Source organism: Carcharodon carcharias, chromosome 12 (genome assembly GCF_017639515.1).
Source record: "Carcharodon carcharias isolate sCarCar2 chromosome 12, sCarCar2.pri, whole genome shotgun sequence".
Lineage (NCBI taxonomy): Eukaryota > Metazoa > Chordata > Chondrichthyes > Lamniformes > Lamnidae > Carcharodon > Carcharodon carcharias.
Window position 1 is genome coordinate 135,522,093 of NC_054478.1, and position 261,493 is coordinate 135,783,585.

Below are 261,493 nucleotides of genomic sequence, written 5' to 3' on the forward strand. Positions count from 1 at the left end.
TGACCTGGAGCCACAGCCTTCTGACTGTGAGGCGAGAGTGCTACCCTCACGGTGAATGTGGAGCTGGGTAAGGTATTGCCTGAAAGAGAAGAAGCAGTGAGAACTAGTTAGGGGAGTGATATTGGGTTTGGAGATATACTAATTGATTGGTGCTGGGGCCCATTTTGATTCTACTCACAGAATCACAGGGTTGTTACAGTGCAGAAGGAAGTTGCTCGGCCCATCATGTCTTCATCAGCCCTCCAAATGAGCCATTCCCTTAGACCCATACTCCCGCCTTCTCCCCCTAACCCAAACATTCTTCCTTTTCAGATAATTCCCTTTTGAATGCTTCAATTGAACTTGCCTCCATCACACTGTCAGGCGGTGCACTTCAAACCTTAACCACTTGCTGCATGAAAACCTTTTTTCTCATAACTGGAATATAAAGCTATGGAGCTCACCTCAGTAATGGTGACTATGACAACCATCATCGATTATTGTAAAAACCCAGCTGGTTCACTAATGTCCGTTAGGGAAGAAAATCTGCCGTCCTTCCCTGGTCTGGCCTACATGTGATCCAGAGCCATGGCAATGTGGTTGACTCTTAACTGCCCTCTGAAATGGCCTAGCAAGCCACTCATTTCAAGGGCAGTTAGGGATTGGCAACAAATGCTGGCCTTGCCCACAATCCTTGAAAGAATAAAAAAAATTGCTTTTGCTTCTTCTGCCAATTACTTTAATCTGTTTCCTCTCATTCTCAATCCTTTCATGAGTGGGAACAGTTTCCCTCCCTTCTACACTTTTCAGATCCCTTGTAATCTACATGAATAAACTGCAGTCAGAAAAGCAATGCACATAGGTGAAATTTGCATACAAGACAACGATGGCTTGAGGGACGTTGAGTTTATGAAGGAGCCAAGGAACCAGAGAAGGTCTTGCAGTGGCAGAATCACAGCAGGTGAAATTTAGCAGAGATAGGACCAAAGTGTTTCAAATTAAGATGATGGACTGAGAACATTTTAAGTTAATGAATTGGTGTTTAACTTGTTCAAGGATAGACTGAAAAGTGGGAGCAAGAGAAAACTCAGAACTGATGCTAATGTTACCTCTAGGCTTAATTATTCTAATGCACTCCTGGCTGGCCTACCACATTTGACCCTCCATAAACTTGAGGTCATCCAAAACTCTGCTGCCCCTCTCCTTGCTCACATGAAGTGTTGTTCATGCATCATCCCTGTGCTGTCTGATTTACATTGGTTCATGGTCAAGCAATGCCTTGGTTTTAAAATTCTCATCCTTGTTTTCGAGTGCCCCCCATGCCCATGTTCCTCCCTATCCCTGTAATCATCTCCTGCCCCGGAGCCCTCCGAGATCTCTGCGCCCTTCTAATACTGGCTTCTTCAGCATCCTCGATTTGCATCGCCCCACTATTGGTGACCATGCCTTTCATTGCATAGGCCCTATGGTCTGGAATTCCCTCCCTGAACTTCTACACCTCTCTCTCTTTCTCTCAGATATTCCCTAAAGTCTACCTTTTTGACCGAGTTCTTGACCAGCTGCACTAAAATCGCCTTATGTATCTCCATGTCAAATTTGTTTTATAATGTTCCTGTGAAGCAACTGGGGATATTTTATCATGCCAAATGCGCTTTATTAAAGGAAGTTGTTATTAGCATACCTCGACATTAGAGTGGTATTTGACCAAAATAAACAGAATATTGAATTATCTATACTGCTAAATCAGTGGAACAAAACTTGTGATTATGTATTAAGTAACATTTATAAGTGGCAAGGCAATGACCATTTCCAACAAGAGAGAGAACATAACCAAATCTCTTTAGCTTTAGTTGGCATCATCATCATCAAGCCCCCATCATCAACATCCTGGGGTTGGGGAGTGAAGGCGAGGGGGGGTGGTTGATCAGAAATTGAACTGGAGCAGCCATATATATGTTGTTGCTATGAGAGTAGGTCAGAGCTTGGATATTTGATTAGCTCACCTCCTGACACACCAAAGCCTGTTCTCCACCTACAAAGCATAAGCCAGGAGTCTGATCGAATAATCTTCACTTGACCAGATGGATGTAGCTACAAGAAGATTATCCAGGACAAGACAGTCCTCTTGATTGGCACTCACCCACTGGCTGCAATATGTACTTCCTCTACCATTGGTGCTCTGTGGCTGCAGTGTGTACTATCTGCAGAATGCACTGCATCAGCCCTCCAAGGCTTCTTCTACAGTGTCAACCAAACCATTCACCAGCACTGCCTAGAAAGGACAGGAGGTGCATGGGAATCACCATCAGCTCCAAGTGACACACCATCCTGACCTGGACATATATTGGCTGTTCTTTCATGGTTACTGGGTCCCTGAGCTCCCTATTAAACTGTTGGAGCAGCTTTACCACATGGAATACAGCAGTTCCGAAAGAAGGCCCACCAGTACCTACTCAAGGGCAAGCAAGGGATGGGCAATAAATGCTGGGTTTCCTGGTGGTGACAACATCTCATGAGTGAATTAGAAACATGTTTGAACCAGTCTCCATGATGAACAGTGAATCATTCTGCTATTGGGGTGCAGATCAGAAATGACAGACATACTGAGTGCTGCAGAGTCTTTGAATTGATTGAAAACTCCACTTCAAAAGCACTTGAATAGCTGCAAAGCGCCATATATACATATAAATATATATATATATAATACACACAAACACTCACACACACTTGTGTTTTAATGCATGCCAGAAGTATGTAATTCTCCAAGGAATGTAGCATAATTAAAGTCTCAATAATGCATACTGCCTGATATTATGTTCTGCAATCAATTATGAATAAGCGAATTAGCTTGATTTGTCCAGTGACAATTCAGCATAAAAATGACAGGCACGGCTTATGTGTTGCATTGGTGGAGCCCAGGGTTGACTGTCTGAACTGGTGGGGATGGGGCGGGACGCTGAGTGCGCAGGTGCGGCACCTGCTTCAGCAGCCACCAGTCAAGATGTCCACAGTTAGGCTTTCCTGAGACAGAGTGCGGGGAGTGAAAGGGGAGAGGAGGGAAAGAGGGAGCGAGATGGGATCCAATACCGCACACCGACACCTCTTTGAGTAGGGAAAGAAGGAAGCAGTCGGTGGAGGAAGGAATTAACCAGCGAGAGCCAGAAAGGAGACAAATATGAATCATGAATCTCCCCGGGTACTGCTGTTTTTTGTCTCTGATCCTGTGCTCCAGCCTCCAGCCTTTTGGTGCAACGGGTATGTAAGGAAGGGATGGGAAGGGAAATCCTATGTAAATGCATTTTGAAAACGGAATGGTCATGTTGAAATGCAGTGCAGAATGACTAATGTGGGAGATCTGTGCAGTGCTGGTGGCTGAATGTTGCACTGGATGAGAGTGATAAGCATTGCAGATACCCTGAGAATTGCTCAGACGCAGAACGCGGCTGGAGTAGTGTTCGTGATTTAGTTTTAAATGTAATTTCCATCTCCACCACCCCCCACCCCCCTCTTTTCCCAGCACAAGTACAGGTATTTCTATTTGTGTGTAGGCTTTGGACTTATTGTAGATGGGATCGATGAGATTGCATCATTTGAAACAATTCTTTACAGTGAAATAAAAAATACAAGGGGAATTTGTCCCCTTAGCAACACGATCTCAAAATGAATTGTAAACATGAGGGGTTTTTTTTTGCTGCTGCAGTTCATTTATTGCATGCAGAAGCAAGTCGCCGATTAATGTGTTCCGTGCCTGGTTATCCAGTATTTCTTTATCTGCAATTGCCTGACATTGCAAAGTGAAAACGCCTTTCTTCTCTCTTCTTTCTCTCCTGCTTGTTGCAAGCAGTTATGCAGTTGAGCGGTGCTGACGGAGAGCCATTGGCAGCAGATGCTGGTGCAGCATTAACCCACAGCAGCAACACGACTCAGCGGGAGATAACGTGGCCTTTACGCTTGATCTATTACGTTCACGACGACAATGAGAGCACTTATCACATCCTGGACACCAAAGCCAGGAACCAGCAGAAGCACCATCAGGTAAGGAGGCCACAGCGAGCAAACCATTCAGTTTTCCTAATTTTTTGGGTGTGGTGGGACTACTTAATGTTCAGGTGGATGTGTATAGAATGAAAGTGCCTTGAGAATGGGAGACTGGTCACTGCAGTTCTACTCTCATTCAAAGGTTATTGAGTCCTTGGCATATGCAGCATTAATCTTATACTATTTTTATGGCTAATATTGTGATTTGCTGGTTAACCCTTCACCAGAAATGCACTGATTCCAGTGTTAACTTTGTGAGTTGCATTTTTGCACCCAGAGTCTAATTTAGAAATCCAAAGTTATTAAACTGTTGGCCATGTAAATGACAACTTGTATTTCATATAATGCCTATGGTGGTGTAGTGGAATGTCACTGGACTACTAATCCTGAGGCACAGGCAAATTGCCTGAGGATAGGGATTCAGATCCCGCCATGACAGCTGGTGGAATCTAAAATTCAATTTATTAGTAAATAAAATTAATAAAAAATCTGGCATTGAAAGTTACTCTTGAGTAATGATGCCATCATCGATTTGTTGTAAAAACCCATCTGGTTCATTAATGTCCTTTAGGGAAGGAAATCTGCCATCCTTACCCGGTCTGTCCTACTTGTGACTCCAGACCCACAGCAATGGGGTTGACTCTTAACTGCTCTCTGAAATGGCCTAGCAAGTTACTCAGTCATGATAGAATGAAAAAAAAGGTAGTAAAACGCCCCAAGGTGCACTTCAGAAGGATGTTTTACTCCGAGTCACATAAGGAGCTATTAGGATGGTTGACCAAAAGCTTGGTGAAAGGTAGGTTTTAAGTGGTGCCTTAAAGGTGGAGGAGAGGGACGTAGCTTAGGGAGGGAACTGCAGAGTTTAGACCACAGACAGCTGAAGACATGGCTGCCAATGGTGGAGTGATCCAGTCGGGATTCTCAAGGCCAGTCTTGGAGGAATTCAGAAGATCTCAGATTTGTAGGGCTGGAGGAGGTTACAGGGATAGGGAGGGGTGATGCTATGGAAGAATTTAAATACAGGGATGAGAATGTTTAAAATCCAGAGTTTGCCAGACCGGAGAGCCAGAATAGGTCAGTGAGCACCGGGATGAAAAAGATTTGGTGAGGTAAACGAATTGTGTGGTGTGATAGAGACCAGGATTTTTTTTCTATTTGATTTAGTTGAAATAAGCCAGAAGGGGATGGCTGTTAGGATGCTGTAGTTGAACTCCATGTCAAAGGGATGGGCAGAAGACAACTCGGCTGAACTTCCTGCTCCGGATAGCTATCCACTGACCTTCCTGGAAAGTAGCCATTTGTGGCCCATGGTGAGGGCACCACCAAACTGTGATAGCAAGAAAGAGTTGCATTTATAAAGCGCCTTTCATGACCACGGTTTCTTTTCAGTCGATGAACCTTTTGTGGCCAGTATTGTAATGTAGGAAACCTGACTCCAGTACGTTCATAGCAAACTCCCACAAACAGCGATGTGATGATAATTGGATCATCTGTTTTTAGTAATAAACAAAACAAAAACAGAATTACCTGGAAAAACTCAGCAGGTCTGGCAGCATCGGCGGAGAAGAAAAGAGTTGACGTTTCGAGTCCTCATGACCCTTCGACAGAATTTAGTAATGTTGGTTGCGGGATAGATATTGGCCAAGACACCAGGGAAACATCCCCTACTCTTCGAATAATGCCTTGGGATCTTTCACACACACCTCAGAAGGCAGTCGGAGCCTCATTTTAAGGTCCATTCGAAAAGCGACAGCTCCAAGTGCATCTTTCCACTGGTCCAGCGCTGGAGCATTGACCTGGATTTTGTACTAAAGTCTCTAGAGTGGGATTTGATCCCATGACCTTGTGACTCAGATGAGAATGCTACCAACTGAAGCTCACTGATCCCTGGGGGATTGTTTGTGGCCTTGGAAAAACACCTGAATGCCACCGGAGGGAGAGGACACTGTGGAAAACTGCCATTGTCACACTTTGGCCTAAATGCAATCTTATTTGATTGGCTGAGGAGACCTCACATCGTAGAATCTTACAGCACAAAAGGAGGCCATTCAGCCCATTGTGCCGGCTCTTGGAGACTTATCCAATGAATCCAACCCCTGCTCTTTCCCCTTAGCCCTAACTTTCCTTTTCAAATATATATTTAATTCCCTTTTGAAAGTTACCATAGAATCTGCTTCCACCTCCTTTTCAGACAGTTCATTCCAGATAGCAAAACCGCGCTGGGGAAAAAAAAATCTCCTCTCTCCTCTTTTCCTTCTACCAGTTATCTTAAATCTATATCCTTTGGTGACTGACCCTCCTGCTAGTTGAAACAGGCCCTCCCTATTTGGTCTATCACAACCCCTCATGGTTGTTGTTTAACCATTTCAGCTCACTAGTTGCTGACACTGGCCAATTTCCTTTACACAGGGCAACTGTTACGACTGCAGCCAATGTTATTCGCTGAACAAGCCAAATCCCAGATGGAAACTTGCCTTACTGATCATAACTTTTTTTTGCATTTGAAAACGAGGGGAAAACTACTGATCCCAGTAACACTTAGAGTTTTAAAATTAAAATATTTATTAGCAAGAAGGATAAAGAAACCTTAAACACACAAGATTAAAATTACACAGTTAAAACAGTCTTACAAAAACATTCCCCAGAAAACCCACTTGGTCAGAACACACAAGTAAACTACTTGGCAACTGCTCCCTTCTAGATTTTTAACCATAAAAATCCAGTAATCCCAAGGCAAAAAGTCCTGTCACTTTAGAAAAGGTATACCACATGACTATTCACTCTCTTCCACTCTGCTGTGGAAATCCGAAGGAACTTCAGAAACAGGCTGCTTTCTGAAAACAAAGACTTTTCTGGCTTGAGACTGGATGGCTGCTTCAAATTCACAACTTTTCTCAGCACAGAGCTGGTCTCAGGACATCTCCCCCACACAGCCACCTCAACTCAACTAATCATCTTTCCTTAAATACCCTTTTCCCCTTTTGATCTTAAAGTCCATTGTTCTGAGCACCTCTTTGAACTCAGTTTTTCCAAAATATAAAAACCTTTCATGTCTTCCTATTGCCTCCACTTTCAGGTAAACTAAAATTTAAATAATCTTCCCTTGTTTGCCTATGACACCTTTGTAAGCTGTGAAAGTCCCTAGTCATTCTAAATTCCCATTGAAACTTAACAGTTGAAAAGTCAAATTCTTATTTATCACCTAATACAAATTCTGAAACCCAACTATTTACTCGTACATCCAACTTCACCATAGCCTCTCATTACAAATGCATACATCTAACACCTTTACCTTTCATCTCTCTGCTCCCACAGACAAGCTTTACTAACCTTCCCCAGTTTAATTACACACACACGTGCACACACACTCACACATGCACTCACTCACAGCCTTCTTCACAGAATACACCATATTCCCATTAATATTTAAAAAAAACATCCATCCTCACACAATTGCGAAGGATGCTGCAACTCAGATTTTTTTGAAGATGGAGTTAAGATGCAGATCAGCTATAATCTAATTGAATGGTAGGAGTGGCTTGATGGGATGAATGGCCTCCTACAGCTCCCAAAACTCATTGCCTTTTCCATCAGGGAGCCTGGCAACCTTCAGCTCTGTTCATTATGCACGTTGCACATTATGCTTTCTGTCATATCTGCAACAATAGTATCAATAGTTTACTGCAATATTACAGTTAATGTATTTGTACATACGTTACATAGAATTATAAAAAATTACAATTCTGCAGTGTTATTTAAGAAATGTTCGTGTAAGTTATGGCTGATTGTTATTTATTTGCTGCAACATATATGATCATATTCAAAACTCTTTATTTCAAATATGCACAACTTGCATTCAATTCCATTGCTCTCTAAACTGCTTCCTATTTATTCCTGTTTGTAGAGTGTCAACGGACTGAAATTTGCTTCATTTTCTGGCCATTGTGATAGAATTCCAATGGGTCAAACTGGTTCCTGTTTACTCCCAAACTTATCTGGTCCCAAAGGTCCAAACCAAGCCCCGTTTTCTCCTGTTGTATGAATGAAATCAGACCCAGGGTATTCCCAATCTGCAAAAAGCAGTGAGTGAATCCACTTTGTGTTCATACTACTGCTTAGAAATTCAACACTTGACTTATAGCACTGGCTTCCTCCATCGAGCAATCCTGTCGTAGAGTGACATTCCTTGGAAGCGCTGATCAGGAACCCCTGGGCTGCTTTTCCCACTAAGGAATGGGCTTTCCAGATGGATGAGGAAGTTGTGTGTTTTCATTCCCACTTAAAGTGCTGGGGAATTGAAGGCTCCAAGCAGAAAATTGGCTCTCATACACCTGATTTACTGCTGCTGTGTACGATTCCGGAACCTCGGGTTCCCACTCGATGGGTTTACCGTTCCCGTTTTTGTATGATATTTCAAAGGATCAAACTGTTTCCAGCTCCGACTAGTAATATAGAAATCTCAATCCACCAAAATGAAATCCTGATTAGAGGATAAACTGCTTTTTAATCACTTAATTTTGTTCTTTGATAGTGTGGAGTCTTTGCAGCACAGAAGAAGGCCACTTGGCCCACAGTCCCTGTGCTGGCTCTTTGAAAGATTCCCCTGCTCTTTCCTTATGACCGTTAAAATTTCTCCCTTTTTAGAAAATAGAAACCCAATTCCCTTTTGAAAATTATCATTGAATCTGCTTCCACTATCCTTTTAGACAGTGTATTCCAGGTCAGAATAACTTACTGTGTAAAAAAAAAAAGTCTCCTACTTTTTTTGCTCTTGTTCTTAAGTCAAATGCCTTAAATCTGTGCCCTCTGGGCACTGATGCCCCTGCCATTGAAAGCAGTTTCTTTTTAATTGCTGTATTAAAACCTATCCTAATTTGGAATACCTCCTACCAGATCTCTTCTTAACCTTCTTTGCTTCAAGGAGAACAGCCCCAGCTTCTCCATTCTCTCCACGTAACTCGAAATCTCTCATCCCTGGTATCGCTCTGGTTATAGAGTTATTACCACACAGAAGGAGGCCATTTAGCCCATTGAGTCCATGTGGCTCTCTGTAAAGCAACCCAGTCAGTCCCATTCCTCCTCCACTTTTATATCCCCGTAGCCCTGCCGGCTTATTTCCCTCAAGTGCCCTTCCAATTTCCTTTTGAAATCATTCATCTTCTCCGCTTCCACCGTCCTTGTAGGCAGTGAGCTCTGGATCTTTACTACTCATGGTATGAGTTCTTCCTCTCATGCCCCACCCCTGTACTTCTTTCCCAAACCCATAAACCTGTGTCCCCTGGTCCTTGTACCCGTGAGATAATGGGAACAGCTTTGCTTTGTTGACCTTATCTAAACCTGTCATGATCTTGCACAGCTCTATCAAGTGTCCCCTCAAGCTCCTTTGCTCACATCTGGAACCATTCTGGTAAATCTCCTCTACATCCACTCCAAGGCCTTGATGTTCTTCCTAATGCCCATAATGGAATGTAATACTCCATCTGGGGTCTAACCAGTGATCTATAAATGTTTAGCACAATTATTAGACTTAACAGAGTCACGCTATACTGTTGACTGACTATGAGCCAGGAGACAAGCAGGCTTGGTTCCCTCATCCATGTTGAGCTAGCTAACCTCATCGAGGTCAGGGTGTGGGACTGCTGCAGTTCATCTCAGCTCCACCTCATTCCCTTGGGTTAGGGAGGAAGATAATGGTGCACTGGTTGCCTTAAGTTGCTGGAAAGTGTGACTGTTGGACAAAGCCAGTATGTGGCCTGGTTGCTACAGTACCCATAGTTTGAATAGAGCGCTCGCACTTGGTCTCTGGGTTCACTCTTTGACGAAAGCCCAGTTGAGAATGGTTTCTGGGGAGCTGTTGTGCATCTTTACCTCAGTGTGAGATAGTGATTTCAAATGGGAGGAGAAACTGGGGCCAAGGGAGAGCATCCCTGTGTTCAGAATGAATTGCTGAATATTTGTAGCACGAGTAGTGGCATAAAGGTTTGCAACTGAGAATTGACACAGGTTATAGAAATTCTGGATCTTACTCGAAGAAAGATCTGCTTTTATATACTATCTTTCAAGATCTCAGGACGATCCAAAGCACCTAACAGCCAATGAGGTACTTTTGAAGTGTAATCGCTGTTGTAATTTGGGAAGCACGTGACCAATTTGCGCACAGCAAGATCCCACAATGAAGTGATAAATTACTAGATAATCTGGTTTATTGATGTTGATTGAGAGATAAATATTGGCTAGGGCACAATAGCAACCCTATTTATATAGCATCTTTTAATATAGTAAAACAATTCAAGGCACTTCACAGAAACATTGTAAGTAAATATAATGACACCAAGCCACATAAAGAGACATTAGGGCAGATGGCCAGAAGCTGAGTGAAAGAGGTAGATTTAAGGAGCATCTTAAAAGAGGAGAGAGAGGATTAGGGAGGGAATTCAGTTTAGGGCCTAGGCAGCTGAAGTCACGGGGTGATTAAAATCAGAGATGCTCAAGAAGCCGGGATTCTGGGGCTGGAGGTGATTACAGAGATAGGGAGTGGCAAGGCCATGAAGGGATTTGAAAATAAGGATGAGAATTTTAAAATCCACGCATTGATTAACTGGGAGTCCATGAGTACAGGGGTGGTGGGTGAACTGGGCTTGGCACGAGTAAGGGCACGGGCAGGAGAGTTTTGGATGACCTCAAATTATAGAGGGTAAAATGTGGGAGGCCTGTCAGGAGTGGGTTGGAATAGTCGAGGCTGGAGGTAACAAAGGCATGCATGAGGGTCTCAGCGGTAGAAGAGCTAAGGCAGAGACAGAGTCGGACGATGATACAGATGTGAAAATAGGCAGTCTTAGAGATGGCACGCATATGTGGTCAGAAGCTCACCCCGGACTCGGATACAGGATTCAGCCTCTGACTGTTGCCAGAGAAAGGAATAGAGTTGGTGGTTGGGGAGTTGCATTTTGTAGTAGTTTTCCCAATATTTTGTTGAAGGAAATTTCTGCTCATCCGGTACTGGATGTTGGATAAGCAGTCTTTTTCCTTTATTCATTTATGGGATGTGGGCGTCGCTGGTGAAGCCAGAATTTATTGCCCATCCCTAAATGCCCTTGAGAAGATGGTGGTGAGCTGCCTTCTTGAACCGCTGCAGTCCATGTGGTGTAGGTACACCCACTGTGCTGTTAGGGAGAGAGTTCCAGGATTTTGACCCAGCGACAGTGAAGGAATGGGGATATATTTCTAAGTCAGGATGGTGAGTGACTTGGAGGGGAACTTCCAGATGGTGGTGTTCCCATCTCTCTGCTGCCCTTGTCTTTCTAGATAGTAGTGGTTGTGGGTTTGGAAGGTGCTGTCTAAGGAGCCTTGGTGAATTCCTGCAGTGCACCTTGTAGATGGTACACACTGCTGCTATTGTGTGTCGGCGATGGAGGGAGTTAATGTTTATGGAACTCTGATAAATAAGCAACAGTGGAGGAGCTTATAAAGGTGGTGGTGGGGTAGAGTTGTAGGTTGTCAGCATACATGTGAAAACTGACATGTTTTTGGATAACATCACCAAGGGGAAACATGCAGGTGAGAAATAGGAGAGGCCAAGGATAGATCTTTGGTGGCTACCAAAGGGAACGGAGTAGGAAGAGAAGCCATTACTGGTGGTTCTCTGGATACAATTCAATGCAGTCTCATCCAGTTGGACGACAGTGGAGAGACACTGGAGGAAATATGGTGTAGTTGGTCAGTCTTGTCAAAGGATGCAGACAGGGTGCGAAGGACGGGGAGGGAAAGTTTATCTTTGTCACAGTCACATAGGATGTCATTTGTAACTTTGATAAGAGCCGTTTTGGCACTGTGGCAGGGGCAGAAACCTAGGCCTGAGTTTCACGCTCCTCCGCCAGTGGGTTTTTAGGTGAAGGGGTGTGGGTGTAAAATTGAAGGAACGGGATTCCCTCTAGGTTTGCCCCCACCCCGACCTCCCAGCGATTTTACGCTGGGACGGGCAAGGCCTCGGAAGGGGTGCCTGCCCTTGCCCCAGTTGAGGCCCTCATGTGGCCAACTTTTGGCCACTTGTTCATTTCCTGCCCAGCCTCAATTTTCAGGATGGCGGGAGGGTTGACCTTGTGTGGGGGAAGCCCGCAAATGAACAGGTTAGGCCTCGGGCAGGAAGGGGGTGGCAGGGGCGCCTCCATCAGGAACTCCCTTCTGACTTTAGGCATCCCCACCCTCCTTAAGGCCCATTGGCTGCTAGAACTCCGTCGCTCCCCTCCTGGCCCCTTCCCCCGACACCCCACTCACCCACTTTCCACCCCTCCCAGGGCTTCCCTACCCTCCTCGTCCTGGGACCCCCAAAAGCTACCTTGCCGTCCGGTCCCGGGACTTAGTCCCTGGCATGTTTGAAGCACTTCCTCTTCTGTCCACTGCACCTCCTGTTGCTGCGGGGACTAGAGAGCTGCTGGCCAACCGGATTGGCTGACAGCTCTCTGAGGCAGGACTTCCCCCCCCCTGACTGAAGGGTGGAGGTCCCCGCCTGCAGCCACGTGATGCTCACTTGAGTGTGAAATGGCTGTGGGGCAGTCACCCCTGCTGACTTCTCAGACAGGGGAAAGGGAAACCCTGCCATCCGAAATATTCAAGCCCTGATAGGAGGGATTCGAACGGAGCTCTGGGAAAGGAGTTTGGAGGTGACAGCATAGAAACTAGGAGCAGGAGTAGGCCATTTGGCCCTTTGACCCTGCTCCACCATTCATTATGATGACAGCTGATCATCCAACTCAATAGCCTGCTCCCGCTTTCTCCCCATATCCTTTGATCCTTTTCACCCCAAGAACTATATCTAACTCCTTCTTGAAACCATACAATGTTTTGGCCTCAACTACTTTCTGTGGTAGCGAATTCCACAGGCTCACCACTCTCTGGGTGAAGAAATTACTCCTCATCTCAGTCCTAAATGGTCTACCCCGTATCCTCAGACTGTGACCCCTGGTTCTGGACTCCCCCACCATCAGGAACATCCTTCCTGCGTCTACCCTGTCTTGTCCTGTTAGAATTTTATAGATTTCTATGAGATCCCCCCTCATTCTTCTGCACTCCAGTGAATATAATCCTAACCGACTCAATCTCTCCTAATGTGTCAGTCCCGCCATCCCAGGAATCAGTCGAGTAAACCTTTGCTGCGCCCATGCAAGAACATCCTTCCTCAGATAAGGAGACTAAAACAGTTCAAGGACTTTGGAGAGGAAAGGAAGATTGAACAGCGGATGGTAGTTTGCGAGGATGGAAGGGTCACACGATGAGGGACAGTACCTGAAATGAGAGAGCCATGAACAATGTCAGCTTGCATGGCGACCAGGAGGAGAAGCTGGGTGGTCAGTGGAAATAGGAGTGAGGAAGCAGGAAATGGTTTTCAGGGACAAAGTGAGCTTAAGGGCCCTTCCCTGCCCAGCCTCAATTTTCAGGTTGGCAGTAGTAGTTCAAAGGCAGGGAGGATGTCCAAAGATAAACTGAGTTTAGGCCTTGGTCCGGAAGTGGAGGGGGTGGTAAACGCCTCCATCAGAAGCCTCTTTTTAACGTCGGGCGCTAACCCCCCCCCCCCTGCCGAATGCCTGGCCCCTGCAGGTCCTCCCTTCCCCCTACCACCCTCTGCCCACCCTCCTAGGCCTCGCCTCCCCTCCCTGCCCTGAGACCCTCACACTTAGCTGCTCCTGGACTCCTAGGACTTAGGCTCTGGGGATTGTTTTCAGCCCCAGTCCGCTCCGCTGCAGCTTCTGATCTGATTGGCCGGCGGCTCTCTTAGGTGGGGACTTCCTCCTGGGAGAGGGGCAGAAGTCCCCGCCTGAAGCCAATTTACGCTTGCGGAGCGTTAAGTGGCTCCAGGGCAGGCAGACCCCTGCCGACTCTGGATGGCAAGAAGGGAAACCCCGCCGTCCTAAAAATCCTGGCCGAGGTGGGGAAAAAACTGGGGAATGATGTGAGTTCACGCCTGGGGCAGGGGGTGGGGCTTTACAGGATGTTTAGTCCAGTGGACTAGGGGAAAGGAGGGAAGCGGCAGAGGCAGCTTATTGAATTGGTCTCCAATCTCAGTGACAAAGCACTCCAACTTGTTGGTGGTGGTGAGGAGACGGGGTTTCAGAAGACAGTTTGCAGCGGAGAAAAGAAGCCGGGGCTCTCTTGGCATTCCAGTGTGATCCTGGAATATTAAGCCGTTCCTGCAGGTGGGACCGGGACCCAATAGTGCTTTAAGGGGACCAGCCACATCTGGCGGGGAATGACTAAACCAGTTTTCTGCCACATCTGTTCAAGCCTGCGACCCGTTGGGCTTCAGGGGGCACAGGTGAGGGTCAGACTTGGGGGTGTGTCCAGGGTGAGAGAGAAAAATGTCTTTAGTGGGCACAAGGCGAATTCCTCTGCTCTTCAGAGCAGCACCACAGGATCTTTTAGGCCCACCTGAGAGGGCAGACGGCCTTAACAAGCAGAAAGTGGGATTTCCACCCCTCAATGGAAGCAAATACCACCCTCGAGAGCTGCTGTCCAATCTGATTGGCCCAGCTCTGTCCCGCCTTAGGAACATAGGAAATGGGAACGTGAGTAGACTATTTGGTCCATCGAGCTTGTTCTGCCATTCAACTAGATCATGGCTGATCTTCTATCTCAAAGCCATTTTCTTACATTATCTCCATATCCCTTGATATTTTTAATATCTAGAAATCTGTTGATCTCTGTCTTGAATGTACTCAATCACTGAGCCCCCACAGCCCTCTGGGGTAGAGAATTCCAAAGATTCACCACCCTCTGAGTGAAAAACTTCCTCTTCATCTCTGTCCTAAATGGCTTACCTCTTATTCTGAGATTGCCGCCTGCTTCTAGACCCACCCCATCCCAGTCAGGGGAAACATCCTTCCTGCATCTGCCCTGTGGAGCCTTGTAAGAATTTTGTACACTTCATTCAGTGCCAGAAGGGAGCATTGGGGCTGCTAGGACTACAAGCTGTTCCATGAAGAAGATTGATGGCGACCGGATCCAGTTAAGTCCTGGGCTTTTTGGGTGGGGAGGGATTGGGCAACCCTAGGGATGGAGGTGGTGGTGGTGGGGGGGGGGTTGCGAGTTTCGGAGGCTAGGCAAGGAGGCACAAATTGGCAACCTCAATGGGCCTAAAGTTGGGTGGGCTAACCTCCCCACCCCCCAGCCCCTTATTATGGGGACTGGGTTGGGGGTAGGCTATCCATCCATAATATCATAGATGTCCCCCACTGAAAACATGCCCACCAAGGTGGTGAGGGGGTGGGGGTGGACGGAGGCAAGGCCTTAAAATCCAGCCCTACGTTACAATGATGTTACTCCTTCAAAAATGGTTGTAAGGAGCTTTGGGATGTCCTGAGGCCATGCAAGTTGCTACATAAATACAATTTCTTTTTGTCTAAGTATTTCCTTCAGTGGTTTCCTATGGATTTGCTTTTGCAGGACAACCAAGCACCTTAATTTCACTGGGGGCGGGAAGGGATTAAGTAAACTGTCAGTGTGCTAGGGAGGTGTTAGACTGAACAGTCAACTGTGAGACTTCAGTTCCACCAGTGTGGAAGCAACCTGCAGTCAGGATGATGAATTGATCTCTGTTGAAGAGTCTCACTAAAATGGCTTCCACTTTAGCACTGAATTGACATGACCAATCGAAATGGCAGCCCAGAAGAACGGCCCTTGGCGATGATGTAATCGGAGTGAAGCATTCTGATGCCCACCCCAGGAAGTGTTCCGTTTCTGATCTTTCGCCAGGCAGCCATCTTGAAGCCGAAAACCTATGCAAAGGGTGGCGGAGGACTGGTGGGAGTGATTCAGGTATTTCCTGCGATAACATAACTAGGACATTTCAGGGAAATAAATTCCCATTTATTGCATTCTCAGTATTCCAGCAGGAGAGTAAATGGTCCATTTTGAATGTAAAAATAGAATTTCATCTGGTTTCTATCTTTGCGGAACGGATAGTTGACATTCAAGGGCCAAAGGCATCCAAATTGCATAGTCCATTGCGGGGGTGGGGTGGGTGAGAGGGGTGAAACTGTTGATAGGGTAGCAGTCCCGAGCTGTTAGATACCAGGAGTGCATTTTGTAGACGTAAACAGCAAATGCTCTTAAGTGATTAACTGATAATCATGTTATAACAGGAGATCTCCGAATGATTAAATTCATAATTCATTTCTCAGTTACATAACTTCAGTTTCACACTCCACTTAGCCCAAAGTGTAGAAAGTACACTTGCTAAAGCTATCCCTGGCCTCTGAGAAATTGGCACAGCAGATTTTAACCGGTTTACATCCGTGACCTTGTTTCAAACCTGTCTGAGAGTCTCTGTCTCTGGCTGTAAGGTTACTGGAGTGCTTGGACAGTTTCCATCTCAGTCCACGAGGGCATTAATCCATATTTGCAAATTGGCATTTTCACCTGGAGAGACTACAAGGGAGGCTCATGTGAGGAATGCCCGTGCCATGCTGTAGGGTGGTTGTTGGACACTACGAATGGGCATTTTTCATGCTTGTAGATGGTGGCACACATTCCAAGGCAACTTCTAGAGCGTAATAGATAAAGATTAACACCAAGTCGAAGGAAAAGTCATTGGTACAGATAGCCACAAGTTTGGCCAAAGAGTTAAGCTTTGGCTTAAAGGAGGAGAGAGAGGCCGAGAGGTTTAGGCAGGGAGTTCCAGAGCTTAAGGCCTAGATGGCTGAGGGTTACCAATGAGAGGGAGTGGAGTTGCACTTGAGCAGGCCTTCCCAAACTTTTTCCCACTGTGACCCCATTTTGACACTGGAAAATTGGCTGACCTCAGTGCGGTGGGAGGTGAAGACTGAGAGTTGAGAGGGGGTGTTGGGGGGCCACAGAGCTGTGTGGGGAGGGCTTAGAGCTGTGAAAGCCAGATTGGGGGTGCGGGGGGAGCTGGTGATTGGAGGGCCGGACAACAATGTTTATTCCCCCCACAATTTTATGGGCTCTGTGGGATACAGTGATCGGGCCTCAGAGCTCACTTCATTAGGCCGCACCCACTGATACCAGGACTGACCCACCAGAGTGAATGCTCCACAAACACCATTGCTGCCTCAGAATAAAGGGAGCTCAAGACCCCAACTGCGCCAACTGTGGCCCCACTAGGGACAGAATTGGCGGAGTGCAGAGATTTTGAAGGGTCGTAGGACTAGAGGAGGTCATAGAGATGGGGGGTTGAGGACAAGGAGGGATTGGAACGCAAGGATAAGGTTTTTAAGTTTGAGCCTTGTACAAAGGGTTATAGCAGCAAATGAGCAGAGATGGAGGCAGAGACCGGCAATATTCCAGAGATGGAAGGAGGAGGTGTGGTGGTGGAGGACAGGACATGGGGTTGGAAGCGCAGCTCAGGGTTGGCTGGACCACCAAGTTCAGTCTGGTTCAATGTGAGGCAGTGGCCAGGGAGGCCTGAAGAAGGTGAATTGGGTGTGGTTTTGATTCAGGGGGACTCTGAGCGAGATGTGGTCTGGAAGGGAGGTATTTACTGTGGGGTCAAGGAAGGCACTGAGGGGGATGGAATTGGTGATGAGGGACCAGTTTGTGGAGGGGACCGAAGAAAGGGCTTCAGTCATCCTAATGTTTTAATTGAAGGGAACTTCGGCTCACTGAGGACTGGATGTTGGACAAGCAGAGTGACAAATCAGAGGCAGCTGAGTGGTGGTGGTGAGAAAGAGCTGTGTGTCGCCAGTGTTATGTGTCGAAGCTGCCATTGTGTTTTCGGACGTGAATATTTAAAACCAAGATATGCAGTCCTTAACCACGTACAGCACAGAATTTCAGCATCTGAAACTCAGAAGGTGAACATTTATATATCCCAACGTCAAATCTTTAAACTCAATAAAACGCTTCCCCCTTTTTCTCAAATGTGGCCTTTTTTTTTAGTGTCTTAACTTTGTTTTGTATTTTAATTTTGTTTTCATTTTGAAATAATTCATTTTGAAAATCTACCATTGTTGTTTCCTAAAAATTAAAAGAACATGTTTCGCCTTTGGGTCAAAGGACATATTGCGTGCGTTGTTGTAAATGTAACATTGTGAACACTTGATTTGTACAGGGCAGAACTATTTTCGTCAGAGTTTGTATTTGCCCTCGTTCAACCGTACCATCCAATCTGCAGAGGTTTCGCTTTCTCAAAACGTTTCCCGCAGATCACAGTTAAGAAAATTAAAAGGATAAAGCAATCCAAGGCTTACAAATCCTACCACTAAACCAGTGTATGAACCTTAAAGTAGACATTCTTTTAGCCTGAAGAAGGAGCATTGGGTGTTGCTTTGATTCAGGGCGACTCTGGGCAGTGTGGGGTCTGGGAGAGAGATATTGATTGTGGGACCGAGAGAGGCACTGACTGATCTTGTTCCGAAAGGAGATATTGATAATCCCACTGGCTGGAAAATTCTGGCTATTGATTCCGGAGATCATGAGAGCCATCGACTGTAGGGGCTGAAGGAGGCAGTGTGGGACCTTATAGGAGGCATTGATTGTCGGAGACGGAGGGCAGAATTTTATGGCCCTGTCACGGCGGGGGCAGGGCCAGAAAATGCGGCGGGCCGTTCACAAAGTTATTGACTTCGGCGAGACTGGAAAATCCCGCCATCAGGAGGAGCTGGAAAATTCTGCCCAGAGGGAGTCTGCAGGAGACATTGATTGCAGGAGAAAAAAAACAAGGATTATCAGAGTACAAAAGAGACTAATTCCTTTTGTCTGTTCCTCTCTACAAATTCTCTTGGGTATTGGTCTCTTTTACCATTGCCAAACAACCATGAAATGCTTAAAAACTTCTCGCTCACTCCCCTATTTTAAACCTACACCCTAAGACATGATACTTGGGTTAACCACCTCAGAGTTGAGAGTTCTGGGCACCATACCTCAGGAGGGGGTGCAGCTTAGATTCACCAGAATGACACCAGGGCTAAAAAGGTTAAGTTAGTCAGCCAGTTGCATAAACTAAGCTTGCATCCCCTTAAATATAGCAGATTGAGGAGTGATCCAATTGAGTTTAAGACGTTTCAAGGATTTGATTGGATAGACAGAACTATTACCTCTGCTGGGGAGGTCTAGAACGAGGGGGCTTAACCTTAAAATTAGGGCTGCATCGTTCAAGGGTAATGTCTGGATGCACTTTTTCACAAAAAGTGTAGTGGAAATCTAGAACTCTCTTCCCCCAAAAAACTGAGGCTGGGCGTCAATTGAACATTTCAAAACTGAGAATGATCGATCTTTATTGGGTAAGGGTATTGTAGAGATGTACTACCGAGAGGCTTCCTTAGTTGAACAACAAAATTTATTTATAGAGGCGCAGGCCTCTCGCAAGTCTACAATATACACTCTAGACTAGGAAACCTCCACCTCCTTATAAGCTTCCCCATGCTCAGTGTTGATTGGCTTTTCTGACCATGTGACCCTTATTTGGTTAGGCTGACCTTAAAGCAACAATTGCCACATCCCTTCCCCTTTAATTCCTAGTTTTACATTCCTTATTTACACAAATTACTTTATACGGGTGAATGGAAAGCAATATCAGAAATCATAGAAATAATCACACTGGCACTTTGTCATTAATTCAGATTATGCACTTATATAGAAAGGCCTAGCAATTACAAATCAAGTCGGTGAAGGGGTTTTCTGTTCTGGGTAGAGTGGAGTAATTCTACAGCCTGAGGCGCTCCTACAGGAACTGCAATAACGGGTACCTCTTTTGGCACAGGCAGTTGATCACGATTTGATTCAACGGAGACATCAGTTATGTCTAAAACAGGTCGATCAGGTACTTCGGTGCTTACGGGTTCGATAACATTCCTTGGTGGTAACACTGACTGTGGAAGCGTCTCCCTGCTCCTCAGATGATTCACGGGTATATAAACAATCCAGCGTTCCACATCTACTTGGTATGAAAGGGGTCCGGTCTCACAGACAATAATCCCTGGGATCCATCTTGGAACGCTCCCGAAGTTTCTTACATATACGGCTTCATCTACCATAAATTTCCGGGCTCCACTATGCAAATTGTGGCTTTTTTCTGATTACCTTGGTTCTCCTCTACCCTCCCTGGCAAATTTGGAAATACGAGGTTCAGTCTCGTTCTGAGACGATGCTTCATAAGCAGATTTGCTGGTGGAAATCCCATTGTTGCGTGTGGAGTCATGCAGTAGCTAAGAAGGTAGCATCACATTTTGGTTTCCAAGGTTCCTCCCAACAATTTTTTTAGTCCTGACTTGAAAATTTGGATGGCTCTCTCAGCTAGTCCGTTTGATGCTGGGTGGTAAGGCACATTTGGGATGTGTTTAATGCCGTTTAGATTGAAGTTCTGACATTCAGCACTTGTAAATACGGCTCCATTGTCTGATTCAATGGCTTCGGGCATTCTGTGAGTCGAAAAGCATTGGCGTTACCTTTCGTTGGTAGCTTGCGACGTAGGTGATCTCACCTCAAAAATCTCCATCCATTTTGAGTGTGCGTCAATTATAAGCAAAAGAAATTGTGCCTAGGAATGGACCCGCATAGTCTATATGGATCCACACCCATGGTCAGCCAGGCCATTCCCAAGGGTGTAGTGGGGCTGCGGCTGGCAACTTTTGTTGTGGTTAGCACTGTTGACGGTGCTTGATTAACTTCTCAATATCTGCATCTATACCAGTCAACCACACATAACTCCTGGTGAACATTTTCATTTCATAAATGCCAGGATGAGCACTGTGTAATTCTGTTAGAAGCAGTTCCCTGCCTGGTACAGGAATGACTACTCTTGCTCCCCAAAGCATGATGCCATCCTGACAACTCAATTCATACTTGCGGATAAAAATGGTTTTATTTCCTCGGAGACTGGCTCATTTAAACATCCTGTGAGTATCTGGGCTCTCACTTTGGACAGAAGCGGATCTCGATTGGTTCAGTTCCTGGCCTGCTTCACGTAGACAGGTGATGTGTCTAAAATATTCAATGCAAGGAAGATTTCTTGGGGTACAGGAGTATACGAGATGCTTTCTTGCAAGGGTAGGCTGCTAAGGGTGTCTGGGTTCGCTATGTGTATCCCAGGTCAGTGCTTGAAAGTGTATTCATAGACAGACAAAAGTAATATCCATCACTGAATTCTTGCAAATGCTTCGCCAGGATAGCCTTGTCTTCTTTGAAAAGGCCCAAAAGCGGTTTATGATCAGAGACGACAGTAAAGTACCTGTCATGTAAGTATTGGTGGAATTTTCTTTCCTTCTCAAACTGTGAATAACCTTTCTCGGTCACTGAGAGGGTTCTTGATATGTAATCTATTGGCCTCTCAGAGCCATCGTCCATTTCATGGGACAATACTGCACCAACGCCATATGGAGAGGCGTCACGGGTCAATATCAATTCGTTAGATGGATCGAAGTGCACTAACAAGGTTGGGGAGTGCAGCAGTTGTTCTACTTTGTTGAAGGCTGCCTCCTATGGAGCCTTCCAGGATCAACAATGGTGCTTCTTCAGCACTATATGCAAGGTGCCAGTGCAGTCAAGTTGGGTAAAAATTGCCTGGAGTAGTTTACCTTCCCTAAAAATGATTTGAGTTTGGTGATGTTTGTGGGGGAAGGTGCCTCCTCTACCACCTTAACCTTCTCTTCCTCAGGGTGTAATCCTTGTGCGTCTACGCGATGCCCCAGATAGGTAACCTCGGTGGCTTGGAAAGTGCATTCCTTTTTTAGGCAAACTCCTGCTTCCAGAAATCTTTTTAATACCTCCTCCAAATTTGCTAAATGCTTGGCCTCTGTCGAACTAGTTATGAGGACATTGTCAGTGTATACTACAACCTGCGATTGCTCTACCATCCTTTGAAATATTGCACTTGCTGAAGACATGCCGAAAGGGAGGTGCATATACTGGAATAGGCCTTTGTGTGTGTTTATTGTGTTGTGTTATCTGGGACGTGTTATCTAACTTGAGTTGCTGGTACACGGGCTCATATCCAAATTAGTGTAGGATTGACCTCCTGCCAGCTTTGCGTACAAATCTTCAATTCTTGGAATTGGATATATATTCAACTTGGCGGCCTTACTAACTGTTGGTACGGACAGTCTTATCCGGTGTCAGTAGGGGGACAATAAGTGCTGCCCATTCCGAAAATTGAACCGGTTGTACGATGCCTAATTCCTTCAACCTGTTTAACTCAGCATCCACTTTTCTCTTAAAGCATATGGTACTGGTCTAGCTTTAAAAAAAAATCAGGGAGTTGCTCCTGGTTCAACATAAATCTTGGCTTGCAAGCCTTTGATTTTTCCTAACTTGTTGCGAAAGATGCTGTCATTTTTTAAAAAAACAATTCTAGCTGTTCTCCTGCCCATACTTGAAACATTTTTGGACCAATTTGATTTGATTTCTTTTAGCCAATCACGGCCCAGAAGGCTTGGTCCTTCCGTAGTCACCATTATCACTGGGAGCTGGGCTGACTGCTGCCCATAGCTCACAGGTGCCATGGTGGTGCCTTTTACTTTTATGGCTTCTCCCGTGTAAGTCTTCAACTGGGCAGCAGTTCTCTCTGGGCTTAAGGGTTGGGTACCTTGTCTCAGGTACTGAAATGTGTGCTCACCCAGCACTGTGACTGATGCCCCTGTATCCAACTCCATAACTAGAGACTTCCTGCTTACGTGAAGTGTGACTGTAATAGGGTTTGCCTTGACTGCTTTAAAATTAAAAAGAGAGTGACTATCAGAATCAGTTATTTCAGGCTCTTTCAGATGTACTTCTAACGTCTTTGTTGGCTGGTTACTTGGCACTCTGGACTTAGCTCTGTACTGCTTTATCTAATGGCCACTTTTGTGACAGTAATAGCTCTCGGCCTCCTTAAATCTACATGTTTCAGGAATGTGGTTACCCCCACGTCAGTAACACTTCAACTTCAGGGTTGCTGTCTGATTGCCTCCGGTATATTTTTTAAATTTCTGGGTGATTGGGAATGATTCCTGCTTTGTGGCTGCTTCAGCGATTTGGCGCCATATCTGGCTGCGCTAATTGATAAACGGTGCCATTTTGCAAACTCTGTAGCTCCTGTGAATCTTTTTCAGCGTTTTCCATGGCCAGCGCTATCTTCATTGTTCGTTTGAAATTTATATTGGCTTCTGCCAGCAATCGATGCTGAATGGCATTGTTGAGCACGCCACAAACTAACTGATCCTGTAGCATGTCTTCAAGGTCACTTCGAAATCACAATGCTCTGGCAACTGTTTGAACTTCACAATATAAGTTGTGATCGAGTTGCCTGGGGCCCTCACCCTGGTATTAAATTTGAATCTTCACATAATGACGGATGGTTTGGGCTGAAAATGGCCTTTCACTAAATCCACGAGCTCACCGAACGATTTGGGGTCGGGCGCGCTTTGGGCTGTGAGACTGCAAATAAGGTTGTAGGTTTGACTCCGGCAGTTGCTCCAGAGAATTGCTTTGCGCTTTGCCTCCTCCCCTATTATATATTTTTTCTTTCTTTCCTGTTTTAAAATGAGATACTCTCAGTTGTGGGGCGAGAGCCAGTGCCAGGATCAATTATCCTCGTCAGATGAAGAGGTTACTACCAAGAGGCTTCTTTAGTTGAACAATTAACTATATTTACAGGGCTGCTGGATTAGTTGCCTGTTTCTAGCAAGGCTACATTACACTCTCCCAGGATGGGAAAACTCCACCCACTTAAGAGGTTCCCCATGCTCGGTGTTGATTGGTTGTTCTGACCATGAGACCTTTACTCATTAAGGCTGGCCTTAAAGCAACAATTACTACAGGCATTGAGGAAAAAGGAACCAAGGCAAGTAGATGGAGTTAAAATATCAATCAGCCATGCTCTAATCAAATGGTGGAGCTGACTCGAGGAGCTGAATGGCCCCTCCTGTCCCAATCTGAGACAGAACCTTGCTGAGAAAGAAAGAACTTGCATTTCTCTAAGCACCTTTCCCAAAGCGCTTCATATCTAACAAAGTACTTTGAAGTGTAGCCACCAGTGATTTGTATGAAATCTGGCAGCCAATTTATGCACAGCAAGCTCTCTCGAAGAACAAAGAGATGTGACCAGATCAGCTGTTTGTGCTGCTGAGGAAAGAAAACCAAAAATTTCTGATCGGAGTCTGGATCTCCACTGACTAAGCCAGTCAGCCTTTAAACTACAGGACAATGGTAGTGGGAAGTTCTGTGTAATTCCTGAGGTTCAGTCCTTCTAATTGAAGCCTGTTGATCTTTTTCAATGCTTTGGTATGTGCCAGGAACCAGCTGTTGCCAGAGAGCCTGTCACTTTGGACAGCTTTTGAGACCTAAATGCTGCCATACTCTATGCCCAATGTCTTCATCTGTGTCCTTCCTGCATAGTTCTGCTGCTAGCTCTCTGATCAACCCATTTACCCCGTTGTGGTCGCCTTGTCGGCTGTGACTCAGTGGGCAGCACTTATGCTTCCGAGGCAGAAGTTTGTAGCTTCAAACCCCAAACTTCGGAGTCTTGAGCACATAAGCTATTGGAGTGCATTACAGTGCTGCACTGTCCGAGATGCCATCCTTCGGATGAGGCATTAAACCAGAGCCCTGTCTGCCCTTTTAATTGGCTGTAAAATATTCCATGACAGGAGAACAGGGTAATTTACCTGCCCTGGCCAATATTTATCCTTCGATCAACATCACCAATCAGGTTATCCAGTCATTTATTTCATTGATTGTGGGAGTTTGCTCTGTGTAAGTTGGCACCATGTTTCCAACATTACAACAAGTGATTACACTCAAAGCACTTCATTGGCTGTAAAAAGCTTTGGAATGTCCTGAGGATGAGAAAGGAGCTACATAAATATAAATCTTTGCTTATACTAGATGCCTGCCCAGTTCCTTCTGCCACCGCTGACATTCCTCATTGATGATACTTAGTGAGTTGGGCATTAGCGCACATAGGAGTGAGGTTGTCCTGGCATTGTTGGGGTAAAAACAAAGCCAGCCTAGATTAATTCACGCACAGCCCTAGCACTGGCTCTGCTGCCGGAATGCACTGCCCTTGACAGCTGCTGGCAACTTATTTGCCTCTGGTTCTTTCCAGGCTGCTGCTGAGGCCATCAATAACAGGAGTCAACGTGTAGCTGATCACTGAGTTAAACAGATGACTGATGCCTTGTTTGTAATGACCTCACTTTCCCCATGGTCACCAGAGAACAACAGGAGGAAGCTCTGGGATATTTTCTTTCAGTTGGCTGGATTCTCAAAAGTGCAAGGTGTCACTTATGGTACCCAATTATCCCTGTGGGGCTAAAGAATTAAATTAAGAGGAGAGGTTGCGTCGGCTAGGTTTGTATACCTTTGGGTATAGATGATTAAGGAGTAATCTAATTGAGCGTTCAAGATGATTAAAGCATTTGATTGGGTAGATCACGAGAAACTATTTTCTCTGGTGGCAGAGCCTAGAACAAAGGGACATAGGATCAGAACTAGGTCATTCAGAGTGAGGTCAGGAAATACTTGTTCACACCAAGGGGCACTGGAAATCTCTAACTCTCTGCTCCTACTGAGGCAGGGGTCAATTTAAGATTGCAGAATTGCGAGCGATAGATTTTTGTTGTGTAAGGGTTATGGAACCGAGCCGAAATGTAGAGTTATGGTATAGATCAGCCATGATCTAATTAAATGGCAGAACAGGCTTGAAGGGGCTGAATGGCCTCCCCTTGTTTCAGGCCTCTGCTTAACGTCGGCTTCATCATCAGGTTCTGATTTGCACATTTAAAGAAGGACCCCAGTGCCTGCCTGTGGATGTCCTGCACTGTTGCTCACAAGAGAAGGTTAAGATTGGGTCAAGGCTGGAAGACAGTGGGATCAGAGGCAACAATTGGCAAGCGTAATTTTAACTGTATTAATGCCCCACCGCTCCCCAGGCCCAGAGTTAAAATTAGAGCCTAATTCGATTCCAGTTGTCCACATAACATCTGCTGTACTTCAGAAACAATAAATTGGAAGCAGCACGAGCTGATGTGGTGAGACATAACGTGAATATACCCCTCCTCAATGATGGGAGGGCCCAGCATGAGGATGTAAAAGACAAGGCTGAAGCATTTGTAACCATCTTCAGCCAGAGGTGCCAGGCGATGATCCACCTCGGCCTCCTCCAGAGGTCCTCTGTATCTCAGATGCCAGCCTTTCAGCCAATTTGATTCACTCCATGAGATATCAAGAAATGGCTGAAGGCACTGGGTACTGCAAAGGCTGACAATGTCCTGGCTGTAGTGTTGAAGACTTGTGCTCCGGAACTAGCCATGCCTCTTAGCCAAACTGTTTCAGTGCAGCTCCAGCACAGACAAAAAAGTGGAAAATTGCCCTGGTATATTCTGTCCATAAAAAACAGGACCAATCCAATCCGGCCAATTACCACCCCATCATTCTACTCTTGATCATCAGCAAAGTGACATACAGGACACACCTGGGCAATTTTTCACATAGCCGGGTAGATGCCAGTGTTGTAGCGGTACTGGATCAGCTTGGCTAGGGGTACAGCAAGTTCTGGAGCACTAGTCTTCAATACTATTGCCAGAATATTGTCAGGGCCCATAACCTTTGAACTATCCAGTGCCTTCAGCTTTTTCTTGATATCATGTGGAGTGAATGGAATTGGCTGAAGACTGGCATCTGTGATGCTGGGGATCTCCAGAGGAGGCTGAGATGGATCATCCACTCGGCATTTCTGGCTGAAGATTGTAGCAAATGCTTCAGCTTTATCTCTGGCACTGATGTGCTGGGCTCCTCTATCATTGAGGATGGGGATGTTTGTGGAGCCTCCTCCTCCAGTGAGTTGTTTAATTGTCCACCACCATTCACGACTGGATGTGGCAGGACTGCAGAGCTTGGATCTGATCTGTTGGTTGTGGAATCACTTAGCTCTGTATATCACTTGCTGCTTATGCTATTTGGCATGCAAGTAGTCTTGTGTTGTAGCTTCACCAGGTTAACATCTTGCACTCTTAATTGAACCAGGATTGATCCCTTGGCTTGCTGGTAATGGTAGAATGGGGGATATGCTGGGCCATGAGGTTACAGATTGTGGTTGAGTACAATTCTGCTACTGCTGATGGCCCACAGAGCCTCAAGGATGCCCAGTCTTGAGCTGCTAGATTTGTTTGAAATCTGTCCAATTTAGCACAGTGGTAGTGCCACACAACACGATGGAGGGTATCCTGAATGTGAACATGGGATTTCTTCTCCACAAGGACTGTGTGGTGGTCACTTCTACTGATGCTGCCATAGCCTCAGGGCTATGGGCCAAGCATTGGAAAATGGGATTAGTGTAGTCAGATCTTTGTTGACTGGCACGGACACCATGGGCCAAATGGCCTCCTAGTGTGCTGTAGATGTCTAAAAGTCTGAGTCTGTGGACAGATCCGGCAGGCATGTTCGTGAGCATGAGGTCAAGTATGTTTTTCCTCACCACCTGCTGCAGACCCAAGCTATGTCGTTTAGGACTTGGCCAGCTTGGTCTCTGTTGGTGCTATCCAGCCACTCTCTTGGTGATGGACATTGAAGCCCCCCACCCAGAATACATCCTGTACTCTTGTCACCCTCAGTGTTTCCTCCAAGTGGTGTTCAACAGGGATGAGTACTGATTCACCAGCAGAAATGGGGGTGCAGTATGTGGTAATCAGCAGGAGGTTTCCTTGCCCATGTTTGACCTGATGCCAGAGACTCCATGGGGTCCGGAGTCGATGTTGAGGATTCCCAGGGAAATTCCTTCCTGATTGTATACTACTGTGCTGCCACAGGACATATCCAGGGATGGAGGTACCTGCGACAGTGTCTGTAAGGTATGTTTCTGTGAGGATGACTATGTCAGCTCACCCAATTTTGGAACGAGCCCCCAGATGTCAGTAAGGAGGACTTTGCAGGGTTGACAGGGCTGAGTTTGCCATTGTTGTTTCCGGTGCCTAGATCGATGCCGGGTGGTTTGTCCGGCTCCATTCCTTTTAGGCTTTTTAGTAGATTGAGACAACTGAGGGGCTTGCTAGGCCATTTCGGAGGGCAGTTGAGAGTCAACCACATTGCTGTGGGTCTGGAGTCACATGGATGCCTGACCAGGTAAGGATGGAAGATTTCCTTCCCTAAAGGATATTTGTGAACCAGATGGGTTTTTACAACAATCGGTAATGGTTTCATGGTCATCATTAGACTTTTAATTCTAGACATTTTATTGAATTCAAATTCCACTGTCTGCACTGGGATTGAATTACCCTGGGTTTCTGGATTTTTAGGCAATATCATCACGCCACCACCTCCTTCTGAAATTGGAAACTATAATCTAGATGAGGCCCTTATTTATGACTTAAAGGCTTAGCATTATTAACACTTATCTCTCTGATTTACTCCCACAGGCTGTACACCTTACTCATGCAAGCTTCCAGATCGATGCCTTTGGGTCCACATTTATCCTAGATGTTACACTGAACAAGTAAGTATCGACTTCCATTTGGAAATGGTCTGGGATGCTGTGGGTGTAGTGAGAGGCTCTTTCTTTTCACTTACCGAAGACCAGTGACATTGACTGGCTATGGATTGTGTGAGGTTCCAACTGGAGAGTTTTTAATTGCATCTTTGGAAGCCTGAGTAATACACACTGAACTACAACCTCTGGGAGAGAGTTCAGGCACAACCAGACTCACGAGATATAAGCAGGAAAGAGCTTGTATTTATATAAGCATATTTATATATGTATTAATATATTTCACAACCCTAGGACATCCCAAAGCACTTTACAGCTGGTGAAGTACTTTTGAAGTATAGGCACTGTTGTAATGCAGAGGCAATTTGCATAAAGCAAGCTCCTAGAAACGGCAACGTAATGTCGATTTCAGGATAAATATTGGCCAGGACAATACTTAACATTGGAAGCTCAATCATTGAGCATTTTCAAATCGATAGATTTCTGGATACTAATGACATAAAGGCATATGGGGATAGTGAGGAAAAAATGGTGTGGGGGTAGGTGATCAGCCATGACCTGTTTGAATGGTGGAGCAAGCTATTCCTAAATTCTTGTGACACCAGGGATAACACCCCGCCTGTTTAAAATAGTGTCATGGCTACTTTTACATTCATCTGAGAGGACAGATAGGGTCTCAGTTGAAAGTCTCACTCGAAAGAAGGCATCTCCCTCAGGACGGTATCGGAATATCAATCTTGATTTTTGCACTCAGGTCCTGGAGAGGGACTTGAACCTGGAGCCTTGCTGCCTCAGAGACAAGGGTGCTACCAACTGGCCACAGCTGTCACCTGAACTTTTACAGTTCTGTAAATAGACATGGTGATTTGAGAGACTAATTGAACACTTGACATCGTGTGATGGACTCAAAAGGACAACCAATAGGTGAACGATCAGCAGTTTTATTGATAAACTACCGTAATGTGGCAGTAAGCACAGCAGATGGTTAGTACCCAAATCCATCGGTGAAAGGGCAATCTAGGGCTGGATTTTATGGTTTTCGGTGGGTTGAGGGAGGCAGAATGGAAAGTAAGTGGTCCCCTCGCTCCCGCCCTTGCCTCAGCAGGTGTTAGCACCAAGGCCAGGGTTTATTGTCCGTCGCTAATTGAGAAGGAGATGGTGATTGATTTCCTGAATAAAGTGAGTGGCTTGCAAAGTTAGTTCAGATGTCAGTTAAGAGTCAACCACATTGCTGTGGGTCTGGAGTCACATTCAGGTCGGACTGGATATGGATGGCAGATTTCGTTCTCTTAAGCAAGGACATTTACATGAGTGTATCAGATGGGTTTTTACAGCAATCCGCTAGTTTTATGGTCACCATTACTGGATGCTAGCTTTTTATTCCACACTCACTGAATTAACTGAGTTTAAATTTCCCAGCTGCTGTGGTGGGATTTGAACTTGCTGCGCTGAATTTTTGATCCTGAACCCCAATCCCACCGTCTGGATGAAATGCATGTTAAGAGCCTGGAAAGGCCGATGGTGGGACCCTGAGAGAGACTTTCGAGGAGGTAGCCAACTAAGAGGGAGCCCATTCACTTAAGGAGAATGGGTGGGCTTCATAGCCAGCAGAGCCAATCGGAATACCGGAGGCTCTGGGTGGCCCACTGGGAGTGGTGGGCACTGCCAATGTAGGTAGGAGACCATAAATGCACCTTCCTGTGAAGACTGTAGGAAGTTTAAAAATAAAATGTGTCCACAGCTGCCAGACCGACATTGTAGAGGAGGAACGCCTCCACAGGATACCCTGTGGCTGCAGCTGTAGCCATCTGGCATCCATGGTGCCAGGGTGTGGGGGATGTTAAAGGTGGCATCACTGACTGCCCAGCCTGTCACCTGGAGGCTGCCTCCATCCATCCCACGGTCTTTGGTTTCAGCGGGGAGTCCATAAGATGTCTGGAAAATTCCAGGTGTGTGAACAGTGCCCTCAATTGGCATTTTTAATTGGCCTATTTGGCTACCCGTCCCTTGAAATAGGCTGGTGGTAGGAATGTGCAAAATTGTCCTGCTAGTACAAAATTGCTGGGCTGTCCTCCTCTGAGCCCACTGCCTTTGCTGAATGAAAACTCAGCCTAGTGTCTGTGAATCATCAGTCCAGGTCTCTGGATTACGAGTCTAGTAGCATGACCACTATGTACTTCTAACTGGAAAGTAGAAAGCATAACCCTGCTACTCAAGAAGAATAGGAGGGAGCAAGAAAACCGAGAATTATAGGCCAGCTGGTCAGCCTGACATCAGTTGTAGGAAAAATGCTACAATCTATTGTTAGGGATGGCGTAACAAGGCAGTTAGAAAATCATAGTATAAGTAGGCAGAATTAGCATGGTTTTACGAAAGGGAGATCATTTTGGCAAATATATTAGTTTTTTGAGAGTGTAGCTAGCAGGATTAAGGTTTTTCAAAAGGTATTCGATGAGGCACAAAACAAGGTTGTTACACAAGATTAGAGCTCATGGGATTAGCATAGATTGAGGAATGGTAGTGGCCAGAAAACAGTAGGAATAAATGGTCATTTTTGGGTTGGTAGATAGTAATTAGTGGAAAGACCAGTGCTAGACCGTCAGCTAGCTACAGTCTGCATATAATGACTTAGATATGGTGCTGAGGAGAATGTATCCAATTTGCTGACGATACAAAGCTTGATGGGAAGGAAACTGTGAGGAGGATACAAAGGGGTCGCAAAGGGTTATAAAAAGGTTAAGTGGCAATGGAGTTTGTGGGGTATTGTAAAATTATCCACTTTGGTAGGAGGACTGGAAAAGCAGAATATTTTTGAGAGTGTTAGAGACTAGAAAATACGGTTTTCAGATGGATTTGAGGGTCCTTGTACATGAATCACAGCAAGTTAACATGCAGGCACCGTAAGTGATTAGGAATGCAAATGGCATCTCAACCTTTGTAGCAAGGAGGTTGGAATATAATAAAAGTGAGAAATTATATAGGGCTTTAGTGAGACCATGCCTGGAGTGCTGTGTACAATTTTGATCTCTTTATTTAAGGAATGAAATATTTGTCACAACAGAAGTTTACTAGATTGACTCCTGGGATGAGGGGGTTGCCTTTTGAGAAGAGGCTTAATTAAGTGGACCTATATTCTCTAGAGTGAGAGGTGAGCTCCTTGATATTCTGAGGGCTCGACAGTGTAGATGTCAAGAGGCTGTTTCCCCTGACTGGAGTCTCTAGAACTAGGGGTCATAGTCTCAGTCCATTTAGGTCTGTGATGAGGACAAATTTCTTCACGGGTTGTGAATCATTGGAATTCTCTTCCCCAGAGGCCCTGACTGCTCAGCCATTGAGTATCATGAGATAGACTTTTGGAGACTCAGCGGGTCTCGGGATAGGGCAGCAAAGTGGGGTTGAATATAAGCCATGATTTGTTGAGCAACAGAGCAAGCTTGAACATACGAATACATAAACAAGGAGCAGGAGTAGGCCATTCAGCCCCTCAAGCCTGCTCGGCCATTTAATAAGATCTGATCGTAACCTGAAATCTGCATCCTGCCTACCCCCAATAACCTATCACCTCCTTGCTTACCAAGAATCTATCCACCTCTGCTGTAAAAATATTCAAAGACTTGGCTTCCACTGCCTTTTCAGGAGGAGTTACAAAGACTCACGACCCTCTGATGGGCTAGTCTGTCCAGCCTTTCCTCATAAGACAACCAACCCATTCCAGGTATTAGTCTTGTAAATCTTCTCTGAACTGCTTCCAACACATTTACATCCTTCCTTAAATAAGGAGACCAATACTGTACACAGTACTCCAAATGTTGTCTCACTACTGTCCTGCACAACCGAAACATAACTTTTCTACTTTTGAATTCAATTCCTCTCTTAAAAAATGATAAGATTCTATTATCTTTCCTAATTACTTGCGGTACTTTCATCGTAGCCTTTTGTGATTCATGCAGTAGGGCACCCAGATCCCTCTACACCTCAGAGCTCTGCAATCACTCATCATTTAGATTACATGCTTCTCTTTTATTCTTCCTGCCAAATTGGACAATTTCACATTTTCCCACATTATAATCCATATGCCGTTTCTTTGCCCACTCACCTAATGTCCTCTTCACAACTTACTTTCCTACCTATCTTTACATCATCAGCAAACTTGGCAATCACTCCTTCAATCCCTTCATCCAAGTCATTTATATAAATTATAAACAGTTGAGGTCCCGGCACGGATCCTTGTGGCTCACCACTCGTTGCATCTTGCCAACTTGAAAAAACCCATTTATGCCTACTCTCTGCTTCCCGTTAGACAGCCAATCTTCTATTCATGCCACTATGTTACCTCCCCAATGCCATGAGCTTTTATTTTTCACAATAACCTCTGATGTGGCACTTTATCAAATGCCTTCTGGAAATCTAAGTACAGCACATCCACTGGTTCCCCTTTATCCACAGCACATGTTGCTTCCTCAAAGAACTCCAATAAGTTGGCTAAACGCTATTTCCCTTTCATGGCCTACTCCTGCTCCAATTTCTTGTGCTCATATTCCTTAAGTTCTTTGTAAGTTTAGGTGCAGTAGCCATTTTTTCTGGAGTATTGTGTTTTTTTAAAGAGACTTTAAAAAATTTTTTTTTTTTCCTCGGTGAACCTTGCTTGGTAACTTCTGTTTCTTGGAATGTGTTTTAATTGCTTCAGTATGAGTGACATTAAAAATTGAAGAGCTTCCCAATTCCCTGCTGTTAAACATGCTGAGCTTAATCTGCATGAATGATGGTTAGATAGCTTGTTAACTTTTAATTTTCATATTTAAAGAGGGAATGTATGGTAAGTGTTCCATACTTTGGGCACAAACTGCTTGTGCTGACCTCTCCTCGTTTACACAGAACTTTAAGTTTGGCAGGACATTTAAGAGTAAATCTATATGGATAAAATGGATCTAATTTTGGCTGTAACCTCCCACAGAAAAATCTATCCCTTGGCAGTGATTTTAGTATCGAAGTTTTAAAATTTTAAATTCGCCCCATCTTCAGCTGCTTTATCTCCAACATAAAGTCAGAGTGGGGATGTTCTCTAATTTCACAGTGTTTGGCTCCATTTGCAATTCTTCAGATCCTGAAGCAGTCCATGCCTGCGTGGAGTCAGACCTGGACGTCATCCAGGCTCGAGGTGCTCAGTGACCAGTAACATTCACAGCACACAAGTGTCAGGCAATGACCATCTCCAACAAGAGAGAATTGAGCCATCTCATGGCTTTCAGTTACATTACCATCGTCAAATTCCCCCCGTCATCAAGATCCTGGAGAGGGGTCACCATTGCCCAGAAACTCCAACACACCAGCCACAGATATATACCATGGCTATTAGGGCAGGTCAGAGCAGTGTAAACTACGATCAGTACCTTCATCTCATCGCTACTCAAAACCTCTCCACCACCATCAGGAGTGCAATGGAATACTGCCCACTTGCCTGGGTGAGTGCAGCCATCCAGGACAATGCAGTCTGCATGATCAACATCCCATCCATCACCTTAAATATTCCCTTCCTCCACCGTCAGCATACCAAGGCTGCCGTGTGTATTATGTACACCAACTCACCAAGACTCCTTTGACAGCACCTCTCAATCCCATAACTTCCACACCTAGAAAAACTAGGGCATCAGGCACGTGGGAATACCACTCCAGGTTCTCCTCCAATTCACACACCATTCTGTCTTGGAAGTATGCCACAAATCCTTCATGGTCATTGGGTCAACAGCATTTCCTTAACAGCACTGTGGGATTACCTTAAGAAAGACAGCAATGGCTCACTACCACCTTACAAGGGCAGCAAAGGATAGGCCTTGTTAATGATGGCTACATCCCAAGAGTGAACAAAAAGGAAGACAGAGTTCATCAAACAAAGATGAAATGGCTTCTTTGCGGAGGCAAGGAAGTTACACAACATTGGGTCCAGTGCAATGTTAAACCATTTTTTTCTAATCTCCAGAGGTGGAGATACCTTGGCTGGGATTTTCTAGCCCTGTTGCGGACAGGGCCCACTGCGGGCGAGGCGGCGGCCCAGCCAGAAGTCCAATGACTTGCGGCGGGACCGGAAGATCCTGGTGGCAGCGGGCTGGTGTGGAAAATCCGCCTCTTGTTGTTAACAGAGCTCTTCTTTATCGAGAGAGTTTATTGCTCAGTCTCACAGCTCTCCTCCTACATAACCTAGTATCCCAGAACAAGCCCCTATTTATATGTGCTCAAAGACAACTAATACCCATCACCTGTTTCTCTTAACCTTAACAATGTAACTGACATGACATTAACAAATCTTAACAATGCAATTGACAACACATTATCACTTGTGACAATATTGTTCTCACCTTTGTTGGAGGCACAGAATTAAAGAAAACCAAGCTGAACTTTACGAGTATATTAAAAGATGGACAGGAGAAGACCAACTGTACCAATGAACTGCTCCCAGCCAGTCATTATTTTAACAAAGCACAGTGACTCCCAGGTTTCACTCTTACTACGAGTCGCATCATTTCCTGACAAGAGGCAAAAAAAATGAAAAACTCCAGGGGCAAAATTTTTCACTCGGCAGGCGGGCGTGCGCCGGACCTGACCGAGTGTAACATGACACGCGATGACGTTGGGCAAGCGTCCTGACATCATCGTGCATTTGCGCAATATTTCGTTCGGCGGGCACATGATGGGGTTGGCAGCGTGCCTCCCGATAATTAAAAGGCCTGTTAAGGCCATTCAAGGATCAATTGAATAGAATTTTTTGCGGCCCGTCCAACCTTACAGTTGGCGGGCAGGCAAAAACGCCAAGCAGCCTTTACACTTCTTAGGAGATCTCATCCACGGGTGGAACGAAGTTTCTTAAAGCAAATGTTTTATTACACTATTTTTTTTTTGAAAATGCTTCATCTCCCCGAGGCGGCTCTGTGCCTCAAGGAGATTCTGAAGCGCGCACTCGCGGGCATGCGCCAAGGTCCTGCTCGCCCGCTCGCCTTCCTCCCCCCTCCCTCACAGGCAATGCTGAGCGCTGCTGCTCGCGTTTCACGCTGGGTGTGCCTTATTTGGCCTGCCAGCGTGAAATCGTCTTCTAGTCTCCATCGCGGGCAGTGTCCAGCTTCCCGACTGGCCCTGCCGAGCCTGCCCGACATGGGTGAGATTCTGTCCTGGATCAGTTTGGGGAGAGGAACATCTAGGTAGCCACTAAAACAATCAGTAACCAATCTCGGGAGGCCAGTGATCATGAATTACAAACTCTGTTCTCGCCTACCCTCTCTCTACCCTGACCACAGCTTAAAAACGTTCAATAATTTCAAGTATCATTCAATACAACCTGCATAAATAGTTCACAAGATACTGTAGATGTAGGCGACCTTTGAAGCCTCAAAATCCTTCCAAAACTGGGGTTCGACTTATACGCTGAGCATAAAAGTGAACTGCAGGCACGGGTGGTCACCATCCTTCTCGTTCGCCATGCGGGATCTGCTCTGTGTGGACCTGTCTTAAACTCCTACGCATCTACACAACACAGCCCCCATCACCTGCTTGTGTCCTTGTTCCCAGTTATAAGGTACCAGCAAGTAAAACATTCATTTGTGTGGGGTAACATTGAGGCTGACTACTAATGCGAGTATAAGATGTCATGGCTGAAAAGGTGGGGGTTGGTGTGGGTGGATTAATATGCTAAGTATATGCAAAAACATGATTTTGGGGCTGAAAAAATGGGGCCGTCTTATACGCTGGGTCTACGGTAGTTTCAGATGAAGAAAACTCTTTAGGCCATTTGGTCTCATCCTGTCAGACAACAACTGCTTACACAATTTCTGTGTCCTAGGCTCAATTGCCAGTCTTAGCAACCTCTTCCAGTCATTGGCCACGCTCTTATGTCAGATAATGGCCCCGAACCTGTGCCCCTTGGTCTTATTGTTGCAGTGTTAATGAACAGAAGAATTACACCATCTCGTTCTTCATGCATTCCAAACCTTGCCTTCACTTTGTAATTCTTTGTGTCTCTATTAGGGCCACTCCTCACCTGGATTGCACACAGAGATGAGTGTCATTTCGTTAGCAAGCCGAAAGAAAAGCTTGCATTTATTAGCACTTCACAACCTTGGGAAGTTTCAAAAGTGTCTTGCTGCCAATGACATACCTCTTCAAGTCACTTGTAATGCAGGAAGTGCGGCAGCCAATTTGTACACAGGAAGCTCCCACAAACAGTAATGTGATAAATGACCAGATAATTTGTTTTTAGTGATGTTAATATTGACCAATACACTCAGGGAGAACTCCCCTACTCTTCTTCACATAGAGGCGTGGTATCTATTACCCCTACCTGAGAGGGCAGACGGCAGGTCCTGACTTTAATGTCTCATCAGAGAGGTGGTATCTCCAACAGTGCAGTGCTCCCTCAGTACTGCATTGGAATGTCAGTTTTGTGCTCAAGAGTCAGACTTGGGTGAGAGTGCTATCCACTGAGCCATGGTGGACGCCTCAGCTGGAGCTATCTAATTAGCTTTTTGCTGAAGAGTTCCCTCCTCCTGCCTTCATTGTTGGGAGATTAGTGGTTGTCTTGTTCAGTAGAAGGTGTTATTCAAAATGCTGCAGTGTGGGAGAGGATAAGACCTTCACGGTGTAGTTCCCAAGTTCCCTCAGCATGATATCCAGCAAGCTTCATGACTGAGCTCCTGTGCTGATGTGACCTATAGAGCCAAGCGAATGGAGCCCACCTCGAGTTACTCAGCACGACTGGGACTATCCAATCTGTAAGGTGTAAGAACCTTAGAGAAAAGCCCAGGGAGGGGATTTGATAAGTGACTCGGATTCTGAGGGGGTGAACAGGATGAGGTCACAGAAAAGTATTAGATGTAGTCATTGGAATTCTGCCCAAAGTAGCTGAAGATGCCCATCTAGAATGGCTTAATCATCAGAAATGACATGTTTGTTCATGGCAGTTCATTTACATGTGTCAATGGGTTTTTATTAATTAAGGTCTTGGTTGATAATTTTGCCAGTAAATAGCAACTAATCATCAAGTTAGAGCCTATTAAGATGTAGAATAGGACAAGTGTACATATTAAGCCAGCGGCCTGCAGTGACTAATGAAATAGTGAATAATTAATCGCTAAATTGTGTGCAGGAGCTAAAATGTTCCTTTTATATTTAGTTTCCCTAATTTCTCTTCTTCCTCATTATGCTGGCCACTGTTCCTCATGTTGGCATATCATGCCGAAGCAACCTTTACCATGATCTTGTATACTAAGGGCAGGATTTTTGCTCCCAAGGCAGATAGCTTGAGTCAGGAAGTTTATTGGCTCAGCACATGCCTGCCTTGGGGAAAAGCGCCCTCAATGACACAATTTTCACTTGGGGATGGGCTGGTGTTGGTTTGCCACCCCTGGACGCAGATTGGAGGAGGTCATGGGCTGCCGGTTGCTGAGGCAGGCTGGTTAAAAGGCATGCCTCGGTTCTCTGTGACCTTGTCCGAATTGTTTTTTTAAACATTAGACCCCCTTGCCCCCTCATCATGCCCTCCCCCCACCACTCTCCATGTCCATACATGCCAACCCATGCCCCACCTGCTCCCATGGCCCTTTATAGCCCCTGAATGAACAACGTCAATTCATGCCAAACCATGCCCCCACCCACCCCCAATGGCTTCTCATACCCTCCATGCCAGCCCATGGCCCCACCCGTCCCCGTGGCTCCTTACAGCCCCATGTCAGCATAGTTTCAACTCATATCCATGCCTTCCACCCATCATCCTTTGCCCTTATACATTCCATGCCAACTCACCTAGTATCCATTATAGGCAGACCTCAGGGGCCACACTGAGATGAAATAAAATAAAGTTCTGGATGTCTGTTACGGAGCTCACTATATAAAAAAAAATGTCCCATTCATGAAATATGATTCAATAAATTTAAATGCCCACAAGTATGTAATCCCTTACAAAACAATCAAACATTTGTATTCATAACACCACATTAAAGACAGCTAATCTTTAATAATCTCTTTGAGCTGTCAATCAAACTGTGATCTTATAACCCCCCACCACCCTCATTGTAATAATGGTAGGTTGTAGAAAACCTCCAAACATTAGTATTGCTATGATGGTAGGACTTTGGGTTATGTCAACAATTATTGAAATTTCTAGAACAGATTTTTTCAAATTGTCATTTGGTGGTATAGAACTTGAGTGTTGCTGCAAAATGAGACATGCTGTCAAAGTTTTTCATCTTGCACTCATGAGGACAGATGCAAGAATGCCAAATTTCAAAGGGAACAATGTGAGAAAAAGATGCTGATTGGCAAGTCAACTCTGGTTGAGGTGTTGCCATGGAGAATGTATCAACAAATTATTGGCCCTCACGCTTTTGTTTAATTTGAAAAAGGCTTAATGCCTGGGCATGTTCCTTTTGCCTGCAGAGGACAGGTTCCTGCTTATGAATATATGTAGTTTCTAGCAAGCGTAAGAGAGCCACATTGCAAATTCAACTGACAACCTTAAATTGATTGTTAGTGTAATTTGGGTTTGTTCTGTAGGTGCTGTCCAATTGCAGAATCACATCTAATATTGGGCAGTATACTCTGAGCTTTGCAAACATGGGCTGGTCAGTTTTGCAATGTGCCTCAGTTACGCTTGCTAGTAGCTACATGTATTTATACACAGAGCCCTGTCCTGTTCAGACAAAGGGAACATGTGCCTTTTTTGAATTAAACAAAAGTGTGGGGGCAAGTAGTTCCTGTTGCATACTCCATGGCAACACCTCAACCAATCAGTGTCAACCAATCAGCACCCTTTTCTCATGCAGTATAAATTGTGGCTCCCTTCGAAATTTGGCATTCTTGTGTCTGTCCTGATGAGTGCAAGACAAAAAGTTTCGACAGCAAGTCTCTTTTTTCAGCAATACTCAAGATTTTTTTCAACTCTCTCAGACAGAGGCAGTCAGTTTTTTTTTTTCAATTTTTAAAGAGCTGGCCATTTAAATAACTTGACAGTATGACAACTCTACAGACCTTACTCACCCTTCAAGGGCATTTACAACCTCTTGTAAAAGGATAAGGCCCTTGCTCCACTGAAAATGGGGTCTTTTTGATCTCAGTATTGAGTTCAAAAGGCCCTGCTGCGTTTGGGTTTCCCACGTGTGGAAGTCACGACGACCCTACCCCTGTTCCCCTCCCTGCTCCACCCACCCTTGGCGAAAATAGGATCTTTTGGAAATGGCGGTGGGATTTCCAGATCCCGCTGCCATCCGCCATTTTTAAAGGTCCCCAGAGTCTCCATGACTGCATGAAAATCCGGCCCTCTGTGTTATCTGGTTACTCAGTGATTGGGGTTGGGGTTTGGCTGTCAAGCCAGGCTCTGCCCTTACCTGCTGATGCACGCTACCTTCCAGCAGTTCTTGGGAGCAAGAACCCAAATCATGATTTTTTCTTTTCTCCTTTTTTGTTCAATTGAGGGCAATTACCGTTGACCCATCAGAGATGAACTAACTCAGTATTAGCTAAGAACTGAACCTGAGATCTTCCTGTTGCATATTGCCCAGCACTTTAATAAGTGGTGTACTAAACAACTGAACCAGTGCAATAGCCAACTAAAGAGTTTTAGTTAGCTAACTGTGCTGACGTGTTTAACCATTCTTTGGTGCCTAGAGTTCTTAGAGTTCGTGGCTTTACCTTTCCCTATCTCTACAATGTTCTTCAGCCCTTAAACCCTCAGCCCTCCCTTCCATTTTGGCCAATCCCCAATTTCCTTTGTCCCACCATTGGCGGAATTCCTTCCCTAAACTTCTCTACATCTTTATGACCAAGCTTTTTATCACTGTGCCAATATCTCCTTGCGCCAAATTTTGTTTGATAGTGCTCCTGTGAAGCACCTTGGCACGTCTTACTCTGTTTAAAGCTTTATGTAAATACAAATTGTTAATTCAGCACGGGGAAGGGTTGGTGTCAAAGGCATGACTTGCCTGAAATTCATCAGCTTTTCAGTTTTGGACTGGGTATTTTAAGAGTCTGAATTATACTGTATTTCTGCTTCGAGGTATTAGTACGTTCTGTGCAAGAACAGGTTTGAAGACTGACTAAAGCTAAGGAAATATTGAACATCACGCGCAGACTGTTTTTAGAAGGTGGTGTTTATTTCTACATTGGCGTGTCTGCATTGCTAAAGGTTTCCAAACCGACTGCCTACAGCGCTGAGATTGACATAAGCTGTGATTTAAACTCTTGGGTGTACAAAATGATAGTACCGACCTCACTTATCTCCGCCCCCAGAATTTGGCATTCATTTGCATTCATTGAGGGAAATAAAGGGGGGGAGGTCAGTGGATCTGGCTGAGGCGATTGTTCAGAGTTACAGTTCCATGTCTGTAATCATTTCATAGAATATTTACAGCACAGGAGGTGACCATGTGTCCCTTGCCTCTGTCCTGGCACCTTGAAAAAGCCATTCAGCCATTTCCACTCCTCCTGAGCTTTCTCTCATAGCCCAATAAATTCCTCCTTTTCAAGTATTTATCCAATTCCTTTTTGAAAGTTATCACTGAATCTGCTTCCACCACCTTCTTGGGCAATGCATTGCAGAACATAAAGTTCTCCTAGTCTTCCCGCTAGCGATTACCTTATTTTCGTCCTTCGGTCCATCTGCCAGTGGAAACAGTTTCTCCCTATGTACTTTATCAAAACCCTCCATCATTCTCAACACCTTTTTTAAAACTCCCTTTAATCACCTGTGCTCCAAGGAGAACAATCCCATTTGTTTGCAAATCTGGATGATGCCTGCCTGAGTTTCACGTTGACATTCAGCTAACTGCCCTGTCTGGGGGAGGAAAGGCTTGTCTTTTGCTATTTAATTTGATGTTTGCAATGCAGTTTAAAAAAAAATAACAAAATGTTAATGGGACAGTGTCACTGGTTGGGCTTTAATAGGTTATGCTCTAAACTATGCAGATGTCGCTCTCTTCAATAGTTCAGCTTTATATTGAGCTGACAGCCTCATCGGCGCCATTATGAGAAGGAGCATAGCTGAGGTTAGCATTCCGGCAACAGATTTGTGGCAGCCTTCGGCCCCGTAAGACGATGGTTTGTCCCATGGTGGTCAACTCTGTGTTCAGCATTGCCTGGTGTGGGTAAGGAGCCCCACTCTGGCATGGCAGTCTCTGTCGCATTTGCTGCAGAGGGAGACAGTGGGCTGAGAAGGTGCATGATTCGCTGGCCTCTGCTTTCTCTGGACCCTCTGCTCAGTCAGCTGAACTTTTCGCTTCCGCTCACCTCTTCCAGTGCGCCTCCGAGCAGCCAGCCTCCGGAGATCATGGCTGTCAGCAACAGTCAGTGTCAGTATCCGCCATCTTCATATCTCGCTTGTCAGTGTCCTCGTAGCAGAGGTATGGACACTTAGAAGGCTGTGACCAAATGGAAAATTCACCATACAGAAGATCTTTGGGTGTACAGCTGTCATCCATCCAATGAACATGGCCAAGGCAGTGCAGACAGCGTTGGCTTAGCAAAGATGGAATTATCATGTTCCAGACCCTCTTGAGTTGTATCCTTGGCAGGACAAGGTTACCATCTGAGACAGTGAAGGTGGAAACAGTTCAGTCTTTTCTCCTACTTGGCAAATGTTGTCCAGGTCCCACCACCGTAGAGGAGTGCACTGAGGATGTAGGCAGACATTGAAAGGAGAATCATCTCCAGGCAGCTTTTGTAAAAAGTGTGACAGGAGTTATTGATAATGATCTAGCCTGCTTTACTTCTTGGTGGCGGTAGGGTGTGTGGTTTGAGGAGTTACGCAACAATCCTTATCCTGCTGAATAAATTGGAACTGCACAGTTACACAACAACCCTTCCTCTGCTGAATAAATGTGAAATGTACAGTTACACCACCATCCTTACCCGGATTAATAACTCTGCCGAATAAATCGATAAAGGACTCGCAAGCACTGGGAAAAGGGACAGAACAGATAAATAAGGAGGAGACCAACATGAGAGTTACCATCACTATCAGGAAAGGTTGAAAGGGCTGTCTTTTTGAAAAAATGGAGGTCTGATGAGGTCTTTAAGATGATGAAGGAGTTTGATAGGGTAGACATAAAGAAGATGTTTTAATTAGTGGGCAAGACCAAAATTAGAGGCCATTAATATAAGATGGTCATTAATAAATCTAATGGAGAATTCAGGAGAAGCTTTTTTATCCCGAAAGTGGTTAGAATGTGGAAATCACTGCCAGATGGAATAGTTGAGGTAAATAACACAGATATATTTTTAGGAGAAGCTAGATAAGTACTTGAGGGAGAAAGGAATATGCTGATAGGGTTAGATGAAGTAGGGATGGGAGGAGGCTCATGTGGAGCATGAACATCAGCATTGATCAGTTGGTTTGGCCTGTTTCTGTTCTGGAAATTCAGTGTAATTCTACATAAGCTGAATGTTATACAAGAACATTACATAGTGATGTAATTATTGGTGAATGTGCTGCAGACTGGCTAATATTGGTTAGGTTGCCCATGGAAAATGCTCAGAGACAAAGGAATTCAAAGCCACATGGCTCAGAGTCCACTTGTAGAAAACCACGTGTCTCCTGCACTAATTCCTCAGTGAACCTGAGACAACATGTGCATCACAACCCTGTAACCATCAGTTCAATTCTTCAGGGACACTAAGTGTGGCTGGCAGTGTAATCTCAAGTTTTTGTTTTATTCGTTCATGGGATGTGGGCATCGCTGGCTAGGCCAGCGTTTATAGCCCATCCCTAATTGCCCTCGAGAAGGAGGTGCCCTCTTTTCTCCCTATGATGTTCGAGCTACCTGGTACTCAGCAGGGCTGCATTGAAAAGCCTCGTCCTCTTCCTCCTAAGAATGGGAGGTGCCTAATGGGACTTAAATGGGTGGAGAGCCAATGGTCTGTTGGCTGACACTCAATTCAAGGATCTTGTCCATTCAGGCCATGAGTTTCTGCCATGGGTCTTCATGTGACTGAACAGGACTATTCTAGACCCACAGATCTTTGGGCACATGAGGCAGGATGTCCCACTAGGTAGTGAGATTCGGAGTGCAGGATTTACTTCCTTTTCATTCCACTTCTGCCACCGTTCTGTCTCATCATTAAGACATTGTGATTCAAAATGTGATGCAGCTTGATGGACAAGTTGTTGTCATTTGGAACAATTGGTAGCAAGTTCCTCCAAGTCATTAATGTCAATGCTGCTGTGCTTCAAAGAGAGCTTCAGAATGTCTTTGAAACATTTTCTTTGTCCTCCGCTGGAACGTTGGCCATTTGAGAGTTGAGAGAACTGGACCTGGCAGGGGAGATGGTTTTCAGCCATCCGGACACAGTGTCCAGTCCATCGACGTTGATTTTTCAGGAGTCTTTCCTGAATGCTTGTGGAACTGGCTTCAAGAAGGACACTCGTGTTTGTTCCATGGTCCTCCCATTGAACCCGGAGGATGCGTCGGAGGCATTGCTGATGGAATTTCTCTGGCATCCTTTGCGTCACTGACATACAGTCCAGGTCTCACTGTAGTACAGGAATGTGGTGGTGACAATGCTCTGTACGTTAGGATGTTTGTTGACTTGCAGAGGTTTTTATTGTCAAGTACTGGCTGGCCTAGCCTGTAGAGGCTGACTTGGCGCAGCTGATCCAGTTTTGGATCTCCTCATCGATGGCAGAAGAAAGCACATGCACCCAAGAAGGCCAGAAAATTAACCTTGCCCTGGTGGCTGCAGGTGACACTTGTCAAAGCTTACCACTGCACCACTTGCTTTTAAAAAGCATAGCTGACCAAAGTAGCCTCCCTCCCATGGGCACCCAATTTTGTAGGGGCAATGTGCACTTACCGTGCTCGGTTTTATGGGGGCAGAATGCACTAACCCTAACACCCACTTTAATAGGGCAACTTGAATTAACTGTAACCCTGCGGCCCACCTTTATAGGGGCATCTTTTACTGGAACATTGCGTCCACTTCCAGGATCCACGCTTTCAAAAGGACGTCAAGGCCGTTGGATGCAGAAGAGATAGAATGGTCCAGGGATAAAGGAATTTGGTTACAGAGATGCTGGGGTTGTTTCCAGGGAAGATGAAGAGAAGATTCAATAGAATAATCAAGACTGGTTTTGATGATTTAATTAAGGAAGAACTGTTTCCAGTGGCAGAAAGGTCAGTAACCAGAGGACACAGATTTAAAGTGATTGGCGAAAGGACTGGAGGCGATGTGGAAAATTGTGATCTGAAATGCATTGCCTGTGGAAGCAGATTCAGTAGAAACTTTAAAAAATAAATTAGACCTGCACTGAAGGGGACAATTTGCAGGGCTGTGGGGAAAAAGCAGGGAGAGTGGGATTAATTGAATAGCTGTTTTCAATGAAGGTGGCACAGACACACTGAACCGAATTGCCCCCTTGTGTGCTGTTTCATTCTGTGATTCTCGCCCCAGGGGTATCCTGCACTAACATGAACTCCCTCTCGAACAGGGGCAGTTTACATCTGACCAACAACCAGCGGAAGCAGGGCACATCTGGTTGCAGGTGCCACGGGTGTAATTTCCCTGTGGTTTGAATTAAACTTGGAAGTAGGAACACCATTTTCAGTCACCCCCAGGTACCTTCTCTCCTGGAACCCATGGGAATTCTGAAGTCACCTCAGCCTGTTGGAGGCCAGAAGAAAAGCTCCCCTTGCTCATATTTACACCTAAAGATCTAGCATTATTTAGAGGAGCATCAGGGCCAATAAGTTAATCCGAGAGCAAATAACAATAGTACGGTACAAATGAAAATGTGCCAGCCGTGTCTCGGGGGCAATGCCTCAGAGCCTAGAGGTTGTGGGTTCAAGTCCTGCACCAGAGACATTTTCTATTCTTTGCTGGGATGTGCACGTCACTGGCAAGGCCAGCATTTGTTGCCCGTCCCTAATTGCCCCTTGAACTGGGTGGCTTGCCTGGCCATTTCAGGGAGCAGTTAAGAGTCAACCACCATCGAGTGCAAAATCCAGGCCGACACTTCCAGTGCCGTACTGAGGGAGGCGATGTTAAATCGGGGCCCTGTCTGCTCTCTCAGGTGGATGTAAAAGATCCCATGGCGCTATTTCGAAAAAGGGTTGGGAGAGCTTCCCCCTGCGTTTGGGCCAATTAAGCGACATCACTAATACAGATTGCCTGGCTCTCTGTGGGATCTTGCTGTGCACAATTTGACTGACGCGTTCCCTGCACCACAACAGTGACCGCACTTGAAATGTATTTCATTGGCTGTAAAGCGCTGTGGGACATTCTGAAGTTGTGAAAGTGCTGTACAAGTCTTCGCTGGCATCTAAATGGAACAGACTGGATTATTTATGGCAAGACTCTTGCTGTGTCACTTCACTGGCACCACTGTCAAATGCAAATTCTAATGCTGGGAGCAGCAGTAACTCTTGCTGAAGCCGCTATTTGTTGACAAGGCCTCGGAAGTGGCAGCTCGTGCACAGATCAGCATCTGCAAACTTCATTAACTTGGCAATCAACTTCCAAATCCTAGCCAAAAAGAAAATGATGTAAATCCCAGCCCCAAGTTATTGTGTCAAATTAATATGAAGCAGTCGGCCACATAGAAGATGATATGATCCCCTATGGGTTCCCTGGTTGTGTGCAGCCAATTATGTTCCTCTCTGAGGGACTCTGTGATGTGCAGAGTTTGTCTGCTCAGTATGAAGAGAGTCAAGGGAATGAAAACAAGTCTGAGCAGTCTGCATGATGAAACGTGCTAGCCCTTAACGTTGGCTGTTGATTATTTACCTCTCATACGTAGCATCTTCAGCATGAATTCCCTTCCTTCCCCCACCCCTTTACCTCCCCTATCCTTTTAGAGCAGTTGCAAAAAATAATTTGGGAATCTTTCCGGGGATGAAGGATTTCACTTACCAAGGTAGATTGGAGAAGCTGGGGCTGCTGTTCTTGGAGAAGAGAAGGTTGAGAGGAGATTCGACTGAGGCGTTCAAAATCGTGAGGGGTCTGGACAGAATCGATAGCGAGAAACTGTCTGCATTGGTGGAAGGGTTGAGGACCAGAGGAAACCGATATAAGGTGTTTGGCAAAGGAGCTGAGGTGACATGAGGAAAAGCTTTTTTTTACGGAGTGAGTGGTTAGGATCTGGAATTCGCTATATTGAGAGGTTTTTAAAAAATTTATTCATGGAATGTGGGCGTCTCTGGCTAGGCCAGCATTTATTGACCATCCCTAACTGCCCTTGATAAGGTGGTGGTGAGCTGCCTTCCTGAACCGCTGCAGCCCATGTGCTGTAGGTACACCCACAGTGTGTTGGAGGCAGGATCAATTGTGGCTTTCAAAAGGGAATTTGATAAGCACCTTGAAGGGTAAAAGTATGTAGGGTTATGGGGAAAGAGCAGGGGTGCAGACCTGATGGGCCAAATGACCTCCTGTGCTGTAACCATTCTGTGGTTCTTTGATTTGCCCTCTTCCTGACCAACAGGGTAGGTGGTTGCTTAGGCCACTATTCATCTGCCAATGCCACTCGACAGCAAGGCACATGAGAGTGACCGGAGGTAATTTACTCTTGATTTCTCCATTACTGTACCCCCGCTACCACCCCACCAACTTCCATTTGGGGGATATGTAGGTGTAAACTTCACTGCTGCTGATAACACCAATGGAATCCCACCTGCTGGATGCCTGACTACTGTTGTGTCAAGTCTGCTGCAGGCCAGAATGAAAAGATGGACACAGTAGAAGAGTATCAACAGGTTGGAGATAAAGTGGTTAATACTAGCACCACCCTACCCTCACCCGCTGGACCCCGAGCTTGGGCTGGCTGCCCCACAGTTGGACCACCATTGCTCTACAGTGGTTCCCCATCCCTGATCTTTCCGTGATAATGAAATCTTGCTCTTAAATTTGGCAGGGCCTCCACATTCTTGTTTCCAACCTCCTGCACAGCCACACACCCCTTCTTCCTTGCATCCCTATACTATTCAGGGTCCAGGAATCACTCATGGTCCCGTTAGTAGCTCTTTTGACTCTGACTGAAAAGATTATTGGTTCAGTTCTACTTCATACACAATCTGACACTTCAGTGCAGTATTGTGGGAGGGCAGCACTGTCGGAGGTGCCGTCTTTCAGATCAGTCCTTAAACTGAGGCTCCATCTACCTTCTCAAGTAGACATTGCACTATTTTGAAGAAGGTAAATAGGGAGCTGGCAAAGACTTTAAACTAATTGAGGAGGGATCAACAAGAAATAAAACAAGGTTAAGTATAAATGAAGCAAGAAAAGAGCCTGGGACAGGCTAAACTACAGGAGGATATAAATGACCTGGAATAATTAGAGTTATAGGACAGATGTGCATAAAAGGATGGTTAAAAATAAAATGAGAGCAACTTGTATCAAAGATGATTTACACCAATGCACACAGTGTCCATAATAAAACCAGGGATTGGAGGCATTAATATATAGTGAGGAACCAGATATAGCAGGAATTACTGAGACATGGCTGCAAAAACATCAGGACTGGGAATTAAACATTGCAGGATATAATATATTTAGAAAAAAATAGGGTAAAAGGGAGGTGGAGTAGCAATACCTATTAGAGGTAACATAATGACAGAATAAACAAGTAATGTAGCCATCAGGAAAAAAGAAATAGAATCCATTGGCTAATGGTGAGATAAGATAAAGACCAGTCATATTAATAGGGTCAGCCTACACACAGTGGAACAGAGGTGCAGGAAGAAAGATGCAAACAAATTAGGGAATGAGTAACAAACATATCATGGGGGATTTAAACTACCCAAAACCAATTGGCCAGGAGAGGTAGGTAAAAAGGATAAGGGACAGAGGTCCTACAATATGTACAGAGCTCCTTTCTAACCCAGTATGTAAGAAGCTACCGGAGCTGGTAATGGAGAATGAACCAGAGCACTTAAGAGAAGTAAAAGCAGGGGAACAGCTAGGCAATAGTGATCATAGCATAATACGGTTTAAGATGATGATGAACGAGGACATAAGTATGACAAGGACCAAGATAATAGGTTGGAGGAAAGCTGATCTTGAGGGGGGCTGAGATTAAAATTTGGAAAAATAAAATGGATAACAATATTGGCAAATAATGATGCAATCAGCAAACATTTAAAATGGTGTTCAGCAGCATTCAAGAAAAATATATTCCACTAAAAAGACAAGAACAAACACAACATCAGTGGGACACCATGGGTGAGTAAGGATATAAAGGGAAAATTGAGAATAAAGAAAGGAACAAACATTAAATACATGGATAACAGTATGACAGTGGCGAACATAGAGAGATTAGGAGAGAAATTAAATAAAGACACAGTTAAGAAGGTGAAGAGGAACTATGAAATTAAGTTATCAAGGGACTTAAAACAAAATGGTAAAAATATTCTTCAGCCTCACAGATAAATGAAGGGAAGTCAGTATGGGACTAGGCCCACTAGCTGCTTGAGTGATCTTGCTGTGCACAACATGGTTGCTGCATTTGCCTACACAGCTGCAGCACTGCAATTGAAAATAATTTGATGTGAAGCTTTCAAGTATTACATAAATGCATACTTCACTTTTTGTGAGAAGCTTCATTTTTGGAATGGCTGCCTTATTTAGCAGAGTCCTTGGCTCAAATTTTACTCCTTGGGAGATTTAACTTCCACCAGTTCCTATTTTAGTTCTTCATCTCAGAGCATACATAAAAATCAGTCCAAAAATACATTCTCGTTGCACTCCGAGGACTTGTCCCTTTGCTTCTGTCCTGATTATTTTTAGATTGGTAGTGGTGACTGAATATTAAATCTGGCAGTAGTGAGGGAAGTCAGTGATGCTTGAAGAGACACAGCTGCTACTGTCAGTGTCACCTGTTTCTCTGCTCACTGCAATGGCACAGGAATCCTTTTCAAGTGTGAAAACGACGAGGGGGCCATGCCAAGTTGTCACAGTTGGAGCTCAGCATAGTTTTAACCTTGGCTCAGTCGGTAGTGTTCTTGCCTCCAAGTCAGAAGGTCACGCTTTTGAATCCCACTCTTGAGACTTGAATACAAAATGTGGTTTGGCACTGTAGTGTTGCGCTGAGGAAAGGTGCCTTCGATGACCTCAGAACTTCCCTAACTGCTTTAAAACCACTAATGTTCCTTTTTTTTCTCTTGAAGTGGAGGTACTGTTGCAATGCAGCGGCCAATTTGCGCACAGCGAGATCTCACCAGCAGTGTAACAATGACCAATGATGTGGTTTGAGGGACAAATATTAGCCAGGACACTGGGCTGGTCTTCTCCACGCTCCTTTGAACGGTGCCTTGAGCTCTTTTACATCCACCCGACAGGGCAGACGAGATCTTGACTTAACATATCAGCCGAAAGATAGCATCGGCTGATAGTACAGTAGTGGGAGCGTCAGCTTAGATTATGTGCTCAGGTCTCTGGAGTGGGAGTGGAACCCACAACATCCTGACTCAGAGGCAAGAGTGCTACCAGCTGGGTGACAGCTGGCAGCATCACCAGCCATATTTGCTGCTGCTGGAGCTCTGAATTGTGCCTGGTGGATTCGTGCTCTGCTGCACAAGTAGAGCTAAAAGTGCAATGGTGTGTGACAGCAAGGGACCTGTGCGCAATGTCTGCCTAGCACAGCGTTCCTTTCACTGCGATTTGTAATAGCACCTTTGAGACTTAACTGACAGTAGGTCAGTTATATATATGTGAGGAATTTTCTCATGCCCACCCTTGGGACTACTGATTGAAAATGCTTTCAAACCGCCAACATTAAGACTATTTTCCTCTATGCGCTGGGTATTGCCAAACAGGATGTGTTCCCCATAAATAGGTTGGAGGACTTTGTGCTCAGTACCTTCCTTTTAGCTCTTATGCTTGGCCACGAAGACATTTCTCCCTCCTCTTCCTGCAGTGTTGGGAATAGCCCCAGATAAAAGCATCCGGTACAGGATGTTGGAAGACAAGCTGGGTGAATGTTAATTTACCCTCCGATCGAAAGGGGCGATAATAAAGGCAGAACTTGCATTCCTATAGCGCCCTTCAGGATTTTTACAGAATGCTTTACAGACAATGCAAATGTAGTCTTTGTTTAAATGTAGTAAATGCAGCAATCACTGTGTGCACAGCAAGCTCTCACAAACGGCAATGTGATACTGACCAGATAATCTGTATTATGGTGGTGTTTCTTGAGGGATGAATATTGGCAAAGACACCGGGGAGGGTGGCCGGTGGGAACTTTGCCGCCTCTACTCCGATTAAGTCTGTTGGGGTGGGAACGCTCCCACCCCGCCGTTAATTGAGACCCATAAATGGGCACTTACTACCCATGCAGGGGCTGATCCTGCTGCCACTTATATTAACCAAGCAGCACGGGCGGGGAGCACGACAAGCAAACCTGTGTGGTTTACCTGCGGGTTTCTGGGGGGGGGATTGGGAGGAGAAAGCCCTTATTCAAAGGTGCTCAGTGCCTGATCAAGGGACTCATTGGGAAGAGGGGCCCTGCCCTTGCTGCCGACCCCCTCACCCCCGCTCCTGTGATCCCCAACCCTCGACTCCCCTCCTACCATCGCTCACCTGTGGCCTGGGATCCAGCGACAATACTCAGGTAGGTGTAGTACTGACAGCCACCACTGCCTCATCGGTGGCACTGCTGTTGAATAGAGCTGGCGGCCTGTGATTGGCTGGCTGCTCTGGGTAAGCGGGACCTCTTCCCCCAGAGTCCTTGATGCAGGGAAAGGCCTGCTGCTGGCCTGTCAAGTGCCTGAGTGGAACTAGATGCAGCAGGTCTTCCCTAAAATAGACAATGTGGGAAAATCGCTGGCTCTCCACAGCAAAAACAAGACCCCTGTCGCCTTCATTAACTACTGCCCAGGGAGTAGATATAATTTATCTAGATTTCCAAAAGGTAGGGTTACCAGATTTTCAAAATTCAAAAACAGGACACAATGAAAAGCCTTTAGAAGTGATGATTGATATGTTGGGCAACCAATAGCCCTGTGGGAGGAGGTCATGTGATGACATCTCCTGGAGTATGTCCAGCCAGAGTTGGGAACTCTATGATGACACCCAATTATTGAAGACACCAGTTACACACCACAGACTTTCGTTTTAATTATGTTTCTGCCGAATCTTCTTTAAAAAAAAACCCTGGACCAAGGCTTCGATTGTCACAAGATCTCAGAATTCTCTGTCCTTCCTAACTTCACTGCACAATGGTAAAACTAATATCTATTTAAAACCCTCATTTATTTTCATTTGCACACTGGGTTCTAATAATAGCTACCTATTGCTAAAAACTGGTCTTTAAACCAGCAAACATACCTCAAGTGTGGGAGATTTTGCTTGCACTCAAGGCCACAAGCAGGAAAGCACGCAATCTTTCAGGTTGAATGTGCCATGGCTCAACCTGAACCTGTCTGCCACCTTCCTCAGCGCTGATTGGTGGTTCACAAATGGGTGTCATCAGACTTGTGTGGCTCATCATGTGTGGCTTGCGGTTGGTGGATACCGCTGCCAATCATCTGTCATCACCCAGGGGCGTGATTCGCTCCCGACTCCCAGGAGGTCATGGGGTTAATTTATGGGAGGTCATGGGGGTAAATTACCAATAACTCCCAGTAACCCCTATAAATGAATCCCGCTACCTCCAAAACCAGTGCTTCCTGCTGCTGGTCTCCAGCTCTTCCCTGCTGGTCCCTAGCTCTACCCCGCTGGCCCTTCCCCTCCTCTTACCCACCTTCTCCCTCGTTTTACCCCCCTCCCCTTTTACCCTCTCCCCTCCAAAGGCTCTGGTGCAGTGAGCAACATCACTCGCTCCCAATATCATTCACAGAGAGGGAGAGACTCCATTCATCTGAAAAATACCAAAAAAATCGATCAAAGTGACAAATCTCATCTGATCATAGACTAATAAATAATATAGATGACTACATTAATGCCTGCTTTTTAAAAACAAGACCACCAATAAATTCCAGCTCAGTTGGTGCAGTATTTTTAAAATTGTTTTCAGACTTGTTTTTTTAAAAAAAAGAAACCTCAATACATTTGATTTGTTTTTGGTGGATCTGGAGTGAAGTGACCCACTGGGCGGCTGGAGAAAGACCATAGTCTGTGCGCTATGGCGGAGCGGCTGCAGGTGAGTGAGGGAGGGAGAGGGAGCTTCATGGCATTTCTAGCCCCTAAACTTAAACATCGATACCAACAACGAGAACCACACACACGCGCACTTAGCACTCAAGAGGCAGCCGGGTAGTCCCTCATCGCAGTCTCGTTTGAAGGGAAAGTTTGCTTAATGTGCTCCCACAAGATGAAGGGAACACCACGAGGAAGTACTCTCTCTCTTTCTCTCTCTCTCTCTCTGTCTGTCTATAATTCCGATTTCAAGGGTGCAGCGCAGCTGAGAAAGCTTTTTTTTGGGAGTTTGCTGACAGTAAATAGAAGGCGAGGCATGGATTAATGGGAAGGGCACTCAGTGGAACTGAAAACACAAACATTTGAGCAAAATGGACAAAACCATTTGGACGTTTAGTGAAAAACTGAGGCTGTCTCGGCAAAACCAGTCCTGGTCACTATGTTATAGAAAGAATTTAGAGGCAGCGGAAAGGGTGTAAATAAGATACATAAGGACAATACCAGATTTGTGGGGTCGTATCAAGAAAAGAAGAACAGGCTGGGTCGCTGTTCTCTTGACAAGAGAAGACTGAACGGTGACCTAATTTGAGAGTTTTAAAATTATGAACGGTTTTGATAGAGTAGACAGAGAGCAAGTGTTTCCAGTTGTGGGGAAGGGCGAACTGGAGGCCATCATTATCAAATAGTCAGTAATAAATCTGAAAAGGTACCCAAAGAATGGTGAGCATGTGGAACTTGTTAAGAGGATCCAAGTGGGTTGGTGAAGCTGAAACTAAGGCATAGAGCTTTTCTTTATTGAAATAGTTGATTGACTTGTTCAGTCTCACAGTTCTCCTCCTACTCAACCCAGTGCCCCAGCAATCCCCTATTTATATGCTCTTTTTATCAATTACCAATAAAATAAGCTAATTAACTTATAAACTAATTGAAAGCCCCTTAAAGGAGCACTGTAACAAAAAGACAAAACTTGAAAGAAAACTTATCAAATTAAATTAACATAAAATGTGATGACACACTCCAGCCCCTATGGTGCCCACTGTTCATGGAAGGTATCCTCTATTTATAGGCAATTAATACCCATCACCTGTTTCTCTTAACCTTAACAATGTAATGACATGACATTAACAGAACTTATTACCACAGGGAGTTGGTTGAGGTGAGTAGATGCATTTATGAGGAGGCTAGATAAACATATGTGGAAATAGAGGGTTGAGCTGATAAGAGTTAGTTGAAGAAGATTGAGAGGAGGCTGCAGATTGCAGTGGTTCAGGAAGGTGACATGCCACCACCTTCTCAAGAGCAATTGGGGATGGGCAGTAAATGCTGGTTTCGCCAGAGACCTCCATATCCCATGAATGGATACAAAAAGTGGTGAGCATCAACGCTGGTATGGACTGGTTGAGCTGAATGGCCTATTATGTGCTGCATTGTGTTTGTAACTCTGTGGACAGTTTTAAACTGGGTGAAGGAACAGGGAGATCCTGGAATTCACATAGACACATTTTTGAAAGTGGCAGGACAATTGAATAAAGCTCTTAGCAAAACATACATGATCCTTGGGTTCGTTTATAAAGGAATAAAGTTACAGAAGGAAGATAGTTATGCTAAACCTTTATGAGTCACTGGCTAGGCCCCAGCTGTAGTATTGTATTCAGTTCGGGGCACCACATTTTAAGAAGGTTGTTAAGGTCTTGGAGAGGGTGCGGAAGAGATTTACTCGAATGGTACCAGGGTTGAGGGGCTTCAGTTCTGTCGAGAAGCTGGGATTGTCCTCTTTAGAGTAGAGAAGGTTAAGAAGAGATTTAATAGAGGTGTGAAAAATCATGAACGGTTTGGATAGAGTAGGAAGAAACTGCTGGCAGTGGCAGAAGGATTGGCAAGCAGAGGACCTAGGCTTAAGATAATTGGAAAATGAACCAGTGGAGAGGTGAGGAAACATTTTCTTTTTACATAGGACACTGTGATGCATTACCTGGGAGGTTGGTGCAAACAGACTGAATAGTCATTTTCAAAAGAGACATGGTTAATTACTCAAAAAGGAAAATAAATACACTGCTATGAGGAAAGAGCAGGGTAGTGGGTCCGATATTATGTAGCTCTACCAAAGAGCCAGTATAGGCACGATGGATTGAATGGCCTCCTTCTGTGCTGTATAATTTAAATGATCACAAAGGTACTTTGAAAAGCACTTAATTGGCTGCAAAATGCTTTGGGACATTCTGAGGTTATTAAAGGTACAATATGAATGCAAGTTCTTCCTTATCCCAATATCAATTCAAAATTAATCTTTACACTTGTATTTTTAACTTTTCCAAATTCCAGCCTTGTCCACTGTATTGAAGTCAGGCTGAATGGTGGGGTGTTATGAAGCAATTAGGACCCTAGGATGCCATCCGCAGTGCTGAGAGAGATGACTCGTTCTCCCATTTCTGTGCCAACTAACTTGTGTTTTCCTTCTCCGCCCCACAGTAACCTGCTGTCCTCCAAGTATAAAGAAATACATTATGAGAAACAAAAGACATTCTTCTCCAAGGTAAGCCCCTGACTTTATTTCTTTTGTTCTGTGGGTAGGAAGGGCTCTTCATTAAACAGGCGGTGATGTGGCACCCACATCAGTTAGGGGTGTGATTTCCCCTCTCCCACCATCTGAGCCCAGGGGCACTCCAGGGACAAATCTAAGGAATATCGGCCTTTCTACCCCTTTAGCCTGTTCTGTCATTCAGTTTGGCCATGGTTGATCTGGGCCTTAACTCTGTCCACTCACATTGGCTCCGTATCCCTTAAGATGGGCTGAATGGCCTCCTCCTGTGTTGCTACCAATCTCTGATTCTATAGGGGAGCGAGACTAGCTGAGTTGCTCTCGGAGAGAGCTGGCATGGATGTGACGACCGAATGGCCTCCTTCTGTGGTGTAGCCATTCTATGATTCTACCTAATTCAAATCTGTCAATCTCGGTTTGGAAATTTCCACTGACATCCCTCCCCCGTGACAAAACCCCGGCCTCAACAGCATTTTGGGGGAGAGAGTTCCAGATTCTCACTGTCCTTTCCGTGAAGAAGCGCTTCCTGTCACCCCTGAACGATGGACTTCTAATTTTAAAGTTTATGCCACCTTGTTCTGAAATCCCCCGCCAGAGGAAATAGTTGCCCTCCTGAACAGCCTGGCTTGAGTGTTAAGACGATGAATCCCTGTTCTGCTGTGGCTCCTCCAGGAGAACATCCAAAGTGTCTTCAAAGTGGGGCAGTGGAGGGGAGGGTCGGGTAGTGGGGAGGTGCAGGTCCACATATTTGCAGAAGCCTTTCTTTGCTGGCCACCAACACCCACCCCCCACCCCCCCCCTCCAAAAAATAAAACCCAGGCTTGTTGAAAGTGAAAGTGGCGGCCCTTTAAGAGCTGCTTAATCCTGTCAGGGGCAGCCCAATTGGATTTTTTCCAATTACCCCTAGGGCTAAATTGGGAGTCAGTGGGTTAGGGGTTCAGTGGAGAAAAGGGGGGAGAGGAGAGAGGGAGGGAGAGAGAGAGAGAGAGATTGTGGAGGAAGGGAGAGAGGCCTCTGCTGACCATCATAGGGTGGTTAAAATACCCCCCGATGGCACTGTTGAAATGGCTGAGAAATTTAATGAGTCAATCAGTCATGTTGCAACGTTTCAAAGCATGTATTCCTGTGATGCAGAACGACAAATGAAGAGTTAACCAAAAACATAAGATTGACTGTAAAAACAATCAGAAGCTTATGACACCAGAGGTTTCTTGGCAATGTGGTAATTGCATTGCACAGTATTAAATCATTTCTTACCAGCAAGTTTTAATTTTTTTTTAATATATTGATTTTCATTTGGTACATTAAGCTGCAAATACAATTCCCCAAAGTACCCAGTTTCGTGTGGCCAAGTAATGAGCCATTAGTGAGATTATAAAACCATCTTGGCATGCGTGCAACGGCAGCAGATGGGGAATTGCTGAATGCTAATTCCGCAAAGCATTTAAGTCCGAATCGAGCGTCAGTGCAGAGTGGAGGGAGCTGACTAGCATGCCCACAGGACTCAGAGAGGACAGTCAGCCTGTTGTCACATGTTTAGATATGCTGGCTGATAGAAGATCTTCCCCACTACCCCCTCCCCCACAGAGGTCCACCAGCAACAGCTTGCTTTTATATAGCGCCACTAACATCCTCAGGTGCTCTTGACAAAGCTTGACCCTGAGCTGCATAAGCAGCTATTAGGGCAGGTGACCAGAAGCTTGGTCAGAGACAGGTTTTACCGTGTGTCTTAAAGAATGAGAAAGGGAGAGAGAGAGAGAGATGGAAGGATTTAGAGAGGGAATTCCAGAGCTTAGGGCTTTGCAGCTGAAAGCCCAGTCAACGGTGGGCTGAAGGAAATTTAAAAAAAAAAATTATTTTATGGGATGTGGGTGTTCCTAGCTAGGCCAACATTTATTGCCCATCTGTAATTGCCTTTGAGAAGGTGGTGGTGAGCTGCCCTCTTGAACCTCTGCTCTGCACTGATGCTTGATGCTGACTTATATGCTTTGCGGAATTAACATTTGGCAAATCCACATCTGCTGCAGTTGCACCCATGCCAAGACGGTTTTATAATCTCACTAGTGGCTCATTACTTGGCCACTTGAAACTAGGTACTTTGAGTAGGTCCATTTTGCGTAGGTGCACCCACAGTCCTGTTAGGGAGGGAGTTCCAGGATTCTGACCCAGCGATAGTGAAGGAACAGGGATATATTTCCAACTCAGGATGGCGTGTGGCTTGGAGGGGAACTTGCAGGCGGTGGTGTTCCCATGCATTCCCTGCCCTTACCTTTCTAGACAGTAGGGGTCATGGGTGTGGAAGGTGCTGTTGAAGGAGCCTTGGTGAGTTCCTGCAGTGCATCTTGTAGATGGTACACACTGCTGCTACTGTGGGTTGGTGGTGGAGGGAGTGTATGTTGAAAGTGGTGGATGAGGTGCCAGTCAAACGGGCTGCTTTGTACTGGACGGTGTCAAGCTTCTTCAGTGCTGTGGGAGCCACATTCATCCAAGCAACTAGAGAGTATTCCATCACAGTCTTGACTTGTGCCTTGTAGACGCTAGGCAGGCTTTGGGGAATCAGGAGGTGAGTTATTCTCTGCAGAGTTCCCAGCTTATGACCTGCTCTTGCAGCCACACTATTTATATGACTGCTGCAGTCCAGTTTCTGGTCAAGGGTAACCCCTGGGGAATTTTTGATAGGGGGTTGCAGAATTACAGGAATGCAAAGATCTCGAAGGTTGTAGGACCGGAGAGGAGGTTACAGAGGTAGGGTGGGGCGGGGGTGGGGGGTGTTGTTGGTTGCAAAACATTGAATGGAACTGAACATAAGGGTGAGAGTTTTAACTTTGAGGGGTTACCGGATGTGCAGCTAATGTAAGTTTGGGAGTGATGAGTGCATAGGATTTGGCACGAGTTAGGATGAAATTTAGATGAGCTGAAGTTCACAGATGCTGGAGAGTGGGAGGCCGATAAGGAGAACATTGAAGCTGTTGAGTCTGCAGTACCAAAGATACAGAAGGAGCACTGAACCCCTTCAGTTGCAGCTGTGCGTCATAGGCAGCGGTATCACAAACATGCTCCTCAGGAACATCAGTAGCCGCTCGTTTAGAAAACTCAGCAATAGCAGCAGCTGAGGGGTAGCCTGCAAGAACTCCAGTGGCCAGGCTGTAGCTTAATCGACTGTGCGAGTACCTCATGCAGGAGAAAGTGCTGACTATGTGCGAGGAAGTAAAATGATCAAACACGAAAGAATCCTGCCAAAGCTGGCAGTCTACCAGTTTGCTGAGATCAGGGCAGGTTGATTTCACGCTGCGTCCTTTCATAGTAAGCGATTAATTACCTGCGCAAAGAGAGAGAGAAATTAACCACTTCACAATCCCGCTCCCTCTGGAGACATGACAGCTGAGTGTCGGTGCAAACCTGGGCTTCGAAATGTCAGGGTGAACTCACTCATGGTCTGACTGGCCCACACTGTCCCACCGCCATCGTGTCAACTCTTTGCTGTCCCTGTGCTGAGTTTCTTTTTACCTTGACGTCAACAAGTTGCACTGCTAGTAACAAAAGCATCAATGCCATTGCTGTGATCAGTGCCAGCCATAGATCCATGGACTTTCATAATAAGTACAGGCTGTTCAGCCCATTATGCCTGCCCTAGCTCTTTGCTAAAACAATCTGAAAGCTTAGCCCAGTGCCCTCTTTCCCTCTACAGCCCTGTATCCCTCGGCCTTTTCCTTTATTCATTGATGGGATGTGGGCATCGCTGGCAAGGCCAACGTTTATTGCCCCCCTCCTAATTACCCTTCCTGAAAATACAACCGAGCTGTGTGCTGCGCCATTTCAAAGGGCAGTTCAGAGTCAGTCGGCCAGGTCAAGTAAGGCCGGGCAGATTTCCCTCCATGAAGGGTACCGGGTGGATTTTTATTACAATCCAACTGTAAGGTGGTCACCATTACTGATACACAAGCCTTTTGTTCCCGATTTATTAAATTGACTGAATTTAAGTTGCCAGGTTACTGTGTTGGGATTTGAACTTGTGTCTGTAGATAATTAGAACAGGTTCCTCAGTTACTCGTCCAGTAACTAGTCCATCACTGTGCTACAGTCCCCATGTTAATACTACGTGAGAGTTTGATGCTGACAAAAGGGGGACATACATGATTCGTTTCCCCAGCTGTGACATCCTTCACCTCGATGTCTGATGGTTCATGCACCTTTGACTTATTGATCGGTTATTTTTGCTGGCGACGTTCCTTTGCTGCGTATTCAAGTAGCTGTAAGCTACAGCTGCGTCCCAGGGCTGACGGAATTAAGTTAGTGCTTCCCACAGCACCTCCGGCAATGGGCTGCACATTTTATATGCAAATTATGCTTTCGCAATCCAAATATAGGTTATTGTGGTGGGCGGTGAGGAACTGCATGAGGTGATAGGCAAGCTGTGGGGAGGCTGGATTCCAAAATAGAGCTCTTGATGATGTTGTAGGGGACAGGGGAGGATGGGATCGATTAAAATCAATTATTATAGAAGAACAACTTTTAAGTGAAACAGCTATCTTAAGTAGGGATTATTCAGTTAGCCTCTGGACAGCAAAGCACTTTGTCATTTTAATTATGCCCCTTATTGTTAACGTATTCAGTTAAAAATCTGATTGTTGTGTTTCTACAAGTGCTGTGTTTTCAGAAATTATTTTTAACAATACTTTAGGTATTTAAAAAAAAACATTTGCAGGGTTCCGTGCTCCACAGGGGACACTGGAGCTGAAAATTGGCTTGTTTTACATTGCAGACTCCCAGAGCCATTGTTAACTGTTCCCCGGCTGTGTATGACATGACATGGTAAGGTACCTATCCCACCAAAGTGCATCAACTGGATGCACGAGCTACCTTACTGCAGCAGTATGACGTGATTCCAGTTCTTTCTGTGGTTATGACAACTGGTGCTCAGTTAGAGGCAATTTTTCAGCATGGGACCATGACTGCTCTGAACTGGTGTCAGCTGTGGATCAGTGGGTGGCACGCTCGTTTCTTGAACCAGAAGATTCTGGGTTCAAGTATACGTTCCAGAGACATAATCCAGGCTGACACCCCCAGTGCAGCACTGAGGGAGTGCTGGACTGTCTTTCGGTTGAGGTGTTAAACTGTGGTCCTGTTTTATCTCTCAGGGCGGGCGTATAATATTCAGTGTCTCTATTTCGAAGGAGAGCAGGGGAGTTCTCCCCGATGTCCTGGCCGATGTTTATCCCTTGACCAGCATCTTCTAAAGCAGGTTATCTGGTCATCATCACATTGCTGTTTGTGGGACCTTGCTCTGCACCAAATTGGCTGCTGCATTTAATATATTATAACAGTGACAGTGCTTCAAGAAGTACTTCATTGGTTGCAATGGGATGTCCTGAGGTAGTGAAAGGTGCTATATAACTGCAAGTCTTTCTTTCAGATGCGTACAGAGTGTTCTGTGTCTAACAAATGCACCAAATGTTCCCCATCTGTGATATGCTGATATCAGTGTATTGCGAGCCAACTGTTAGAGTAGCACTGCAGTGAGAATCTCATGGTGCAGAAATCTTTCAGACTGTGCGATTTAGTGTGCAGTCTGCTGTGCGTTTAACATGGATCTGCTTGCTTGCTGAAATTGAAATACTTTAATGAAAACCCAGTGATGTCCATGGAAAAACCACAATGGCGTGCTGGAATTTGGAATTTTAGTTGAATTCAGAGTACCTCCCCACTCTGCCCAGCCACCAAAGCTAATTCCCAAAAATGCTGTTTGAGTTTTGCTCCTCCGTTTTGGGAGTTGACAGCTGGAGGCAAAGTGCCAAACCCACAGACTGGCACCTTGGCTCTAATGGGCCATTCAGTAAATCCTGGTTCTGTCGTTGGCATTTAGCAGTAATAATAAATTGCATTTATATAGCTCTTTTCATGTAGTAAAACATCCCAAGGCGCTTCCTGTAATCAAACAAAGCTTCAAGCCAAATAAGGAGCTGTTAGGGCAGGTGACTAAAATTGGTCAAAGAAGGAGGTTCTAAGGAACATCTTAAAGGAGAAAAGCGAGTTAGAGGGGTTTAGGGGAGGGAACTCCAAAGCTTGGGACCTCAGCAACTGAAGACACAGCCGCCAACGATGGAGCAAAGGAAATCAGGGTATGCAGGTGGTCAGAATTTGAAGAGTGCAAAGATCTCGGAAGGTTGTCGGACCGGAGGAGGTTACAGAGATAGGTAGGGGGAGAAAATAGAGGAATTGAAAAATAAGGATGAGAATTTTAAAATCAAGACATTGCCAGACCGGTCAGCAAGCACAGGAGGGACAGGTGACTTGGTGCACGTTAGGATAGGGTAGACAGTAGAGTTTTGGATGAATTGAAGTTTATGGAGGATGTTAGTACAAATCTGGCAGGAGAATGTTGGAATAGTCAAATCTAGAGGTAACAAAGGCTTGGAAGTGGGTTTCAACAGCAAATAGGCTGGAGCAGGGATGAAGATGGACGATGCTACGGAGGTGGAAGTATGGGGTCCTAATGATGGAGGGGATATAGGGTTATGAGTTCAGCTCAGTGTCAAGTCCATGGGACGGAGTTGTACCTGATTCCCCTGTCTGGTACGTAGATATCCATATCATTTTATCTGTAATGTCACAGTAACTGTACATAAGAAAACCTGAGCCCCATGAATAGTTTAAGTGCCATTGTGTTTGCACTGTACTTAAAAACATAAAAGTTACAACACAGCAACAGGCCATTCGGCCCACACTCTTCATGCCAGCATTTGCCCTCGACGCAAGCAAATAGCCCTAATCATATTTTTTTTAATATTTGTTTGTGGGATGTGGGCATCGCTGGCAAACCCAACATTTGTTGCCCATTCCTAATTGCCCTTGAGAGCAGTTAAGAGTCAACTGCATTGCTGTGGGTCAGTAGTCACATGTAGGCCAGACCAGGTAAGGATGGAAGATTTCCTTCCCCAAAGGACATTAGTGAATCAGGTGGGTTTTTACAACAATCGATGATAGTTTCACGGTTACCATTACTGAGACTAGCTTTATGTTATAGATTTTTAAAAAACCGAATTTAAGTTTGACCAGCTGCCATGGTGGGATTTGAACCAGTATCCCTAGAGCATTAGCTGGCCTTTGGAAACTAGTCCAGTGACATCACCACTATGCCATTATCTCCCCACCCTTTCCCATATTCCTTCCCTTTGTAAGAATATAGCAATGCTTTTGCATTGTTTTTCGAATTGAGCGAAGACAGGACAGTTAACGTTCGTTAGCAATATAAGTTGATCAGAATTGGTTAGAAGTGTGTGTTGGCAAATCCTGTCTTTCGATCACAGTGACATTCCTAAAGTAAGGTCAAAGTTCCAGAAGGTTGCTGAGTTAACGTTGGACCAGGCAGGTAATATTAAAATTCAGCAAGAATTAGACAGCATGAGGTTGCCAGTTTGCTAAATGGTATAAATGAGGGTTACAAGGGAGATCCCAGTTAGACCACAATTAGCATCCTGGGAGTTATCATTAAACACAAACTGAACTGGACCAGTCATATAAATACTGTGGCCAAAAGAGCAGATCAGAGGCTGGGAATTCTGTGCTGAGTAACTCACCCCCTGAATCCCCAAAGTCTGTCCACCATCTGCAAGGCACAACTCAGGAGCGTGATGGAATATTCCCCATTTGTCTGGATGAGTGCAGGTTCAACAATGTTCAAGGAGCTTGACACCATCCAGGGCAAAGCAGCCCACTTGAACAGCACTTCATTCACCAATTTAAATGTTCACTCCCTCCACCTCTGATACACAGTGGTAGCAGTGTGTACCATCGGCAAGATGCACTGTAGCAACTCAGCAAGGCTTCTTTGACAGCATCTTCCAAAACTGTGACCTCCACTACTTAGGAGGACAAGGGTAGCAAATGCATGGGAAGAGCACCACCTACAAGTTCCCCTCCAAGCCAAACATCATCCTGACTTGGAAATATATCGCTGTTCCTTCACTGTCACTGGGTCAAAATCCTGGAACTCCCTCCCTAACAGCACTGTCGGTGTACCTACACCACATGGACTGTAGCGGTTCAAGAAGGCAGCTCACCACCACCTTCTCATGGGTAATTGTGCAACAGATGCTGGCCTTGTAAGCGACACTCACATCCCGTGAAAAAATAAATTTTAAAAAGCTTTGAGCGTGTTCAAGGAGAGCATGAGAAGTTCTCAGAACGTGATATTCTAGATGTTCAAGGTGCACTTTTGCAACTCAGCTTCGTGTGCTGCTCTTTATGCAAACTTAAAAATAAAGGTTTTGAAACGATAAATTAAGTTAATTATGAGACATATTATTGTCTCTAGGTTTTTGAATCTGATATTAAAAGGATAACGATTATCCCACACCCTTTAATTAACCATCCCATCAAATTTGAATATTCCTGTCTCGAATGTTAAGCCAGGAAGTGAGTTCCTCACAAATCTCTGTGAACAAGTTTCTTTTGGGTTCTGTTTAAAATCTCTTACATTCAACCCTGTACCTACGGCTGATTGTACTCAATGGCTCAACTGCTGGAATCAGTCTGCTTCTGCTTTTCCTGTCCAGTCCGTCCACAGTTGTGTGCAGCAGAACTGCTCATGTGTTAATAATTAATTCTGTTCTGCTGCCTCTGTTTATAATGCTATATCCTTTAGGTGGTGGATCATACTATAGTAGGCAGGCACCACCAAGCCTAGTTCATGTTGCCATACAGCCCCTCCCCCATCCCAATCTCTCTAACCTCTACCAGTTTTAATACCCACCCAGATCTCTGGCTTCCTCTAACCCTGGCCTCTCTTGCATCCCTGAATTCCTTCACTCTGCCATTGTTGGCTGCCTGGGTCCTGGGCTCTGGAATTCTCCTCTTAAACCTCTCTATTCCTCTACCTCGCCTCCATAAAACCTCATATCTCCTTATGTGGCTCGGTGTCAAATTTGATCAGATTACCGTCCTGTGAAGCAGCTTGTGGTGTTTTACTGCTAAAGGCACTATATAAGTGCAAATTGTTGTTTGCTTAGAAGTTAGGCTGTCTGCTTGAGGAATGTGAGCACATTAGCCAAGGAGGATCATTTAAAGATTCTCCTGATAACCAGTGGTTAAAGGTGCCATGTAGATCAAACGAAAACCATACAGGGCAGAAGGTTTCAGGCTCAATCTCCCACCTCTGCTGAGTCAGCTGATCTTAGCCGAGGGTACAGACTACGGTGCTATAGTTTGCCCTGGTTCAGTTGCCAGCACTCATGTCTATGAGTCATAAGTCCCAAGCCAGAACTTGAATACATAATTTAGATTGACATTCCCGGTGAGGGCGAGCTACATTGTCACAGGTGCCGCCTTTGGGATGTGACATCGGGTGGAATTCTACAGAGGTGGCAGGGGTTCCACAGTCGAGGCTGGGAATGGTTGTAGGGGGCAGGGCTTGACCTCCACATTGGCAGGAATGGAAGCTCCAGCCATTGGAGTGAGCCCACCGCCCCCAGCAAGGAGTTGCCAGCCCAATCAGAGGCCCGGCAGCTCAGCAGTGCCGTTGGAAGGGGCGGCCAGTGCTGAGGTTGCACCTGCGGAGTGAGGGCGCTTTGCAAACTGTTAAGTGGGAAGAAGGGTGGCGGGGTCAGTCAGGCAGGCTCTGATGAGGGGGGGGTGGGGGGAGGGTTGGTTGGTGAGGGCAGGTGACACTGGTGCTGCGGGGGTTGGCAGTTGTCATTGGGCGAGCCTGTCCCTGAGGTCAGTGACCAAAAAGGAAGCCAGGGCCTCCAGCCTCCACTCCCCCCCTCCATCAGCCTCGTCCAACTACGGAGGCTGCCAGGGTTTACCTACCATTCTCCCCTCACGGTGGAGGACCTGCTCGATGTGGGCAAAATGCCCGCGGAGGCTGAAATAAGCCCTCAATCAGCCACTGAAATGGACTCTAAGCCAATGGCCCGTCATTACCTTTCCCACTGCTGGCAAAGTGGCATGGAGGATGTTGGACGCCTACCTGCGCCGTTTTGCCAGTCTTCCCTCGTCCCAGCACCTCCCGCAAAGAGTTGGTAAAATTCAGCCCATTATTTTGAGGAAGAGCATTGGAGTTCTCCCCAGCATTTATCCTTCCACCAACATCACTAAAAACACATTATCTGATCATTGTCACATTGCTGATTGTGGGACATTGCTGCACGCAGCTTTGCTGCCACATTACAACAAGTAACTACACTTCAAAAGTACCTCATTGGCTGTAAAGCGCCTTGAGACATCTAGTGGTCATGAAAGCGGCTATATGTTTTTCTGTTTTATAGTTACGGTGCAAAGGTAGGTATGGCACCAACCGTGAGACATGCGGGCCAGAATGCACTGCACACAAGCGAGAAGCCAGGAGTCTACAGCCACAGGGACATCAAAACTCATTTGGCTCTGCAAAGTGTTGCTTATTAACATTGACATTATAACGTTGACCAATGTTGATGTAACCCACCTGTTGGACGAGATTTGGTGTGGCATGGTCTGATTTAATATCAGGTGTGGGGGGGGATGGATTACTGGGTGTAAAAAAAAAAAAATCGATCCACCCGATCAGGTGGGATTTGCACCCAGCGAGGTAGATTAAAATTGCCACCAAATTTCTCTCTACTAATTGGAAAGGGCACTTTGATGTTAATGGCAGCCGAGTGGGCTTTGGCCTGTATCCTTGCTTCAACTATATTTCTTTTCCCTCAGGGCGGAGAACACTGTTACTATCATGGGCAGATACGAGGCATCGCCAAGTCCAAAGTTGCACTGTCCACTTGCGATGGGCTTCAGTAAGTATGACCGGGAGCTCACCTTGCAAAGGTCGCGTGGGACTTGCAGCTTTAATCCTGGGGTTACTGACTGAGTTCAGAGTGAAAGGCCGCTCAGGGGAACGGTTGGGCCTGGCCCACAGCCCTTTCGCCTCTTAGCGCCAAAGTTCAAATCCAACCCAGATCAATGGATTGGAAAGGACGGGGAGTGGCTAAACCTTGTTGTTGCTGGATGACAGAGAGCTGCCCTGATGCGAAACACAGCAGGCAGCCTTGCTCCTAGAAAACCAGGGGATGGATGCAGGACCTGGGGAAATGGAGATGTCCCACAATGAGGGTGCTTTGTAAGGCCTATAGGGCGAGTTTAACTCAGCAGCTCGATGCACTCTACCTGACACCTCCCATCCCCCCAAAAGCAAGTGTAAATCCAAAGGGACAGTTTACAAACTCATAGCAGGGCCTCTTTAGTAGATCAGTGTTATAACAGAGACTGAGGACATTTGGCTTGCTCAACAGCCTTTCAGGTAAACTCCCTTTGCATGTGAGGAGGCCCCCAGCTTCACGGAGGTGGCCTCCCTGTGGCAACCCTCTGATTGGCGGAGCCTTTTGCCCTAGCCCATCCTGAATTTATCGTATCTACTTATCTCTCCGGGTTGCCTCCATGTTGAAGCACCCTCAAGGTTTCTGACCTGCCTCAGCAGCACCAACTCTCCTGGTGGCAGTGCTGAGGCTTCAGGCCTGCCAGCTGTCTGGATTGGGCCTCCAGCCTCAAGAACCAAGCTAGCCCTGCTGCCGGCAAGTGCAGGCTTGGGAGCCCCTTTTGGTCCCGATATTAGGATCCTGAAGCTTGTGGTAAGAGTCAACCCCTTATCTCTGTGAACATTCATCATCTCAATTAGCCTTCAGCTGTCTGAAACAACTCTAATACTGTTCAAACTTCGTCAAGCCTCTCAACATGCCATCTTGTAAGAGACGGTTTTGCGTTCAATGATTTGTTGTTTATGATCTCAGCAAAACTCAGGATTTCTAGCCCATCTTCTTAAAACTGGTTATTAAAAATCCACATTTTAAAAAGCCCAACATCTTAAGCGCCAGGGTTGCATCTAGCATTATACCAAACATGATCTGGGAGTGTTGAATGTTAACACTGGCTGATGGGTAAACGAGGATTGTTAAAGTGTCAGCAACTCTTCACCTTAGAAACACAAAAGGGACCAAAGAGGAGGAAACTTGGAGTGGGGGGTTGGGAGGCGGGAAAGCAGTGGCTTTGGTGAGCATCGTGTGAGGGTACTGGACCCTGATTGGGACCACTGGCCTCAGTCTAATACTATCTCATCTCTCTCTCTTTCTAGTGGCATGTTTGATGATGGTAACTACATGTATATCATTGCACCATTGGCACAGACACATACAGAGGTGAGTGCCAAGTATTATTTCTTTTGTACTGTCAGACGATAAGTGCCGCCAATATTGCTGATATGATGGACCACCTAATTGTTAATGGGGCTTGTCTTTCTTGTGATCTAAATGGCGTGAGCAGGGCCAACAGCTGTTGCCCAACACTCGTTGCCCTTGAGAAGATGGTAGTGATCCACCTTCTAGAACCACTACAGTCCTTGTGATGAGGGTGCTTTTGTGGTAATTTTGGTACAACTGAGTGGCTTGCTAGGCCATTGTAGGAGCAGTCGAGTGGGACGTGCTGGTGTGGGATTGGAGTTGTACATGGACAAGACTGGGCAAGAGCGCCAAGTTTATTTCCCTAAAGTACATAGTGAACTGACACCAACTTGCATTTATATTGTGGCTTCAACGTTGACCAACATCACAAGAAACAGATTATCTGGTCATTTTCACATTGCTGTTTGTGAGAGCTTGCTGTGCGCTAATTGGCTGCCGTGTTTCCTCTGTTACAAATGTGACTATGCTTCAGAAGTACTTCACTGGATATTTGGGACATAGCGTGGTTATGAAAGGTGCTATGAAAATGTAAGTCTGTCTAGTCAGTGTTTTTCACCTACTTCTTGTCTGTGGCCAGACTAATTATGGAGCTTGACTAATTATGGAGATTTGAAACAGTGCAATCAATGAAAGTGACATTGAAACTGCTGAATTGTTGTAAAATTCCAGCTGGTTCACTGATGCCCTTTTGGGCAGGAATTCTCAACCATTTTCCTTTTGAAACTTCCCTCCCAACTGATAGAAATTCCACAGATCCTCGTAACACAACGCAAGTATTTTTTCTGCATAAAATTTAACTATACAACTAAACGTATATATTTTTTTATTTATTTACGGGATGTGGACTTTGCTGGTTGGGCCAGCATTTATTGCCCATCCCTAATTGCTCTTGAGAAGGTGGTGGTGAGCTGCCTTCTTGAACCACTGCAGTCCATGTGGTGTAGGTACACCCACAGTGCTGTTAGGAAGGAAGTTCCAGGATTTTGACCCAGTGACTGTGAAGGGATGGCGATATATTTCCAAGTCAGAATGGTGAGTGACTTGGAGGGGATATTCCAGGTGGTGGTGTTCCCATGCATCCGCTGCCCTTGTCCTTTTAGATGGTAGTGGTCGTGGGTAAGGAAGGTGCTGTCTAAGGAGCCTCGGTGAGTTACTGCTGTGAATCTTGTAGATGGTACACACACTGCTGCCACTGTGCATTGGTGGTGGAGGGAGTGAATGTTTTTGGAAGGGGCGCAAATCAAGCAGGCTGCTTTGTCCTGGATGGTGTCAAGCTTCTTCAGTGTTGTTGAAGTTGCACTCATCCAGGCAAGTGGAGCGTATTCCATCACACTCCTGACTTGTGCTTTGTAGATAGTGGACAGGCTTTGAGGAGTCAGGAAATGTGTCACTCCCCACACGATTCCTAGCCTCTGACCCCCACTTGTATCCACAGTATTTATATGGCTAGTCCAGTTCAGTTTCTGGTCAATGGTCATCCTGAGGATGTTGATAGTGGGGGATTCAATGATGGTAATGCCGTTGAATGTCAAGGGGTGATCGTTAGATTCTGTCTTGTTGGAGATGGTCATTGCCTGGCACTTGTGTGGTGCGAATATTACTTGCCACTTGTCAGCTCAAGCCTGGATATTGTCCTGGTCTTGCTGCATTTGGACATGGACTGCTCAGTATCTGAGGAGTCACAAATGGTGCTGAATGGTGCTCCTGGTGCCATACTTGGTCAAATGTTACCTTGGTGTCAAGGGTAGTCACTCTCACTTCTCTCACTTTCAAGATATATATTTCCGATTATTTTTGTTTTACGTAATGTGAAACTTGGATGATTGAATTAAGATCGGCCAGGTGCTTTGTCTCTCCTGTAATAATTCTGACCCTTGTGGGAAAGCCTTAGAACCACATTTTATTTGAACTAAATCGGATTAGTCCGACTTGTAAGTGGTCATCCCATGTTATTCAACGAGTGGCTGTAGAGTAATTCTATGTTCCCGGCAACTGGGAAATTTCTGAGCTTGCAGTGTGATGAGGAAATTTCCCAAGGAATTTTCCTCCTCTTTCATCATCAAGTTAAAGAGGATTGCATAGGATATGCGGACAGAAACAGGCCACTTGTTCATTCATTGGTGTTGCCTTCTTCCCAGAAGGTTGACTGCCACAGCCCCCCTCCTCCGTCCGCCCTGTGCTGCCTTTATATATCCCACATAAGTCAACTGCATCTACGCCATTATATCCATCATCAATTTTCTCCTTTGCTTCCCTGTCCTATAATTTCCACTGATCTTCCCCCTCCAACAACTGTCTCTGTCTACCATCTGCTCTAATGTGACCGAAGAATTGTATCTGTCTCTCTTTGATGTTGTGCACTAATTTCCTGTTTTCTCCAGCCATTTCCAGCACTTCCTCATTAGCCTTTCTGTCTATGTAGGATATGTGGAACTTCCTCCTATATGTCCACATCCCTTCACATCTTTCCTCACCTCAATCTTCCTCAATCCCTTTCTCCCTCATGCCTGCTCTTAAATGCATCTTTACTATTTGCTTCAAATGGGAAATAACATATTCTACAAAGAGCTGCATGTTTCTAAAGCCACATGGAACTGGACTTAAATGGGGACGTCTATAAAAATATTAATAAATACACAACGTGGTTTCTTTTAAAAGCCAGGAAATATTATCAGAATTCCTGAAGAGGTTTGCTCATTTTGAACTGCTAGAAGGTTTGCGAGCAACCGTCGAGGAGGAAAGGCTCAGGAGGCTCAGGCTCCAGCTGTGCAGTAGCTAAAACATATGTAAACTCTAATGCAGTCACCTAAAGAAACATGTCAGCATTTCATCAGTTTGCTTTCCAGTACTTGTTACGCTGAAATCCAGTTTTGATACTAACGTAAGCCAAAAGAGATGCAATGGCACACAACGTGTTAAGGTCAGCCCAACAGTGACCCCTCCTGACAGTATTATTAATTTCCGGAGCTGTGCTACTTTATGCACAGATTGATTCATCTCTTTTTTTGGAACTTCTTAACGCGCGTCCTGAGTTCCTGTGTGTCTGGCTGTCAGCTGCTGTCAGTACTCGGGTTGTTTGAGGGCGGTGGAGTAGGGGGTGGGTCAGCACTTTGCCCAGCACATACATACAAACTAGGAGCAGGAGTAGGCCACTTGGCCCCTTGAGCCTGCTCTGCCATTCAATTAGATCACGGCTGATGACATGTCCCCTGTCCACGTTGCCACATTTGACACGGAGGAGCTCCGCCAGTTTCTCACCCACCTTGGCCAGGGTGAGAGATCCTGACCACTTGTGCCTGTCTCTGGACATGTTGCGTCTGCACAGGGGACAACACAGGCTAAGGCTGTACATGTTGGTGGCGTGGGCTACACCCCAGCAAGTTGAGATACTCCTGACCTCTGATGGGCTCTGTGCACCTCGGCCTTAGTGCCTGTTGGTTGCGCTGAGCCACAGCCCTGCCCTCTGCTGTCAATAAGGGTGTTACTGCTGGTCAGTGATTGGAGGGGGTGCTGAGGGGAGGACAGTGGAGGCTAGAATTTTACTTTTGGCGGATCACTTTGGCAACCTTCTCGCAGACTCTGGCTTGAGAGCCACTGCGTCAAGGAAGGAAATCTGCCGTCCTTACTTGGTCTGGCCTCTATGTGACCCCTGTCTTACTTGCAGCCAGTGAAGAGTAGACTCCACTTCACTCGCATCAAACGGTCTGCTCGCTGAAGTGGTCTATCAAGCTACTCAGTTGTAGCAAACCCGCTATCACCACCTTCTCAGTGCAACTGGGGATAGAGAGTAAATGCCCGGCTTGCGAGTGATGCCCCATAATCTGAGGACAAATAAATAAAAAACACCTGTATAAATCTACTTTTTTCCCCGCGTGTTCTGCTTCCACTTGCAACTGTTGATAATATAAGAGCAACTGAATACATTACTTTATAATTATCAAATACCTTCAAATCTCCTTAGCTTTAGTTAGTTAAAATGCATTGTTGGACCAGAGTAGAGGGATGCTTGCCCCTCAACCAGTTTTTCCAGCCTTGTGGAACCTTATCACCCCTGGTGTCTGAATGCAACCTCCTTTGTTGGGGTAAAAGCTTTGGAGAAGTTAGTGTGTTCAGTGGTTGGCCACGTCTAGGTGGGTAATGCTCTTGCCTCTGACTCAGAAGGTTGTGGGTTCAAGACTCTAGAGCCATGAAAATATTGTCCAGGCTGATGCTCCCAGAGCTGTCATCCTTTGGATGAGAAGCCAGTATGAGGCCTCCTGTGTCCCTCTTGGAGAATGTAAAAGATCTCACTGCACTATTCCGAAGAATAGCAGGGGTGCTCGCTCTCGTGCACGGGCCGATATTTAACCATCAACCAATACCACTGAAATGGACTATCTGGACATTATCACATTGTTGTTTGTGGGAGCTTGCTGTGTGCAAGTTGGCAGCTGTGTTTCCTACATTATAATGCTTCAAAACATACTCCAACACAAGCAAAATACTGACAAATAACAAAGTACTGGAAATACTCAGCAGGTCAGGCAGTATCTGTGGAGAGAGAAACAGAGTTCATATTGTCAAATGCGGCAGGTTGTCAATAGACTCATTATTGAACCAATTGATACCAATCATCCCTGAGCTCACCATTCTGTCCTTATTTGGTATGTAAATGCATTCAGGAAAATTAATGCTTTTGGTTGACATTTTAGTGTATACACCATTTTGTGTAATAAATGTTTGTAAAGTTTAAAAAAATAATTTGTTGGCGAGTCAGAGATTAAGTGTATCCCATGTCTTTCGAAGGCCACCAGGTATGTGTGTGTTTGTGTGTGTGTGTGTGTGTGTGTGTGTGTGTGTGTGTGTGTGGTGTGTACCCTCGTGCAGCGGCACTTAGTGCTCTATTGAGGGTCCCGGCACTAATGCAATGCAGCCCCTGCCCTTGCCTCCAACTCCCCGTCACCCACCGCAACCCCTATCCTCACTCACCTGTGGCCTGGGTCCCTCGGTGATCCTAGCCCTCTCCCTGGGAGCATTACCGGCAGCAGCCACTGTTTCTGATGGCACTGCCGGCATTGGGGAGCCGATGGCCTCTGATTAGCCAGCAGCTCTCAGTAGGTGGGATTTCAGCACGCTTGGTCCTGAATCCCGGGGAAGGCCCGACGCTGGCCAGTTAAGTGACAGGCACTTAATCTGATCGGGCCTCCCGCTTAGAAGTAACCTGTGTTTCCCACCCATTCTCCAACCATTGTGCTGAATCCATGAGTTACACTAAATTCTGCCCAGTGAATCTCTCCAATTCACCCAGGCATTGGTGGGGGAAGTATTTAGACAGGAACTGAAATGGCTAGGTATATCAGTGGGAAAAGGGTCTCTGATCTTCCCCAAATCGGAGATATTTATTTATTTCTGTACAGTACAATAATTGTTGTTATATGTCTTTAAGGGATAGCAGATGCCATCACGGGAAGGGAAGTATATCATGTGACCCAGCCTCAGTTTCCCTTCAGCCTATGTGCGGAACACAGCAAACACAGCCCTGCTGCTGATGCCTTCAGGGCTATTCTGCACAGTCACTGCGCTGCGATTTCAACTCTCTCCGACACTGCAAACTCGTTGCGGTCTTACCAAAGCATCGAGGGCTGGCTCATGCCATGTAGCACGTTCTAAAGCTGTTCACCATGTTGTTCATGCCTGTACTTAATCCTGCTGCCACACTGGTTGACCACTGCTGCCACCATGTTGTGTTTTTATAATGAAATAAAGGCACAAACCACTCATAAGGGATTGGGTAAACACACTGTGGGTTCATTTATTTAAACTAGGCACATCTATATGGATAGAAAACATGAAAAAACATCAGCAGCAGTGCTATGCTCTGCTCACAGGCCGAAGTGAAACTGAAGCTAGGTCACATGACACACTTCCTGTCCAGTGATGACATGCTGCTATAAAGGCATATTACAGCAATCATGATCACAGTATTTACAGCAATTGCAAGATTCAAATACATCAGGGCTTATGGATTGCTGTTATCTGTTTGTACAGGAGGGGAGGCGGTAGGTATTAGCTTTAAGATTGATTCCCCTCGAGGGAGAGAGAGATACTTGAGTCAGGATGAATCAATAGGGAAGAAAGCCAGAAAGCTGAATCCTCATGTTATGCACTGAGATAATGCCAGTTAATTGCTATACACGGGGTTACAGATTTACATTGGAAGAACGCTGATTCAAAAAGGAGGGCAGGAAGGACAAGTATTGAGTGCAGTATTTGACATTACCTTAGAACATAAAGGATGTGAATGATGTGAGACCAATATCAGTATATGCTGCATCTTCTGTTCCCTGCTTGGAGGCAGGTCCTTGGCAATTATTCACTGAACCACAGCTAACTGCTGTGATTTTTTTTTACTATGGGTAAGGGCGAGCAGGCAGGCTCTGAGTCTACTTCAGCTGGAACAGGGTTCGAACCCTGTGCAGTTGGTGTTAATCTAATCCACACGCTACCTGTCTAGCCAACTTGCTGACCAGTTCCCCAATCTGCTATTACTCTTATCACTAAGAATATCGACCAAGGAAAAAAATTTCACTCTAGACCTGACCAGACGTTTTGTTGATCAGGTTGATACGTCCAGGGGTATGGAGTTCCACATGCCTGGGCCGGTCTGCCTGATTGATTGTGCAGGAAAACAGTTTGTGGACTGACCAGATGTACGTTCCAGGGGTTTCTGGTAACGTAATGGTGAATGGCAGGATTCAATTGAAACATTTTGTTGAACAAAGATGGCAATCGATTGGAATGAAATCGAAACATGAGGAGGACATTTTGTAAAAACTGTAAATCTCGAATTTTCAGACTTAGAGAAAATTGATAAATAGTCGTTTGGTAGCACAGGACTTGAGTACTGCTGAAAAAAGATACTGTTTTTTGTTGTTGCAGTTTTTCGCCCTGATGAGTGCAAGATGAAAAGCTTCAACAAAATTTTTTTTTTTCGAGCAATACTAAATAAATAGTGCTATCAAAATAGTCCGCATGAATTTGTTTGGCTTTCTTCTGTACTAGATGAATAGAATGGGTCTTTGATTAATGAGGTGCTCATACATTATTACAGCAGGTTATACGCAGTCAAGGAATAGAGTTATGTGCTGTAAATAGCATTTGAACCAGTGAATGATACCTCAAATTACACAATATTCCTGGACAATGAGAAGCATTTTTTGACACTTCTGCTATTGTTCATTTCAATTTTCAAAACTTGCACATCACAACACCTGGATACGTGAAATATGATGGCTGATGGAGAAATGTTTCCCTGCTTTTATTTTTCAGGAGAATTCGGCACGGCCCCACTTAGTGCACCGGATCCCGGTTGGACTGGCGGACAAACCTCTCCATTTTGGTAACTGGAATGATTGCTGAGGTTGAGGCGGTGGAACCTTGAGGCTGCTGTGTGCCTCAGGCTCTTTGTGGGGGGGTATTCTTGCAGGCAAGGGGAAGCGGGTTTGCGTGCACCTAGGGAGTTAAATCCCGACGTTGGGTGGAAATTAATGCCGTCTCCCGTAGCCAGCTTCGAGGTGAGGGGCGTATTTAATCGGGCGGAGGGTGGAGAGTGCCGGGTGGGGATCCCAACACCTTCCCGCCTCTGCCTGATTAAGTGCAGAGTGGGAAGACTCGCAGATAGCCTTCCTGCTCTGATGCCGCTTGAGGCCCTTAAGGCGATTAATGCCCACTTAAGGACCCTACCCTGCCACCGCTGCTATTTAACCAGCGGCGGGGCGGGGCACTTACCACGTGGGAAGCCGAGAAAGCAAAGCCTGCCTGGGGCTGGGGGTGGGGCCTCTCTTTCAAAGGCACTCGGTGCCTGATTGAGAGACTTGGCGTTGGGAAGAGGCAGGGGGCACAATAGAAACATAGACAGTAGGAGCAGGAGTGGGTCATTCAGCCATTCGAGCCTGATCTGCCGTTCAGTATGATCATGGCTGATTCTCTATATCAGCGCCATACTCCTGCGCTCTCCCCGTACCCCTTAATGCCTTTAGAGTCCAGAAATCTATCTATTTCCTTCCTGAGTATATTCAGTGACTTGGCCTCCACAGCCCAGTGTGGTAAAGATTTTCACAGGTTCACCACCCTCTGTGTGAAGAAGTTTCTCCTCATCTCAGTCCTAAATGGTCTACCCCATGTCAGCAGCTACAGCGTAGCAGAAAAGACGGCTGATGAACAATGGCAGATGTTTAAGAAAATAGTTCATGACTCTCAACAAAGATACATCCCAGTGAGGAAGAAGGATTCAAGGAAGGGGATAAACCAACCATGGTTAACCAAGGTAGTTAATGACAGTAGCAAATTGAAAGAAAAAACATACAATGTGGCAAAGATTAGTGGTAAGCCAAAGGATTGGGAAAGTTTTAAAAGCCAACAAAAGATGATCAAAAAAATAATAAAGAGGGAGAAAATAAACTTTGAGGGTAAACTAGCAAGTAATATAAAAATGGACAGTAAGAGCTTCTTTAAAAATATGAAAAGGAAGAGAGAGGCCAAAGTGAACATAGGCCCCTTAGAGAATGAGGCTGGGGAAATAATATTGGGGAACCAGGAAATGGCAGAGGAGCTGAATAAATACTTTGCTTCAGTCTTCATAGTAGAAGATGCTAATAGCATTCCAAAAATAATAAATATTCAAGGGTGAAAAATGGGGGGTGAGGAAATAAATACAACAACTATCACTAGAGAAGAAGTACTAGAGAAACGAATGAGGCTAAAGGCCGATAAGTCCCCTGGACCTAATGGGTTGCATCCTAGGATATTAAAGGAAATAGCTACAAAGATAGTGGATGCACTGGTGGTAACCTCCCAAGAATCCTTAGATTCTGGAAAAGTCCCAGAGGATGGCCAATATAACACCCATATTCAAAAAGAAGGGAGACAAAAAACAGGTAACTATAGGCCAGTTAGCTTAACATCTGTCATTGGGAAAATGTTGGAGTGTATTATAAAGGATGTAATATCAGAGCATTTAGAAATACATAATCTAATCAAGCAGAGTCAGCATGGCATCATGAAGGGGAAATCATGCCTAAAAAATTTATTAGAATTCTTTGAGGAGGTAACAAGCAAGGTAGATAAAGGAGAACCATTAGATATTTGGATTTCCAAAAGGCGTTTGATAAGGTACCACATATAAGGCTACTTAATAAGATAAGAGCTCATGGTGTTGGGGGTACTATATTAGCATGGATAGAGGATTGGCTAACTAATAGAAGACAGAACGTTGGGATAAGGGAGGCAGTTTCAGGATGGCAACCTGTAACTAGTGGAGTGCCACAGGGATCAGTGCTGGGGCCTCAATTATTTACAATTTATATTAATGACTTGGATGAGGTAAGTGAATGTACTATCGCCAAGTTTGCTGATGACACAAAAATAGGTGGGAAGGCAAGTGGTGAGGATGTCACAAGGAGTCTACAGAGGGATAGAGACAGGTTAAGTAAGTGGACAAACACTTGGCAGATGGAATATAATGTGGGAAACTGTGAGGTTATGCACTTTGGCAGGAAGAATAGAGGAGCTGAATATCATTTAAGTGGGGAAAGACTGCAGAAGGCTGCAGCACAGAGGGATTTGGGAGTCCTGGTGCATGAATCCCAAAAAGCTAACATACAAGTTCAGCAGGTAATAGGGAAGGTAAATGGAATGTTGGCCTTTATTTCAAAGGGAATGGAGTATAAAAGTAGGGAAGTCTTGCTAAAGCTATACAAGGCACTAGTTAGACCACACCTAGAATACTGTGAACAATTTTGGTCTCCTTATCTGAGGAAAGATATACTGGCATTGGAGGCAGTCCAGAGAAGGCTCACTAGGTTGATCCCTGGTATGGAGGGATTTTCTTATGAGGAGAGGTTGAGTAGGTTGGGCCTGCACTCATTGGAGTTTAGAAGAATGAGAGGCGACCTTATTGAAACATACAAGATTCACAGGAGGCTTGACAGGCTAGATGCTGAGAGGTTGTTTCCCCTTGTGGAAGAGTCTAGCACCAGAGGGTATAATCTCAGAGTAAGGGGGTGCCCATTTAAAACAGATGAGGAGGAATTTTTTCGCTTACTCAGAGGGTAGTCAATCTGTGGAATTTTTTTTACCGCAGCGAGCTGTAGAGGCTGTGTCGTTAAGTATATTCAAGGTAGAGATAAACAGATATTTAATCAGTCAGGGAATCAAGGGTTATAGGAAAAGACAGAAAAGTGGGGTTGAGGATTACCAGATCAGCCATGGTCTCATTGAATGGCAGAACCGACTCAATGGGCCGAATAGATCACTCTGCTCCTACGTCTTATGGTCTTATGGTATCCTGAGACCCCTTGTTCTGGATGCCCCCCCCCCCGCCCCCCCCCCTACCCCAGCCAGAGGAAATATCCCTGCATCCAGTCTGTCCACCCTTGGCAGAATTTTATATGTTTCAATGAGATCTCCTCTCATTCTTCTAAACTCCAGTGAACACAAGCTTGTCGGCCCAATCTCTCCTCATATGACAATCCTGCCATCCCAGGAATCAGTCTGGTGAACCTTCGCTGCACTCCCTCTATGGCCTCATTTTTGGATTTCCCAACCTGTTTTTTGACCTGTCAGCAACTCGCCAGGGTCACCGAGATGAGTTCACAGGGGGGGAAGAGCTTCTTCAGTGAACCTGACAGGCTGGGAAGGCTTTGATCAGTGACACTGAAGAGCTGCAGCCATGGCCAGGTGACAGGCTGCAATTCGGAGCATTTTGCCCCTCAGACGGTGCTTTCACTGCTTGACTGATGATCACCAACTCCTTGGAAGGCACTTCACCTGTCCAACATTTTACTCGCCTTCAGCTGCACTTCCCGACTGCCAGTTTTCAGCCTGGCTTAGGGAGCAGCTTGTGCAGCTCCACCTTCCCCCTCTGCTGAAGGGGCAGGAGCAGAAGCCACACCCCCAACAGCGGGAGAGGTCGCAGCAGAAGCAGCACCAGCCGTCTTCTCCTCAACCGCAAGCCCCTCCATAAGGTGGAGAGATGGACGCTGAGATCCAAATGGAAGGAGGACGAGACCACCAGTACAGGGTCTGCAGGCAGAGGGTCAGCTCTTCTCGACCTGTCTGAGAACCCATGCCTCAGGAGGCTCACGCTCTCGTGACAGATCGCTGCTAACATCTGCAGCCTTGTGGAACAACACGCCCTCCCTGCTGGGCCAGGCGGGTGTGCATTGCCAGTGGCCATCATGGTGCCTGTCACTGGATCACTGGACAGCCAACCGCCGCTCCCCTCCTCTTCCTCCGACCCCCGCAGCCCACACCTCACGGGTCTCTGCCTATCGCCAAGTTGTGTACTGTCCCGCTGCGAAGAGAGAAAGTAGGGAGGTGTGAGTGTGAGTCCAGCTTGTGCGGAGAGGAGGGAAGGACGCCATTTGTGGAGGTGGCTATAAGGTCTGGGGGAAGGAGGATAAGAGTGAATTGGCTGTTCAGACGGGGACGTGAAGTGCCTGGAGAGAGAGGAATGAGCGGAGCTGTAAGGTGTGTTGACTTGAGCAATGCTGGATCCATCACAATGTGGGGCTCGGCATGTGAAAGTGTTAAGCTAATCGTCTTTCCTGTCTTCTGGAGGTCCTGGATCCTCTCGGTTCACCACCTCCAGGTTGGAGGGGGCACACTCTGGCTGCCGACTTCCTTGTCCACTTGCAACCGCGTTGGCTTCCTTCGAGAGGTTATCCTTGTCCCCCCCGGTACTTGGCAGAGCTCACCTCCCTGCAGCCCCTCGGATTGCGCAGCAGGACCCCCAGGGTCAGTCCGAATGCTGACGAGCTTCTCGGAAATAGGTCGAGCTTCCTTTAATTAGAAACCCTTCCTTCGGCAGTGTTACCCCGCCGTCCCTCCCTGATTGGTCGGGGAGCCCGGAGGCGGGCTAATGCTGTGGTTGAATTAAAGAGGCACGGTTGAGCCCACAGAAGGAGGCCATTTGGCCCATTGTGCCTGTACTGGCTCTTTGAAAGAGCAATGCAATTAATCTCACTCCCTTTCCTCTTTCCCCATTGCCCTGCAAATGTTTCCCTTTCAATTCATGTCAGCAGGCTATTGTAACATTATCTTTTCCACTCTTTAAATAAAGATTTTAAAGGCATCACTTCTATCTTTACCCTCTTGCCTTTTGCTCTCCCCTTTGCTCCTACTCTCTTCCCTCTTGCTCTCTCCCCTCTGCTCCTTTTGTGGGTTTAATTTCTTTCACATTTGAATGATTGAAATGTCCAGGATATTTCTGTCGGACACCTTGCTCAAGGTACTGATTGCTCGTTCTCCTCACACCCTCCACGGTGAGACTGACAGGATACCTGAGACACTTGGTGGGCTGTCACAGCTAGGTCTGGCCCTGTCCTCACCCGAAGCCCCACTGCACACATGCACGTACACACAACTTCAGCCAAGCACACTAAATACACACCCCACACCTGTGCGTGTAAAAGAAGTCCCTTTCTCAAACATTTCACTCTGCCTGGGAGCTGGAGACTCGACTATTCCATTCTCTCATGGCCAGCCCCCCATTCCCCACCCTCATTAAACTTCAGCTCACTCAAAGCTCTGCTGCCCATATCCAGCTCACTCCAAGTTCAGCTCCACCATCGTCCTCTCTGCTCGCCTACCCACATTGGCTCCCTGTCCAACAATAACTTGATTTTTAAACTCTCCCCTCCCTGGCCTCGCCCCTTCCTCTCTCTGTGAGCCCCTCTAGCCCTACAAACCTCCAAGATCTCTGCGCTCTCTCCAATTCTGGTCTCCAGTGCAGCCCCCATTCCCCTTAACCCACCATTGATGGCTGTGTTTTCAGCAGTCCAGGCCGTAAGCTCTGAAATTCCTTCATCAAATCTCTCCGTTTCGTCACCTCTCTCTCCTGCTTCAAGCTGCGGTTTAAAACCACCCTCTTTTTCCCTTGGAATGATATCCATTATTAACCCTTTCGGTAAAAGCTGGTGGAATTACACTGGGTGCTGTTGGTGACTTATCTCCCACGATCTCTTCCAGGGAATCGAAGCACGGCTGACACTCCATGGTCTTTCCTGGTGGACTTACCTTGGCTCCGTACCCGCAGGAGAAGGAGAGCAGTAAGTGACCCCCCACATCAATCTTTCATTATCCCAACTGGTCTGTGTGCGGTGGTTGCTGTGGGGCAATTAGTTTGCTGGTAATTTTTTTTATTCATTCATGGCCTGACTAGGCCAACATTTATTGCCCCTCCCTAATTGCTCTTGAGAAGGTGGTGGTGAGCTGCCTTCTTGAACCGCTGCAGTCCCTGCGGTGTAGGTACACCCACATTGCTGTTAGGAAGGAAGTTCCAGGATTTTGACCCAGTGACTGTGAAGGGATGGCGATATATTTCCAAGTCAGAATGGTGAGTGACTTGGAGGGGATATTCCAGGTGGAATCTAGAACCTGACTGGCTTTGCTGTTCATTGTTAATATAGATAATAAATTCTCTCCTATTACATCATGAATCATTTACTTTTCTTTTATTCGTTCATGGGAAGTGGGCATCGCTGGCTAGGCCAGCATTTATTGTCCTTCCCTAGCTACCCTTGAGAAGGTGGTGATGAGCTACCTTCTTGAACCGCTGCAGTCCATGTAGTGTAGGTACACCCACAATGCTGTTAGGAAGGGAGTTCCAGGATTTTGACCCAGCGACAGTGAAGGAACGGCGATATATTTCTAAGTCAGGCTTGTAGGGGAACTTGCAGGTGGTAGTGTTCCCATCTGTCTGCTGCCCTTGTCCTTCTGGGTGGTACCAGTTGTGGGTTTGGAAGGTGCTGTCTAAGGAGCCTTTGTGACTTCCTGCAGTGCATCTTGTAGATGGTTCACACTGCTGCTACTGTGCGTTGGTGGTGGAGGGAGTCAATGTTTGTGGAAGGGGTGTCAATCAAGTGGGCTGCTTTGTCCTGGGTGGTGTCAAGCTTCTTCAGTGTTGTTGGAGCTGCACTCATTCAGGCAAGTGGAGAGTATTTCATCACACTCCTGACTTGTGCTTTGTAGATGGTGGACAAGCTTTGAGGAGTCAGGAGGTGAGTTACTTCCAGCATGATTTCTAGCCTTTGACCAGCTCTTGCTTCCACGGTATTTATATGGCTAGTCCATTTCAGTTTCTGGTTAATGGTAACACCCAGGATATTGATTGTGGGGGATTCAGCGATGGTAATGCCATTGAATGTGAAGTGGCGATGGTTAGATTCTCTCTTGTAGATAATGGTCATTGCCTGACACTTTTGTGTGTGAATGTTACTTGCCACTTGTCAGCCTAAGCCTGGATATTGTCCAGATCTTGCTGCATTTGGACATGGACTAGTTCGGTATCTGAGGACCTTATGGTGGAAGGAAGGTCATTGATGAAGCAGCTGAAGACAGGTCTAGGACCCTGAGGAATTCCTGCAGTGATGTCTAATTCACCAGCTGTATGAAGGAGAGCTGGGAGGGTGAGTTTTTATTGTAACCTAGCCAACATTCACCTCACAGGTTAGCATCAGCAGTGGCAAAACACACGTTGAGGAATCATGACTAAGGTCCGAATAGGTGAAGTCAGGGGGAAAATGGATCGGGAGCTAGGAAACGGACAGTAGAGGCTGGCTCTTTGTCTTGGGCTTGGAAAACGTGAGTCGGACCATTTCTTGAGTTCGGAAACCCAAGCCCATCATCCCTGCCCATACCTGTCATATATTCATCTCCGGGAGATGTAGGGGGGCAGGGCTCAGGTTTTCTGAATCCGGAGGCAGCGTTGGAGCTGGGTGGGTGCCGAGGCAGGCTGGTTAGAAGGCCCGCCTCAGTTTGCTGGGACATCAGGCCAGCTCTCCAACATAGTTCTTATGCCTCCTAACCCTCACCCCTCATTTGCTCATCCATCCCAGTGTCTTCTCCATTCCCTTTCATAACCCCCATGCCTCTTCCAAGCCCCCTCATACTACCCAGGCCAAATCCATGCCCCTACATATACCCTCATACTTCCTCCATTCTCTCAGCTACTCCCCATGCCTCTTCATATGCTCGTGCCCCCTCATACCCTCCATACCCCCCCATGCCTCCTCATCCACCTGAGACTCCCTCCATGCCTCTTCATATTCTTCATGCCCCCTCCATTGCTCCTCATTCCCCCCATTCCCCCCCACCCCAATCACCACTAGGAGCAGACCTCAGGATAACTTTGAAATGGGCATTAAAAAAATAAGCTCCTAACAATCTAATCGAGCTGTCAGATTCAAAGACACTTCATAACTGAAAAAAAATCTTATCCATAAAACTTATTCGAAAAAAATGTAAATCCCCTCGAATGGTCAATCTGGTGTAAAAATAAACACTTACCCACTTACAACATCAAAGACATATAATCCTTTAATTTTTAAAAATATATTCTTTCATGGGATGCTAGACCAGCATGTGTTGCTCATCCCTAATTGTCCTTGAGAAGGTGGTGGTGAGCCTCCATCTTGAACCGCTGCAGTCCATGTGGTGTGGGTACACCCACAGTGCTGTGAGGGTGGGAGTTCCAGGATTTTAACCCGGCGACAGTGAAGGAACAGCGATATAGTTCCAAGTCAGGATGTTATGTGGCTTAGAGGGGATCCTTTGTGCCACACAAGTGCCCGGCAATGACCATCTCCAATAAGAGAGAATCTAACTAAAACCCCTCAACATTCAGTGGCATTACCATCGCTGAATCCCCCTCTTTCAACATCTTGGGAGTTACCATTGATGAGAAACTGAACTGGACCAACCATATATATACTGTGGCTGCAAGAGCAGATCTGAGGCTGGGAATTCTGAGAAGAGTTATTCAGCTCCTGACTCCCCAGAGCCTGCCCACCATCTACGAGGCACAAGTCATGAGTGTGATGGAATACTCTCTACCTGCCTGGATGAGTGCAGTGGTGTTCCCATGTGTCTGCTGCGCTCGTCCTTATAGGTGATAGAGCTCGCACTTTTGGAAGGTGCTGTCAAAGGAGCCATGGTGCGTTGCTGCAGTGCACCTTGTAGATGGTACACACTATTGCCACTGTGAGCTGGTGGGGGAGGGAGTGAATGTTTAAGGTGGTGACCGAACGCCAGTCAAGCGGGCTACTTAGTCCTGGATGATGTCCAGCTTCTTGCGTGTTGTTAGAGCCGCACTCATGTAGGCAAGTGGAAAGTATTCCATTGAACTCCAAAAAAAAGTGAAGACTGAGGTTTACCTAATAGATCTTTTAAAATTATGAAGGTGTTTGATAGGGTGGACGTAGAGATGACTGGCGGGATCTTCCGGTCCTGCCTGCCGGTGAATTTACTGGGGCCGCCGAAGTCAATGGACCTTTGGCTGGCTCACCACATTTTGCGGTTCCTCCCACAACAGGTCGCACTGCAAAATCCTGGCCGATGTTTCCATTGGGGGTGAGGCCAAAAGTAGCAGGCCATAAATATAAGATATTTACAGAAATCTCCCAGATTGACTGATAGCTCTCACTCTCTTCTCAATGTGCAGCTGTCACCTTGAGGGAGAGGGAATGTGGGACATCAGTCTGTGTATAGCTATCCCCCTGAGAGAGTGGGGGGCAGAGAGACACCCGTCACTGTCCTGATACCTCCCTGAGAGATAGCAGTCTGTGTGCAGATACCTGAAATAAAACCAGGAGATGTTGGAAAAATTCAGCAGCTCCTTACTCAGAGAGTGGTTAGAATGGGCGATTTTGCTACCACATTGAGTGGTCAAGGTGAATAGTATGGATCTATTTAAGGGGAAAATAGAGGGAGAAAGGAAATTGCTGATCGGGTGAGATGAAGAGGGGTGGGAAGAGACACTTGTGGAGCAGAAACACCAGCATGGAGCAGTTGGGCTGAATGACCTGGATCTATGTGTTTCTGTTCACTCAGGGAGTCGCAGCTGCTGTGGCAACACACACTTGTGCAGGCATCTCATAGTCCAGAGCTATGGATAGTGATGGTAGAAGCTCCACCACATGGCTGGCCAGGAATCTCCCCTGCTCCTACCTCCCACCTTTGGCATGAATTGGAAGGATTTGCAGGTTGATAGGCAACCTGTTTGGCTGCATTCTGAACACACCTTCCTTGACCATCAAGGTCCTGGGGTGGGACTTGAACCTGGAGTGCCTGACCCAGGGGCAGGGACGCTATTCCACTGTGCCATGAGACCTCCTCAAATGCTAACAAATTCTGTGTAATTAACTGGTCATTTACCAATGGCTGCTTCATTTGACAGTGCTAAAAAAGTCAATGCACTCTGTCATCACTGATTCTGGGAAGCACTTTGAGATATTGTGAGGTGTAAAGTAAATATAGGTGTCACTGTTAACCATTTACAGTCCATCAGGTAGATTGTTCCCCAGGCTAAGGGGGTGTCTACATTTGCAGGGGTGACGAGCTGCTGACAGTAGCAAGGCCCCACATCTATTAGACGGGCTGACCAATCAACTTCTGTTCCCTCAGGTTCACCGCCGCAGTGTCTTCTATGAAATGAAGTACCTGGAGCTGATGATTGTGAATGACCACAAGATGGTAGGAAGCTTTGATACTTCTTACAGTCACAGTCAGTTTGCAGTGTTGGAATTACTCACGTGTACATCAACCGGTTGCATTATGCAGTGTCTTTATCATACCACAGGAGCGTCATCAGACAAAATGTGATATGGAGCCACATAGGAGTATTTGGGGCAGGTGACCCAAGGCTTGGCCAAGAAGCTTTTAAGGAGTGTTGTAAAGCAACAGAGTAAGTTAGAGCAATTTAGGGAGGGAATTGTAGAGTTAAGGCCCAAACAGCTGAAGGCATGGTTGCCAATGGCTGGGTGCAAGAAGCACAAGAGGCCAGAATTGGAGGAATGCAGAGTTCTCAGAGGGTTATAGAGCTAGGGGAGAGTGCAGAGATGGGGAGGGGGTGAGGCCTTGGATAGATATGAACACAAGGATGGGAACTTTAAACCTGAGGTGTTGCTGGACCGAGAGTCAGTGTGGGCCAGTGAGCATAGTGGGGTGATGGATGAATGGGACTTGGGATGCATCAGGACACGGTCAGCAGAGACTTAGATAAGGTGAACTTTACAGAGGGTGCATGGTGGAAGGCTGAGCAGGAAAGCACTGGAATAGTCCACTCTGGGAGTTAACCAGGGCATGGATAAGGAGCTGAGACAGGGGCGTCATTTCACAAGTAAGGCCCCAGCTCAGGAAGCCAATTGGTGAATGCAGAACGGAAGCTCACGGCTGTACAAGTACCGGACTCCTTATTCAGTGCCCCAAAATCCAGAGAGATCTGAAAACCGGGTCCTGCCCTGGAAACTACAGTCCCTGTCAGGCATTGTTGTCCGTCACATCTTGGGTCACGGCTGATCCTCTGATCTTTGGGTCTGGCCTCATTTATTCCGTGTTGGGGTTAATGGTGCAGAAGCCAGCTTGGTCTGCCCCCTCGTTCCTTCCCAGGTCCGGGTAAATCAGCCCAACTTTAAGTTTTAATTAATTATTATTCTATTCTCTCCCCTGATCCCCGTGCCCCCCAGGACCCAAAGTCCGGAAAATGCGCAAATCCGGAACACATCGGTCCCAGATATGGGGTCTGGTACCTGTAGTGTTTTCTGACAATCGTTCATATCTGTTGTGGCTGCATGTGGAGCACCTGAGATGCTCCTTTGGTTACATATGAAGCACTTAATCAATCGTCAAGTTACACGTGTTAGTTTTCAGTGAGTTAATTGTCCTGGATGAGGTTGGCGAAGGGGGAAGGTGAGGTGTTATTGTTGGGGAACCAGTTCCAATATGAAACACTGGCAGAGAGGTAAACACAGCTAACTTCGGGGGAATACTTGTTCAGAGGGCCAATAGCTGCTGCATTCGTGCTGGCACAGAACTGCAAGTGTCCATCAGAAGGTTCAAATCCTGGCCGCTGGGGTACCTCTTCAAAAAATATTTGAGTGCAATTAGGAGAAGCCTATGTTGTCAAAGGAACAGCCAACGTGGGCTCAGCAAAGTGAGTAAACAGTTAAGTGACCTGTTTGGGAGTTTCAAGACATTATTACGGATGTATACTTGGAGTTTTGGAAAGCTTGCAAATGGACAGGATTAGCGAGGAGGCTCAGCATATTAGTGTACTACTGGATAGAACGTTGGCTTAAAAGAGGGCTGCAGTAAGTGGGAGCTTTAAGGCTGGAAGAAATTGGAATTTTAAATGTATTTCATTTTGGATTGCTCACTACTTCTAGGCTTGTGGCCTGAATGAGATTGGTGCTTTCCCTGGACCCATTTCCTGGTGAATCTTTACATCCAACAGCGAAAGGAGACTTTCATCCCATCAGCTGATTTTTCTCCTCCATTTTTAACAAGCCTTCGCTACTATTATTATTATAGTACCTGGCAGCAGGGCTTCAAGCAGAAGTCAGGGGACACAGTTTGAAAGCTGTGAGCTTGGGCATGACATGGGAAGGCCTTCCCTCAAAGTGGGATTCGTACGGACTGGGAACAAGGAGGAAAAATCCCTGGAATTGTCTTAACTGAAGTTGGATATTGTGCATTGGGGAAAGTGTTCAGTGTTCTGGGTTGCCTTAGCTGGGATGTGTTGTGTTAATGTCCTGACAGACACCCTATTTTATGACCTTGTGAGAATAACTTCAAATCTGGGAAAATGAATGTTACATTTTCAGAGAGACGGTTGATGTGGATTTAAAATTACACAGAAGAACAAACGGCAATTTTTGTAAAGTTACCCTTTGTGATTAATAACTACATCGCAAGAATCTGCTGCAATATTGCAGACTGCAATTTGATTAACTGTTATGGATGGGGAGAAACGAGTCCTTTTGCTCTGGGTCTAGTCTCTTGCGCTTTACCTGTTCACTCACCAGAGGGCAGCCTGCACACACACACATCAAAGGGAGACAATCACTAGTTAACTAGCTAAACGAGTTAACTTCTCAATAAAGAATATTTCCAATTATTGGGCAATTCAGCTATTTATGAAAATACTTTCATAAATTCAAATTCTACCGGCAATATATGAATGTACGAATGAATTTACAAAATAGGAGCTGGAGTAGACCATTCGGCCCCTCGAGCCTGCTCCCGCCATTCAATGAGATCATGGCTGATCTGTATGTGTTTCGAGATCTACATTCTCATCTACCCACAATAACCTTTGATTCCCTTGCCCAACAAGAATCTATCTACCTCTGCCTTAAAAATATTCAGTGACCCAGCTTCCACTTCCTCCAGAGTTCCAAAATTGCACAATTTCTCCTCATCTTTGTCCTGTAGGGACAACCCCTAATTTTAAAACAGTGCCACCCACCCCCCCTAGTTCTGGACTCACCCACAAGAGGAAACATCCTTTCCACGTCCACCTTGTCAAGGCTGTTCAGGATCTAATATACTTCAATCAAGTCAGCCCTTACTCTTCTGAACTCCAGTTTTTCAGGTTAAAGTATTCAAGAAACCTTGGTTCCAGATTGGCTGGGGGTTGGGAACCTGAGCGGGGAGACACAAGAGAGGGAAACAAAGGTAGGAATGAAAGACAGAAAAGTAGAAAGCATACGTGGAAGGCAGAGGAAACAAGGGCTAGCAGCAAATAGGGCCATAGTACAAAAAAATGAGCAAAAATGTTAAAAAGACAAGTCTAAAGGCATTGTATCTGAATGCACGGAGCATTCGCAATAAGGTAGACAAATTAACAGTGCAAATAGATGTAAACAGGTACAATACAATTGCGATTACAGAGACATGGCTGCAGGGTGACCAAGGTTGGGAACTGAATATCCAAGAGTACTCTACTTAGGATGGATAGGCAAAAAGGAAAAGGAGGTGGCAAGCTGTTGCTAGTTAAGCATGAAATCAGTGCGATAGCGAGAAAGGATATTGGCTCAGAAAATCGAGATGTAGAATCAACTTAGATGGAGCTAAGAAGCAACATTGGGCGTAAAACATTAGTGGGAGTTGTCTATAGGTTTCCAAACAGTAGTGATAAGGTAAGGGACAGTAATAAACAGGAAATTGAGGTATATGTAACAAGGCGCTATAGTAATCATGGGTGACTTTAATCTACATATGGACTGGACAAACCAAATTAGCCATAAGACTGTGGCGGATGAATTTCTGGAGTGCGTACGAGTTTTTTTTTTAGACCAATATGTCGAGGAACCAACTAGGGAACAGGCTATCCTGGAGTTGGTGTTGTGCAATGAGAAGGGTTTAATTAATAATCTTGTTGTGCGGGGTCTTTTAGGGAACAGTGACCATAACATGATAGAATTCTTCATTAGGATGGAAAGTGAAGTAATCCAATCTTAAACTAGGGTCCTAAATCTTAACAAAGGAAAATAGGAAGGTATGAGGCGTGAGTTGGCTAAGATAGATTGGGGAACTTCATTAAAAGGCATGACGGTAGAAGGACAATGACTAATAGTTAAGGAATGCATGTATGCATTGCAATACATTCCTTTCTGGCACAAAAACACAACAGGAAAAGTGGCCCAACCATGGCTAACAAAAGAAATTAAGGATAGTATTGGATCCAAACAGGAGTCATATAAAGTTGCTAGAAAAAGTAGCAAGCCTGAGGATTGGGAGCATTTTGAATTCAGCAAAGGAAGACCAAGAGATTGATGAAGAGGGGAAAAATAGAGTATGGAGTAAATTTGTAAGGAACATAAAAGCGGACTGTAAAAGCTTCTATAAGTATGTAAAAAGAAAGATTAGTGGAGACAAATGTAGGTCCCTTACAGTCTGAAATGGGAGAATTTATAGTAGAGAACAAGGAAATGGCAGAGCAGTTAAACAATTACTTTAGTTCTGTCTTCATGGAGGAAGACATAAATAACTTCCCAGAAATACTTGATAACCAAGGGTCTAGTGAGAAGGAGGAATTGAAGGAAACTAGTATTACTAAAACAATAATGCTGGTGAAATTGATGGGACTGAATGTTGATAAATCCCCAGGGCCTGATAATCTACATCCCAGGCTACTAGAGGAGGTGGCCATGGAAATTGTGGATGTGTTGGTTGTCATCTTCCAAAATTCTGTAGATTTTAGAACAGTCCCAGCAGATTGGAGGGTGGCAAATGTAACCCCACCATTTAAAAAAGGAGGGAGGGAGAAAACAGCGAATTACAGACCAGTTAGCCTAACATCAGTAGTAGGGAAAATGCTAGAGTCCATAATAAAGGATGTGATAACAGGACACTTAGAAAATATCAAAGGGATTAGACAAATTAAACATGGATTTATGAAAGGGAAATCATATTTGACAAATCTACTGGAGTTTTCTGAGGATGTAACTAGCAGGATAGATAAGGGAGAAGTAGTGGATGTGGTGTAATTGGATTTGATAAAGTCCCACATAAGAGGTTAGTGTGTAAAATTAAAGCACATGGGATTGGGGGTAATACATTGGCATGGATTGAGAATTGGTTAGCAGACAGGAAGCAGAATAGGAATAAATGGGTCTATTTCGGAGTGGCAGATAGTAACTAATGGGGTACCACAGGGATCAGTGCTTGGGCCCCAGCTATTCACAATATATATCAATGATTTGGATAAGGGAACCAAATGTAGGATTTCCAAGTTTGCTGATGACATGAAACTTAGTGGAAATGTGAGCAATGAAGAGGGTGTTAAGAGTCTTCCAGGCGATTTAGACAGGTTGAGTGAGTGGACAAATGTATGGCAGATGCAGTTTAATGTGGCTAAGTGTGAAGTTATCCACTTTGGTAGAAAAAAACAGAATGGCAGAGTATTATTTAAATGGTGATAGATTGGGATATGTTGATGTACAAAGGGACTTGGGTGTCCTTGTACACCAGTCATGTAAAGCAAGCATGCAGGTGCAGCAAGCAGTTAAGAAGGCAAATGGTATGTTGGCCTTCATTGCGTGAGGACTTGAGTACAATATTAAGGATGTCTTAGTGCAGCTGTACAGGGCCTTGATGAGATCACACCTGGAGTATTGTGTGCAGTTTTGGTCTCCTTACCTAAGAAAGAGTACATTTGCCATAGAGTAAGTGCAGTGAAGGTTCACCAGATTGATTCCTGGGATGGCAGGATTGTCGTATGAGGAGGCGTTGGGACGACTAGACCTGTGTTCACTGGAGTTTAGAAGATTGAGAGGACTTCATTCTGATAGGGATGGACAGACTGGATGCAGGGATGATGTTTCCTCTGGCTGGGGCGGTCTAGAACAAGGGGTCACAATGTCAGGTTGCAGGGTAGGCCATTTAGGACTGAGATGAGAAGAAACTTCTTCACTCAAAGAGTGATGAACCTATGGAATTCTCCACCTCAGAATGTTGAGGAGGCCAAGTCACTGAATATATTTAAGAAGGAAATAGATTTCTGGGCTCTAAAGGTGTCAAGGGCAGAGGTCAGGTGTACAGCGTTGGGATAGATGATCAGCCATGATCATATTGAATGGTGGAGCAGGCTCGAAGGGCTGAATGACCTACACCTGTTCCTATTGTCTATGTTTCTATGTAATCTCTTCTTTCATTTTAAGACCACTAAAAATTCTTCATTTTGCGAATAACCTTCATCAGTTATGACTTTACCATTTACCTTTCACTGTGGGTATAATCACTCAACTGGATTCCAGCCTGTAACTCCCTCCCAGATATCTATCATTATGTATATAAACCATCAGAACCCTTTGGTTCAATTCCAGCCTTAGATCATTCCTGGGAACATGCTGGAAGAGGAGAATGAGACACCACAAGAGTCCATTTGGCCCTTTGCTCCTGTGTTGGCTCTTTGAAAGAGCTATCCAATTAGTCCCATTGCCCTGCATCTTCCCTGTAGCTCTGCAAATGTTTCCCTTTCAAATAGTTATCCAATTCTCTTCTGAAAGTTATCGCTGAAGCTGCTTCCACCAACCCTTTCAGGGGGCAGAATATTCTGCAGATGACGGAAGACTAGGCTGCCAGCTGGAGAGTTGGCGAGATTCCCCTGTCACCTCTTTTAGCGAAGGCCCACCCAGGCACCTGATGGGTCAGCAGTGGACCTTCCCCCTCCCCCGTGATCAAGGACCCCAGGAGCGGAGGTGCCGCTGCCTGAGAGGATCAGCCTTCTGGACCCAGCAGTGCCACCGGGGAGGTAGTGGCTGCTGCAGGTACAACACCCACCTGAGGCCCTGGTTCGAGGAGGGACCCAGGCTTGGCAGGAAAGGGGGGAGTCACGGGATGGGGGTTGTGGGGTGAAGGCGTGTCGAGGGACCTCAGCAGCAAGTGCCGGGGATGGGGGGCAGCCACTTAGGCCGTTTTGCGCAAAGACTACATTTGCCGGGTTCATCCCTCACTGCTTTGTCAAACAGGGCTGTGACTTTTATTGGACATTACCTGGGGTTTCACTGGGGACTGATGTTCCTTTACTTTCTCTCTCACAGTACAAGAAGCACCGATCTTCCCGGCCTCACACCAACAACTTTGCCAAGTCCGTGGTTAACCTGCTAGACTTTGTAAGTAGAAATCCAATTTGCACGGATAATGAGTGCTGGCTCAAAGGTTATTTTTGTTTTTCCGCTACTTCATGGAAGTGTGACGTTCAGCCAGGAATGCTGGATGGTGGTGCACAAGGGCACACGGCAACGTGAGGCAAGTTGGACCTTGGTGCAGTCTTACTCTCGTAGCCCTAAACTTTGTTGGGAACCGGGGTGGGGTCGGGGGGGCAGGCTGGGGGGTGCGGGTTCCTCAGGCACTGCTGCATTTTGGGAAATTTGGGAGCCATATTTCACACTTATTTTTATTATTTGTTCATGGGATGTGAGCATCGCAAGGCCAGCATTTATTGACCATCCCTGGTTGCCCTTGAGAAGATGGTGGTGAGCCATCTCCTTGAACCGCTGCAGTCCATGTGGTGTAGGTACATCCACAGTGCTGTTAGGGAGAGAGTCCCAGGATCGAACAGTGATATAGTTTCAAGTCAGGGTGATGTGTGACTCGGAGGGGAACTTGCAGGTGGTCGTGTTCCCATACTTCTATTGCTCTTGTCCTTCTAGGGGTAGAGTTGTGGGTTTGGAAGGTGCTGCCGAAGGAGCCTTGGCGAGTTGCTGTGTGGTCCTGTGTTGTAGCTTCACCGGGTTGGCACCTCATTTTTAGGCATGCCTGGTGCTGCTCCTGGCATGCCCTGCTACAAGCTTCATTGAACCAGGGTTGATCCTGGCTTGGTGGTCTGGTAAGTAGGGTATATGCCAGGCCGTGAGGTTACAGAGTGTGTTTGAATACAGTTTTGCAGCGGCTGAGGGCCCCCTGTGCCTCATGGATGCCCAGTTTTGAGCTGCTAGATCTTTTCTGAATCTATCCCGTTCAGCACGGTGGTAGTGCCACATAACACAATGAAGGGTATCCTCAATGCGAAGGTGGGACTTTGTCTCCACAAGGACTGTGCAGCGGTCACTCCTACCGATACGGTCACAGACAGACCCATCTGCATCAGGTGGACCGGTGCGGTCAAGGTCAGGTAGGATTTTCCCTTGTGTTGGGTTTCTCATCATCTGCTGCAGACCCAGTCTGGCAAATATGTCACAAGATCATAAGAAAAAGGAGCAGGAGTGGGACATTTGGCTCCCGAGCCTGCTCCTCCTTCCTTTCAATAAGATGGTGTTGCTTCTCTTGCCTTTGCAAGGGAAGGTGCTGTCCTTTTGTGAAATATCGACTCTTACGTTTATGTGGATCTGTTTATGCTTTCCAGCAGAACTCTGAAGAGCCGAAGGACTTTAATTTGCCGAATAGATTGTCTTTGATGTGAGGACACTGCAGCCTTGTTGCTGATGCACGTGCTTAATGTTCACATTGTTAGGTTTGAGGACCATCATGTGTAATTGAGACAATGGAGCCAATTCAGCTCAGGATCAAAGCAGCCAAATCACTGTTTATATGTCAAGGTCTGCCTGGTTTCATGGGCACTGCGGGTGCAAGTGTGTGCAGGGAGATGGGGATAAGTGAAGGGGCGAGAGAGTGAGATGAATAAGGCTGATAACCAGAGAAATGTTCAGTACCTGGTTGAATTTTGATAGTTCAAGGCTGTAAGCACAACAAAGTTCATCAGACTCTTGCTTCCTGATTCGAAATAGTGTTTTGTGACACTCGTAATAAACGTGGTAGTAGACTGCCCGAAGTTCCTTTCTCAGTGTTCACATTTCTACATAGAACTCCTCCTCCACCTGCCACTTTAACACCATATTAACCAGTTCATTTTAAATGGACTGAGAGGAGCTTCAGCGGGGAGATGTTAACCCCTTCCTTACCATGTAGTTTCGAGGTCATAGTGCCCATAGAAGACAGGGACCGGTAAGAGGCAGGTTAAGAAGATGGTCTGCCCATTCCCATTATTTTTTCACTCTCCTTTTGTAGGCGACTAATGGCTAATATTTTCAGATAGGGAAGCCTGGATGTCGTTTTGCATTTATTTAGCACCTTTCACAACCTCAGGGCATCTCAAAGTGCTCTACAGCCGCTGAAGTACTTTTAAAACCGAGTCACTGTGATAATGTAGGAAAGACGGCAGCCAGCTTCTGCACCGAAAGATCCCACACAGTCGGCTTGATCATTGCCCCCGCCACCAAACTCGATATCCTGCCTCTCCAAAACCCCTGAGGCAGGAAACAGCTTCTCCAACTAGTGTTTTAAACCCAACCCTCACTTCTGGGTCGGAAAGCTGTGAGTTCGAATCCTATTGCAGAGGCCTGAGCATGGAATCTAGGCCAACACGTCCATTCAGTACTGAGGGAGTGCTGCACTGTGCTGCCTTTTTGTAGATTCTGAACAGATGCCCCATCTCCGCTGTGTGGTGGGCATAAAAGATCCTTTGCCTGCTGTTCTTTGAAGACAGTGCCGAGCTCTTCTCCCGGTGAATATTTACCCTTCAGCCCAACGTCGCCAGGACAGATTATCTGGTCATCATCTCATTGCCGTTGATGGGATCTTTCTGTGCACGAGTTGGCTGCCGCATTTCCTATATCAGAACAGTGACTGCGCTTCAAAAGGACCTGATAGGCTGTAAAGTGCTGTAGGATGCCCAGCAGTCCCGGTAAGATTAACTTCCTGTGAGTTTTCTCACTGGCTACCTGTAATGCCTGGAGAAATTTCTACCTATTGGCATCCATAAGTCTCACAAAGACCGGGGAACCTTTAATTTTTGCTGCTGCTTTAAGAAGGAAACGTAATTTGTCTAATAGAGTTTCTTACCCCATGTGTGTCTCCTGCTTTACCCTTGTGTTTCTGCTGATCTGATTGGCTAACTGTCTGTTTACCCAGTGTTCCACTCCTGTACCTGTCCTGTCCTCCTGTCTTGCAGATATTCAAGGAGCAGCTGAACACCAGGGTTGTCCTGGTCGCCGTGGAAACGTGGTCGGACAAGGACAAGATCGACGTGGGCCAGGACCAGATGCAGGCCCTGCGCAGTTTCTCCAAGTACCGGCAACAGTTCGTGAGGGAGCAGGCCGACTCCGTCCAACTGCTCTCGTGAGTCAACCTTCACCACAACTTGCATTCACGTAGCACCCTTAATGCAGTAAAACCTCCCCGCTTCACAGGTGCGTGACCTGATGAGGTTTGACATCCGAGCCACATAAGATCTTAGAGCTGGTGGTCCAAAAGCTTGGTCAAAGTGGTACCTTTAAGGGGCGTCTTAAAAGGAGGAGAAGGAAGGCGGAGAGCCATGGGGAGGGAATTCCGGAGTTTAGAAAGTGCAGCTGCCAATGGTGGAACGAAAGGAATCTGGGATACACAGGAAGTCAGGATTAGAGGAACACAGAGTGCTTGGAGGGATGTGGGGTTGAATGAGATTACAGAGATAGGGAGGGTTGAGGCCATGGTGGGGGGGAGGGTGGGGTGGGGGTATTGGAACACAAGGATGACAATTTTAAATTCAAGCTGTTGCTGGACCGGGAACCAGTGTAGCTCAGCGGACCCATTGGTGATGGGTAAGCAGTACTTGGAGTGAGTTAGGACAGACAGCAGAGTTTTGGACGAGCTCGAGGTTACAGAGAGTGCAAGGCTGACTGGGAGAACAAATCTTCCAGAAGTGAAGACATGGGAAAAATGACTTAAATTCAAATATCTGGCTGGGTAAAAACATCCCTTTGCTAAGTCTAAGATGGAGGTACAATAAACACGATTAAAGCCTCATGTCCTCCCTCACTGGGAGCAGCATTTTACATCGAAAATTAGTACTTTATAAATGAATAATTGAGTATTGCTGAAAACAAGAGACATGTTATCTAAGCTTTTGGCTTGCACTGATCACAAGAAATTACCAAACTGTATTGGGGAGGACAACAATTTATACTGCATGAGAAGAGAATGCTGATTGGTTGACAAGTGGAAACTAATTGGTGGAGGCATTGCTGATTGGTGGAGGCATTGCCATGGAGAATGCAACAGGCAGGTCGACTCTGATTGGTCAAGGCATTGCCCTGGGGATTGCACCAGGGAATGACTGTTCCCTAAGCTTTTGTTTAGATGAAAAAAAAGGTGCAAAGTGAGGACATGTTCCTCCTGTCTGCAAAGGACAGGGCCCTGTGTGTGAATATATGTGGCTTCTAGCATGGGTATAGTGCTTTATAAATGCAAACTTTTCTTTTTTACTTTCTTCTTGAAAAATCTGAAACAGGAATCCAAATAGCCTCGAACCTGCCTCCTTCTGGTTTTAAAGGAGGCAGGCCAAGGGGGCAGGCAGCCAATCTGTTTACAGGAGGTGTGTTGGTTGGCAAAACCTTTTAAGGAGGCTGCGTGCATCCATTTTAATCAGGCCAGAATTAAAATTGAGTTATGTTTTCCTGGTTTCTCGTTAATTCTACGTTCGTTTTGCTTTCATTCCTGTGGTGCTGCATTTATGTGTTTCTTGTATTTTTGAGCAGGGGCACCACGTTTAAAAGCAGCATGAGCAGCATGGCTTTCTTTGGAGGTGTTTGCTCACTGATGCGAGGAGTTGGGGTGAATGAGGTAAGACTTTCCAGAAAAGCCTCCTGCTCACTTGCTGTTGTCTAATACATCTATTACTGATTGACACCATTGACTGTAATCTAAGCTGACACTCCAGAGCAATGCTGAGGGAATGCTGCATTGCTGGAAGTGCCGTCTTTCAGACGAGCCATTAAACTGAGGCACTTTCTGCCCTCTCAGTTCAAAAAGATCCCACAGCGCTATTTCAAAGATGAGCAGGCGAGAACTCCCCACCGAACTGCACCAATCACCTGGATTTAATGTTGAGAATGACTGAGCCTTTGGTGCTCAAATGTTATGGAGTAAATCAAACTTCTTCTGGAGTCCACACATGCGCAGTTAAATGCAGAAATCTAAGTTACCCTGCTCCTCCACAAGCTGCGCTCAGCATCTTGCAGATGAACTCGGCATTGAAATCAATGTAAGGGCATGAAGCTGTGGGTACCTACCCACTAATTATCCACTGAACGCCAGAAAAAATTAGTGCTGGCCCATTCATGCGCAATTGAATTTTTAACAGTGTTGTAAGTTGTAATTACTGCCAAGCAACCTCTTTGGCCCTGATAATTTAATATTAGTTGCATGGGGTCTCATTCCTTCAGAATTGAATTACTGTAGGAAATCAAATCAATTTTTTTTTTACAATTTCTGTCTCTTTTATCTCAATTCCATCTTCCCTTTATTTTGCTTTCTGTACGCAATTTAAATCCAAATTATACGACTGCAGTCTTAATATTGACAGATGGGTTTGGCAAACAGGGGTGGGGGGGGCGGGGGGAGTGGGTGGTAGTTTTGGCTGGGAAACTCTGATGCCCTGAATTTTTCTGTATTGTGTGCAAGACATTTTCTACTGAAATTACATGTGGTTCAAATGGTGTTGCTGTAGCCCCATCTGTATCTAGCCACCAATTAACATTGGCTAACCTTGTGGGAACTGGCTCAACTTTATGCTCATCAAATTGAAGGTACGTCCTAGAATCGACTTCAAGTACCCTGAGGTGAGATGTAATGAAAGACAGGGTTGAGCCCTCAACTCTGCCATGAGGTCAGGCATAGCACAGGGTGCATGGTAAAACTTCCTCTGCTCACACTTCCTGTAGCAGTGTGTCAATATCATTTCCTGTTGTGTCCAAGCTTTGGCCGCCAGTTAGGGAAGCTCAAGGACAGATTGTGCAATGAACTCTAAGCGACTAAAATATGGATGCAATCTGCCCCAACCCATTTCATAGAATCATAGAAATAAAATTGTTATAGCACAGAAGGAGGCCATTCGGCCCATGTGTCTGTGCTGGCTCTCGAAAGGAGCAATTCGCCGAATGCCTTCTCACTGTAGCCCTGCAAATTCTTCCTTTTCAGATAATAATCCAATTCCCTCTTCAATGCCTCGATCGAACCTGTCCCCACCACACACTCAGGCAGTGCATTCCAGATCCTAATTACTCGCTGTGTGAAAATATTTTTCCTTAAAGCCGCCATTGCTTCTTTTGCCAATTACCATAAATCTGTGCCCTCTTATTCTCAATCCTTCTACCAATGGGAACAGTTTTTCCCTATCTACTCTGTCCAGACCTCTCATGATTTCGAATGCCTCAATCAAATCTCCTCTCAACCTTCTCTTCTCCAAGGAGAACATTCCCAACTTCTCCAATCTATCCACGTAACTGAAGTTCATCATCCCTGGAACCATTCTCATGAATCTTTTCTGCAACCACTCTAAAGCATTCACATCCTTCCTAAAGTGTGGTGCCCAGTACTGGACGCAACACTCCAGTTGAGGCTGAGCCAGTGTTTTATACAGGTTTAACTTAATTTCCTTGCCTTTGTACTCTATACCCCTATTGATAAAGGCCAGGATGCTGCATGCTTTATCAATCACGCTCTCAACCTGACCTGCCACCTTCAATGATTTATGCACATTGTCATGGACAGAATGTATGTTTTTCCTTTCACTGCCTGTGATCAGGACGTTTGTGTAAGAGGGGTGTGTTTTCTTACCGTCAGGGTGAGAATCCCAATTAAATAATTTCCAGCAGCAAGCTTTTTGTGAGTTTAAAAATAAAGGTTATTTATTATCACACACTTGCCCTGGAATTTAAAAAGTGACATCTCACTCATTTGTCTCACACATATGCTCTCTCACACACACAAAGATTATATACAGGTGAAGGTAAAAATAATACGGTTGCAAGTTATAATTATCTCAGTCTCTTTTGTGGCAGGCCTGTAGTTTCTTATTTGGAGGTGATGCTTTCAAGTTGAAGTGAAAGTCTGGTAAAGCGAAGGATTCCCATTAAGCTGTAAGATTTCTTATAGTCAACTTTCCAGGAGGTTGGTTCTTAAATGAACTCAAAAGTTGGAGCAGGTTTGGGGGACTCCTCCCACAGCACTGTGGCTGCTTGGATAACTTGCAACTGGTTCGCTGGCTTTTGATGGAGTTCTTTTTCTGCTAACAGCTTTTGCTGAATTCAAAGCAGACAGAAAACATTGCTGTCCCATTATGTAACCTTTTACAGGTTCAAAGTCCTTTTACCACAAAAAGGGTGATGTGTTGATGACACATCCTGTGTTGTCATATGATACCTTGAAAGTTTGAGACAGCCAGTGTCTTTGTGCTTGAATGATCCATTCAATTTGAGATTACCCTTTTGAGTTAGTTTCAGGAAAGGGCATTGATACAACATCATTCTGGAAGGTTTCTTTTGTTCCCTCTTTGAGACAGGGTAGTGGTTTCAATTCACAAAAGAAGTCAGGTGATCCTTGGACAGCCATCTTTTGCAGTTTTTTGTTCAGTTTTCAAAAAAATGAAGTATTGACTGAAAGTCCATAATATACTGGAATGTGACAACATATGCACCCAGGTCCCTCTGCTCCTGCACCCCCTTTTGGAATTGTACCTTTTATTTTTTATTGTTTCTCCATGTTCTTCACTTTGCACTTCTCTGTATTAAATTTCATCTGCCACTTGTCTGCCCTTTCCACCAACCTGCCTATGTCCTTTGGAAGTTCTACACAATCCTCCTCAGTTCTCAACACTTCCTAGTTTTGTATCATCCGCAACTTTGAAATTATGCCCTGTACACCGAGGCCTAGGTGATTAATATATATCAGGAAGAGCAAGGGTCCTAACACCGATCGCTGGGGCACTCCACAATAAACCTTCCTACAGTCTGAAAAATCAATTTCATATCCATGTTGCTATTGTCCCTTTTATTCCATGAGCACTAACTTTGCTCAGAAATCTGTTGTGCGGCACTTTATCAAATGCCTGTTGGACGTCCACGTACACTACATCGGCATTAGTACCCTCATCAACCCTTTCTGTTACCTCATCTAAAAAATCAAGTAACTTCGTTAAACATGATTTGCTCAACCATTTTGCTGGCTTTCCTTAATTAACATGCATTTGCCCAAGCAACTATTAAGTTTGTCCCGAATTAACATTTCTAGAAACATCCCCAACCCCAAAGTTAAACTGACTGGCCTGTAGTTTCTGGGCTTATCTATACAACCTTTTTGAACAAGGGTGTAATGTTTGTAATTCTCCAGTCCCCTGCCACTACCCCTGAGCCAAAGGAAGACTGAAAACCTATGGCCAGTGTCTCTGCAATTTCCACTCTCACTTCACTCAGTATCCTTGGATGCGTCTCATCCATTCCTTGTGTCTTATCAACTTTAAGTACAGGCAGCCTATCCAATAACACCATCTTATCAGTTTTAAACCCTTCAATTGTCAGAATTACCACCTCTTTCACCATGACTTGCATAGCATCTTCTTTCTTGGTAAAGACTGATGCAAATTAGTCATTTAATACCTCAGCCATGCCCCATGCCTCCATGTGTAAATCCCCTTTTTGGGCCCTCATCGGCCCCGCTCCCTCTTTTACTGCTTTTTAACTATTTATATGCCTATAAAAAACTTTGGGATTCCCTCTTATGTTAACTTCAGTCTCTTTCCATTTTCTCTCTTAGCTTCTCTTATTTGCCTTTTCATTTCCCCTCTGAACATTGTCCATTCAGCCTGGTTCTCAGTTGTATTATGTATCTGACATCAGTCATAGGCACACTTTTTCTTCTTCATCATTATTTCATTCTCTTCTGTCATCCAGGGAGCTCTGGCTTTGTTTGCCCTACCTTTCCCCATCGTGGGTATATACCTTGGCTGTGCCTGAACTATCTCATCTTTAAAGGCAGCCCATTGTTCAGTTTCAGTTTTGCCTGCCAACCTTTGATTCCAGTTTATCTGGGTCAAACCGTGAAGTCCGTGAAGCCTGGCGCTGATGACTGAGTGCCAACCGAAGCAAAGTAGGCAAACAAACCTCAAAGTCCCGAGTGAGGTGCAGCCCGCCAGGGCACATCGCTCCTGTGCTGTTGTGAAACACGTCGACGTGTTTTCCCGCCGATGTGGACGGACTATCTAGCGGGGGTCGGGGCGGGGGTGTGGACAATGATTCCGGTGGGCTGGCCTAATAATGATATGCTAGTGTATTACAGTGAGGTTCCTGACGTCTGATGGTGGAGAATGCGGGGGCCTAGTGGACGATTGCGAACTGGTTTCACACTGTTGTGAAACCGATCATGCTATCTAGCGCACTCACGCCATCGCACACACACCTGACGCCGGCGGGCATGAAAAATCCTGGCTCATGTGTTAAACTGATGACATACACAGGCTGCCACTCCCATCAAACTCCATTCCTCTAGTACCCCAGCTCTCCTGACTTTATAAGTAGAAACATAGCTTGCAAATGTTATGATGAACCATTAGAAAACTCTGGTTCAGCCTCAGTTGGAGTAATGTGTCCATTTCTGGACACCACGCTTTAGAAGGATGTGAAGGCATTGGAGAGCCATAGAGTTACCTACAGCACAGGAGAAAAGATCTACAAGAATGGTTCCAGGGAGGAGGAACTTCAGTTCTGAGGACGGATTGGAGAAGCTGGGGCTATTTTCCTTCAAGAAGAGAGGGTTTAGAGAAAATGTTTATTTGATCGAGGTGTTCAAAATCATGAGGGGTCAGAACAGAGTGGATAGGGAGAAACTGTTCCCCTTGGCAGGAGGACCAGAAACCGGAGGACACCGATCTAAGGTGATTGACAAAAGAACCAACAATGATTTGAAGAAAAACCCAGGAAAATGCTTTTTTTTTAAACTCAGCGAGTGGTTACAATCCCGAATGCACTGCCTGAGTGTGTGTTGGAGGCAGATTCAACTGCGGCTTTCAGAATGGAATTGGATGGTTATCTGAAGAGAAAAAAAAATGGCAAGTCTACTGGGAAAAGGCGGGAGAGTGGGACTCGCTGAGTTGCTCTGACAGAGAGCCAACATGGACAAGACGGGCCGAATAGCCTCCTTCTGCGCTGTAACCATTCTACGATTCTATAAACCCATCCTTCTCCCAACCTAATTCTCCAAATTTTAACCAGCTTCCACCCTAACAGGCCCTAATAGAATCTAGGCAAATTTTAAATATGTCTGATATTACCATTTTACACAACAGATTACTGAAATTGTTTATCACTTTAATCATTGCTGTGCTTTGGTCCCACTGACCTGGGTTCATTTGAAATAATACACTGTCTGTACCACATAATATTTTATATGCCTCATAACCACCTTCCTTCTAAGCTGGAGAACTTGGGCTTGTCTGAACTCCCTTCGTGGTTCATTTCCATTGCACTTAGAGTCAGTGCACACCCCCTTTTCTGAACCAGCAACACAACTGCAGCATGTTCCAACTTTTTATTTAACTAATTCGTATCTTCCTTATTTTAAACCCAGTATGGTCAAGTGTGGTCGATGACTGTTGTGCTGGGGCAGAGCCTTGCACAGAACCTGGGCATACAGTGGGAGTCTGAGTCAAAGAGGAAAAGTAAGTACTGTTAATATTGTCTGGGCATGTGCTCCTAAAAGTGAAGTGAATGGCGGAGAGTGTTGTAATCACACCAATACACATTCGGTGAGGGAGGCACCTTTCCCCCTGCCCAAGCTCCTGACAATGAGATCCATAACCTTGACCGTAACGACTCGTAAGCGATGTTGCAGCTTGTGCACCAGTTTATTTCAGTGTCTGCAGGGCAGTGGCATGGAGACCATTCAGAGTGATTTGGATCTTGGCCCTTCTCTTGATGGCCATGCCATTCCTTTTTTCTTGTCACTGATCACATACATAAGAAACACATACTACAAGTGTCCAATGATTGGTGTCAGCCATTTTAATCCTAAAATGCCGGGATGGTGTTGGGAGGGGGCGCGGAGAGACAACAAATGACCTGGTGGGTGTACAAGTCCCACATTGTTTGTGACACTATTGTCCATAGCACTGAAATTCTCACTCTCATATTCAAATTTCTGCATGTCCTTGCACCCCTCCCTGTTCCTGCAGTCCCCTTCGAGATCTCTTGTCTGCCTTGGTTCCATAACCCTTAACCCCCGTCCCCGGCAAAAATGTATCAGTCTCAGTTTGGAAAATTTCAATTGGCTCCCCAGCCTCAACAGCCTATTGGTGGAGAGGGTTCCAGATTTTTTTTTTCCATTCGTTCATGGGGATGTGGGTTTCGCTGGCTGGGCCAGCATTTATTGCCCATCCCTAGTTGCCCTTGAGAAGGTGGTGGTGAGGCTGCCTTCTTGAACTGCTGCAGTCCATGTGGTGTGGGTACACCCACAGTGTTAATAGGGAGAGAGTTCCAGGATTTTGACCTAGCGACCCTTTGTGTGAAGAAATGCTTCCTGAATGGCCTGGCTCTGGTGGGGGAGTCCAGAACAAGGGGGCATTACCTTAAATTGCAAGCCAGGAAATTGGGTAGATGTAAGAAAACTATCAGATTCTTTAATCACCTTAAGCATCTCAATGAGATCACCCCTTAATTTCCTGTGCTGAAGGGCAAGGTTCCTTTAAAACATTGTTGCTGTGCACGACCAGTACTTTCAATGTGTGGTCACTTTATATTTTTTTCTGCGTTTGCACATTCGTGGTGTTTAACACAAAACGAGGCCGGCAGGGCACTGCTTAGTGGGAGCATTACTCCAGGGTTCCTCCTGGGATCTCCCACTGGCTTGCCAATCATCAATGTCCCTTTAAGCCTGTTTCTCTAGGCTAGGAAGCAATGTCCTAGCTGCAATTCTGAATGAACCCTGTGTAAGTGGCATTGTTTTTAGCTGTGGTAAGGCCTCAGGAAGCTCTGTTTTGCCCAGCCTGAGCCAGATCCAGATGCTGAGCCCCAGTTCACACCTCTCGCCCTGAGGTATGCTGAGATGTTGGGATTAGCTTCAACGAGGGGAGTACAGTTTGGGGTGGGGGCGTGTAGGCCGTACTCTTTTTCCCAGTGACGCCCTTTAATGCCAATACGTCCCCAAATACAGCAGGAGGGCTCTGAGGTATACCCTAAATGGGACTCAATTTTAACACTGTGATAAGCCATCAAATTTGGCCTCAAAACTGACGATGGACTTCCTTTTTTTTCCAGAGGAATGCGAGTGTCCGGGCTCGTGGGCGGGATGCATCATGGAAGACACAGGGTATGATTGCATTGAATTTTATGTTACAGAAATAGGCCCTTTGTCCCCACAGGTCTGTGACGATGTTTATGCTCTGGATGAGCCCCTGTTCGCTCTAGTTCAGCTCAATATAAACTTCCATGCCTTCCTGCTCCCTGTACTTATGTAGCTGCCGCTTAAGTACATATGCGCTATTCGCTTCAACTACTTCCTGTGGTAGCAAGTTCCACATTCTTACCTCTCTCTGGGTAAAGGAGTTTCTCTTGAATTCCTATTTCCTTATTACATTTATGACCGAGACTTGGTTTCCTCCACACATGTAAACACCTAATGTTCACTCCACCTATCAAACCTTTCATAATTTTGAGAAACTCTATGACATCATCTCTCAGTCTTCTCCTTCCTAAAGAAAAGTGCCCTAGCTGGTTCAGTCTTCCCTGATAGTTCTAACCTGGTATCATTCTTGTTAATCTCTTTGGCATCTTCTGCAGTGCCTCTGCATCCTTTTTATGACATGGAGACCAGAACTGTGCATAGTCCTCCATGTGTAACATGGAGACCAGAACTGTGCATAGTCCTCCATGTGTAACATGGAGACCAGAACTGTGCATAGTCCTCCATGTGTAACATGGAGACCAGAACTGTCCACAGTTCTCTATGTGTAACATGGAGACCAGAACTGTGCACAGCACTTTATGTGTGGCCTCACCGGCTCCTCAATAGTTTCCGCCACAGCTGCTCGGTGGACAGTGTAATATTGAGTGAAATTATAGCCGTGTGCTACAATCTAGATACCTCCCCTCATTCCCAATGGCAGTGCCTCCAGAGGCCACTCTGCATGATGTTTGAGCTGAAACTTGAATTTACACACAATGAGATAACGCAAGCTTCAATGAACACTGAGGTAAGCACTGGGGATGATGCGTTTCTTACTGCCATATACCCCGCCCTCTCTAACTGATTGGTTAATGCAGTCAGTGGGCTGAGTGGCTTCCTGTGCTGTACAATCCTGTGATTGCCATCTGTGAACAGCTTGAGTGTGTGTTTGCCATTGATCAATAAAGTGCAGGAAAATAAAATAAGCAAGTTCCCCACCCCCTTCAGTGGCCCAGTGGGAAAAGGCGCCACTAGTTGTAGGGTTGAACCAACCAGACCAATAATCGTTTGATCCCTTGACTGTGTTAAATTGGCCAAAGTGAATCTGTCTTCTCAACTCAGGACTCAAGTTTCTTCAGCAGAAAAGGGATTCAGTGTCACCAGGGCTCCTGGGCAGAACTTTACGGCCCTACAGCGGGTTTTCAGGTGGGGGATTCCCTGTGAAATCCCCCAGGTGGCTTTTCCACCGTCCTCCGAACACTGTCCGCAATTTAAATGGGGTGGGCGAGGCCTAGGGTGGCCTGGCAGCCCTCGCCCCAATTTAGGCCTCAATCATTGGGTCCCCTCAGGTTTGAGGCTGGCGGGAGGAGTTTGGGGGTGGAGGGAAGCTCGGCAGGTCATCCTGCTCAGGCCTTGGGCAGCAAAGCCGGGTATGGAGGGGGGAAAAATACCTCAATCAAGAGCCCCTTTTCCAGATTGGGCGCCCTCCGTCACCACCAACACCCACCTGACCTCCCACAAGGGAGGGCTGCTCCCTCCCGTCTGGCCTCTCCATCAAACCTGCCCCGTCCCACTCAGACTCACCTGCCCTCTGTGTCATGAGTTTTGTGGTTGTCGATGGGGCGATGAGGCAGTACAGAAAGTGGGTGCCCTGCTCGCTCCCTCCCCCCCACCGTCTCAGCATGGCGAATCAAGCGTCGGATGGCCAATTAGCAGCCGCCCGACAGGAAGGCGGCCGAGTAGCCAGTAGCGAAGCAGGGCTCCACGCCCAATCGGGCGGCTGGGCTGGGACGTCGGGCAGCAGAGGGCATATGCTGTGAGCAGGAAGTCAGTCATGGCCGCCAATTTATCGCCCCCCTGCTTTGTCAACCGCTCCTTGTTTCTCACAGCAGGTTCAAGACAGTGAGTGAACGAAGTCAGAAGACATTCAGACGCTGCCACTTTTCGCCAGCACAATCTGCTGCTGCGTGCAGCCATGTGGGCTCAGTGACCGGCCTTTCCTTCCGCCCTGTGCCACTGCCTCACACCTGGCGTAAAGCACCCCCAATCTTATCCCCATCCAACAACACCTAAGAAATGGGGCAGGCAACGAAAAATTGCATCTCATTGGCTCTTGACTAGGCTCAGTGGTTGGTAATTGGTTATTTCAAAATGGGGGGGTGGTGGGGGTGGTGGTGCAGTGGGGTGGGGTGGCCCACCTGCTTTGCGGCTGTAAAATCCAGCCCCGAACCTGCAGATTGCTTGTAGGCCCAGCCCTGGCCACTGCTGCCACGAGCGGCTGGGACTACAGAGCTTGCAGCCGGGGTGGGACTCCCATCCGAGCAAGGGGAGGAAGTCCCGTCTCCAGCCAATTACCACTCCTCAGAGTGTTAAATGGATGTGGAGATGTTGCGAATAGCGGGAATGTGTTCCCCGCCGACTCTTCGGGTGTCAGGGTGGGAGGCCCCATCATCTGAAGAATCCTGCACCTTGGCCCTGGCAGACTTGTGCTGGAAAGTGGGTGAGTGTAGTAATTATGGCTTTGTTAAATGTTGGACTGTACCTTTAAGAATAGTGCTTAATGTAAGGTCACATGATCTGTAAACCAATGGGTTAACAGCGCGGGCTACCTCCACAGTCATTGTAGAGATAGAGATGGAGTTGAAAGCACACTTCTACTTGCTGCTGGCTGTATTGTAAATGAACCTAATGGTTCCACTTAGAAAGTCTGCAGATCAAATCTATTACAAATTGATGACAAGGCCACATTACAACAAACTGGCAATGAGGATAAACCAAGATAAATCTGAATGGGTACTGTACCTCACCCAGCAATTGAATTTCAACGTTCATTAAAATAACAGAAGATATACTCACCCAAAATGGCACAATTTGGTAGAATTGATTCCTTTGAGCCAGCCACAGATGATTGGTCTCAGTATATATTCTTTCAAGCGAACAAAATCTCAGGGGAATAGAAGAGGCGAGCGATCCTCTTGTGTACTTGTGAAAGCAGTTTGATTTGGAGTTTGATGGCACCCAATGCCCCAGATTCGAAGAATTTCAGAGTATTGGTGGACCTCGTGAAGGGACCCAAACCCAAACCCTCACTCATGATGCAGAGGTTCTGGTTCAATTGGTGAAAAAGAGCCCCAGGTGAGATAGTTGCTAGCTATGTGGCGAATTTGAAGCAACTAATGGAACATTGCAAGTTTGGTGAGACTCTGACGACATGCTCAGAGATCGTTTAGTGTGTGGTGTTGAAGAAGATACTATTCAGAGAAGATTGCTGGCTGAAGTGAATCTGGACTTTAAGAAGGTGTTAGAAATAGCGCTGGCCATGAAAAGCGCTGCAAGAGATTCACAAGCAATACAAGGGGCACAAAGGGGCCGTACTCCAAATCTGGTGGGAACAGCCAGCTGAAAGTGGCGCAAGAAAACGAGACTCCGCTGCGAAGCAGGAAGCAGCCCCCGCTAACCAAAAAATAAATAATTTAGCAGCTAAATTGAAGAACAACTTTAATGGATGTGGAAACAATTAGTCTTTTAGTGATTGGCAGTTTAAAAAAGTAGAATGTTACTTTTGACACAGAAGTAGACATGTAATGAAACAGTGCAAAGAGAGATTTAACCAGGCTTGCAGCCAACAGAAGAAGCCCAATGAAATCTACAGTGTAGAAGAGCCTGAAACAATAAATTCTAACATCTATTCCTTGTTTAACATGAAAGTTGGGAAGACGGAGCCAATATTTGTTGCAGTGCAAGTGAATGGTAAACCAATAAAAACGGAAGTAGACACTGGGAGCTTCCACTACTGTAATTGGAGGACATACCTTCAGATATCTAAATAATGGTGAGCGTCAGTTAAATTTGGAACAAACATCTGCACATCAGTTAAATTTGGAACAAACTTCTGGATTTCTGAGCATCTGAAAATGTACAGAGGTGAAGAAATCCAAGTAAAAGTATCAGCAGAGTAACTGTCCATTATGGAAACCAACTAGCAAAGCTACCAGTGATGGTATTGAGAGGCAGAGGACCAAACCTTTTAGGGTGAAACTGGTTAAGGGAAATCAACCTTGATTGGCCAGTGAGATTCCAAAAGGAAGCTGGAAGAGTTCATGTCTTGAAAAAGGAACAAGGCAAAGTGTGGCAGAAAGAGCCTGGAGAATCCAGGGACTACAACGGGATGAAAAAGGAATGTGTAAGGACTCAACAACCTGAAGAAATGCAGTGTATCTCAAACAAAAACATGGAAGAACAGCAGAAGAAACTCAAGGAGACCCTGCTGAATGACAGAGTTCAGGACGAAGTGAGTAACCTTCGCATTGAAGAGGAAAACCTGTTGAAAGACCTTCATACACTACAAAATTCCCTCCAGAGTTTGTGCCTCTGGAAAATTACAAAGAGAAACAAAGAATTCAGCACCTCTCTGAACAAACTGAAGAACCAGTTGGCGGAGAAGACACATCAATGTTCAAGTTTCCAGGAGGCAGCCAACAAATACAAAAAAGGGACAGAAGAGCTGAAGAATCAGCTAAACGAAGTCAAAGAGGCTTTGAAAACAAAAGTCGGAGAGCTTTCCAAGAGGTGAGCAGATAATGAAGCTTTGGGAGACTCAGCTAGTGAACTAAGATAAGACGAGATTTCACCTGAGAGCAGTCTGGCCAACAGTGAAATCAAAATGAAGGACAAGACTACACTCTGTGGTAGAAAGAAGCAGACAAAAAGGAAGAAGTTTGCGAAAAGACAATAAAATGGTGGCTGGTAGCACCTATAAACGCTCGAAAGAGGCAATAATCAAATGATCAGACTGTGCCTACTTTGCTATTATCCCAGCCCCTCACAATGGTTTGCTAGATGATGATGCAAAAGATAAAATCAAAGAGCTACAAGTTACTTCCAAGGCCTTACCTGGAAAGAATTCTAGTTGCTGTAGACAAATGTGAAGAAGTTAACAGGTGATCCGCAGGAGACCAAGCTTGCACGCTTTCTTTCTCACCACAGAACAAACCGCCCCCCCCCCCCCACCCCCCCCCGGACGACAGGAGCAACACCTGCAGAATTGTTGATGAGATGCTGTCTTAGCTCGAGGCTGAGCCTAATATTTCCAAATTTGGAGGGGGAGGTGGAAAAGAGTCAAGGAAACCAAAAAGCCACCCATGGCTTACATAGTCGTAAGGGACAATTTACTGTTGGAGAAGCAGTGCATGTGGAAGAATTTTGGTGGAGGACCGAAGTGGTTACTGGGTAAAGTAAGTTCAGTGGCCGGACCATTATCATGTCACGTGGAAGTGGAAGGCCAGAAGACCCGTAAGCACGTGGACCACTTAAGAAAAAGAGAGATACAACAAGAAACGATTCCACCTGGAACCATTGCTGAACCAGTGTTTCGTGTTGAAGATGCTCAACCAAGGACAGACATGCCTGATGTCTCTATCAGAGTGGAAGACACTGAACTGCAGGTGCCCACCAAGGAACCTGATGTTCATGCGGTTCCAGAGAATGTGGTTCCTGAAAAAGAATCTGAAGCCATGGAGCTGCTACGTTCCACATGGATCAAGAAACCACCTGAAAGACTGAACTTGTAAATTTCATGACCTGTGTAAATATTATGTCATGAGATAAATATACTTGTAAGTACAATATGTACAGCAAAGTTAAAGGGGGAGGAATGTAGTAATTATGACTTTGTTAAATATTGGACTGTACCTTTAAGAATAGTCCTGTGATGTAAGATCACACAATCTGTGTAAACCAATGTGTTAGCAGTGGGGGCTACCTCCACAGTCAATGTTAAGATAGAGATGGAGTTGAAAGCACATGTGTAATTGCTTCTGGCTGTGCTGTAAATAAACCTAATGGTTCCACTTAGAGTTGACGTGCAGACAACTTTCTATTACAAATAGGCAACAAGGCCACACTACTACAGTGAGTATTGTGGAAGTGGTCAATGCCAGCTTTGGCTGCGATGTCTCGGACGCTAGAATAACCTGTCGACATTAAGGCTCCGATTTTAAAAAGGGAGGCGGTGGGGAAAGGTGCAGTTCAAACCACAGACCAGTGTGGGGAAGGGGTCAAAGCAGAACATGGAAGTCCAGAGTCTGAGGCCAGCACCAGGTTTACCAGCAGCTAGGTGGATGGGAATAATGCAGCTGCAGCCTAATGCGATCACACTGCACTCCAGAAATTAGTGGAAGGAGGGTTAGAGGTACAGAAGGGACAGGGGGCAGGGAGGGGAGCAGGTGTCAGAGGGCATCAGGGACACAGAGACATTGGAGCTGCAGAGTTGATTGGGAATCATTGGGATACAGAGAGGGGAGGGGATTGAGAAGTGGGGATAGGTTAGGGGGAGGGGATTGGGAATTGGGGAGCCGATTGAAGGGGGTACAGAGGGGATTGGAGATTGTGGCAGTTGTCGTTGCCGGGGGTGGGGCGGGGCTTGCGGGAAAACAGGGGATCAGAGCTTGGGGCTGTCAGGAAGATTGGGGATCAAGAGGTGCAGAGGGGATTTAGGGATGAGTCGGGGACTAGCTGTCTGGGCCCCTATAACAGGTGCCTATCGATGGATTCTTCAATACCCATGGAATGACCCCCCCAGGGAGACTTCATTCTTTCAGGAGAGGTGATTGGGGGGGGGGGCGGTGGGGTGAGGGTGGTAGGGAGCTGTGAAAAAGCCAGAAAGAATTGAAAACAATGTGAAGAAAGAGTGTTTGTGCTCGCAAGCAGTCAAACAGGGTCAGTCCTGGTTTTGTGCCCCTTTGATTTGAGCATGGTTTCAAATGAAAGAGGAAAAACTGCTTGGCCACTTGTGCTGATGGCCCTTGAAGGGAATCGAGGGCATCGGTAGACTGGCTCCGCAGGGAAGAAACAAATCTTCTTTCCCAGGAGCCTGGATTTCAAAATAACCCAACGTGTCTCTGGACCACTTCAGAGGGCACGTAGGTGCTGAGGCCTCTCAGCTTTACTCCTGTAACAAACAGGAGCCTGTTCATTGGAATTGCAAAGCATCCCATTTGGCCTCATTGAGTCGTTTTAATTTCTCAGCACTGAAATCGTGAGGAGGCAACAAGTGCACCTTAACTACAATCTTGAAAAAGAAAACAGACTCTGAGGAGGCAGTGTTTACCAATACGCTTGAAAACATGTACCGCACAAACTCTTTTGATTGCTGACCCATTTAAACATGGCTGAAAAAAATCTACAAAGTCACCAGGGAGTGCTTCCCTGCCTTTCTTCCTAATAATAGATCTTTCACATCTTCCAGATGAGGCCTCAACTCAATGCCTCATCCTCAGTACTACACTGGAGGATTAACTGTGATTTTTGTGCTTAAGTGGGTCTTCGAACCCAGGGGTGAGAGTGCTGCCAACTGAGCCACAGTTGACATGTATGGAATCTGTGATTCTTCTGATTAATATGAGATTGATGAAGCGTTACTTGATATTATGTTTTATTTACACTGGGCTGTGCCTGTTGTGGCTCAGTGGTAGCACTGTCTCCTCTGACTCAGAGGCCAGGATTTTTCCTATGGCGGGCGGGAGCAGGCCAATTTACGCCCGCCCAGCGTCATTCGTGGCCGGTAGCGCTGAGCGCTACCTGTCCGGGTGCGGGGAGGAGGCAGAGTCGGGGCCTGCGCTCCTTCGCCGACTGGAAGATTCTGCCCAGTGGGTTATGGGTTCACACCCCACGTTAGGGAAGTAATTTCCACTAACTCCATCTCTGTGGCATTTTTAGCATGTTTGTGTCCCTCCCTCAGCTCATCTTCTGCCTCATGCCCTTGTTACCTCTAGATGTGATTATCTCAACACCTTCCTGGTTGGTCTCCCAGCTTGCGCCCTCTGTGCACTTGGGTTCACTCAGAACTCTGCTTCCCCTATCCTAACTCACACCGAACCTTATTTGCCCATCACCTCTGCACTCGTCTCCCAGTCTGGAACACCTCAATTTTAATATTTTCATCCCACCTTTCAGATGCCTCCATATCTATAACCCCCTATGGCCCTACAACCTTACGAGATCTCTGCACTGCTCTATTCAGGCCTCTCGCATGTCTCCAGTTTTAACCATGCGACCATTGGTGGCTGTGCCTTCGGCTGCCTAGGCCCTAAGCTCTAGAATTCCCATCTTGCACTGCTCCAACTCCTATCTCTGTCTCCTTAACAAAATTCCTTAAAATCTACCTCTTTGACCAAGCTATTAGTTACCTGTCCTAACATCTCCTGGTGTAGCTCAGTGTCAATTTTCGTCTGATAATCATTCCTGTTAAGCACCTGGGACGTTTTGCTACAGCAAAGGTGTTACATAACTGCCAGTTGTTGTTGTTGAGACATAATCCAGTCTGACACGTCCAATGTAGACAAAGCGCTACTTTGTCGGAGGTGCGATCTTTCGGATGGGGCGTTAAACTGAGCTCCCCCCTGCTCACAGATGGACATAAAACATTCCATAGCAATATTTTGAAGAACAGGGGAGTTCTCCTCAGTGACTTGGATATTTATCCCTCATCCAATGTCACTAAAACAGATTATCTGGCCATTATCACATTGTGGTTTGTGGGAGTTTCCTGTGAGCAAATTGGCTACCCCATTTCCTATGTTGCAACAGTGAATTTTAAATGTACTTCATTGGCTGTATAGCACATTGGGACATCTTGAGGCTTTTATATATAAATAGAAGTCCTTGCTTTTTCATGTGTACCATTTAGTTGTCTCATATTATTTGTACAGTAATGATGAAGTATGTTCATTTTTGCATATTTATGCATGCTTTTCCAAGCTGCCATTGTTTTGCATCCCTGCAATGCCTCCCAGTATCTAAATGAAGTGCAAATCATCTACTTCATGTGAAGTCTGTAGTCTCAGTGTGGACTTCAGTCTAATTAAATAATCCAAAGTCGGGGGGCGGGGATGTTGGGGAGGGGAAGGGGAACCTTTGCTCTGTGCATTACATGGTAAATTTCAGGAGACTCGGACTCGCGCCCCAGCGGGGATAGGGATGGACGGTGACGTTAGAAAATTGGGAGCACATTTTCTGACATGGCTGACTGTACCCTGAGACGGTGCAGCAATCCAGGGTGTCTCCGAGTGTATTCTTAAAGTTCTTTAACCATATACAAATTCACTATGCCAAGGAAGTCTTCTAATCTTGATAATTAATCAAAAACACTGTCAAATTGATGTATGCATTTATAAGATGAAACCAGTGTTGAATGCAATGACACATTAATATTTTGCTCTGGGGAGCTTTAGCAGAGTATATCAATGAGACCAGTGAGAGATGGTGGGACTATATTTTTCTGCTTTATTTGCAGCTATTCCCTTGTATAGCACCTGCACTCACTCGTATGATCATTTTAAAATTCTAATCCATGTTTTCAAATCCCTCCATGGCCTCGCTCCTCCCCATCTCTGTAATCTCCTCCGAGATATCGGCACTTCTGGCCTCTTAAGCATTCTTGATTTAATCGCTCTACCACTGGTGGTCCTGCCTTCATTTGCCTGGGCCCTAAATTCTGGAAATCCCTCCCTAAATCTCTCTACCTCGCTTTCCTCCTTTAAGACACTCCTTAAAACCGACCTCTTTGACCAAGCTTTGGTCACCTGACCTAAACCTTCTTATGTGGCTTGGTGCAGTACTTTTGTTTTATAATGCTCCTGTGAAGTGCCTTGGGCTGTTTTATTGTGTTAAAGGTACTATATAAATACAAGTTGCTGTTGTTACTTTCACTTTGTTTAACTACCAGATGCATAGGCATTGAAGTAAGTACACTGATCCAGTTTGCTGGTTGCTTTTTGTACAGTGACAGATAATTGAAGTGAAAGAAAGCTCAAGGCACAACTGTCACTCAAGTTTGACTTTGAGTGAGCCGTTGGGTTGTGTAGTTTTTTTAGTATTGATTTGAGCTGAGTGCGGATTTTGAGCTTTAGGGTCGGGGCTGATTTTTTTGGCTGACTCCGTTTTTAGATCAGTTCGTGTTAGGTTTGGTTTTTGTGTGGGTTGGACTGTGTTTTGTTTGAATTGGCTTTGGCTAAATTGGGTTGAGATTTACTTTACTGAATCGGACGTCGAACAGGGACAAATTGAATTCTCGATCCATTTAATTCGATTGGGTTGGGTTTGATTCGTCTTGTTTTGTTTGAGTTCTCATGCCTACTGTTGCTATGGTCCATCTGCAGGTTCTACCATCCCCGCAAGTTTTCCAAGTGCAGTATTATGGAATACAAGGAGTTTCTACAAAGAGGCGGAGGAGCTTGTCTCTTCAACAGACCGACAAAGGTAAGGCTTTCTTAATCTAGAAGGCTCAAGTTCGGCCTGTTCCCACTAGTATTGGTTATCAGTCCTCGCCAGAAGCTTTACGTAATCTCAGCCACCCAGGTTCACTCAAGATACAAGCACAAGACCCATACCCAGGAAACTTTCCTAATCTCTTACCAATCTGGATGGGGTCATCATAAATGAGCTCTGTCATGCCTTCAAGTTCCTGCCATTGCAATCTTTCATTGTTGCACTATAATCTGTTAATAATATGTTTTATGCTGCTCTGAATTTCCATTTCTTGCTTCCTCTAAACTATAAACACCAGGGCTAATTTTTTTGGGACTAATTTTTTAAGGGACGAATTTTATTGGGGGACTAATTTATTTATTGTTGGGGTTACCTCGGAGGGACCTGCCACAATCCATGTGCTGGGAGGCAGGACAGGGAGCAGCTGCTCCACTAAGACGACCTCCAGGTTCTTCCTGGCCCACAGGCCGAAGAAGCCCAGAAGTAATCTTCAGCTCCAACATGAGCCAGCAACGATTAAATTAGACCGATGGATCTGCTCTGGGGATCGGTTATCTTGCTTCTGGCAAATTCTAGGGCCTCGGCTCTCAGGTTGCTAAGTAGTCCGCTGAGGCCTCTCAGTGATGCAAAGGCAGGAATTTCCTTGCTTACCCAGGAACCTCCCCGGCTCCCCAAGATGTGCCCGCAAGAGGTTGGCAGAAGATCTGCCCCGCCTCTCTGACCAATGGGGCATGGCAGAACGAAACAGAGTGAGGCCCTGTGGTTTGGGTTCCATTCCACGATCCAAGCCCGTTGGAAGGCAATCCGTTCCATTCCAACCAAGCCCAAATCAGAATTACAGACCCAATTACAGACTCTGTTCTTAGCACTAACCCAGTGTGACAATTGCTTTCTCCCTCTCCTCTCTGTTCCTTTATAGCTGTTTGAGACCACAGAGTGTGGAAATGGATATGTGGAATCTGGGGAAGAATGCGACTGTGGATTGCGAATGGTAAGCTTAGAGCGTCAACCATGCTTATTTTTCCTTGCTCCTTGAGGCCTGCCCTGTGCTGCTGCTGCCATGTTTACCCCTTGGATTGGAAGGCCAGGCCAGTGATCGGCCATTGCCATAGTTACGTTGTGGGGGCGATTTTCAACCTCGCCATGGGCGGTGGCCTGACAGAGGATTCAGTATTCCCTGTCAGATCCCAAAACTGAAGCTTTTCCATTCGACAGTGGGGAGGCCAGGCAAGGGAGCCAGGGCTTAGACCGTATCCTGACCCACCAAGATAGGAGGTACGCTGCAGGGAATCTTAAAGCCTTGCGAGTCTAATGAAATAAAGGCCAAGAGCACTGACTTTTCACTGCTATCATTTGGTCTACTGCCAACCTGGGCTAAATGGGGGAGTCTCGCTCTAGATGGTGCTTGGAGGCTTATGTTTGTATCTGGCCACTAGTGAGTCTCAGGTTACCATGGTAATTTGAACATGCTGTGTTCAAGGCTGAGTTAGACACATTTTTGATCTCCAAAGGAATCAAGGGTTATCAGGGGCAGACAGGAAGGTGGAGCTGAGGCCATGATCAGATCAGGCATGACCTTACTGGGTAGCAGAGCAGGCTTGAGGGGCCAAATGGCCAACTCCTGCCCCTGTTTCTAATGTTCTTATGTCTTACTGAGGGGATTGATGTACAGACAGATGCAGTGGCGCTACTGTTGATGGTTAACTGTTAAATAGAGGTGCAGAGTGATGTCGAAATCATTTCATGCCTGGATTCATCAGTAGTAATAGGAGGAAAGGCTTGGAGCTGGTCCAGAATCACTAATTTAACTGCAACTGCAGTTCTTCACTCTGCAATGGGGCTACCCGCTATAAAGCGCTTGGACTGCAGTACAATTGGCAGAGGATTGGAAAATGCTTCGAGGTAGCAGCTCTTAACAGGCTGCAGAGAGCCATGGTAAGGGAAGTGGGACATAAAGGTACAGAAGAGACATGGAAAGCTTGGCTCTTTTCTGACGCTGGTGAGTTGGACACCCTGCCGGCAGGTTTGGTCCTCCTTGGAGCTGAGGAACACTAACCCAATACCAGCTGAACGAAGGAAGGCCAACAAAGGAGCCCTTGCAGTTATGGAGCTCACTCCTACCTGGCTAGTAATTGGGAATTTGTGTGGTACAACTTGAAGCACTGCAACAATCATTGTCCATTGTACACACTCCTTCATTGTGTCAAAGCTGGATGGCGCACTCTCCTTGCAGACGGGGGAAGTTACAGCAAACAGCTGTTGAGATTACCAGCCCAAGAACCTCATGTCCCATCAGAGGATTTTTCAGTGTGGTAAACAGGCCTCGGTTAGCCCTGGGCTCCTAAGAACCAATCCTCCTCCTCCAACCAAAAATACAGCCACTAATTAAAGACCATTCATTGGCCATTCCTTGTGCATGACCTCCTGGTGACCAGATATCACCTGAATTACAGTTGAGTACAATAGAGAGGGCTATGAAGATCGATCATGCCCACATGGTTGTTAGTCTTCACATCTTGCGCCTGCCCACTGATAACCTTGGTTTTTACACATTCTGGAGATGTGGGCATCATTGGCAAGGTTGGCATTTATTGCACATCCCTAATTGTTCTCTAGAAGGTGGTGACAAGCTGTCCTAACGCGTTGTAGTCCGTGTGGTGTCGCTACTTAAAAAAAAAATTCATTCTTTCACGGGATGAAGCCAGCATTTTTATTGCCCAAACCTAATTGCCTTTGAGAAGGTGGTGGTGAGCCATTGCCTCGAACCACTGCAGTCCACGTGGAGTGGGTACACCCACAGTGCTGTCAGGGAGGGAGTTCCAGGATTTTGACCCAGCGACAGTGAAGGCATGGCGACATATTTCCAAGTCAAGATGGTGGATGGCCTGGAGGGGAATTTGCAGGTGGTGGTGTTCCCTGTTAGGATCACATCTCTCGACTGAATTTTCCATTTACAATATGGAAGGATTTGGCATTATCTGTACCTAACCTGGGAATTTTTTTTAAAAGGTCATAAGTTCACCTTGGAACTGCCAGCAAACAGGCCTCTTCCAAGAAATCACCTGACCTTTTATGGTACTTGAGGAAGATCTGGTTGTTTGTTTTAAACTGCAATCATTTTAATTGATGGAGAGAAGGAACTGAAAAGGAAGGTTGATAACTTGCTGGAAATCACATGGGAAAAAAAATCGTAAGTTATAAACCTGCTTATTTTGGAGGCAGTCTTGTTGGAGAACAAGCTGAGAAAGGAAGGCTCCCTCTCTCTACCTTGCCTGAAACTGTGTGCGGCTATCAACCTGTAGCCAGAGACTCCTTATCTGAGCATAACCAGTCTGCATTTGGACCTGTAAAGCTGGGACCGGTGGTGGGAACTTCCAGGCATCTAGCAGGACCAGCAGCTCGTCTGCACATGAGAGAAGTCCAGGTCGGCAGAATCGAGAACCTGCGGACTTTATCCTTTATTTTATAACCCCCCATCCTCCAAAGCCCATCTCTGCAGAGAGACTCTATCTGTTTGTCCTTTGTTTGTCTGTGTGTGTGTCTGTGTGTGTGCTGTGGGAATTCTTTAGGAAGAGATAGATAGTTATACTTCCTGATTACAATTGTGTGTTAACCAGTACTCGCAACTTGTTAAAAGAAGTTTTGTTCAAAATAAATTAATCGTTCTGAGTTTTTGAAAGAAGCCTGGTCAGAGTCTCTTTTCTTCTGGGTACTAGAGGTATAGATACACAATTGGCCATTTCAGTGAGAAAATTAAACATTTAAATTAATGATATGGCCCATGGAGTAGTGGGGTTTGATAATTCGTGCACTCCCCCCATCACGGCTGTTACATAAATTGGTGGCTTTTGCAGGATTTTGAAACACAGACAGTGGGTAATTGGACGCGGAATGATAATCGTTAAGAGATAAAAGGACGGAGACCAGGTTTCTTACATATTGGTAAACTAAAATGGCACTGGAAGTTGCTAAGGTTTTTTTTACAGATGGAAGATGTAACCTTGACTGGTTTACAAAAATTAACCAAGAGTAAGCTAATGGAATTGGCAGATTAGCCAATTGAGGCAGAGTTACTCAAAGGGGCGAGGAAAGCAGGCATGGATGAGGTAATAGCGCAGCATTTGAAAATGGAAGGGACCCCAGGAGAGGTCACACTCTCTGTGGGAGGCTGAGTCAATTGAGTTAGCTAAGATTCAGTTGTGAATGAAGCAACTTGGACATGAAAAGGAACTGATAAAACTTGAATTGGAGGGAAAAGGAAAGAGAAAGAGAGGAAAAAGAAGATAGAATTAGAATTGAAAAGGCTAGAGGTGAAAGGAAAGAGAGAGAGAGACCATTTAGGAAACTGAAACTGGAATTTCAGGCAAGGGAAAAGGATAAAGAAAGAGAGACAATGGAAAGAGAGAAGGAAGGAGAAAGGGAATACCAGCCTAAAAGGCTGGACCTTAAAAACAGAGGCCTCAGATGCTGAGGAATGTTCTGATGATGAGAAAATCTTCAACCCAGAGCCTAGTGGGGAGATGTTTAAGTTTGTGCCAGCTCTCCCACAGTTTGAGGAAAGGGATGTAGAGGCATTTTTTATTTTGGTTGAGAAAGTGGCTAAACAGATGAAGTGGCCAAACGAAATCTGGACATTGCTCTTACAGAGTAGGTTGGTAGGTAGAGCTCATGAGGTTTATGCTTCACTTTCAGAAGAGGTATCAGTGGATTATGATGCATTAAACAAGGCTATTCCTAGTGCATATGAGTTAGGCCATGAGGTATACAGGCAGAAATTTTGGAATATAACAAAACAGCCTGGGCAGACCTATAGTTTGAGAGGGTAAAGCAGAGTAATTTTGACAATTGGATGTGGCCATTAAAGGTAGAGACAATGTATGAAGCTCTTAGAGAAATAATTCTCTTGGAAGAATTTAAAAATTCAATTCCTCCAGTAGTTAGAAGCCATGTTGAAGACCAAAAAGTTAAAAGAGCTAGACAACAGTGGAGATGGCTGACGATTATGAGCTGGTCCATAAATCTAAACCCTTTTTCCGTCATCCTCACAAACCCGAGAAGCATGGAAAGCGGGAAGGTGAAAGGAAGGCAAGTAGCCAGGGAAGAGAAGGGACAGTTGGGAATACCCCAGAAACTCCTCCTCAGGCCAGAAGGGATGATGCTGAGGGTGGAAGTGATATCCAAAGGCCTAAGTGTTTCCATTGTAACAATATAGGACATGTTCATGCCGAGTGCTGGAAGTTGCACGGGAAATCCAAGGACTTTTTGGGGTACGTTAGTGTGATTCAGGAAAAGGAGCCCTGACTGAAAGTACGACAGAACAAGTTGTGACGCTTACTGCAGCTGTGAAGTCGAGTGTGAACACTGCTGTGAGTTCAAGAGAGGTGAATGAGGTACATTAATTTTTGTCAAGGGGGAAAGTAATCCCTTATCCATCAAATGAGGTAGCTAAACCTATAATCATACTTAGAGATACAGCTGCCACTCAAACACTTTTGTGGGGGAAAGGCATAACTTTTCCACCAGTGAGTGCATTAAAAGCCGAAGTTTTAGTCAATGGCATTGGTGGGGAGTATATACCTGTACCTTTGTACTGGGTTCACTTGGAATGTGACCTATTGTCTGGGATAGTGATGGCAGGGGTTGTTGAGCAGTTACCCGTAGATAGAGTTGATTTACTCGTGGGAAGTGATTTAGCTGGAGTGAAGGTCGAAGCTTCTCCCATAATTTCAGAAAGCCCAAATGAGGTTAAAGAGACAGAGCAGCAACAGGAAAGGGTTCCAGGAATTTTTCCTTTCTGTGTGATGACCCGAGCAATGGCTAAGCAAAGTCCATCATCAAAGGTCAAAGTAACACCACAGACAGATATTTGGCTGGCTGAAAGTTTCGTTAAAGACTTAGATAATCCAAAAGAGATGTTTAACGAATCTTCTCTAGTTGAGGCTCAACAAGCTGATCCAGAGTTAAGTAAGATAGCACAATCAGCCCAAACTGAAGCTGATGCTGAGGCAGTTCCAGAATGTTATTATGTTAGAAATTGAACTTGAATGAGGAAATAGAGACCTCCTCACAGACCTGCAGGTGTGGAGTGGACGCTTGTTCATCAAGCAGTGGTACCGCCCAAATATCATAAAGAGATATTATGGATATACGGACATGTAAGGATACGGAAAATGCAAGTGTAGATAAACCGGCAGTTTTACTGGCCAGGTCTTCATAAGGATGTGGTGCAGTTTTATAAAGTATGCCATACGTGCCAGATGGTAGGAAAACCACAACATGCAATCAAACCGGCACCCTTAATTCCTGTACCAGTTTTTGAGGAACCATTCAGTAGGGTGTTAATGGACTGTGTGGGACCGTTACCAATAATGAAAGCAGGGCACCAGTATATTCCTACTATTTTGGATTTGACAACTCGATTTCCAGAGGCCATCCCTTTAAGGATCATTATGGCTAAAGTAGTGGTAGAGAAGTTAACCCAATTTTTTTTACTCGTTATGGATCACCGGTAGAGATCCAGTCAGATCAAGGTTCAAATTTTATGTCTAAAATTTTTCAGAGCATGTGTAGTTTGGGTATAAAACAGTTCAAGTCCACAGCATATCATCCACAAACACACGGAACTTTAGAGAGGTACCATCAAACTTAAAACAATGATTAAGACATATTATTGGCATGAATATCCCCATGATTGGGACAAAGGACTAGGTTTTCTTTTATTTGGTACCCAAGATTCACTGAATGAATCTATTGATTTTAGCCCTTTTGAATTAATTTATGGACATGAGGTAAGAGGTCCACTGAAATTAATCAAAGAAAAGTTTTTAGGAGAGTAGGACGAATCCTCTTTGTTAGATTATGTGTCCGTGTTCCAGGAATGGCACACGGGAGCCTGCAAAGTGACTCAAGAACATCTTAAAGTTTCTCCAACAAAGATGAAATACTGGGTAGATAAGAAAGTGGTGACACGAACATTACAACCAGGGGATGAGGTGTTAGTATTATTGCCCTTACAGGGGGAACCTCTGAAAGCATGGTTCAGTGGTCCATACAAAGTAATTAAGAGGATTAGTAAAGTAAATTTTTTGATAAATACACCAGTTCGTAGGAAAAAGAATCATATCAATGTGTTAAAATGATGCCATCGTAGGGAGGAAGATAGGAAAGAGCAGGTATGTCAGGTTGTAAGCATAGTAGAGGATGAAAGAAACTGAGAGTGAGGGAGATGTAGAATTAGACAGTTGATAAATTGAACCTCCTACTATCCGGTTAGCCAACTCTGAAATATTAGGATGGATACCATGTTTTCATACTTAGAGGTAGGACAACGAGAGTATCTAGTGAGGTTACCTTCAAAATTTAAAGGGAGCTGTAGAGACAAATCAGGGTCTACAACTTGAGCTACATGTGATGTGGCTGTAGGGGAATTTTCTCCTATAAAGCAACATCCTTATCAGTTCTGTCCAGAGAAACAAGCAGAAGTGATAGCAGAAATTCAGTATATGTTAGAAAATCAGCTGATTGAGCCTAGTTAAAACAGTTGGTGTTCTCCAGTAGTGTTAGTGCCTAAACCTGATGGGTCAACTAGATTCTGCGTAGACTGTAGAAAAGTTATCGCCTCATCCCCTGGTTTGCGGTAACAAAAATGGATTCTTATTCAATCCCTCCTCTAGAAGATTGTATTGACTGGGTTGGCACTGCCACGTCCCTTACTAAGATAGATTTGTTGAAAGGATACTAGCAAGTACCTTTAACATCGTGAGCTAAGGAGATATCAGCTTTTGTCGCACCAAATGGGCTATACCAATGTCAAGTAATGTCAAGATGCTCCAACCGCTTTCCAAAGACTAATGAACCAGGTGATCACTAATGCTCCTTACTGTGTGGTTTACTTGGATGATGTATTGGTTTATAGCAACACATGGCAAGACCATTTCTAACAACTGGAAGCCTTATTTAAACACAATTACCGTTGGCAGTTTTGGTTCTGGCCAAAATTGAGTTTGCAAAAGCGTGAGTAACTTATTTAGGGTGTGTCGTAGGGCAGGGACAAGTCTTTCCAAGAACAGTGAAAGTACAGGCTTTGATGGAATTTCCTGTCCCTAAAACTAAATGGGAAGTCATGAGATTTTTAGGGATGTGCGGTTTCTTTCGTAAATTTGTGTCAAACTTCATGATAGCAGCTCCCCTAATGGAGTTATTGCAAATGAAAGCAAAGGTGGTACAGTCAAGAGTGGCAGACAGCTTTTGAGATGCTGAAGGGGATTCTAACTAATGATCCGGTATTTGCTGCCCCTAATTTCGCTAAACCCCTCAAGCAGGCAATCGATGCTAGTGACTTGGGGGTGGATGCAGTCTTATTGCAAGATGATGAATTGGGCATAGAGAAACCAGTGGGGTACTTTTGATGCCGATTTAACTTTTTCAGAAAAGAGATACTCTATGGTAGAAAAGGAAACCCTGGGATTGTTACTGATTCTTAAGCAATTTGTGGTATATATCCATCATGGCACTAAAGAAACATTCGTATATACTGGCCATAATCCTTTGGCCTTTGTGAAAAAATTTAAGACTCAGAATGACAGACTGTTCCGATGGAACTTGCTAAAACCTTATAACTTGCAGACTGTTCACATTTCTGGAACAGTTACTGATGCATTATCAAGAATGTAAATTGTTTATAATTATCTGGAAAGCAAGAAAGTCAGAAAACTGAACAGATTCTGTGATAAGGAACGATTGGCAGGGTGAATGCATGTTTGAACTGTTTATATGTTATACATATCTCATTCTGTATACTTTGCGATGAAACACAGTTGGAAATGGTGTTTCATCTCTTAAGGGCTGGGCCATGTTAGAATCACATCTCTTGAGTGAATTTTTCTTTTACAAAATGGAAAGACATGGCATGAAAGATTGTTCGGATGTTAACCTGGGATTTTGTTTTAAGAAGGTCATAAATTCACGTTGGAACTGTCAGCAAGGAGGCCTCATCGAGGAAATCACCTGACCTTTATGGTACTTGCGGAAGATCTGGTTGTTTGTTTTAAACTGCAATCATTTTAATTGATGGAGAGAAGGAACTGAAAAGGAAGGTTGATAACTTGCTGGAAATCACATGGGAGAAACAACTTAAGTTATAAACCTGCTTATTTTGGAGGCAGTCTTGTTGGTGAACAAGCTGAGAAAGGAAGGCTCCCTCGCTCTACCTTGCCTGAAACTGTGTGCGGCTATCAACCTGTAGCCAGAGACCCCTTATCTGAGCATAACCAGTCTGCATTTGGACCTGCAAAGCTGGTCAGTTGGTGGGAACTTCCAGCTTCTACCGGGGCCAGCGGTCCATCTGCACACGAGAGAACTCCAGGTCGGCAGCACTGAGACCCTGCAGACTGTATCCTTTATTTTACAACGCCCATCCTCCAAAGCCCATCTCTGCAGAGAGACCCTATCTGTTTGTCCTTTGTTTGTTTGTCTGTGTGTGCCTGTGTGTGTGCTGTGGGAATTCTTTAGGAAGATAGTTATACTTCCCGATTACAATTGTGTGTTAACCAGTACTCGCAACTTGTTAAAAGAAGTTTTGTTTAAAATAAATTAATCGTTCTGAGTTTTTGAAAGAATCTGGTCAGAGTCTCTTTTCTTCTGGGTACTGGAAGTATAGGTACACAATTGGCCATTTCAGTGAGAAAATTAAACATTTAAATTAATGGCACAGACTGCAGAGTAGCGGAGCTAGATAATTCGTGCACACATCCCTTGCATCTACTGCCCTTGTCATTCTACGTGGTAAGGGTCATGGGTTTGGAAGGCGCTGTTAGGTAGGGAGTTCCAGGATTTTGAGCCAGTGCTGATGAAGGAATGATGATGAATGTCATTGGCGTGTCACTTCGGGGTGGAACTTGGAAGTGATGGCATTCCCTTACTTCCCTTGTCCTTCTTCGTGGGCAAGGTAGCAGGTTTGGGAGGTGAAGATGTTGCCTCTTTACAAGTATAATTTCAGCCTGTTGGTTAGTATAAGGATGCACTGCAGACCTGATATGGCAGATATACCTGGGGGTGGCTTGGGAGAAGGCAGCAGCCCTGAAAGCTACACGCTGCTGTGCCATCTGCTCCTTCTGGAAGAATTGTTTCTGGAACACGTTTCACTGTACAGTCATGTAACAGGCTGGATAAATGATCATGAGCAGGAACCGTGACTGATGGCCTCTCCCTAGTCCCAGGGCACTGAGGAAAATTGTAGCATGCTTACTACAGCTCCAACAGAGGGCAGCTAAACCTGTGCAAACTAGACCTTCCAGGCTAGCACAGCTCAGTATCTGGCCATCTGAAGCAATCACTCACTGAATCAGGGGCATTCCTGTTTATATTGTTTAAGTGTGTCTTGTACAAGAAAGAAATGCATGAATTATCAAGTCAACTGAACCACAGTTAATCCAGCTAATGTATTAGCCTAGGTGACCTGATAGAGCTCTTCAAAATTATAAAGGGGTTTGATGCAGTAAACACAGAGAAGTTTTCAGTTTTGGGGGACATCTTAACAGGACTGGGACTGGTGTCCTTGCGGAGAGGCTTGCTAGTGCTGTTAGGGAGGGTTTAAACTTTGTTGGTAAGGGGATGGAAACCTCAGGGGACATTCAGAGCGCAGAGGAGAAAAACTGACAGTGGGAAGTAGTGAAGTATCAACTGATAAGGAGGATTTTTAAAGAGAGTAGCATCAAGGTAGATAGAATACTTGGAGAGTGATTGATTTAGAGTAGGCAACAGTAAGTCCTTAGATGGGGATCAGAATAAGCAGAACAGTTAAAAAGCCTAAATCAGGATTAATCTGCATGTATGTGAATGCACGGACTGTGGTTAATAAGATTGGTGAATTGCAGGCAGAGGTTGATAAATGGAACTATGATATTATTGTTATAAGAAAGACCTGGCTCAAAGAAGGGCAGGACTGGACGTTAAATATTCCTAGGTACGAGGTGTTTAAGAGAGAAGGAAAGGAAGAAGAGGTGGGGGAGTGGCAATATTGGTTAAAGATGACATTACACTAGCGGAGAGAGAGAATGTTCTAGAGGGGTCAAGGACAGAATCACTCTAGCTAGAGGTAAGGAATGGGAAAGGTGCAATAACATTGATTGGTGTAATATATAGGCCACCAACTAGTGGAAAGGATGTGGAGAAACAAATTTGCAAAGAAATTACGGAGAGGTGCAAGAGTTATAGAGTAATTATAATGGGGGGCTTCGATTATCCAAATATAGACTGGGGAGAGCCTCAAGGGAACGGTGACCATTGTATCACAAGGTTTAGGTTAATTATGGAAAAGGACAGAGAACAATCCAGAACAGGGATAATTAACTGGGGGAAAGCCAACTTCGATGGGTTGAGAATGCAACTGCGTTGAGTGAGTTGGAATCATATGTTGGCAGAAAAGACAGTGGCTGAACAATGGGCCACCTTCAAGGAAGAAGTATTGCAGACAACGTCAAGGCACATTCCTTTGAAGGGGAAAAGTAGGACAAGTAAATCCGGAGTGCCTTGGATGACAAGAGAGATAGAGGTAAAGATGAAAAGGAAGAAGTGTGTGTACCACAGATGTCAGGTGGAAAATACAATGGAGGATCAGGCTGCATGTAGAAGGACCAGAGGGGAAGTGAAGAAACTAATGAGAAAAGTAAGGAGAGAGCATGAAAAGAGGCTGGCAGCAAACATAAAAGGTCTTTTTTAAGCATGTAAATAATAAAAGGGTGGTAAAAGAATAAGTAGGGCCAATTAGGAACTAAAAAGGGAACTTGCATATGGAGACTGGAGAAATAGCGGAGCTGTTGAATGAGCACTCTGCATCTGTCTTTACAAAGGAATAACTTACTACCAACGCCGAGGTGAGAAAAGAGGTAACTGGTAACTAGGAGGTCTTACAATTGAGAGGGAGGAGGTGTTGGAAAGGCTATCTTTACTTAAAATAGATGAGGTACGAGGACTGGATGAAATACATCCAAGGGTTCTGAGGGAAGTGAGAGTGGAAATTTCAGAGGCACTAGTGATAATCTTCCAGTCTTCCTTAGATGCAGGGGAGGTCCCAGAGGACTGGAGAACTGTGAATGTTACACCCTTGTTGAAAAAGGGTGCAAGGATAAAGCTGGCAACTGTAGGCCGATCAGTTTGACCTCAGTGGTACGGAAACTTCTGAAACTATAGTGTGGGATAAAATCAATAATCACTTAGACAAGTGCAGGATAAGTAAGGAAAGCCAGCATGGGTTCATCAAGGGAAAATCATGTTTAACTAATTTGCTGGAGTTTTTTGAGGAAGTAACAGAGAAGGTTGATAAAGAAAACGCTGTTGATGTATATATGGATTTTCAAAAGGCATTTGATATAGTACCACACAACAGACTTGTAAGCAAAATTCTAGGTCATGGAATAAAAAGGAAAGTAGGCACCTGGATAAGAAATTGGCTGAATGACAGGAGACGGAGAGTAGTGATAAATGGTTGTTTTTCAGATTGGAGGAAGGTTTGTAGTGGAGTTCATCAGAGGTCCGTGTTGGGACCCTTGCTCTTCCTGATATATATTAATGACCTAGGCTGTGGTGTGCAGGGCATGATTTCAAAATTTGCAGATGATACATAGATTGGAAATGTTGTTAACTGTGATGGGGATAGTCTTGATCTTCAGAAGGACAGAGACATGGTGCATTGGGCAGACAAGTGGCAGACGAAGTTCAATACAGAGAAGTGTGAGGCGATTTGTTTTGGCAGAAAAGATATGGTGAGACAGTATAAAATAAAGGGAGAACCTCTAAAGGAGGTGCAGGAACAGAGGGACCTCGGTGTTTATGTACATAGGTCATTGAAGATGGCAGAGCATGTTGTGAAAGCAGTTAATAAAGCATATGTACCTTAGGCTTTATTAATAGGGACATTAAGTACAAGAGTAAGGAGATCATGTCAAACTTGTATAAGACACAAGTTAGGCCTCATCTGGTGTACTGCGTCCAGTTCTGGATGCCATCCTTGAGGAAGGACGTGAAGGCATTGGAGAGAGTACAGAGGAGATTCACAAGAATGATTCCCAGGATGAAGAACTGTAGCTATTAGGGTAAATTGGAGAGGTTTGGACTGTTTTCCTTGGAGAAAAGAAGGCTGAGAGGAGACTTGATAGAGGTAGTCATGATCCTGAGGGGCATGGGCAAATAGTTCCCACTTAAGAGAGCATCAAGAGCTTGAGGGCACAGATTCAAAATAATTGGTAAAAAGAGTAAATGTGATGTGTGGAAAAGTTTTTTCACCAAAGAGGCAGTTGGAGTCTGGAGCAAGCTTCCTGACAGGGTGGTGGAGGCAGATTCGATCGAGGTATTCAAAAGAGAATTGGATTACTGCCTGAAAAGTGAGAATGTGCAAGGTTACGGGGATAAGGCAGGGGAGTGGGACTAGGTGGAATGCTCTTTCAGAGAGCCAGAGCAGACTCGGGCCAAATAACCCCCTTCTGCATGGTAAAGATAATGTGATGCTGTGAAAACTAGGGGCCATAACTATAAGTTAGCCATCAATAAATCCAGTAGAGAATTCCGGAGGAACTTCTTTATCCAGAGAGGTGAGAGTCCGGAACTCGCTACCACATGGAGAAGTTGAGGTGAATAGCATAGATGCATTTAAGGGGAATCGAGATAAGTACATGAGGGAGATAGGAATGAGAGGCTATTTTGATGTGGTCAGCTGAGGTACAGTGGGAGGAGGCTCATGGGGAACATAAACACCAGCATAGGCGAGTTGGACCCAATGGCCTGTTCCTGGGGTGTGAATTCTGTGTATGACTATAGTGGATGACATTTCCTTGTTTCTTTCCGTTCCCTCCTCCCCCAGGAATGCTTTGGGAGCTGTTGTAAGAAGTGTTCCCTTGCCAATGGTGCCCATTGCAGCGATGGACCTTGCTGCAATCACACTTGCCAGGTAACTTATGCCAACAATACCAGCTTTGCCATAGCTCTGCATGTGCCCAATGCAGTGATCTCCATGGGGTTAATGCCTGCAAACCAGACTCCTCACCAATGCAGGGTGCTGGGGGGTGTGGGGGGGTGGTGGGGAAGCGGTGACAATCTAATGGGTTTATTGTCAGTAGTTTCCAGGGGAACCGTGAGCAACTGGGCTGTGCGGGTAGGATGAGAAACTGCAATTCTGTTCAGCATTCATTTGCCCAGGAGTAACCGGCCCATCCCACCCCCTAACACCATAACTACCGTTTATAAGGTCTTTCAACACACGGCAAAGCTATGGTGTGGAGGAGTTGGTGTTGCACAAGGGAATTTCTGTCCCCTATCTCTACAGTTTCAGGGAATTCTAGAAGCAAAGGAGTATACCAGCTGGAACACGAGTGGTTCCTATGTTATAACACTGACTGCACTTCAGTGAGCATTTTGTTGGTTGTATAGACTGTTCTAGAACCTCCTAAGGTCATGAAACCGCTACATGAATGCAAGCCCTTCTTCCCCTTAAGAGATGAATGTGATCTAGGAATGCCGAATCAGTCAGTGAGCTGACATTAATTGCTGATTAACAACAACAGCTTGCATTTACATATCGCCTTTAGCATCCCAAAGCCCTTTCACAGAATTTGACACCGCCCCACGTAAGGAGATACTGAGGCAGGTGAACAAAGCTGTAGGTTTTTAAGGAGCATCCTAAAGGAGGTAAGAGAGGTGGAGAGGCGGAAAGGTTTACGGAGGGAATTCCAGAGCTTAGGGCCTAGGGGGCTGAAAGCACGGCTGTCAACAGACAATTAACAAGGAAACACAGCATTAACATTGGGTGTGTGTTAATAAACTCCAGAAATGCTGGCCTTGCCGGCAACGCTCACACCTCCTGAAAGAATAGTTTTTAAAAAACCTAGGGTTGGAATTTCAGTCCACGAGGGCACCCTTTGAAAGTAGCGCTCCTGGTTGGCGTGTCAGTCCCCCGACGCCTCTGGGATGGCGAACAGTTGGGGAGAGGCCGGCAACCCACTCGCCTCCAATTAATTGGCTGTTAAGCTCGTTAGAATGGGCAGAGCGAATGGCACTGTCAGGAGCATGGCGGGGAGACACAATTCGTCGACGCTGCTGATTTGATGGAACAAAGTTGGCACTGCTGAGCGAGCGCTGTCTGCACAGTAAGGCTGCTGACCCTCTCCCCTCCTGCATGCTCCATTCCTCCAGCCAGTGGCAAGCCCAGTCCCTTTGAGAATCGTGCCCCCGCCCCACCCAGAGCCAGTCCCCGCATCCGGAAGTGCCCAGAGACACTAACTGGACCACCGAACCTGCTGCTGGCCCAAATAGGGCCTCTGCATTTAAAAATCTCATTGCGTCAGTGACGCCGGCTTGGGGTTGGGACCCGGCGCTTACCTGGGTGTGGGGTTTCCTTACCCGGCTTTGAAAATCCCGTCCCCGATGTCTGCTCGCTTAATGTGGCGTCGCAATATTCCCGCCTTGTCACACACAGCACCAGGACCACATCGCAGGCCAAACAAAACCACTGAGGAGGTGAAAGGTGGCGTAAAAGACTGTTGCATTTATATGGAGCCTTTCATGACCTCAGGACGTCCCACAATCGAAAGAGTCCTTTTCGCTGTGTAATGTAGGAAACGCGGAAGATAATTTGTGCACAGCAAGCTCCCCACGAGGAGCATTGATAAGATAAACCTTTTTAGAATTGATTTTTTTTTTAAAAATTGGTCAGTAGGTAACTATGTTCTGTGTTCTTATACTCAGTTCATAAAGCGAGGGTACGATTGTCGAGATGCAGTGAATGATTGTGATATAGCAGAGTACTGCACGGGAGACTCGGGCCAGGTATGTATCGTCCATTCTACTGGTGGGCCCAAAATTCTGTAGGGGTGGAAGAACGGTGGAGCAGACCATCCCCCCCAACAACATCTTCCCCCGTGGTTGACGGTAGACTCCATCCCAAATTGCGGGTGATGGGGTCACTTGCACAACAGGGTACCTGCAAGGCCATTTCAGCAGCACCCGGCCCCAATAGGGTCTCACCTCCCCTGGGCCCATGCAGCTGGAAGATTAAAAAAAAAGACTGCTTCAGTCCAAAAGGAGCCATTTTGGAATGGAAGCTAATGGCCTTAGTGAGGCCTGAGGCCTATCAAAAGGCTACAAAGGATCAAAACAGCAGAGATTGGAATTCAGGGAAACCTGGCTCCATCTCACCTCCTCATCCCTTGACTGAAGAGACACCTCATTTATCATTTTAGGGTAAGCGTATCCACCAGAATCAATATTTAATCACGAATGTTCTAAACAGAATGATCTTAACTTGTGCAGAGTGGCAGTCGAACAATTTTCAGTTTGACATTTTCGTTGACCCTTAGCCTCAATAGCTTTTTGAGAAGAGAGAGACTTTGAGATTTCGCCCATCCTTTGTGTGAAGAAATTCTTCCTGCTATGATCCCAAAACAGCCTGTCCTCGCAACTTAACCCTGTTAACTCCTTTTAACCCCAGTATCGTTTTGCCTCCAAGTTGCAACCCCCTAGTGGCCTCTTAAAAGAAAGACCACTGACAGCTATTTTGCCCTACCATGTTTTACAAGGAGTTTGGGGATAAATTACTGCTGAGTTAAGTCCTGTTTATCTGTCATAAATTAAACAGTAGTGACCTGAACACCTCTGATCCACCTGCAAACAACGACTCTGAGCTTCTGCTTACCTGCACACTTCAGTTCTCCACTTCTGCTCTGGCCTCTGCATTCTCGGCCGGTTATATCGTTTCTCTGAAGCTCAATGTAAGTTTGAGGAACAGCATCTCTTCTTTCTACTGGACGCATCACAGTTGGCTTGGCCTTAACGTTGACTTTAACAACTTCAGTCTTTTCTCTGGTGCAACAGATACTGGGCGATGGCCGCACCAGAGGTACTGAGAGTGGAGAAGGTGGGGGGAGGGTGGGGTGGAGATTTGGGGATTCTCCCACTGGTACGCAGGGGACAGGGTGGCCCACATCTCTGGGGATCCACCCATCTATCTCCATTACATTCATGGGCTACAGGAACCCCAACCATTATGTCAGAATTTTAATATTACCCTTCCCTCTGCTGTAACCATTCCCACCTCCTCTGGACCTCGCTTTTATTTCTTTGTTAGTCCCATTCTCTCCTCATTTTGCATCGCACCATCGCCCCTTTATTCACTCAATCTTTCCTGCCCTCGGCCTTCCTCGTTGTTCTATTCCTGACCCCCTTTTACCTGGCTCTGCAATTACTGAAAGGCTGCTCATCTCCAGCATCTTCCAGTTCTGAGGAAAGGCTATTGACCTGAAACATTGAGTAGAATCTTCTGCCCTGCCCCGTGGTGAGTTTGATGGTTTGGGAAGGGGGAGCCATTTAATCAGGTGGGAGGGACCCCATCAACTTCCCGTCTCCGCCCTGATTTAAGTGCTTGGTGGGAAGGCCCATGGTCTGGAATGTGCACTTAAGGGTCTCATTCTGCAGCCACTGGTGTTAATCCAGCAGTGGCAGGGATGTTTGCTATAAGGGGAACACAAGCAAACCCTGGAGGGTTGCCCGTGGGCTCCCGGGGTGTTAACTCCTTAAGAGGCCCTCAGTGCCCAGTGTGGAGAGATGCAGCATTGGGAAAAGCTTGGCTTGCTGAGAACCATGCACCTGCCTTGGCTGCCAACAGCCCCTCCCCCACGACCTTGACCACCTCCTCTCCTTCAACCCTTACCCCTCGACCCCCCCCCCCCCCTCAGCCATCATCACTTATCTGCAGTCTGGGATCCAGCCACGACCCTGGGCCTTGGGTGGATGTCATACCAGCAGCAGCCACCGCCTCCCCGGTGGCGCTGTCGTTCAATAGAGCTGCCAACCTCTGATTGGCTGGCAGCTTTCAGCAAGCGGGACTTCTGCCCTCCCCAGCTGGCCTGTCAAGTGCCTGAGTGGAACAAGAGGCGACGTGGGGTTTGGAGAGCTGACGGCTGAGACCACAGTCCCCTCCGCAAGATTCAGCCCCTTAACTCTGTTTCTCTCTCCACAGGCACTGCCTGGCCTGCTGATTGTTTTTTTGTCTTCAAATTTCCAACATCTGTGGTGTTTTGCTTTTTGATGCTGCAGTGGGAATATTGGATTCCTCTCCCAGTCTCAGTGGACGTTCTTAGCCCTTTGGGTTCTTAGCCCTATATTAAAATAGAGAAGAGAGGAATTTGACACTAGCATTTGGGAGGCAACCTGCCAGCCGCACCTCACTTGGCATACATGTGACTCCATTCCCAAACCAGCGTGCGTGTCTTCTAACTGTCCTCTGCCAAGCAAGCCATTCGATTCTACTAAATTGCTTAAAGAAAAGAGCATTGCAGGAGCACATTTACCCCATGGACCACAGCAGTTCCGGAAGATGGCCAACTACCTGCTCCTCAGGGTAACCAGGCAATAAATGTCAGCCTTGCCAGCAACGCTCCAAGACTCAGGCATTTTTTAAAAAAAAAGGGTCAACAGCAATTTTTATCGTATTATTACCACAAAGGTACCTGGTCCAGGAGGCGTATCTAGCAGCTTTGATTCATGATGTTAATTTTATCTCCTGAACCCTATTGGTCAAGTTATGTTTTGCACAAGAGGATAACCTTATAAACTCAGGCTCCTAACAGGAAGTGTTGCCATGAGAGCACAGAGGTTTATCCACCTGGTCATTTTCCTTGACATTAACCAGTCTGTGCTATTGGAGAGGGGGTAATGTTTGGCTAGGGTCTCCTAAAGAGACCAGCCCATCAGTCCTTCTGAATTATCATAAAATTATGATAAAAAGGATAAAGAGGCACTGGAGAGGGTGTCGAGAAGATTTACAAGGATGGCATCAGAAGTGTGTGCTTGTGTGTATATACAAATCCGGAAAGGATTGACAGACTGGGTCTCCTCTCTTGAAAAAAGAAGGCTGAGAGGTGACTTATAAGGCATTTAAAATTATGAAAGGTTTTGATAGAGTAGATACAGAGAGAGAGAACGGTTTCCTCTTGTGGGGAACAGCATAAATAGAGGCCATCAATGTAAGATATTCACCAAGAAATCCAACAGGGAATTCAGGAGAAACTTGTTTATCCAGACACTGGTGAGAATGTAGAACTCGCTACAACAGGGAGTGGTTGAAGTAAAAAGTCTAGTTGTATTTAAGGAAAAGCTAGACAAGTATATGAAGGAGATGAAAATAGATGGCTCTGATGATCGATTTAGATGATGAAAGATGGGAGGAGGCTTGAGTGGAGCATAAACGCCACCACTGACTGTATGGGCCAAATGGCCTGTTTCTGTGCCATACATCCTATGTAATTTTATGTAATAATCAATTTTAAATGTATTTATTATGTTTTCCTTTCCCAGTGCCCACCCAACCTTCACAAGCAGGATGGATATTCCTGTGACCTTAACCAGGTAGGTGCAGTTTAGCATTCAAGCAGGCTCATGTTGGCAAGTTTCACGAAACAAGGCTTATCCCTTGTCCTCACTGCCCCAGAGTCAAAATTGACCATGGATCTTTTTCGCCTTGCAGGGCCGATGCTTCAGTGGAGAATGCAAAACAAAGGACAACCAGTGCAAACTGATCTGGGGCTCAAGTAAGTGAACCATGTTCTGTGCTGTGTTATGATCCCTGTAGATACCCAATAACTTTTAAATGGAAATATGCAGTGACCCATGCAAAGAATCACACAAGATTTCACGTTTTAAGACTTCTATTGCAATAAACCAATTAAAATCAACATCGAATCAACATTACTTAATAGGCAACTAATATTCTAAACTACAGAGGAGTTTAACTTAACACAACTGAAAACCCCATACCATGTTTTAATGTTACACCGCAGTCTGAGTAGAAATGTAGTCTCGAGTTAAAGTTCTAAGCTCCTCATGGTGCTAATGGGATCTCTTCCTGCTTCACTCAGATGAATCTTAAAATGTCTTTTTAAGCAAAGTCCCCTTCACTCAACTCTTTCAGCACAATCAAATGGACTTCCCGTCACAAGCTTCTCTCTGGTGATTCCGTGGTCACTAACTTTTTATACCTGGTCTCCTCGAACATGGCTTCGGTCCTCTCCAGCCCTCCATTTGGTGATTAACCCAAAAGTAGTCCTTTTCTTCCTGGATAGCAGCACCTGTTGTATGTCATGTTTCCCAACTCCCTGTCTGACTGCCTTAGCGTCTACGTGAGTCTGCCAGCATCAAGAACAGCTACTTCCTCCTTTGTGTTCAGATTTAAAGCTTGCACCTGGCTGTCAATAGGGCTTGACCTGGGCCCCCATCCCCATGGCAACCAAATCAGATGGGCCTGTCGCCGGACAGAGTTCAGTACAACTTCTCACACCGTCTCCCAATTCAGGTCATTCTGTTTTAGCTTAAATTAAAAGAGACAGTTTAAAACATAACCGTCTTATAAAGTCATTGTCATTATTGGGAACTCACGTGCAGACACCATTGCTTAAAATGTTCGCCTTCAAAATGGGAAGGCACTTATATAGGCCAAAATGTAATCATCCCTGTGTACAGTGATCTGTGTTGGCTCCTGGTCAAGCAACATTCTGATTTTAAAATTCTCATCTTTGCTTTCAAAGCCCTCTATGGCCTCACCTGCTCTCCATGTCTGTAATATCCTCCAGCCCCACAATCCTCCGAGATATCTGCTCTCTTTTAATTCTTGTTTCTTGGGCATCCCTGATATTAATCACTCGACCACTGGTGGTCATGCCTTCAGGTGCCTCGGCCTTAAGCTTTGGAAATCCCTCCCTAAATCTCTCTGGCTCTTTACCTCTGCCACCTCCTTTAAGATGCTCCTAAAAACCTACTTCTTTAACCAAGCCTTTGATAACCTGCCCAAACATTTGGCTCAGGGTTAAATTTTGCTTTGCGATGCACCTGTAAAGCACCTTGGGACGTTTCATTGTGATAAAGGCACTATACAAATGCAAGCTGTTTTTGGTTACATTAATGCCTGTTTCAAATACCTAAACTTTCCGATCCTGCCCGCCATGGGGAGGGTAAATTTGACAGACCAGAAAAAGGTCTGTTGACTTCAGGCAGGAATTTCGCAGTGGGAGTGGAAAATCCGACCCAAAATTACTACTTACAGCGTTTCACGTGCTCCATGCATTTTGGGCAGAAGCTGCATTTACTTAAACTCTTATACTGCACCGTATGCAAGAACAAGCATAAATAAGTAAATAACACCTCATTAATGCTCAGTTACCTAAGATATACTTAAACCCTTTCTAACCCCCTCTATGTGATGTGGGGCCTACAGCTTTTACTTATTGTTTTGAGACGATAAAATGTTCTTTGAGAAGAAGATAAGGAAGCAAAACATGTTCAGTGCCTGATTTCTGTTTTAAAACTGTCATGAGAATACTTTATTGGATTTTAAAGTCTCTCCAGGCAGCCTGAACAAGATAAGATGGTAGCTGTTGCATGTGTAAAATGTTATGAGGTAATAGGAGAAAGAGTTAGGAAAAGAGGACACAATATACAAACTGTTGTGGTCACTTTGACAAACGGACTACAGGAGTCTCAGGTACGGGTCACGATTGTTTATTCGAGCAAGGAGAGAACCACCTCAGTGGAGCTTGAGATAGCACTCTGCAAAATTACAAGTGTTCAGCATATTTATACATGATTGGTCACTTACAAGAACAGTTTCCAGATTCCGATCTTGTCAACATATAGGTTTACATTAAACAGACATCTCTGGTACATGCATCGTATGTCCCTATTTTCACCCAGGCAGAGACCTTCCCTCCTGTCTAAGCTGGGACCATCTGTCCTTCCCCTATCTGTTGAAGAGCACACTTAATCTATGCTACTGCCATCCTCTGACTCCAGTCCGGTTCCCAAAGCCTTTCTGTTGCTTGCAGGCCCTAAGGCTGTGCAAGGTTCATCTGGTAACCTTTAACTGTTAATGTGCTTGGTAGCCCTGACTACCTGGAGATCTTAAGTAATTCATTCCCTTTCAATAAATTCTCCCTTACCATAAATTCTTACCTATTTTCTTCCCCCTAACCCACTGACTGAAGTTTAAATAAAGCTGCAGGTTAGAGTGGCGCTGGAACATAAGTTCATTAAATGGAAGAAACATGTTTGGTATATAATAGAGCGCTATAATAGTGCTATCACATTACACCAGCCATCGTACATAGCCAACAAATCACAGTCCTGAATAAGCAGTTAGAACTGCACTACTAATTCTATGTATGATAGAACTGATTTAGCATTGGGTATTTTTATCATTCTGTCATTTACTGTCCTGGACTTGTCCTTTTAAACTGAACCAGAACAATGAAGACTTGGGGGGTGGGGTGGGGGGTGGGGGGTGGGGGGGGCAGATAGTGGTGCAGCAGTAATGTCACTGGGCTAGTAATCTAGAGGCTCAGGTGGGGACATGGGTTCAAATCCCACCATAGCAACTGATGGAATTTAAATTCAGTTAATAGATCTGGAATATAAACTTAGTCTCAGTAATGGTGACCATGAAACAATCGTTGAAGACCATCTCGTACACTAATGTCCTTTAGGGAAGGAAATCTACCATCCTTACCCAGTCTTGCCCATATGTGACAGCAATGTGGTTGACTCTTAACTGAAGCAACTGATGGTGGTAAAAGAGGAAGTGATCGATAATTTCAAAAGGGAATTGGATGGGCATGAGGGAAATAAACTTGCATGGCTACGAGGATAGAATGGGGGAAAGGGACTGACTGGATTGATCTTAGAGAACGCAGGCACTCAGTGGGCTGAATGGCCTCCTGTGCTGTAACGAATGTATGGCTGGAATCTTATGGAGTCTTCGAGGGCAGGCTCGGAAGCAGGAGGACCGCCAAAATGGCGGGGAGAGTGTCGAGTGGTGTGCCTGATGTCATCCTGTTGCCATGCCATTCTGCCAACAGTGGAAAAGGTGGCAGACGACCCACCCGCCTGGAGTCCAATTGAGCCGCTTAAGTGACCATTTAAGGGCCTCTCCCTGGTTTTGCTGGTCTTTTACCAGTGGCGGGAGCTCCTCTGCCATGTGGGGAGAGGACTGGTAAACGCTGGTAGCTTTCCAGCGAGTTTTTGGAGGGGAGGGGAGCCCCACTATGTGGGCACTCCGTTTCCACCCCTGCTCTCAGTGACCCCTCCAGCCACATCACTGGGGCCTGCCTGCCCTGCCTTGGGCCACCCAGACCCCACTTAACCTGACTGCTAGAGCGCCTGGCCGTTGATCATCTTGTAGCTGCAGCCTAGGCAGTGCTGCTGAGCTGCTGGTCTTCTGATTGGACTTCTGGGGGGGGAGGGGCAGGCCACCATCCTTAACAAGTTGGGAGGCTCGGTGGCAACCGCTTAATTGGCTGCCACTGGTAAAATGCAGCCCTGGGTCCTGTGACCCAATGAAGTGGGGGAGGTTGCTCCGCGCACCCCCTTGGAAAAATTTCGGCCTATCTATAAATGTAAGGTATATGTGACTTATGACAGCTTTTCTCATCCACAGAGGCCAGGGGATCAGACAAGTACTGCTACGAGAAGCTCAACACTGAAGGGACTGAGAAAGGGAACTGTGGAAAGGATGGCGATAAATGGCTGCAGTGCAGTAAACAGTAAGTAGGAACAGGTCCCAGTGAGTTCAGGCAAAGCTGCGGCTAGATGATGGATTCCTCTGCAGATTGCCCTCTGGCCAATGGCTGTGGTGAATATAAGCAGCAGCAATTGCGTCATGTGTCCTTATTGTATTACTTGGGTGATAGTTTTATGAGGCTCACTCCCCAGTGTCGAACTTTACCAGGCGGCAGCATTGGCTGGGGATAGGTCTTGTCAGGCTGATCATGTGACCTTGTGGTGTTGCAATTCATGGGGCGGTTTCTAAGGCCACGCTTTCCCTGTGGCGTACAGCCCATTGGTGGGCACCCCATTGGGCACAGCAAGTGAAATAAAAGCAGAAAATGCTGCAGATACTCAGCAGGCCTGGCAATATCTGTGGAGAGAAACAGAACTGACGTTTCAGGTTGATGGCCTTTCAACAAGACAAACAGAGCGAGTGATTAGGAGCAGGGGTTTTGGGCTTTGGGTTGGGAGCCCACCACTGGGATCACTTGGGAGCCAGAACCCCCGGACTGTTTGGGGAACAGTCACCCGGCAGTGATTTTCCTCAAATTGGCCAATTACCGGTCAGAGGGCGGGCTCACCATCCTATTAAGAATGGCAGGCAGGCTTTCAAAGCCAGAGGGCCAACAGGAGGCCCTCCCCAGGAGGAGATGAAGTCTGCAGTTCAGGTAAGAGAGTGAAAGAAGGCGCCTCCATTTTGAGGCGCGCACTCTCCAACTTTGTAAACTTCATAAATAAGAAAATGAAATTACCAGCCGGGCCAGCATTATGGAAGGTGAGCTCCTCCTCGGGGCAGCCTGTGGCTGTGGCTGTAACCAGACAGGCAGGGAGGGTCACCAGCCCTCCAGGATTGGCCTGAAGTCTTCAGAGTTGAAGATCAATATCGAGGACACTGCTGTGTACAACTCTGGAGAAAAACCGTCAGGACATTAAAAAAGATTGTTTTTATTTAAATTTTCTTTGAACATTTCTTTTTACCAGATATAAAAATATTGAAAATGGGTGGGGAGAGAAAAAGGCTGTTTGGCTAACAGTCAAGCATCATCCAATTGCGTAATGAGTCTTTTTGCTTTCCAATTGGCGTAGGAAGGCCGCGTGTCACAAGGATGGATGTGTTGGTCGAGTAGTGGCTGGAGCATGCGGGCAAGTCATGTGATGAAACTAGGAATGCATTTAATCACAGTTGGCAACCCAACAGGCAAGAAGGGCCTCAAAGCCTGCATAGAGTGCTGGCCTTCTGGTCTGCTGCTTAGAGGTCACCTGCAGACAGCAGGCCTCATCTGTCGGGGGTGTTGGGAGTGGGGGGGGAAGGGGGTATGGAGGCCCCGGAGGCCAAGTAGAAAATTCCACTCGACCTCTGATAATAGGCCTTTAAAAACCCTTTTGTTGTAAGTATTATAATAAAAGTTGGCTACCTGCCACTTCTGGCAAACCAGCCACATCCAGCGAGCAGAGCTGATTTTTGCACCCTGGAGTTTCCTTGCTTGCCCCATCTAGACCTAAAAGTTCCCATTCTTGGTCACGGTATCTTACTCCCAGGTTGTCGAATTGATAGGCATGTGCTTGGGAGACGGTGGCGTAGTGATAATGTCACTGGACTAGTAATCTGGAGGCCCAAGTTAATGCCCAGGCAACACAGATTCAAATCCCACCTTGGGCAGCTGATGGAATTTAAATTCAATTCATGAAATCTGGAATTGAAAGCTAGTCTCAGTAACGGAGACCATGAAACTATCACTGATACCCTTTGGGGAAGGAAACCTGCCACCCTTACCTGGTCTGGCCTATATGTGATTCCATACCCACAGCAATTTGGTTGACTCTTAACTATCCTCTGAAATGGCCTAGCAAGCCACTCAGTTCAGGGGCAATTAGGGGTGGGCAACAAATGCTGGCCTTTCCAGTGATGCCCACATCCCATGAAAGAGTAAAGAAAAAACAGAGTTGCTGCTGCAGGACAGGAGTTTCCATAGCAAGAGCCAGCATCAATGGCTGAATGGACCAATGTGTAACATGTCCCTTCAGCCCAACTGTGGGCAAGAATAGTAGAGGAGTTGTCCCAACTGCTGAACTGCGTGTCGTCATTTACCTTTCTCATTAATTTAAACAAGTGAAAGGTTCTTATTGGGAGGGTGGGAGAAGAATTTGAAGCTAGAAGCTTGACCAGCCATTCAAAAGGGTAGCCCTTGTGCCAGCCCAGCCAAGTTGGCTAGTTCACCTCATCAAGCAGAGGGGGCTTTGGTCACTCTTCCCTCTCAAAGGCAGACCCTGCAATGATACAGCGCACCTCTCTGTGTTGCCCTGCAGTCTCTGACCTAGACAAGGAGCTTATAGGTGGAATCGTCCATGCCCATTGGCGGCGAGCATGCTTGGCGGCGTGAGTGGACAATATGGCGAGAAGGCCAAAAATCTTGTTTCATGACGTCGTGAAAGCGGTTTGCAATCGTCCGCTCCTCCCGCTAATGGCGGGCTGCATTTCCCGCTGCCGCATGTCAGGAACTTCATTGTAATACATCTGCACATGATTATAAGACCAGCTCGTCGGAATCATCCCCACCCCCAACCCCCCCCCCCCCCCCCCCCCCCCCGCCCCCCCCCAACGCTAGGTCATCCGAGCACGTCGGTGTGATTGAACACCTATGTGTTTCCAAACTGAACATAAGTGACGGGCACCTGGTGAGCTGCACTTCGCTCAGGACTTTCAGGCTTGTTTGCCTACCTTGTTTGGGGCAGCACTCATGGTCATCGGCGCCAGGCTTCGCAGGCAGCACCACATCACTTTTAGGGGGCTTATGGGCAGGTCTCTAGCTACGAGACCAGTCGTAAGGCAGGAGTGGCTTTTCAACAGGCGCAGTGTGAGGGCTTGCTTGGGGAAAGGGGAGAAGTGGCCTCAGGCAAGGGAAGAGGATGCAGGGTGAGGGCTGTACTGGGGAAGGAGGGTATCCCAGGGTGTGTGTTGATCTATGCAAGTGGCCTCCAGATGGTGAGGGCTGAGGAGGCAGTCTCCAGAGGAGATGAGGCCAGATGGAGATGTGAGGGTAAGTGTGTGAGAGAGTGAGTGGTGATGTCCCCTTGAGCTGGCAGTGAGTGAGATGCCAGTGAATGTGCGATGGGCTTGGGAGTGTGTGAGTTTAGAGTGATGAGATGGTTGCCTTACCCTATCAGCAGGGATGAGATCGTTCATCCTCTTTCAGCACTGGATGGTGAACTTCTTCTGTGCAGCGTTGGTACTGACCACCACTGCCACCGCCTCTCAATCTGGAGTGGTGAGACTGATGGGCCTCTTGTGGCCAGAGCGGGGGGTAGAGGGCATTGCAGCAGGCTGCAATGGTGTCCAAAAGGGGTCCCAGGGATACGTCACTGAATCGGGCGGGGCTGCAATCTTCTTGCCTTTCGGGGCCATGTCTTCTGTGCAGTAGTCCTGGGCTAGAAGCACTAGAGGCGTGCACGCGACTGCACTTTAAATATGGCACCCATGTGATGAAGCGGATAGGTGATGGCATTGACGCCGCCTACCAGCGGTGTGTTTCCCAGGATAGCATGATTAATGAGGCGGGATTGGGATGACACGGCACAAAAACCTGCCATTGTAGCCAGCAGGTAAAACACCCTTTTTCCCACCCCTGCTACCGCAATTAATGCAAATCTGGAACGATTCCGCCCTATGTCCTACACCATTGAGAAGGTGGTGGAGAGCTACCTTCTTGAACAGCTACAGTCCATGTGGTGTAGGTACTGTTATGATCCCAGTGGATACTGATAACTTTTAAAAAGAAAGATATCTCTACAAGGCCAGTGGAAAAAAGCCCAACGGTCAAGATTTCACTTTTTAAAATTTTTGTTTGTAACAGACCAACTAAATTCAACATAACTCAAACATTAATTAGCAGGTGAATGATTTTTCAAATAGAAAGGTAAATTTCACTTTAAATGGTTGATACAACAAAAATACACCTCACATAGCTGCAAGCACTCGCATCACTTCCTGCATTAATGTGGCACCACGTGCAATCTCAGTCTTTCCAACTTGGCCTGTGGTACGTAGGATCTCTCACTTCCCACTTAATGGATTTGACCCTTGAGTAGCTGTCACCGGCAATCATACTCTGTCCAAAGTTCCTGATACAGTTGATGTCCAAACAGCACAGCCCTGCAGAACCTCCTCAGCTAGGTTCACAACCACCTTGATGGCATAGGATCCTAAAGACTCCTCCTCTGACTCCAATAATGGTCTGGCTGGCTCTGGCAAAACTGAAACATCTGCAGTAATCTTGCCCAATCCACAATCCCTGCTCTCCCTGTCTTCAGTTTTCTGTCCTTTATTAACTGTGCCATACACACATAACACAGCCCCTGCTCTATTCTCAGTTTTCACCCTGCTTCTTCACCAGGATCTGTTTTGAACTACAGATTCTAAGGCCAGCTGTAATTAAATTTCCCAATTAGCTGTCTATTTACCCTTTGCTTCAGCTCCATAGCAAGCTAGGACACATGGGCATTTGTTGGAATTAAAATGCTTGCTAGGAAATCCATTGCTGCCTTTTCAGAATACTCCTCAATTTCACTTTGGATGAAGGGACATCTCACAAATAGAAAATATAGGCTTTTCCCAAAGCACAAGAGTTGTCACAGTACACCCACAGTGTTGTTATGGAAGGAGTTCCAGGATTTTGACCCAGTGACAGTGAATGAACGATATAGTTTCAAGTCAGGATTGTGTGTGACTTGAAGGGGAGCTTGGAGGTCTTCCCATGCGTCTGCTACCATTGTTTTTCTGGTAGAGGTAACAGGCTTGGAAGATGCTGTTAAAGGAGCCTTGGCGAGTTGCTGCAGTGCATCTTGTAGATAGCATACACTGCTGCCACTATGCAGCGATGGTGGAGAGAGTGAATTTTTAAGGTGGTGCCAATCAAGTGGGCTGCTTTGTCCTGGACGGTGTCAAGCCTCTTGAGTGTTGTTGGAGCTGCACTCATCCAGGCAAGTAGGGAGTATTTCATCACACTCCTGACTTGTGCCTTGTAGATGGTGGACAGGCTTTAGGGAATCAGGTGGTCAGTTATTCATCACAGAATTCCCAGCCACTGACCTGCTCTTGTAGCCTGAGTATTTAAATGGCTGGTTCAATTCATTTTCTCTCCACTGGCACTCCCAGTTTGCAGGCTGCATACCAGGACTGCTGCACCAAGTGTTACTGGTGAGGTTGGTGGATGATTCAGCTTTAGAACTTCTTTCTGATTTTGTTGTTCCATTACGGAAGGCAGCTGTTAACTGTATTAAGGAAACTTTTTCTCAGTGGCAGCAGGGTTGGTAGCCCAGAGGTGCTAATATAAGACATTTGGCAAAAGAACCAGGGTGAGGTGAGGAGAATTTCTTTATGCAGCAATCCTTAAAGCACTAACTCAAAGGGTAGTGGAAGTAGATTCAACTGGAACTTTCAAAATGGAATTGGATAAATGTTCGAGAAGGGAAAACATGAAAGAAAACATGATGGGCTGAATAGCCTATGCTGTATCTTTGACAACTAATGTCCAAGAATGTGCTGTGAAAAGCTGATGTGTTCCTCTGACTTTGTTTAAAAGAGAAAGTAGAAGAAATTAATCCTCAAGTTAACACACAGTTCCACAGCGATCAAGACAGTACAGTGTTTTAGTCAGGCTCGTAGATGTGACAAATTGTATTGGATTCGTTAGCGGCTACTTTACCAAGTTTGGTCGGTATCATGGTAAAAGATTGAACTCATTTAGCACAACTGACCTAGTCTGGCGGTCTGGGGAGATATCTGTGTTAGATGGACAAACAGCAGCATGATCTAATGAGAGGGCATCATGACCGCATCTTAACAACAGCCGCAATAACCTACAAAAGACACACAGAGCTATCAGCTATGGAATAAAAAGCTGCTGGGGTTGTATTTGCTGCCTGATGTACTCTATGCATGATGTTTCAGTCCCACTGCCATCAGTAGAACTGTGTAATCGAACTTAAATAGCTCAATGCAACTTAGCTGGCCTCCTGTGTTCTATTCTCCAGAAATTGAAGTTACCTAAAACTCTGTTGCCCATGTTCTTACTCGTACCGAATCCTGTTCACCCATCGCTCCGGCACTCACTGGCCTATATTGGATCCCAGTTAACCGTCATCTCAATTTTAAAATTCTCATCCATGTCTTCAGATCTCTCCGTAGACTCACCCGTACCTTTCCCTCTACTCTCCTCCAACTTTACAACCGTCCGAGATATCTGCGCTTCTCTAATTCTGGCCTCTTGAGAGTCCCCCATTTTAATCCCTCCACCATTGGTGACTATGCCTTCAGTTCCTAGGCCCTCAGCTCTAGAATATCCTCTCCACAACTCGCGATCTCACTTTCCTCCTTTAAGATGCTCCATAAAACCTCCCTCTTTAACCAAGTTTTTGGTCACCTGACTTAATATCCCCTTATGTGACTCATTGCCAAGTTTTGTTTCAGACGTTCCTGTGAAGGGCCTTTGGGTGTTTTATTACATCCAAGGTGCTATATAAATGCAGGTTGTTGAGTATCGGGTGGGTGCCTAACATGATATGAGCTGATATCGCCCCTTTTGAGCTATTGCTCAGGACAGTTTCTAGTCCTAGTTCTCTAAAGAACTAAGAGCTATTGCTCAGGACAGTTTCTAGCCCTAGTTCTCTAAAGAACTAAGAAGTAACAAGGAAAGTGAATATTGGCATTTCTATTGTCTTAGCATCCTAATAGTTTGTTAAAAGGAAGCAATAAGTAAGCAATGGAATCCTGCATTACCTGCCTACAGTGTACTTAGCAATTGTTTACCTGGACTTATGGTGCTCTTGTGTTTACAGGCGTGTTTATTTTTATGCTTCTCCTGTTTGCGGAGATTAACCTCAATGCCCAGGTTCCCCTCCCTTTTTTGTTTTAACAAGTCACCTGGAGAGGTGGTCTGTCTTGGAGCTCTGCTTAACTTGGAGGCTCAGGATGCATACAGACAAGCCTAACTGCTGTCACTTTGCTTCAAGGGGTGGTGTTAATTGGCCTGTTTATTTGTGGGCTGCCGTGTCTGCGATACAGTCAGTCCCTGGACTGTCGGTGCAGACTCGATGGGCCGAAGGGCCTCTTCTGCACTGTGTGATTTTGTGATTCTGTCACTCTTTGGGGTGCAACGTTATAGTAGTAACTCCCGGAGTGTAAAAATGCCTCCAGTTGTCAGGAATCGCGATCACGTTGTCTTATCGAAGACCATGTTTCTCTCTTTTCTTGTCCCACCCTTCTCTTTCCCTCCTGTTGCACCTGCTTGCCTTTTCCTTGCTTGCCCTCTGACCTTCCCTGTGCCAGTGATGTTTTCTGCGGCTACCTTCTCTGCACTGGCATTAGCCGGGTCCCGCGAATTGGCCGCCTCCTCGGTGAGATCACGCCCACGTCCTTCTACCACCAGGGAAAGCTGGTAGACTGTAGGTAGGAGCTCAGCATTCTGACATTTCATGTTTCCCAAAGTTAGGAATTGTTTGCTGTTTGAGTGCATGGGCTAGATTGGCATTAAAGTGAGCGTTTGAAAATCTGCTGCTCTATTTTTTATGCTTCTTATGACTGAGCTTTGAAACTTGGCCCATGACGCATGTGTGCAGCACAAAATCTGCAGTTACTTATTTGTGTAGAGTTGCTGTAATGTGGCAGTTGTATGTCTCGTGTTTTTGTCTCTGGCATGGATATGTCTATATGTGTGTGCATATTCAATGCCCTGTGTCTAAACAGTCGCTTGGTGGTACAGAACTTGAATATTGTTGTTAAAAGAGACATGCTGTGAAAGTTTTTCATTTTGCACTCATCAGGACAGATGCAAGAATGCCAGATTTCAAAGGGAGCAACAGCTTATACTGCTTGAGTAAACGATGCCGATTGGTTGGCAAGTTGACTCTGGTTGAGGTGTTGCCATGGAGAATGCACCAGGGAAATATTGTCCCCCATGCTTTTGTTTAGTTCAAAAAGGTGCAATGTCTGGACATGTTCCTTTGGCCTACAGAGGACAGGTCCAAGCGTATGAATATGTGTAGCTTCTAGCAAGCTTAAGTAAGCCCATTATGTTCTGAGTTTTCCCGGTAGGAGTTGGTTGAGCATGGTCAGTGTTTAACCTGTTGTGAACAGCCGAAGGGATTTGCTGTTTGATATGTCCCAGTCTTTGGGACGTATGTCCTACATATCTGGCATTGCGTTAACACTGAAATTCATATACCACATTACAACTGCACGTAAGGATTTCCTTACACACCTTAATGTGCTCTATCCCGCACTCAAATTCACCTTTGAATTGGAGCAGTTGAACGAGTTCCTTTCCCTTGATGTGCTCATTGAGAAATCTGCTAATGGATTCTCTACTACTGTCCACCACAAGCCTATCTTCACTGGTCAATATACACGCTGGGATTCCTACAGCTCCGTATGCTATAAGAATGGCTTTATTGGCAATCTCGTAAATAGGGCCTGAGATATTTGCTGAACGTGCAAGATTGATGCTGAAATAGGGCACATCAAAGCCACCCTGCAAGATAATGGCGACTGCAGTCAGATCATTACTTGCTGTGTATCGAACCCAAATTGTCCCAAGGCTGCGACTTTCGGACCTGTAACTCGCCCAGTCTACCTCAGATTACCCTGGAAGGGAAAGGAAAAATTTGAGCAACAGGTGAAGCTAACTGTTTCACACTGCTACTGTGCAGCAGCAACACAAGTGGTATTTGCCACCAACAAGATGCTGCTGTCAAGCCAAAAGACACTTTGCCTACCACACACATGCGTAAGGTGGTACATGAATTTCAGTGCCGGTGCAATCCTGTTAGTGGAAGATACCACTCGTGTTGCTAATGCATTGTTACAGTGTGAAACAGCTAGCTTCACCTATTGCTCATATTTCTGCTTCACCTTATCCTTCCAGGGTAATCTGAGGTAGACTGGGCACTTTTCAGTCTGAAAGAGGTGATCTTAGGCCCTTTTGTGAGCATGTGCGATCCACAGCGAGCAATTATCTGATTGTGGCAGCCGTTATCCTGTAGTATAGCCTATTTTGGCATCAGGCTTGCACAGTGCATAAATGGCTCAGGCCCTACTTACGAGATTGCCAATAAGGCCAATCTTATAGCGTGTGGAGCCGAGGGGATCCCAACGCGCATATTGACCAGTTGAAGGCTGGTTTGTGGTAGGCAGGAGTAGAGAACACATTAGCAGATTTTTCAACTAGCACATCGAGGGAAGGGAGCCTGTTAGACTGCTCAATTTCAAAGGCAAACTTGAGCGTAGGATGGACCGCATTAAGGTGCGTACGGAAATTCTTATATGCAGCTATTATGTAGGCCATGCATCCTAACGACTGGTGGATCGTATCAAATAGCATCTCCCTTTGGCTGTTCTCAATAGGCAGAATACTTAATCGCACTCAACCAGGCCATGCTTGCAAAGCTCAGAACATAATGACTAATGTTGGATGTGATTGTGCGATTGGACAGCACTTGCTGAACAATCCTGCATGTGCTAAGAATTACACTAACAACCAATTTGAGATTATCAGTCGGGCTCACCATGTGGCTCACTTATGTTTGTTAGAAGCTACATATATTCATTTGCAGGGACTGTCCTCTGCAGGCCAAAGGAATATGTCCAGGCATTGCGCCATTTTTGAAATAAACAAAAGCTTGGCGCATTCTCCATGGCAACGCCTTGACCAATCAGAGTCGATATGCTAACCAATTGGCACCCTTTTCTCATGTAGTATAAATTGTTACAAACATACAAATTAGGAGCAGGAGTAGGCCATTCAGCCCCTTGAGCCTGCTCCACCATTTAATTAGATCATGGCTGATCTGATCCTGGCCTCAACTCCACTTTCCTTCCTACCTCCTACACCCGTTCGACTCCCTTGTCAATCAAGAATCTACTAACTCAGCCTTAAAAATATTCAATTTTCCAGCCTCCACTATCTCCTGGGAAGAGAATTCCACAGACTCACAACCCTCTGAGAGAAAAGATTTCTTATCTCCATTTTAAATGGAAGATCCCCTATTTTTTAAATCGTGTCCCCTAGTTCTAGTCTGTCCCACAAGGGGAAACATCCTTTCAGCATCCACTCTGTCAAGTCTCCTCAGGATCTTGTATATTAAGTTTATTCATGGGATGTGGGCATCGCTGGCTGGGCCAGTATTTATTGCTCATCCCTAATTGCCCTTGAGAAGATGGTGGTGAGCTGCCTCCATGAACCACTGTAGTCCATGTGGTGTTAAGGGAGCGAGTTCCAGGATTTTGACCCAGCGACAGTGAAGGAACGGCGATATATTTCCAAGTCAGCGTGGTGAGTGGCTTGGAGGGGAATTTCCAGGTGGTGGTGTTCCCATGTATCTGCTGCCTTTGTCCCTCTAAATGGTAATGGTCATGGGTTTGGAAGGTGCTGTCTAATGATCCTTGGTGAGCTTCTGCAGTGCATCTTGTAGATGGTACACACTGCTGCCATTGTCCGTCGGTGGTTGAGGGAGTGAATGTGTATGGATGGAGTGCCAATCAAATGGGCTGCTTTGTTCTGGATGGTGTCAAGCTTCTAGAGTGTTGTTGGAGCTGCACTCATCCAGGCAAGTGGAGAGTATTCCATCACACTCTTTGTAGATTGTGGAGAGGCTTTGGGGAGTCAGGAGGTGAGTACTGATCACAGGATTCCTAGATTCTGACCTTTTCTTGTAGCCACAGTATTTATATATCTAGTCCAGTTCAGTTTCTGGTCATTGGTAACCCCCAGGATATTGATTGTGGGGGATTCAGTGATGGTAACGCCATTGAATGTCAAGTGACGATGGTTAGATTCTCTCTTGTTGGAGATGGTCATTGTCTGAAACTTGTGTGGCACGAATGTTACTTGCCACTTGTCAGCCCAAGCCTGGATATTGTCCAGGTCTTGCTGCATTTTGACATGACTGTTTCAGTATCTGAGGAGTCGTGAATGGTGCTAAACATTGTGTAATCATCAGCAAACATCCCCACTTCTGAACTTATGATGGAAGGAAGGTCATTGATGAAGATGTTTGGGCTGAGGACACTACCCTGAGGAACTCCTGCAGTGATGTCCTGGAACTGAGATGATTCACCTCCAACAACCACAACCATCTTTCTTCGTACTAGGTATATCACCAACCAGCAGAGAGTTCTCCCCCGATTCCCATTGAATCCAGTTTTGCAAGGGCTCCTTGATGGCAAACACTCGGTCAAATGCTGCCTTGATGTGAAGGGCAATCACTCTCACACCACCTCTGGAGTTCAGCTCTTTTGTCCATATGTTTATATGTTTCAATAAGATTACCTCTCTTTCTTCTAAACTCCAATTGGTTCAGGTCTAACCTGTCCAACCTTTCCTCATAGGATAACCTCCTCTTCCCAGGAATCAGCTGAGGACTTGTTACTCCATTTGAAATTTCCCATTCTTGCATCTGTCCTGATGAGTGCAGGATGAAAAGCTTTGACAGCATATCTCTTTCTTCAGCAATTCTCAACCTCTGTGTATACATATATATGTGCATATGCCTATAATGTGTGTATATGTTTGCATGATAATATGTAAGTATAATGTGTATGTTTCTGTAAACGCACGTATATAATGTGTGTGCGGTTTTTTATTCTCTCCTCAGGCAAGATTGCTGCTATGTGCCGACTCTCGGGAACCTTGTTTAGTGTGTTTAATGCCCATCTCCACCCTGGACTTAGCTGACCTGCTGCTGAATCCCTAATCAATGATTTTATTACCTTCAGACTTGACTGTATTGATGTTATCCACCTCCCAGCCTCCGTAAGCTTGAGCTCATCCAGAATTCTGCTGCCTGTATCCTAACTCGCATCAAGTCCTGTTTACCCATCACCCTGTGCTCGCTGACCTATACTGGCTCCTGATCTGTGTTTTCAAATCCCTCCATAGCCGCAACCCTCCCTATCTCTGTAGCCTACTCTAGCCCTACCTCCCATCTAGATCTCTTCCTTCCTGCAGTTCTGACCATTTGCAGATTCATCACCTCCTTTGCTCCACCATTGGTGGCCATGCCTTAAGCTGCTTGGGCATAAGCTCTGAAATTCTCCCCCTGAAACCTCTCTCATCCTTTTATGATGATCCTAAAAATCTTCTGTGAGAAGTGTCCTTTAAAACCTATGATCGATCACCTGTCCTAATATCTCCCTATGTGACTTGGTCAAATTGTGTCTGATAATGCTGGTGTCAAGAACCTTCGAACATTTTACCACATTAAAGGAGCTATATAAATGCACATTATTGTTGGCCGGCTGTCTCCTGCTTCAAATTACGGCTGGACTTTGCTTGGCGGGTTTTGGACTCTTTCGTTATCCTGTTCTTTCCTATCTTTCAGTGGTAGCCACATCATCATGGACGACGGGACAGACCTGGGATACGTTGAAGATGGAACTTACTGTGGACCGTCCATGATGTGCATGGATCGTAGATGCCAGCCCATTAATTCCTTCAATATCAGTAACTGTCCGAGCGGATCTGCGACAAAGATATGCTCCGGCCATGGGGTGAGTGTGCGTGTGTGTGTGTGTGTGTGTGAGAGAGACACGGCTGAACTGGCCATTATTCAACTCATGGCCGGAGGAACAGGGGATGTATGAAAAAAAAGGGCGGAGGAATTTCAACCATCAACCACCCTATCTTTGCCGGAAGATTGTCAGGAACGCAATCTTCAGGAGTGTCGGCCGAGGATCTGCTGGTAGTACTCTCGCCTCTGAGTCAGAAGGTTGTGGGTTCAAATCCTACTCCACAAAATCTATGCAGACACTCCAACACAGCCCTGAGGCCCCATCTGCCCTCTCAGGTCAAAGTTCCCACAGCATCCTTCTGAAGAAGAGCAAGGGAGTTCTCTCCATATCCTGCCCCTCGAGCAATATTGTGAAAAATAGGTTATCCAGGCTTTATTGTGTGGCTGTTGTTGGAGCTTACTGTGGATTTGCTGTCACGTTTCCCTACATTGCATGTTAAAAAGCACTTCATCGTTTGTGAAGTGCTTTAGGATGTCTTGGGATTGTGAAAGGTCAATCTAAATGCAAGTTCTTACTTTCTGCTGATCTTCTGCTGAAGTTACGGCAACCATTTGAGAGACCCCCACCTCCCTTCCCTGCAATCCACCCTGGAGGAATGTGGGGTAAACCAGATCTGTGGCCTGGGACTTGGGAATCATATTAAAAAAAGAGGCGAATGCTTTAGTGTGAATTTATCTATCCAATGGAGGAGGTTGTGGGTTTGCGGATATAAACATGGAAAGAAAAGTAGAGTTACAGGACATGGAGAGAAGCTATCTCCGCTCGTGTCCATTTCAGGTTGTAGTCATTTTAAAACCTAATATCATAAGGGACATGTAAGGGAATAGATAGGACCCGTCCCCACCTCACACAACATCAGTGTGACCAATCCCGGAGGTTTCATCACCTCTGACCACCCCGCTGAGTCAAATAGTTGTCTTTTCCTCTTCTCCAGTATTTGTATGACGAATGAATGAAGGTGTTCAAAGACCGTGTTAGAAAGATATATTTTCAATGCGCCCTCGATTTTTACCTGGTAACCTCAGCATCCTTTTGACCCTGAACTGAGTCTCTGGCCTTACCCACGCTCAAGGACCTAAGACCACCTATTTCCACCTCTGTAACACCGCTGGTCTCTGCCCCTGCCTCAGCTCAACTGCTCCTGAAACCTGCTTGGACACTTCTGTTACTTCTAGACTTGGCTATTCCAATGCTCTCCATTCAGGATTATTATCATTTATAAAGATTGTTCTCCTGAGAACAGGGAAAGTTAGGAGGTGCTTTGAAAGAGGCATTTAAATGTATGAGTGGTTGTGATGAAGTTTGTAAGGAGTAACTGTTTCCACTGACAGCTGGGTTGGTAAGCAGAGGTCACAAGAGTTGAGGTAATTGGGCCAATATCTAAAAGGGAGATGGGGAGAACTTTTTTTATGCAGTGAGTTGTTGTGATCTTGAACGCACTGCCTGAAAGGGTGGTGGAAGCAGATTCAGTAATAACTTTCAAAAGGGAATTGGATATATACGTGAAAAGGAAGAAATTGCATAATAGGTGGAGAAAGAGTGAAGGATTTGGGACTAATTAGATAGCCCATTCAAAGAGCCAGCATGGGCTCCTTCTGCACTGTAAGATTCTGTGGCTATGCCTTGTAGAATGTAAAGGTGGATATGTAAACACTTGGTTTATCTTTGGGGACTGACAGGCATTTTGTAGAACATGCCCTCAGCAGGTTAAATACTCTGGTAGAGTCCACGATAGTGTCAGATGTACATTGTCTGTGGAAGGAGAGAGATTGATGGGTTGAATGGCCTTTTGCTCCCTCCATGCTCAGTAATCTTCTCATGCTGTGCTTGCCACCATCTTCCTTTGCTTTCAGCCTCTCTCGCTCTCCCTCCCATCCCGCTACCCTCTTTGCCTCGCAGGTGCTCTCCCCCTCCCCGACTCTCCCCGCCAGTTTATGCAATCATATTTCAAAGGGAATCTCATTGTGGAAAGTCGTCAGCCACTAGGCGCGAGCAATAGGAGCACCAGGATTTCATGGAGAGATGCTTGTTGCACGGCTCAGAGGGTGCCTCTGTGCTCGTGCTCCCTCATGCTCTCCTTGCTGCCTCTGCAGAATCCACCACTCCCAGTCGGGCTGTTGGCCTTCGAAAGCTGCAGGTCCCGTGACTGGCTCTGCTGCCTCAGGAACCTGCCCACCCATCGTCCTCAATAGGCTGCCTCCAGGAAGATCTCACCCGGGGCACTGATGGGCCTTTGGGGACGGGACCCAGATTAGTCCCCGATGGAAGGATATTTTCACAGGCGGCAAGATTCCGCTCAATATTGTCTCATTCTTGCTGAGTTTAACTTTGGGTGTTTTATGACCTTCTGGGTTATCAAACAGATTGCTGAACCTGCACAGCCACAAAGACTCAGCAACCCACTCCACAGAGGCAATCAGCATATTTAATGCCTCAATCGAGGGCCATTTTCTGACAGTGCTGGAATTTTCCTGACGTTGCATAGCACAAACATGCCCCCCCCCCCCCCCCCGCCCCCACCACCACCACCACCACCACCACCACCACCACCACCACCACCAGCTGTGTCAGGAGCCCGAAAATGCTTCGGAGGCAGCCTCTCAACATAAAGGCTGGGAGTTTCCCTTCCCACCAGCATTGGGCACCATCGCGGGCAGGACAGAAACATTTGGAGAGCGGTCAAAAGTCTGTTGGCAATGCCCGCCACTGGCAGGGCTGGAAGATGCCGCCCAAGGTCTGAGGGCCATTGGAGGCTGATTAAAATGGTGCTCTCGGGGAGCTGCAAGGCTCAAAGAGGATCATTCACGGCTGTAGGCATCCTTATGGAAGGGTCTTCCCTTTGCTCTGAGGTACCCACAGTTCTGGATCTTGTCTGGGTAAACCAAGTTTGGAGCCCACCGTGAGCGCCTCCATTTTGAGACACTCCCTCGCCCTCAGTAGTGCAAACCTCTCCTGCTGGGGCTGCCAGCTGGACTTTGCCACAGGTCCTCCCATTGACCCTCCTGCCTCCATGTTCCACCCGCTGCCCTTAATTGGATGTTGAACACGGAGGTGGTCTGCTAATTGGTTGCCCGCCGGAAGATGACCCCCTCTCCCCGCCCCCCACCCCCAGCTTACTGACCTCAGGGAGGGGACCGGGACCCGGAAATGACCCCAACATCCGAAACTTTCATAAGTGCCAGAGATTCCGCCCACTGAATGCAAAGGAAGCCCTGTCTCTTACTGTATCAGAATAGTAGAAACGTGTGTTATGAGTGCGGAATTGCCACTGATTTTAATCCAATCTCTTGCAGCTATGCAGTAATGAAGCAACCTGCATCTGTGAGGGCACCTGGGCAGGAACGGACTGCAGCATGTATGACCCCAAACGCGACGAGGCAAAGCCACCCCCTGAAGGCCCCAAGGGTTTGTTTGATTTCACTTGCAGCCTCTCTCTGTGGTGCCCTTGGTGTCTCTGTTCTATTTTCTTGCATTCTTTATTTGCTACAGGGTGTTTAGAGATTTCTTTTAAAAAGAAACTTGACATTTTCACAGTTTGGAACTCAAGTGGGCTAGAAAGGCAAGAGGCAAGGCAGCTGCTGAAGGAGGAATGTTGCTGTCTGCATGTCTTTTGCATTATTTATTTATTTATTTATAATAATACATTGTTCTGTATATTCTCCTTGCCCTTCCTTTGGTGTCTGTTCACCATGGTTCATAGAAAGGCTGAAAGGCTTGCTAGGTGACCATTGCCAAGGCTACTCCTATCATCACTTTACAACTGGCTGCCCAGGGAGGGGAGGGGAGGGATGCCTGAGGACAGATCGAGAGGTGACCCCCCGCCGCCAGGAATTAAAGTATCTAATGAGTCAATGAATTTTTTTTCGCTGTCAGGCGAAGTGGTCACTGGGTGCCACAGTCAGTTAGACACTGGGACCTGGGTGCAAATCCACCCTGGAGTGACGGACATCTCAATATATTGGGGCCAGAATTTTGCACCGGTGGGATTTTATGGTCTTGCCGAAGTCAGTGGACCATTCAATGGCTCGCCGAATTTTACAGCCTCCCACCTTGCTGCCACGGAGCCATAAAATTCCGCCATGGGTGTCAGGACCCTTCGTGTGGTGCATTCTGATAGTCCTTACCGAATTGCTGGTGGGGCTAAGGCCCCACTGGATAACATCCCTACCTTGGCAAGGTGGCTGCTATCAGAGCGTTCACAAGTATGGCGGGTGTACAGAGTACAGGGGTTTTGTTCTCAGGTTGAGCTAACATCCATTGTCACACTTTAAAAGGAAGATTTCCGCTCCAAATAGGAACAATTGACATGACACTGAACCCCTCAAATAGGAAATGTTCCTCTCACTATTGCTCAGATCCCTCAGCTAGATGAGCACAATAACATTCATTAGAAGCTAGTACAAAGGGGTGGCAATTAGCTGCCTCCTATTTCCCTTACCATTTAAAATCACTGGGAGCAAACAGACTCTATTGATACATTTCCCCCTATTATGGATAAGACATCGGGTTTTAAGTCTGCTAGTCACCGAGGCAAAACCTGTTCAAAGTTCCCATGTTATTTTAGAGTTTATCATTCTGTAGCCTTACCACAAAGTGATCTTTAGAAACACCATCTCCAGATCATGCTACATAGACTCAAACCTGTCAAACTAAATTCAACTAAAGGTCAGTGCAGTTGTCTGCAAGGTTCAGAATATTGGGGCTGAGGATTTAATTTGTCTCAGCCGAGTCATTATTATAGTGGGGAAGCAAATATATCTAACCACAAGATAAAAGCAAAATACTGTGGATGCTGGAAATCTGAAACAAGAACAAAAATAGCTGGAAAAACTCAGCAGGTCTGACAACATCTGTGGAGAGGAAGACAGGGTTAACGTTTCAAATCCATATGACTCTTCATCAGAGCTAAAGAGAAATAGAAATGTGGTGAAATATACCCCTTTGACCTTTTGTCTATGACATCTTTGGCAATCTCTCCTTTGCCTCCACCTATCATTGGCTCTCTATCCAGCTCTACCTGTCCCACCCCCCTCAACCAACTTATATTTCACCACATTTCTATATTCGCTTAGTTCTGATGAAGAGTCATACGGACTCGAAACATTAACCCTGTCTTCCTCTTCACAGATACTGTCAGACCTGCTGAGATTTTTCCAGCAATTTTTGTTTTTTATATCTAACCACAGCCTCCCATGCATTTGGATTAGTAACAGATTTCATTCTTACCTACAATTCACTCATGAAATTAATACGAATCACAACATAGAATATCATTAACCATGCAATAAATAATTATATACTTAGCAGCAACACAACTAAACCTTGCGAATTTTAGCTGCGGAATTTAAATGCATTATGGTTCTGAGCTTGGAAAACAAGGCTGATCAGACCTTCTTTCTCAGGCAGGAGCTTGCCTACAAGAGCCAACTCCTAGTGATCGATCAAAATGGAGCTATTCTGCCTGTTGTATAATTTAAGATTCAGCGTTCCCTTAAATACACGTTTAACATTGATTCAGTCAATGCATGCAGCGCAAGCCATGGTGCCATCATCTGAGGGGCTGAACAGTAGTTAAATTGGATCCAACACATGGGAACTCAGTTTTATCTCCTTGCAAGCTATCTCGTCATTGTAAATTTTCCTTTCCTTTTTAAACAGATATTCCTCTGGAAACATGTGGAATAATGGTTCACCACCAGTACATTTCTGAAGAGGAAAAATGTACAAGGACATGGAGAAACAGCAGGGGAGTGGGACTAAGTGGAAAGGTCTTTCAAAGAGCTGGCATAGGCATGAAGGGCTGAATGGCCTCCTTCTGTGCTTCTATGATTCTAGCCGATGATTGAGCCAAGTACAGATGAGCAAGGGGTTAGCACTATGATTGAATGCAAGAGATATAAAATGGCACTAGGCATCTGTCAGTGCTGCTGGATAATAAGGTTGGTGGGTCGACGTGCAAAAGCCACTGACAGAGAGCACTTAAACTTATAACCTGTATCTATAATGTGCTGAGATGTCTATATCAGCCACTTGCGCAGGACAACAGGGCAGATTCAGAGGAAAGTGGAATATTCGCCTCACCTTCACATCAGAGCATCTGGCTGTTAAAAGAGAGCGGTGACCTGGCTGGAGCCAACCACATTTCCTGGCAACCCACACTAAGTCTTGGTTTGCTACACCAAGGTTGCGTAGATCGCAAATAGAGGAGATGCCACTCCCAAGCAAAGAGGAGTCAGACCCACATGTTGGGCTATCTCATAACATGAGCTGGACCAGAGAGAGAGAGACAGGGGCATGTTGCCGTGCCTTCCCTCTCAATTCAAGAAAGAGAGTGAGCCCACTGAGGAGGGTGGGAGTGGGGAGAAGGGGGCAGGCCAGTAACCGGTACCACCCAGCTTCGCTTTGGGTGCACCACAAACCTATAAATGAGTGAGCTGATCTTGTCCATTGATGCTAATAAGTTTTGTTTGCTGGCTGTGCCTTGCACCTGGCACAGCAGGAGTGCCAGGGGCCGAATTCTGGGTGCCACAACCAGTGAAGGACTGCTGGGGCATCTGCTCACTGATGGGTAATTCTCCAGCATCGGGGTGGGGTAGGTGCAGGGCATGGGGAACACAATGGGTGAGTGGCCAGGATATATAAATATAGATATATATATTTTTTTAATTAAGTGTACGCACGTTTCCAGAGCCCTTCACCAGGGCCATTTGGCACATTATATTGGCCATGAGTTATCACAACACTGACCCCAGTCATGAACAGAGGCACAATATTGGCCATCTTATGTGGTAGTACGCAATTAATCAGCACAGACGTATTACAAAAAATAACAAAGGTTCAGTGATGGATTATATTGGATAGCAGGAAAAAATTATTAGGCTGTAATTTAATCAGTGGCACTCACTGAGCTAATGAAGGTTTTTCTAGGTCAACTGATCTTTGCTGAGATTAAATACAGACTTGAACTTTTTATCTGCAATTTTAATAAAAGGAGCAATAGACAGTTTTTTCAGTTAAGCTGTTGCGCATAGTTTTTGTTGTGAATTTTTGTGCTCTTGAGGATACTGGGTAGAGGGTGAGCGGGGCTGGGGTTTGATTATTTCATAGAATCATGGAATGATACACCACAAGAGAGGCCATTTGGCCTATCATACCTGTGCTGGCTCTTTAAATGAGCTATCCAATCCCACTCCCCCTACTTCTACCCCAGAGCCCCACAAATTTCTCCCTCGCATTCCAGATCAGAACAACTCGTCATGTTTAAAAAAAACTCCTCATCTCGTCCGTTCTTTTTTGCCAGTTATCTTAAATCCATGTCCTCTTCTGGCTGTTTCTGGAAACAGTTTCCACTTATTTAGAGTCACAGAGGTCAACAGCACAGAAAAAGGCCCTTCGGCCCATCGAGTCTGCGCCGGTCCAATGAGTACCTAAGTCTTTTAATCCCAATTATTTAATCTATCAAAACCCTCCATGAGTTTGAGCATCACTAAATCTCTCCTTAACTTTCTCTGCTCAGAGAAGAACAATCTCAATTTCAAGTTCAGCATTGGGTAGAGAACGGTTTGATATCGAGCAAAGCTGTCGCGCAAGTATAGAGAAGACTGGGGAAGCATAGGCAAGCATGGTGCTGTGAATAAAAAGATATTAAACAAGCTCCTTATTGATGTGAGCAATGTTTCTCTGCTCAAAGTACAGAGCGTGACATTCTCAGATCTCCTTTTTGGACTTTCTGATCAAGGTTGCTATCAGCACCAGTTTTCCAAATATCTTTGTCACCCAGTCCTTGCTGAACACTTGGCTGTCTGGCCACCGAATATATTAGGACTCTTGTGATTGGCTGCCCCATTCATGTTAGGTCTCTCAAGATTGACTGCCCAATTTATGTTAGGCTCCTTGTGATTTACCACCCAAATTATGTTACAAATCTCATAATTGGTCACCGAAATGATGTTACGACCTTGTGATTGGTCAATCTAAATTGTGTTAGGATTCTCGTAATTTGTCACAAAAATTATGTTAGGAACGTAGTGATTGGTACCTAAATTATGTTAGGATCCTTGTGATTGGTCACCTAAATTATGTTAGTATTCCTGTGATTTGTCAGCTAGGTTTGTTAACCAGCTTGTGATTGGTCACCTAAATTATGTTAGGAACCTTGCAATTGGTTACTTGAATTAAGTTAGCATCTATGTGATTGGCCACCCAAATTATGGTTATATTCATGTGATTGGCCATCCACACTTTAGCAAGCCAATTCAATCAAACTGTGCATACTTGTGGAATAAAGCTCTCTTTACTCTGACCCGTCAATGTTCCTCAAACCCACGCTCTGCTTGGCCTCAGTCTTAAGACTGTCTTCACATGAAGTTAGCAGTCACTGTTGAAGAGAGAAAAAAAAAATCCTTGGATCTCTGAGCCAATAGATGCAGGTCAGGCATACCTGAGGTCTGACCCTGGAGATCTTTGCTGATCTTAGTTTATTGCAATCAAGTAGATGACTGGAACATATCAAGCGGCTCCAAACAGGTAAGCTGTGAAACCTCTGTAGTTTAGTAATCTGCTCTTATTCATATCTAGGCTTATACGGCAAAAATGGTTGTTCAGTTGAGGTACTGGAGGGCTGCTGCCTTATTGTGGCAGTATGTCACAGCACAAGGCAACAAGGAGAAAGGTGGGCTTGCCATTGACCCCATTTCCTCTCGTGCTCATTCTGTTTCCCAGGGGCTTGAGTTTCACATGCCACCTTTAAAGTGTGACTGCCGTCAGTATTTCTTTTGACAAATGTCTCTATGTTGTGAAAGATCACTTTTGGTTTTATTCTAAATCCATTTCTTTGGGTGGGGGGGTGGGGTGTGTTGAGGGTAGCTGAGGTTATCAAAATAGGCGACAGAAATGCAGCATTAAAGGGGGCACAAAACAATAGGCTTCAAAGGTATTTTACTCATTGGCTGTTAGGAATTAAGCTTACAATGAGAATTATTTGGTCGGATTTTGCTCTAGAAATGATGGTGAAACTCAAAGTACTCACCATTACTTATGTGGAATACTAGTGAGCAAACGTGCAGTTAAACGTGGAAATGAGGAGATGCCCTGCTCCCCCATAAGCTGCGCAACAACAGAGAAAGGCTTAACACCACGACAAGCCTTAATTGCTGCCAAACCACCTCTCTGACACTGAAAATTAACTTCTATAAGTGTGGAGTCTTCTTCCTTCAGCTTTTAATTATTGTTGGAGAATTTAAAATATTTAAATAAGCATTTCTTCCATTCTGTTTCTTATCTCTTTATCCAATCATGCTTTCCCTCTCTTTATTTCGCTTTCTGTACATGATTGACTTTGAATTAACTATCCTAACTTATACTTCCTGATTTGGACTCTCCACCGCTCAGTAACAACTCTTCAGTCTGGTTAAGGAGACACACAGTTGCTTGCTCTGTACACCCAGATTCCAGATATCCTGTAAAGTTAGCTAACAGGAACTTCCACTGCCAATGTTCAGGGACAAATGCAAGTGTAATGAGCAGTTGGTGCTATATGTTCATCCTTGACTGCAAAATCTGGCCTGTTGTTAATAATAATGGCATAACTACTTAAGATTAGTTACAGTAATACTGAGAATTACTGTTCTTGAGTTGGAGTGGGCTGGCAGAGATTTGTCAAATTCTGACTAGATCTACTCTTTAACTCTCTCTTTTTATACCTTTATTGCACTTTGGATACATGAGAATCTGTGTGTTTCAGACATGACCTCATTCAATTAGCTGGATTTCACTTTTAACAAGAAGGCTTCTCATTCAACTTATCAAAGCTTCACCTTGACCGAGTTGTCAGTCGAATCATTCAGCTGCAGAGTTGTTGCTTGCCTTGGGCAGATGTATCCTTGGAAGAGTTGCAGTTGGAAAAGAGAGAGCTTATAGTCAAACATTTCTCAGCTAAAGTCTCTGTCTGTTAAACGGAACTGACTTTTCCAGCTTTCTAACAGAAACTCACTCAGCAGACGAGAGCCAAAAGTTAAGAATTAACCATTAACTTACCCTCTGGGCTTAAGGCAGTCAAAAAAACCCTACTCTGCATTAGTAACATCGTGGTTATAAAACAATGTGAGGATGGACTTGGCAGTAGCCCCCCTGCACAATCTTCGCCTGGAGAACGTAGTATTGAGAGCAGAGGAAAATGCCTAGAGGGTGATGGTGGGTGGTGGTGGTGCAAATACTCACTGTCCCCAGCACACCGGAGGTTAAATTGCCCTTTTCCTCATTGGCATACATTGTGCTCCCCACCTCTGGGACTCGGGCCTGAAGCCAATCTGCACTGATATATTATTGCCCATCACCAGTTGTCCCTGAGAATGTGATGATGAGCCACCTTCTTGAACACTGCTGAGTTGTTTGCTGGGCCATTCCAAAGGGAGTTAAGAGTCAACCATATTGTGAAGACTGTCTTGAGGCTGAGGCCAAGCAGAGTGTGGATTTGAGGAACATTGACGGGTCAGAGTAAAGAGAGCTTTATTCCACACGTATGCACAGTATGATTGAATTGGAGATGGGAGGGGTAGCAAAGGGGGTTGGGGGCTGCTTGGTGCTAAATCTAGGCCACCAGATCAGAAAAATGCCCCATCAGCATCCGCACGCTCCCACTTCTGGCGAACACAAATAGACTCACACGACCCAAAATCCGCATGGGACTGGGACAAAGAGACACACACCGAAATGGGGCAGTTGAACGGGTTTGTTAGGGATTATTTTGGTGAAAGCGTTAAGCATATCAAGCCTTGTGAGGTTTCTGCAAAAAGGGACTGGAAGGAGAATCAATGAACATCATCCTTTGAAACACTGAGCACCATTCAATTAGTTTTTATTTTCTAGATGTCGTTGCACATTGCCAGATGTTTCCATCTATTTATATTCATGTGACACATTTGGGTTTAATCTATAGAGCTGACAGACTCCACTAATTTTTGTTTTATTATTTCCAAAGTGGCCTTCAACAGCAGGTCTTGTGTGCTGCCTGTTAACTGTAACCTTTGCCTGTGTTCTGTCATGCTTTTGACTCTCCTTTAGGCTAGAGTTACTACAATTGGTGGCAAGCAAATTCAAGCCAAATGCCTTTCTGTGAATCTGTCAGTTTGGAATCATAAGTCAAAACGCACATTATCAAACAAAAAATTTAAGCTGCTAATTCGTCTCTGTAAGATACTTTCTTTCCACGTAGTTAAAAAAAAGTCCCAGCTCTGCAGGAATAAAGCTTTTATAGGTAGCTCAGTTAATTATGTACAAGGCACATTCATTCATTTAATTTTCTTTGTTATGAGATTGGTACGAATTTTTTTTGAATAATCTACATAAGAAAAACTATGCAGTTGTATTTGAAAAACGATTTCGCTTTAAAGAAAATGCAGCTTTTATTTTTGCTTTGTCTGTATAGACTTTACCTGTTGACAGTGTTGCTTTAAAGTATCCATTATTTTTCCCTCTATACAGTGAGCTTGGCCACTAACAGGCTAATAGGTGCAGTGGCAGGGACCATTCTGGCTCTGGGGGTGATATTTGGAGGAACAGGGTGGGGAATAGAGTAAGCATCCTTCTCGGTCTCAGAGTTTGGTATTGGTGCCAGTGTGTGAGGTACATGTATGCACCTGAGGCCTTTCTGTGTGTCGTCTTATTGGCTTTGTGTTCAGTGTGGTTGACTGTATTTCTGCGTCATGTGATTGACTGTGTCTGTGTCCTGTGATTTGCTCATGTAGTGTTGAAACCCTCTCCTTTCTGGGACATGTGGGGCATGAGAGAGAAAAAAAATTGGGGGAAAAGGTACAAAAAAAAAAGCAGAAACGCTACATAGCATTTGAGAAGTCTTTTTAGTTCTGCTATCAAACAGTGAAGGCCTAACAAGTTTCCTAGCAACCAGTTCTGACCCTTCGCTGAAGCCTGTTTGACAGGGCCTTGAACGATCGAGTCTCTTATTAGAAAGAATTGCAGTGAGGATTCAGTCGAGTGACTAGCTGCAGTGTCAATGAGGCACAGCGACACGCACAGAGTTGATACACATAGGCTGACCCCAAAATTGATCCGTACCATTGCAATCCTCTTAATGTCATTTGGGCAATATTTTTAGGGGGAAATTGGGCGGATTGAAGGCACAGAGCAAAGCTCCGCTCTTCACACTTGTTTTGATCTGGTTTTAAATCCAACTCTCCGTCTCCCCTCACATTCATGACTGCGCAAGACCACTGAATACAGTAGATGCAAGGTGGAGAAGAGTCAGTGGCTCCAACCGTAAAAGATGCCTTCTCATTCGGCGCCAATTGGCACTTAAGGAAAAAAATAATTCGACGGCAGAGAAGAATAGAGAGGAATTGAAAATGCGGAGTGAGGGGTCAGTGATGGGCCCCGTGCAGTGGTAACTTGCTGATTCAATTCTACTTGCTTCTAATTAAATTAGATTCTACCGATTGGCCGTGGATGAGAGGAAAGCAATCATAAATTGGGTTATCAGGCTAAGCAGGCACAAGTAACGGCAACAATAAAGCATTCCCCCATCCCCACAGTAGCTCGTTTCTATTGAAATGGCCACATTTTTCTACGCTTGCAACAACTTAACAAGTGGCCCCAAACATAGCTCTTATTCAAAGCTCTTGGACTCGCACGTTACCACTGTGCACAGCAGAATCGTCATGGCAACTTTGTTTGCGATTTTAGGTTTGTTAGAAATGCTGCTCTTTCTAGCTAGTTTAGTTGCTGAGGACAGACTATTACATTGGACCAGGGCATTTGTGGAAGTTTGTCCCCATCTTTATTTAAACAACTATCCCTCAAACTCTGATGGCATCATGCCAGCAAATCAGCACTGGAGGCATTTGCCTCTGATGGGCCTGCTTGAAAGTGACAGCGTAAGGTCCAACAGCATTATGCTACAGATGCCCCAGGTTTTAACTCTATTATCAAATGTTCTCAGACATTTCTTATCGAGTTAATTTATCCACATTTAATTGTGGACTAACAAACACTTTTTAAAAAGAATGTTATTTAGGTGGGTTGAAAAAAAAAACTCCTTGGTACAAAATCTGCTCACGTAGCTAGTGCATGTTAACTCTTCAACAAGGAACATACCTTCAAGAATGAAAATTGAGTAAAGTCTTAATCTATTGAAGTATCAAATTGGAGTATAAAGAGGTCACCCTCTTTCTTTATATCCTTTTCCCCAATCTCCCTCTTTCTCCTTGGCCTTCTTGTTCCCTCTTCTTCTCTCTCTCAATCCCCCCATCTCCCATCTCCACTCTTCCATTCCCTTGCTCCCCATCTCTCTCCCTGCCCGCCTCTCTCTTTCTTTTATCCCTGTAGAAAATTCTAGAACTGATTCGGCACCGCATATCCACAGTTGTACAGTTGTCTTTGGGCGCCTTAGCTAAAACACAGCTTTCACCCGAGGAATCCTCTTCACAGATCTAATCGTCCCATCTTATCTTTCTTTAAGCTGTAGAGTGGGACCTTGGCGGTTTCATTTACTTAACGATTCGTTTTTTGCATGTTGTAGTGTTTTAATAATGAAGTGATAAAAGTTTGTTATGCGATCATTTCTAATTAGCATGAATAAAAATTGTTTTCCCTCAAGTGTGACCTTGGTGATTGGTTCTGACGCTGTTTCTTCCCATGATCCTTTGTCACAGGTCCTAGTGCAACCAATCTTATAATAGGGTCCATCGCAGGCGCCATCCTGGTGGCTGCTATTGTCCTTGGGGGGACAGGATGGGGCTTTAAGTAAGCAATGTCGCATGTCTTATCTTCAATAGCTGTGGCACTACACTCTGCTTACAACACCAAGTTTCGAGGTCCTGCTACAAGACCTAGCAAAAATAATTCTGGCTGAAAGATCGGCTATTAATCCGAAGGGCAGCGCTGAAAAATTTGCTGTCTTTTTTTTCTTCCGTTTCTCTCTGCAACAAAACGAAAATCCCAGATAACGAGAGAAACGTTCTTTTTCCTTCAATCGGTCTGCAGCAGAACCACAGACAATTTGGACTGGCCTAGCTCAAAGCTTGAAGTGCATGTTTTATAAAGTATATATTTTATATATTTATATATATATATATATAATTTGTGTCATTATCTGATATCCCTAAATGATTTGCAAGACCAGCACATGTGCAAAGTGGTTTTGATGCACTGATCAGTTGTTGGCTGTGGGAAGGAGTCAAGTTTGATTTCATTGGGATTCACCATGATCCTGCTGGATTTAAATGGGGCGTGGGAGACCTGCTGGGAGGAGATATTTGGAATCCAGGAAACTGGATCAACAAACAATTTGTCTCTCTGTTTTGAATGCTTCAGTTGGCATACTATTGATTTGCCAGTCAGGTGACACCCTCCCTGCCTGTCCTGGCCTCTGGGGGAGTATTATCGCACTGTTCCTTCAGTGTCCACTCCTTGAGGCAATAGGCATTTGAGAAAGCAAGGCGTGATGAAAAAGAGCAGCGTATCTTGTGGGGCTTGTGTAAACTTCATTTTATCTTCCCTAGAATATGCATTCCCCATTATTGCCATTATTATAGTTCTAAAATTCTTTGGCATTAATTGTAATTCTTTTAAAATATTTTTCAATTGAGATGGTTGGCATGGGTAAGGAAATCACCTCGACATCTCCATCATGTCAAGTCAGTCCTGCCACTGCTCTCCAGCTGTGGCCTTAAAACTCCCATGAATGACGGTGATGATGAATTTGACTCCTGAGGCGATATCACTCTTTTGATTCAGCAGCAAGTTAACAGGCTGGAGTGCACCTTGAATTTATGACTCTTATGTTAAGTTATATAGGATTATTTTGTCTGCTTAGTTACCTGCAGCATCCTCTTTGGACTTAGATCGACCCATAAGAGCAGGAGCAACACTAGTAGACTGAGGGTGTGATGAACTATGAAACTTTGAGGAATATTTTCACCTTTAAAGAAGCCCACTCATGGATTGCCGATGCAGTTTGTTAAGCAATAGACTCGCTAAGCTAGGTGAAGAGGCCAGTTCGCCTAGATAGCTAGAGTGTGGAACAGAATAACTCCCAACAGCATGGGTTCAATCTCCATACTGGCTGAGGTAGTTCTTGGGACCTGTCTCCTCACCTTGCCCCACAGTGATATCCATAAGCCATGATTAGCAGCCCTCAGTCAACAGGGACTATTGATGCAGAAAGAGATGCTAGGTGAAGTGTAGGTGGCAACTTGTTTATAGAATTTTCATCTCTCTCTCTCTCCCTTTACTACTTCAGGGTACCGGGGAGGTATGGATCAATGGAGGCTCAAATCTTTAGTAAACAATTGGTTTTATTGACACTTAATGTAGCTGTTTTGCAGATAGAGCTGCTTACAAACATAGTCAGTAGCATATCGCAAAGCTCGGAATGGCCAGTGGTTCTGCTTCAGCAGGCTGTAGGGTTAGTTCTTTATTTTGTATCTTCTTTAATCCGCTGCTGCTTTACCTCCTAGAACTCATTGCAAAATGCATGGTTTTCTATCCTTGTAGTTGCTGCAGAAACAATTGTGTAACATGTATAAGTGTTTCTCGCAGTATTCCAAGGTTAGGCAGGCAGCTGTCTTATCTGTAACCTCACCCTTGGCTCCTTTAAGTCTCTTGAACATAGCAGTGAGCCCTCAACAACCTAAAACTACAATAATAATTAACCCTGATAGCTTTTGAGATTTGGTCAAACTTCCTAGTTTGCCTTTTGAACAGTTATGTGCTTCTAGTCCATTCTTTTCCATTGAAAAGTCACGACCAAAACATTTCAGATTTTGTTCTGTCTCCCACTTCTTCCCTTGAAGAACGTTTCATTTTCTTTGAGTTGGCACATGGCAACCAATTGATTTTCTTTGTCAATCCTGTTCCGATATCACACCGGCAACCAGTGTTTTGCTCTCTAGGCCTATTACACTGTAATTGTACCACCAATTTACGATTAATGTATCTCCCCCCTGCCAGGAAGGATATAGAGGCCCTGGGGAAGGTTGGAAAAGATTTACAAAGTTGATACCAGAACTGAGAGGTTATACGCATCAAGATAGATTAAACAGCCTGAGATTGTTTTCTCTAGAAAAGGGTGATCAGACAGAGGTCTTTAAGATTATGAAAGGGTAGATGTATGGAAAATGTTTTCACTTGTTGGGGAGACTAATGCCACAGGCCATACATATAAAATAGTCACAAATAAATTCAATAGAAAATTCAGGGGAAACTTCTTTACCCAGAGACTGGTAAGATTGTGGAACTCGCTACCATAGGGTTAAGGCGAAGATCATAGGTGCGTTAAAGAGAAAACATGAGGGAGAACAGAAGAGTAGGAGTTTTAAAAATTCTTTCATGGGGTGTGGGCTTTGTTGGCAAGGCAATTTGTTACCCATCCCTAATTGCCCTTGTACTGAGTGGCTTGCTAGGCCATTTCAGAGATCTGGAATCACACATAGACGTAGTAAGGATGGCAGATTTCCTTCCCTAAAGAGTAGATGGGATTTCATGACAATCAATGATAGTTTCATGGAAAAACTCAGCAGATCTGGCAGCATCTGCGGAGAGGAACACAGTTAACGTTTCCAGTCCGAATGACCCTTCAACAGAACTAAGTAAAAATAGAAGAGAGGTGAAATATAAGCTGGTTTAAGGGGGAGAGGGACCATTAGAGCTGGATAGAGGGCCAGTGATAGGTGGAGATAACCAAAAGATGTCACAGACAAAAGGACAAAGAGGTGTTGAAGGTGGTGATATTATCTAAGGAATGTGATAATTAAGAGTAGAAAGCAGGACAAGCAAGGTACAGATATCCCTAGTGGGGGTGGGGTGGGGTGAAGGAATCAAAAAAGGCTAAAAAGTAGAAATAAAACAATGGACGGAAATACATTTAAAAATAATGGAAATAGGTGGGAAAAGAAAAATCTATATAAAGTATTGGGAGAAAAAAAGGGGAGGGTGAAATCGGAAAGGGGGTGGGGATGGAGGAGAGAGTTCATGATCTAAAGTTGTTGAACTCAATATTCAGTCCAGAAGGCTGTAAAGTGCCTAGTCGGAAGATGAGGTGCTATTCCTCCAGTTTGCGTTGAGCTTCATTGGAACAATGCAGCAAGCCAAGGACGGACATTTGGGCATGAGAGCAGGGTGGAGTGTTGAAATGGCAAGCGACAGGGAGGTCTGGGTAATGCTTGCGGACAGACCGAAGGTGTTCTGCAAAGCGGTCACCCAGTCTGCATTTGGGCTCTCCAATGTAGAGGAAACCAGATTGGGAGCAATCCAACCCGAACAATCCCCATCCACCACTACTCTCCTCCGTCTGGCTGAACTTGTTCTCACACTGCACAATTTCTCCTTAAACTCTTCTCACTTCCTCCAAATAAAAGGTGTAGCTATGGGTACCTGCATGGGCCCCAGCTATGCCTGTCTCTTTATGGGATATGTGGAACATTCCTTGTTCCAGTCCTATCCCACAACTCTTTCTCCGGTACATCGATGATTACTTCGGTGCTGCTTCATGCTCTCGCCTGGACCTGGAAAAATTAATTAATTTTGCTTCCAATTTCCACCCCTCCATCATTTTCACATGGTCAATTTCTAACACTTCCCTTCCCTTCCTTGACCTCTCTGTCCCAATTTCTGGTGATAGACTGTCCACCAATATCTATTACAAGCCTACCGACTCCCACAGCTACCTCGGCTACAGCTCCTCACACCCCGCTTCCTGTAAGGACTCCATCCCATTCTCTCAGTTCCTTTGCCTCCATCGCATCTGTTCTGATGATGCCACTTTCAAAAACAGTTCCTCTGACATGTCCTCCTTCTTCCTTAACCGAGGTTTTCCACCCACGGTCGTTGACAGGGCCCTCAACCGTGTCCGGCCCATTTCCTGCGCATTTGCCCTCACACCTTCTTCTCCTTCCCAGAAACATGATAGGGTCCCCCTTGTCCTCACTTATCACCCCACCAACCTCCGCATTTAAAGGATCATCCTCCGCCATTTCTGCCAACTCCAGCATGATGCCACCACCAAACACATCTTCCCTTCACCCCCCTGGCGGCATTCCACAGGGATCATTCCCTCCGGGACACCCTGGTCCACTCCTCCATCACCCCCTACACCTCAACCCCCTCCCACGGCATCTTCCCATGCAACCGCAGAAGGTGCAGCACCTGCCCCTTTACTTCTCCTCTCCTCACCGTCCAAGGGCCCAAGTGAAGCAGCATTTCACTTGCACTTCCCTCAATTTAGTCTACTGCATTCGTTGCTCCCAATGCGGTTACCTCTACATTGGAGAGACCAACGCAGACTGGGTGACCGCTTTGCAGAACATCTTCGGTCTGTCTGCAAGCATGACCCCGACCTCCCTGTCGCTTGCCATTTCAACACTCCACCCTGCTCTCTTGCCCACATGTCTGTCCTTGTCTTGCTGCATTGTTCCAGTGAAGCTCAACGCAAACTGGAGGAACAGCACCTCATCTTCCGACAAGGCACTTTACAGCCTTTCGGACTGAATATTGAGTTCAACAATTTTAGATCATGAACTCTCTCCTCCATCCCCAACTTCTTTCTGATTTTGCCCCCCACTTTTTTTCCCAATAATTTATATAGATCTTTCTTTTCCCACCTATTTCCATTATTTTTAAATGTATTTCTATCCATTGTTTTATCTCTACCTTTTAGCCTTTTTTGATTCCTTCACCCCACCCCCACTAGGGCAATCTGTACCTTGCTTGTCCTGCTTTCTACCCTTAATTATCACATTCCTTAGATAATATCACCACCTTCAACACCTCTTTGTCCTTTTGTCTGTGACATCTTTTGGCTATCTCCACCTATTACTGGCCGTCTATCCAGCTCTACCTGTCCGCCCCCCTTAAATCAGCTTATATTTCACCTCTTTTCTATTTTTACTTATTTCTGTTGAAGAGTCATACGGACGCGAAACATTAACTATGTTCCTCTCCGCAGATGCTGCCAGACCTGTTGAGTTTTTCCAGGTATTTTTGTTTTTGTTTTGGATTTCCAGCATCTGCAGTTTTTTGCTTTTATTATAATGATAGGTTCATGGTCACCATTACTGAAACTAGCTTTATATTCCAGATTTTATTAAGTGAACTTAAATTCCACCAGCTGTTGTGGGTGGGATTTGAACCTGTACCCCCAGTGCACTAGCCTGGGCCTCTGGATTACTAGTCCAGTGACATTACCACCCTGCCACCATTCCCCCCCCCCACCCCAACTAATATGTGGATAGAGTTGGATCAAGTAGAATGGGAGGAGGCTTGTGAGGAACATAAACACCGGCATAGATCTGCGGGGCTAAATGGCCTGCTTCTGTGCTCTGAGTTCCATATAATTCAATCTTGCAATAGTTTTCAGGAAAGGCATACTTTATTAAGCCTGAAAATGATCCCACTAATCCATATTTCATATGCCCCAATGTACAGTGATGCTCTAATGACTAAAATTTATGCTTCCACGGTGTGCCTGTGTTCTGATCACTTTGGAAAGTTCATCCTGACACCAGTCCCAAGGTTGCCTTTCACTGATTTGATCTTTGACTCACCATCACCGTTTCATTTTGACATGATTTTCCGAATCTGTCCTTTCCATTCTGGTTCCTGTAACGTTACCTCTCAGTTCCCTCCATTCATGTGCAAGTTTCCTCATGACTCAATAGGATCTGCCAAGAGCCTCTTCTCTGGATGTCCATTTCCTGCCACTGACCAAACCAGATTATAGTGCAGAAGGTGTAACCCGACTAAAGCATTGTAAAGTTCAGCCAAGACTCTCTCTTAATTTGTACTCTGCCCATGCTGTTTTTATTTGCTTTGCTGCCTGCTACTCCACTATTACAGGCAATTGTTTAAATTTGACGATCCCAGTGTATTTCTGACTGGTCTCTCACATTCTACCCTCTGTAAGCTTGAGGTCATCCATAACTCTGCTGCCCATGCCTTAACTCACTGCAAGTCCCATTCCCCTATCACACCCTGTGCTTCCGGGAAAACAACATCTTGATTTTAAAATTCTGATCCTTGTTGTCAAGCTCCTCCATGGTCTCGCCCTTCCCTAACTCCGTAACCTCCTGCAGCCCCACAACTCTCCAAGGTATCCGCACTCCTCTAATTCTGGCCTCTTGTGCAATGCTGATTTTAATTGTTCCACCATTGGTGGCTGTGTCTTCAGTTGCTTAAGCCCCAGTGCACTCCCTCCACCTCTCTACCTCACTTTGCTCCTCTTTGACCAAACGTTTGGTCATGTGACCCAATATCCCCTTACTTTGTTTTTTGATGCTCCTGCGAAGCACTGTGGGATGCTTAATTTGCTAAAAGCGCTATACAGGTATAAGTTGTTGCTATTTGATCTCCAGCTGTGCAGCCTCCCCACCCCTGCAGGGGGATTATTGAGAATTCAGATGCTTCCAGTAAAGTGAAATTTTGCTGGACAGGAGGGGTTTGCAATCAATTGTTAACAGTCACATATTTGTGGAGTCATAGGGCTGGATTTTACACCCCACTCCTTGCCTCCCCATAACAAGTTTGCAGGTGGTGGTGTCTGTAAAATGCCATGGGCCCTGTTCTCGGTGCCTACCCACCTGCCCCTGCCCTGCCAATTTCTACCAGTGGTGGGGGAGGTGTTGCGATCCCCCTCCCTCTCCCCCCAGCCTCTGGGCCATTTAAGGCCCATAAGTGGTCAATGAATTGCCAAGAAAGGCCTCAAATCCCCATCACTGGGATTTAACCAGCGACAAGAGAGGCCCACGCCAAGTGTCCAGCCTGGCAGCTATCACAGTGCGGGCTGTTGGCGGGCAAGGGGGTTGGTGTGCCTCCTTAATTGGGTACCTTGGGCCCATTGTATGGACCCCCCACCCCAAAGTCTTCCTTCCTACCTGGTCCCCTCTCCCCACAACCATTCTACCCCTGCCCGCCCCTGCTGCCTCCCTCACTAGCACCTTCCATTCTGGCCCTGGCAATGGGTGCAGAGGCCCCACCTTAAACCAGTTAACACCCCTCCAAGTGTTAAACGCTTGCGGGACGAATCACCAAACCACACCCCTCCCCGCCCCAACCTCCAAACCCAGCTTTTTCACTGCGGTCTGTGGTTCCAAGCACCCCATTAAATCCAGCCCATAGAGTTACAATGGCACAGAAGGTGGTCATTTGGCCCAACGAACCCATGCCCTGTTCTCTGCATTTGACCCATGACTTGGCGTGCAGGGGAAGAAAATCAAAAGTACGCACATAGGTCTGAATGGGTCACGGGTGTAAATGGTACAAGATTTATACTCTGAGTTGGGGGGGGGGGTGGGGGTGGGGGGGAGGTGGATCTTATGATCTGCTCTATCCCAGAAATTGTTGCTTGTTGATCTCTTAAAGCACTGCTCAGCCAGGGCTCAGTTGTTAGCACTCTCGCCTCTGAGTCAAGTAGTTATTAGGAGATAATCCACTCAATGCAGTTCCAGCGGTGTGCTGCACAGTTGGAGGTGCTGTCTTTCAGATGAGATATTAAACCAGGTGGTCCTATCAGGTGGACATATAAATCCCATGGCACTATTTTGAAGACAAGCAGGGGAGCTATTCCTGGTGCCCTGGCTAATATTTATCCCGCAACCAATATCATTAGAACAGATTATCTGTTCATTATCACATTGCTGTTTGTGGGAGCTTGCTGTGTGCAAATTGGCTTCCATGTTTCCTACGTTACAGCAGTAACTTTTCAAATGTACTTAATTGGCTATAATGCACTTTGGGATGTCCTGGATCATGAAAGGCATCATATAAATGCAAGTATTTCTTTCTTATTTGGAGTTTACTGTTATTCTGCCTTTGAAACTCTCTATGGATTTCTACTGTTTCTAAATGTTCACCATTATTTAGAAAGTACCTTGTTCTGTCCTTTTGGGTGCAAAGTGAATGATTGAAACCCATTTAACTTAACTTTTCTCAGTCACTTAATCTATCATATCTCTTTGTAATGTTACATTTCCAGCTACACTTTTTGCAATGCTATCTTTGTGTAATTGGCAAACTTGGATATGTGGCTTTCTATCCCATCTATGTTTTTAACAAATAGGGTGAACAGATCCTTGCAGGACACCACTTGACACATCCTGCCAATTAGAGTACCTTCCCATTATCCTTACTCTTTATCTCATGCCACTCGATCAATTTCCTAACCAGGTCAATAATTTATCTTCAGTTCCATGGGCTTCAATTTGAGCCAGCAGTTTCTTATGAGGAACTTTATCAAATGCCTTCTGGAAGTCTATATAAATAACAGCCATTTCCTTATTCGTTGTTTTGGTCACCTCTTCAAGAAATTCAGTCAGCTTTGTCAGGCATACAAACTTTGTCAGGCTTTACAAACCCATGCCGGCTGCCTTTGATCAACTGAATGTTCCATCACTCTGTCCTTAATTATAAACTCTGGTAATTTCTCATTAACAGATGTCAAGGCTAACTAGTCTATAATTCCGTTTTCCCTCTCCAACGTTTCTTAAATAATAAAGTGGCATGCGCAATTTTCTATTCTAAATGAGCGGTTCCCGAATTGAGAGAATTTTGGATGATTATAGTTAGAGCATTTGCAGTATTCTCATCTGCTTCCTTTAAAACCTTGGGATGGAAGCCATCTGGTCCTGGGGATTTGTCACTCTCTCGAGTGCTATTTTCTTCACTACTGTTCCTTGCTTATTATGCTAATTTTAGTGAGTCCCTATCCCTGATTCAATATTAGTTTTCTTGGGCTGTCCAGCATGCTGACCTCTTCCTCTGATGTAAATAATTATGCAAAATAAATTATTCAACATGTTCAGCATTTTCTTACTTTCATTGACAACATCACTGTTATCAGTTGTTCAGGGGCCCACAGTGCTCCTGACGACCCTCTTTTTCCTGTTATAACTGTACATCTTTTTGTTGATTTTGATATTCCATGCATAGTTTTCATACTGCCTTTTAGAAGCTCTGGCTTTGTCACCCTTTGTTGATCTTTGTATCTTCCTGTTCTCCAGGATCTGTGCTAGTTTTTTTGCAGAGTGCACTCTGTCGATTAGGGTGGATACTGACTGATAATGGGTAACATTAGGCCACTCAACCCATCATGCCTGTGCCGCCTCTTTGAAAGAATTATCCAACTATTCTCAACCTCTGCCTCTAAGTGTTTCCTTTTCAATTGATCCGCTTCTGCCACCCTTTCAAGCAGTGCTTTCTAGATCACCATAACTCACAGCATCAAAAAGCATTCTCCGTATCTCCCCAGTTTTTGCCAATTAGCTTAAGTCTGTGCATTCTAGTTACTGGCCCTCTGGCAATTTCCCCTCCAAACCACACACCATCCTGACTTGGAACTTTATCGCCACTACTTCATTGTACCTGGATCAAAATCCTGGAGCTCCCTTCCTAACAGCAGTGGGAACAGCTTCTCCCTATCTACTCTATCAAAATCCTTCCTATTAGAACAGGGAGATCCAATTAAGACATGCAAGTCATTAACTTCAAATTTATAGCTCCCAGCCGCTTCACACAGGAGCGAGGTGGGGTTGTGAGAGGAAGTGATAGATACTAAGCAAGAATTGGGAAAAGGAGTTTAGTGGAAGTGACTAAGGCATGATGAACATGTAGGTTTGAGAGGACTTAGGAAGGCGGGAATGAAAATTGAGAATTACTAGACTGTTTGTTGAACTGGACTTGGTGTGGAACAGGATTTATACCCTAATGTTCTGGATGGTGGCAACACTACTAAGAGAAATAGAAAGCTACACCTACTCCCTACGAGTGTATTAGGACAGCAGTGGTCAGTGTCAGAGAGTAAGGCAGACCAGCTCTTCTGCTTGGACCTATTCCTACACCAAGCTCCACTTGCTCATTACATTTGTCCTCAGACACCTATGTTGATTATCCAACTCCCCAAATTTAGAATTTCCTTCCATGGACTCAATCCTCCCTATCTCCCTAACCTTCTCCAGAAGCACAATCTCTACCTTCCAAACTGTTCATTCGAGCTTTTATCCTCCCTTCCTGCCCCCTTTCGCCCACAACTAGTGGTCGTGAGAATTCAACTAGAAGTCTTTTTTCCTCATTCATTTATAGGATGTGGGAGTCGCTGGCTAGGCCAGCATTTATATCCCATCCAGAGGTGCCCTTGAGAAGGTGATGTTGAGCTGTTTTCTTGAACCACTGCAGGTCATGTGGTGTAGGTACACCCACAGTGCTGTTAGGGAGGGAGTTCCAGGATTTTGATCCAGGTACAATGAAGGAATGGTGATATAGTTCCAAGCAAGGATGTTGTGTGGCTTGGAGGGAAAATTGCAGGTGGTGGTATTCCCCATGTGCTCGCTGCCCTTGTTCTTCTAGGTGGTAGAGGTTGTGGGTTTGGAAGGTGCTGGTGAAAGAGTCTAGGTGAGTTGCCAAAGTGTATCTTGTAGATGGTACACACTTTTCATCTCTAAAGTTACTATTCAGCTCTGGACTGGGATAATAGGCTGTCAGTCTGTGCCAGTGTATAGGGGCAGTGTGGTTTATTTGGCTGCACTCTCACCTCTGGATTTGACATCCCACCATGGAATGGAGTGTGTGTTTTAGCCTGATACTTCATTCCTGCACTGGAAGAGTGTTGCATTCTTACCGCCATTATCTTTTGGCCATAGTATTCAACTGAGGCCCTGTCTGCCAGTGTAGGGTGTTGTCCTGACCAATATTGTTCCTTTGACCAATTTGGTTCCTCAATTCATTTACTGCATGTAAACTGACTGCTGTGTGGGCCTATTTAACAACACTTCCAAAGCCAATCCAGTGGCAATAAAATACTTTGGGGCATTTTGAGAGTGTGAAAGTCTTGATATAAATCTTTCTCAATGCCTTCTCACTCTGCGCTGGTGATATCGGGTATTTTCCTTTCTACCATGACCCCTTGTTGAAATGCAGAGCCAAGCAAGTGTTCTCAAGATTATCTGGAATTCAACATGTCTAATCAAAAAGCAGGATACTGCAGATGCTGGAAATCTGGAAAAAAAAACAGCAGAAAATGCTGGAAATACTCAGCAGGTTATGACAACACCTGTGGGCCCTGGAAGAACAACTAACCTGTCATTCAGTGTCTCCTGACATACACCCTATCACAGTCCTCCCTTTTGTCCTGTCCCACCCACCACTCGCTCAAAGCTTATTTCATCTCCAACTTTTCCCAGTTCTGCTGGAAGGTTACCGACTTGAAAAGTTAACTTTGCTTCTCTTCACAGACCCTGCCATAACTTGTTGGGTACTCCAGTATTTTCAATTTTATTACAACATGCCTAATATCTGATCTAAAAAGGGCGCCAATATCTGTCTTTTAGAAGTCATTTTTTTCATTCTTTCATGGAATGTGGCAAGGCCAGCATTTGTTGCCCACCCCTAGTTGCCCTTGAGAAGATGGTGGTGAACCGCCTTCATCACCCGCTGCAGCCCATGTGGTGTAGGTACACGCACGGTGCTATTGGGAAAGGTGTTCCAGGATTTTGACCCAGCGACAATGAAGGAATGGCCGATATTGGCTTCCAAGTCAGGATGGTGAGTGATTTGGTAAGGAGCAAGCTGATGGTGACTTTCCCATGCATCTGCTGCCCTTGTCCTTCTAGGTGGTAGAGTTTATGGATTTGGAAGGTGCTACTGAAGAAGCCTTGGTGAGTTGCTGCAGTGCATTCTGTAGATGGTACACTCGCCACAGAGGTCTTGACCTATTCTTGCAACTACAGTATTTATATGGCTGATTCCGTTCAGTTTCTGGTCAATGGTACCCCCAGAATGTTGATAGTGGGGCATTCAGCATTGGTAATGCTGTTGAATATCAATAGGAGATGATTAGATTTTCTCTTATTAGAGATGATTATTGCCTGGCACTTGCGTGGCTTGAATGTTACTTGTCTCTTGTCCAGGTCTTGGTCCATGCAGTCACAGACTGTGTCAGTATTTGAGGAGTTGCAAATGGAACTGAACACTGTGCAATTATCAATTAACGTCCCCACTCCTGACCTTCTAATGGAGGGAATTTCATTGATGAAGCAGCTGAAGATGGTTGGGCCGAGAACACCACCCTGAGGAACTCATGCTGTGATGTCCTGGAGTTGAGATGATTGACCTCCAACAACCACAACCATCTTCCTTTGTGCTTTTGTGCTTTGTTTGACTCCAACCAATGGAGAGTTTTCCCCATGATTCCCATTGACGTCAATTTTACGAAAGCTCCTTGATGTCACACTCGTTTAAATGCTGCCTTGATGTCCAGGGCAGTCACTCTCATCTGACCTCTGGAATTCAGCTCTTTTATCCACATTTGGACCAAGGATGCAATGATTTTTAGAGCTGAGTGGCCCGGAAAGAACCCAGACTGAGCATCATTTGACAGTACTGTCGATAATACCTGCCATCACTCAGCTGATGTTTGAGGGTAAGCTGATGGGATGGTAATTGGCTGGATTGGTTTTGGCTGGCATTTTGCTGATTGGGCCTCCACTTTTGCTTTATTGGACAAATGACCTGAATCACCAGGAATTATCCTCCTTATTCTTAGTTGCTACTAAATTTGCACCATAAAAGAAAGTTCCAAGGCACAGTATGTCCTTGACGTGAAGAAGAGAAGCCTAACAGATGATGCCTCAGTGACTCTTGAGCAATTCTGGCCAGAGCCACTACTGCCTCAGGCACTGTACTTGCACGCAGTAGGGAATTCGTGTATTCCGCACCCCTGATAGGCTGAAAGAGTTGTGTCACTAGTTGCATAATTACCTTAATGAAACATATGGATTCGGGAATCCTTTTCCTGTAGAAGGAAATGTTTCCCACATTGTGAAGCATCCTGGGAGACATAGGCTATGTCAAGGAAGTGGCCGGCCTCCAACCTTCCACAATCAATAAACATGAACTCATCTAAAACTTTAGTGCCCGGAACTCACACCAAGTCCCGTTCACCCATCACCCCTGTCCTCACTGATCTACATTAGCCCCTAGTCAGGCAAGGCCTCAATTTTAAAATTCTCATTCTTGATTTCAAATCTCTCCAAGGCTTCGACCTTCCAGATCTTTGTAATCTCTTCCAACCTATGAGGTTTCTGCACTCCTACAGTTCTGGCTTCTTGCACATCCTGATTTTCATTGACTCACTGTGGGCAGCCAAGCCTTCAGCTGTCTAAGGTCCTAAACTCTTCAATTCTCTCCCTCAACCTTTTCGCCTCTCTCCCTTTCCTCCTTATAAGACGCTCCTTGACAAAGCTTTTGGTCCTTATCTCTGCTTAGGCTCAGTGTCAGCTTTTTAGATTGGTCAATGCCCCTGTGAATTGCCTATGGTAAGGGCACTGTTCAAATGGAAGCTATTGTTGACATGACAAGTGCTATGCAAGGTATTCATGAAGCAAATGAGGTTGGCACCCAGTCACTGTCCCAGAGGAGTGTCCATTATCCAGAAAGTATCCATGTTTCTTCACCCCATGATCCCTGCACAGTGTCAGCCTGTGTCAGTCAGTAGCATTTCATTTGAATGTGCAAGTAACAAAGTAAGAATTTCAGGCGGGAGATATTTGGTCTATCTGTCCACATCATTCCATTGGTGCATTGCTGTTAACCCTGATTCCCAGACAAGGATCTGAATGGTTCCTGCTTTAAACCTGCTGAGATTCCTTGTTCCATGCTTTGTTGCCCTGAGCTTTGTTGCAAGTCTGACCCCAGCAGGTAGAACATTTGGAGAGCAACTGTAAGCCTGAATGCAAGGCCTCGGGCCTTCCAGTTGTGGCTTCATGGGGTGTCCCTATGTCTGGGTGCTACGTGGCTCACAGCATCAGGGATACATATTCCTGCCTCCGAAACTATGTGTCTCAGTGGGCAACACTCTCAGCCCTGAGTCTGAAGATCGTGGGTTCAAACCCCACTTCAGTGACTTCAGCACAAAATCTTGGTTGATATTTCCAGTGCAGTACTGAAGGAGTGCTGCACTGTCGAAGGCATTGTCTGTCAGAGGAGCTGTTAAACTGAAGCCCTGTCCACTTTCTTAGGCGGTTTTAAAAGATTTCATGGCAGTATTTCAAAGATGGACAGGTGAGTTCCCCCAGGGTTGGGGGGGTGTCCCCAGCTAACATTTACCCCTCAACCAACATCACTGGGAAAAAAAAACAGATAACCTGGTCATTATCTTATTGCTGTTTGAACCTTGCTGTGCACAAATTGGTTGCTACATTTCTTACATTGGAAGAGTGATAACACTTCAAAAGTAATTCAGAGCACTTTGGGAATTCTTGAGGCTGTGAAAGGTGCTGAATAATCTTTTTTCTTTCATTCTTCAACATGACGGCAATGTACCTGGCACCTAGTGCCTGGAACGATGTCCAGGAAATGGAGGGTCTAGGGAAATTGGTCTTCTCACCATCCCACTTCTCATCTTTTCCTGACCTTTGTGCCTAGGAAATGAATGTTCCCTGGAGGCAAAGGTCAGGAGAATTAACCTCGCTGTCTCCTCCTGGGGCAGTCCCTTGGGATCAAGCGTGTCTAGCTTCCGCCTCGAGTCGATGAGTCTGATCTGCAAACCCTGCCATAGGGGCAGAGTTGGGTAGGTGGGTTGTTTGGGTGTTTGGGCACTCCCTCCGAAGCCTCAACCACGCCTCTGAACGTTCCCGACGAAGCCTCACAACGTGTTCGGTGCCTTCCCGAATGAGCCTTCTCCATTTTGGTCCTCATTGTCTAAATGAATGTTCACTATCATCGTGCAGAGTGCAGAACAATTAACAAGCGTCAGCCTGGAAGTCTCGTGGAACAGGATTAGCCTGATGCGTAGTTTGGTAATGGTAATCAGGAGCTGGCATTGCTGTTTGAGGCCCCTCCGTGAGCTGAGTTCGCCCTGTAAAATTGGCTTCGTATGTTGCGCCGAGCATGCAGTGAGAGTTGGAATTGCAATTGTATGTTTCCGATATGGAGCACACTTGCCATTCTTGTTGCTCTTTCTAGTAGCAGCAGATCATGGGCCTCCACATGAAGTCATTTAAATCGCCGTTCACAAGCACAAATGTGTACGGTGGGGGGGTACCTCATGATGTGAAGAAGAGTAGCTAACCAGGCCTCTAATGTCACCCTGCTGTAAATATTACTGTACCTAGAGTGGCCAACTCTCTTTGAATGTATTCCTGGAGGTTTCATCACATGGTATCCCGCCCCCAAGCTTCCACCATTGATCTTCCAACATGTCCATCCTCATGGCCACCATTTACCCAGTGACAATTGGAAAGGAAGCAGACTGCTGACTCAATTGGATAATTATTGACTGTCAAACAGCCATCCTCCTCCCGCCCCCAACTCATTTTTTAAAATTTGTGATAAAAGCGTTCGAAGAAAATGAAAGGAAGACGCACTTATCTCCCAGTAGCATTGCCAACCCTCCAGGATTGGCCTGGAGTCTCCAGGAATTGCAAGTCAATCTCCTGGACACTGCTGTGTGCAACCCTGGAGAAATATCATCGAGACATCAAAAAAAGATTGTTTTTGTTTTGTCATTTACTTTAAACGTTTCTTTTTAACCAGATGTAAAAATATTGAAAATGGGGGAAAAAAGGCTGTTTGGCTGATAGCCAAGCATCATCCAATTGGGTATTGAGTCTTTTTGCTTTCCAATTGGTGTAGGAAGGCCGTGTGTCACAAAGGTAGATGTGTTGACCAACTAATGGCTGGAGCGTGGGGGCTAAGTCAAGTGATGAAACCTCCAGGAATACATTTAATCACAGTTGGCAGGGTCGCTTGCAGTAGTGCCCTTCAATTCCAGAGTGGCCAGGACAATCCTGGAGAGTTGGCAACCCTAGTTTTACCTCACATCTTGCCTTTTTTAGTGGTGAGCTTTAATCACTGCAAGAAGCAGCCTTAGTAGTTAAGCTGGAGGAATTGTATGCTAACTCCCAGTTGTCTGCATAGTTCGTGACCTCTGGTATATTCTTTGTGTCAGTGCGCACTCTTTAAGACACTGGTTTCTCCTAGATTTTCTTTGCATGTCATTTCTAACGGTACTGGGCATGTTTTGGAAGAAAACAAAAACACAACAGTAGGTTGAGATGCCTTAGCATGAGGCCTTGCATATATGCCCCACATAAAGCCAGACTTTGGGGAGGTTGGAGCACATCCCTATATCCATTGCTTTGTGATGTCTTGCTGTTTTTTCTCCCCACAAAAGAACTAGCTTTATTTCCTCCTGCTCCTCCCTCTCCTCCTCCTCCTCTACCTCCTCCTCCTTCCTGGGAGAATGGACAGCCAGTGGCAGCAGACCTGATTTTACATACCGAGGCGAAAAAGCGGGAAGCTCTCGCTCATCAACCCCAGAAAAACCCTTTAAAAGTGCAAAGGTCACGGCTCTGTCCATTTTCCGGGGGTGTAACAGTAGGTGTGATGTGTAAGTGTAACCACTAGCCCGTTATGCTGCTCGGCTGTGCTTCAGTTATACAGGAATCCCTCAGTCTAAAGCTTAATTCAAATTAGAATTAAAGGCTGAAGGTTGAGTGTTGCGAGGCAGCAGCACGTCGACAGCCAGTGATGGAGGTGCCATTTGTCAAATCTAAAGTGGTTTCATGTGACGATTTAGACTGGGAGAGGGGAAAGAGGGGAAACTGAATGTCACTGGCACGAGCAAAAATTGACTTGTTAGCGTTCAGTGCCACGGAATGTCTGGGGTGACATCGCCTGCTGGGCTGCCCAGCTTGTCCATGGCATTGTAGGTGATACAGAGGGCAGTTCCTTCCCTCACCCCACGCCCTCCCCCACCCTCCTTCCAGCACATTTGCTGGGGGCTGGGGGAACAAATGGGTTTGCTCGCCATCCACAGTGAGCTGCACTATGGGCCAGAAATAGGTTATTAATATTGTTTTAATTGGATTGGAGGTCTATTGTGCCTCAAGTTGCTGCCCAGTGCCATTCCTTTCCCTCCCTCTGTTTTCTGCATCCTCTAAAAGAATGATCAGTACATCGTAAGGAGCTTTAGAGCGAGGGCATGCCTGTACCATGAAGGCAGCACATCAGAATGCAAGCTCCTCTGTGCCATTACTAATGTTCTTTTTTTTCCCTCCTCCTTCCCCCTCCCCCACCCAATTGTATTTTCCCTGCCCCCTCCTTTGTACTGCATGTTACAAGAAATGTCAAGAAGAGAAGATATGATCCCAGTCAGGCTGGTGCTATTTGAAGAGAGGCCCGGGGCCACCTCACCAGCTCTGCATCTGTGGATTCTGGGTACAATTGCTTAGCATAAACTCTCGCGGAAGAAACACAGAGAGCAGAACTAAAACTCCCGACACCACGTTGACTCAAGATCTACGCTCCACTTCTGCAGTGAGGGGGAGCTGGAGCATTTTACAGACCTTCTCCCCTCTACTCTCTGTCCCCATTGCTCAAGTCCCAATCTCACACCTCCTCCCAAGGATGATACCGAGACTTATTGGGGGAGGAGGGGGGGAGGTGGGGGTGGTGGTGGGGGGGCCTCCAAGTATACCTTTGACAACATCAAAGTAGAGAAAAAGAGGATTTGATTCTCACTACACAGACAGTCCGCTGTGACAGAGGAGGCAAGCGACTGAGATTGAAGACATAGCTGCACACGTGTCTTTCTTTGTTTTCATTTTTTTGTTCCTGAAGCAGGCATTGCTCTCCCATGGCATGACATTCTCTTTCCAAAGGTACCTGCATGGAAATTAAACAAACAAAAACAAAACCCACAAAAACCCAAGTGAAGGAGATAGCATCGATCAGCAAATGTCTTAACAGGACTATTTCTATTTCCTCGGGAGTTTAAATGGTCAATACTTTCATCCAATCTCAGGTCCATCTACTCAGCATTTATTTTTTTCTTTATCTGCTTTGAACTGCCGGAGATTTTTTTTCCAGTTTGTAACCAAGGCAGCGACAGAACATGTATAAAATATAGTATATATGGATGTAAAAAAATAATGGGGACTGTAAAAGGAAAACTGCAAATTGAAAACTTTTATTTTTCCTTCCACCACCACCTAATCATCCGTGTTAATATATAGTGGGTGTTTTCAGGCAATCAGGTGAACATTCTAGGTGAATATTAGAAACGTAGAATACTTAAGGCATAAAAGGAGGCCATTTGGCCCATTGTGTCTGTGTGGGTCGAGAAAGAGCCATTGTGCCAATTCACTTTCCTGCTCTTGGCCCATAGCCCTGTAGTTCACAACACTTCAAGTGTATAAGTATTTTTTAAATGTGATATGGATTTCTGCCTTTACCGTCCTTTCAAGCAGTGAGTCCCAGACCCCAAAACCCTCTGGGTGAAAATAATTCTCCTCAGCTCCTCCCTGATTTTAACTCCCTTATCCCATGGCCAAGTCCTCAGCGCTTTGTTCAATGGCCCATTTATTGCCCAATGACTATATGGGCTCCATTGAAGACTGGAATGCCTCCCTCCACCCTATGACAGTGCACCATAAAAATAATCTGATTGGCATAGTTGGAAGAGAGAGCCCGTTACCATCATGAGACCGAGAGAATTATGTATTGGTGCTCGCTGATGAATGCCCACCAAGCCAGCTTGCGACCCCCATGTTAACTCACCTCAGCTTTACTCTCGCGCTTCTTCAAACAAAAAACCCGGGAAACAAAATCTTCTTTTAATGGGTAGAAAGATTAGAAGCTCATGGCTTGTGCAATCTTGGGGATGTGTTCTCCAGATCTGTACAGGGAGAGTTGAAGAAAAAATATCAACATTTCCCTCTCTACACGCCCCCCAACCCCCCAACCACCCTAAAGAGATATGAACTGTGATTGTAGTCTGGTTAATGACTGTCTCATTTATATTGGACTGCACCTTCAGGATAGCACTCCATTCAATCAGCACTCATTGCTGGAATGTATACCTGTGAGTTTGGACAATGTCCTTTTCATACCTACGGCCTGGGTCTGAACAATGTTGTCCTCTCTAAGTGGGTTTATTAAGTACTTCACAGCTTCAACCCAGTGTGCTGAATGTTCAAAAGACCAAGATGTCCATCATTTAGCACTAGATTACCCAACTCGAATAAGGTGCTGGAAACTGGGAATGTGGGCTTTTACAGTGAGGATGTCCTTTCACTGATCAGGTTAAGTTCCACTGGAGTACTCACTCAGGTCGCTGTCCGTGCTGTCAATGCGCCCCTGTTGAAAACACCAACACGAGCAGAGAAGATCCTTCGGAACACGCGCCCAGGGTCAGTGCCCACAACAACCAGAGCAATTGTGGCCTGTCTGATGGGCCATGGAAATGTCTGATGGAGCAAAATACAAGGAGCCTCATCCTGCATCTGCCACCCCGATAGGAGTGCCTGCATGAGCAGTACAGAGGGAACTTCACTCTGCAACAAATGTGGGCTAGGAAAATATTCAGTTTCCCAGCACTGATGTCCCTTATCTTCTCAACCACTATAATCAACCAATTTTCTTTTTGAAGGGAACAGTCACCCGAGACAATTCAGGGGCTTTACAGATATTAAAACAATTTATATTTCAAATGTAAGTTGTGGTTTAAAACTGTAACAAAATTTATTTAAAAAAAAATCATTCTTGGGATGTGGGCATCACTGGGAAGGCTAACATTTATTGCCCATCCCTAGTTGTTCTTGGGAAGGTGGTGGTGAGCTGCCTTCTTGAACCGCTGCAGTCCATGTGGTGTGGGTACACCCACAGTGCTGTTAGGGAGGGAGTTCCAGGATTTTGACCCAGCGACAGTGAAGGAACAGCGATATATTTCCAAGTCAGGATGGTGAGTGACTTGTTGGGGGGGGGGGGGGGGTGCGGAATTGTAGGTGGTGATGTTCCCATGCATCTACTGCTCTTGTCCTTCTAGATGGTAGTGGTCGCAGGTTTGGGAGGTGCTGTCGAATGGCCCTTGGCGAGTTGGTGCAGTGTATGTCCTTTTGATAAGACAGACTGCAGCCACTGTGCCAGTGGTGGAGGGAGTAATGATGACACAACTCACTGAATTAAAATAGCTTTAAAAAAATTACTTGTTGGAGAATCAGGGGATTGGCGAATATGATAAGCAAAGGATTCCATCCATGAGGACCTGCTGGAGGCAATAACAGTATCTATCATCCATTCCCAGTGGGACATGCTTTGTCCATATCATTGTCCAGACGCAGTGAACTCTCCTTACTGACGGTGTGTCCCACCTCAGTCATTCGTAAACATATCGCAGGAGAAATAGCTCAGTTCCTGCAACCCAGACAGTCCCGATACCCAGATAGTCTCCATCCCAGGATAGTGTGTATCCCCAGACAGTCCTTACTGGCGATGTCATGCAATTTCTGCCTCCACAGCCCCACCACCCCCTGCGATGTAAAGCACTCCCACCTTAATATTCCAGTCCGGTTCCACCCAGCAGAACAATGAGATTCCTGGGAGGTTACCAGCTCTAACTGATGCTCTGGGAGATCTTCTCATATGACCACGTCCCTCCAACTGCCCAACCTTCACCCCCATTGGTTGCCTGATGTGGCATCCCTACTTCCTGCACCAGTTGGAATGAGAGCGGACTCTTGAATACCTTATTGGCAGTGAAGAAGCATTCAAAACTGACAGCTCATTCTTTGCCACCACCTACATTTTTATGGCCGACAAAAGTGTTATTTCTTTTAATGCCCAGTGCCCATCTTGGAGATTAATCTCCAATTCCTGGAGGCTCCAGGGCAATTCTGGAAGATTGGTAACCCTACCTATGGATTGGTGACCTCAAGGAGATGGGTTCCCCCAGCCTGCGACTTCCACCGAGGTTAATGGGGATGGTATCTGGACCACAGCGCCTGAATAGACACCTGTCTTGCCCAGTACACCCGCTCTATAGCTGCTGCTTCAGTACTGTATATATCATCAGCCATTCTAGAGAACACAAAACCTTGGCTATAGCTGGGATGCTGCATGTAGCAACGTAACGGGGCTTGGATCATTCATTGAGAAATTAAAGATTAAATTCAGCAGGAATATGCTAATAGGTGCATGGGGAACAAATCAAAGAACGAAAATTAAATTTTTATTTACTATGCAAAGATGTGTATTGCACACAGCTATCCACAAGAAAAAAAAATTCACAGTATGAACTGCTAAATACTTGAAGATCATGAAGAAAATGATTTTTTTATATACTCGATTCACTTCTGTTCTTAAAAGTTTTACTTATTAATGAAATGCCATGAATGGAATGACTAACTAGTTCTTTAGTAATATGTCAACACCAGGTTTATTTGCATTAAAGGTCACCAGACTAAAAAGAAAAACGATTGGGTTAATTTATATTTAACATTGTTATTCATCATGTAACAGGAGCATTGTCACTCTTATGACTCTAAGATACACAGGAGTGAGGTAAAACCTGGACCCATATTTCATACCTATCACCTGTGGATTTTGAGTTCAAGGGAAGAGCATACTGTAGTCGCGGGCTACGTATCTCATTCTTTGGCAAGTTAATAAAGTACAAGGTAATGTTTTCCTTTTTCTACTAACAGATTATAATTCACTCAGCTTAGGTAACTCCTCACCAAGGAAAGGCTTTTCAGAGTTCATTGCATACGCCGAATAGTTTTTGGAGAAATGCTAGTGTATCAGCAGGCATTTTGTAAGTAACCTCTGGCACTTGTATTCAAAAGTGCTCAAAATTGTGAATGGTGTTGATGGAGTGAAAGAGGAGAAACCGTTCCCATTGGCAGGTAATAAGGGGACACAGAATGAAGACGATTGGCAAAAGAACTGGCGGGTTGTGGAGGCACTTTTAATGATGCAGTTGTTATGATCTGGAATGCACTGCCTGAAAGGATGATGGAAGTAGACTCAATAGCAACTTACAAAAGGGTATCGGTTATATACTTGGAAGGGGAAACATTTGCAGGGCAATGGGGAAGAGCAGAAAAACAGGACTAATACGATTGTTCTTTCAAGAAACCAGCACAAGGCGCGGTGGGCAAAATGGTCTCCTTCTGTGCTGTAAGGATCTATGATTCTGGCAGAGCTGCTAAATGACTATTTCACATCAGTATACACTCATGGAATGCAGGCCTGGGTAATAGAGTGACAGGCTATGACATTTTTCTCCAGCGGATGTGAGGATCTTGTAAAAGCTGCTCCACTAGACTCCATCATCCTACTAGTGATCTAGAGTACATACTGCCCTGAATCTTACTTGTTGACATACTTGAACAAGCCTTGAGGATAGTTTGGCCAGACAATAGCAATGTCACATTGTTGTACCAAGAGGGTTCTGCTTCTGACTCAAATTCTGATCTGCGATGCTGATACTGTTCACAGAAAGTGAGGTAATAATGTTCCATTCTTCAGAATGGACACATTTCCAGTAGCTGCCATTCATTGCTGTGCAGAGGCTGGGATTAGGATGGTCTGGATCTGCCAGGATTGAGATGGTCTGCATCTGCTGGGATTGAGTTGGTTTTGTAGTTTATCTTCTCTGCAGTTGTCTTCATTTGTATTAAGAATGCTGGTAGTATGAGCAGCAAGCAGATGTCAGTTTTTCTACTTTTTCTTTTTGTCAGTCTTGGCATCTCATCTGAGTGTATTGGGATGAAGAGCAGCACTCTTAGCAGGGATTTTTTATTCGTTCATGGGATTTGGACATCACTGGCTAGGCCAGCATTTATTGCCCATCTGTAATTGCCCTCATTCAGAGGGCATTTAAGAGTCAACCACATTGTCATGGGTCTGGAATCACATGTAGGCCAGATCAGGTAAGGATGGTAGATTTGCTCCCTTAAAGGACATTAGTGAACCAGATGGGTTTTTATAATAATCAGCATGGTCATCATCAGACTTTTTTTATTGAATTCAAATTCCATTTTCTGCTGTGGTGGGATTCGAACCCAGGTCCCTAAAGCATTACTCTGGGTCTCTAGAATGCTAATCGAGTGACAATACCACTATGCCACAGCCTCCTCCTAAATGATAAAACTCAAATAAGATGAGCACACGGACTAGCAGCCAACCTGAGTTGGGCTGAATATCAACACCCTTGATGAAAGTGGACACAACTTATAGAAGAAACATCCAGGAAAGGACGATGTGAGATGCTGCTATTCATTTACTTGTAACCAGTTGCAAAGTGGGGTGACTGAAGGCTGAAGGAATGGAACATCTCTCACTCACGCTTCTGTTAGGGAGCATTAACATTTAAAGAGAAATCCAAACACCTCATTTTAACCAGTAGAACAATGGCACAAGGTTTCATTTTTTTTTAACAAAACAAAACCTAAATAAAACAGCTTCTATTAACATAATATGATTTATAACTACGTCTATTGTGCACTCAGGTTAACTCCCCAAGAGTTTTCCTCAGCTCCAGCTATGCTCAGAGTAATACCATCTCTTGACTGTGGATGCCTCAGTCCTTTGTTCTGGTTACTATTCCAAGCTAATATACTTGTTGCTTTCTTTGGCACTAGAGTCGAGGAGGACCACTGTAGATTCTTCCACTAGCTTCAAACTAGGCAATCTTCCAGCTTCTTTTCCCTCACAAAATGTTGCATTTGCAATTCTGTGTCCCGGGAAGGGGGGGGGGGGGGGGGGGGGGGGGTGGTGGGGGTGGGGAGGGTGTGGAGGGCTGTGGATGTTCAGTTATTGAATATATTCAAGACAGAGATCAATAGATTTTTGACATCTTAAGGGGTTCAAGGGATATGGTGAGCAGGCCGGAGAGTGGAATCGAGGCAGAAAATCAGTCATGATCCAATTGGAATGTGGAGCAGGCTGAAGGGGCCATATGGCCTACTCTAGCCCCTATTTCTTATGGTCGCATATTTTTAATATAGGAACTCCCAAATTAACTCTTATCCACTTTCCACTGGGTCTGAAGGCTTCAGCTGCAAATCGACCAAAAAACTGAGCAGCGATTTCCTCAATCCTTGGATTGGTGGCACAATAGTTTGATTTTGTAATATGGGTTTTAGTGTCTATGATTCACTGGGAGAGAGATTTTTTTCTGTTTTTCCATTAAAATCTTCGAGCAGTTTGAATATATCACTGGCAAAATCACAAGTCTTGAGAGTGGGCTCTTGGATGGTTAGAATTCCTTTTATAGTGAGCCGGAGGGATATTCCTCTGGGCTTTTTTACATTTATAGTTAATTTAGTAGCACAGTTTTAATTATGACATTGATTTGCAAAAGTTCATTTGCTACAAAGCAGACTAAGAGCTGAATTTTAGCATGGGATTCAGGGACCTGAAGTGAGGGCAAAAAGGTCCTGAGCTGGTAGTGGGACCGGCACTGTGATTTTACTGCAATTGGTTGCTTGTCGTCCCAACATCCAAATAAGGACGGAAGGGTGGGCTCCTGATGCTGCCAGACAAAGCTCTCAAACCTCAACAGGACCACAGGGACAAGTGGGTGCTGCTGAGGCACGTAGGAGACCTCGGGGCACCCTTGGGTTGGCTATATAAAATTTAGAGTGTTAGGCCTCGGGACGGGGGGGATGGGGAGAGTTGGGGGTGGTGGGGGGTGGGACTGCAGACTCTGCCCTTTACGCCTATGGCCCCACCTTTGGATCAAGGAACCCCAGTTCCAATAGCTCCCTGGGTTGCCTCAGCAAGGCAGTCTATGTGAAGCTGCAGCTGCTCCACACTTATCAGCAAAATGCTGGATGCCATACAAAAGGATCGGTAATTGGCCCTCACATTATGCGGATATGTTATCTGTCTCCGTGGAGTGAGCAGCCGATCTGCCTCACAGCCCGCCATTGGGAAAGATCCCTGGCAGCGGGACAGTGATGGGGAGCCCTCTTAATGTGGCTTCTCACCATTTAACCGACTCTGTCTCTGTTCCTGCCAACCTGGCTAGGGGGGTAAAATTCAACCTATTGTATGCACTGACTTAAGGCATTACAGCAATGACTTAATAGTTCAAAATATAAATACAAGCCTCAATCCTTAAGGGCCTGAGGTAAAGTTATCATTATGGATGTACTTTCACATAATCCACGGACATGTCTACAAATGATTAAATATTTGAAATAGAGGGATGTAAACGATTATGGGAAAGGTAAGGAGAGTTTGATTAGTTTTGGATGGCTTTAGTGAAGAGCCATCACAAATACAATGAGCTGAGTGGCCTCTTTCTGCCCTGCGATCAGATTTAGTCACTTCCTTTGAAAAAATTGATGTACGGATGAATGGATCGTAATTACTGCTGGATTACTATCTCCCATGAATTGGCTATAACTGGCTTTAATAGTAGGCCTGCCTGTCATTCCAACCCACCTTCACAGTATCAAACGGTTTTAATACTCCATTACCTCTGAGAGGTAACGCCTCCTTCTCTGTTGCCCTGTTCTTGCTGGAGAATTACACAGGTAGGTGGGCATCAGTCACCAGGGGAGCTTACACAGATTGGCCTGCGTCTATACGTCTCAATTTCCAGTTGAAGAGAGAAGCAGGGATTAAAGAATAAACCAATAAAAGGGGTTAAATTATTTAGTAAGATAGAAAATACCTTGCATTTCCGTAGTACCTTTCATGACCTCAGGACGTCTCAAAGCACATTATAGCCAATTAAATACTTTTGAAGTGTAGTGACTAGGAAACTAGTAGGAGGGTTTCAACTAACTTGGCAGGAGGATGAGATCCCGAGAGGAGGCTCAGCAGGAGGAGATGCACAGCCAAGATTAGAAGAGAGAGCAAGTGAGTCTGGAAGGCATAGAAATTATAGGCCAGTTAAGGCACAAGGGAGTTTGGCAAGGTTAGATGGTATTTATTTTAATGCAAGGAGTCTGATGAATAAGGCAGAAGAGTTGAGGCACAAATTAATATATGGAAGTATGATGTTGTTGCTGTCACAGAGACATGGTTGAGAGAGGGGCAGGATTGGCAGCTCAATATTCCAGGACATATGGTCTCATGCAAGACAGGGAAGGAGGTAAAAGAGGAGGGGGTATCACAATAATGATCAAGGGATCAATTACAGCAGTAAGGAGGGATGACATCTTAGATGGCTCCTCAAATGAAGCCACATGGGTAGAACTGACAAACAAAAAATGAGCAATCACATTGCTGGGAGTGTACTATAGGCCCCAAACAGTCAGAGGGAAATAGAAGAGCAGATGTGTAGGCAAATTTCAGGGAAATGTAAAAATAATAGGGTACTAATAGTGGGGGATTTCAACTTCCCCAACATTAATTGGGTTAGTCATAGTGTGATAGATTTAGAGGGAGCGGAATTCTTAAAATGTATCCAGGAGAGCTTTTTAAGCCAGTACGTAGAAGGTCTGACAAGAGACAAGAAGGTCCTGAACTTAATTTTAGGGAATAAAGCTGGGCAAGTGGTGGAGGTATCAGTAGGGGAGCATTTTGCAGATAGTGATCATAACTCCTTTAGATTCACGGTTGTTATAGAAAAGGACAAGGTTGGGCCAGAAATCAGAGCTCTAAATTGGGGGAAGGCTGATTTTAATAAGACCAGATATGATTGGCCAGAGTGTACTTGGAGCAGATACTTTTAGGTAAATCTGCATCAGAGCCATGGGACTCATTCAAGAAGGAAATAGGGAGAGTACAGGGCCAACATATTCCAGTAAAGACAAAGGGTGGGACCAACAAATCCAGGAAACCCTGGATGTCGCGGGATATACAGGATTGGATAAAGAGAAAAAGGGAGGCTTATGGCAGACACCGAGGGCTCAAAACAGCAGAAGCTCTAGAGGAGTATAGAATGTGTAGGGGGGAGCTTAAAAAGGAAATTAGAAGAGCAAAAAGGGGACATGAAAAAACACTGGCAGGTAAAATAAAGGAAAATCCAAAGTTATTTTACAAGTACATTAAGAGTAAGTGGATAACTAGGGAAAGAGTAGGGCCCACTAAGGACCATAGTGGTAATTTGTGTGTGGAGCCGGAAGACGTAGGTAGGATCCTAAATGAATACTTTGTGTCAGTGTTCACAAGTGAGAGGGACGACGTGGGTATGGAAATCAGGCAGAAGGACTGTGATATAATTAAAGAAATTAGCATAGAAAGGGAAGTGGTTCTAAGTGGTCTGGCAGGCTTAAAAGTAGATAACTCTCCAGGCCCGGATGAAATGTCTCCCGGGCTGTTGAGTGAGGCAGGGGAGGAGATAGCAGGGGTGCTGGCAATAATTTTCAATACCTCTCTGGCCACAGGAGAAGTGCCAGAGGACTGGAGGACAGCCAATGTGGTACCGTTATTCAAGAAGGGAGGAAGGGATAAACCAGGGAACTACAGGCCAGTCAGTCTAACCTTAGGGGTGGGGAAGCTATTGGAAGCAATTCTGAGGGACAGAATTAATCTACACTTGGAGAGGCAGGGATTAATCAAGGACAGTCAGCATGGTTTTGTTAAGGGGAGGTCACGTCTGACCAATTTGATTGAATTTTTCGAAGAGGTGACCAGGTGTGTAGATGAAGGCAATGCATTTGACGTAGTCTACTTGGACTTCAGCAAGGCTTTTGATAAGGTCCCGCATGGGAGACTGATAACGAAGGTAAGAGCCCATGGGATCCAAGGCAATTTGGCAAATTGGATCCAGAATTGGCTGAGTGGCAGGAAGCAAAGGGTGATGATTGAGAGGTGTTTTTGTGACTGGATTCCTGTGTTTAGTGGGGTTCCACAGGGATCGGTGTTGGGTCCCTTGCTGTTTGTGGTATATATAAACAATTTAGATTTGAATGTAGGAGGGTTGATCAGTAAGTTCGCAGATGACACGAAAATTGGTGGGGTGATAAATAGTGAGGAGGACAGCCTTAGATTACGGGAGGATATAGACAGGCTGGTCAGATGGGCTGATCAGTGGCAAATGGATACTTAATTTGGATAAGTATGAGGTGATGCACTTGGGCAGGACAAACAGGGCACGGGAATACACGATGAATGGTAGGACCCTGGGAAGTACCGAGGATCAGAGGACTTTGGTGTGCATGTCCACCAGCACCTTAAGGTAGCAGGACAGGTAGATAAGGTGGTTAAGAAGGCATATGGGATACTTGCCTTTATTAGCCGAGGCATAGAATATAAGAGCAGGGAGGTTATGCTGGAACTCATAGGCCACAGCTAGAGTATTGCATGCAGTTCTGGAATCTGCATTATAGAAAGGACGTGATTGCAGAGGAGATTTACCAGGATGCTCCCTGGGCTGGAGAGTTTTAGTTATGTGGAGAGATTGGATAGACTGGGGTTATTTTCCCTGGAGCAGAGGAGATTGAGGGGGCACATGATTGAGATGTATAAAATTATGAGGGGCATAGATAGGGTAGACAGGAAGGAACTTTTCCCCTTGGTGGAAGGATCAATAACCAGGGGGCATTAATTTAAGTTAAAGGGCAAGAACTTTAGAGGGGATGTGAGGAAGAATTTTTTCACCCAGAGGGTGGTGGGAATCTAGAACTCGCTGCCTGAAAGGGTGGCAGAGACAGAAACCCTCATAACATTTAAGAAGTATTTGGGTGTGCAGTTGCGATGCCATGGCATACAAGGCTATTGGCCTAGTGCTGGAAAATGGGATTAGAATAATCAGGTACTTGTTTGACCAGCGCAGACTCGATGGGCCGAAGGACCTTTTTCTGTGCTGTACACCTCTATGACTCTATGACTGTATGACTATGAAACGGCAGCTGCCTGGTTGTGAACTGCAGGCAGCAATGAGGTAAATTTTGTGATGATGATTGAGGGATCAATATTGGCCAGAGCTCCCCTTCTTTGAAGTAATGTCATGGGAATCATTAATTCCCAAGGGCCTCAATCTGAAAGACCACAACTCAAACAGTGTAGTATTCCCTCAGTACTGCACTGAAGTGTCAGTGTTGGATATACTCATGTCTTTGGAGTTGGACTTGAACACAAAACTTTCTGATTCTGAGGCAAGAGTCTTAGCAACTGAACCGTGGCTGACACTTGAACAATGAAGCCTGGAATCACTCAGCCCTTAAATTACACTCATTTTTTTGTCCCTATTTAATAGCATTATTCGTGGAGTTCATATGAAGTGTTGGAACTTTAATCTTCATGCACTCTGACGTGACAATCTCACTGTTTAACTCCTAAGTGCAAACTTTATTCTAAACCAGACAGTCTGACAGCAGTAGCAGAGAAAATGCTAAAATCTCTTATGAGGGACATGATAACAGAAAATAATAATATGATTAGACAGAGTCAACACAAATTTATGAAATCCTGTTTGACAAACCCGTTGAGAGTTTTTTTTAGGTTCTATCTAGCAGAATAGATAAGACAAATGAGTGCATTTGGATTTTTCAAAGATCATTTGAGATGGTGCCAGGCAAGAGGTCATTGTGTTAAATTAGGGCTCATGGGGTTGGGAGTAATATATTAGTGTGGACTGAGGATTGGTTATTGACAGAAAACAGAGAGTAGGAATAAACGGGTCATTTTTAGGTTGGTGGGCTGGAACTAATGGAGTACCACAAGGATCAGTGTTTGGGTCTCAGCTATTTACAATCCGTATCAATGATTTTGGGAGGTCTTGTGATGCAATGAGTAGCATCCCCACCTCTAGTCCTAGAAGCTCCTGGTTCAAGTCCCACTTCAGAACTTACTGGCTGGGTAAGGTGCATTTATAATGTGGCCAAACAGGTTGATTATCAGCCTGTAACTCCTTCCAATTTGCCTGAAGTTGGGTGAGAGAATCTCCTGATCAGCCATTCTGAAGAAGGCAATGGCAAACCACTGTAGTACTTTGCCAAGCATAATCATGGACAAGTCCACGGTTACCAACATGGTATCTCAAGGAGGAGGATCAATGACTTAGATGAGAGGGACTGAGTGTAATGTATCCAAGTTTGCTGACACTACAAAGTTAGGTGGGAAAGTAAGCTGTGAGGAGGACACAAAGAGGTTACAGAGGCGTGCGTACATGGTAAGGGAGTGGAAAAGAATACAGCAGATGGGAGTATAATGTGGAGAAATGTGAAGTTATCCACTTTGGAAGGGAAGATAGAAAGGCAGAATATTTTTTTAAATGGTGAGAGAGAGGGAAACGTTGGCAGTCAGAGGGTCCTGGTGTACATAAATCACAGGAAGTTAGCATTAGATGCAGCAAGCAATTCAGAAAGCAAATGGTTTATTAACATTTAGACTTATAGGCTGGAATTTTCTGCCCCCCCACTACCCACCCCATCAGCCGTGATGGGTTTCCCCATGGTGAAGGTATTGATTAAGAAGGGGAAAATAAAGTACGAAAGTAAGCTTGCGGGGAACATAAAAACTGACTGTAAAAGTTTCTATAGGTATGTGAAGAGAAAAAGATTGGTGAAGACAAATGTAGGTCCCTTACAGTCTAAAACAGGGGAATATATAATGGGGAACAAAGAAATAGCTGACCAATTAAATATATACTTTGGTTATTGTCTTTACATAGGTGGACACAAATAACATATCAGAAATGTTGGGGAAGACAGGGGGCAGAAGTTTTCCTGTGGGTGAGCGGGGGGGTGGGGCCTGCTCACCGAGGCATAAAATGATGCGGGATGATGTTGGGCGGAACCCCCGATGTCATCCCGCCCCACTTAAATTTTCAGGAAGGCGGGGGTGCAGCAAAATCAGGTGTGAGCCCGCCGACCTGTCAATGGCCAATTGAGGCCACTGACAGGGTCATTTATACAAGACCTGCCTGTCCAACCTGAAGGTTGGCGGGCAGACCAGGAGTCCCGGCAGCAAATAGATAAAACATGAAACCGCATCCACCGGCGGGATGAGGTTTCATGCAGGGTTTCAAAAATTTTAATAAAGTTATGAAGTAAATTATGAACATGTCCCATCTCATGTGATATTGTCAAATGAGGGGGACTTGCTGGGGATTTTTTTTTTCTATTTTTCACATTTTTCAACGTGTAAGTGATCTCCCTGAGGCAGCACTCAGCCTCAGGGAGATGTGCACTCTTTCGTGCACATGCACAAAAAAGCGCACTCTCACTTTTGGGGAATCCCTCCCACCCACACAGGAAGAGCATAGCACTTCCCGCCGGATGTCACGCTGGGTGGACTAATTGGCCCACCCACATAAATTGGCGGTGGGGCCCGCTTCTCCAGTGGGGATCGTCTCCCTGCCCACTGGAGATTGGGTCGGGTCCGACAGGCAGAAAATTCTACCCAGGGTTTAGTGAGAGGGAGGAACTGAAAGAAATCAATAGTAGTAGGGAAATGATGTTGGAGAAATTGATGGGATTGAAGGCCAATAAATCCCCAGGGCCTGATAACTTACATCCCAGAATACTTAAAGGAAGTGGCCCTAGAAATAATGGATATATTGGTGGTCATCTTCCGAGACTCTATAGACTCTGGAACAGTTCCTACAGGTTGGAGGGTAGCTAATGTAACCCCACTATTTAACAAGGGAGGTAGAGAGAAAACAGGGATTTATAGACCAGTCAACCTGACGTCGGCAGTGGGAAAAATTCTGGAGTCCATTATAAAAGATTTAATAGCTGAGCAATTGGAAAACAGTGGCAGAATCAGACAGAGTCAGCATGGATTTACGAAAGGGAAATGCTTGACAAATCTACGGGAATTTTTCGAGGATGTAACTAGTAGAGTTGATGAGGGGGAGCCAGTGGATGTGGTTTATTTGGACTTTCAGAAGGCTTTGACAAAGTCCCACATAAGAGATTGGCTTGTAAAATTAAAGCACATGGGATTGGGGGTAGTGTATTGAGATGGATAGAAAATTGGTTGGCAGACAGGAAACAAAGAATAGGAATAAACGGGTCTTTTTCCGAATGGCAGGCAGTGACTAGTGGGGTACCACAGGGATTGGTGGTGGGACCCCAGTTATTCACAATATATATTAATGATTTAGATGAGGGAACTAAATGTAATATCTCCAAATTTGCAGATGACACAAAGCTGGGTGGGAGGGTGAGCTGTGAGGAGGATGCAGAGATGCTTCAGTGTGATTTAGACAAGCTGAGTGAGTGGGCAAATGCATGGCAGATGCAGTATAATGTGGATAATGTGAGGTTATCCACTTTGGTAGCAAAAACAGGAAGGCAGATTATTATCTGAATGGCTATAAATTGAGAGAGGGGAATGTGCAACGAGACCTGGGTGTCCTCGTACACCAGTCGCTGAAGGTAAGCATGCAGGTGCAGCAGGCGGTAATGAAGGCAAATGGTATGTTGGCCTTCATAGCCAGAGGATTCGAGTACAGGAGCAGGAATGTCTTGCTGCAATTATACAGGGCCTTGGTGAGCCCAAATCTGGAATATTGTGTGCAGTTTTGGTCTCCTTATCTGAGGAAGGATGTACTTGCTACAGAGGGAGTGCAGCGAAGGTTTACCAGACTGATTCCTGGGATGGCGGGACTGACATATGAGGAGAGATTAAGTCGGTTAGGATTATATTCAGTGAAGTTCAGAAGAATGAGGGGGTAATCTCATAGAAACTTATAAAATTCTAACAGGGCTAGACAGGGTCGATGCAGGAAGAATGTTCCCGATGGTGGGGGAGTCCAGAACCAGGGGTCACAGTCTGAGGATATGGGGTAGACCATTTAGGACTGATATGAGAAGAAATTTCTTCACCCAGAGAGTGGTGAGCCTGTGGAATTCACTACTACAGAAAGTAGTTGAGCTCAAAACATTGTATGGTTTCAAGAAGGAGTTAGATATAGCTCTTGGGGCGAAAGGAATCAAAGGCTATGGGGAGAAAGCGGGAGCAGGCTATTGAGTTGGATGATCAGCCATGATCATAATGAATGGCAGAGCAGGCTTGAAGGGCCAAATAGCCTTCTCCTGCTCCTATTTTTTATGTTTCTATGTATGCGACGGGCCATTCAAACTTACATTCATTTTGGTGGGGACCAGAAGATCCTACTGGCAGGAGGGGCTGGAAAATCCCACCCATTGAGTCATTATTGGGCATAGAAGGAGACCATTCAGCCCATGTGATTGGAATATAAGAGTAAAGAAGTTTTACTACAGCTGCATAGGGCCTTGGTGAGACCACACCTGGAGTACTGTATGCAGTTTTGGTCTCCTTACTCAGGGAAGAATATATTTGCCTTAGAAGGTGTGTAACAAAGGTTCACAAGACTGATTCCTGGGGTGAGGGGATTGCGCTATAAGGTTATATTGAGTAGATGAGGCCTATGTTCCGTTGAATTTAGAAGCATGAAAGGTGATCTCATTTAGATATATAACATTTTTAAAGGGTTTGACTGTTAGATGCAGGAAGGCTGTTTCTCGTGGTTGGGGAGTCTAGAATTTGGGGACACAGTCGTAGAATAAGGGGGTCAAGCATTTAGGGCTGGGATGAGAAATTCTTCACTTAGAGAGTTGTGAATCTTTGGAATTTTCTGCCCCAGCGGGTTGTGGGTGCTCAACTATTGACTATACTCAAGACAGAAATCGATAGATTTTTATTCAGGTAGTTAACGGATATGGGGGCAGTGCGGGAAGGTGGAGTTGAAGAGTAGATCTGCCATGAGTGGCAGACTGGGCTCAAAGGGCCGAATGGCCTATTCCTACTCTTATTACATATGTCCTTATATTTCATGTGTGAATGAGCAGATAACTTATAGCCAACGGAATTGTAAGTTAACTTTGTAGCTCCCCAAGTGATAAACTGCAGCTAAAATAAGAAATGATTTATAACATTTAGAAACCATTTCAAATCAGTTCTTGATTTTGCAGTCACCTGCTCTGATGTAATATGCCAAGAGCAGCGTGTGTATAGTTATTATCGATATTTTTCATGGTTTGCGTTGAGATTACAGATTCATCCCACTGACACAAAAGCAAAAATACTGTGAATGCTGGAAATCCAAAATCTAAACAGAAAATGCAGGAAAACGCTCAGCAGGTCAGGTAGCATCTGTGGAGTTAACGGGCTGAATTTTCGTTCCTAGGTCTCGATCCCACAGTTGGGCTGATATGTGGGTGGGGAACATGCAAATGTTGGTATCGTGACCTAGAGGACGATTCTCGAGGAGGTGGCCAGTTAAATGCTCGATTAAGGATGGAGAGCGGGCTCCAGAGGCTGAACAGCCAATTGGGGGTAGGCCTATTTTCAGAAGTGGGAACTGCCAATGTAGGTAGGAAAATGAGAGGGCACCTCAAGATGGAGACACCTTCTGAAGGATTTTTCTGAGATTAACCATAAACACTGGTTATGACTGCCAGGCTGCGATTGTAGAGGAGGAACCACTCCACAGCATAACTTGAGGCTGCAGCTGCTGGTGGGGGAGATGTAGTTGCTTCAATTCAATGAGGGATCCCTGGCCCACCCTGTCCCTGTCTGCCGCTGGGAAGCCACCTCAATTCATCGGCCAGATTTGGCCTCAGTGAGGCCCCAAAGAAAATTCTAGAAGGCTTCTGATGAGTGGCTTCAATGGGCATTTAATGGGCCTAGTTGGCTGCCAATCACTGGCGGGCAGGTAGCCATCACCCACCAATCACCCACCCCCCAGCTCAATGATCCAGTCCAGAGTTGGGACCATGGCAGCAGACTGGCACACCAGTCAGTTGTGGGAAATTGTAGCCACGTCTGTTTCCGGTCCCGTCTCTGCATCCCATGGAAAATTCCGCCCAACCTTTCAGGTCGAGGACCTTACATCAGAACTACAAGAAGTTAGAGATTTAACATTTTATAAGTAAGTACAGAGCCAGAGGGTGGAGGAGAGAAGAGCAAAGAAGGAAGGTCTGTTAGAAAGTGGAGGGCAGGCATGATTAAGTGACAAAAGGGATCATGGTGCACGTCATAAAGTGGTGGGTAATGGAACAAGTAAAGAAACAGTAGATGGGTCCAGAAGTGATGTAAGTGGTAACTGCAGGACCATCACCAGCATCTGCTGTCCAAGAAAATGAAAAGATCAGTGGTTGTGATCTGAAGTTATTGGACTCAATGTTGAGACTGGAAGGTTATAAAGTGCCTGACATCATTGCACCCTCTCTTGGAACCTGTGGTGACTTACAAATAACATCCCACCAGATGACATCAGGCCCTGATTAAGGCATCATGATGACTATGACATTTCGACTGATTCCACGTTCACCGTTTAACCCCTAATGTGCGAGCAGCAACAACTATTGTACTTTAAACATAGATTTACGAATCACTTAGTAAGGTATGGCTTCAATGAACGAATGTGGCAAGTTGGCTTGTTGCAATTTCAACAGGGAATGTGGCTATGGCTCATAGCAGGGCTCTTGATTCCACATAAATGTTTGCAGAGACCCATAGCTCCTGAATTATCTGGGATTGTATGCAAGGTGTGATTTAAGATACATTTCCTCAATGCTTTTCATGACCTCAGGGCATCCCAAAACACTTTACAGCCAATAGAATATTTTCAAAGTGCCATCACAGTTGTAATGGAGGAAATGTGGCAGCCATTTTCTGCACAGCAAGATCCCACAGCAACATCAAGATAACACCCAGAGAGCCTGTTTCAGTGATGTTGGATGAGGGATAAATATTGGCCCAGATACTGGGGACAATTCCCCTGCTCTTCTTTGAAAAAATACCACCCAGCAGAGAGGGCTGAGGAGCCTTGGTTTGGCGTCTCATCTGAAAGACAGCATCTCCAACAGTACAGCACTCCCTCAGTACTACACTGGGAGTGTCAGCCGAGATTTTATACTCAAATCTCTGGATTATGACTTGGGCCCACAGCCTATTGTACCAGGGTCTGTGTCACACCGACTGGTTGCAAATCGACATCAGACTAAATTGGTAAGATTGGTGGAGTGGCAGTAAGATCGACCAATCATTGAGTGGTTCAGTGTGAAAGTATGTAACAAATAGAGTAACATCACAGGTCCTTGAAACCTTGTGTGACTGAAGGAGCTTCTTTGTGGAACAGAGCAAGTGTTGGAATCTTATGGGTTGCCCAGGAACTCTCCCAGGTAATACATTCAATGCCTTGCATGGTTGTTTCATTTGACGGCTTATAAGTTGGCTTCAAATTTATAATTCTCCTCCTTGCGTTCAAATCCCTCATGTATCTTGCCCTCCCTCCTTCAGCCCGACAACCAATGCTTCCTCTAAGCTGCGCAGCAGCAACCCAAAGGTTCGCACATAGGTCAGTCACAAGTTGGCCCGTTTAAGTTCCCGCATGTGTGTGTCAGCACAAACAAAATTAAGGGCCTGTCCCCTTAAATTAATCGGCCACGCACCAGACAAAAAAAATTAGAGGGGACATTGCCTAGAATCTTCTGCAAACTCTGCAGTCCTGCAATCCTGGTCTCTTATTTTTACCCAGTTTTCTTCACTCCATCATTGGTGGCCATACCCTCAGCTGCCTAGGCCCTAAGCTTGGGAATTCCCTCCCTACACCTCTCTGCCTCTAGTTCTTTCTTTAAGACACTCTTTGAAACCTGTATCTTTGACCAAGCTTTTTGGCAACGTGTCCTATTATCTTCTTACGTCAAATTTTGTCAAATTATCTTCTCTGTGTCAAATTTTGTTCGATAGTGTTCCTGTGAAACACCCTGGGATGTTTGACTACATAAAGGGTGCTATACAAATGCAAGTTGTTACTGTTTTATATTTTTTTCTCCTCTTTCCTACTGATATGCCTCTACCTGTTCATCTCCCGGTTGAAGGAGGCTGCTGCGTAGCCCTCCAGCAGACTATCCAGCCACTGACCGTCATCAGTGTCTTTGAATTTTGTGCTGTCCTCCGCGTAAAACTCGGGCCTCCCCCTTGGGACGACTCCTCCCCATTCAGGGAGCAAAATTCAAATTGGGAACCAGCTCTGTAGGGGGTAGCATAGGCAGAATTCCATATCCCTATGCTGAGCCTCAGAACCGAACTTGAGAGACTGCACCGACTACATCAAGAGCTGTTGTTATTAGGAAGCATAGGGCAGAATTTTCCATTAGAGGTGGGCCCGACATGCCAGAATGTAAACTGATGCGCGATGACATCGGGCATGCGTCCCGACCTCACTGCGCGGTCTCGCGATATTTTGTTTGGCGGGTGCGTGCCGGAGTTGGCTGCGCGCCCGCCGATAATTGATAAGCCTATTTAGGCCATTAAGCAGGTAATTAACTTGAATTTTACACTGCCCAATGGTTGGCGGGCAGGCAAAAAGGCCAAGCGGCCTCTAGATTTTTTAGGTAACCTCATCCACGAGCAGGATGAGATTTCCTAAAGCTAATACTGATGATATCAAAACTTTTACTGAAAATTAAAAACCTGTCCCATCTCATGTGACATGAAATTTTTATTGTTTTTATTTATTTTTTTAAAAAAGCACTTCAATCTCCGTGCCTCAGAGAGATTGAAGCATTCTTTCGCGCATGTGTGAAAGAGCGCTGGCCCCGACTCTCCCTCCTCCCTCCTGCCCGCAGAGGTAGCGCTACCGTTTGCGTATTACACTGGGTGGGACTTAATTGGCCTGCCCACGTAAAATGGCGGTGTGGAACCGATCGCGGGTGGTGGTTGGGTTCCCGACCACCCCCGCCCGCTCCCACTGAGCCTGCCCGATGAACGGAAAACCTTGGCCATAATCTTTTTTTATTCATTTTCAGGATGTGGGCATTGCTGGCAATGCCAACGCTTACTGCCCATTCCTAATTACCTAGTAGTCAATATTACTCAGGGGTTTGCTCAGCCACTTCAGAGGGCAGTTTAGACAACCACGTTGATGTGGGACAGGAATCACATATAGGCCAAGATTGGGTAAGCATGGCAGATTTCCTTCTCTAAAGGAACATTCGGGAACCAGTTGGCTTTTTACAACACTTATGCTGACACCAGCTTTCTATTTCCAGGTTTTTAAATCTCGAAAATACCCAAACCTGCTCAAACACTCACACACACACAAACACACACACACGCCTCCAGGGCAGAATTTTACACTGACTGTTCAGATGGCTGTCCCGCCTGCTGCAGTGTGAAATCAGATGTCATGACGTTGGGACAGGTTCCCGACATCATCACGCCCTATCACAATAATACAGAAGGCAAGTGGGGCACAAAGTTGGAAGCCTGCCCGTTTTCTGACGAACTCCGGCTTCTCTTCATCCAACTGACCTGGTCCCATCTTGAGTGGCCAGATCCAGGAGCTATTTGCATATTGGTAAATTCTACAATTATTATATAAGTTATACACCATCTTAGAGTTTTACAATTGTGTTTTATGTTCATGTTAATTGCACAATCAGAAAGTGTGGAGATAACTTGGGTCTAATGGCCTGAATTTCCCTCCCAGGAAGCTCCCCAGCAACGTGACCCTGCTCTGACCCCAGTCCTGGTTTAAGGTTCATTCAAGTATTGTGAGTGGGCTCCCACCACAATCTGATCAGCTCTGGGGGCAGTGAGGGGTGGGATCTAGCACTGCTGCATTCTTTAGTGGCAGCAGCAGCTTAAAGAGGCAGGCAGGCTGGCAATCATTTCGGAGTAAGGAATTGAACTATTATGTGCAATGGGTGGTATGTCTAAAAGTGCTACAGCAACATGAGGCCTCAAAGCACCCTCAATCACCTGTTGAGATCTTGATGTGTGAAATAAGTTTAAGAAGGTGACATCTCTCTGGCAATGAGGAAGGGAAGCATCTGGTTGTTGATTTGAATGCACAAATTGAGTTAAATGGGTATGATTTAATTGCCATTATGGAGGCATGGCTAAAGGGTGACCAAGATTGGGAACTGAATATCCAAGGATATTCGGCATTTAGGAGGGATAGGCAAAAAGGAAAAGGAGGTGGGGGTAGCACTCTTAATAAGGGACAAGATCAGTACATTGGTAAGACAAGATCTTAGATCAAACGATCAAGAGGTAGAATCAGTTTGGGTGGAGCTAAGAAACAGCAAGGAGCAGCAAATATTGGTGGGAGTTGTTTAAAGGCCACCAAACTGCATTGGTAATGTTGGGCATGGTATATATAAGGAAATTAGAGATGCATGTAACATGGGTAATACAGTAATGATGGACAACTTCAATTAACACATAGACAGGGTTAACCAAATCAGCACAAATGCTGTGGCAGGGGAATTCCTGAAGTGTGCACGAGATGGGTTTCTGGAGCAGTATGTTGAGGAACCAATTAGGGATCGGGCTATTTTGAATTTAGTGTTGTGTAATGAGAAAGGGCTTGATGTAGAGAAGCCTTTTGGAAATAGTGACCATAATATGATAGAATTTTGCACTAAGTTTGATTGCGACATAGTCCATTCTGATACTAGGGTCTCAAATCTGAAGAAAGGAAATTATGAAGGTATGAGGGGCAAGTTGGCCATGGTGGATTGGGAAAATACACTAAAAGGTTTGATGGTAGACAGACAATGGCTAGTAGTTAAAGAAATACTACACGGTCTACAACAGATAGACATTCCTCTAAGACACAAACACCCAAAGGGAAAGGTAAGTCAACCATGGTTAATGAAAGCAGTTAAAGATTGCATCAGATTAAAGGAAGTGATTTACAAGGATGCCAGAAAAAGTGGTAAGCCTGAGGATTGGGAGCAATTTAAAACCCAGCAAAGGAGGACCAAGAAACTTATTAAGAAAGGGAAAAGAGACTATGAGTGCAAACTAGTGAGGAACATGAAGGCGGACTGTAAAAGCTTCTTTAGGTATGTGAAAAGGAAAATATTGGCAAGGTCAAATGTGGGCCCATTATAGGTGGGGACAGGAGAATTTTTGGTGGAGAACAGGGAAATGAAAAGAAACTAAACAGTACTTTGTTTCTGTCTTCACAGAAAAAGATACAGAAAATCCCCCAGAAATACTAGGCAACCAAGGGATTTGTGAAGCGGAGGAACTAAAAGAAACCACTATTAGTATAGAGTTAGTACTTGAAAAGTTAACTGGTTTGGAGGTCAATAAATCCCCTGGACCAGATGAGCTTTGTCTAAGAGTGTTGACGGAAGTAGCTAGAGAGATAATGGATGCATTGGTGGTTATCTTTCAAAATTCTATAGGTTCTGGAAAGGTTCCTGTGGACTGGAAAATAGCAAATGTAACCCCACTATATAAGGGAGGAAGTGGGGGTATGGAGAACTACAGACCAGTTAGTTTGACGTCAGTAGTAGGGAAAATGTTCAAATCTATTATAAGGGATATGGTAAAAGCAAAATACTGCGGACGCTGGAAATCTGAAACAAAAACAGAGAACACTGGAAAAACCCAGCAGGTCTGGCAGCATCTATGGAGAGAGAAACAGAGTTAACGTTTTGAGTCCGTATGACTCTTCTTCGGAGCTTTGATGGTGAATTCCATCCAAAGTAAGCTTGAAACTGAGCTGTTTAAGGTTACACTTCAAGTCTCTGTTAAAATTGATTTGCATAATCTCAGGCAAAATCTTCCATCAACCGGCACAATTGGAAACCTGATAGAAGGTAATCGTTACATTTATGATTTGTCAACAAACTTTTGTTGACACAAAAGCATCAATCAAAAAAATTGACTATGTGAAAACAGACTTGAATGTCAACGTTGCAAATTTATTAACCAATATAATGCAGTCGATAAGGAAACCAGACAATATCGATTTGCTGTATTGTGTGGAGCCGTATTCAATAAATGGTATTTTGATCAACTATCTCAGGTATTCTTGTCACCATAATTTAATAGACTATCCTCACTCATAAATATCCAAACTCACTGTGACCAATTTTAACATCAGTTTGGTTGGTGAAAGGTCTCAGAACATAGAAGCAGGAGTAGGCCTTCAGCCCTTCGAGCCTGCTCCACCAGCCATTCAATAGGATCATGTCTGATCTGGTAGTGGTCTAAAGCACCACTTTACTGTTCCCGCAACCCCACCCCCCGCGTTCCACCTCCCCCCCCCACCCCCCCCCACCCCCCCCCCATTACCTTTGATCCCCTTGTCTATCAAAAATATGTATAACTCAGCCCTGAATAAATTCAATGGCCCAGCCTCCACTGTTTTCTGGTGAAGAGGATTCCACAGACAAATGACCCTCTGAGAGAGAAAAGAATTATTTTCACCTCCATGTTAAATGGGAGACCTCTTATTCTTAAACTGTGTCCTGTACTTCTAAACTCCCCAACAAGTGGAAATATCCTCCCAGTATTAACTCTGTCAAGTCCCCTCAGGAACTTATATATGTTTCAAAAAGATCACCTCTCGTTCATCTGAATTCCAAACTCTTCTAAATGCCTCTCTATCTGCACATAGGATTTACAAGGATGACATCAGAGCTGAGAGTATACAACTAGCTAGAAAGATTGGACAGGCTGGGGCTCTTTTCTCAAGCAAGGGGAAGGCTGAGGATGCCCTATTAAATAGACGTCTTTAAAATTATGAAGGGCTTTGTTAGGGTGGGTGTGGAGAAGATGCTTCCACTTGTGGGGAGACCTAGGCTAGGGGCCATATCATAAGATAGTCATTAATAAATCTAATAAGGAATTCAGGGAGCAGTTAGAAGGTGGAAATCGCTACCACATGGAGTAGCTGAGTCAAATAGCGTATATGTATTTAAGGGGAAACCTGATAAGTACATGAGAGAGGAAGGAAGGAAGGATCTGCAGTTAGAGTTAAATGAATGGGGTGGGGGGAGGCTTGTGTGGAATATAAATGTCGGCATTGACCTGTTGGGCCAAAAGGCCTGTTTCTGTACTGTAAATTGTATCTAATCAGTTTGTTCCTAAGACTTGGTTGATGTCCTTCTGAAACATTGCCTGTTGTCAGTCCAGCTTCATGGCTGCTGGAAATCCCTGTTCATGCCATTGTCACCTCCAATACTCTGCTCCAGTTAAGAATCACACCAGCTCCCTCTGAAGACAGAGGTCACATCATAAGTGTCTTTACAGTTAACATGGGCACTCCTGTCTCCTGGACTGGTTTCATTCAGTTAGACAGGAAACATTCTATTACAAGCTTTTGTTTTACTCACTGATAGGATTTGCTAGCCATCCCTAACTATCTTCAAACTGAGTGCCTTGCTCAGCCATTTCAGAGGGCAGTATTGCATTGCTGTGGATCTGGAGTCACAAATAGGCCAGATGTAAGATTTCCTTCTCCTAAAGGGCATTCACAAACCAGATGGATTTTTACTCATCATTACTAAGACTAGCTTTCAATTCCAGCTTTCGTTAATGGAACGTAAACTCCACCAGCTGTCTGGTGGGATTTGAACCTATTTTCCCAGAGTATTAACTGATACCTCTGGATTACTAGTCTAGTGATGTTACCACTATACCACCATCTCCCCTTCTCTGGGTAAGGATCTGCACATTAGTTCTGTACCACCCCTATTGAGAAGCAAGAGGTTGTATGTGCTGGAAAATAGGCAATTCAAGATTCACAATGTATGTGTTGCTCCATACATGGTAGCAGGTAGTGATGAACTTTGAAGTTTCACAGTGCAAAGGGGACGTCCTCCATCTTTACTCACTTTTTGGTTGTGGCAATAGACTCGAGGGTCTGGAGAAGGAAAGGGAAGAGATGCTTCCTGAAGTCCAGCCTACTTTGGCTCCAACTCATGCAGATCTGACACTTTCATCCCGTTCAACAATAAATCCCGTTCACTCATCACTTCTGTCCTTACCAACCTCCATTAGTTCCCTGCTGCTGCCTGTTGCTTCAATATCTTTGCCTTTCAAAACACTTTTCTGCCTCTCCTTACTCTCTACACCTCCTTGATCTTACGTCCATCCAGACACCCTACAACTCTTCCAATGCTGATGCACTGCACCTGCTCCACTCTCCCGACTCTGCCACACACCTTTCAGAATGGTAACCCTTAAAAGTTCTGCCCTCCTTATACCACTTTGTCTCACCGCATCTCATCCCACTTTCAAAGAATTCCTTAAAGCCTACCTCTATGACAGTAACTCCGCTAATTACCCATCCCACCCAACCTCAGATCGAGTCCAACCTTAAATGAGGTGCCTTAGATCATTTATCTACATTTATAGTGCTATACAGATCTATGTCGATGATAATTTTATCCTCAGTTGTGGCTCAGTGGTAGCGCTCTCTGAGTCAAAAAGCTGTACCATTGGAGAGACTTGAGCATTTAATCTGGGCCGACGTAGATCGATTCTTGATAAGCAAGGGGGTGAAAGGCTATCGGGGGTAGGCAGGAATGTGGAGCTGATATTATAATCAGATCAGCCATGATCTTATTGAGTAGTGGAGCAGGCTCGAGGGGCTGAGTGGCCTACTCCAGCTCCGAATTTGAATGTTTGTATCTGTGCAGCACGGAGGGAGGTGTCAGCTTTCAGATGAGATGTTAAACTAAGGCATCGTCTGCCCTCTCAGGTGAACATAAAAGACCCCGGGGTATTATTTTGAAGGCGAGCAAGGGGGTCCTCTCAGGTGCTCCTGGACCCATACCCCTCAACCAACACCTAAAACTGATGATCTGGACAGTTAACTTATTGCTGTTTGTGGGATCTTGCTATGTGCGAAAGGACAGCCGCATTTCCTACTTTACAACAGCGACTACACTTGAAAAGTACTTTATTGCCTGTAAAGTGCTCTGGTACATCCTGGGGGCATGAAAGGGGGCTATATAAATGCAAGTCCTTTTCTCGCACCCCCCCCCCCACCCCCACCCAAATTCCTCCAAAGGAATTGCGACTGAGTCTTTGGCTCCTTTCACACACTAGAAGAAGCCAACAAACTGTTTCCATGGGCAGCAAATCAAAATGCCACTTTGAGAAAGCTGCCTCTGAACATTTCAATACCCAAGAGATAAGAGATATGGAGAACGGGCAGGAGGTGGAGTTGAGGCCCAAGATCAGCCATGATCATATTGAATGGTGGAGCACAATCGACAGGTCACATGGTTGATTCCTGCTCCTATTTCTTGCGTTCTTGTATTGCTCAGTCCTCCTTGGGCACCTCCACTCACTGCTCATGACACCAACCATGCTGGGAGCACGTTCCAGGCAGTATATAAAGAGCAGAGACCTCAGAAAGTCGAAATTCAGCCACATGTGTTGGAGTAGAGTGAACAGGAGCTCTATCACTCTGTCTAACTGTGAGCCGGCAGTACTCAAGTATTTGATTCGTAGCCGTCAGTATCCCTCACTCTGACAAACACAAAGGTTGGCTCAGAGAAGCAAAATGAAAACCAATGTGATGTAGGGTCTATCCTTTTCGTTTCTCTCTGAAGCCTCTTCGGAATAACGTTCGCAGTGCTGAGGTTTAGACAGACGGCTGAATCACGATTGTTCTGAAATAGTGATTTGTTTTCTGTAGATGGTTTAGAATTTAACAAGAAACCTTGCAATCAGAGGGCATAAAAGAAGGAAACAGAAATAAAGACTTGGCTTGATATAGGGTCTTTCAAAACCTCAGGATGTCCCTAAATACTTTACAGCCAATTAAGTACCTGTGAAGTATCAGAAATGCAGCAGCCAATTTGCACATGGCAAGCTCCCACAAAACAGCAATGCAATAATAACCAGACAAACCGATTCTACAGTGATGTCGGTTGAGGGTTACGTATTGAGCAGGAGAATTCCCCTGCCTTTCTTTGAACAGGGCTGTGGGATCAACATCCACCTGAGGGCAGGTGGCTTAACGTTTTATCCAAAAAGACAGCACCTCTAAAATGCCACAAGAGTGATATCAGCCAAAGTGTAACTCCATCTCGAAACCAGGCCATGCCCCTGCCACATTTCAAATCTGATGTCCCGTAGACCTCCTTCTTTGTCCAACTTTGTGGGGCTCGGTCTGCAACCTCTTTTCTTTGCCTTCATTACTCACCTGCAAAGGCCTCCTCAAAGCCTATCCTTTCCTAACCCTGCTTTTAGGTACTTCTCTTAAATGGTCTGACTATTTCTCATCATCTATTTATTCATCTGTCTTGGAGCACTAATTGTGTTAAAGCAATGCAAGTTGTTGTTGTTGTTGTTATCGGCTCAGTGCCAAATTAGAGTCAGGCAGGGACAATTTAATACCGGGAGCAGTGCCTACCAGCTGGGGAGTCTCAGACTGAGAGGCAGAGTCAAAAAAATTAGTGACAGGCCTTTCAGGAGTGAAATTAGAAAACATCTCTCCACATGAAGGATGGTATAAGTTTGGAACAATGTTCTGCAAATGGCAGAAATTCTAAATCAATTGTCAGCTTTAAAACTGAGATTGATAGATTTTTGTTAGCTAAAGTTGTGAGGGATATGGGACAAAAGCTGGAATATGGAGTTAGGTAGCCATTCACCATGACCTTATTGAATGGTGGAACAGTTTCTCCAATGAGAGAGAATCTAACCATCGCCCCTTGACATTCAATGGCATTACCATCACTGCATCCCTCACTTTCAACATCCCGGGGTTACCATTGACCAGAAACTGAACTGGACTAGCCATATAAATACTGTGGCTACAAGACCAGGTCAGAGGCTAGGAATCCTGTGGCGAGTAACTCACCTCCTAACTCCCCAAAGCCTGTCCACCATCTACAAGGCACAGGTCAGGAGTGTGATGTAATACTCCCCACTTGCCCGGATGAGTGCAGCTCCGACAACACTCAAGAAGCGGGACACCATCCAGGACAAAGCAGCCCACTTGATAGACACCCCTTCCACAAACATTCACTCCCTCCACCACCAATGCACAGTGGCAGCATCTACAAGATGCATTGCAGGAATTCACCATTCCTTAGACTGCACCTTCCAAACCCATCACCGCTACCATCTAGAAGGACAAGGGCAAGAGACATATGGGAACACTGCCACCTGCAAGTTCCCCTCCAAGCCACTCATCATCCTGATTTAGAAATATATCACAGTTCCTTCACTGTCGCTAGGCCAAAATCCTGGAACTCCCTCCCTAACAGCACTGTGGGTGTACCTACATCACATGGACAGTGGCAGTAGAAGAAGGCGGATCACTACCACCTTCTCAAGGGCAACTAGGGATGTGCAATAAATGCTGGCCCAGCCATCAATGCCCACATCCCAGGAACGATTAAAAAAAGTCTTGAGGGGCTGAATGGCCTTCTCCTGTTCCTAAGTTCTTATGTTACTAGGAAGCAGGTTGAGACTGTCCAAGCTCAAGCTACAGTAAGGAAGGGACTTGAATTTCCAGAGTCTTGCATGACTCCTGGGCATCCCAGAGCACATTAGAGCCAACTAAGTACTTTTTGAAGTGTTGCCACTGTTGTTATATGGGGAAGAGTGGCAGCCAATTTTCACATAGCTGGATCTCACAAACAGCAATGTGATAACAATCAAACCTTCTTTGGCAATGTTGATTGAGTGATAAATATTGGCCAAAGCTCCAGGGAGAAATCCCCTGCTCTTCTGCAAAATAGCGCAACGGTGATCTTTTACTGAGAGGTCAGATGAGGCCTTGGATAAATGACTCGTGAAAGATGGCACCTCTGAGAGTGCAGTGCTCCCTCAGTACTGCATTGGAGTGATAGACTAGGTTCTGTGCTCAAGTCCCTGGAGTGGGGCATGAAAGGAGAATTGTTCTCCACCCCCTCATCTGGATGCGTTTGCAGGTTTTAGAGACTGAAAGGTACTTTTTGCAGCACCCTGCAATCCCCAGGTGAGCCTATGCTAGCTAAACTAAAGGCATCTCTAACAAATATCATCGATGTACTGAGAGGGTTAAGGTGTAACGCCATGAGCTGCTCAAACATAATCTGTATTCATCTGTGCGTAACTGGGCTGATCTTTTGGGAAAATTAGTCATCTAAAAGTAATGATACATATTGAAATACTTTACTTGCCCTTGATTTAGATCCAGTACACTGGATTTGAATTCCTCTCTCAATTCCTATATAGCGCGTAGGTTATTTCTTTAAACGGCATGTAGATGATCTGATTCATACTACATTTCAACTTAGTATTGGACAATTGGCTCACTTATCTACTAAACCTTCCTAATGTCTTTTTGCTGTCTGGGATTTACATTACACTCAAAACAGTTATAGTGAAATGCCACCCTATGTTTTCTCCTTCATTTTGACAGCTCATATACAAATTAAGGGACCCTGTTGAATGCCCTGAACCTTGTGCTAAGGAACCTAAGTTTGCATTGTTGTGTTACATTTAACTACCATTTTTTATTTAATAACTTACTTGTTCATGTGATGTGGGCGTCGCTGGTTAGGCCAGCATTTGTTGCCCATCCCTAATTGCTCTTGAGAAGGTGGCGGTGAGCCCATGTGGTGTAGGTACATCCACAGTGCTGTTAGGGAGGGAGTTTCAGGATTTTGACCCAGTGACAGTGAAGGAATGGTGATGTATTTCCAAAACCGCTCATCCTTAATCTATCTATTTTGTTAAAAAAAACAGTAGAATTGCTTTTTGGCAACCAAATTTTGTCTGTGTCACTTTCCAGGAGTTTAGTTGGTCTGTGGGAATCCTCATCACCTCCGTTGTAACTATTTCAGTGGTCCACAGGGCTCACGGGACCTGCCGTTATTCTCCTAGCAGGCTGATTGGGTAAAGTGACCCACAGTGGACAACCTTTCACCTTTGCCTCATGGCCCCGTCTCCTGTCACAACCTCATAGGCCTGGGGTCACAAGTGTTCCCCTATCTGCACCCCCCTGCTGACCTTAATTGCTTGTTTCACTCTCTCTGGCCTCTCCATCTTCCTCGCTTTGAGCCTGGAATCTGGTCTCCCACTGGTTCAGGGTCTCCTCAACATTCTCAGGCACAGACAACCCTGGCTCTTGGAGTGACACCAGGGTACAGAAAAAGAATTTGGAAAGGCGTTTCACATTTTTATTGCTGAAAATGCCTCAGTAGCTTCTACACTCTTGTTGTATAGAAAGAGAAAATAAGCAGGAACTCTCTCACCCTCTGGCTGGCAGAAGCTGCTGAGTCATTTGTGTAAAAGAAGGACTTACATTGATACAGCACCTTTCAGAGCATCAAGACATCCCATTTGCTACCTATAAAGCACTTTTGAAGTACGGTCACTCTTGTAATGTAGGAATGCTAGCCAGTTGGCTCACAGCAAGTACCCACAAATGAGAGAACAGCCAGCTATCTCATTTAGTGGTGTTGCTTGTGGGGTAAATATTGACAAGGGTACTGTGGAGAATCTCCTGCTCTCCTTCAAAATAGTGCCATGGGCACTTCTATACCCACCTCAGAGGGGGACATAAAAGTGCCCATGACGGAGCAGGCACTTGGAGCAGTTTGACGTTTTATCTGAAAGATAGCACCTCCGACAGTGCAGCACTCCCTCAGCCTCTGGAGTGGGTCTACAACCCACAACTTCCTGACACCAAGTGAAGAGAGCGGCAAGGAATTTAAAATCATTTGGCTGGAATGACTGGTGGATCAATCAAAAGACAAAGGGAGGGTCTTGTGCATTTGGTAGTTCCAGGCAGTCTCATCCTAGCTTTTCCCATTAGCAAAACAATAGGAGAGGTTAATTAGTAAAGGGGTGTCCTATTTTTGAGCCACAATCCCTGAAGTGAATGCAACCACATTTGTGTAGGTCTTATGGCTCAGTAGCATGTTCTGTCCTTGACTCTGAGCAAGATGCCCTGGGTTTGATGTAGTTCAGCAGGTTAATAAACCACCCCAAAGGAGGAAAACAAGGGTGCATGAAGACAACAGACAAACCACACTGGCTTGTCAGCTGACTACAATAATGACATCATTTTCCACAACACAAACGTACGAACATGAAGCAGGAGTAGGCCACATGGCCCTTCGAGCCTGTTCCGCCATTCAATAATACCATGGTTGATCTGATTGTAACATACCGCCCACCCCGATAATTTTTTACCTCCTTATTAATCAAGAATCTATCTAGCTCTGCCTTAAAAATATTCAAAGACTCTGCTTCCACTGCCTTTTAAGGAAGAGACTTCCAAAGACTCACGACACTCTGAAAGAAAATATTTCTCACCTCTGTCTTAAATGAGTGACCCCTTATTTTTAAACAGTGACCTCTAGTTTTAAATTCCCCACAAGAGGAAACATCCTCTCCACATCTACCCTGTCAAGACACCTCAGAATCTTAAAGGTTTCAATTAAGTCACCTCTTACTCTTCTAAACTCCAGTGGACACAAGCCTAACCTGTCCAACCTTTCCTCATAAGACAACCTGCCCATTCCTGGTATTAGTCTAGTAAACCTTCTCTGAACTGCTTCTAAGGAGACCAATACGGTCCACAATACCTCAGATGTGGTCTCACTAATGCCCTGCACAACTGAAGCATAACCTCTCTATTTTTGTAATCAATTCCCCTCACAATAAATAACATTCTATGACTTTTCCTAAATACCTACTGCAGATGCATCCTAGCCTTTTGTGATTCATGCACTAGGACACTCAGATCCCTCTGAATCTCAGAGCTCTGCAATTTCTCACCATTTAGATAATAAGCTTCTTTTTTATCCTTCCTGCCAAAATTGACAATTTCAAATTTGTCCACATTATACTCCATTTGCCAGATCTTTGCCCAGTCACTTAACCTATCTATATCACTTTATAGCCTCCTTATTTCCTCTTCACAATTTACTTTCCTATCTGTCCTTGTGTCATCAACAAATTTAGCAACCATTCCTTTGGCCCCATCATCCAAGTCATTCATATAAATTGTAAAAATTCGAGGCCCCAGTACTGATCCCTGTGACACACCACTCATTACATCCTGCCAACCAGAAAAAGACTCATTTATACCTACTCTCTGCTTCCTGTTAGCTAGCCAATCTTCTATTGATGCCAATATGTTACCCCCTATACCATGAGCTTTTATTTTCTACAATAACCTTCCTTGTGGCACCTTATCAAATGCCTCCAGCAATTCATGCACAGGTTCCCTTTTATCCATAGCACATGTGATTCCTTCAAAAAGCTCCAATAAATTGGTTAAATATGATTTCCCTTTCACAAAACCAACGCATCAACAGTCTCACTAGTCAATTCTTTCAAGACCCTAGGATGAAGTCCATTAGGAGTTGTCAGCCTGCAGCTCCAACAATTTACTCAATACCACTTCTTTTATCAAGAAGTGGCTAGTGAGATAGTTGATGCATTGGTTTTAATTTTCCAAAATTCCCTAGATTTGGGGAAGGATCCATTAGATTGGAAAATAGCAAATGTAACTCCTTTGTTCCAAAAGGGAGGGAGATAGAAAATGGGAAATTACAGACCAGTTAGCTTAACATCTGTAATAGGCAAAATGTTAGCGGCTGTTATTAAAGATGTTATAGAAAAGTTTAAGGCAATCAGGCAGAGTCAACATGGTTTTGTGAAAGCGAAATCATGTTTAACCTATTTATTGGAGTTCTTTGAAGGAGTCACATGTGCTGTGGATAAAAGGGAACCGGTGGATGTACTTAGACATCCAGGAGGCATTTGTTAAGTAATTTTCCTGAGTTCCTCCCTCCCTCCATTTCCTGATTTACAGCTATTTCTGGGATGTTACACTATAGATCCTCTATAGTGAAAATTGATGCAAAATACCCATTCAATTCATCTACCATCTCCTTACTTTCCATTATTAATTCCCCAGACTCACTTTCTATAGGACCAACGCTCACTTTGTCACCTCTTTTCTTATTTGAAGATCTATAGAAACTCTCACTATCTGTCTTTATATTTACAGCTAGCTTTCTCTCATACTCTAATTTTTCCCTTCATATTAATCTTTTTGTCATTCTTTGCTGTTCTTTACACTCTTTCCAATCTTCTGACCTGCTACTCATCTTTGTGCAATTATATGCTTTTTCTTTAAGTTTGATACTGTCTTTAGTTTTTTTTGTTAACAACGGATGGTGGATTCTCCCCTTAGAAGTTTTGTTTTGCATTGGAATATATCTATTCTGTTTATTTTGAAACATCCCTTTAGAAGTCTGCCTCTGCATCTCTATGGACCTATCCCTTAACCTCATTTGCTGGTTCACTCTAGCTAGCTCTGTTTTCATGCCCTCATAATTGTCCTTATTTAAGTTTAACATGCTAGTCTTGGACCCACTCTTCTCTCCCTCAAACTGAATGTAAAATTCAATCATACTATGATTGCTGATACCTAGGGGTACCTTCACAATGAGGTTATCAATTAATCCCATCTCATTGCACAGTACCAGGTCTAGTATAGCCTGCTGTTTGATTGGCTCCAGAAACTATCCCGAAAACATTCTATGAGCTCCTCATCTAGGCTACCTTTGCCCATTTGATTTTTCCAGTCTATCTGTAGATTAAAATGCCTCGTGATTAGCACTCTATCTTTCTGATAAGCTCCCATTATCTCTTCCTTTATACTCTGTCCTACCATGTAGTTACAATTAAGAGGCCTGTACACCACTCCCAGGAGTGACCTTTTGCCTGTATCGTTTCTCATCTCAACCCAAACTGCTTCTACATTCTGGTTTCCTAAGCTTAGGTCATCCCTCTCTAATGCCCTAATACAATCATTAATTAACAGAGCCGCCCCTCCACCCTTTCCTGGCTCCACGTCCTTCCTAAATGTCACAAAACCTTCAACGTGCAGGGCCTGATCTATGTCATTCTGCAGCTTTGGCGAGCTGCACTTCACTCAGGACTTTGAGGTTTGTTTGCCTACCTTGCTTTGGGCAGCATTCGCAGTCATCAGCCCCAGGCTTCGCAGAGAGCACCACATCACTTTTAGGGGGCTCTGGGCCTGGTCTCTACCTACCAGACCAGCCATAAGGTGAGGGTGGCTTTTCAACTGTTGCAGGGTTTGCTTGGGGAAGGGGGAGAAGTGGCCTCAGGTAAAGGAAAAGGGTGCAGGGCAGGGGGCTGTACTGGGGAAGTGGGATACTCCAGAGTGTGTGTGGGGGCACATGTTGATCTGTGCAAGTGGCCTCAAGATGGTGAGGGCTGAGGAGGCAGTCTCCAGAGGAGATGAGGCCTGATGGAGATATGAGGGTTTGTGTGAGAGAGTGAGTGGTGATGTCCCTTGAGCTGGTAGTGAGTGAGATGCCAGTGAGTGTGTGATGGGCTTGAGTGTTTGGATTTAGAGTGATGAGATGGTTGCCTTACCCTGTCAGCACGGATGAGATCATTCATCCTCTATCTGCATTGGATTGCCGACCTTTGCTGTGCAACATTGGCACTGACCAGCACTGCTATCGCCTACCAAGCTGAGTGGTAATTTTGCTGCTCCCCCTGCGGCCAGAGTGGGGGGTAGGGGACATCATAGCGGGCCTCCACAGCATCCAAAAGGCGCTCGAGGGACACGTCATTAAACTTGGGTGGGGGAGGTTGGTGGTAGGGAGGTCTGCAGTCTTCTTTGCACCGAGAGGTGTGCATGCGGCTGCACTTTAAATATGGTGCGCTGCATGATGAAGTAGTGAAGTGATGGCATGGCGGGTGACTCAGAGCCTGCCTGCCATCAAAATGGCATTTTTCCCGGGGATGCATGATTAATGGGGCGGGATTGGGACGATATGGAGTGAAAAGCCGCCATTGTGGCCGGCGGGTAAAACATTCTTTTTCCCGCCTGCTACCAGTGCAAATCTGGAACTATTCCACCTTAAGGTTGAAACAGATTGGAAACCAAAACTTCTGGGGAGACTAAAAGTGGTTGAAGCTATATAAAAAGGACACAGAGCCACTGAGATCAGATAATGATCCCAATGGTGGAGTACAGGCAGGATGAAGAAGACAGAGGATAGATCCAGAAGCTGAGAATAGACAAAAATACAATTGCTGCCATTGTTTCTGTTACTTGAAGATAACATTGGTGGAGCTACCAGTAATCCAGACTGTCGTAAGCAGCGTTCAGGAGGCTCTGCAGACTTGTGTCATTTCTGATGAAGACCATATCTGTGGAACTTGGCTTGGTGATGATGTGCTGCTTTTGGCTGGAGATCAGGTTACACCCCAAAACAAGAGGAGCTGAATTTCTCCATGAGGCAGACAGAACTTTGAAGGATTTTGTAAATGAGATCAATGACATATATACCTTGTGGACAGCTGAGCCAATTTGTAAGATCTGTCTTAGTTGTATCTGACATTTAATGTGGAATTTATAATTTATAATTGACCACAATTTGCCTGTTGATTGATTTTTAACTAATGTTGATTTTGGGTTTTAGTGTATAGGTGATTACCAAAGTCAGTTTTAGTGATTGCTTTGTTTGACCCTTATATAGTAAAAGTTCTTTTGTTTTAAAATGTGAAATCTTGTGCCTTTATTCTTTCAGTAAATAATGGAGATTCCAGATTTCTTCTTTTCAAAAAATACAGTTATTACGACAAAAAGGGGCTTACCCAGCCAGCCCATGCTAACAAAACTCAAAATATAGTGACCAATATTAGATGTGGTTCCATGATTGGACAGCACCTGCTAAACAATCCTGATTGTGCTAAGAATTACACTGAAAAACAACTTAAGATTGTAAGCCAGGCTCACATTGTGACTCACTTACACATGCTAAAAGCCACATATATTTACACACAGGGCCCTATCCTCTGCAGACAGTAGGAGCATGTCCGCACATTGTGCCTTTTTCAACTAAAAATAAGCTTGGGAATAGTTATTCCCTGGTCCATTCCCCAGGGCAATGCCTTGACCAATCTGAGTTTACCTGCCCAGTTTGAACTTGAACAAAGCTGGGCAGTTAACTGTTCCTCCATGACAACATCTCCTCCAATCAGAGTCCACTTGTTGACCAATCAGCACTCTCTTCTCATGCGGCATAAATTGTTGTTCTGCCTTTACTGATGATAATTTCTTGCAAGCTGCCCTGATGAATGCAAAATGAAAAGCTTTGACAGCATGTCTCTTTTTCCAGCAGTACTCCATTTCTATACTATCAATCGACTATAAAATATAATTACTGGTCTTGACCTAGCAAGGTTCTCCCCATTTACAACTGCTTTGTTCTATCTTTGCTCCAAAGTGGATGACCTCACACTTTCACACTTCCCCACATTGAGTTCCATCTGCCAAAAATTTTCCCACTTACTTAATCTATCAATGCCTCATTGCAACTTTCATCTCTCAATTCCACTACTTATTGTTGATCTTGTACAGCCTATATCCCCTTCACCCTCATCCCAGTTGTGGAAAACAGCAGATTTTTATTCCATTGAATTCAGTTGCAAGTTTACCATCCATCCATGTGGTAAAGCTGAATATCTGCCCCTTGTATGCCTGAGGCAGGAGTAAGGAATTTTGAGACTGTTCCTAAAATACTCGATTCCCTTAACTGAACACGTAAATAGTGAATTAAGTAAAAGGACATTGCTCATTTCTCCCTGCTAATTACAACGAGCTTTTATCTTGTCAATTTAAATTTAATTCCCTAAAAGGTCTTTGTCACTTGCTGCCATTATTATGCTGATTTTCGTGAACTTATTCAGACCTGCCAAATTCATTTATTTTCTCAGTTTGATCGCTTGCAGTTACATTCTTCATTGTTCCACCTTCTACCCTTCAACTCCACCCTCAGCCCCATCCTCAAATACTTTCTGTCATCCTAGAACTTTCCATTACATTTATTTTGCTTTCTGCCTGTAACAGTAACAGTTGCCCCTTTGGTGAAGTTCCCCCTGAGTCAGAAGGTTCTGTGTTCAAGTCCTACTCCAGAGACCTGAGCACAAAATCCAGGCCGACGCTCCAGTCAAGTGTTGGAGATGGACTGGCGAGGGGCTGCCATTTGGATGAAATGTTCCACCCCAATCCCACCTGCCTGTTCAGGTGGATGCAAAAGAACGCATGGGACACTATTTCAAAAAAGAGCAGGGAGTTCTCTCCGGTGCTCTGGCCAATATTTATCCTTGAATCAGCTTACTGAAGCAGGTTATCTGGTCATTATCACATTGCTGACTTTAGGAGTTTGCTGTGTGCAATAGGTTTCCCATATCAGTGGCTCTCAGACTGGAGTCCAAAGAGACCTTCTGGGGGGTTAACAATTAAGGGCCGGTAATAAGCATGACTGCAAGAGCATAGTGGTGAAGAGAAAGCAAGTGAGTGGGGGTTAGAGGGTTGCTCCTGCTCCCTCCCTCCTTCTGCTCTCTTCCTGGCCTCCTGCTGTCTCCCGGCCTCCTGTTGTCTCCCATCTCCTGCTGTCTCCCGGCCTCCTTCTCCCTCCCCGGCCTCCTGCTCCCTCCCCAGCCCCCTGCTCCCTCCCCGGCCCCCTGCTCCCTCCCGTCTTCTGCTCCCTCCCCGGCCTCCTGCTCTCTCCTGGCCTCCAGCTCTCTCCCCGGCATCCTGCTCCCTCCCCCCGTCTCCTGCTCTCTCCCGTCTCCTGCTCTTTGCCCGGCCGCCTGCTCTCTCCCCGGCCTCCTGCCCCCTCCCCCCATCTCCTGCTCTCTCCCCGGCCTCCTGCTCCCTCCCCCCATCTCCTGCCCCCTCCCCCCATCTCCTGCTCTCTCCCCGGCCTCCTGCCCCCTCCACCCATCTCCTGCTCTCTCCCCGGCCTCCTGTCCCCTCCCCCCATCTCCTGCTCCCTCCCCGTCTCCTGCTCTCTCCTCGGCCTCCTGCCCCCTCCCCCCATCTCCTGCTCCCTCCCCGGCCTCCTGCTCCCTCCCCGGCCTCCTGTCCCCTCCCCCCGTCTCCTGCTCCCTCCCCGGCCTCCTGTCCCCTCCCCCCATCTCCTGCTCTCCCCCCGGCCTCCTGCTCTCCCCCCCCCGGCCTCCTGCTCTCCCCCCGGCCTCCTGCTCTCTCCCCGGCCTCCTGCTCTCTGCTCGGCCTCCTGCTCTCTTCCCAGCCTCCTGCTCTCTCCCCGGCCTCCTGCCCTCTCCCCGGCCTCCTGCCCTCTCCCCGGCCTCCTGCTCTCTGCTCGGCCTCCTGCCCTCTCCCCGGCCTCCTGCTCTCCCCCCCCCGGCCTCCTGCTCTCCCCCCCCCGGCCTCCTGCTCTCCCCCCCCCCGGCCTCCTGCTCTCCCCCTGGCCTCCTGCTCTCCCCCTGGCCTCCTGCTCTCCCCCTGGCCTCCTGCTCTCTTCCCAGCCTCCTGTTCTCTGCCCGGCCTCCTGCTCTCTCCCCGGCCTCCTGCTCTCTCCCCGGCCTCCTGCTCTCTCCCCGGCCTCCTGCTCTCTCCCCGGCCTCCTGCTCTCTGCGGGCTGCTGCCAGCCATGGGCAATCTGCATTAAGAACCAGGCACACCCATCTTATTGACATCTGAAAGTAAATACTTATTGTCATAAAGCATTATTAAAATACTTCACATTCAGCATTTCATATTATGAGTATTAAATACTGTTATAATTTAAACGCAGTATATGATTACCAATGTTTTTGCAAATCTGTTACGAACTCTGAACATTGCCAGACATGTTTTATAATGTTCCTTTAACTTAAAGTAAAATGTGTAGTTCTGAAATGGGGATGGCGAATTTCTGCTAAATACCTCAGTTCAGATATTTGCCCATGTGACTTTAGGATGCCTTGCGGATGGATGTTGAGAATGGAGGGAACCTCAAAAAGATACCCTTTGAGGTGTCAAGTTGAGTTTATAGCAATTCTTACAGAAACTCAAAAAGCAGAAGAAAATTTGTTGCTTCAAAACAGGGAGAAAAGAACTCTCCCAGGGACAAGTCTTCACTGCTGTGTTGAAAATGATGGGGAGCAGAAGTGAAGCTCTCTATGGGAAAAACAGTTTTACCAGAGCTGACTAAAGTGCCCAAAGGGTTTGGTTACAGGACTACCTGGAATTTTAGATCAACAGGACTATCATAAGCTGAGGGGCCTAGCTAGTGATAATCAGATTGAAAAATTCAGGTGGAGTGAAATGATTGCCGAAGGAAACTGCAAGTTATGACATGGGATGGTGGGGAGAGGCGAACGTCTGCTGGAGAGCAAGAAGTGACTTTGAGACTGTCCCTTTAATGGCACATATCTGCCAGTAGAGTAGTGCAAACTAAATGTGTTTCATATGGCTTATTCTGGTTGGGTTAGTTATTTAATGTGAAACTTACCTTTTTCTTTAGTTTGAGGTATAAGTTATTTGATGTATCAGTATTGTTAATTAATGTTTGACCTAAGTTGATTTTTGTTTCTTGTTACAGTAAAGATCTTAAAAAGTAAATTCCTGTCCATCAGTTATTTCTGTAGGCATCGTGGAGGTTCTTTTCTTTTTAAATGAGCTGGGACCTATATATTCCAGGGCACTTGAAATTTCAGAAGGACAGGAAGCAAGGAGAAAGTGGTGGGGTAGCTCTGTTAGTTAAGGATGGCATTAGTACATTAGTGAGAGATGACCTTAGCTCTAAAGATCAAGATGTAGAATCAGTTAAGATAGAGATTACCCCTTTGGGAAAGGTCAGGCACTCCTTTGGAATTGTTAAGAGTAGACATGAATATACGTAAAAGATGTTAAGCTTCATGGAGCTGTCAAGTCATATAAATCTGTTGCCCTTTAAAAATTTTTAAAAATCCAGCCAGCTGCAATTGAAAAAAAAATGGTGCTTGCAATTTCTCTAGATGTTTGTTGAGATTAGCCTGAGTGCAATTATTGTAGTATTATTTTTGCTGGTCTGCATCCACAACCTAACATTATCACAATGCTGGGCCTGTAAGTTCTCAGTTTGATTGAAAGCCACAAGTGCACATAAAGAGTCTTTGATGTGGGGATATGAAGCAAATGATTGGTTTTATAAGGGATTAATTACTTGAAGGAGATGTTTGTTTTATAGAAGATTAAGTACCTGAAGGGATTTAAATGTATTGGATGGGATTTTATCAATGAGTGTGTGTTTTTAATATAACGAAGTCTGTAATAGATACACAGAACTTTATTTTATTTCTTCTCACCATGGCACCTGAGGTTTCCCCATGGTGGATACTGGGTGAGTTACCATGGAGGGTGTAAGGCAAAGGGTGGTGGGTGGGGTGGGCATGAGTCGACAAAGGGGCTATAAAGGTCCATGCGAATGAGTGGGGATCATGGGTTGGCATGAGTTGGAGGTTATGAGAGACTGTTGGGGAGGGGGGGGTTGAAAGAGGGGCATAAGTTGGCATGGACTCCATTTAACAACCACCCCGTAGAACAAAAATCCAACTGTTCAGGGAAGTTTCTCAATAAACAACTAGTCAGGTTTGTGGAGTCGTGAATTTTCCTGATTCTGTGCTCCTGGCTCGAGATTGAAAATTTGGCCCATATTCTTTTTGTCTCTGATTTATAAAGCCACGAACCTGTCGCACTGTTAACTTAAATAGTTAAGCAATGAGGTGCATAGACAGATGTATATTAACAAAAATAGTCTGTAAACAAAAATTAAGAAACAAAATATGAATATATTGAGTCAGTTATTGCAAACATTGATTCCATGAAAGAAGATTGATCCCCAGTAAGTGGATGAGAGCAAGTGCCATTTTATTCAAGTGTTATAAAAATAAACCATACCTCTTGCCCTGGAGCCATTAGCAGGATCAAAGATGGTTAATGTCTGAACGTTGAGCATTCTTCATAATGCAAATGCTCTTTTCTTTCTCCGTAAGTGGTGGGCAAGCTAGTTTAAAGTTGGGGAGGGATCACATGGCTCAAGAATGCATGAATTCTGGAGCAGGCCGGTAAGGCCTTTTAATAGTTCAATCCATGTAATGAAGGCCCATTGTACCTGCCCCAGTATGTTGTAGTTTTCTAATGCAGTGTTCTAAAATTAAATATCAAAAGAAAAGGAAGATTTGTGTTTTTAAACTGTCGTTCACAACGTAAGGCTTTTTTTTTTACAGCAAATTAAGTAATTTTGAAGTGCAGTCGCTGTTATAATGTAGGAAACATGGCATCCAATTTGCACACAGCAAGCTCCCACACATAATAACCTGATGATGACCAGATCATGTCTGTTTTTTGTTTTGTGATGTTGATTGAGGGATAAATATTGATTTAACACCTTATCTGAAAGATGGCTCCTCTGTCAATATAGTTCAATTTCAGTACTGCACTGCAATGCTGGTCTAGATTTTGTGCTCAAATATCTTGTGCAGGACTTGAACACACAACCTTCTGAGCTAGAAGTGTGAAATAGATAGCTAGCTAGATAGATAAGGCAGACAGATGGACAGACCCTGATTTCCATTGCTCCACCATTAGCAAACATGCCTTTAGCTATGTAGGCTCTAAGCTCTGGGATTCACTGCCTAAGTCTCTCTTCTCTTGACCTCTCCCTCCCTCCTCTTTTATGATGGTATTTTAAATCTACGTGTTGGACTAAATATTCAGTCACCTTTCCTGATACCTTTTTAATGTGCCTCGGTATAATGTCTCTGATAACATGTCTGTGAAACACCGTGAGATATTATACCACATTAAAGGTGCTATGTAAATGCAAGATATTGTTGTAGGGGCTTAAAAGCTGCATTCTCATTTGTTGGATTAAAGACATTAATGCTTCCACTGATATTGTGTGTTCAGCACTTTGAAGAGCTCTAGCCTCAAACATTGGCTAAGTCAGAAAACTGAGTCCAGAGTCTTCCTTGCAGGATGTATTTGAGATGCTCATAAAACTGTCAAGATAAATAAACAACACTTCAAAATGTACTTCAAAAAAGCTATTATCCTATTAAGAGGTCATAAAACTGTAAAAATAGCCAAGCTAACAGTCCCTTTGACAGCTGAATCAACAACCACTTCTGAGTTGAATCATTAGTGGGTTTGGAACTCAGACAAGCATACATAATGAGATTACATTTCACAACTGTGCCAACAAAACCTCCTTGAATACATTAAAGTCTTTGAAGTCATTCAAAGAACTCATCCATTTGTTCAAGCTTTGAAGCAGTGAAACAAATGTCTTAACTGAAATTCAATGGAAAGATTAAAGCACATGGGGACAAGTGACAGAGAAATCTGAATTTCAATACTCTTCAATTCAGAAGAGCACTTTATCCAGTGGTTAATGCATCTGAAGACATCTTCACATTCACAATGGTAATCAATTTAAAGGTCACTTACCTTTTAAGAACAAAACCCATTCATCAATCACTGTATTAAAAACATATATAGCTTATCATACAGCATTTCATTGTGACATGTGAAGTTGGCAACAGCTTTTGAACTTACCTGTCGTACAGCTCCTGGCCCCAGAAAGGGCCATGCCATGGTTCACGACATCTCTGAGTTGGTGACTTAAAAGTCGGTGGTCTCCAAGAAAATTGCGGAGGTCTGAAATTCCCACCCCCACATTGGGTCCGGCAATTTTGGGATAGCTGATTGCGGGTTCGCGACTCATACCTTGACCTCAAGTCCTTCAAAATTGCCGGCGACAGGAATAAGGGCAGGAAACCTGGAATCATCTTTGTCCCACCATTTTTAAAGCCCACCAGGCACACTTGTGTTAGGATGGGCAATTCCAGCCCCCTCTCTCTGCCCTTCAAAACTGGCATCATTTCCATCTGCCTCTCTGAAATCTCACCTTGACCCATCCATTCTATCCAATCTGGGCTCTATCTCCAACTCAGTGTATCTCCTCAGTGACAAATTGAGCCAGATAATAGCTTCTGTGAAGCACTTCGGGATGCTAAGGTTGCTAGATAAATACACTTTGTTATTGCTGCTATTGCTGTAACCTTGGAAGGGAGCCTGAGAGAACAGGAAGTGTCAAAAATTCTGCACGTATGTTGTGCCTTGAAATGTAGAAAACCATCATAGAGATGCAAATCTAACACTGAGCCAGCATGGACTCAATGGGCCAAATGGCATCCTTCTGTGCCATATGGTTCTATGAACCAAAGAAGGAAATAGTAAGATAGGTGACCAAAAGCTTGGTCAAGGAGGTTTTCAAGGAAGGTCTTAAAGGAGAAGAGGTGGAGAGCAGGGGGGATTTAGGGAGGGAATTCCAGGGTTTAGGCCCAAGATATCTGAAGACATGGCCACCAATGGTAGGACAGAGGGGGTAGGGGCACACACAAGAGGACAGTCAGAGAAACAGAAAATTGGGGTATGGGCGATGGTTTGTAGGGCTGAAAGTGATTGAGAAATAGGAGGGGAATGAAAGTTTAAAACTGGACATTTGGGGGTCATGAGGAAGGGGAAAAGGGACGAATGAGATTGTACAAGTTAGGCTACGGGCAGCAGAGTTTCAGATGAGCTGAAGATTAGGAATGATGGGAGTCTGTCTGCAGAGCGTTGGAATAGTCAAGTGTGGAGAAGCCTCAATGGCAGGGGTGCACAAACCTGACTCCACCTCTATAGCAAAGTAAAGGTGGATAGGTATCCACTTAGTACCACCCACCTCAGCCACCTCACTAGTTCTCCTCTCCAGCCCACAGCTTAGTTTGCAGGAGTGCTTACGTCAGCTGTAAACAACCTGAGCATATCAATAATCCTAACTTCTTGGAAAAGTGTTATGATTCCTGTGGAGATCAATAACTTAAAAGAAGCAAACTTGCCAGACAACCCCAATGGGAGAAACCATTGGACAAGATTTCACTTTTTATACCTTTTACTTTAACAATCAAACCAAAATCAACAAAATTAAACATGAATTAATATAGACAAATCATATTCAGCATAAATTATAAATTACATGTTAAATAGCCAGTGCAACAAAGATAGATCTCATGGATTTACTGACAGAGCCCTTAGCATATATGGTGCCAGGTGCAGCCACAAAGTCCTTCACAACTCTGTCTCCCTCAAGTAGAGTTCAATTCCTTTTCTTCACACAGGAATTGGTCACTGAGTCACCTCTGACAACAGCTTTACTCCATTCAAGTTCAATGGATACAGTCATCACCAAAAGGGGGGGATGTCTGCAGAAACTCCTTAGCTCGGTTTAAAGTCTTCAGATTCCAGTCTTTTTAGTGGTCACACGCGCACAAACACACACACACACAAACACATATACAGCCCTCCACAGGCTGCCTGCTTTGATGCCCAGCTGAACTCTGAATCCAAAAGGAGCACACAAAAAACTCTCGGAGATCAATCAGCCTCTGTTTCCTTGGCAACCTGAGGTCACAGTTTGTTTACCCAGAAATCCGATGTCACAGCCAGGAATCCAAATTTACCACCTCTCCCTTGCCCAGAAGCTGAAGTTCTAGTTTCTCTAGTCTCCAAAAAAAGGCTTCAAAACCAAAGTTAGTGTGGGCAACACCTTGCTCATGCTCCCGCCCATTTCCTCCCCCTCAGTCTCACAAACAGTCTCACAGTTACAGCACAAAGGAGGTAATTTGGCGCATCCATGCCAGCTCTCTGTTACAGCAACTTAGCTAGTCCCACCCCCCCAAATTTCCCTTTAGCCTGCATTCAGATAATAACCTAATTAGCTTTGGAAGACCATAATTGAATCTGCCTCCTCCACCCTCTTAGGCAGTGCATTCTAAATCCTGCATAAAAATATTTGTCCTTGTGTAGTCTCTGGTTATTTTTCCAATCATCTTAAATCGTCTCCCCAGGTTCTTTTCCAACTACAAATGGGAACAATTTCTCCCTAGCTACACTGTCTAGACCCTTCATGACTTTGAATACCTCTATCAAATCTCCTCTCAACCTTCTCTACACCCTCTCAAAAGGCTTCACAGCCTTTCTAAAGTTTGGGACCCAGAAATGGACACAACACTCTAGCTGAGGCCAAACCAATGTTCTATAAAGGTGTATCATAACTTTCTTGCTTGTGTATTCTATGCCTCTATTTATAAAGCCCAGGATTCCATATACTATATTAACCACTTACTCAACCTGCCCTGTCACCTTCAAAAATCTGTGCACCTATATCCCCAGGTCTCTCTGTTCTTGCACCCTCTTTAGAATTGTACCCTTCGGTTTATATTGCCTCTCTGCAGTCTCCCTACAAAAATGTTGTATTTCCGACTCCTCTGCATTAAGTTTTACCTGCAAGTGTCTGCCCATTCCAACAGCCTGGTTACTATTCTCCTCACAGTTCACAATGCTTCCAAGTTTCGTATGATGTCCATAACCCAGAGTCAGATTGCAAGGCGAACTAAACATTGTTTAGAAAACAAAGCTTGGTTTTAATTCTCATGTAAAGTAACTGACTTGCCTCTGCTGATCAATCCTTAGGGTTACAATGAGCAGAGCTGGGAGAGGGGGGAGACAGGGGGTGTGCTGCAATTAAGAGGCTGTGGCTGATTCACAGTGATTTACAAGCTTTTTGCCCCTCTCTCTCTCTCTCTCAAGGGCTTGACGTATGAAGCAAAGGGAGTCTCTGAGCTTCAAAAGGGCAATATAACAGTCTGTGAGCACTCAGTCCCCGAGGAACCGCACAGAGAGACAGAGACAAGGACAGCACTTACATCTGAGCCAAAGTGAGACTTCAGAGACCAGGGAGACCCGGAGTACAGCGGCGCAAAACCCGCAGACTTAAGGCAAGTTTTGCTGGCGGGATTTGAATTGAGGAACCCTGATGGTGGGAATAGAGCTGGCCGTCTCCAAAAGTTGGGAATGCGAAAAGGATTTTTAAAAAAAATTATCATCACCAGATGGGGAAGGTAAACTAAGGAAATAAAGTTAAAATATTCTTCACTAAACAAGAATAAAAATCACCACCAATCGCTCCTTAAAAAAGACTAGTAAGCGTATTTTAATACAGTAATATATTTGAACTAGCGTTTTGTATTTACACGAATAGATTTCGTTTCCGCTAAGACATGGGCTTCACGTTGTAATTCAATTTCCCTTCCTCGTTTTTCCCACATCTCCATCCCTCTCTCCAATTCTCCTCCTACCTCTCGTTACTCCTCCCTCCTTCCCAATCTCCCTGCTTTCCCCTCCCTACCTCCCGTTTCATGCCAACCCAATCCCCTCTTTCTCTCTCAATCCGCTCCACCTCTTTCTCCTCCCCTCCCTCCATTCCCCCCACCCTCCTCCTCCCCGCTTCAGTCCCCACTCTCCTCCCCCCTTTCCTCCTCCCCTCCCTCCCCCTTTCCTCCTCCCCTCCCTCCCCCTTTCCTCCTCCCCTCCCCATCCCCCTTTCCTCCTCCCCTCCCTCCATTCCCCCAACCCTCCTCCTCCCCCGCTTCAGCCCCGAACCTTCTCCCTCCCTCCCCTCATTGCCCCCTCCCTCTCTCCCTTCTCGCTCCCTCCTCCCCTCCCTCCGCCCTCCTCCATTTCCCCCTCCCTCCCGCCTTCCCCACCTCCATCCTGCCTTTACCCCTCCCTCCCTCCCTCCTTTCCCCTCCCTCCCTCCTTTCCCCCTCAATCCCTCTTTTCCCCCTCCCTTCCCCCTACCTCCCCCCTCCTTCCCCCCTCCTTTCCCCCACCCTCCCTCCCTCCATTCCCCCTCCCCCTCCCTCCTTTCCCCCTCCCTCCCCCCTCCTTTCCCCCTCCTTTCCCCCTCCCCCCCGCTTTCCCTGTCCCCCCTCCGCCTGTCCCTGTCCCCCTCCTCCTTTCCCTATCCCCCCTCCTCCTTTCCCCCTCCATCCTCCTTTCCCCTCAACTCCCTCCCTCCTCCATTAAGCCTCCCTCCCTCCTTTCCCAGTCCCTCCCTCCTCCTTTCCCTGTCCCTCCCTCCTCCTTTCCCTATCCCCCCTCCTCATTTCTCCCTCGCTCCCACCTCCTATCAACCTCCCTCCCATCTCCTTTCCCCCTCCCTCCCTCCTTCTTTCCCCCTCCCTCCCTCCCTCCTTCTTTCCCCCTCCCTCCCTCCCTCCTTCTTTCCCCCCTCCCTCCCTCCCTCCTTCTCCCCCCTCCCTCCCTCCCTCCTTCTCCCCCCTCCCTCCCTCCCTCCTTCTCCCCCTCCCTCCCTCCCTCCTTCTCCCCCCTCCCTCCCTCCCTCCTTCTTTCCCCCTCCCTCCCTCCCTCCTTCTTTCCCCCTCCCTCCCTCCCTCCCTCCTTCTTTCCCCCTCCCTCCCTCCTTCTTTCCCCCTCCCTCCCTCCTTCTTTCCCCCTCCCTCCCTCCTTCTTTCCCCTTCCCTCCCTCCTTCTTTCCCCCTCCCTCCCTCCTTCTTTCCCCCATCCCTCCCTCCTTCTTTCCCCCTCCCTCCCTCCTTCTTTCCCCCTCCCTCCCTCCTTCTTTCCCCATCCCTCCCTCGCTCATTCTTTCCCCATCCCTCCCTCCCTTCCTCCTTCTTTCCCCCTCCCTCCCTCCCTCCCTCCTTCTTTCCCCCTCCCTCCATCCTTCTTTCCTCCTCCCTCCCTCCCTCCTTCTTTCCCCCTCCCTCCCTCCCTCCTTCTTTCCCCCTCCCTCCCTCCCTCCTTCTTTCCCCCTCCCTCCCTCCCTCCTCCTTTCCCCCTCCCTCCATCCCTCCTTCACCCTCCCTCCATCCCTCCTTCACCCTCCCTCCATCTCTCCATTAACCCTCCCTCCATCCCTCCTATCTCCCTCCCTCCATCCATCCTTTAACCCTCCCTCCATCCCTCCTTTCCCCCTCCCTCCATCCCTCCTTTAGCCTTCCCTCCATCCCTCCTTTCCCGCTCCCTCCATTCCTCCTTTCACCCCCTCCCTCCCTCCTTTCCCCCCTCCCTCCCCCATTTCCACCTCCCTCCCTCACTCCTTTCCCCCTCCCTCCCTCACTCCTTTCCCCCTCCCTCCCTCACTCCTTTCCCCCTCCCTCCCTCACTCCTTTCCCCCTCCCTCCCTCACTCCTTTCCCCCCTCCCTCCCTCACTCCTTTCCCCCTCCCTCCCTCACTCCTTTCCCCCTCCCTCCCTCACTCCTTTCCCCCGCCCTCCCTCACTCCTTTCCCCCGCCCTCCCTCACTCCTTTCCCCCGCCTTCCCTCACTCCTTTCCCCCGCCCTCCCTCACTCCATTCCCCCGCCCTCCCTCACTCCTTTCCCCCTCCCTCCTTCCTTTCCCCCCTCCCTCCCTCCCTCCCACCTTTCCCCCCTCCCTCCCTCCCTCCCTTCCCCCCTCCCTCCCTCGCTCCCACCTTTCCCCCTCCCTCCTTTCCCCCTCCCTCCCTCCCTTCCCCCCTCCCTCCTTTCCCCCCTCCCTCCCACCTTTTCCCCCCTCCCTCCTTCCTTTCCCCCTCCCTCCCTCCTTTCCCCCTCCCTCCCTCCTTTCCCCCTCCCTCCCTCCTTTCCCCCTCCATCCCTCCTTTCCCCTCCCTCCCCCATTTCCACCTCCCTCCCCCCTCCTTTCCCCCTCCCTCCCTCCCGCCTTTCCCTCTCCCTCCCTCCCTCCTTTCTCCCTCCCTCCCTCCTTACCCCTCCCTCCTTTCCCCCTCCATCCCTCCTTTCCCCCTCCCTCCATCCCTCCTTCACCCTCCCTCCATCCCTCCTTCAACCTCCCTCCATCTCTCCATTAACCCTCCCTCCATCCCTCCTATCTCCCTCCCTCCATCCATCCTTTAGCCCTCCCTCCATCCCTCCTTTCCCGCTCCCTCCATCCCTCCTTTCCCGCTCCCTCCATCCCTCCTTTCCCCCTCCCTCCCTCACTCCTTTCCCCCTCCCTCCCTCACTCCTTTCCCCCTCCCTCCCTCACTCCTTTCCCCCGCCCTCCCTCACTCCTTTCCCCCGCCCTCCTTCCTTTCCCCCTCCCTCCCTCCCTCCTTCCCCCTCCCTCCCTCCTTCCCCTCCCTCCCTCCTTTCTCCCTCCCTCCCTTCTCCCTCCCTCCCTCCTTTCCCCCTCCCTCCTTTCCCCCTCCCTCCTTTCCCCCTCCCTCCTTTCCCCCTCCCTCCCTCCCTCCTACCCCCCTCCCTCCCTCCTTTCCCCCTCCCTCCCTCCTTTCCCCCCCTCCCTCCTTTCCCCCTCCATCCCTCCTTTCCCCTCCCTCCCCCATTTCCACCTCCCTCCCCCTCCTTTCCCCCTCCCTCGCTCACTCCTTTCCCCGCCCTCCCTCACTCCTTTCCCCCTCCCTCCCTCCTTTCCCCCTCCCTCCCTCCCTCCTTCCCCCTCCCTCCATTCTTTAACCCTCCCTCCATTCCTCCTTTCCCACTCCCTCCATCCCTCCCTTCTCCCCCTCCCTCCTTTCCCCCCTCCTGCCCTCCTTTCCCCCTCCATCCCTCCCTCCCTCCTTTCCCCCTCCCTCCCTCACTCCTTTCCGCCTCCCTCCCTCCTACTTTCCCCCTCCCTCCCACCTACTTTCCCCCTCCCTCCCTCCTTCTTTCCCCCTCCCTCCCTCCTTCTTTCCGCCTCCCTCCATTCCCCCTGCCTCCTCCATTTCCCCCTCCCACCTCCGTTTCCGCCTCCCTCCCTCCCTCCTTTCCCCCCCTCCTTTCTCCCTCCCTCCTTTCCCCCTCCCTCCTGCCCTCCCTCATTTCCCCCTCCATCCCTCCCTCCCTCCTTCCCCCTTCCTCCCTCACTCCTTTCCGCCTCCCTCCCTACCTCCTTTCCCCCTCCCTCCCTCCCTCCCACCTTCCTTTCCCCTTCCCTCCCACCCTTCCCCCTCCCTCCCTCCCTTCCCCCTCCCTCCCTCCTATCCCCCTCCCTCCCTCACTCCCTCACTCCCTCCTTTCCCCCTCCCTCCCTCCCTCATTTCTTTCCCTCTCCCCCTTTCCCCCTCCCTCCCTCCCTCCCTCCCTCCTTTCCCCCTCCCACACCGCCCTTTCCCCCTCCCTCCTCCCTCCTTTCCCCCTCCCTTCCTCCATTCCCACTCCCTCCATTCCTCCTTTCCCCTTCCCTCCATCCCTCCTTTCCCCCCTCCCTCCCTCCTTTCACCCCCTCCCTCCTTTCCCCCTCCCTCCCTCCTTTCCCCTCCATCCCTCCTTTCCCCCTCCCTCCCCATTTCCCCCTCCCTCCCCCCTCTCTTCCCCCTCCCTCCCCCTCCTTACCCCTCCCTCTCTCACTCCTTTCCCCGCCCTCCCTCCCTCCTTTCCCCCACCCTCCCTCCTTAACCCCGCCGTCCCTCCTTTCCCCCTCCCTCCCTCCCTCCTTCCCCCTCCCTCCCTCCTTTCTCCCTCCCTCACTTCTCCCTCCCTCCCTCCCTCCTTTCCCCCTCCCTCCTTTCCCCCTGCCTACCTCCCTCCTTTCCCCCTCCCTCCCTCCCTCCTTCCCCCCTCCCTCCCTCCTTTCCCCCTCCATCCCTCCTTTCCCCTCCCTCCCCCATTTCCACCTCCCTCCCCCCTCCTTTCCCCGCCCTCCCTCACTCCTTTCCCCCTCCCTCCCTCCTTTCCCCCTCCCTCCCTCCCTCCTTCCCCCTCCCTCCATCCTTTAACCCTCCCTCCATTCCTCCTTTCCCACTCCCTCCATCCCTCCCTTCTCCCCCTCCCTCCCTCCTTTCCCCCCTCCTGCCCTTCTTTCCCCCTCCATCCCTCCTTTCCCCCTCCCTCCTGCCCTCCCTCATTTCCCCCTCCATCCCTCCCTCCCTCCTTTCCCCCTCCCTCCCTCACTCCTTTCCCCCTCCCTCCCTCACTCCTTTCCGCCTCCCTCCCTCCTACTTTCCCCCTCCCTCCCTCCTTCTTTCCCCCTCCCTCCCTACCTCCTTCTTTCCGCCTCCCTCCATTCCCCCTGCCTCCTCCATTTCCCCCTCCCACCTCCGTTTCCACCTCCCTCCCTCCCTCCTTTCCCCCCCTCCTTTCTCCCTCCCTCCTTTCCCCCTCCCTCCTGCCCTCCCTCATTTCCCCCTCCATCCCTCCCTCCCTCCTTCCCCCTTCCGCCCTCACTCCTTTCCGCCTCCCTCCCTACCTCCTTTCCCCCTCCCTCCCTCCCTCCCACCTTCCTTTCCCCTTCCCTCCCTCCCTTCCCCCTCCCTCCCTCCTTTCCCCCTCCCTCCCTCACTCCCTCCCTCCCTCCATCCTTTCCCCCACCCTCACTCCCTCACTTCTTTCCCCCTCCCCCTTTCCCCCTCCCTCTCTCCCTCCCTCACTCCCTCCTTTCCCCTCCATCCCTCCCTCCCTCCCTCCTTTCCCCTACCTCCCTCGCTCCCTCCTTTCCCCCTGCCCTCCCTCCTCCTTCCCCCTCCCTCCCTCCTTTCCCCCTCCCACACCCCCCTTTCCCCCTCCCTCCTCCTCCTTTCCCCCCTCCCTTCCTCCTTTCCCCCTCCCTCCATTCCTCCTTTCCCCTCCCTCCATCCCTCCTTTCCCCTCCCTCCATCCCTCCTTTCCCCCCTCCCTCCCTCCTTTCACCCCCTCCCTCCTTTCCCCCTCCCTCCCTCCTTTCCCCCCCTCCCTCCTTTCCCCCTCCCTCCCTCCTTTCCCCCTCCATCCCTCCTTTCCCCCTCCCTCCCCATTTCCCCCTCCCTCCCCCCTCTCTTCCCCCTCCCTCCCCCTCCTTACCCCTCCCTCCCTCAGTCCTTTCCCCGCCCTCCCTCCCTCCTTTCCCCCGCCCTCCCTCCTTAACCCCGCCCTCCCTCCTTTCCCCCTCCCTCCCTCCCGCCTTTTCCCTCTCCCTCCCTCCCTCCTTTCTCCCTCCCTCCCTCCCTCCTTACCCCTCCCTCCTTTCCCCCTCCCTCCCTCCTTTCCCCTCTCCCTCCCTCCCTCCTTTCCCCTCCCTCCCTCCCTCCCTCCCTCCCTCCCTTCCCCACTCCCCCTCCCTCCCTCCTTTCCCCCTCCCTCCCTCCCTCCTTTCCCCCTCCCACCCTCCCTCCCACCTTCCTTTCCCCTTCCCTCCCTCCCTCCATTCCCCCTCCCTCGCTCCCTCCTTTCCCCTGCCTCCTTTCTCCCTCCCTCATTTCCTCCGCCCTCCCTCCCTCCTTTCCCCCTCCCTCCTTTCCCCTCCCTCCTTTCCCCTCCCTCCTTTCCCCTCCCTCCTTTCCCCTCCCTCCTTTCCCCCACCCTCCATCCTTTCCCCACCCTCTGTCCCTCCCTCCTTTCACCCTCCCTGCCTTCCTCCTTCCCCTGCCCTCCCTCCCTCCTTTCCCCCACCCGCACTCCCTCACTCCTTTCACCTTCCTCCTTTCCCCCTCCCTCACTCCTTTCCCCGCCCTCCCTCACACCCTCCCTCCTTTCCCCTCCCTCCCTCCCTCCTTTCCCCCACCCTCACTCCCTCACACCTTTCTACCTGCCTCCTTCCCCCCCTCCCTCCTTCCCTCCTTTCCCCTCCATCCCTCCCTCCTTTCCCCCACCCTCCCTCCCTCCCACCTTTCCCCGCCCTCCGTTCCTCCCTCCCTCCTTTCCCCCGCCCTCTCTCCCTCCTTTCCCCTGCTCTCCCTCCCTCCCTCCTATCCCCCGCCCTTCCTCCCTCCCTCCTTTCCCCTGCCCTCCCTCCCTCCTTTCCCCTGACCTCCCTCCCTTCCTTCCCCCTCCCTCCCTCCTTTCCCCCTCACTCCCTCCCTCCCTTCTTTCCCCTCCCTCTCTCCCTCCCTCCTTTGCCCCTCCCTCCATCCCTCCCTCCTTTCCCCCACCCTCCCTCCCTCCTTACACCCTCCCTCCCTGCCTCCTTTCCCCTCCCTCCCTCCCTCACTCCCTCCTTTCCCCTCCATCCCTCCCTCCCTCCCTCCTTTCCCCCACTCTCGCTCCCTCCTTTCCCCTGCCCTCCCTCCCTCCTTTCCCCCTCCCTTCCCCTCCCTTCCCCTCCCTCCCCCCTTTCCCCCTCCCTCCTCCCTCCTTTCCCCCTCCCTCCCTTCCTCCTTTCCCCCTCCCTCCATTCCTCCTTTCCCCCTCCCTCCATCCCTCCTTCAACCTCGCTCCATCCCTCCTTCACCCTCCCTCCATCCCTCCTTTAACCCTCCCTCCATCCCTCCTTTCCCCCTCCCTCAATCCCTCCTTTCCCCTTCCCTCCATCCCTCCTTTAGCCCTCCCTCCATCCCTCATTTCCTGCTCCCTCCATCCCTCCTTTCCCCCTCCCTCCCTCCTTTTACCCCCTCCCTCCTTTCCCCCTCCATCCCTCCTTTCCCCCTCCCTCCCCATTTCCCCCTCCCTTCCCCCTCTCTTCCCCCACCCTCCCTCCCTCCTTTCCCCCACCCTCCCTCCTTAACCCCACCCTCCCTCCTTCCCTCCCTCCCTCCATTCCCCCTCCCTCGCTCCCTCCTTTCCCCTGCCTCCTTTCTCCCTCCCTCATTTCCTCTGCCCTCCCTCCCTCCTTTCCCCCTCCCTCCTTTCCCCCACCCTCCATCCTTTCCCCAGTCCTCCCTCCCTCCTGTCCCCCTCCCTCCCTCCCTCGCTCCTTTCCCCATCCCTCCCTACCTCCCTCCTTTCTCCCTCCCTCCTCTCCCCTCCCCCTCCCTTCTTTCCCCCTCTCTCCATCCCTCCTTTCCCCCTCCATCCTCCTTTTCCCTCCATTGCTTTCCCCCTCCCTCCACCTCCCTTCCCCCTCCCTCCCTCCTCCTTTCCCCCTCCCTCCCCATTCCTTTCCCCCTCCCTCCCTCCTTTCCCTGTCCCCCACTCCTCCTTTCCCTGCCCCCTCCCTCTTTCCCTATCACCCCTCCTCCTTTCTCCCTCCATCCTCCTTTCCCCTCACCTCCCTCCTCCTCCATACCGCCTCCCTCCCTCATTTCCCTGTCCCTCCCTCCTCCTTTCCCTGTCCCTCCCTCCTCCTTCCCCTGTCCCTCCCTCTTCCTTTCCCTGTCCCCCACTCCTCCTTTCCTGTCCCTCCCTCCTCCCTTTCTATCCCCCCTCATCCTTTCCCCCTCCATCCCACCTCCTTTCCCCCTCCCTCCCATCTCCTTTCCCTCTCCCTCCCTCCCTTCCCCACTCCCCCCTCCTTCTTTCCACCTTCCTCCCTCCCTCCTTCTTTCCCCCTCCCTCCAACTTTCGCCCTCCTTCCTTCTTTCCCCCTCCGTCCCTCCCTCCTTTTTCCCCGGACTCCCTCCTTCTTTCCCTTCCCTCCCTTCCTTCCTTGTTTCCCCTCCCTCGCTGCCTTCCTTCCACCTTCCTCCCTCCCTCCTTCTTCCCCCTCCCTCCTTCTTTCGCCCTCCCTCCATTCCCCCTCCCTCCACCCTCCTCCATTTCCCCCTCCCTCCCTCCTCCATTTCCGCCTCCCTCCTCCCTCCCGCCTTTCTCCCTCCTTCCCGCCTCTCCCCCTCCCTTCTTCCTTTGCCGCTCCCTCCTTTCCCACACCCTCCTCCCTTCCTCCTATCCCCCTCCCTCCCTCCCTTCGCCACTCCCCCCTCCTTTCCCCCTCCCTCCCTCCTTTACCCCACCCTCCCTCCTTTACCCCACCCTCCCTCCCTCCCACCTTCCTTTCCCCTTCCTTCCCTCCCTCCCTCCATTCCAGCTCCCTCCCTCCTTTGCCCCTGCCTCCTTTCTCCCTCCCTCCTTTCCCCCTGCCTCCTTTCTCCCTCCCTCCTTTCCCCTACCCTCCCTCCATCCTTACCCCTTCCCTCCTTTCCCCTCCCTCCTTTCCCCCGCCCTCCCTCCCTCCCTCCCTCTTTTCCCCCGCCCTCCCTCACTCCTTTCCCCCTCCCTCCTTTCCCCCTCCCTCCTTTCCACCTCCCTCCTTTCCCCCTCCCTCCTTTCCCCTGCCCTCCCTTCCTCCCTCCCTCCTTTCCTCCACCCTCCCTCCCTCCTTTCCCCCTCCCTCTCTCCTTCTCTCCTTTGCCCCTCCCTCCCTCCCTCCTTTCCCCCACCCACCCTCCCTCCCTCCTTTCCCCCTCCCTCCCTCCTTACACGCTCCCTCCCTCCCTCCTTTGCCACTCCCCCCTCCCTCCTTTCCCCCGCCCTCCCTCCCTCCCTCGCTCCTTTCCCCCTCCCTCCCTCCTTACACCCTCCCTCCCTCCTTTCCCCATCCCTCCTTTCCCCCTCGCTCCCTCCCCCTCCCTCCCCCTCCCTCCTTCCTTCCCCCCTCCATCTCTCCCACCCTCCCTTCCCCCTCCCTCCCTCCGTCCCTCCTTGCCTCCCCCCTCCCTCCCTCCCTCCTTTCCTCCTCCCTCCCTCCATTCCCCCTCCCTCCCTCCCTCCCTCCTTTCCCCCTCCCTCCCTCCCTCCCTCCTTCCTTTCCCCCTCCCTCCCTCCATTCCCCCTCCCTCCCTCCCTCATTTCCCCCTCCCTCCCTACTTCCCCCTCCCTCCTTTCCACCCTCCCTCCCTCCTTTCCCCCTCCCTCCCTCCTTTCCCCCTCCTTTCCCCCTCCCTTCCCCCTTCCTCCCCCCTCCATTCCCCCTCCCTCCCCCTCCATTCCACCTCCTTTTCCCCCTCCCTCCTTTCGCCCCCCTCCCTCCCTCCTTTCTCCCTCCCTCCCCCTTCTTTCCCCCCTCCCTCCCTCACTCCTTTCCCCCGCCCTCCCTCCCTCCTTCCCCCCTCCCTCCCTTCTTTCCCTCTCACTCCCTCCCTCCTTTGCCCCTCCCTCCCTCCTTTCCCCCTCCCTCCATCCCTCCTTTCCCCTTCCCTCCATCCCTCCTTTCCCTCTCCATTCTCCTTTTCCGGCCATTCCTTTCCCCCTCCCTCCCTCCTTTCCCCCTCCCTCCCTCACCTCCCTCCCTCCCTCCTTCCTTTCCCCCTCCCTCCCTCCATTCCCCCTCCCTCCCTCCCTCATTTCCCCCTCCCTCCTTTCCGCCCTCCCTCCATCCTTTCCCCCTCCCTCCTTCCTTTCCCCCTCCCTCCCTCCTTTCCCCCTCCCTTCCCCCTCCCTCCCCCCTCCATTCCCCCTCCCTCCCCCTCCATGCCCCCTCCTTTCCCCCCTCCCTCCTTTCGCCCCCTCCCTCCCTCCTTTCTCCCTCCCTCCCCCTTCTTTCCCCCGCCCTCCCTCCCTCCTTTCCCCCTCCCTCCCTCCCTTCTTTCCCTCTCACTCCCTCCCTCCTTTGCCCCTCCCTCCCTCCTTTCCCCCTCCCTCCATCCCTCCTTTCCCCTTCCCTCCATCCCTCCTTTCCCTCTCCATTCTCCTTTTCCGTCCATTCCTTTCCCCCTCCCTCCCTCCTTTCCCGCTCCCTCCCGCTCCCTTCCCCCTCCCTCGCCCCTCCTTTCCCCCTCCCTCCCCACTCCTTTCCCCCTCCCTCCCTCCTTTCCCTGTCCCCCACTCCTCCTTTCCCTGTCCCCCTCCCCCTTTCCCTATCCCCCTCCTCCTTTCCCCATCAATCCTCCTTTCCCCTCACCTCCCTCCTCCTCCATTCCGCCTCCCTCCCTCATTTCCCTGTCCCTCCCTCCTCCTTTCCCTGTCCCTCCCTCCTCCTTCCCCTGTCCCTCCCACCTCCTTTCCCTGTCCCCCACTCCTCCTTTCCCTGTCCCCCCTCCTCCCTTCCTATCCCCCCTCCTCCTTTCCCCCTCCCTCCCACCTCCTTTCCCTCTCCCTCCCTCCTTCTATCCACCTTCCTCCCTCCCTCCTTCTTTCCCCCTCCCTCCAACTTTCCCCCTCCCTCCTTCTTTCCCCCTCCGTCCCTCCCTCCTTTTTCACCCCACTCCCTCCTTCTTTCCCCCTCCCTTCCTCCTTGTTTCCCCCTCCCTCCCTCCTTCTTTCGCCTTCCCTCCATTCCCCCTCCCTCCACCCTCCTCCATTTCCCCCTCCCTCCCACCTCCATTTCCACCTCCCTCCTCCCTCCCGCCTTTCTCCCTCCCTCCCGCCTCTCCCCCTCCCTTCTTCCTTTCCCGCTCCCTCCTTTCCCCCACCCTCCTCCCTCCCTCCTATCCCCCTCCCTCCCTCCCTTCCCCACTCCCCCCTCCTTTCCCCCTCCCTCCCTCCCTCCCTCATTTCTCCCTCCATCCCTCCCTACCTCCTTTACCCCACCCTCCCTCCCTCCTTTACCCCTCCCTCCCTCCCTCCCACCTTCCTTTCCCCTTCCTTCCCTCCCTCCCTCCATTCCACCTCCCGCCCTCCTTTGCCCCTGCCTCCTTTCTCCCTCCCTCCTTTTCCCCTGCCTCCTTTCTCCCTCCCTCCTTTCCCCCACCCTCCCTCCCTCCTTACCCCTTCCCTCCTTTCCCCTCCCTCTTTTCCCCCGCCCTCCCTCCCTCCTTTCCCCCTCCCTCCTTTCCCCTGCCCTCCCTCCCTCCCTCCCTCCCTCCTTTCCCCGCCCTCCCTCCCTCCTTCCCCTGCCCTCCCTCACTCTTCCCCTCCCTCCATCCCTCCTTTAGCCCTCCCTCCATCCTTCCTTCCCCCTCCCTCCCTCCTTACCCCCTCCATCCCTCCTTTCCCACTCCCTCCCCATTTCCCCCTCTCTCCCCCCTCTCTTCCCCCTCCCTCTGCCTCCTTTCCCCCTCCCTCCCTCACTCCTTTCCCCCTCCCTCCCTCACTCCTTTCCCCCGCCCTCCCTCCCTCCTTTCCCCCGCCCTCCCTCCTTTCACCCGCCCTCCATCCTTTCCCCCTCCCTCCTTTCCCCCTCCCTCCCTCCCTCCTTTCCCTCTCCCTCCCTCCCTCCTGTCTCCCTCCCTCCCTCCTTACCCCTCCCTCCTTTCCCCCTCCCTCCCTCCCTCCTTTCCCTCTCCCTCCCTCCCTCCTTTCCCCCTCCCTCCCTCCCTCCCTTCCCCACTCCCCCCTCCCTCCTTTCCCCCTCCCTCCTTTCCCCCTCCCTCCTTTCTCCCTCCCTCCTTTCCCCATCCCTCCCTCCCTCCTTTCCCCCTCCCACCCTCCCTCCCACCTTCCTTTCCCCTTCCCTCCCTCCCTCCATTCCCCCTCCCTCCCTCCCTCCTTTCCCCGCCTCTTTTCTCCCTCCCTCATTTCCTCTGCCCTCCCTCCCTCCTTTCCCCCTCCCTCCTTTCCCCTCCCTCCTTTCCCCCGCCCTCCATCCTTTCCCCACCCTCTGTCCCTCCCTCCTTTCACCCTCCCTCCCTCCTTTCCCCGCCCTCCCTCCCTCCTTCCCCTGCCCTCCCTCCCTCCTTCCCCTGCCCTCCCTACCTCCTTTCCCCCTCCCTCCATCCCTCCTTTCCCCCTCGCTCCATCCCTCCTTTCCCCCTCCCTCCATCCCTCCTTTAGCCCTCCCTCCATCCCTCCTTCCCTCTCCCTCCATCCCTCCTTTCCCCCCTCCCTCCCTCCTTTCCCCCTCCCTCCCTCCTTTCCCCCGCCCTCCCTCCCTCCTTTCCCCCTCCCTCCCGCCCTCGCTCCTTTCCCCATCCCTCCCTACCTCCCTCCTTTCTCCCTCCCTCCTTTCTCCCTCCCTCCTTTCTCCCTCCCTCCTTTCCCCTCCCTCCTTTCCCCTCCCTCCTTTCCCCCGCCCTCCATCCTTTCCCCACCCTCTGTCCCTCCCTCCTTTCACCCTCCCTCCCTCCCTCCTTTCCCCGCCCTCCCTCCCTCCTTCCCCTGACCTCCCTCCCTCCTTTCCCCCTCTCTCCATCCCTCCTTTCCCCCTCACTCCATCCCTCCTTTCCCCCTCCCTCCATCCCTCCTTTAGCCCTCCCTCCATCCCTCATTTCCCCTCCCTCCATCCCTCCTTTCCCCCCTCCCTCCCTCCTTTCCCCCTCCCTCCTTTGCTCCTTTCCCCATCCCTCCCTACCTCCCTCCTTTCTCCCTCCCTCCTTTCCCCTCCCTCCTTTCCCCTCCCTCCTTTCCCCTCCCTCCTTTCCCCACCCTCTGTCCCTCCCTCCTTTCACCCTCCCTCCTTCCTTTCCCCCTCCCTGCATCCCTCCTTTCCCCCTCCCTGCATCCCTCCTTTAGCCCTCCCTCCATCCCTCCTTCCCCCTCCCCCTCCCTCCTTTCCCCTGCCCTCCCTCCCTCCTTTCCCCCTCCCTCCCTCCCTCGCTCCTTTCCCCATCCCTCCCTACCTCCCTCCTTTCTCCCTCCCTCCCTCCTCTCCCCTCCCCCTCCCTTCTTTCCCCCTCCCTCCATCCCTCCTTTCCCCCTCCATCCTCCTTTTCCCTCCATTGCTTTCCCCCTCCCTCCCCCTCCCTTCCCCTCCCTCCCCCTCCTTTCCCCCTCCCTCCCCACTCCTTTCCCCCTCCCTCCCTCCTTTCCCTGTCCCCCCCTCCTCCTTTCCCCCTCCATCCTCCCTTCCCCTCACCTCCCTCCTCCTCCATTCTGCCTCCCTCCCTCGTTTCCCTGTCCCTCCCTCCTCCTTTCCCTGTCCCTCCCTCCTCCTTCCCCTATCCCTCCCTCCTCCTTTCCCTGTCCCCCACTCCTCCTTTCCCTGTCCCCCCCTCCTCCCCTCCTATCCCCCCTCTTCCTTTCCCCCTCCATCCCACCTCCTTTCCTCCTCCCTCCTTCTTTCCCCCTCCCTCCTTCTTTCCCCCTCCGTACCTCCCTCCTTTTTCCCCCCACTCCCTCCTTCTTTCCCCCTCCCTTCCTCCTTGTTTCCCCCTCCCTACCTCCTTCTTTCACCCTCCCTCCAGTCCCCCCCCTCCACGCTCCTCCATTTCCCCCTCCCTCCCTCCTCCATTTCCGCCTCCATCCTCCCTCCCTCCTTTCTCCCTCCCTCCCTCCCGCCTCTCCCCCTCCCTTCCTTTCCCGCTCCCTCATTTCCCCCACCCTCCTCCCTCCATCCTAACCCCCTCCCTCCTTCCCTTCCCCACACCCCCCTCCTTTCCCCCTCCCTCCCTCCCTCCCTCATTTCCCCCTCCATCCCTCCCTCCCTCCTTTACCCCACCCTCCCTCCCTCCTTTACCTCTCCCTCCCTCCCTCCCACCTTCCTTTCCCCTTCCTTCCCTCCCTCCCTCCATTCCACCTCCCTCCCTCCTTTGCCCCTGCCTCCTTTCCCCCGCCTCCTTTCCCCCTCCCTCCTTTCCCCCTCCCTCCTTTTCCCTGCCCTCCCTTCCTCCGTCCCTCCTTCCCCCCGCCCTCCCTCTCTCCTTTCCCCCGCCCTCCCTCCCGCCCTCCTTTCCTCTGCCCTCCCTCTCTTCTTTCCCCCTCCCTCCCTCCTTTCCCCCTCCCTCTCTCCATCCCTCCTTTGCCCCTCCCTCCCTCCCTCCTTTCCCCCACCCACCCTCCCTCCCTCCCTCCTTTCCCCCTCCCTCCCTCCTTTCCCCCTCCCTCCCTCCTTTCCCCCTCCCTACTTTCCCCCTCCCTCCCTCCCCCTCCCTCCTTCCTTTCCCCCTCCCTCCCTCGCTCCCTATTTTCCCCCTCCCTCCCTCCCACCCTCCCTTTCCCCCTCCCTCCCTCTGTCCCTCCTTGCCTCCCCCTCCCTCCCTCCTTTCCCCTCCCTCCCTTCCCCCTCCCTCCCTCACCTCCCTCCCTCCCTCCTTCCTTTCCCTCTCCCTCCCTCCATTCCCCCTCCCTCCCTCCCTCCTTTCCCCTCCCTCCCTACTTCCCCCCTCCCTCCCTCCTTTCCCCCTCCCTCCCTCCTTTCCCCCTCCCTTCCCCCTCCCTTCCCCCTCCCTCCCCCCTCCATTGCCCCTCCCTCCCCCTCCATTCCCCTTCCCTCCCCCTCCTTTCCCCCTCCCTCCCTCCTTTCCCCCTCCCTCGCTCCTTCTTTCCACCTTCCTCCCTCCTTCCTTTTTCCCCCCACTCCCTCCTTCTTTCCCCCTCCCTTCCTCCATGTTTCCCCCTCCCTCCCTCCTTCTTTCGCCCTCCCTCCATTCCCCCTCCCTCCACCCTCCTCCATTTCCCCCTCCCTCCCTCCTCCATTTCCACCTCCCTCCTCCCTCCCACCTTTCTCCCTCCCTCCCTTCCGCCTCTCCCCCTCCCTTCTTCCTTTCCCGCTCCCTCCTTTCCCCCTCCCTCTCTCCATCCCTCCTTTGTCCCTCCCTCCCTCCTTCTTTCCCCCTCCCTCCCTCCCTCCTTCTTTCCCCCTCCCTCCCTCCCTCCTTCTTTCCCCCTCCCTCCCTCCTTCTTTCCGCTCCCTCCATCCCTCGCTTCTTCCCCCTCCCTCCCTCCTTTCCCCTCCCTCCCCCCTTCTTTCCCCCTCCCTCCCTCCTTCTTTCCCCCTCCCTCCCTCCTTCTTTCTTTCCCCCTCCCTCCCTCCCTCCTTCTTTCCCCCTCCCTCCCTCCTTCTTTCCCCCTCCCTCCCTCCTTCTTTCCCCCTCCCTCCCTCCATCCTTCTTTCACCCTCCCTCCCTCCTTCTTTCACCCTCCCTCCTCCCTCCCGCCTTTCTCCCTCCCTTCCCCACTCCCCCTCCCTCCCTCCTTTCCCCTCCCTCCTCCCTCCCTCCTTTCCCCCTCCCTCCCTCCCTTCCCCCTCCCTCCCTCCCTTCCCCACTCCCCCCTCCCTCCCTCCTTTCCCCCTCCCTCCTTTCTCCCTCCCTCCTTTCACCCCCTCCCTCCCTCCTTTCCCCTCCCTCCCCCAGTTCCCCCTCCCTCCCCCCTCCTTTCTCCCTCCCTCCCTCACTCCTTTCTCCCTCCCTCCATCACTCCTTTCCTCCACCCTCCCTCACTCCTTTCCCCCTCCCTCCCTCCTTTCCCCCCTCCCTCCCTCCTTTCCCCCTCCTTCCCTCCATCCTTCCCCCTCCCTCCCTCCCTCCATCCCCCTCCCTCCCTCCTTCCCCCCTTCCCCCTCCCTCCCTCTTTCCCCCTCCCTCCCTCCCTTCCCCCTCCCTCCCTCCCTTCCCCACTCCCCCCTCCCTCCCTCCTTTCCCCCTCCCTCCTTTCTCCCTCCCTCCTTTCACCCCCTCCCTCCCTCCTTTCCCCCTCCCTCCCCCATTTCCCCCTCCCTCCCCCTCCTTTCTCCCTCCCTCCCTCACTCCTTTCTCCCTCCCTCCATCACTCCTTTCCTCCACCCTCCCTCACTCCTTTCCCCCTCCCTCCCTCCTTTCCCCCCTCCCTCCCTCCTTTCCCCCTCCTTCCCTCCATCCTTCCCCCTCCCTCCCTCCCTCCATCCCCCTCCCTCCCTCCTTCCCCCCTTCCCCCTCCCTCCCTCTTTCCCCCTCCCTACCTCCTTCCCCCTCCCTCCCTCCTTTCCCCTCCCTCCCTCCTTTCTCCCTCCCTCCATCCCTCCTTTCCCCCCTCCCTCCATCCCTCCTTTCCCCCTCCCTCCATCCCTCCTTTCCCCCTCCATCCTCCTTTTGCCTCCATTCCTTTCCCCCTTCCTCCCTCCTTTCCCCCTCCCTCCCCCTCCCTTCCCACTCCCTCCCCACTCCTTTCCCCCTCCCTCCCTCCTTTCCCTGTCCCCCCTCCTCCTTTCCCTATCCCCTCTCCACCTTTCCCCCTCCATCCTCCTTTCCCATCACCTCCCTCCCTCCTCCATTCTGCCTCCCTCCCTCCTTTCCCTGTCCCTCCCTCCTCCTTCCCCTGTCCCTCCCTCATCCTTTCCCTGTCCCTCCCTCCTCCTTTCCCTCCCCCTCCCTTCCCCCTCCCACCCCCCTCCTTTCCCCCTCCCTCCTCCCTCCTTTCCCCCTCCCTCCATCCCTCCTTTCCCCTCCCTCCACCCTCCTTTCCCCTCCCTCCATCCCTCCTTTCCCCCGCCCTCCATCCCTCCTTTCCCCCTCCATCCCTCCTTTCCCACTCCCTCCATGCCTCCTTCACCCTCCCTCCATCCCTCCTTTCCTCTTCCTCCATCCCTCCTTCACCCTCCCTCCATCCTCCTTCACCCTCCCTCCATCCCTCCTTCACCCTCCCTCCATCTCTCCAGTAACCCTCCCTCCATCCCTCCTATCTCCCTCCCTCCATCCATCCTTTAACCCTCCCTCCATCCCTCCTTTCCCCTCCCTCCATCCTCCTTTCCCCTCCCTCCATCCCTCCTTTAGCCCTCCCTCCATCCCTCCTTTCCCGCTCCCTCCATCCCTCCTTTCACCCCCTCCCTCCCTCCTTCCCCCCTCCATCCCTCCTTCCCCCCTCCATCCCTCCTTTCCCCCTCCCTCCCCCATTTCCACCTCCCTCCCCCCTCCTTTCCCCCTCCCTCCCTCACTCCTTTCCCCCTCCCTCCTTCCTTTCCCCCTCCCTCCCTCCCTCCTTCCCCCTTCCTCCCTCCTTTCTCCCTCCCTCCCTTCTCCCTCCCTCCCTCTTTTCCCCCTCCCTCCTTTCCCCCTCCATCCCTCCTTTCCCCCTCCCTCACCCATTTCCACCTCCCTCCCCCCTCCTTTCCCCCTCCCTCCCTCCTTTCCCCCTCCCTCCCTCCCTCCTTCCCCCTCCCTCCATCCTTTAACCCTCCCTCCATTCCTCCTTTCCCACTCCCTCCATCCCTTCCTTCTCCCCCTCCCCCCTCCTTTCCCCCCTCCTGCCCTCCTTTCCCCCTCCATCCCTCCTTTCCCCCTCCCTCCTGCCCTCCCTCATTTCCCCCTCCATCCCTCCCTCCCTCCTTTCACCCTCCCTCCAACCTTCCTTTCCCCTTCCCTCCCGCCCTCCCTCCTTTCCCCGCCCTCTCTCCCTCCCTCCCTACTTTCCCCTGCCCTCCCTCCCTCCCTCCTTTCCCCCCTCCTTTCCCCCCTCCTTTCCACCTCCCTCCTTTCCCCCGCCCTCCCTCACTCCCTCCTTTCCCCTGCCCTCACTCCCTCACTCCTTTCCCCCTCCCTTCTTTCCCCCTCCCTCCCTCCCTCCTTTCCCCCTCCCTCCCTCCCTCCCCCCTCCCGCCTCCCCTTTCCCCCTCCCTCCTTTCCCCCTCCCTCCCTTCCTCCTTTCCCCCCTCCCTCCATCCCTCCTTTCCCCCTTCCTCCATCCCTCCTTCAACCTCCCTCCATCTCTCCTTTCCCACTCCCTCCATCCCTCCTTCACCCTCCCTCCATCCCTCCTTTAATCCTCCCTCCATTCCTCCTTTCCTCCCCTCCCTCCATCCCTCCTTTAGCCCTCCCTCCATCCCTCCTTTCCCGCTCCCTCCCTCCCTCCTTTCACCCCCTCCTTCCCTATTTTCTGCCCTCCCTCCCTCCTTTCCCGCTCCCTCCCTCCTTTCCCCCTCCCTCCCCCTCCTTTCCCCCTCCCTCCCTCACTCCTTTCCCCCGCACTCCCTCCCTCCTTTCCCCCTCCCTCCTTTCCCCCTCTCTCCCTCCCTGCTTTCCCCTCTCCCTTCCTCCCTCCTTTCTCCCTCCCTCCCTCCCTCTCTCTCCTTACCCCTCCCTCCTTTGCCCCTCCCTGCTTTCCCCCTCCCTCCATCCCTCCTTTCCCTCCCACCCTCCCTCCTTTCCCCCTCCCTCCTTTCCCCCTCCCACCCTCCCTCCCACCTTCCTTTCCCCTTCCCTCCCTCCCTCCCTCCATTCCCCCTCTCTCCCTCCCTACTTTCCACTCCCTCCTTTCCCCCGCCCTCCATCCTTTCCCCGCCCTCTCTCCCTCCCTCCTTTCCCCCGCCCTCTCTCCCTCCCTCCTTTCACCCTCCTCTCCCTCCCTCCTTCCCCCGCCCTCCCTCCCTCCCTCCTCGTCCACCCTCCCTCCCTCCCTCCTTGCCCCCACCCCGCACTCCCTCATTCCTTTCCCCCTCCCTCCTTTCCCCCTCCCTCCCTCCCTCCTTTCCCCTCCATTCCTTCCCTCCCTCCCTCCTTTCCCCCTCCCTCCCTCCTCCTTTCCCCCTCCCTTCTCCCTCCTTTCCCCCTCCCTCCATCCCTCCTTTCCCCCTCCCTCCATCCCTCCTTTCCCCCTCCCTCCATCCCTCCTTCACCCTCCCTCCATCCCTCCTTTCCCCCTCCCTCCATCCCTCCTTCACCCTCCCACCATCCCTCCATTAAACCTCCCTCCATCCCTCCTTTCCCGCTCCCTCCATCCCTCCTTTCCCCCTCCATCCCGCCCTCCTTTCCCCCTCCATCCCTCACTCCTTTCCCCCTCCCTCCCTCACTCCTTTCCCCCACCCTCCCTCCCTCCTTTCCCCCACCCTCCCTCCCTCCTTTCCCCCCGCCCTCCCTCCCTCCTTTCCCCCACCCTCCCACCTTCCTTTCCCCTTCCCTCCCTCCCTCCTTTCCCCCTCCCCTCCCTCACTCCCTCCTCCCCTCCATCCTTTCCCCCACCCTCACTCCCTCACTTCTTTCCCCCTCCCCCCTTTCCCCCTCCCTCCCTCCCTCCCTCACTCCCTCCTTTCCCCTCCATCCCTCCCTCCCACCCTCCTTTCCCCCTCCCTCCCTCCCTCCTTTCCCCTGCCCTCCCTCCTTCCCCCCTCCCTCCCTCCTTTCCCCCTCCCACACCCCCCTTTCCCCCTCCCTCCTCCCTCCTTTCCCCCTCCCTTCCTCCTTTCCCCCTCCCTCCATTCCTCCTTTCCCCCTCCCTCCATCCCTCCTTTCCCCCCTCCCTCCCTCCTTTCCCCTCCCTCCCTCCTTTCCCCCCTCCCTCCCTCCTTTCCCCCTCCCACCCTCCTTTCCCCTCCATCCCTCCTTTCCCCCTCCCTCCCCATTTCCCCCTCCCTCCCCCCTCTCTTCCCCCTCCCTCCCCCTCCTTACCCCTCCCTCCCTCACTCCTTTCCCCGCCCTCCCTCCCTCCTTTCCCCCCGCCCTCCCTCCTTAACCCCGCCCTCCCTCCTTTCCCCCTCCCTCCCTCCCGCCTTTCCCTCTCCCTCCCTCCCTCCTTTCCCCCTCCCACCCTCCTTTCCCCCTCCATCCCTCCTTTCCCCCTCCCTCCCCATTTCCCCCCTCCCTCCCCCCTCTCTTCCCCCTCCCTCCCCCTCCTTACCCCTCCCTCCCTCACTCCTTTCCCCGCCCTCCCTCCCTCCTTTCCCCCGCCCTCCCTCCTTAACCCCGCCCTCCCTCCTTACCCCTCCCTCCTTTCCCCCTCCATCCCTCCTTTCCCCCTCCCTCCATCCCTCCTTTCCCCCTCCCTCCATCCCTCCTTTCCCCTCCCTCCATCCCTCCTTCACCCTCCCTCCATCTCTCCATTAACCCTCCCTCCATCTCTCCATTAACCCTCCCTCCATCCCTCCTATCTCCCTCCCTCCATCCATCCTTTAACCCTCCCTCCATCCCTCCTTTCCCCCTCCCTCCATCCCTCCTTTCACCCCCTCCCTCCCTCCTTTCCCCCACCCTCCCACCTTCCTTTCCCCTTCCCTCCCTCCCTCCTTTCCCCCTCCCTCCCTCACTCCCTCCCTCCCTCCATCCTTTCCCCCACCCTCACTCCCTCACTTCTTTCCCCCTCCCCCCTTTCCCCCTCCCTCCCTCCCTCCCTCACTCCCTCCTTCCCCTCCATCCCTCCCTCCCACCCTCCTTTCCCCCTCCCTCCCTCCCTCCTTTCCCCTGCCCTCCCTCCTTCCCCCCTCCCTCCCTCCTTTCCCCCTCCCACACCCCCCTTTCCCCCTCCCTCCTCCCTCCTTTCCCCCTCCCTTCCTCCTTTCCCCCTCCCTCCATTCCTCCTTTCCCCCTCCCTCCATCCCTCCTTTCCCCCCTCCCTCCCTCCTTTCCCCCTCCCTCCCTCCTTTCCCCCTCCCTCCCTCCTTTCCCCCTCCCACCCTCCTTTCCCCCTCCATCCCTCCTTTCCCCCTCCCTCCCCATTTCCCCCTCCCTCCCCCCTCTCTTCCCCCTCCCTCCCCCTCCTTACCCCTCCCTCCCTCACTCCTTTCCCCGCCCTCCCTCCCTCCTTTCCCCCGCCCTCCCTCCTTAACCCCGCCCTCCCTCCTTTCCCCCTCCCTCCCTCCCGCCTTTCCCTCTCCCTCCCTCCCTCCTTTCCCCCTCCCACCCTCCTTTCCCCCTCCATCCCTCCTTTCCCCCTCCCTCCCCATTTCCCCCTCCCTCCCCCCTCTCTTCCCCCTCCCTCCCCCTCCTTACCCCTCCCTCCCTCCTTTCCTCCCGCCCTCCCTCCCTCCTTTCCCCCGCCCTCCCTCCTTAACCCCGCCCTCCCTCCTTACCCCTCCCTCCTTTCCCCCTCCATCCCTCCTTCCCCCTCCCTCCATCCCTCCTTTCCCCCTCCCTCCATCCCTCCTTCACCCTCCCTCCATCTCTCCATTAACCCTCCCTCCATCTCTCCATTAACCCTCCCTCCATCCCTCCTATCTCCCTCCCTCCATCCATCCTTTAACCCTCCCTCCATCCCTCCTTTCCCCCTCCCTCCATCCCTCCTTTCACCCCCTCCCTCCCTCCTTTCCCCCTCCCTCCCCCATTTCCACCTCCCTCCCTCACTCCTTTCCCCCTCCCTCCCTCACTCCTTTCCCCCTCCCTCCCTCACTCCTTTCCCCCGCCCTCCCTCACTCCTTTCCCCCGCCCTCCCTCACTCCTTTCCCCGCCCTCCCTCACTCCATTCCCCCGCCCTCCCTCACTCCTTTCCCCCTCCCTCCTTCCTTTCCCCCTCCCTCCCTCCCTCCTTCCCCCTCCCTCCCTCCTTTCTCCCTCCCTCCCTTCTCCCTCCCTCCCTCCCTCCTTTCCCCCTCCCTCCTTTCCCCCTCCCTCCCTCCCTTCTTTCCCCCTCCCTCCCTCCTTTCCCCTCCCGCCCTCCCTCACTCCTTTCCCCCGCCCTCCCTCACTCCTTTCCCCCGCCCTCCCTCACTCCTTTCCCCCGCCCTCCCTCACTCCATTCCCCCGCCCTCCCTCACTCCTTTCCCCCACCCTCCTTCCTTTCCCCCTCCCTCCCTCCCTCCTTCCCCCTCCCTCCCTCCTTTCTCCCTCCCTCCCTTCTCCCTCCCTCCCTCCCTCCTTTCCCACTCCCTCCTTTCCCCTCCCTCCCTCCCTCCTTTCCCCCTCCCTCTCTCCTTTCCCCCCCTCCCTCCCTCCTTTCCCCCTCCCTCCCTCCTTTCCCCCCTCCCTCCCTCCTTTCCCCCTCCCTCCATTCCTCCTTTCCCCCTCCCTCCATTCCTCCTTTCCCCCTCCCTCCATCCCTCCTTTCCCCCCTCCCTCCCTCCTTTCCCCCCTCCCTCCCTCCTTCCCCCCTCCCTCCCTCCCTTCTTTCCCTCTCACTCCCTCCCTCCTTTCCCCCTCCATCCCTCCTTTCCCCTCCCTCCCCCATTTCCACCTCCCTCCCTCCCTCCTTTCCCCCGCCCTCCCTCCTTAACCCCGCCCTCCCTCCTTTCCCCTTCCCTCCCTCCCTCCCTCCATTCCCCCTCTCTCCCTCCCTACTTTCCACTCCCTCCTTTCCCCCGCCCTCCATCCTTTCCCCGCCCTCTCTCTCCCTCCCTCCTTTCCCCCGCCCTCTCTCCCTCCCTCCTTTCACCCTCCCTCCCTCCCTCCTTTCCCCCGCCCTCCCTCCCTCCCTCCTTCCCCCCTCCCTCCCTCCCTCCATGCCCCCACCCGCACTCCCTCATTCCTTTCCCCCTCCCTCCTTTCCCCCTCCCTCCCTCCCTCCTTTCCCCTCCATCCTTCCCTCCCTCCCTCCTTTCCCCCTCCCTCCCTCCTCCTTTCCCCTCCCTTCTCCTCCTTTCCCCCTCCCTCCATCCCTCCTTTCCCCCTCCCTCCATCCCTCCTTTCCCCCTCCCTCCATCCCTCCTTCACCCTCCCTCCATCCCTCCTTTCCCCCTCCCTCCATCCCTCCTTCACCCTCCCACCATCCCTCCATTAAACCTCCCTCCATCCCTCCTTTCCCGCTCCTCCATCCCTCCTTTCCCCCTCTATCCCGCCCTCTTTTCCCCTCCATCCCTCACTCCTTTCCCCCTCCCTCCCTCACTCCTTTCCCCCACCCTCCCTCCCTCCTTTCCCCCACCCTCCCTCCCTCCTTTCCCCCGCCCTCCCTCCCTCCTTTCCCCCACCCTCCCACCTTCCTTTCCCCTTCCCTCCCTCCCTCCTTTCCCCCTCCCTCCCTCACTCCCTCCCTCCCTCCATCCTTTCCCCCACCCTCACTCCCTCACTTCTTTCCCCCTCCCCCCTTTCCCCCTCCCTCCCTCCCTCCCTCACTCCCTCCTTTCCCCTCCATCCCTCCCTCCCACCCTCCTTTCCCCCTCCCTCCCTCCCTCCTTTCCCCTGCCCTCCCTCCTTCCCCCCTCCCTCCCTCCTTTCCCCCTCCCACACCCCCCTTTCCCCCTCCCTCCTCCCTCCTTTCCCCCTCCCTTCCTCCTTTCCCCCTCCCTCCATTCCTCCTTTCCCCCTCCCTCCATCCCTCCTTTCCCCCCTCCCTCCCTCCTTTCCCCCCTCCCTCCCTCCTTTCCCCCTCCCTCCCTCCTTTCCCCCTCCCACCCTCCTTTCCCCCTCCATCCCTCCTTTCCCCCTCCCTCCCCATTTCCCCCTCCCTCCCCCCTCTCTTCCCCCTCCCTCCCCCTCCTTACCCCTCCCTCCCTCACTCCTTTCCCCGCCCTCCCTCCCTCCTTTCCCCCGCCCTCCCTCCTTAACCCCGCCCTCCCTCCTTTCCCCCTCCCTCCCTCCCGCCTTTCCCTCTCCCTCCCTCCCTCCTTTCCCCCTCCCACCCTCCTTTCCCCCTCCATCCCTCCTTTCCCCCTCCCTCCCCATTTCCCCCTCCCTCCCCCCTCTCTTCCCCCTCCCTCCCCCTCCTTACCCTCCCTCCCTCACTCCTTTCCCCGCCCTCCCTCCCTCCTTTCCCCCGCCCTCCCTCCTTAACCCCGCCCTCCCTCCTTACCCCTCCCTCCTTTCCCCCTCCATCCCTCCTTTCCCCCTCCCTCCATCCCTCCTTTCCCCCTCCCTCCATCCCTCCTTTCCCCCTCCCTCCATCCCTCCTTCACCCTCCCTCCATCTCTCCATTAACCCTCCCTCCATCTCTCCATTAACCCTCCCTCCATCCCTCCTATCTCCCTCCCTCCATCCATCCTTTAACCCTCCCTCCATCCCTCCTTTCCCCCTCCCTCCATCCCTCCTTTCACCCCCTCCCTCCCTCCTTTCCCCCCTCCCTCCCCCATTTCCACCTCCCTCCCTCACTCCTTTCCCCCTCCCTCCCTCACTCCTTTCCCCCTCCCTCCCTCACTCCTTTCCCCCGCCCTCCCTCACTCCTTTCCCCCGCCCTCCCTCACTCCTTTCCCCCGCCCTCCCTCACTCCATTCCCCCGCCCTCCCTCACTCCTTTCCCCCTCCCTCCTTCCTTTCCCCCTCCCTCCCTCCCTCCTTCCCCCTCCCTCCCTCCTTTCTCCCTCCCTCCCTTCTCCCTCCCTCCCTCCCTCCTTTCCCCCTCCCTCCTTTCCCCCTCCCTCCCTCCCTTCTTTCCCCCTCCCTCCCTCCTTTCCCCTCCCGCCCTCCCTCACTCCTTTCCCCCGCCCTCCCTCACTCCTTTCCCCCGCCCTCCCTCACTCCATTCCCCCGCCCTCCCTCACTCCTTTCCCCCACCCTCCTTCCTTTCCCCCTCCCTCCCTCCCTCCTTCCCCCTCCCTCCCTCCTTTCTCCCTCCCTCCCTTCTCCCTCCCTCCCTCCCTCCTTTCCCACTCCCTCCTTTCCCCCTCCCTCCCTCCCTCCTTTCCCCCTCCCTCTCTCCTTTCCCCCCCTCCCTCCCTCCTTTCCCCCTCCCTCCCTCCTTTCCCCCCTCCCTCCCTCCTTTCCCCCCTCCCTCCCTCCTTTCCCCCTCCCTCCATTCCTCCTTTCCCCCTCCCTCCATCCCTCCTTTCCCCCTCCCTCCCTCCTTTCCCCCCTCCCTCCTTCCCCCCTCCCTCCCTCCCTTCTTTCCCTCTCACTCCCTCCCTCCTTTCCCCCTCCATCCCTCCTTTCCCCTCCCTCCCCCATTTCCACCTCCCTCCCTCCCTCCTTTCCCCCGCCCTCCCTCCTTAACCCCGCCCTCCCTCCTTTCCCCCTCCCTCCCTCCCGCCTTTCCCTCTCCCTCCCTCCCTCCTTTCTCCCTCCCTCCCTCCTTACCCCTCCCTCCTTTCCCCCTCCATCCCTCCTTTCCCCCTCCCTCCATCCCTCCTTCACCCTCCCTCCATCCCTCCTTCAACCTCCCTCCATCTCTCCATTAACCCTCCCTCCATCCCTCCTATCTCCCTCCCTCCATCCATCCTTTAGCCCTCCCTCCATCCCTCCTTTCCCGTTCCCTCCATCCCTCCTTTCACCCCCTCCCTCCCTCCTTTCCCCCCTCCCTCCCCCAGTTCCCCCTCCCTCCCTCACTCCTTTCCCCCGCCCTCCCTCACTCCTTTCCCCCTCCCTCCCTCACTCCTTTCCCCCACCCTCCCTCACTCCTTTCCCCCTCCCTCCTTCCTTTCCCCCTCCCTCCCTCCCTCCTTCCCCCTCCCTCCCTCCTTTCTCTCTCCCTCCCTTCTCCCTCCCTCCCTTCTCCCTCCCTCCCTCCTTTCCCCCTCCCTCCTTTCCCCCTCCCTCCCTCCCTCCTTCCCCCCTCCCTCCTTTCCCCCTCCCTCCCTCCTTTCCCCCTCCCTCTCTCCTTTCCCCCTCCATCCCTCCTTTCCCCTCCCTCCCCCATTTCCACCTCCCTCCCCCCTCCTTTCCCCCTCCCTCGCTCACTCCTTTCCCCGCCCTCCCTCCCTCCTTTCCCCCTCCCTCCCTCCTTCCCCCTCCCTCCATCCTTTAACCCTCCCTCCATTCCTCCTTTCCCACTCCCTCCATCCCTCCCTTCTCCCCCTCCCTCCCTCCTTTCCCCCCATCCTGCCCTCCTTTCCCCCTCCATCCCTCCTTTCCCCCTCCCTCCTGCCCTCCCTCATTTCCCCCTCCATCCCTCCCTCCCTCCTTTCCCCCTCCCTCCCTCACTCCTTTCCGCCTCCCTCCCTCCTACTTTCCCCCTCCCTCCCTCCTTCTTTCCCCCTCCCTCCCTCCCTCCTTCTTTCCGCCTCCCTCCATTCCCCCTGCCTCCTCCATTTCCCCCTCCACCTCCGTTTCCACCTCCCTCCCTCCCTCCTTTCCCCCCCTCCTTTCTCCCTCCCTCCTTTCCCCCTCCCTCCTGCCCTCCCTCATTTCCCCCTCCATCCCTCCCTCCCTCCTTCCCCCCTTCCGCCCTCACTCCTTTCCGCCTCCCTCCCTACCTCCTTTCCCCCTCCCTCCCTCCCTCCCACCTTCCTTTCCCCTTCCCTCCCTCCCTTCCCCCTCCCTCCCTCCTTTCCCCCTCCCTCCCTCACTCCCTCCCTCCCTCCATCCTTTCCCCCACCCTCACTCCCTCACTTCTTTCCCCCTCCCCCTTTCCCCCTCCCTCTCTCCCTCCCTCACTCCCTCCTTTCCCCTCCATCCCTCCCTCCCACCCTCCTTTCCCCCTCCCTCCCTCCCTCTTTTCCCCTGCCCTCCCTCCCTCCTTCCCCCTCCCTCCCTCCTTTCCCCCTCCCACACCCCCCTTTCCCCCTCCCTCCTCCCTCCTTTCCCCCTCCCTTCCTCCTTTCCCCCTCCCTCCATTCCTCCTTTCCCCCTCCCTCCATCCCTCCTTTCCCGCCTCCCTCCATCCCTCCTTTCCCCCCTCCCTCCCTCCTTTCACCCCCTCCCTCCTTTCCCCCTCCCTCCCTCCTTTCCCCCTCCATCCCTCCTTTCCCCCTCCCTCCCCATTTCCCCCTCCCTCCCCCCTCTCTTCCCCCACCCTCCCCCTCCTTACCCCTCCCTCCCTCAGTCCTTTCCCCGCCCTCCCTCCCTCCTTTCCCCCGCCCTCCCTCCTTAACCCCGCCCTCCCTCCTTTCCCCCTCCCTCCCTCCCGCCTTTCCCTCTCCCTCCCTCCCTCCTTTCTCCCTCCCTCCCTCCCTCCTTACCCCTCCCTCCTTTCCCCCTCCCTCCCTCCTTTCCCTCTCCCTCCCTCCCTCCTTTCCCCCTCCCTCCTCCCTCCCTCCCTCCCTCCCTTCCCCACTCCCCCTCCCTCCCTCCTTTCCCCTCCCTCCCTCCCTCCTTTCCCCCTCCCACCCTCCCTCCCACCTTCCTTTCCCCTTCCCTCCCTCCTTCCATCCCCCTCCCTCGCTCCCTCCTTTCCCCTGCCTCCTTTCTCCCTCCCTCATTTCCTCTGCCCTCCCTCCCTCCTTTCCCCCTCCCTCCTTTCCCCTCCCTCCTTTCCCCTCCCTCCTTTCCCCTCCCTCCTTTCCCCTCCCTCCTTTCCCCCACCCTCCATCCTTTCCCCACCCTCTGTCCCTCCCTCCTTTCACCCTCCCTGCCTCCCTCCTTCCCCCGCCCTCCATCCCTCCTTTCCCCCTCCCTCCATCCCTCCTTCACCCTCCCACCATCCCTCCATTAAACCTCCCTCCATCCCTCCTTTCCCGCTCCCTCCATCCCTCCTTTCCCCCTCCATCCCGCCCTCCTTTCCCCCTCCATCCCTCACTCCTTTCCCCCTCCCTCCCTCACTCCTTTCCCCCACCCTCCCTCCCTCCTTACACCCTCCCTCCCTGCCTCCTTTCCCCTCCCTCTCTCCCTCACTCCCTCCTTTCCCCTCCATCCCTCCCTCCCTCCCTCCTTTCCCCCTCTCTCGCTCCCTCCTTTCCCCTGCCCTCCCTCCCTCCTTTCCCCCTCCCTTCCCCTCCCTTCCCCTCCCTCCCCCCTTTCCCCCTCCCTCCCTTCCTCCTTTCCCCCTCCCTCCCTTCTTCCTTTCCCCCTCCCTCCATTCCTCCTTTCTCCCTCCCTCCATCCCTCCTTCAACCTCGCTCCATCCCTCCTTCACCCTCCCTCCATCCCTCCTTTAACCCTCCTTCCATCCCTCCTTTCCCCCTCCCTCAATCCCTCCTTTCCCCTTCCCTCCATCCCTCCTTTAGCCCTCCCTCCATCCCTCATTTCCTGCTCCCTCCATCCCTCCTTTCCCCCCTCCCTCCCTCGTTTCACCCCTCCCTCCTTTCCCCCTCCCTCCCCATTTCCCCCTCCCTTCCCCCTCTCTTCCCCCACCCTCCCTCCCTCCTTTCCCCCGCCCTCCCTCCTTAACCCCACCCTCCCTCCTTCCCTCCATCCCTCCATTCCCCCTCCCTCGCTCCCTCCTTTCCCCTGCCTCCTTTCTCCCTCCCTCATTTCCTCTGCCCTCCCTCCCTCCTTTCCCCCTCCCTCCTTTCCCCCACCCTCCATCCTTTCCCCAGTCCTCCCTCCCTCCTTTCCCCCCCTCCCTCCTCGCTCCTTTCCCCTCCCTCCCTAACCTCCCTCCTTTCTCCCTCCCTCCCTCCTCTCCCCTCCCCCTCCCTTCTTTCCCCCTCTCTCCATCCCTCCTTTCCCCCTCCATCCTCCTTTTCCCTCCATTGCTTTCCCCCTCCCTCCCCCTCCCTTCCCCCTCCCTCCCTCCTCCTTTCCCCCTCCCTCCCCATTCCTTTCCCCCTCCCTCCCTCCTTTCCCTGTCCCCCACTCCTCCTTTCCCTGCCCCCTCCCTCTTTCCCTATCACCCCTCCTCCTTTCTCCCTCCATCCTCCTTTCCCCTCACCTCCCTCCTCCTCCATACCACCTCCCTCCCTCATTTCCCTGTCCCTCCCTCCTCCTTTCCCTGTCCCTCCCTCCTCCTTCCCCTGTCCCTCCCTCTTCCTTTCCCTGTCCCCCACTCCTCCTTTCCCTGTCCCTCCCTCCTCCCTTTCTATCCCCCCTCATCCTTTCCCCCTCCATCCCACCTCCTTTCCCCCTCCCTCCCATCTCCTTTCCCTCTCCCTCCCTCCTTCTTTCCACCTTCCTCCCTCCCTCCTTCTTTCCCCCTCCCTCCAACTTTCGCCCTCCTTCCTTCTTTCCCCCTCCGTCCCTCCCTCCTTTTTCCCCGGACTCCCTCCTTCTTTCCCCCTCCCTTCCTCCTTGTTTCCCCCTCCCTCCCTCCTTCTTTCCACCTTCCTCCCTCCCTCCTTCTTTCCCCCTCCCTCCTTCTTTCGCCCTCCCTCCATTCCCCCTCCCTCCACCCTCCTCCATTTCCCCCTCCCTCCCTCCTCCATTTCCGCCTCCCTCCTCCCTCCCGCCTTTCTCCCTCCTTCCCCCCTCTCCCCCTCCCTTCTTCCTTTGCCGGTCCCTCCTTTCCCACACCCTCCTCCCTTCCTCCTATCCCCCTCCCTCCCTCCCTTCCCCACTCCCCCTCCTTTCCCCCTCCCTCCCTCCTTTACCCCACCCTCCCTCCTTTACCCCACCCTCCCTCCCTCCCACCTTCCTTTCCCCTTCCTTCCCTCCCTCCCTCCATTCCAGCTCCCTCCCTCCTTTGCCCCTGCCTCCTTTCTCCCTCCCTCCTTTCCCCCTGCCTCCTTTCTCCCTCCCTCCTTTCCCCTACCCTCCCTCCATCCTTACCCCTTCCCTCCTTTCCCCTCCATCTTTTCCCCCGCACTCCCTCTTTTCCCCCGCCCTCCCTCACTCCTTTCCCCCTCCCTCTTTCCCCCTCCCTCTTTCCCCCTCCCTCCTTTCCACCTCCCTCCTTTCCACCTCCCTCCTTTCCCCCTCCCTCCTTTCCCCTGCCCTCCCTTCCTCCCTCCCTCCTTTCCTCCACCCTCCCTCCCTCCTTTCCCCCTCCCTCTCTCCCTTCCCCCACCATCCGTCCCTCCGTCCCTCCTTTCCCCCACCCACCCTCCCTCCCTCCCTCCTTTCCCCCTCCCTCCCTCCTTACACGCTCCCTCCCTCCCTCCTTTCCCCCTCCCTCCCTCCTTTCCCCCTCCCTCCTTTCCCCCTCCCTCCTTCCCCCTCCCTCCCCCTCCCTCCTTCCTTTCCCCCTCCATCCCTCCCACCCTCCCTTCCCCCTCCATCCCTCCCACCCTCCCTTCCCCCTCCCTCCCTCCGTCCCTCCTTGCCTCCCCCCTCCCTCCCTCCTTTCCTCCTCCCTCCCTCCATTCCCCCTCCCTCCCTCCCTCCCTCCTTTCCCCCTCCCTCCCTCACCTCCCTCCCTCCCTCCTTCCTTTCCCCCTCCCTCCTTCCATTCCCCCTCCCTCCCTCCATTCCCCCCTCCCTCCCTCCCTCATTTCCCCCTCTCTCCCTACTTCCCCCCTCCCTCCTTTCCGCCCTCCCTCCCTCCTTTCCCCCTCCCTCCCTCCTTTCCCCCTCCCTCCCTCCTTTCCCCCTCCCTTCCCCCTCCCTTCCCCCTCCCTCCCCCCTCCATTCCCCCTCCCTCCCCCTCCATTCCCCCCTCCTTTCCCCCCTCCCTCCTTTCGCCCCCTCCCTCCCTCCTTTCTCCCTCCCTCCCCCTTCTTTCCCCCTCCCTCCCTCACTCCTTTCCCCCGCCCTCCCTCCCTCCTTCCCCCCTCCCTCCCTCCCTTCTTTCCCTCTCACTCCCTCCCTCCTTTGCCCCTCCCTCCCTCCTTTCCCCCTCCCTCCATCCCTCCTTTCCCCTTCCCTCCATCCCTCCTTTCCCTCTCCATTCTCCTTTTCCGTCCATTCCTTTCCCCCTCCCTCCCTCCTTTCCCCCTCCCTCCCTCACCTCCCTCCCTCCCTCCTTCCTTTCCCCCTCCCTCCCTCCATTCCCCCTCCCTCCCTCCCTCATTTCCCCCTCCCTCCTTTCCGCCCTCCCTCCCTCCTTTCCCCCTCCCTCCTTCCTTTCCCCCTCCCTCCCTCCCTTCCCCCTCCCTTCCCCCTCCCTCCCCCCTCCATTCCCCCTCCCTCCCCCTCCATTCCCCCTCCTTTCCCCCTCCCTCCTTTCGCCCCCTCCCTCCCTCCTTTCTCCCTCCCTCCCCCTTCTTTCCCCCTCACTCCCTCACTCCTTTCCCCCGCCCTCCCTCCCTCCTTTCCCCCTCCCTCCCTCCCTTCTTTCCCTCTCACTCCCTCCCTCCTTTGCCCCTCCCTCCCTCCTTTCCCCCTCCCTCCATCCCTCCTTTCCCCTTCCCTCCATCCCTCCTTTCCCTCTCCATTCTCCTTTTCCGTCCATTCCTTTCCCCCTCCCTCCCTCCTTTCCCGCTCCCTCCCCACTCCTTTCCCCCTCCCTCCCTCCTTTCCCTGTCCCCCACTCCTCCTTTCCCTGTCCCCCTCCCCCTTTCCCTATCCCCCTCCTCCTTTCCCCATCAATCCTCCTTTCCCCTCACCTCCCTCCTCCTCCATTCCGCCTCCCTCCCTCATTTCCCTGTCCCTCCCTCCTCCTTTCTCCTGTCCCTCCCTCCTCCTTCCCCTGTCCCTCCCACCTCCTTTCCCTGTCCCCCACTCCTCCTTTCCCTGTCCCCCCTCCTCCCTTCCTATCCCCCCTCCTCCTTTCCCCCTCCCTCCCACCTCCTTTCCCTCTCCCTCCCTCCTTCTATCCACCTTCCTCCCTCCCTCCTTCTTTCCCCCTCCCTCCAACTTTCCCCCTCCCTCCATCCTTCCCCCTCCCTCCCTCCCTCCTTCCCCCTCCCTCCCTCCTTCCCCCCTTCCCCCTCCCTCCCTCTTTCCCCCTCCCTACCTCCTTCCCCTCCCTCCCTCCTTTCCCCTCCCTCCCTCCTTTCTCCCTCCCTCCATCCCTCCTTTCCCCCTCCCTCCATCCCTCCTTTCCCCCTCCCTCCATCCCTCCTTTCCCCCTCCATCCTCCTTTTGCCTCCATTCCTTTCCCCCTTCCTCCCTCCTTTCCCCCTCCCTCCCCCTCCCTTCCACTCCCTCCCCACTCCTTTCCCCCTCCCTCCCTCCTTTCCCTGTCCCCCCTCCTCCTTTCCCTATCCCCTCTCCACCTTTCCCCCTCCATCCTCCTTTCCCATCACCTCCCTCCCTCCTCCATTCTGCCTCCCTCCCTCCTTTCCCTGTCCCTCCCTCCTCCTTCCCCTGTCCCTCCCTCATCCTTTCCCTGTCCCTCCCTCCTCCTTTCCCTCCCCCTCCCTTCCCCCTCCCACCCCCCCTCCTTTCCCCCTCCCTCCTCCCTCCTTTCCCCCTCCCTCCATCCCTCCTTTCCCCTCCCTCCACCCTCCTTTCCCCTCCCTCCATCCCTCCTTTCCCCCGCCCTCCATCCCTCCTTTCCCCCTCCATCCCTCCTTTCCCACTCCCTCCATGCCTCCTTCACCCTCCCTCCATCCCTCCTTTCCTCTTCCCTCCATCCCTCCTTCACCCTCCCTCCATCCCTCCTTCACCCTCCCTCCATCCCTCCTTCACCCTCCCTCCATCTCTCCATTAACCCTCCCTCCATCCCTCCTATCTCCCTCCCTCCATCCATCCTTTAACCCTCCCTCCATCCCTCCTTTCCCCTCCCTCCATCCCTCCTTTCCCCTCCCTCCATCCCTCCTTTAGCCCTCCCTCCATCCCTCCTTTCCCGCTCCCTCCATCCCTCCTTTCACCCCCTCCCTCCCTCCTTCCCCCCTCCATCCCTCCTTCCCCCCTCCATCCCTCCTTTCCCCCTCCCTCCCCCATTTCCACCTCCCTCCCCCCTCCTTTCCCCCTCCCTCCCTCACTCCTTTCCCCCTCCCTCCTTCCTTTCCCCCTCCCTCCCTCCCTCCTTCCCCCTTCCTCCCTCCTTTCTCTCTCCCTCCCTCCCTTCTCCCTCCCTCCCTCTTTTCCCCCTCCCTCCTTTCCCCCTCCATCCCTCCTTTCCCCCTCCCTCACCCATTTCCACCTCCCTCCCCCCTCCTTTCCCCCTCCCTCCCTCCTTTCCCCCTCCCTCCCTCCCTCCTTCCCCCTCCCTCCATCCTTTAACCCTCCCTCCATTCCTCCTTTCCCACTCCCTCCATCCCTTCCTTCTCCCCCTCCCCCCTCCTTTCCCCCCTCCTGCCCTCCTTTCCCCCTCCCTCCTGCCCTCCCTCATTTCCCCCCTCCATCCCTCCCTCCCTCCTTTCACCCTCCCTCCAACCTTCCTTTCCCCTTCCCTCCCGCCCTCCCTCCTTTCCCCGCCCTCTCTCCCTCCCTCCCTACTTTCCCCTGCCCTCCCTCCCTCCCTCCTTTCCCCCCTCCTTTCCCCCCTCCTTTCCACCTCCCTCCTTTCCCCCGCCCTCCCTCACTCCTCCTTTCCCCTGCCCTCACTCCCTCACTCCTTTCCCCCTCCCTTCTTTCCCCCTCCCTCCCTCCCTCCCTCCTTTCCCCCTCCCTCCCTCCTCCCCCCTCCCGCCTCCCCTTTCCCCCTCCCTCCTTTCCCCCTCCCTCCCTTCCTCCTTTCCCCCTCCCTCCATCCCTCCTTTCCCCCTTCCTCCATCCCTCCTTCAACCTCCCTCCATCTCTCCTTTCCCACTCCCTCCATCCCTCCTTCACCCTCCCTCCATCCCTCCTTTAATCCTCCCTCCATTCCTCCTTTCCCCCTCCCTCCATCCCTCCTTTAGCCCTCCCTCCATCCCTCCTTTCCCGCTCCCTCCCTCCCTCCTTTCACCCCCTCCTTCCCTATTTTCTGCCCTCCCTCCCTCCTTTCCCGCTCCCTCCCTCCTTTCCCCCTCCCTCCCCCTCCTTTCCCCCTCCCTCCCTCACTCCTTTCCCCCGCACTCCCTCCCTCCTTTCCCCCTCCCTCCTTTCCCCCTCTCTCCCTCCCTGCTTTCCCTCTCCCTTCCTCCCTCCTTTCTCCCTCCCTCCCTCCCTCTCTCCTTACCCCTCCCTCCTTTGCCCCTCCCTGCTTTCCCCCTCCCTCCATCCCTCCTTTCCCTCCCACCCTCCCTCCTTTCCCCCTCCCTCCTTTCCCCCTCCCACCCTCCCTCCCACCTTCCTTTCCCCTTCCCTCCCTCCCTCCCTCCATTCCCCCTCTCTCCCTCCCTACTTTCCACTCCCTCCTTTCCCCCGCCCTCCATCCTTTCCCCGCCCTCTCTCCCTCCCTCCTTTCCCCCGCCCTCTCTCCCTCCCTCCTTTCACCCTCCCTCCCTCCCTCCTTTCCCCCGCCCTCCCTCCCTCCCTCCTTCCCCCCTCCCTCCCTCCCTCCATGCCCCCACCCGCACTCCCTCATTCCTTTCCCCCTCCCTCCTTTCCCCCTCCCTCCCTCCCTCCTTTCCCCTCCATCCTTCCCTCCCTCCCTCCTTTCCCCCTCCCTCCCTCCTCCTTCCTTTCCCCCTCCCTTCTCCCTCCTTTCCCCCTCCCTCCATCCCTCCTTTCCCCCTCCCTCCATCCCTCCTTTCCCCCCTCCCTCCATCCCTCCTTCACCCTCCCTCCATCCCTCCTTTCCCCCTCCCTCCATCCCTCCTTCACCCTCCCACCATCCCTCCATTAAACCTCCCTCCATCCCTCCTTTCCCCGCTCCCTCCATCCCTCCTTTCCCCCTCCATCCCGCCCTCCTTTCCCCCTCCATCCCTCACTCCTTTCCCCCTCCCTCCCTCACTCCTTTCCCCCACCCTCCCTCCCTCCTTTCCCCCACCCTCCCTCCCTCCTTTCCCCCGCCCTCCCTCCCTCCTTTCCCCCACCCCTCCCACCTTCCTTTCCCCTTCCTCCCTCCCTCCTTTCCCCCTCCCTCCCTCACTCCCTCCCTCCCTCCATCCTTTCCCCCACCCTCACTCCCTCACTTCTTTCCCCCTCCCCCCTTTCCCCCTCCCTCCCTCCCTCCCTCACTCCCTCCTTTCCCCTCCATCCCTCCCTCCCACCCTCCTTTCCCCCTCCCTCCCTCCCTCCTTTCCCCTGCCC

The 261,493-nt window shown here is 47.9% G+C and overlaps 1 protein-coding gene across 7 annotated transcripts; it reads left to right on the forward strand.

Annotated features, from left to right (window-relative positions):
• The first annotated feature begins 2,962 nt into the window (after nucleotides 1-2,962).
• LOC121284769 (disintegrin and metalloproteinase domain-containing protein 23-like) lies at nucleotides 2,963-181,609 on the forward strand. Of its 7 annotated transcripts, none has more exons than XR_005944537.1 (26): nucleotides 2,963-3,234; nucleotides 3,824-4,014; nucleotides 28,356-28,432; nucleotides 54,989-55,052; nucleotides 65,742-65,824; nucleotides 67,156-67,219; nucleotides 74,570-74,639; nucleotides 80,270-80,349; nucleotides 84,704-84,772; nucleotides 91,624-91,695; nucleotides 94,533-94,699; nucleotides 96,097-96,181; nucleotides 101,960-102,050; nucleotides 103,645-103,696; nucleotides 113,929-114,028; nucleotides 114,957-115,028; nucleotides 127,893-127,979; nucleotides 129,773-129,853; nucleotides 133,379-133,429; nucleotides 133,548-133,611; nucleotides 137,505-137,610; nucleotides 144,939-145,058; nucleotides 149,987-150,155; nucleotides 153,470-153,581; nucleotides 155,835-156,115; nucleotides 181,296-181,405. XR_005944537.1 is itself a non-coding variant. In XM_041200356.1 (26 exons), the coding sequence occupies exons 1-26, from the start codon at nucleotides 3,162-3,164 to the stop codon at nucleotides 181,342-181,344; spliced, it is 2,340 nt and encodes a 779-aa protein (XP_041056290.1). In that variant the 5' UTR covers nucleotides 2,963-3,161; the 3' UTR covers nucleotides 181,345-181,609. The 7 variants fall into 7 exon arrangements, 6 of the variants coding, with proteins under 6 accessions (XP_041056290.1, XP_041056289.1, XP_041056291.1 ...); XM_041200356.1 differs by lacking the exon at nucleotides 155,835-156,115 and adding an exon at nucleotides 161,658-161,748 and having other exon boundaries at nucleotides 181,296-181,609; XM_041200355.1 differs by lacking the exon at nucleotides 155,835-156,115 and adding an exon at nucleotides 163,841-163,931 and having other exon boundaries at nucleotides 181,296-181,609.
• Nucleotides 181,610-261,493: the final 79,884 nt, after the last annotated feature.

Bases quoted from the DNA above. Each gene is read 5' to 3' on its own strand.
- LOC121284769 (XM_041200354.1), top strand. From the start codon at position 3,162: ATGAATCTCCCCGGGTACTGCTGTTTTTTGTCTCTGATCCTGTGCTCC. The intron at 80,350-84,703 runs GTAAGTGACCCC...CTGTTCCCTCAG, and splicing joins CCCGCAGGAGAAGGAGAGCA to GTTCACCGCCGCAGTGTCTT. The intron at 84,773-91,623 runs GTAGGAAGCTTT...TCTCTCTCACAG, and splicing joins TTGTGAATGACCACAAGATG to TACAAGAAGCACCGATCTTC.